Below are 219,373 nucleotides of genomic sequence, written 5' to 3'. Positions count from 1 at the left end.
TGCAGAGAGAGGGCAATAAAGCAACTTCTGCTAGATTATTGCTCTGACAATTAAGAGCTAACCTACAATTTATGAGCAGTAACTGTGACAGAGAAAGCTCTGGTCTTTGTACCTTGTATGACTGGCAGGCTAAGCATTACTTCTCTTTTGGTAAGAGAGAGTTCTGTACAACAATGTAGAACTGAAAAGAGGTGTCCCCTTTACCACTACTGGCTCTCACAGGGGCTTTTCTAGCACCTGTTGGTGGCTGAGCTACCCCCTCCACAGTGTGAGAGAAGAGGGAGTAGTCACTTTTGCCCCAAGATTTCCAGGTGCAATATAGGAAAACTGGTCAATTAATTAGGTTCGTTTGCAGACATGTTAACTGCAATGAGCTAAATAGCCTACAAAGCACCTCTGAATCCAGCTGGCCTCTGAAAAAAAGCAGAGGCTTGAACTTTAAATTCAGGATGGAAAGCATACACACCAGCCTCCAAGCAGCAAAACATCCCCTGGGTGTAGCAGGAGCCTGGCGAGCTGCTCACAGGGAGTCCCAGCAGCACCGTGTACGTCCCCCAAGCCCATGCTGAGCCCCTGGCACATCCCGCAGCAGCCAGGAAGGGCTGCCTTGGGCAGGCACTGCTGCCAGGACATTCACGGGGAAGAAGGCAGAAGAGAGCTGGGAAAAGGAATTGCAGATACCCACCCCTCACTCACCGTGCCCCATGAGAGACACCTGGTCTCCACCGAAGCAGCTTTCTAGCTTTTTCACCGAGTACTGACCCACACAGCCCCACGGGACAGCCAGGCCCTGTGACGAGCAGTGCCCCCTCGGGGACCCCAGGCTTCTCCCAGATCACACCAAGGTGGTGTGGTGACCCCATGGCTGATGCCCACCAGGCAGGGGAAGCCAGTCTGCGATTACAGCCCACCCCCTCTTACCTCCCTCCCTGAGCACGCTGTCAGGACAAGAAGATCCTCCACGCTTGCACGCAGCAAAGCATGGCACAGCCCACCTTCACCTCCGATCCAAGCCTGCACCAAGGTTCCCCAGTGCTGCAGAGTCCCATCAGCTTCCTTCTGCCCCGGTCAGCTTGCTGGTGGACACACTCGTGGTGGTCTTACAGGCAACTTTTGGCTCCCCTTTCACTGCTTTTGTTCCTGGGCAGAATGGCTGCTCAGAGGGCTTTGGGGAGCAGAGACAGAGGAGGCACTTCTGTGCACACGTCGCAAACACACGGGCTGTTTTCCCTTTTATTTGTTTCCCAAGCACCTTTATAAGCACCTCACAACTGCCCACTGAGTCAGCCCCACAGACCGCAGAGACCCTCATGCCTGACACCAGCAGAAGGACGTACGAGCACACTGGGATGCCCTGTAGTCCCTGGTCCAGTTATTTACTGGGCTAGGTGTGGAAAATAAACACAGATCTTGTTTTATGTCTCCTACCTGATCACCTTTTTGAACTGGGAGGAACAAGGAGAAGCTGTTCCTGGCTCGTGTATTTCAGTGCCAGAATTGAGCACTGCAGGAGCTCCTCAGCTGTCCCTTCCCCAGGGTGAAGAGTACTGACCTGGGGAGATGTTTCTTAAGCAGAAGTTGCCATAACTGTGGCTGTTGTTTCTTCCCTTTTTATTTTGGCTCCTTTGATTTGGGATGAACAAAACAGGAGCTGAGCTAGGACTGAGACACATCCAATTCGCTGTTTTTAGCAAAATCATTTGCCCTCCTGTTAAGAGTCATAGCGCTGAGACATTCTCTGCCTCAGAGATTTCTTTCCAGAACACTGCTGCTCCACTGGCAGCACTAGTGTTTCAGGTCATTCCCCACTCCCCACCCCCAGCCTTTATTTTGTAACAGGGAATTTCATCTCATTTCATGCCTGCGGCATTCTCGCATGAGATTCCTGCAAGCCCATGCACTTATATAGAATACCTGAATACCTCCACATCAGAAAACTGCCAGTGTGCTCTCCCTTCTTCCCCAGTTCCTACTTAAACGTCAAAGGACACAGCTCAGTACAGGGTTTTGACACAGATCAGTACAGGGTTTTGCCACTGACCTCTGCTATTGCATAAAACTTACCCTGTCCTCCACTTTCTGGTTTTGGATCATTTTTCTTCAAGGCAACCTCCACGTTGCATAGGAATTTGACTAGTCTATATTCCCTTTCTTATACTCCCTTTCTCACGGTTTTCCTTCCTCCCTCCCTCATTTCCCAAAACACCGCCCACCGCCCTGTTTCCCTGAAGAGAAACATGCAACCTCGTGTTCCTCTGGAGCCACAGATGGTCACAAGGAGTTTCATGCCGTGCTTTGACGGTCAGCATTTCACAGCGAAACTCGGGATCTGCTCTTCTACATCAAGGTTCTTCTAACCCTCTCTGAGGCTCCAGCTAAGATCAAGCTCCTCAGCACCACATGAAGACTATAAACCTTCTTACTGGGGCTTTTGCTCTCACAATCACCCTCGATCCCCCAGACAATCCCCCAAGACTCCCTGAACGTGCACCCACACTATAAAGAGTGCTAAATGCATACCAGCCTGCTGCGTTTAACCAGCTTCCTCAGTCTTTTCCAGCTGAACTTAGGGTACTTGCTCAGCGTGCCTCCAAAGGAGGCTGCAGCGGCTGCAGGACAACCATTTCAGCGATGCAGCCACAAGCCCAAACAACAACACCCGCTACTGGAGAAAATGGTGATAAGGGCAGGGCACCCTGGTTCTGCAGAGGAAGAGGAATGACGATGAAGCCATAACTGAGGCTGCCAAGTATCACAGAAAGGTCAGGACAAGCTTCATTACGCCACCAGAGATGAGCGGCCCAGTGCTGCAGAGGGGAAAAGGCAACCTCTGAGTACCGACTCTTCGATTTACACAGCGGTGTGCTGTTCTCCTGAATCCCCCCTGGCAAAGCAGGGTGGGCTGCGCAGCCTCGCACTACTTGCCATGGCCCAGCTGAAAGAGCTCCTGCGGCACCAGGCATCCCCACAAACCAGCAGCTGTTCAACCTGCGCTTCAGGTCACTTAACGAAAGCTGAAAAAACAACCAAACCCAGTTTCAGTGCAAACCACTCTTTAATTTTCCTCTTTGTACAATAGAGCCAGCCACTTACAAAGTGCTAGTCTAAAAAACAGGTCTGGTATTACAGAAGACACACACCAGCCTAAGCCCATCAGCTCAGAGTCAGAGAAGGTAAGAGCTGGGCCACTTTTTCTGCAGTACAACAGTCTGTTCAGCATCTGAGCATCAGATTTAGCCCCACTGACACATTTCTTAGTGTCAGCACAGGAAAGGAAGTGAAGAGGAGAACAAAGGCTATTTCAGATGGATCTTTCCGTTAAAAAGGTCTTTTAATCCCCTTTCCTCTCCCCCCCATTTTGGAATGCCCGCGTGACTTTCTTTCAGGGTAAAACTAACAAAAATGCTGATCAGAGTAATTCAGTGCAGTGCTACAGCTTAAAATTTGATTTTTGGATGCTCCCCTCAGTAACGAGGAAAGAACAGAAATAAAATATTAAGAGTTGTAAAAATCCCAAACAACCCAAAAAAACAGAACAGCAGAAGCAAATAAACAATTCTGAACTCTAAACTCAAATTTCAATGCTTTAAAAGCAAAATTCTGCAGAACAAGATCATAATACTAATGTGACAGCTAGAGACAGGCCTCCCAGTCCTCCCTCCTCCTCTTACCAAGATGTTCTCGTGCCCTGGCTAGGGAGCCATAGGTGCTGCCCTCCCATCCCACTGCCTGGATCAGGACAAGACAGCAAGCAGCCAGCTGTGCTTTTGCACGGCTGCAGCACAGAAGTCTAGGGACTGGCACGTGACAACTTCCTATGGGGCTTGTTGCTGAGAAGCGGAAAGGGAGCTGAGCTGGTGTGCCCGGAGTTAAACGATGACTGCTGTTATGTTGACAGGACAGTTATGGCCAGCAGTGAAGCTGCAAGAACCGTGCAGAGAGGAGAAAGTGACTGCAGGAACATGTTTTGTTGGGGGGGGGAGGGAACAAGCCCTTGTGAGGCAATAGTCTTTCTTAGCCTTTGGTTCTGCCAGTGCACTTGGCTCCGAGAAGGAAAAAACCCTCCTGTGCGGTTCGCCACCTTGAGCTAGAACTTACCCTCAAAACCACAGATTCAGACTAGATTTTTCCTATTTTTCATGGGAAGGTCAGTTCTCTGCTGAGGACTGACCCAATCTAGGGTTCACCAGAGCCCTCACTCAAGAGCAAAGCTGGACTCAATTCCTGCAAATAACAGAGACAGTTTGGGTAAAGGTGGAGCAGGAAGAGCATTTGCCAGTTGTGTTGGAAGGATGGAGCAGAGCAACTGAGCAGCTATGGCAAAGGGAAACTGTGGCCAGGACCTTTACACCTGCAGCCTCTCAGAAGATGTTAGGGTGGGTGACATTCAAGGGAAGAGGACAAATGCTGAAAGAACAATGCAAAAGAAAAGTCACGAGAAAAGGACAAAACCTCACACAATCCATTGCACTGGGCTAGCATCCTTACAGGCGACAGCTTTGGGACACAGAGCTGAGCCTTACCAGAGTAAAAGCTCCAAGGAGACAATTAAATGAGCTAAAAATAAAAAATAAAAGTGCTGCAACCACACAAACCATGGAGAAGTGGTGGAGGCAGGGGAGTCCTTAGAGTGACCTGAAGGTGGCATGAAGGATGTAGGAGATAGATTGAGAGGACAAGAAATGGACAGCCTCACAGGTGATATTTTCTCTAGTGCAGAATAGGAGCCAGAGGTCTAGGAGCCGTATCCTGCAGCCACTGTGCAGACAAGCCCACGCATGCACCAACCACGTGGCCAGGTACAATTTACTTCCAGTAAAATTACCCACATGGCAGGATTCGGTGTTCACATTTACAAGGCTGAGTCAAAACTGCCCAGAAGGTTCTGAAATGCATCAGCAGATGAAAGGATGCAAGAAGGAGAAACTCTTGATGCTTGGCAAGGGAACCGAAGTACAACGGCAGAGATGGCAACAGGCAAGCCAGATGGATGTAGATTCGAACTGAGAGCTTCCAGAAAGGGTGCACACGCCTCCCTGGCATGGGGCAGGGGGGCCTGGGGCATCAGCCACATCAGAGGATTTACAGGAAGCCCCCGTTACCAATTCAGAGAATCTTACCTGCCACTCCACGGGCCCCACAACATTCAGCTGTGACCTCCAATTCCTACTCTCCCCAACCCCAGCTACAGCCCTCAGCCCAGCCCAACCCTGACCTCTGCCTCTAGCCACACAGCTCAGCCAGATTTTAAAAAAGAACTTTATCAAAGCTCCGATATATGTTATTTTTGGCCTCTAAATATACAAGTGTCAGCACCTATTCCTGACTCTCCAGTGCTATTCTGCAATCCCAAGCACTGAATCTTTCAGTGCTATGTTTTCTGCTCAAATCCTACAGAAGGAAGAAAAAATTTCAGATGCCTCAGACATAGCTTTAGAAGAGTGACCGCTAACACGGTGGGCGAGTGCTGGGCGGGGGGCAATTGCGACGCTTAGTTGGTATCCATGCCATCACACTCTTCTTGGGGAGGAGATGGAGCCATATGTTCTTCACTGTTTCGGCGCTGATAAAACAGCACATATGCAGCTTTTGTCTACCAAACAAAGAGGAAAAGAATCTGAAAGACTGAAGCAATCCATGTAGCTTAGCTAGAAATATAACACCCAAAGCAGGAACCACTTGCGCTACAAACTCGGATTAGCCTCAGGCCAAGTACTCACCACTATTTGGTCTTCCGAAGCCACGGATACGCTGCTGTCATCAAAGTAGTACCACTTGTCATTCACTTTGTTCTTGGCATAGGCAGTGTCTGTTGGGAGGAGAGACTGCCACTCAGGTAGTGCCACCCAGCTGCACTGCGCCAGTGACATTCAAGACTCAAACCAGTCGTACGAGACGGTCCAAGAACTAACTCGGTCAGCAGCTGCCCCACACCTCATTCACTAACACAGCTTCAAGAACACGCTAGGTCACCTATTGAGTCTAGAGCTATGTCCTGCATGGGACTCAGCACTAGTAGTAAGCAACACCAGCAGTAAGCAGCACCATCTCTGTATGCCCGTACTCCCTCCACCAGCTCTGAATGTAACAGCACAAAAATTCAAAGCCCAATCTTTTTTCTTTTGTGTGTGATGCGAGCTTTTACATGTACATATTTGGGACATTTAAAAGATGCAGGAGATAGAAAGCATGAGGTAGGCCCAGCCAGCATGGGTTCATGAAAGGCAAGTCCTGCCTGACCAACCTCATCTTCTACGACCGGGTGACCCGCCTGGGGGACAAGGGAAAGGCTGCTGATGTAGTCTACCGACACTTCAGCAAGGCCTTTGACGTGGTCTCCCCCAGCATTCTCCTGGAGAAGCTGGCAGCCCATGGCTTGGACACATACACTCTTTGCTGGGTTAAAAACTGGCTGCATGGCCAGGCCCAGAGAGTGGTGGCGAAACGAGTGAAATCCAGCTGGTGACTGGTCACCAATGGAGTTCCCCAGGGGTCGGTGTTGGGGCCCATCCTTTTTAATATCTTTACTGATGATTTAGATGAGGGAATTGAGTGCACTCTCAGTGAGTTTGCAGATGACACCAAACTGGGGGAAGTGTCCATCTGCCAGAGGGTAGGAAGGCCCCGCAGAGGGACCTGGACAGGATGGGTTGATGGGCAGAGGGCAATGGGATGAGGTTCAACACGGCCTGGGGATGTTTAAGGAAAGGTCGTATGTGGTGCTTAAGGACATGGTTTAGTGGGTGACATTGGTGGTGGGGGATGTTTGGACCAGATGATCTTGGAGGTCTCGTCCAACCTTAATGATTCTGTGATTCTATAATTCTGTGAAGCACCATGCATTTGTGTTTTTTGTTTTTTTTTTTTTAAAGCCTGGGACAAAGGGGAAAAAAATGTTAACCTGCTTTAAATTGCTACTGCAGCAAATAAGTCAGGAAAGCAAATGCAGAAGGGCACCAGACCCAGGTTCATGGCAAGGTATGTCCTCTGAACTGTGTCCCCGGCCTACGTGCAACTATTTGTCATACCTTGTCTGACACCACTGAGGGAACCTGGCAAGCTCTTGCCTGGCTGGCTCAACTGCTCGCAACCTCTGCTCCGCAGCTGTAATGCTGTGCCCATGCTGGATGAGCAGCTACGCTCTAGTTTGGTGCAGGGCAAGAAGCTGAGACTTGCAGTTGAACCGACAGCTTAAGCTGAAGACACTGCCCCACCACTCTCCAGTAGGAACTTCCTTTCCACAATGTCATCATGTTCCAGCATTGAAAATAATGACACCCCTCGTTAACTGGAAACCCAGTTTGCACACTCTGTAACGACTACTAACCGGGGTCCTACAGTCATTAGATTCAGACCCAGGCAGCTGCAAGCTACACAAACTAGCTGGCTGCTCAGCAAATCCTAACAGGAAGGAAGCTTCCTTTCAATAAGATATTCATTTGCCTACAGAACACAAGTAAGTTTTGGACTAGACACCCTTGGGTGAGGGCTGCTGCAACTCTCCAGTGCACAGAGCCTCCCCTGGTCCCTCTGTCTCTATTTCCTTGCACACAGAAAGTACAGAAAAGCAGTTACTTACAGTGGCCTACTCCCATGGCTCCATAGTGATTGGAAACTGCAATAAGGTCATAGACATACGAGCCTCTTCTTGGATCACAGACAAACTCAGACATGTTTAAACCCCTGGAAGGAAATCCAACAGTATCAGTATGCCGGTAACCTGAAAACTTCCTGAAAACTAATTCCTGACACACCAGCAAAGCTCTGCTGGCATTCAGCACTGGCTAAGGGTTGCGCTCTGCTGCTGACCAGCTGGATGTTACCAGTGTTACCAGAAACAGGAACCCTCTCACATAGGGCAGGTCCTAGTGAATTCATCAGGTGCTGCCAAAAGACTGCGAGGGAAGTGCTGAATAAAAATCAGTTCAGAGCGTGTCCATGTGTAGGCATGAAAAGCGAGATGGAAGTAGTAAGGAGTATTGCCTCAGCATCTGGGCTGAGGCACTCCCAAGCACAAATATAGGCTGGGGCTTTGAGCAACCTGCCTGGTTTCGCAGCAATCCCACGGTTTTAATCTTTTTTTCAAAAGAAACAATACCTGATAGTAACTGTAGTTCTCTGAGATGTGTGGAACTGATTAACGTTAAGATTAACGAAACCAAAAAAAGGTAATGCAGAGCTGATCCACATTCTGACTTTCTAGGAGTGTCTCTACCATGTAATATAACACACTTGCCCACCTTATCTGCCCAGGAGCAGAGCAACAGAAACAGGTAAACTGCTGATGTGTCCTGCACCTCGACTATTGCCCGAGTTTCGCTCATGCCTGCTGCCTTGTATTTCAACCCCTAAGACAGAACTGTTCCCGTTACAACATCAGTAACAAGCCCACACAACAGTAACATCAGAAGTAGATTCCTCTTGACATGCAGACTAGCTTGAAGGAAGAATCCTACCTGATAGGGAATTCAACAACAGTGTCAAGTTTATCTCTCCAGTATCTGCTGTATGAGAAGCGTTTTAAATGGACTACCAAAATCTTGGGCAAAGACCACAAGTCAAACTTCTTTGTGGCCTGCTGATGTTTCTTACAGTTAGGGCAGTACCTGAGGAAAGAGTACAAACAAGGAAATGAAAGGCTAAGGTAAACAAAAATCTTCTGTCCTTCTGTTAGAGGATACATCAATACTGCAGTTCAGCCTCTGACTTAGAGAAGACATTTTTGGCTTGTGGAATATGCAGGAGAATACAACTCCCTGGAGGTGTCAAAGCTACACATTGCTTTCACTTTGTGGGTAAAATGTCCAATTGCAAGCACATTAACTGAACATTGTTCAAAAACAAATAAAAGGTTTAAAGGTTCCATTGCTGTTTTATTGTTTCCTGATGCAGCTCAAACAGGTAACAGGTACAAACATCTAATAACCTGTACTTGGAAATCAGTAACAAACAAGAACCTACCACACTACAAGTTGTTTTCTTACACACCTAGCAAACAACTTCCAAAGATGTTCTGTATGCACGTTAATCACACTTTGGTCACTTAGGGTGACCTAGGTACTGTACCTAATCCCTCAACTGGGGATTTTTCATAGAGTTAGGAGTGTTTCAGGACGAGTACAAGCTGAAAATAAAACAGTAAAGTAAAAAAACTAGCCACACGCTAGCCGTGAAGTAGCCACACTTACACTGATACCACAACTGCTTCCTCTGATGCATCTGGAAGACAGATGTACGTTGGAGAATGAAAAATAGCCTAACCTCTATGTACCCAGTGTCTTTTTGTTTGTTTTAATACAGACAGGAAACAAGTACTTTTTATTAACCCATGCTTGCAGCCTACTGAGTCAGTGACTGAACAAACACACAATAGACTTCTTCACACCAAGACAAAGAGACAGACCTAGGAAATTATCAGAATCCCGTGACAAGTAATGTGAAATCAAAGAGTTACAGCATTTTATGGTAAATGTGACAGGCAGAAAGAGGGTCTTACCAAGGGTCATGTTCACCGAGCGTTTCCATAGTAGTAAAGAGCTCTATGCAGTCTCTGAGAGCTACCACAGCCTTCTTCTTCTGTGGTTGTAACAAACTTGAATGCTTTTCAAATGCCTAGTGAAAGAGATGCATGCTTTATTCAATTCCATGTAGGCTTTAATCCTTGACATCATGAAAATGAACACGACCACCTTCACTCTGCTGATGATTTCTGGACCTCTTCTCCACCCACACAATCAAGCTTCCAGCCACTCCTTTCCTGTGCTCTGAACAGTCCTTTTCACTTTTTCCACCTCGGGTATGATCCTCCCAGACTCCTCAACAAACTTAGAACTCCTCATACCTTAGCAGCAATAAAATAAGGCTGGCATTTACCAGAAGTAAACATTTCCTCAGTAAAAAAATATGTTTACAAGGTATGAAAAGGACTGGAAACACCCAAAAGCAGATACAAGGAATGATGATGGTAGTTTTATGACAGCTAGAACAAAAAGCAAATAAAATATCAATCTGCACAGTCTTATGACAATCAGACCATTAAACTTGTTCTCTGACAAGATTATGAAACCCCTAGTAAAGGATAGATAGCTCTGCAAACATATAGCATAGCTCAAGTACGCTGCAAGACATTCAGAATAATCAACAAATGTTAAATCATTATGACATATGCTAAATGTATTCAAGTGATTGACAGAAACCAAATGATACTGGGGCAAAGAAGCTATCAAATCCTAGAGGAATTATCATGTTTGAAACATACTTTCAAGTGAACCAGCTCTTGCTCTAAGCCATTCGATCGTTTAAGTGTAGCCTCTTAACAAGAAGTTTAAACAAAATCTTTGCTGTTTTAAATTACATAAAAACAAGTATTACCCTGATAATGCACCTGCATTTTTTTCCTGGCAATACCAGAGGGTGGTAAAACTCAGGCATTCTGGAATAAGTGAATGAAGTGCACTTCAACTTGCATTTGCATCCAGGTGATGATTTTAGGTATATGACACATAACACTTGCAACAAACATACAGTTTCGCACACACAAGCAGTGTCTGAAATACAATCCTGGCTCTCTGCCCCTACCTTCTATGAAGACAGTGATACCAGATAAATGTTCCTCTCAAGCTAGCACGAACATGAAATTGCATCTAAATGGAGTAACACCATTTCCTTTAATCCTGTCCCAAGAGTTTATACTCCAATTTGGTATACCCATGAGCCCAAATACGACTTAGCTACTGCCTAGCACTGCACAATGCCTACACATGGAAGAGTTGCTTTGTGTGAGACACATTTAACAAAGGGGGAGCTCTCTTCATAAGACAAAAACATATGTTCTTACTTCAAAGTTAAATTATTTTTGTTTTGGCAAGAGAGCGACAACAGATTGTTCTGTTACAAAGTGTGACTCAGAACCCACAGAAAGAACATTGAGGTTTCTACCAGGCTCTATGCATTTGGTTTAGGTGTGGTTTTTTTGTTGTTGTTGTCATTTTTTGTTTTAATTTGAATGGATAATGAAATAAACGTGAAAAAAATTAAAGTATCTACTTTTAGGAACACTGGTAGCAGATATCAGCAATAACAGATCTATAGGCCTTATCTCTGGAAGATTTTAAGCAAGCTTATCACATGCTGGTTACTCAATTTTTTATGAAGGGGACCACATCTACATTTCAGTGTTTACTGTAATCTATTTAAGTACCATGAAAGTTTACACACACAATATTTATGAAAAGAGCATACTACAACCTGTGCCTCCTGTTCATCAAAGAGTAGCCTCCGCGTATCAGAATCCCAGTCAATAGCAAGTGTAGAAAAAGCTACAAGAAATAAGAAAAACATTTGTTGTAAATATGTTCACGAAAGGAGGAAGAAAAACTATACCAAGTCAATAATTACCATTCAATTTCAAGATTTTTCCTTCCACAATGGAGTTTATCTCAGATGTCCCATACGAATTCACAAGGCTAAAAGTGAAATGCTGCTTCTTGCAAGGCTGCAGGTCTCTTGTTGACTCAATCTGCATGCAACCATCAGAGTGGCATTCAATTTCTGTCAACTTTTCCTTGCCTTCCTGTCCGCCATCCTGATGGTCCATCTCTTCAATATCACCTGGCAAAATTAAAAACAAGCCAAATATTGAAGAGTTTCAGTGAAAAGTTTAGACTGACACCTCACATTGACGGCTTTTTACAGGAGCCTATGCACAGTTGGCTTAGAATTTAATGAAAAACACACACACAAAAAGAAATCTGTGCTTCCTAACCACTGCGCCTGAAGCTGTATTTTGTACTTTAGCAAACGTCAGGTAAAACACTGGGGTTTATATCCCAGTATCAGACATGACGAAGCCTGCTTCATTCACAGCAGGTTATCAAACCACACCATCTGATAGCACAACCTAATAAACACCACCAAAGACAACCAGCAAAGGTTGCAATTAGGTGTCTTCACAGAAGGGAAAATGCAAGTCTCCAGGGAAGTTATTTCCATTCCTTGGTTAAAAATGGGCATGCTTTCTCCCCAAATTAAATTTCCCATGTAACTTGATCCGATTGTTATTTTCAGCATCACAAGCAAATACTTTCTAGAAGGGAAGGGAAGCATGTATTTCTCATCACCATCAAAAGCTTCCTTGTAAACATCTAATCTAGGCACAATACCCCATGATTCTAGGTCCAGGAATACAAAATACTGTTTTCATTGCATTTCGCCAAAACTTGTCTTCATAGGATCTAACAGGCTGGTTTTCATCACAAAGGGCACATTAAGAAAGGATTCTCCTCTAGAGGGAGGCACCTGAACACCTAATAGAGAACCAAGAACTTCACTAACACTGATCGGGACAAATGCACACCACCTTGTTCTCCACCTGTTGCTTGCTGACATCTGATCTCTCTAAGAAGGAAAACGGTCAACGGGAATCTTCACCACACCATGACAAAGTCCTATGCAACAATGCAATTTCATCTCTGTGTAAAGCTAAAATCTATCTACTGGAGCTTAAGCCACTTACGCACAACACAAACTAAATGCTGACAGAAGCTTTAAGCTGAAAAGCTTCCAACCAATTTTGAAAGACTTTACCTTCAGCCACACCACTGGAGCCATTGCAGGTTCCTTTGTCTGTGCAGGGCGTAGAGTACTCTTCTGCCAAGGGGAGTTTCACGTAGCGACTAAACAGAGGTAATATTTTTATGACACTATCATAACGAAGCTGTACATCAGAACTACTGCACCCTCTCCACCACCAGTAATAACAGTCCCTGCCATCCAATTCCCCTCAGCAAACCAGCATCCACACACTGGGAGTTCTCAGAGTCAAACAAAAAATTCAGTAAGTTTATGTTTTCACTGCTTGTACCAAGTTTTACAGGTAGAAGTAGCATAAAAATAAGTTACGGTGACCCATCAAAGGAGATACAGGAGAGCCCTCAAAACGTTTCCCAAGTTGTGCTCCTGATGTGTTTTGCAAGCAGGTAACTTCTGTTGGGACCACCACCAGTATCATCATCATCTCACAGCCCCTGCTTCTACAGAGCCCAGAAAACCAGGACCCTGAGATGCCCTCGTGGCCTCCAGACACTTACATAATCCAAGTGCTGGTTGGTATTCCACAAACAGATCGAGGAAGAAAAATTCCCAGTAAAAAGGATTCAGTGATCTTATTGCGGTCTAACTCAATAAGGAAACCCTAGAATTCTGCACAGGTATAGACGTAGACGTGGCTTACCTGATCTGCTCCAGAACTACAACGTACAAGTGATCCACAGTGAGCTTGTGTTTCGGCACGGATATCAGTAGCGGCTGCCCAAACAGAACGGTGCCTGAAGTGTTGCTGGATTGCCTCACTGTCTTTTCCCGAAAGTAAACGGAGAGAGTAACATACTCTGAGCCATCCTCGCTTGGCTTGCAAACTTCGTATCTGTTTGAAAGACAGGTATTTCCACAAGTTATTTGTACTGCCGAGAAGCACAGCAGGTAGAACCAATATTAACTCAGTCCAACAACTCTCTCCACCATGGTCTGCTGAGAAGGACAAAAAGGGTTGTATTCCGTGCCTTCGTGTCAAAGATGTTTCCTGAACACTTCCCACGGCCCACACTGGCACAGGATACATACCTGCAATCAGCTCAGCTCTCACCTTCCCTCTGCCTTTACCTCCTATATTTACATCCATATTGTGGTGTCCCCAAACGCTACCCTGACAACTAGATGTTGTTTCAACCAAACCACGGCATCAGTGGAAAATACTGAATGAACTTCTAAATCCCTGAAACAGTGTTTGTTCCATCTAGAGGCAGAAACCCTCTCAACACCTTAGGTCTTGCTCTCCCCCAGCCTCTTGTACAGTTAATAGCCTGGGCTCACACCAGTGACCAGCCAATGCTTCAGGAAACCAAGGGTTGGGAAACATTGCTTCACAGAAAAATCCAAGGGCTGTAAACACAACAGAAACATTCTGGAAGAAACTGGTGGGGAACGTGAAACTTAAGGGCAGCCTTGGTTGCAGTGATCATGAAATGGGGGAGTTTTGTATTCAGAGGGCAGCAAAGAGGGAGCACAGCAAGCTTGCTACCCTGGACTTTGGGGGAACACTTTGGCCTCTTCAAGGGTCTGCTTGGCAGAATACCGTGGGACAAAGCCCTGGAGGGAAGAGGAGCCCAAGAAAGCTGGTTGATATTCAAGGATCACCTCCTTCAGACTCAGGAACAATGCATCCCAACAAAGAGGAAGCCAGGCAAAAACAGCAGGAGGCCCGCATGGATGAACAAGGAGCTCCGGGCAAAACTCAAGCACAAAAAGAAAGCATGCAGACAGTGGAAGCAAGGACAGGCAATCTGGGAAGAATGCAGAGACACTGTCTGAGCAGCCAGGGATCAGGTTAGGAAAGCTAAAGCCCAGACAGAACTGAATCTGGCCAGGGACATCAAGGGCAACAAGAGAGGCTTGTGCAAGTACATCATTGATAAAGGAAGATTGATAAAGGGAAATTGTGGGCCCTCTCCGTAAGGAAACAGGAGACCTGGTTACCCACGACTCAGAGAAGGCTAAGGTACTCAGTGACTTTTTGCCTCAGTCTTCATTGGCAAGTGCTCTAGCCACAAAGCCCAGGGGGCAGAAGGCAAAGGCAGGGAAACTGAGAGAATGAAGAACTGCCCACTGTAGGAGAAAATCAGGTCTGAGACCATCTAAGGAACCTGAAAGTGCACAGGTCCGTGGGACCTGATGAGACACATCTGCAAGTCCTGAGGGAACTGGCGGATGTAGTTGCTAAGCCTCTCTCCATCACATTTAAGAAGCTGTGGCAGTCTGGTGAAGTTCCCAGTGACTGGAAGAAGGGAAACAATCCCCATTTTAAAAAGGGAGAAAAGGAAGGCCCAGGGAACTACAGGCCAGTCAGTCTCACCTCTGTGCCCGGCAAGGTCATGGAGCAGATCCTCCTGGAAACTCTGCTGAGGTCCATGGAAAATAAGGAGGCGACTGGTGACAGCCAACAGGGCTTCACTAAGGGCAAATTGTGCCTGAAAAATCTGGTGGCCTTCTACGATGGGGTTACGGCATTCACGGATAAGGGAAGAGCAGCTGATGTGGCCGACCTGGTCTCGTATGAAGCATTTGACACTGTCCCCCATGATATCCTTGTCTCTGAACTGGAGAGACTTGGATTGGATGGATGGACCAGTAAGCAGATAAGGAACCGTCCGGATGGTTGCACTCAAGAGAGTTGCAGTCAACAGCTCAATGTCCAGGTGGAGATCAGTGACAGAATTCCTCAGGGGCTGGAATTGGGAGCGGCAGTACTTAACACCTTGGCTGGCAGTATGTACAGTGAAACTGAGTGCACCCTCAGCGAGTTTGCTAATGACACCAAGCTGTGTGGTGTGGTCAGCACACTGGAGGGAAGGGATGCCATCCAGAAGGATCTGGATAGGCTCAAGAGGTGGGCCTGGGTGAAACTCGTGAGGTTCAGCAAGGCCAAGTGCAAGGTCCTGCACCTGGGCTGGGGCAGTGCCGAGCACAAACACAGGCTGGGCAACAAGAGATAAAGAGCAGCCTTGCAGAGAAGAACTTGACAGTGCTGGTAGACAAAAACCTGAATACGAACCAGCAACGTGCTCTTGCAGCCCAGAAAGCCAACCCTATCCTGGGCTGCACCAAAATCACCATGGCCAGCAGGGCAAGGGAGGGGATTGTCCCCCTCTGCTCTTGTGAGACCCCACCTGGAGCCCTGCGCTCAGGTCTGGGGCCCCCAGCACAAGAAGGACAGGGATGTACTAGTGAGTCCAGAGGAGGCCCACAGAGACGAACAAGGGGCTGGTGCACCTCTCCTATGAAGACAGGCTGAGGGAGCTGGGGCTGTTCAGCCTGGAGAAGAGAAGGCCCCGGGGAGACCTCTCAGCAGCCTGCCCATGCCTAACGGCAGCTACAGGAAAGCTGTGGAGGCACTCGTTGTCAGAGGGTGTGGTGACAGGACAAGGAGTAATGGCTTTAAACTAAAAGAGGGTAGGTTTAGATGAGATACAAGGAAGAAATCCTTCACTCAGAGGGTGGTGAGGCCCTGGCCCAGGCTGCCCCATCCCTGGCAGTGCCCAAGGCCAGGCTGGATGGGGCTGGGGGCAGCCTGGGCTGATTGGAGGTGTCCCTGCCCGTGGCAGGGTGGGTGGAATTACATGATCTTTACAGTCCCTTCCAACACAAATCATCCTGTGATTCTATGAAAACAAACAGCTCCAGCGAGCAGTGAGAAAACAGACACAGCTTGTGCTACTGGATGAAACAGCAACATCAGATACTCGCTTTTATAAGTGTCAAAAAAACTACATGGCCCAACACTATTGCATTTTTCACCCCGATATGTCTTCTGAGACTATTCATTAGAAAATATTTATGAGATCTCAGGAATGCCAAGTCATACTGCTCTTTAACTTGGTGAGTCACCTGTCCCAGGCTTATATTTCTTTTTTCATTAAAACTGAAAAGTTTTTTCAGGAAAGAAAAATAAATATTTCCTGAAAAGATGCCACTAAACATAACCACAATCACATATCTGGACATACCAACTCTCAACAGCTCTCTTACATCAGAGAAGCCACTTTCTTTCTCTCGAGAGCCAAGAAACAGATTTTTGCTCCTGTGTTCAGGAGACCCTTGCAGGGCAGGGAGTGGAACAATTTCAGAGTTGCAGTTCTACTTCATTCTATTTAGAAAAAAAGTCTGGATCCCAGCTTGAAGCTTTCTCTGAGTCTATGTATGTCAGTAGAAAGCATGAAGAAAAATATCCCTTCAGAGAGTTTCATCCCAGCCTCCAGGAGCACTAGCGATTAGCACAGCCCTCCAAGAGCAAGCGTGCATATGACAATCCAATGACAATGACTGCTGAGGTTTTCTACACTATCGATGCTATTCAGTGAACCAACAGCACTGGATACAGTTTGCACCTTCTGAAGTTTCCTGAGAAACAGCACCACAAAGAGTTGAATTATTTTACTTAGTACTGTTTAAATAACAGGAGACCATAATACTCAGAGTATCACCGATGATTAACTCCAGGTCCTATGAGACCCTTTAGGCTGGTCTCCTACAAAACAGACCAGTACACGACTTGCCCAAGATGTACACGTTCCTCAGCATTCTGGTGACTGCCTCTCACACCACCTACACTGCTGATTAAAGCAGCCCCCATTTACACTCCATCCTCACGCAGGTCCTGTACGAAATCCTGCCTCTGTGACGGAACAGATGGGAAACAATGAAAAGCTAAGTATTACCCGCACACAGGCGTCATCCACCACAAACAGCCAGCGTGCTGTACCCTTACAACACTCCTCAAGAGAGCGTCTTGCAAACTTCTTACTAGAACATCCCAGCTTGGTTACTCGAGTGCCCCTCTACCTACTCCGCTGCAGAACGGCTGTTATTCTAGTTTTAGAGGCAGACGTATCAGAATCAGGATCACTTTCTGAATCTCTTCAAGAAGAATACAAAAAATCAATTAAAGAAATTAAGAAAATACTTTATCCACATTTTAAGGAAGCCTACAGAGCTGATACAGGGAATTAGATGACAATGAACTGTACTTCTGTACCCTAGAATTTGATTGAAATAATAGAAGATAAAGATGACGCTACACCAGATTACACAACATGGTTTTATAAATCAGCCATCTGCTCACCAGCTACCACAGTGAACGTTCCCTTTATAATTTACGACAGCTGTTTACAGATGTTTTTCAGTGAAGCACCAGCAAACAGGGATGGCCTTGACCAGCCTTCAACCTGACAAAAGAGCACCAGGAAGCTTCAGGCTTATGGTTACTATTCACAAAGGAGGCACCGAGCAATGAAGTAGCTCACTTTTGATCCTTTGCAAATTAACATTAAGCAAGAGCACAGGAACATGAAAAACTACAGGAAAGACAAGGCAGGGCAATGTGAAAGGGCACTACAAGCAGAAGACAGTCTGAGCTAAATGCCAGGGTAATATATCTACCACAGATACCTATCTATCACATACCTACCCACACACACTACAGTGTGTTATTCAAACATTCCCTCCAGAGCACTGGGATGTAACATTAAATACAGCTGGAAAACACTGCGTGGGTCACAGGTCAGTACATAGCAACAACCAAGAAAACAAGCATATTTTGTAAGTGAACAGAGAAGGGTAGAAAAATGCTACTGAAGAAGCTGACAAACAGATCCACCCGAACAGGATTACCATTCCACATCAACCCGGACACGCTGCTGTGAAGTTACAGTATTTTCAGAAGTTGACAATAAGAATGAACAGAGGCCTAGAAAAAAAGCCTGAGTGAAAACAAAGCACGTATTCTATCTCTTCTGGGAAACGGAGATACTCCTAATCTGTTTACTTTCTTTCATAACATGAGAAAAAACACAATCGAGTGAACTAGGAGACATGAAACTGAAAGTAAAACATTTTTAGACAACAGGTAGATTGCCCTTTAGAAGTCTGTCACAGGATTTTACAAGTCGTGCAGAGGAGCAGGATTAAAAAGGATGAGGGTACTCAACCAGTAAGATTTTTCTAAAGGTTAAAGAATACAAACACATACTGGAAGGGATACAAGCTCTTGTAAACAAGCAAACAACTGAGAACAAGCTTCCTAGATTAGCTTGCTACAGTCTCACACATTTTAGATTTCACACAAAACTACTGGGCTAGCTGGTTTGCTGACCTAACAGTGCAATAACTGTTCTAGCTCTTCACAGTAACAAACTTGACCTTTCTGCAGCCAATTGTGGTTTTCAAGACCACCTAAACATAAAACACAGCATATTGTAAGAGAATGCAAAAAACACAGTACGTATGCCAAACCAAATATATTTTATTAAACTATGCAGCTTTGATAGGTTAAAGGTGACCTGCAAATCAATTTGTGCAACTTTCATCCACGTAAGCAATACACGTTGCATTATATGCTCCATTAGCCAGGCTAAGAGAACAGGGAGATCTGGTTTATCAATCGAAACATTTTTCTTCTTAGGTCTTAGGAACTAAGAAGAAATACTAAGAATTGTGCCCATATAGCAGTGGGCCATGGAGTCTGCTTTCCAGTAGCACTTACCTGACCCCTTGTAGGCCGGCTCCGAGCTCCAGCGGGATCCCTGGGTGATGTGATATCACCAGCATGGTGCATGAGGGGTGTTACATTGGAGCGGGAGCCGGAGGTCCTAGTGGGGCTGCACTTCATGGAACCTAAGAAAAAGAAATAGTAAGCGTTTTGGTTATGTGCTGAATGCTGCTCTCTGCTTAGCCTGGAGAATGAGAGCATTCAGCACAAACACTGAAACGATTTTGTCAAATTGATTTGCAGACCACCTTTTCATGAGTGACTTTCTGGTCATTTGCCACAGAACTCCCTGTCCTCTCACAGTACCACCATGACTGCAGACAAACGTTTACAATGCTGCAATAAGTGGGTTAGTCCCACTGTTCTTTGGCTGCACAGCTCCATGTGTCATGCCAGCAACCTTCCTTATATCAAAACCCTTTATTTCAGCAAGTACCTTACCTCTTCGCTGATGCTAAATATTAATAACTCTGCCATCAGGACTATACTACGTTTCCAAGCCTATCACAAAGAGAGGTATGAGTACAAGGCCCTGTGATAGAATGGGCTTGGAGAATTCTAGTCCCAAATCCCTCTCCACTGGAGAAAAAAAAACCAACATCGTTGTCCTCTTGTGTAAATGGAGTCAGATTCATTTTGGAATGCTTATCACTTTGAAAGTCCAGTAGCAATTCATTTTTCTTTTTATTTTTTTTTTAGAGGTTTTGCTATCAGAGAGCATAACAGGTAATATACCATGAGAATCAATAAAACAGAAACATCAGCTGAAAGGAAAAATACATCTTAGCCATCCAGTATCAATTAAAAAAAAATTACTGTCCATTCAGCTTAAAGTCCAAATGGAGTGCAAGGGCACTCTTCTTCCTCCTCCCACCACTTTAGCAGGACATGAAAATTCACAGTGCAAGTCTCAAAACAGCCCACATGCACTGCAAAGTCACAGAAAGTTGACGAGCTCCCTATCTTGAGTGAAAACAGGAAAAAGTACAGCTTTCTGACCACTAAAATCACTTTTAAAAGGTGCAAGTTCAATATTCTGTACATCCCATGTACTGCATATTTCACAAATATTGTTTCAACAGTGCAGTCCAGACTGAAATGCCTGTGCCAAAAGACCTCTTCCTTTGTCAAGCCAACTCTAAGTAAAACAGAGTACATCCCAGCTACGACACTCTTCCTGCTCCATGCTCTGCAAGTTCCTGCTCAGTGATATTTTTAAGCAAAGCATTTCAAGGAAAGACATTCTGCTCAGTAACCAGACCCTGGTGCCAAAAGCAAGACAACAAAATTTCTAACAGTAGTACTGTCATTTTTTATTTTTAAAAATGAAACAAACAAACAAACAGTGTCAGGGGCACAGACCTTCTACGGTATTAGATGTTTGAACTAAGATTAGAGTGTTAGATTTGGAACTGAATTTTGAACTGAGATGTGTGTTGCCCACTGGCTAGTGCACTATACTCGAGCATCAGAAGTCTGTCGAAGCAACATGGATATTGTTTTCACATGCAAGCTCTGGTTTGCCTACTGCTTTCAGTGAAACAAACCTGGAGAAAATACTGCCAGAGACTGACCATTTACATTGAAACTTCACAGTCCTGAGTCAACTTAAGAGCGGTAGCTAACAGCCTCAATTTCTATACCAAGGTATTTGTAAGAAGTAATTTCATGAAATCATTCTCCAGCTAGAAAAGAACAGCCTTGCTCCTTCTGCTCAGCTGACAGCGGCTTTTCTTCTCCTGCACAAGCCCAGCAGGAACAGATGTAAAATACGAACCCAGCAAAATCAAAGTGAAAGACCTTCTGCTGGACTCTGTCTGGCAACCTCTTTAGATGGAGACAAGGAGAGCAAGGCACGAGACAAACCCAATTTGGATGCAGCTCCTTGTGAAATCGGAGCCTTGGGGCCCCACAGCTCCCCCAGTTACTGCATACTCGTCCTTTGCGTTCTTTGCTCACGCTCTAGCAAACAACCGCAGACAGTTACTACCACCACCTTGTTTTGCTTTTTTCAGTGGAAGGGAGGAGTACTTTTCAAATGAGGAAAATTTTACACAATTAAAAAAGGTTATTCAAACTCTGGTGAGAGGCAGGGAAGGGTGCTGCCTTCAGCTTATCACAGCTTTTCTCATAATTCCCTTGGCATGGAGAGAAGGAAGAAACAAATGAAGAGACCTGTGAGAACACCCATCAAAATACTTAAGAAAAAAAAATACACAAAGGACCCACTGATCAGTTTGCAATTTTTAAATATAAGTTTCTGAAATGTACATCTAAGAACCTATTTCTGAATATGCTGTACTGATTAAACTATTTTGAATTAGTTGGTTACTTGCACTTTGTTTTCTTGCCAGTGAAAGGAACTTTCCATCTAACTTCAATGACTTCAAACATAGTGATGAGATGTACACATTACAATTTGCCAACAAGGAAGTCTTGCCACTGGATGTTAGTGGAAAACAAGAACAGATAGTCAGCACATAAAAGGGACAAGGAGGTGCAGGGATCAATGAAACATCAATTCAGAAAGAGTTTGAGTATCTGTGACAGTGAATATCACAAATTTAAGTACAGTAGACTTTTTGATTCTAGAAAATATCCTTAATGTAAACCACAAACAAGTCCATGGTCCTCAACAGTCATATCCTGGGTTGCATACACCACCCTAGGTTAACATTTAGTACCTAAAAACACACAATGTAAAAGATACCAGGATTATCAGATCTCTCTCTCGTTGACTTTTCCTCAAATGAAAGCTAATGTACTTCTCACTCAGGTTTGCTGAACTGCAGGCACAATGTCCTACGATGGTGCAGATTTCCCATTTTATTTGTAACAGAAGTTATTAATGTTAAAAATCTCATATTTTCTGTTACTCTTGTTATTACATGAGGAACTTCAGTGATTCTTAGGAAAATCTTAGGAAAAATAGTGTCTTCAAAACATGGTAGACAAACAGCTTAACAGAGTTTTTCTTCCTTGCATATAAATCAATTGTTATCTTCTCGGGCCAATTTAACACTACAGAACGCTTTCTTAGAAGTTTATTTTGTGGTAATATACTCTTGCAAATGTACTGCTAAAAAGCACTTGATGGGTTAGCATCATTGGTTAAATAGTGATCTTTTAATTGTGAATTTTAGGTGAAACTGCTGTAGTTGTAAAAACATTACACCTACTTTCTAATAGAAGGCAGCTGCTCCCCTTATTAATCAACACAAAGACAGTTTTCTTTCAGGAACAGAGGAGAGATATATTATACAGTGTAGACAAGATATACACCCAACTACATCGCCACTCAGCCCAAGAGAATCTTTTCCAAGCTAAAGGTTTTGTGGACTACGAAGATGCAGAGCCATGCTTCAAGTCCTAAGATGCAAAAGTCTTTGCATCACTTCTCTGAAGAACTAGCCTTAATTTAAGCCTAAAGAACAAAATACTTTTACTGGGCACTCAAGTCTTCTTCACTGACTTGAGAGAAATAAACTATTTCTCAGCTATATGTGATTTCAATTACATACTTCTGGTTTCAAGTGTAGCAAGTTTGCTCTTTACAGGTGGAAGAATTGAAGGACTTGAGATATTTGGAAATATTTCTCATTCCCCCATTTAATAAACAGCAAGATGTTTGCATATAATGAAAGCAGGTAAATAAATTGCTAGGATATCAGAAAACCTTGAAGTTATCGGCAGCAATCTGAACATAGGCCGTCTGATGTCTCACTCATTAGTGAAGCATCACGCAGCACCTTCAGGAAGGCTGTAAACACTTTGCAGTCCCTGTTGATAACTTCCACCAGAAGCGTACCACTAGGACTAGAGACTGAGGAGCAGCTGGGAAGTATTTGATTAATCATACCCTGTCCCACTCTCGGGCCATTTCCTCATCTATACCAGCACAGCGATGCACAGAGCAGCACAGCACACTGGACAGGGACCTGACCCATATCCTGATCTAGCTCATCCTCTAGTTCCACAGTTCTACCAGCACAACTAAGGCAAATGAATGCTGAGTGTTACCCAACCAGCACATGGGGTACAAGCTATTTTCTTGCTTAGAACATTAACACGCAGGAAATTTTAGGAACACTAAACCAACGAGGCTAGAAGGAACAAAGTAACCCAACAACACAAGAGGAATAAATGGGGCCGCTTGTGTGCTGGTTTTGGAGAAGAGGTCCACAAAGAAAATTCACATTTCAGTGCCTGAGTCCAACCCCAAGAAGAACAGTAGTGACAGGTACAAGTCAGTTGCGTGTGCTTCTGATCTAAAAGCAGCAAGCAGGTAACCCACGGAAGCCCCAGAAGTGAAGGAAAATGCCAAAGGGTCGCCAGTATGTCAGCTGGAAGTGCCAGGGCAGGTTCTATGAAAGAGTCCTCTACCTGGTATTAAATCATCCTTTCTGCAAGAAGCAGGAGGAAGAAATGCAACTCCATGGCTATGAGTAAATTTCTCAATGGAAAATACGTTTTGAAGCCAGTAGGATAAAAATATTCACATTACTTTGGAAGCGATTCACATTTTGGTAACAATGTACCAAGTCCAAGCAGAGAAGATGAGCTCTCCAAAAGCAACTCAGATCATTCTCATAGCCCTTAAGTACATGATTTAGAAAGCTTCAACTTATACATGACAGTTTCAACTTGCTGAAGAGCTCTTATTCAGAGATCTTCAGGGATTCCTCAGGACACGAGCTACATGTAAAGAAAAAATAAAAACGTTTCCTAAAGAAAAACTAAAGAAAATCTTAGTTTCTTAATACAAAAGTTATTAAAAATACACAGCACATACACTAAAAAGCTCGCCTTCAGCATGTTCTTAGTGCCATCACTTTGCAAGAGCTCAATGAAAAAAAAACTAAAGTATCTATTCTGAATTTCAACTGAATCCTTTCTGTGACAATTTTCAAAGATTCAAAGTTCCTACCAGTGCCACTACATTCCCACCACCTTCACACCTCAGGTTCTACAAGACAGCAATAGCAGAAGGGTAAAAATCACTAGAGAATCACTTGGAACTGCAGATCAGAAACCACACGCTGAAGACCTACTTTGATTGCTCCCCATCACCACCCTGTAAGGATCTTACCACAGAACTGATGTACCGTCAATCTCTCATATATCCTTAATTAAGTGATTATATAAAGAGTTTTGCATGTTAGGAACAAGTACTTCTCTGTCATGTTTTGGTACTTCCTTTCAGTAAAAAGGCTGGGTTTTAGTATACAATTTTACATTACTTTTTCTTGGTGGTATCATCCCTTCAAGTAGTTCTGGTGCACAACTTTCTCCTAATTCCCACTCTGGTGCCTGCCTGGCTGCTTGTTTTGCCCCATAGCGCAGAAGACATCTTAAGAGGGTTACGTGGAAAAATAGGATTAGCAAAGTTTCCTCCTGCTGCCTCTCCCCTTTCTTGTAGTGTTATTTTTAGCCCAGGTCAGTTCACTGCTATGACTCACACACAGCATGACCTCATTTACAGTTAAGCCTGCACAGAAGGAAACGGTCACTGCAAAGAACTGGGCTGCAGTTGAGCTAATGCTTCCTCAGCAACCCAGGAGCAGAGCTAATGAAGACACAGTAGTTTTCTGTGGAGGAATATGCAACAGATTACTCACTTAAGAAAATTCTTTTGTTGCAATTACCAAGTTCCTCAAAGTTACAGAAACAATCCCAAGGGGCAGCTGGGAGATTCTCCGTGCTGGACTTCGGAAAGAGCACTGTAACATTACGTTTGTGTTTTCTACATTGTACGAGCTTTGGAGAAAGGCTCGATTGCAACCTAATGCCTTACAGTATCATAACAAAATGGATTTCACAGACACCAAATGTCCTTCCAAGGCACCCTAACCAGCCTCACCTTCAACTGTCATTGCAGAAACCAACCGGTACGACAAGGACTTCCAGAAACAACCAGCCATTCCTTCTCAGCAGCGGTCACAGCAGATGGCACAACAGAACAGCACCGAGCAGAACGTCACCGCACTCCACTCGGTGCAAGGTACACATTGTGCCAGAGTATGTTAGTGCAGGGCTTCAGACCAGCAGAATTTTTTAGAAATAGCATTGTTGCTCTGGAATACTCTCAAGTGAGAAAGACAGGACTTCTTATGAAGGTCTGAATTGGACCTCGCAAGCTCCAGGTTCAGCTACTAGCCCCCAGAGTCTGTTTTACATTTCACATGCACTATTTTCCATTGCTCAGCTGCAGCAGAGGAACACTACTTTTGCTCTCCTCCCAGATAGCTAAGTCATCTCATTCACCGTATGTACACCAAACAACAAGCACAACCAAATCCTCAGCTTCACTGGAGTCACTTGTAACCCCTGAGGGAAGTCTACACAGTCCTCTGCAGTCAGACACAAAAAACTGAGTAAGCACCAGTCAGGAGTCTATCAAAAACTCCAGTCACAGTTAGCTGGGTGCTGTAACAACTGCATCGGTGTTATGAGAGGCACACTGCAACAGCTTAGACTTGATGCTATTCTAACATCATTTCCAAGGCTTTGAACTGATTTGGAGCGTAAAGTTAGAAGCTTGAGGCACAAAAGTAGGAGCCACGTGGAAAGGGTCTACAGGAAGGCTTAGGTTTTGAGAAAAATGAAAGGTTCGGGTTTTATATTCTGAAACTGAAGCAAATATTCTGTAACGTTCTTTGCATCATGGCATCTTCCCACTTTACTCACACAAAGATGTCGTCTTTTGGCATGATATGATTTAAACCTTCATCCATTTGGAAGATTTTGTGGAATCGATGGTTATACACGTCTGTCACCACCATCTAGAACAGCAAGTGATATTTGCAAAGAGATTATAATAACTACTTACATAAACTTAGGCAAACTAAATTCAAGCAACAGTTTATTCATTCTTGTTGTGATTTTTCAGCATATCTATCATTAGTACTCTGCTTTCTGTAAAAGCACCAGCAGCTAATCAGCTGTATTCATTAAGATAAATCAGAAAAACAAAGCAAGCAACAGATTGATTTTACAGAGGTATCAGGGAGATGCAGTTCCTACAGCTGCTAATCAGGCTGGTAGAAACAACAGCACAAATCTCAACATCAGAGTGACAACAGGCTATGATTTTAAGCAGAGATCAGTCACATCTGTAATTAACTGACATAAAATGAAGTGCTACGCTAGCATCCTGAAAAGATTCCCCATCACCTATGAAATCATTCACTTTATAAAAAGCTCACCTGATCCCTTTGTTACCAAAAGGATGTCCAACAGGAGGTGGACCCAAAACAGACTGAGCATCTCACATTACTAAGAAACTACACTATCAGAAATGCTGGAGTGAATAGAATACACAGACATTTAATGATTTATTTTACAGTTAAAAACTGCATTCAAACTTCTAATGGAATAATGACAGAAACATATGACTAAGCTTATTAGCCATTTAAAAGCTAAGACACCAAAATGCTTCGAGAAGAAAAAAACATTTATCAAAATCACTATGTTAGAATTTTTCCTTACATTTTCTGCAGGAACCCCAGAAATTTTGGAGAGTGATTCACACAGATCTGAGATGGCCCCCATCATTGGCACCACGACCCGGTACTAGAAACAAAGATAACATCATGCTTACACAAGGCAAAATAAACCCATAAAATAAACCAAGGCAGAGGGCAAGACAATGGATACAAAACTTCAACTTTGTAGGAGTTCTGCTGAAGTTAAGGTCACAGACACACACATTAAGGTTTTCTGGATTTCAGCTCTACCTTACACAGCCAGGATTTGGAGGGAACAAAAGAGCCTTAAACAGCTGGCGTCCTGCTTTGGTAAGGCTTAATTGTAGCATAACACACACACACACAAAAAATACAAAAAAAGAAGCACACACGACAACCTGCTGAGTAGATAACCCTGCTGGGTTATTTTATGAATTTAGAAAAAAAATCCTATAGCCATTCTTCCCTGATCTTGAAAAGCAGGATGGCAAACTCGTGTGTACTGCATATGCGGATGGATCTGCCTGAGCAGATCAGATGACTCAAGCTTGCAGTTGACTGGAAACATCATCTGCACCGAGCGTAGCTTACTTCTTTTAAAAGCTCTGTTCTGGACACACTCAGAGCTCACCCAGCATAGGACACACGGGGCACTACACTGCACTGGGTCTGGCGAGGATGTAGTTAATCTTCCTCATAGCAGCCTGCGTGACGCCATGCTTTGAACCGGTGGCTAAAACAATGCTGATATCACACTAATGTTTTAGCCACTGCTGAGCAGTGTCAAGGCTGTCTCTCCCCGCTCTGCCCTCGCAGCAGATAGGCTGGGAGTGGGCAAGAAGCCAGGAGGGGATGCAGCCAGGACAGCTGTCCCAAACTGGCCAAAGGGCTATTCCACACTTACAACCTGATGCTCAGCAAAAATAACTGTGTTAGAGACAGAAGGGGTGATTTGGGCACTGGCTCACTTACGGGAGGTGGTGAGTGATCTCCTTTGTGTTATTTGTGTCATCATCCCCACTTCCCCTTCATCTATTAAACTGTGCTTTTGTTCTTCCTATTCTTCTCCCTTCCCATTCAGGGGCGGGTGTGGGGAGTGAGGTGCTGTGTGGGTGCTTGGCTGTACACCACATGCATGGAGCTACAAAAAGTAAGAGTGGCACAATTCAAGAAACCCTTCACCCTGTACAGCAGAAATATCTCGCAAGTCTGTAGCGAAGTGCCCTACCTCAGATGCTAAACTTTGGATAATCCACTGAGTCTGCTTTCAGTGCTCTGAACACTTCTCTGGAGACAGATATATGACCTTCTACAATGGCTAGCTGACATTGTGCAAGCAGAAACGTGCATGAATGCCAAGATTTGGGTGCACCAGAATGCAGACACCTACAGCTTGATTTAGCAGGGCATCTTTTCTTCATCGAGGAATCGGTACTGTATGTTTTAGAGAAGGACTCAAAGGCACAGTAGTAGTTATAGACAGGCACACATTTAGAGAATCATGTGGAATACACTTGCCTTGACTAAAAGGAACTATGTATCATTATTATTCCCTGGGATCTTCTCAGTTGTACTATGTGCATATTCAACTGTGGCCCTAACAGGCTCTCAGTTCACTTTCTCCTAGCACAACCCATACGGTGTCACACAGCAGAGGGGAGAGGTAGTGGTGCGTACCTCTGGCTTCTCAACTGGGAGATCACAAAACGCAAATAACTGCTTACAGGGAGACTGCAGGTGGGATGTGGGACAGGCACATGGCCAATTCATCTAGAAGAGCTCCAATTACTGAAAGTTTGGTTTATCTTGATTCAAAGTAGAATTTATCCTTTCAACCTCTATGCCACCAGTAATCTTGCTCAGCTTCTCAATGAATCCCCCCCGTTCTTTCCCTTTATAAAACCTTGGTGACAAGTGCAGCTGTCCTTGATTTCACAGTTGTACAAAAAGCAGGATGCAAATTCGTTGCTAATTCAGCCTACTGCATCTACCAACCCCCTCTCTGCCAAAATAACAGTGTACATAGAAATCACAAATTTTAATGCACAACACATGCAAATATTGAAGGTTACTTCAGGTATGTGTGCGCTCACCAACAGGCCTATTTGAAAAAAAGGAGAAAAAACTTTAATCTACCATGGAAATGAGCAGGCTTTAAAAGCAATCAAGTCATTCTCCTCTTTTTTTTTTTTGCAAAAGGGATTGTTTTTTTCAATTGTTTGAAACTGCAAGGCCTTACTCATTTAGAGTCAGAGAAGTTTCACCTGTACATTTTCCCAGGTACATTTTATATGAGGTAAACATGATGATGTAAACATATAACTGCCTTCAAAGAACAGCATATCACACAGATAACCTCATCACAAGAAAAATTAAGCCACCTTCAGCTGACCCATGACCTTGGTCTCATGAATCGAGTTTTTAGAAAGCCTTTTGATTTCACACATTTAAATCCCGGTTTTTACAATTAAAAAAGGCCATCCCTCCTGACCCAAAGGCAGGCAGTGTCTTTTAGGTTACTTAAAATGTCCCAACTTTAAAGCTTAAGAGAAAGAGACTAAGATTAAAAAGAAATTGACGTGTTACTCATGCCTCACCTGGACAGGTCTACGCTGTGGGTCTGCGTATACCAGGGTGACTTCCATGAGACGATCTCTCCTCAAAGGCAGTGGAAGGGTTAGGTAACAGAAGGGATCAAAGGTCACAGAAACTTTAGAGCACTTGGGACAAACAAGTGTAGATTTGAAGAGACCATGAAAAATATCCACAATGATAGAATCATTCCTCAGCCTATGGTTCTCCCAGGCCTCTTTTGCTACCACCTGTAAAAATAAAAAAATCTTTCTCAACAACACTTCCAAGGCTCTGCAAGCACAGGGATCAAAGAAAATTCAGAAAGTTAATGCTGACAGATACAGAGAAATTTCACAGACGGGGGTGGGGGGGCCTACCCTCCTTCCAGCCTAACGCACACAGATTTTTCTCAGTGAAACTAAGGCCTTGTGTTAAGTCAAGTGTAATTCATCTGTTATAGCCAACTCACTCGGTCAGGTTTGCTTTGATGCAAGCAAAGCCAGAAGCACGAACGGAAGCAAGCGGACAGCGACAGGGTTACACGCTGCTCCTCAGAACAGAAAGCTGCTAACTCTACTTTACCCCAGGAGGAATGGATTGATGTCCCCTGCTTTTAAAGGCAGCTGTGGTTACAGCTTCCAAGAAAACAGAGTTTTTCTTCGTGGAAGGGTCTATTACTTGACAACAAAGTACAAAAGAAGGCAAATTAAACCCCCTTGAAGACTTTCACAATACAACTTAAAAATTCCTCATGTAAGGACAACAAGTAACTAGCATTTGTCTATTCGATGTGATTAGAGGCTCATCTTAATATAAGATTTTTAGGTTCCGGTACAATACTCTATTTTTTATAGCGCATCTTCACTTTATCAAATGAAGTAAGTGCCATACACACCCCCTCCACAGTTACTGCCAGTAACCAGGATGCTGAGATGAGAACAGAGGAATTAGCTCCAGTAATTGCAGCAATATGGAAACACGGCAGAAACATTTGTGCACCTCCTACACCAAGAAATATCGAAGTACCTAAATAAAATGAAGGCATGCTGGGCATCCTCTTCATCCCAAAACTATCACCATTTCTTGGAGGGGAAAAAAAAAGACTAAATATACTTCTTGTGTTGTTGCCACATGCACTGTATTACGCATGAAAAGGCAAAAAACATTATACTATTGCCAGTTAAGAGGGAAAAAAAAACCCAAATATTCACACAGACTTCCTAAAAATAATTGCTTTACCTGGCTTTTAACAGCTCCTAAAGCCTTACCCCACCCTAACAATACATTTACTCTGGACTCTGCATTTCTCAGTATGCTGCAGCTGTTCGTACCAGGGCAAGAGTTAAAAGCCTGATCAGGGGAATGTAATTTCACTTAAGGACATGGCACTACTGTGTGCCTCATTTTAATGTGAGCATGGTGTTTGGCAACTTCAGAGAAACTAAGAGGTGTTTGCAGAATGCTCGTGTACCTGTGTTGACAGAAGATAGAGAAAAAGGCAGGAAGAAAAAACGAACATGAGATTTTTCAGGACTTTGTCAGGAAAATGGCACAAGAGAATTAGTTTTCTGTTTTTATGTAGCGTGGGTAACTGGAGCCCAACAGTGTAAAGTTGCTTTTACATCAGTGTACCCACTTTCCACAACACCAGAAAGGAGGAAAAATCAAGTCAAGCCTCTGCAGGAGAGGCAGGTAGTTCACCAAATGTTATGTGATCAAGATCCACAGCAGTACCAAGTTACAGTGAATCAACTCTGCATAAAACTAAGTTCTTTCTTTGCTTTGCCTGGTGATTTCAAACACCCTGTTCAACCCAGGCTGACAGCTGATGGCTTACATTCACCTAGAGGCCACAAGGGAGCACACCTGAGAAGTACGGCCTCTAAGTTCATTTTGCCTAGCATGCTGCTGTCTACCAGAACACTGCTTACAACCCCGTGCCCAGGACACTTATCCAGACACTTTCTTGAGAACCACCTGGGCAACTTCACTTAAGAAAATCCTCAGTTCCACCCAATGCCACATGCAAATACGACTGCTTGCACAGTAAGCATTTCCCTTAGATCGATGCGAAAGCTGCTGCCCAAACTACCTGGAGGAAACTACAGGGAGGAAGACAGTGGGCCTGAGCAGTCAAGAGACAAGATTATGGTAATAACTGCAATCTTACATTTAGCTAACTGTTATGTCACAAGATCAATTTCCTTCCTTTCCACTGCAGAGCTGTATCCGAATGGTACGGTGAGCACATCTTCCTGTCTGTCAGGAAGGACACTGATGTTCTGCTATAACACAGAGCAACAGCTATGTGCTGCAAGGTGTCATGAAGAACCGTATGGGCCACAAAGCATGGCAGGGTTCTCCCCTCCCAGCCACACTAGTAGGGAAGGTGTTTGTGCAGTCTGTGGACAAGGAAGGCCAGCAAGTGTCACAAAACCCAGTTACGCTCCCTCAGAAGCACTGGATGCCCTACGCTCAAGTAAAGGGCACCATACCGAATCAGGTCTGCCATTAGCATCCTTCAGCTCCAAGTAGGGCTTCTTCTTCACTCTATTCAAATCCTCATGCAAACCATCCAGAAGAAAAGCCAACAGCTCCTGGGAATCTTGCTGCTGGTATCCTGAAAACTGAGGAGCAAACCGGCCAACCTGTGTCTGAAACATGATGCAAGAGTTAGAGGGGGGGAATATAAGCTGTGTGTAAAACAAAGTGGAATAAAAACACATCCTAGCTTTTGCAGAAATCACCCCTATGCTACCTTACATTAGTAGCAGACCCCAGTGAGCTGGATGCTAACAGAACAGAGGGTGCCAAGATAATATTCCAAACTATTTTCTACTTTATCCACCAACACTTGAGAGAGAAGAATGCATTTAGTGCTGTAACACTGGAAATCTAGACTATAGATGTTAATTTAGGAACCTGCAAACAACCAACACACAAAACTTACCTGCCTGATGCATTTTTTACTTTTAATTTCTTACAGAAGCCTACAGTTCCCACAATGCAGACTTGCTATACGACAGTAGCTTGAAGAAGTTGGACTGCAAGATTGGAAATGCTTGCAGAAGATGCTTGGCTTAGAATTGGCTTAGAATTAAGATTGAAGTCAGTAGTCACCAGTAGCCTCTAGCTATTCTTTAAAAATTAAAAAAAAAAAGAGCTATAAAGTTCTAAGACATAACAGCCTGGGCAGCAAAAGCCAGGAACAGCACACCCAAATACATCCTCTGCTTCTTCATGCAGCACAACACTGCCCTTTAGTGTTCCTGCTTCTAAAAACAACAGCTTTTCCTGTGGCGTCCCTTTCAACAACTAGCTGAAGGAGCGGTCTGTCCAAGTGCCCATCAGAAGTTTTCTCCTGAACACACGGCATCCAACATGCTTCCAGAGTTACGCTTAGAACATTTTAACACTCAACATGACAACTGCAACAGAGCCCAGACTGAAGGGCTGAGACAAACACTGTCATTTATCTGCAACAATATTAGAAAGTCACAAACAATACTGCTCTATGAAGTAAAAAGTAATGCTTATTCCAGTCTTAAATAAGAACAACCTACATTAAGACACTTTTACTGATGTCCACTACTGATTCTGCATATATACTCTGAACAGAAGTTTACAGAACAACTTTAATAGTGGTAGATGCGACCACCTCCAAGTCGCGAACATTAAGGAACATCTTGTTGATGCATAACGACCTACAGCCCTACAGAGGACAATTTCTGTAGTCCATAAGACTTTTGCTCCAGGTCACAAAAGCATTTACCCTCAACTTCGAGACAGTACTACGCAAAACCCGAACAGCAACAGGGTGTACATTTACATTAAGATGAGCTCATTGTTTATTTTGTGCATTCAGGACATTATTCTTTCTCAGATTACTAAAATTGCACTTACAAACTCTTAATGTACCTTGGATGCTTTCATTATGTCATCATGCAGTGCAGCATCTTCACATTATATTTAGAACAAAAGACTTTTTTTCTTATGGGGGGAGTGTACACAACTGCTACATTCCAGTATTTTAGCTGAAAGCAGCTCTTTATGATGAAACATCAGAAACACTGAACCAATAAATAACGTGGCAGACAAGGAAATGTATTTTACTTTCTACTTTATAAATTCCAGTTTTTAGATTTATAACTTGCACACCTCTTCTCACTACTTAAAATCACAGCTGGCAATTCACATTACCTTGCCTTGGTTTGTAGAAAAGATCATGTAGATACATCCGAAAACAACTCTCGGGTTAGAAGGTCATTTACTAAGTAAGGCACTTAACATTAAAAACAGCAGCCAATTCCAGGTTATGACATTACTCACTGACTTAAGTTCCTTCCCTCTATCCTGAAAAGCAGTTAATTAAAACATGAAATAACACTGAAGCAGTTCTGTTGTTACTGCTTTCAGGACACCAGAATTTGTGGAAGGCATGTGATCTGGTTTCTTCTGTCAAAGACTTATGCTACAAGAACACACAGTACTTACTTTAAACATACGTGGGGCCACGTGAGACTGTCTCCCAGACCAAATCTGTTTAATGAGCTCTGCATAGGCTTCTGCAATTTCTCCTCTCATCCCCAGGGGATTGTTCTGATTTATTTCAGCTTCGTATTTATCTTCCAGGAAATAGTCAGTCAGAGGAGGGGTATTGCTCAGACACTGAAGAAGTATTAAGGAAATTAATTTACTACATAGGACAATAAAGCTGCGTGACAATGAAATAACAAACCCAGCTTTCACATCTGAACATGTACTAAGTTATTAACAGATCAGTGAAACAGAGTTTGAGTACATACTTAGAAAAAAAATCCAAAATCTATGAGGAAGGTGGGATACTGTTATCATTGCAACTCAGAACTTTACTGAAATAAGGAAGTAACCACACAACAGACCACGGCATTTAAAAGACTCATTTCTGAAATGCAGTTTCTCTTTGCAGATGCCTCACTGACTTCTCCGCTATACAGTGTGTTTGCCCACAAGTATAAGCCTTCTCTTTGGAAGAGTTTCTCCCAGTTCATCTAGCATAAGGCATATAAGGCTCAAGGCTCACTGGCCTGTAGCTCCCTGGTTCATCTTCAGAAATTTCTTTGAAACTAACATCGTATTTGTCACCTTCTGCTCCTTTGGTGTGGAGTAATTTTATGCATGTATTTAATACTACTGTAATTAATAGTTCAGCAAAGCAAATAGCTAGCAATCTTCTGGAAAAACAAACAAAAAAACTTTCAGAAGAAAGCTATCTGCTCTTGCTGTTACATTCCTCCACATTTTGTTAATTTGTTCAGTAACTTCCTCTGACACTTCAGTTTGAGAACATCTCAGTGTAACGCTGAAGTCTGACACAACACTCACCACATCTGCAATAGACCCCAGAACTGTGTGCAATGGCCAGCATACTCATCTCACTAATGCTGCACACGTTAAGACATTTTCCATGTCAGATCCTTGTTGCCTAAGCACTTTTTTTCTCATTCTAGTAGTGGTCTCTTCATTGAAACCTGTCAGAACACTTTTCTTTCCACAGATTGTGATTCACAATTTCTGTGGGACTGTTCTTGTATTTAATTCTGAAGAGTGCTTCTCTCGTTTTTTACCTGTAATGCAGAATTCATGAAGCAGGTATTCCCAAGGTTACTGAGTCCACAAAGTCCAGGTTGTGACAGGGAAGCAGAGTCCTCGCAGTGGTAAGAGTTGCAGACAAACCCAGAACCTCTGAAAGAAAGAAAACAAAGTGAGTTACCCGGTCTCAATAACGTTGAAGACTCACACCAAATATGAGATAAAAAATGTTTAATGAAAGGCAGCAGCCTGCATGTTTCTGCTGCTTCATCACTGGATAACATTGGGTATCAGGATCATGAGCTATACATGCTACCTTTGGAAACATTAATCACTACAGTCTATTATTAATTTATGCTTCATAAAACCTTAATTTCCTCTGTCTGCAAGTACACAGCACGCTAACCTAATGCAGCAAATCTAGTATAAGAATCCATACGATGTATCGTTACAGCTAGCAAGAAAATTACTGTCTTTACCTGGAAAGGCTGCTAACACACTGGCAGGTGGAGAGAAGAATATAATCCTTTCCCTCGTATCCCCAGTCCCCTCAAAATGGGGCTAAACCCTAGCAGTTAGTAACTATAAAACACGTACTGCTTTACCAAGCGAGCAGGGAACTGCAGAACCTAATTGCCTCAAAAGCAAGGTTTGGTGACAGGTACACAAGAGAAGCAGAACTCCTCACAGGGCACCATTACACTCCTTTTCTATACAGGCAAGGATGCACAAGAGAATTCACACAAGGGACGAAGAAACAAAAGAACATTCCTGCTCTTACCCCCTGCCCAGGTGGGAGCTGTTCAGTCCATAGGAGTTACTGCTATCACCATTAGTAATGACAGAAGTGGCAGACACTGAGGAATAAGAACTTGCTGATGATTTTGAAGAGGTAGTAAAGTTTCTGCTAGTTGCAGTGCTTGATCTGGGAGAAAGGAAAAAGAAGTAGAAACAGTGCTACTACTTTTGTCTCCCCCCACACCACCTCCCACAAAACTCCAAGGACTTGCCACTTTACAGTTAGTCCCTCCACACAGATTTTACTGCTTTGATCTGTGTGATCACGTTTCCAAACACTTGTCTGGAACAGAAACATCAGAGAAAAGTATCAGAAGCAGGAGTAGCAATTCTTGCTTAAACCAAAATCTGGGTCCCTGACTGAAACAAGAATGTAATTCAGATGGCACAAGCGACAGGACAGCAAGATTTATGTTTGCTCATAAACCACCATGAAACAAACAAAAATCCCAGTCTTAAGGCCACAAAACACTCGCCCCACATTAAACACCACAAAATAAGTCCTCCTCTACTTAAAACCCAGACCACGCACTCAAACAGAACAGTAATTAGCAAGAACTAGGGTGCTAGGGTGAGCATAAAGCATTTTGTTACTGACCTAGTTGATACAAGCACACCCCCTGGGTGCGAGGCGCACCACCAGAGCAACATGCAGAGCACAGAGCAACCCTCAGCACACTGAGCTGGAGATACTGGAAGGGATGCACGAAACAAAGCTGTTTAGGAAGGCCTCAAAAAGGACCTCTGCTGTACAGGCCTGCCTCAGAAATGAGAGGCAGTCCTCTCTCAGCAGACTGTCTGAACACCAGGAGCCTTTTTGTCTGGGGAACAAACTCCCCCGGGGCCTCCAGACGCTGGATTCAGGCACTCTCTTATGCAGAGGTCAATGTATAAAACCAGAGGGAGGCAGTGGAACGATGACAACTATAAGGGACGTAGAGGTTTGTAGATGTGGCCACCATAAAAACCACACAGGAATCTTCTGGTAGTTGCAGTTAGCAAATACTACAAAATATCTAAACTAAACTTAGGAAATGACAGAGGGAATCTGGGCTGTGGCAATTTAGGCTGACAGAGGAGTTTTGGATTCCCTGAGCTGCTGAATATAAAAACAGAGGCATTGGCCAGCCTCACTTACCTGGTAGAAAACTGTTGGACTTTGGAAACGGGGGTAGAGGGAGGCTAAACAATGCTAAACAACAAAATCCCAGAGAGAAAACAGAAAAAGCCTGGATGGAAAAGTTCATAACTTTCAATCCATGCAGTTGAGTCCCAGACTAATCCATGCAACTCCTCTCCCTGTCCAGAAAAGGACGGGAACACCATGTTAATGAAGACCTACAAGGCTCTAAAAATCAACAATGTTCTGTCACAGACAGCTTCGGATCCACAAAAAGCAAAACCACAAGGATCAGAATAGTTTCTTTAAGCCTAAGTAATTTCTCTGTAGCAAGAGCTAACTGGGAAACCTTTACCCTCCCCATTTTTACCTAACCAAACACACAGAACTGACTGCAGAAAGGCCCAGGACACAACACCCCACACAGCAGTGCTAATTTAGGCACCCAAAACACAACAAGAAATGATGCCCCCGAGGTCTGACTCGTTCTTCTTAAGGTGGCCCTGAGTCTCAAAGGATATAAACTAAACTCACATCTTCATACTCAGATTCTACTACGAAAACAGGACTGTAAAACCTTGGCAGAGCAAAAACTGAAAGACAACAAGCTGCAAGGGCCAAGAGGAGACAGAACAGCTGGAGGCCTTGCAAGTTTGGAAATAAAACATCAGCAAAAGAAATACAGAAGGGCATAAGTTAAAACAGGAGCTTCCAGCTGAAAACGCTTGATGTGAGCCAGCAACATGCTCTTGCAGCCCAGAAGGCCAACTGTACCCTGGGCTGCACCAGCAGCAGCATGGCCAGCAGGGTGAGGGAGGGGATTGTGCCCCTCTGCTCTGCTCTGCTCTTGGGAGACCCCACCTGGAGCCCCGCATTCAGCTCTGGGGCCCCCAGTATAAGGAGGACAGTTAGAGCAAGTCCAGAGGAGGGTCACGAGGATGATCAGAGGGCCGGAGCATGTCTCCTATGAGGAGAGACTGAGAATAAAATAGCTGAGCTAGCAAGGACCTCCAAAGATCATCTAGTCCAACTGCTTGGCCTCTTCAAGGCTAACCAAGAGCCAGAAAACATTAATGAGGGCATTAACCAAATGTCTCCTAACACTGACAGGCATGAGGCATCAACACCCTCACAGTAAATACATTTTTCCCAACATCCTGTGTGAACCCTCCCCGGGTACAGCTTTGTGCTGGGGTTGTTTAGCCTAGAGAAGAGGAGGCTCCAGGGAGACCTTCCAGCAGCCTTCCAGTATCTAAAGAGAAAGCTGGAGAGGGTCTCTATCAGGGCAAGGGGTAACGGCTTTCAGCTAGAAGAGGGTAGGTTTACATTACACCAGGAAGAAATCTTTACTGTGAAGGTGACGAGGCCCTGACCCACGCTGCCCAGAGGAGCTGGGGCTGCCCCAGCCCTGGCAGTGCCCAAGGCCGGGCTGGATGGGGCTGGGGGCAGCAGGGAGGTGTTGTGCCTGTGGCAGAGGGTTGGAATTCAACAGTCTTTGAGGTCCCTTCCAACCCAAACCATTCTGTAATTCTTTGATCTCACATCATGGTTTTAAAGTGGTTTTATTCAACCCAACAGATTACAGATAAACCGTTCAAATCATCAGTAACCTCTGAAGTCACAACAAACTTGCATTTCATTTTGCAGCATTGAGTATCTGGCTTCAGCTTCTTCTAGACATTGGTTTGTGCTCATCTCCATCTGCTGCCTGTAGAGTTCCTCATTTAATTTCCATTTCTCGTACACCGCAGAAGCTTTTAAACGTTCAAATAACCTTTTAATTTTCTCACTGGTATAACACTAACTTTTAAGTAGGCCAGTACAAATACCATCTGCTAGTTCTTCAGCAGTTCACTCGACTACTTCTGAAACCTCATTAAGCTACTTTTCAGATTTCTCAACCTAAAGGCACACAATCAGTCCACATGCCCTTTATCAGTGTGCCGGTGTGTTATGAAAAGAAAATCTGATTCACACTCAGAATTTCCCTACTGGACCACCGAGGTTGTTTTCTTTTGGTCTCAGGGCTGCTACAGAAGCTTACTTCCCAGAGGCTGACCCAGAACTGGAATCACGTTCCCCCAGAGTTCAGCAAGTACTCAGGGCTCCCATTCTTGATCCCCAAACACACAACTTCACATCTCGCAGTAGCGATGCACACTGCCCCTACTCTACCAATTAAAGACAGACATTCTGAGACTTAGCACACGACCTTTCAAAAATGCATAGAAATGGCAAGGGAGGAGAAATCTGGAGACCCAGCAGTATAAATCTGTCATCTTTATCTAGTAAAGAAACTGTGAGGCCTTGTGGTTGATCAGCACAAAAACTGCTAAGATGAATTATTGGGAAAAAAAAAAAAAAGCTGTAGAAGACTTTCAAGTGGTTGGAAGACATAAGAAAAGTATTCCAACAACTGAGCTAAGGTTACCTTCAGAGCACACAGTAAAATGAGTCCTTCTTCTATAAACTAGGAATAAAAAAAAAAAAATATATTAAAAATACTTTGACAAAATAAATGTCAAAGGAAGAAAAGATGGAACTTGTATTTAATTGGAAAAGCAGGGACCAGAATGAGTTTCCATTTAGATAGCTCTTATATGCAAAAGCTTCTTCAACAGATCTCACGTTCTCAATGCTGCTCACAGCACAGCATTAGTGGCAAGCACTCGCATAGCAAGAAATAGAGACCTGCCCACAACGTCTTTAGCCCAGTTGCTGAAGGGTTACCCTGAAGTCACCAGCACACAAGGGAATAGGATCAGTTTCAAATTTGAAAGTACATTTAATAAGGCATTAGGTACCTACAAAATGCCTATCAGAGGTCTTCAATTGTACAAGAATTTCGGGGGTGTATTATCAGTGGCTGGTGCATCAGGTTGAACAGATGCCTAAATCACGACAGAGCAACTGAAGAAAAACGCCACGTGTTCTGCGAAGAGCAAACTAAGAGACACCTCCTCGACGTTTTTACTGGAGAGCGTCCTAGGAAGACAGAAGTGCCCTGAGTACACAGCGCTATCAGTAAACGGAAGAACAGGAGGAGAATTCATTCCCTCTTCTGAAAAGCAATTTCAAACTACAGCAAGGAGAAATTACTCTGGTCCTTCAGGAACAGCAAATTAACAAACAGCAGTAGCCAGGCGCACTCCAAATATATCCCCCATGGAATGCTACGGAGTTGAAAAGCCTTTTTTTCCTGTTAAAGGCCAGTCCACTTGATGGCTGGGGATATCAAACACATGGAAAAGAGACAGAGTCTCTGACAAGAAGCAAGTGGTGTGGAAAAAGCCTTGTGGCAGGAAACCCCCCCCACCTCACAGCCCCCTTTCTGAACATGTGCTCGGCAAGCAGTGAGTGACGGACCCCCAGCTCCCCAAGGCCTCCTCGGGCACACGGGCAGCAGAGGAGACGTTCGCAACTCCTCCACTGGCACCTGAGAGCTCGACAGCCCACGTGGCTTATGGCATCAGAGCTCTAAATGCTGAAGAGCTTTCTCATAAGCTTTTAATATTAGCAATGCGGCCCAAGGAAAAAAGCAGGGCAAAAGAGTGACTGTGAAGGAACGTCAGACACAAAGCGCTGGGGACTGAGCCCGTTCCCCCGCAGAGCCCGGGGGCAGGCGGTAGAAGAGGCTGGGGGAGGAGAGAAGGTGGCTGCAGCTTACTTTTAGTTTCCTCACTGCTCTAGGCTATTAGTTTATTACTAATACCTGCTGTTAATCTCCTGATGCTGAATCTGTTTTGCCCGCGATGGTAATTGGTGAGCCATCTCCCCGACCTTATCTCAACCCTTGAGCCCTTTTCCATCATATTTTCTCCCCCGGTTCCTTAGAGAAGGTTTGAGACCACCATACCTACCACAAACTGCCTCTCCAATGGGCAGGATTAGACACAACTCCTTGGGGCTACAAGCTCTGTACCGTCCCTGTGGCTACTCTCCTTCCCTTCCTCTCACCAGCTCTGTTTGGTTCCATTGCTCAGGATCACCCACAAATCTTGTATGTATAAGTAGCCTGTTATTTTGTGACAAACTGAAGTCTTAAATATACAATATCGATTAATGTAACATGTATATGCACACACAAACCTCAAAGAGGAAGACAAACCACATCCCAGCCCTATGCTCCAGGTTAGCCAGTCTTGCCAGCTGGTAGGAACAGTTAAAATTGCTGGCAATGTTTCATTGTAGCTTCATAAGCTACTCTTAAGAATATAATGAAAAAATAAAAATTCTCCATAAAATATGAAAAGTAGACGGAGAATATTCAAACATCAAATAAATTACAGATCAGAGTAATAACTACTTATACATTTATATCAAGATATGCCAAAAAAGGGAAGGAAAACAAATAAACTTCAGAAATGATTATGACTGATGTCAAGAGAAAGCACAGAGCAATTATAAATGGATTAATAAGGAGTAACACAAATGATTCAGGAAAGGCATTAAATCTAGCTTACTTGCTAAGAATGTATTAAATGACAAAAATACAGCTTCAATATTTCTTTTTAAATATCTTAGAAAATAGGCTAAAAGTTGTGTGAAGTAACTTCTGTGAAGAACAGCAGGAAGAAAAAGGAACATATACACATGGCCCAGCCTAGCCTACCACCCAGCCCCAACACCTGAGGGGAGTGAAGGCATGTAACAGGGGAAGCACCAAAACGCAGGAGAAAAGCTCCCCAGACCAACAACACCTGTTCAACACAAAGATCTAGCAAGATGACTGCTGTACATTATTAGTAGTTTAAAGATATAAAACGACATGGAAGACATTAAGGAAAATACTTCCTGTCCATCATCATCTTTGTTACATGTCTATGTTACATACATGTTACATGTTACATGTTACATGTCTATGTATGCAAGAGCAAGAAGTTCTCAACTTCTTCCTCCTTCCGTTTCAAACACGGAAAAAAATTTAAAGCCCAGACTTTGTCCCAAGTTGTCTTACACAGCACAGCCACCTTTGGCGTAGGACTGCACAGTATTAGTCCTGTAGGGCTTGTCATAACAGATGTTAAGCCATACTGTTCTCTTCAGAGACTGCCCGTGCACTGGCCACATGGAAATCTTTGATTAGCGCTGCGTGGACCGAGCAGCACACACCGGCGTCAGTCCCACAGAGAAGGGGCAGGCCAGCTGCTTCTTTCTCTCTATCTTTCCAAGAGGGTTTCTGAGCAAACGGTTAATATACATTTAACCCACAAGACTAAATAAGAGCACAAAAGCCAGAGAGCAGAACCTGCTAAACCAACTCACCCAAGTGTATAAGGAAGACATCATGTGGAACATACACGCGTGGTTAAACAGAGATGAGGGGAAAGTAAATAGTTAGCCCAGACAAAGGAACAGATAATCCTGTACGTAGGAATTATGTAATTCTTTCAGCTATCATTATCAGCATCACATCAAACAATGTCACAAGTTCTATGTTATAATAAGCACTTCTTTATTCCTGCATCATTAGAAAATGTTAATCTACATCCTGCTAACCATTTTTATTTAAATACCACCAGACGTAAGTTAAAAGTCTTTAGAGCTAGATATAAGTTAAAAGTCTTTTAGTAGCTAGCCGTAAATAAACCCTGAGGCCTGGGAGCACTACTGGGCTGAAGCTTTGCTTCAAGTGGAAACAAAAACTTCTGATCTGGTCTGTGCACAGCCACCTCTCTAATACCAGCTGTCAACCAGTACTCGATTATGTATGTGATGTGACTATTTACATGCTTTTCATATTGTACTCTTATAGGAAGGTCATAGTGATCCTGTGGACATTCTCCTAATCCATTTCTCCAGCACTGCATTTCAAAGGAACAGAATCATTTCAAAACTGGTTTTATTGTGACAGTCCCGTCTTGACCCCAGTCTTTAAATTGGACTCCAGGAAGCTCTTGATCTCAAGAAGATCAACTGGCAGCAGGTTCCATAAGTAAACTGCATTGTATAGAAAAGCATTTCCTTTATCGAGTCTGATGGCCTCATCTTCATTGGATTTTACCTCCTGTAGTGTGACAGTGGATAACAGCAGTTCCTCACCATTGCATAGAACTTACTACATACATACAATATTTCATCACACTCGCATCTTACTCATCTCTTCTCTAGAGATTAGACAGAAGATCTGTGTCAATACTTACAGGTTTCTAAATGTTGGTGGTTTTTTTTGGCTGAGGGGAAGCTGCATGTTTGTCACGCTGTTTCTATGCCCTCTTTAAGGGGGAACTACCAGAACTCAGAGCATTCACACTACTGGCAGCTTTGGAAATATATGCCAAGATCCTTTTTTTCTTCTATAGCAGTAAAATATAGATTTTTCACTCTGCAGTCTGCAGAGTTAGCTTTTTAAGTAGACTAGCTCAACATAAATAGCACTTCTGTCTCCTAAACACTGCAGAAATGGGCTAAACACTGTCCGAAATGGGCTTTTGGACAGAAGACTGCTGCTAAAACAAGAAACCAGCTGTAGAACAACTGAAGGATGCTTATATTCAAGATTTTACATCCTCCAAAATATCCAAAACAAAGAAATCCACAATAACCAGTGATAACTATGCTTTCATGTGACATGAAGACACAGTGACTAAAACCAAGTAAACAAGCTGGACAAAATAGTGGGAGTCATCAGAATATGCTTACTTTGCCAGGAAATGCTGTCTAGGCCAGGTGTCATCTTCATTTTTCACTTCTATTAGAACAATCTGAAAGAGAGTTCAGGTAATAAAAAAAAAAAAACTGAAAATCTGCTATGCATTTTGCAAAATCATTAACAAATCACATTCTCAGTATTTGCTCAACATACGTGACAGGGAAAGAAAATAGCACAAGAGAATCTAAGAAACTGTAAACTCAGAGATAAAGCATTGCTCAAGAAAACTTCTACTACAAACTGCAGAGCACTTTTAGTGTACACTGCCATCCTTTACTGTGAGCATTGGGGAGGAGGAGGGGGGGGAGAATGCCCCTTACCTGCCCATGATACAGGCCCGCATCTTGCACAGTGCTATCCAGCTTGCTGAGCTGCTCAAAAGTGTTACTCATATACCTGTTCCATAACCTAGTTTCCTTCTCAGCTGGGATGTTAAATAGTTTTCTCATTTCTTTCTCAATAGTGGCTGTTCAGGAAGAAAAAACACCAAAATTCCTAAAACATGAGTACTTTTGGGGGAAAAAAAAAAAGCCAGCCTTCTAGCAAGGAAGTGCAGCATCAATTGGTAAAGATCTTTTGAGTAGGAAATGCACCATGGAAGTTACAATTGCTCATGTAACTTCTCCAACATTTAGTCTGAAAGAAAGAAATGCAGTTATTTCAGTCGTGCATTTGCATATCAGGCCCTCCATTCGATAATGTGCAGAACACATTGAGAAGCTTCTGCCCAAAGCTTCAACTTGGGCAGACTTTTGTGGAACAACTTTTGTGGTCAACTTTTGTGGAACAGTCATGATTTGAAAACATGGGCTCAAGAAGTAATTGTTTTCAGTTACCACCAGCAAACTGGAAGAAGCATCTTTACAGACACATATGATAGCTGACATTCAGCATTTTTACAGGTGAAAATACAGGAATGATACACAGAGGCCACACTTCAGGAAGAACAGAAGCATAGGATAAGCCATTAAGAAAAAATCTAAATATTCACATACAAAGAAGGAGTCATATAAGAACCAAAGAGAGAACTGCTTTACGCAAGTGACGTGGATGTTTCTCAAGAACACAGATCAGTAAGCAACGCATTCCTCAAAGCGTTTAACAACAGATCTCTGCACTGCATGCAGTCACTGTGGCTAAAAGAAACTTCAGGGTGTTCCTAGTCCAACCACTCAAAGCTGAGTTAACACTGCATTCAGACCAGGCTGCCTGGGACTTATCCAACCAGGTCTTCCAAGCCAGTAGGGAAGGAGGTTCCCCCTCCCTCTGGGCCCTGTTCAAATGTCCAGCTGTCCTGACAGGGAAAACTTTTTCATTATATTCAACTGCAGTCTCTCACGTTTCAAATGATGACTGCCTGCCGTTTTCTTGCTTTGTGTCTCAGTAAAGAGCCTGACTCCATATCCTCAGTAACCTCCTCACAGGTACTGAGAGGCTGCTAAGAGGTCCCCCAAAGCCTCTCTTCTCCAAGCTAAACCCAGCTCCGTCAGCCTCTTCTCACACGTCACATGCTCCAGCCACAACCATCTTTCTGGTACCCACTAGACTTGTTCTAATTTATCAACACCTTTCTTGCTCTGAAGGGTACAAAACATCTCGATGGAGTATCAGAACGCAGCTTAATGCATCAGAGAGCTACTTACCGACTGTATCCGCTTTGCTGAAGTGGCAGCTGATTACGTTGTCAGGATCACTGCTCTCACACAGCTTCAGTTCAAGAAGATAAACTTCAACTTTACAGTGCTTCACAAACAGACCGTATTCTACTACCTCCAAACAGAAGGAAGATGCGACAGACAAAGCACAAACAAGAAAGTGAGAATCGTAACACTCTGTAAACTACACTTCTTTAAGTGTTTTTAAAAAGTTAAAAAGCTTTTAAAAGTACTTCTTACCTTGAGACCTGTTTTCAGCTAACTGATGCGCTAAGCCATTAAGTCCACAAAATTGACGCACTTATTTCATTTCCTGTCTCTACACTAAGGACAACTCCACCAGTACTATTATTTAACTTTACATATATACACTTATATACATTATATACAAGTGATTTGCTTTTAAGCTTGCTCTTTTATTAATTTAAATACTATACTCACTTCCTCATATTGATGAGGAAAACTACATACAGCACGATCCTGAAGTCTCTTCCAACACTCCATGCAAGAGTAATATTTCATTTACAAAATGAATAAAAGCCAAGTTTTAGTCTATTTAAGACTGTACAGGAAAAACACATGGTTTCCCAAGCGTTAAACTACTAATTCCGTATCGATTTGAAAAGAGACACTGAAAAGTTTTCCCTATTAAAAAAAACAGGGTAATTTTTTTTTTTATTTGCACAGAGCTTTGCAGTTGTAAAGCCTATGAAACTGAGATCATATTTCATTTAACCAGCAGATATAAAAAGTAATGTTTTTCATGTGACATCAGACTAGCTACGATCTACATCCATGATCTATATCTTTCTCATTTTACAGAAGGTGAAAAAAGAAATAAACAACACTTGGTCCGGTTTTGGAAAGAAAGGAAGAATCAAGACTAAGACTTATTGTAAGAATTTGGCAAAACTACGCTTCCCTTTTCTGAGCTTTTATCGGGTAACGTAAGATATGAAAGGCTGTTTTTTAACAGAAAGATCTTCAGTATTTTACTGTTACAACAGGAACAGAAAGTAAAAGTCAGGAAACTAGACTGTTTTAAAAAAAATGCAAAGGAACACATTCACAAGTTCTCAGTTTCTTCTTAGAAGAAATTCTAGTATACGGGACTTCTTGGTCTCCAGGATTCTTGACTTAGAAACAAGTGAGAACTGCACTCAGAAATGGAGGAACTCTTTCCAAGGAAAAGTTTCTGATCAGATTACTGTGTCTATTCATAGAATCACAAAATGGTTTGGGTTGGAAGGAACAAAGACCACACAGTTCCAACCCCCTGCCATGGGCAGGGACACCTCCCTCCAGCCCAGGCTGCCCCCAGCCCCACCCAGCCTGGCCTTGGGCACTGCCGGGGATGGGGCAGCCACAGCTCCTCTGGGCAGCCTGGGCCAGGGCCTCACCGCCCTCAGAGTAAAGAATTTCTTCCTGATGTCTAATCTAAATCCACCCTCTTTTAGTTGAAAGCCATTACCCCTCCTGGTCCTATCACTACACTCCGTGTAGGCCCCCTTTAGATACTGGAAGGACAGATGAAAGTCTCTAATCACCTGCAGATGTCTTTTTAAAAGTCTCTCATCAGCTAGCTTGCTCTCTGTGCAAAGTTTGCCAAAGTAAAATTTGAGTCATCCCATTAGACACTGTTGTTCTCAGAGTGCTGTCCAAGTGCTGAGGAAGCACGCTGGTACAGACATTCAAGCTCGCTGGTCTACGTTTTGTACATCAATACACTCTGCATTGGATCTTTTATGGAAACTGTCCCAAAAACACGGTTTGGAATTCTGAAATGAAATGAACCACAAACAAATCTAATCTTCCTGTACTTGTCATCAGACACACAGCAATGGAAGAAATCCCAATTTGCAAAATTAGGAAGACGCTTGAAAAATAATTACTTTCAAAATCTTACTTTTACAGATACTCTGACGCATAAATTATAGTTGACCTAGTTTTAGGAAAAGGATTAGAGCACTCAAGGGTCACAAGTGCTTTACTTCCAATGCCATATAGAAAACTCTCACCAGATACCAGCCAGGTTACGCTCAGGTGCAGTACTGTGGCTTGCATGCCCCACTGATGTTTCAGTTTTTATTTTCTGTAATCTGTAGAATTTGATATCCCTCAAAATTATTATTCCGCTATATTTTAAGGTGGTTTCTTTTAAACTGCAAAAATCTACTTCAACCAGCAAATTAATGACGTAGCCTGAAACTCTCACAACAATTCAAGACTTTAAAATGCACATATTTTTAACTGGACCATGATAACTCAGCATCACTTGTCTGTAAAACAACACCATCTCTGAGCTCTAGCACTCAATAATTATAGCGTTGAAAACTTGCATCTGATACCCCACGAAAAGGAGATTCATACACTTAAACCTGTCACTCAGTCGTTTCCCCAACAGATTCCAAACTTGCTGCCCAAATTTTTTCAGGAAAAAAAAAAAAATCTAACGATATGCCAGATTTTGTAAAAGTGATCAGTCTGTCAATGAAAGAAAATCTTCCTTACTCATGAAAGCAGCGATCATTTATAGTATTAGTTTTTTCTCTGTATATATTTTTTAATCCAACATTAAGTATTTCTATTTAAAAATACATCTGCATATGGTATAATTCATTTCCACCTGCCTCCTCCTGCTTCTAGGGAGTTTACACTGTTCTACCACAGCAGAGCAAACATGGGGTTACCTGGTAAACCTCGGAAAGGAGGAGTTGAGATCATTTACACTTTTTGAAGAAGTCAGAATTTCCTACTACGTAGAATTTCTGACCCACACGGAATGACAACATGCCAGCATCACTGACCAGCACTGAGTGTGTCTGCAAGAGAGGAATCTTATTTCCTTTTTCCATTCTGGTGCCACCCTTTCCTACACCTTGCTTACCTTCAAGCAGGCCTTACTGTAGCACAACGCTACTTAAACACACGCAATACCAATTTTGCACATTATATCAACACCACTTGCTTGGTGTAGCAACTAGTCTTTATGAACCCCACAAACTGGCACTGCCAGTTACTTAAGCCAGTACAAAAGCCTCAGACTAAAATAAGAACAAAACTCCTTTTACCTGTAAACAACTGTCTGAAAGATTTCAAGAGAACAATTAGTGAATTGGACTTCTCAGGACAGCTTATATACTTATGATTACATTCATGACTACTTGCAGAACAAAAACAAGAGCACGTTACAAGCTTATAGAAAACCACAAGTATGTCTCTTTTCTTCCAATTTTAGAGTACCAAAGTTTCTGAAAACAAGAACCACCTTAAACTCCAGAGAAAGTCCCCAAGCCACCTGTATTAAAAGGAAGTTTATTCCAATGCCTCACTCTGTGCCAAAAACCTGACAAGCTTGACTAAAAACTTGCACTTTTCAGTAAACTCACGTTCTTCAGAAAAGAAAACTACTCCATCCAACTACACCACTCCAATCATTAATGTAAAAAGGTAACTAGAACAAGGTTAATGGCTCTCACCCCACATAACCCATCAACAGCGCGTATTCAGGTGTTTTAACAGTAATGCTGTAGAGTCATGTTTTTCAGACAAGAAAGACTTGACGTTATTCTCTCCAGAGTGGTTGAGCATCCTATCTTAACTCATGTCAAGTAAAATGACCACCACCTAAGCTTTGTAAAGATACAAAAAGCGTGATGAATAGAACACGTCCCACCCATGCTTACTTTTCTCACAATAGGCCGCTGTCCACCTATGCAGCCATACCACGCTACCAATTTATTCCAGGCTTCAGTGGGAACCAGCACGTAGTCTAGCTCGTCGATGAGGTGTTCTTTTAAGCTCTGCGTTTCTGCATCTGAAAGGGAAACGTAAGAAAGCTGGGAGTAAAACAGAATTCTTCTCTCTCAAGAGAGTAAAACAGAATTCTTCCGTCTCAGCAACTGCCGCAATCCTGAGAACCACCCGTGAGCGTGCAGAGGCCCCGGCAGCCTCCTTGCTCAGCAGCGCAGGCCGGCTGCTCCTGCCCGCTCGGCCACCGGCGGAGCGCCCCGACCCGGCCCGGCCCGGCCGGAGCAGCCCCGGGCCCCGCGGCGCCACTCACCGCTGAAGAGCCCCGAGTTGTCCACGGGCCCGGGGAAAAGGCTCGGGTCGCCCACGCCGAACATGTCCCAGCTGTCGAAGCCCACGAACTTCTTCCACTGCTTAAACCAGCAGATGTCCACCAGGTACCTGCAAGGCACGGCGCAGCCCCCTCAGCGGCGGCCCGGCCCGGCCCGGCCTTGCCCTGCCCTGCCCTGCCCGCAGGCCGCGCGGCCCCAGGGGGACGGGAGGGCAGGGGAGGACGCAGGCGGCCCGGCCGCACTCACCAGGCCTCCCCCGGCCGCAGCGCCGTGGCCAGCAGCGCCCGCAGCTCTGCCCGCTGCACCGCCGTGTCCGGCCGCGCCCCGCCACCCTCGGCCGCCGCCATCTTGGTGCGCTCGCCCCGCCGCTGCCGGTCGGCGGCCCGCGTGCGCATGCGCGCTGGGGGGCGGCCGCGACGCTCAGCCCCGCCTCCGCGCGACCTCCGTGAGGGCGGGGCGGGGAAGGGGGGGCCGCCATCTTGTCCGTCTGCTTTGGGGGAGGGGGGACCTCTTTGTGGCTGTGGTAGCCGGGGAGTGCGGGGTGTGTGGCTGTGGCGTTACCGGCCCTGCTGGCAGGGCTGTGTCTGAGGTGTCACAGGCTGTGTGCGGCTTCTCTGTCCGTGCTGTAGTGCCCGGTGGCCCTACAGGGCGCTGGCAGTTGGCAGGGCACGGAGCTCTTGGGCTGGGGTGCAGGTGAGCCTCTGCTGGCTGCCTGGAGGCAGGGAGGGTCCTGACAGGGCTGGGGCAGCAAGCTTAATTTCATATTTCATCGAATTACAGAATATCCCGAGTTGGAAGGGACCCATAAGGATCATCGAGTCCAATGCCTGGCACCACACAGGTCTACCCCAGAATTCAGACCATGTGTCTAAGTGCACAGTCCAAACGCTTCCTGAGCTCTGACAGGCTTGGTGCCGTGACTACGTCCCTGGGGAGCCTGTTCCAGTGTGCGACCACCCTCTCAGTGAAGAACCTCTTCCTGATGTCCAGCCGTATTTAATGAGGGACAGATATCCTCAATGCTGTTTTCACCTGTTGTGCTTGTTTTCTCCTCCAGCTGTCTTTTTGGAGCCCTCTACTCAGGGTGCTGGCTAGCAAAGGGGATTTCACATTGGAAGGGGAAGAAAAGAGAGAACAGATCTGAGTAACGGCCTGCGGAGCTCTCAGGAGCTGTGAAAGTGTCTCTGGAAACAACCTCTTGGGAAGAGATTTGGGCATTTGTCGTTATTGTAGCGTGTCCCAGTGGGGAAGCTTTGTGTTTATGGAGCATGGGCTTGAGCAGTGGGAAAAGCGGGGAGGATTCAGGTGATGATTCAGAAACTTAAAAACCTGCCTTAAAATGAAATGCCAAGGAAATCCCTTCTCCTCGCAGAGAAGGCAGCAGGGCCGATGTGAATATCTGCACGGAGGAGTGTGCTCCTGGCATGGTGCCTCCCGCAGCACAGTGGTGTGGGCAGCTCTGCAGGTGGGCTCTGCCTCTCCTCAGCCAGGTCTGGCTGTGCTGCACCCAACCGGGGGGAAGCTGTTGGTTTTGTGACAGCTGTGAAAGCCTGTTCAGTTAATATTGAAGAAGATGAGAATTTCCTCCTTCCAGCAAGAGCAGATTTCTGTTACTTCTGTTTTTCTCAAAGGGCAGTGCCCCTTTGGTTTTTCAGGAACCCAATACACCCTGTTAGGACAAGGCTGGGTGTGTTTTTAGAATGAGTCAGCTATTCTGAGGTAATGCTTACATGGCTGACCTCACTCTGCTAATGAATTACCTACTCCTAATACAAAGCGTGGTAAAGAAAACAGTCTCATTCATAGCTTTCTGATTCAGAACTGGAAATGACATTATTGCAGTTTCACAGTAGATATGGGGGCTATGTCTTCTTTTGTCTCTTTTGAGTGCTTTCTTTTCATCCATTTAGCTTCCTGTCCTTACTTGTCTCCAGCTGAAAGCTAAACGGCTGTTCAACTGCCAGAGAGGTACCAACAGGAACAAAAACTGTTCTTTTCAAGCACCACCCAGTTTGAGCTCAGCATTTCCTACCTGCCTTGCTATGGCAGTGATCACAATCAGTCTGTCTTAAAGTTCCTGTATGCTCATCCGGAGGAGAAAGGAATTATAAATAGCTGGGAACTTTTAACAGGCAGGGAAAGGTCTTATGCTCCACTTGATGGCATTTCTGTTGTATAAACACTTCAGACCACCACAGTTCCTCAATCATGGTTTCAGCACATGCCTTCGGGCTCGGTGTGCAGAGCATTAGGAAACCCAGGAGAGGGAGATAGGAGCAGGAAGGGAAAATTTTCTTTGCAGCTAGTTAACACTTCTGACAGGTTCATAACCAAACTTGTTAAAAGGTTTAAAGAAGTTGATGGCAGCTATCAACAGCTTAGAAAGGGGGCGAGGGGGATCATGAGGTGTGTGGGGAGGAGGGCAAAACATTCTCTAGAAAGGTGGGAAGGATGGGACTGATAAGTAGAGGAATGAAAAACCTGGGTGAATGCTAACAGAGGAAGTAGCTGTTTGCAGATAAGTGTTGGAGTAGAAAGGTGTAGGAGTGTAGATATGAGACAGATATGGAAAGGGCAATGTCTTCAGGCCACGGGAAGTACGCTACAGTGGTATTTATTCTAAGGTGTCCTACTGAGTCAGTCTGTTTCTCTCTTAAATTACAGAAATAGAACTGGACTGAGAGCTCCCTTTTGGCAGGGCTGCCCTGGGACCAGCAGCAGGTGTTACAGTCTGCTCTGCTGTGAGGCTCAGCAAGGGCCGCAGGCTGGTACGGAGATGGCAGAGCACATGAGGTGTCCCTGCAAACGCTCCTGTTCAAACGTCTTCAATCTGGTGAGCCAAGATGAAGGAAATGCCACAGTTCATGTTGAATACGATTTTAAAATACAGCGCACTGAGTAGCAGTTCCTGCTGCCTGTAAGCTGCTGTACTCTCAGCGTATTTCAACATCCTGTGTTAATTAGGGAAGTAGATTTACTGCAAAATTAATACACCAAATCAAGCAGCTTCAGCCCCAAAGCTGAAATAGTTACTGAAAACATCCTGTTTTTCCACAAAGCTGTACTGGAAGTTAAGAAATAGCCCAGTGAGGATTGTGCAATCTGAGTTCAAATCTTGATTACTCACAGGCAGAAGTAAGCAGGGTGGAGCTGGCTGTAGGTTTTGCTGTAATGCGTCAAGCCCAGCACTAGTCAACCCAGCAAGGGCCTTGAATGTACTTGCACTAACAAAGCAGGCAGTAAATTAAGGAGGTAAGAAGCTATGGACAGGAGAATAATTAAAAAAAAAAAAAAGCCAAAGTTTAATTATTTAAACAGTGTGTAAATGATAAAGCTTAAAAGTGTTGTGCCTTCCCTTCAAAAGCTTGAGTTTCTAGTTTGGATTTGTACCTCTCAGTTCAGCACCAGGTTTATACCCAGTGCTACAAGGCCTTGTGAGGAGTAACTTGTACTGAAAACGGGCTCACAGAGATGTTTAAGGAGTGAAAATTTACCTGCAGAAGGACCTGTGCGACTGCCCAATACGATGGCAGATAGAATTTGGCACAGGTTCATAGTTTCCAGGAGAAAACCAATGCTAATTTCAGCCATTCAGCAGCATGTTGTAAATCCTGCATCACTGCTCAGGAACAACACATCAGGATTGTCACAACTATGTGAAATATGTCAGCTTGGTGCCCATCAGGAGTCAAAAACATGTCAGGAAAGGAATAAAAACAAGAAGAAAACATTGCCTGAACCCTGGCTCTCCCATACGTTGCATGTTGCATTCAATTCTTTGCCCAAAGGTCAGCAATGACAATCTGAGGTAAAACAGTTTCTACAGGAGAAGCAGTCTGATATTCTCCACTGGAAATGAAAGAACCAGTCCTCTGTGTAATTCCCAGCATTGCAACGTGATGTGGGCCGAATGCCGGACTGGGCAAATGTGCAGAAAGCCCAACACGTGTTGGACTACCTCCAACACAAAATGTGACAGCCACAGGAGATAGCTGGGCTGAAAGGAGGCAGAGGTGCTGTGGATGCTGCTGTGGTTCTGACTGTCCCCAGGGCTTCTGCTAGTGCAGGACAAATAATAAGACAGGCCTTGGGCAAAGGCTGCTCCTCCCCGTGACCCTTGCCAGTGTGGGCACAGCAAGCAGTACAAACTGCTCGGTTGCTCATCTGCCTGAACATTTATTAACCTGTCACGGACTGTTACTGGTATCCGTGCTGAGGGTCAGCCAATCTAAATTCATTCTTTGGCCGTCTGCCTCCACGCCTCTCCTAAGCAAGCCTCAAGGTCCACTAAGCTGTTTTGCAAGGTATCTGTTCCGTGCCAGGCTCCTGTTCTGCCACCCTTGTTTTGCACAGGGTGAGATACGACACTGATTCAGAGTTTGCAAAAATCGCAAACTGTTTCCCCATCCTGCTGGGCTGTGTTTTTGTTCAAATTGTGCCTGCATGGTTTGAGTCAGGCCTGCAAGCACCAACAGGACCTGACAAGTGTGTAACGCAGCAGCCATGTTTTGCCCAACTCACCCAGATTTACCAAGCAGTAGCCTTAAAGAAAGCACTTTTTGTTTGTTTGTTTTTATTCAGAGAATCACAGTAAGCCACTGAGACTCACAGGCTGCTTTCCCTAGCATACTTTTCCAAACATTCACATGCAACTTTTAAAACATCAAGTACACTTCAAGGATTTGGAAGATGCACCATCACAAGCAAAACTTGCAAGGACATTGGAATTTCTGTCAGGGTAACAGCCCCTTCCTAGCAAAGCAGGCACGAGCTGAGGGAGCTGAACAGGCAGCAGGGCCGGCAGGGCAGCAGATCCTGAAGAGCTCGGCTTTATTCAAGAGCATCCTTCGGGACTTTCTGAAGCAGCAGCTCGATGTCATCCTGGATCTTGATGGTTTCGAAGTGCCGGCTGTAGCGCTTGAAGGGCACGCCGTCGGGAGCGATGAGGAACTTCTCGAAGTTCCAGGAGATGTCGTTGCGGCGCACGGGGGACCAGATGATGTACTGCGGGTTGGTCATCAGCGCGGAGGGGTCGTCGTGCGGGAAGGGCAGTGCCTCCTTCAGGAAGGTGAAGAGTGGGTGCGCGTCCTTCCCGTTCACCTCGCACTTCTCGAACATGGTGAAGTTGGGCTTGTACCCCTTGCCCGGACGCACGTGCTCCAGCGAGAGCAGGATCTCCTCGTTGGTGGCATTCTCCTAAGGAGACGGAGCCCCCCCCGCACCCGCAGCGTCAGGCTCCATCCAGGCCCCGCGGCCCCAGCTCCCCGACCCCCCGCCCCGCTCCCGGCCCCCCCCCCCCCGGTACCTGGTGCCCGAACTGGTTGCAGGGGAAGCCGAGGACGAGCAGCCCGCGGGGCCCGAAGCGCCGCTGCAGCTCGCTGAGCTGCAGGAAGTCGCGGGTGGTGGTGCCTCAGAGCGACGCCACGTTCACCACCAGCAGCACCTTGCCCCGCAGCGAGCCGAGCCACAGCGGCTCCGCCGCGCCCAGCGGCCGCGCCGAGATCCCCTCCAGCCCCTCGGCCGCCATGGCTCCTCACTGACCGACAGCCCGACCGCCGGCCCCCCGCCCCGACCGCCGACCCCGCGGCCCGCCCCGCCCCGCCCCCCCGCCCCGCCAGGCGGCCCCGGCCCTCCCGGAGCGCGGCGGGGCGTGGCCCGGGGCCTCGTGGCGGCCGGAGGCCGGCGGGGCGCTGCGGAGCCCCCCCCGGGCAGCCCTGCCGCGGAGCTGCCGCCTTCGGGGCACCGAGCTGCCGGGCGGAGGCCGAGAGGGCCCCCGGGTCCAGGCCTCGGGCCCCTTTTGCAATTTTTGTGCGTCTTTAAGGCGAGCGATTCCTCCGCTCGCTTCAGCGGCTGCTTTTTCTCATCCCTGTCTTTTCCATGTGTTTTCTCGGCCTGGTTTAGGCAGATGTGAACCACGCGGCAGCAGCTGTGCTTTTCAAGGATTTGTGCTGGTCCTGGGTGGGCTCCGTGGCCGTGGCCTGTACCCCCTGCAAGCTGTGTGGCCCGACTGCTCCTCTGTGGGTGTTAGTGCTGAAATCTTGCCCTCACGCAGATTAATGTTTATGTTGTAGGTCCTTGTTCCACGTAACGGGTTCAAACGTGGTGTCAGGGAACAGAGAGGGTGGGCCCGGTGGCTCGGTCCCTGTGATGAGCTGCCCCTGGAGTCCCTGAGATGGATTACCAGGGACCACGGGGCAGCACAGCTCGGCAAGGACCAGAAGCAGGGATGTTGGCTTCCACAGCGCTCCCGAGGGAAAGATGGGAACCCCTGCCCAGGATGGGCATCTCCCTCCCATGGTCGGCTCCGGTCGGTGCTCCCATCCTGAGCTCTTCATTCACAGGAGCTTCAAGGGCAGACGGCTGCTTATCAGCATGGCCCTGAGCCAGGGCAGCCTGGGCCCTGAGCACCGGGGAGCTCGCTATTTTCTCACTGCCTTTCATGCCGGGTTATTAAGGACTCATCCCAAAATGCCAGCTGTCACTAGCTGCCACCACATGACGTTGCATCTCTGATCCAGGTTCCCAGGTTCCTCAGGGTTTTGCTTTCGGTTACTCTTGGCATCTGCCCCAGTGGCTGGGAACTGAAGTAGTTCCCGGCTGCAGGGAATTTTAGGGACTTGCATGATTATCCTGCACCTTCAGGGACATGTGGTCTTTGCAGTGTGCTGCAGCACTGATAGCAGAAGCCGTGACAACTGTTCTGAGATCAGGAAGTCCTGAGATCAGATCAGCCAGAAAACGTCTGATGGGGTGAGCAGAGACACATCACCCATGTTTTTGAGCAAATTGACAGTTACAGCCTACGCAAGATTCATTGTCCTCCTCTTGGACACAGCAAGCCACCGTGGCTTGAAGAAGAGGAATTTCTCTTCAGGGTTTGTTGCTTGCTCAGACTGGCACCTTCACTCCTTAGTCTGGACTTGGGGATTTCATCTGGAGTAGGGACATTATTTCTGGGGCCCTGTTTTTCTAAAGGGCTTTCCCTTCCTTCATGGGCATATTTTAAGGAAACTAACTGGTAATTTGAACTTCCTTTTTGGCCCTGAGCTAAGCCCTGTGCCTAGGCACATGCTGTGGAGCCAGCTGAACTTGGATCCAGAGAAGTGACAGGAGCTCTTTGGGGACAGGATGGGCTCCAGGGACCCCTTTTGAGATGTCTGACACATTATAACTCTCCTACCAAGTCAGAAAGCAGATTAGTGCTGTTTAACAGCAACAACATTGAGTAATCACATAGGCCACGAAAAACCTTCCTGCCTCCTACTTCTGCCTTCGCCTTGCTCTTGGTACGGGACTCCCTCCCCATGCCAGGAGCTCCTCGCTCAGGCAGGGGCTGGCACTTCACCCTCAGCTTTTCCCCCATGGCTACGCTGCCCCTTTCAGACTTTCTTGCCTGGCTCGGAGCAGCAAGCTTTCCTTCCCTAATTCTGTTTTGGCCATCCATGTCCTCGGTTCACCTGGAGCAAAGGCAGCTGACAGAGGTGACAGATTTGATTTGAACCCGAAGGCCAGGATACCAGCCCTCAAAAGCAGGAAGGTTGAGGGCTGATAAATTCACACCCTGCAGCCGTGAGCACGTTTCTGCTCCAATGCCAGTGGTCCAGGGCACAAGGAAAGGAGCGAGAAGTTCAGGCCATGAATGGGAGGCACCGACTGACCAACACATCTCAACTCGGAGAAAGGCAGACAAGGCCTGGCAACCTAAGAGCAGCTGGCAGACAAGACAGAAGCGAGATGAGGGGACAGTTCTGGAGGCGGGAGCTTAGATTAAGATCAGGATAACAAATTAATCACTTCTGGGTGGAAGTGCATCAGCAGATGCATAACTCATGAGCTGAAGGGCATGCAGATCTTACTCAAAATCCCTGCAGCTAAAGAGCTGCTTCGTAACTGTGACCACTGTGTACTGCAACCCATCGACTCTGCAAGACTGGAAAAAAAAACATTTTTTTCTCAACTGACTTTAAAAACAAAACAAACAAAAAACAATTACAACAACAACAACAAATAAAAAGAAACACCCCCAAAAAAGGAACTGCACAGGAATGAGTAAGCTTAACAGCAGAGAATGAAATCCCCGCAGGCGACCCAGCGGCTGGGGACTTCCTGCTTTGTTCAGCTGCGCAACCCCAGAGCAGGCGAGGAAGGGGCACCACGGGAGGAAGAGGGGAAGGGTGGGGCAGGTGCCACCGCTGGGGTGTCCGTGCCTGCAGAGGGACAAGGACCGCAGACACGGGGCACTCCCAAGACCTCAGGTTAGGTCCACTTTTTTGCTGCAGGAAAACGAATCAGGAACATTGTCCAAAATAGTGTTATCATGGTTTCCCCCCCGCCTTCCCCCAGCAGTCCCCGCACTGTTGCAGCGTATAAATGGCAGGTTACAGGGCACACGCAGTGCCACGCACATCACACGCCTGCCACAGCGCAGCACTTGGGCTCTGAGTGCAGATCAGCACTCGGCGTACCATCACCTGCCTCTACAGCAACAGCTGCCTTCGTGTCCCTTGTTCCTACATGACCCCCCCTCCCACCCCCCGCTAGTCTATTGCTGTGCTCAAGACCAAATTCAACTCAACTGATGGAGACCTTCATCTGGTTTGAACATCTCAAGAAGCTTCCAGGGAGCATTTGGCTAGACTCCTGGGGAAGCTCTGCCACACACCAAAGGAGCCAGGCAGGGTGAGGGTTTGCACCTCTGGTCTCCGCTGTGCTTGGAACCACTGTGGGCAGCACATGGGCATCACTTACCAAGAAAAAAACATTAAAGCACTTGCAACTGCTCAGTGAATCCTATCACAGCTGCATCAAAAATCATATTTCTGGTTCACGTTGTCAGACACTGGGCCAAAAACACAGTGAGGAATACAGACACCAGGATACAGGGAGCTTAGAAAACTGCCTTTATTCTATTAGTTGTTGGAAAAATGAAAATACAGAAAGAGTTTAGTTGGCTGCAGAACAGCAAGAAGTTCACAGGTTAGGAGTCTGATCACTACATGGTAACCAAACTTACACAAAAAGTTTCATTTTTTTAGTTTTGAAACTGGGTCCAGCAATGAACTTAAGGCAACTGAACAGTTCAGAAGCTTTGAGTGTGAGCAGGCTGTCTTTTCTCTATGGCATGTCACGGAAAAAACTCCTCCTGGGTATGCAGACCACTCAAATGGGTCAGACTCTTACAAATGAACAGGGGAAGAGGATCAGCTGCTTTCCATCTTACTTTATTTTTTCAAATACAGTTTCTTAAAAAACCCAGAACACCTTAATGCAGAGGTTACAAGTAACAGTATTAGGAAATCCAATTATACAAAAAATACTACATCTAAGCTGGGGTAAATAGATTTATTTTTGGTAACATACATTTAAACTGGCACTAATTACACAGTAACTAAAAGGTAACTAACATGAAACCACAGAACCCTCACTTGTCCTTAGCTGAATGGGACTTGGTCATTTCAGAGTGATCACATTTTTAAACTAATGTTTTAAATCACTGAGCCATGAAAATCAGATCTTCCTAAATGTGATAGCACTGAAGCTACACTTGATTCCACATACAGCCATGTAACTGTTGTACTCAATTAGAATAGGACGTTAGTTATAAAGTAGTTACAGACCAATCCTCTGTGTTGACAGCTTTTTCTCTTTCTAGAGAGAAGACAGAAGATAGAGAATTGTCTTCAGTTAGCGCCTGACATATCCTGTGAGTGCAGAAAAGGTTGGTTAGAGGAATGTTGAGGTTAACCTTGGGTGCACAGATGAATTTGATGCAGATTGTTATAAAAATCATGGTTGGCTTCTAAATACTGGTAGCAAGATGACTCGATTTTTAAATCTCTTAAGTAAATTATAGATAATGAAAAAGGCCAGTAATCATACACTAAGATTAATAAACAGCACTTCAAAATTACTCAAGTGCAGGGTGCTGCTTTGGCCATCTTCCTCTGGCCACACTTTATAAGAGAAGGCACCCAGACTTTTTCTTGCCACGCCGGGCTTGCAAAGCAGCTCTAGTGGCCATTTCAAAAACCTCCCTCACACCGTCTTTGGTCTTTGCCGAACACTCCATATACCCAAATGCACCAATGCGGTTTGCCATATCTCTTCCTTCTTCAGGTTTGACAGGCTCCTGCAACAACACAGAAGCAATTGGTGAAAAGTCCAAAGCCACACTGAACGTCCCCAGTCTATTCTTTCCCACCCAGCTTCCCAACAAACACGAAGATATTTCTAGATTAAATACACACAATTAGTCAGTCGATTAATAGCTAGTCCCCCCTCTGAGATTAATACTTTAAAAATAATAAAGGCAGATTTAAAATAAGATTTGCTTATATTCTCAAGATGCTGCATATAATTCTCAGCCTGGATTACAGACTGCGTGCATACTAGCACATCACACCAGTGCTTGAGGACGTGATAAATTTTCTAATGCCTCTGAGCTTAAAAAGCACAAGTCTGCTTATTTAAAACTAAACATTTATGCATCTTTTTGCCATAATTGTAACAAAAGCCTATGAAGAAACCCTAAAATTGATGCCTCAGTCTGTCTAAAAAGAAATATGATGCAACAGGAGCAAAAATTCCAGGGCTGAGCAGAGTACCTACAGGCCTACACCCAACCTGGGAGCTTCAGACACTATCTGAAAATAAAACCAAGTAATGTGCTCAGGAGTGAGCTACAGCATCTGTGATTAATTCCTTCAAAACAGGTACCAATTAAACTGTTTCTTTATACAACCTGAAAAATAAAGATTAACTGAAGCACACATGCATTGGTTGTACTGACTCTCTGAATCAAGTCATTTCTACCTCACAAATCCAGCTCTCCAGCATGGAGCAGCTGACTGTTAGTAACCCAACAGCTCCTAAGAAGGCAGTTTTCATTGCTTGGTATGAAAAAATAATCTTTTTTTTTTTTTTTTAAATCACCAATTGAAAAACAAACACTCAGTTACAGGTAATGAATACTTTCTGGTTCCTGTCACAAATAAGCGTTCATTGTGCAGCCCATAGGAAGCTGGCAGCAAGCTGCTGATGCCCATTTACTGTTCTGGGTACAAACGACACACACTTCATTTATTGTTAAGACACTCAGAAAGGAACCTGCCTGCTTCATTTTGGCCAGCTCTCGTCTTGTGTGCTCGTCATTCCTCAGGTCCTTCTTGTTTCCTACCAAGATGATAGGCACGTTGGGGCAGAAATGCTTCACCTCTGGGGTCCACTTTTCTGGGATGTTTTCTGAAAAAATGAATACAAGTGTGACTGTAACTAAAACCCAGTTCTGGGGCTAGTTTTCCTTTAAAGCTTCTATCTGCTGATTGATTTTAACTTACTAAAACACAGCAATACAGTTTTCTATTTTTAATGTAGGGTGCAAACAGACTTGTTCTAGTATCACCAGAAAGTCAAGCCTATCTATGGTTCATTTTAAGGCTGAAGGATACCTAACATTTTGGTTTCTCTATCTCTCTCAGTAACTACCTGACGAGGGTGAGCATAAGGTATTTCAAAGAACATACTGTAGAATTCTGAAGTAAGGAGTTATGGAATATTGTGCTTCAAGAGAAACATTTTATCTCCAGAAGCTAAAGATGGGCACAACCCCGAAGCATAATTTTTTACAGCAATTCTTCCTTTCAAAAAGCAAGATCAAACCATCGCTCCAAACTCTCCCATTTGCTGTACCAGAAACATCACTCTACAGACTAATTACAGATGCACAGAAACAAAGACTGTGCGCAAGTCATTTGTAGATTTACCATTTCTCCTTACCTGCAGCAAATGAATTTATGCTCACATACAAACAACTTTTGTCTCCTACAACTCTCCTTCATGACTTTTATTTTAACAGACCTGCAAATAGAAGACTGGAGGGTTGTTTGCAAAGGAAAACCTCGACAAATTCTATAATACCAGGAAGCGTTGCGCAGTCCAAAATATTAGACTTTGCTTTCAGAAGCTCTCAGACACCTGAGATTCAGCAGGGGATATATTATACCTGCAGGTTACACAACTCCTTTTTAACTTCATGAAATGCCATTCAGCTTTTGAAGAGACTACACTATTACCGCATCGTTTTCTTGCCCGAAAGAACAACTTAGACAAGCATTTTGAAGCTAGTTTTTGCACTTCAGCCAAAACAGTAAGCAGTTGTGCACCTGGAGTGCTCCCCTCTAGGTGTTTCACAACTGAAGTGCTGCCTGGCAGTTCACTGCTCCCAGTGCACAGGCACTCTGCTACTGGTGAGCAGGGAGGACAGGAAAGGAAGAGTAGCTGAGATCAGACTTGGCTTAATGAAACCACTCGCTAGAGCTCAGCAAGCCACCCTGTTTTCAGGGCAGGCAGGCAGCCCTCCAGCTGCCGGGGGTAGCACATGCAGTGGGAGCGAACACGGACCAAACCTTGGCCTTAACAGCCACACCAAGCACGACTACAGTTCCACTGTCAACCCAGCCTTGAATTGTTTTAGAGAGAGACCAAGACCATGAAAGATGTCTTTAAACACGGAATCAGGTGGAAGCGATCAAGAGAGCAATCAGGACTTTCCAGATGTCAAGCTGGCACTGATTTTCCTAAGAAGGCACTCTTTCACACCTACCTGTTCAGTGGCTGCTACCTTTCAGAGGCAAGGCAACAAATCAGACCGAACAGCCATCAGGCATTATCCCAGTCAGACTGTAATGCCACTGGGACATCTTAAGAAATATTTTATTTGCTTATGTGCTCAAGCCTTCCGTAAATTGTGGCAGGAACGGTATTTTTCAGCCATAATACACTGAGGATGTTCAGGACTAATCCTTCCATTAACTGCACTGTGTTTCACGCCTCCTTTCTGTCTCATTCTTGCTTCTTCCCAAGACAACTCTGGGAGGAAGAGTTTATCCATAAGATAGATCAGAAATGTACGAAAGATGCACCTCTAAGGACAGCTTGCAGTGATCAGGATTGCCCTGGGATAGAAAACTCTGAAGGATTCAACAGTTTAATACATTTGGGAGAGAATCTGTATGCCATTTATGAGCGCCGTTTGAAATAATTTGCCACCTTTCATTAATACACAAAGCAGACAGGTTTCTCAGTTTTACTGGTTTGGAACTGCCTCCTCACCCAACGTACGGGCGTAATTTTGACCAGTGACAAACAAGTGAAAGTCAGTCGCTGTACAGAAGGGTCTTGCCAAAGCACATCTGGTCAGTCTTTCTCTGAAGATCAACCTTACCATTATCTGCATTCTAGCAAGACACCTCACAAACAGACACTAATGGACAAATCCCACTGGTGAGTGAATTTTTACAGAAATTCACTTATTTAAGAAAGTGCTACCACAAAGCACGTGGTTAGGAGACTACACTGGATGGAGTAATTACCATTTTAATGGGACAGAAATCAAAGTTCCAGAGTTTTTTTGTTGAACCTTAGAAATAGGAGCATCTCTACTTCCTTCTCCTTACCCTCTTCAAAAACATCTTTTTAAGATCAAACACATAGATTCCCATGCGTCAGTTTTATAAACCAATCAGTGAGCATTTTAGTCTTGGACTCCACACAGAAGTGCCCACCTACTAAACAAACAGAGGTCTGAAATGTGTTTCTGGAGCTCAGAAATCTTATATCAAGCAGCTCTTTTCTCCATCACAAGCAGATGCCAGCCAAGGGAAAGCAGACTAGAGTGTAAATCTACAGCCTCTGCGATCATTTCCACTAGTGAGACAGCCACTCCCTTAGGTGCCAACCCCTCTCCAGGATGGTTCTAGTCCACGTTTCTTCCCCACCAAGCCAAGAAAGAAAATCTAGTATATTTGGAACCTAACAATTTGCAGTGTTTGAAACCGATCTCTCTTTTGAATATAAATGAAAAAGAAAAAAAGAAAAGACGGTTAAGGAATGAAAACACAAGCTTTCTCATTTATGTACACAGTTACTCCATTTTCCTGGATATAGTGTGATCTCGAGTGTTTAAGAACCTGTAATTTTCAAGGAGAAATAAAAAAATATTTAAAAAATCAAAATGCCACTCAGTGTTGTTGATGAATACAGGTTCCTTTAAGGCCTTAATTTCTGAAAACCATACACTGAAACCAGTATGAATTTTGAAGTTAGCGATGTTCTCAATCATTACAGCATGTGAAAATATATTTTACAGAATGATTTCCCAGGGCAATACAGCAACAGAGCAGCAGTTCTCACTCAATTATTGATATACTTACCTAAACTATCAGGACTATCAATTGAAAAACACATAAGTATAACATCGGTATCTGGATAAGAAAGTGGTCTAAGTCGATCATAGTCTTCTTGTCCTGCTGTATCCCACAAAGCCAACTCAACCTGCAGAAGAAAGACAAAGGCAGTTAGCCAGATCATCAGGGAAGGTTTGATTTATAAGCTAGTAATCCAAGCAAAGTGGATAAAGTTTTTCAGTCAACACCACTCAAAAGGAGGGGAACATAAGACAAAATGCTTTGACAAGAGAACTATGAGAAACTTCCCATTTTGTAGCTCCAAAAATCAACTTATTGTAGCCTTTTTCCTTTATTTTTTTTTAAATATTCATGCCTACTGTCAGTTCTCTGAAAGGATGTAAAAGCTACCAACAGAACACCAAGACAGAGGAATTAAAGGGAATCAGCTGCAAAGGGCTGAGAATCTGTTTGATAAGCATTCCAGAAATAGCAGTTTTCAATGGAAGAGGACTAAGCATATGCTATTTAGGATTATTCATGTTTTCAATTGGTTTACAGCTGGAACCTGTAGTGACTAAGAAATGTCAAGGTAATACTTATTTGTGCACAAATTCGTTATAACTCCATCACAGCAGAAATTTAAACATGTAATTTGCTTCAAAATAAAAGTGATTTCTATGTGAAGTTTCTTGTTACTAAGAACTGAAGTTGGCTAACATTCTCAATATTTATACTTGTGGTAGAACTAGAGGAGAACACCCCAACAGGATTGTTTAAAAGTTTAGAAGATATAGCCAATATTTAAACAAGGAAATTTACTCTTGCTTGAGATTCTCTGATCTGTCTGTAACAGAGTGGGTCCCTTCTTGTTTAAGCTCTTATGCTAGAAAAACTCCAGAAAAAAGTCCACAGCAGCTCAGACAAAGGCAGACGGACAGAACTGGAACTGAAATGGGAACGTGAATGGGCAATGTACGTGTCTGGTTGTATTTTGAAGATACAAAGCCTTATTTGCATACTTGTAAGGAAACTTCTGACTGAAATATAGCAGATTACTCCTTAGAGTAACCTCTGCATTCACATCTGCCAATGTGAATTTTGTAGCAAATGTTCATACTTTTTACAGAGACATCTGCTGCGGGTTCCCTCACACGACATTTGTATCAGCCCCTTTGCACCAGCCAAAGAAACACATCCTGCAGCACCACTACGAGTCTTCACGTGGCTTCTGAATGTTTCTGGTAGTGCTTTTCTAAGAAGACAGTAGGCAAGCTACTCTCAAACAGGACAGTCCTAAGCAGTACGCTCTTACAAACTTTTGTAATCAAGTTTTCAGACGAAGTGCTTGGATAAAATATGTCTTCTAGTTATGAAAAATTCAGCTGACATTTCCACAACAGAAAATGCACTGCTCAAGCAGCTCATGCAATTTTTATCTAGGTACTGGCTGCATAGAGCCAACAGGGCATGGCTCTCTGTTCAAACCATTTAGAGATGCAGAGATTCAGGCAGAAAGGAATGAGGCAATTTAACTAGGTGATAAGAGATAGAAATGGATATCATACATATTTTAAACAATAGTCCTCAGAGTACAAGAAACTGTAGAAATTGTAATTCGGCAGGAAAACATGTTCTTACATTAGCTTAAAAGGATTTTTTTTTAACCTGTTCATATCATGAGAGAGAAAAGCTCTTTTCAGACTTGGATAGCATAAACTGTAATGCCACGATTAATTGGACTGTGACAGTAGGAAATCAATTTTAAAATAAAGCACAAAAATGGCTCAAAAAGTTTTTGCTCAAATCAGAATCGAAAATGAGCATATGAATCTGTCACTGCATCTGAACTAGAACTGACTGAAAGATTTTCTGACTGTGCCTGAACCTACAGCAAAAATACATGTCAGAGTGAGACGAGGAAGCTCGGCACCACCAGCACCACGACCTGCCACATGCTCAACATGAGGACCCATGGCATGGAGGTGAGCTGCAGGGTAACAAAACAAGACTAATGCCATGCCTGCCTAAGTGGTTTTGAAAATAGTTGGGCTTTCAAGGTACAAAGTTGCTGCTTCACATGCTTCCAGAGTACCCTTGAAAGTGACAGTTTTACACATCACACACTCCCCTTGTGTGACGCAAATGCAAAGGCAAGCTATTTGGCTTTCAGACAGCAACTTTCAGATGGCTGATTCTTGGATCAGGGATTTGGCACGTTTGTTTGTTTGGCAAACAGAAGGACTCAGAGGTCACATAGATTAAAAACCAATTTTCAAAATATTTAAAATGAGATGTTATAACATTTCATTTACAAAAGAACAAACTGAAAACGAAGCTCAGTGAGCTGCATGCTCAGTACACTTGGCTGCTAAGAACTGCATTCCTTCAGACAAGTGGAACAAATGATGAAGATGTACAACTACAAAAATGAAATCCCTTTGAAGCGTGCCAGTCATCTGTTCTAAAGAGGATTCTGCATGTTGCCAGGAGCAGGTATGAAAAAAGACTTACTCCAGGGACTTGTTTTTGTCATCACGATACCAGGTCCCAATCAAAACAGGGACTCTGCTATGCAATTCCAAAGGCCCAGCGTCCTCAGCATGTAGGCACATCTTTGGAATATCCACTCCCATATACTGCAATGTTTTCCTTGGTAGAACTGTATGGTTTTTAGAGTCTCTAATTGTAAAAGGTTAGAAATATGTTGTTAAACAGACATTGGATATGTGCAGGTTCTGGACAGGTCAGTATTTTTGTCCACAGGAACATGCTAAATATTTTAAAATAAATTTACATCTTGAGTACTAAGCATGCATACTGACCACTTACTAAAGAATTGTGGCGATCTCCATGCTATTCTGAATAAATGCAAGTTCATTTTGACTATTACAAGAGAGTACACATACCTGTTTTCCATCCACTTCAATATCTGCTACATAATTTTCAAAGACGGTGGGAACATACACTTCAGGGAACTGGTCTTTGCTAAATACAATCAGCAGACAGGTCTTTCCACAGGCACCATCACCCACTATAACCAGCTTTTTTCGAATGGCTGCCATGGCTGAAAAAGAAGACAACAACTTATTAATTCTTCCATTACAGCTTTTAACTGAGATGCTAATAATTAACAACCATTAAGTTTCTAATCAATAAGAGCTTTTAAATTGCATCTATCTGCCCAGTAGAGGGAAATATATCTGGAATCATGAGAGTTCAAATTCCCATCCTTTTAAGAAAAATATTCTCCAGGATGTGTCAACACACTGGTAAGCCACTAGGCTTAAAAGCAATAGAAGGGAGGGAGATCAGTATGTTTTAGCATTTCTTTGCCTATTCCGTTATTTAAGACAGGAACCTCCACTGAAAGTAAGTGAGCGAGCAATACTGCCCACGAACACATTCTGGAAAGTGTCTTTTAGATGATCCAGTAAGAGACGCTTCAGCTCAAGGGCAGTAACATTTTCTCATCACACTGAGTTGTCCTAACTGTAAAGTGCCAGCAGCTTTCTGTGAGTCACTTGGACTGGGGAGCTCTCTGCTGCCACGTCAGAGCACTCGCGGAAGGACCTCAAGGTAACCAGCTTGTTCCTCAAATTACAACCACCACGCTGCAAAGCGTTCTGGAAGTACACAGCTCAGTCCTCAACCCGCTTTGCTGGGCATCGCCGTTACCGGGTCACTGGAGCCTGCCACCAGCAAGGGCTGCGGCGGCTAACGGCTCGGGGGACGCAGGGGGAGACGTGCCAGCAGTGCTCCTCGCAGCTCTCGGCGGCAGTACGAGACCGCACTGGTGTTGGTGACACAGAAGGCAGCGCGAACAGTGAGCTGACAAAGTTTGTTAATGATACAACATCGCTCCAGGCAGTTCACTATAAAGACACTTCTAATGATGTACACAGAGAAAAATTGTCCCAACTTTGAGAGCACAAAACAAGGGGCCCTGAGCTGCCTATGACGTTGCATAGGCAAAATCTTGGGTCAAGTATCAAGTTCCTGGAAACATCAGGAACTGCTCTGGTAGCACTCAAAAGAACTAAATGAAATTTAGTTGGGGCTGCCCCATCCCTGGCAGTGCCCGAGGCCAGGCTGGATGGGGCTTTGGATAGCCCAGGCTGGCAGGAGGGGTCCCTGCCTGTGGCAGGGGGCTAGAATTAGATGATCCTTAAAGGTCCCTTCCAACCCAAACTATTCTATTGCTCCGTGAAATGGCAGGAACCTCTAGGAAAGCAACAGAGCAACTCTGGTCTTCGGTCTCAAAAGCTGGAAAAGGTTCAAACAAAAGCTAGAGTCAGGGTGAGACTGAAAATGATGGCATTGGATTTGGCAAACATCTACAAAGTCACAGGTGGCCCAAGCAGCACGGAGAGGGATTCACTGTTCATCCCCACTTCCCATAAATGCAGAGGGGGACACAAAGACAGTAAAAAAGGGTTCAACCCACTGGAAGGCAGCAGTTGAGTGACCAGAGGAACTCCAGCAAGAAGATGCTGTGGACATAAGAAATCTACGCAGACCTAAAGGAGACCAGGCAGGTATGTGGGAGAAACTTCCTGTACAGGTTAAAGAATGCAGAAACCACACCTGGCTAAGAAAATCCCCACAGCAGAAAGTATTTTGAGGCTGAGACAGTACTTCATAGCACTATACATGTACTTGCTTTTTTTTTTTTTTTCTCTCTGGACACTCTCCAACAGTTTCACGTCCTTTTTGTACTGTGGTGCCCAGAACTGCACACAGTGCTCGAGGGGAGGCTGCACAGCGCAGAGCAGAGCGGGACAATCCCTTCCCTCGACCGACTGGCAGTGCTGTGCTTGGTGCACCCCAGGGTACGGTTGGCCCCCCTGGCTGCCAGGGCACCCTGCTATCTCATGTTCAACTTGCTGTCAACCACAACCCCCCAGATCCCTCTCTGCGGGGCTGCTCCCCAGCGTCTCGTCACCCAGTCTGTACGTATAGCCAGGGTTGCCCCGTCCCAGGTGCAGGACCCAGCACTTGCTCTTGTTAAACTTCATGTGGTTGGTGATCGCCCAGCTCTCTCTGCAAGGCCTTTCCACCCTCAGCCGAGTCCACAACTCCTCCAAGTCTGGTGTTGTCGGCAAATTTGCTCAAAACACCTTCTAGTCCTACATCCAAATCGTTTATAAAAACATTGAAGACGACTGGCCCTAAAATGGAGCCTTGGGGGATCCCACCGGTGATGGTCCACCAGCCTGATGTGGTCCCATTCACCACAACCCTTTGAGCCCTGCCTGTCAGCCAACTGCTCACCCATCGTGTGATGTTTTTGTTTCGCTGTATGCTGGACATTTTGTCCAGTAAGATCCTATGGGAAACCGTGTCAAAAGCTTCACTGAAGCTTCATGAGTGAATTCATTTAACGAAGCTTCACGACAATGGAGCAAACAGCAAAGCCATCGTAATATTGACCACCACCCCAGAGGGAACACCCTCGTGAGTTAACTTTTGCCATGACAATCCCAGTACGAAGCTCTGAAGGTGACTTGGTGCTGCTGGCGAGGGAGGAGGGCTTGAGGAAGCACATGAGAGAAGAGCACAGCAAAAATGTTTTCTCCTTTCCACCTCTTCTCTTGCCTTAAGAAATTAAGGCAGTGAAAAGGTAAAACTAACCACCTAAAAGCAACCTCTAGTACGATGTGGCTAAGAAGCAGTGGCTATTACAGAGATCTGTATTTCTCTGTGTGCAAGCTGAGAAGGACCATTTCAGCCATCAAGCAGCAAGGGCTCAAGGACTTCTAAAGCACAGCTTCATCGGACACATAACTGCTCAAGTAATCCAAATCTATCTCTAAAATGGGCTTCATTCACCTTGTGAATACATACGTACACACATTTACCTTAGGGGCTTCGGGTTATTTTTTTACATTTGTGGAAGGTTTAAAATGATCCACACTTCAAAAAAAAATATCTTTCAGTGGTTTTAAATGTTTTTGAATACTTTTTAGCAATGGTAATATTTGATTTTACAGAACTGGAGATCATCTGTTCTCTCTACCAAGTCAACTGACTACTTAAAAGTCCTATCTGCTGTCAGCTGTGCAATATGCCCTTCAAAACTGCAAGGCTGAGTCCTACAAAACCTCTGAAGCTATCTGCTCCACTACATTCACTATGAGAAAACTTCCTCTAATGCCTATCCTCAGCCTTCGTAGTGTAATATAAGCCCATTACTGTTTATCCTATTTGACATGGGCATGGCCTTTATGAGGAAAGGCTGAGGGAGCTGGGTCTCTCTAGCTTGGAGAAGAGGAGGCTGAGGGGTGACCTTATTAATGTTTATAAATATGTAAAGGGGGAGTGTCAGGAGGATGGAGCCAGGCTCTTCTCTGTGACACCCAACGATAGGACAAGGGGCAGTGGGTGCAAGCTGGAACATAGGAGGTTCCGCTTAAATATGAGAAAACCTTTTTTACGGTGAGGGTGACAGCACTGGAACAGGCTGCCCAGGGGGTTGTGGAGTCTCCTTCCTTGAAGACATTCAAAGCCTGCATGGATGCCATCCTGTGTGATGTGATTTACGTGTTCCCGCTCCGGCAGGGGGATTGGACTAGGTGATTTTTCAAGGTCCCTTCCAATCCCTCACATTCTGTGATTCTGTGTGATAGCACAACAGCCCATTCCCTTTCCCTAGTATATTTGAGAATATGCAACTTTATTTAATCTTCTCTTCAGGCAAAATCATTTCAGTTTATTCAAGACTCCTTTGAAGTCATACTTTCTAAACTTTCGTGTGGATCCCTTCTGGACACAGTCCATTGACACACATTTACCAGAGCATGAAGGCCAAAAAACAGTACTTCACCTAGGGCTCTACCAACGTTAACTAGAGCTGAGGGATTACTTTGGTGATCTTCCAGGCTACACTGTTGTTTACACATCACAATGGATGTCTGTGTCTTTCCCCCCTTCCCAAAGACAACACCGCTGATACATGCAGCTTCCAACTCACGCTAAGTCCCAGATCTTTTCCATTAGCACTGCTACGTAGTAAGTGACCCTGCAGTCACAGCTCAGTAGTCTAATGTCATGCTTTTATTTATCCTTCTTGATTAATGGTTTATTCCATCTCCAAGTTCTAGTCCCATCTTCCATCTGAACTACAGACTTCCTCAGATGCAAGTTTCATCATCACGATCCCCAGATAAGCATCTAGACCGCTGAAGAAACCGTAACGAAGCCAAAGTTGGTGGGTGGCAGAACAGGATAACCTGCTCCTCTTCAGGGATTTCTGCTTCCCCCTTCTGTACTCATGGCTGGGGTCCTGCCCCCTTCTCACTGGCATTACCTGCAATAGGCAGCTGACCTTCTTGGCCTCGCCTATGGACAGCCTTCTTTTTCTGTGGGGTATCACGTCAGCTCTTAACTTCCTCTAAATACTTATGTCACTCCGGATTTTTTCTAAGCGTTCCTTGTCATTTGAATCTCACTTTATATTTTGGCCTTCTGGGTTTTTTCTTCACATACATATGCCTAAGGTCTACAAGAAAACTGCAATTCAGTAAAAAAAAAAAACAATGCAAAACCAAAGCAAACAAAAACCACTTTGAAATTTGCAGATTCTTAGGAGTATCTTTTTCATCAGAAAAGCTCATCATGAAAACTCTTCCTGCCAGAGCCTTTCCTGAGGTCTGCGGGCATTATTTGCACGCAGTGTGGAAGGCCACCCTCCCACACGAGCTGCCATTCAGCTACTTCCTTCCAGCTGCTCAGGATCCACCCCAGGAGGACCCCCCCCTGCTCACAGACTCTCTGTGCAGGACTGTCACCAGCGTATCTCACACTCACTGAGCAGTCTCACTCATTTAATCCATTGGATATTTCGGTAGTTACGACCCCCTTATCGCCAACTTCTGGAGGGTCCAGCTACATGCTCAGAAGGAGCCTCAAGCACCTTAGCGTATCTTGGTGGCCTACGGTGTCCTCATCTTTTTTACTTTAGCTTCACCTTCCAGAGACTTACAGCAGAAGAACTTCCTCAGCGTAACGTCCTGGGAACAAAAGCGTTGTATAAAATTAAATTAAGGGATGTAAAGATCACCATTTATATCCTTGCCTCCAAAGCCCTAGGAGTTGCCTCTGGTTTGCTTAGTCCGCTCCTGGCATTATCTCTAGCGTTCCTGCACATGCCACACAGGCTGAGGCGAGTTTGTGTACAGACCTCAACAAATTTTCAGAAGCACTGGGTAGATAAATACGCCCCAGGATGTCACATCTGATCACCAGACACCACCATCAGCCTCGGAAGGAAGTCACCAAACATCACAACCACTTGTTTCTTCCCAACGTTACAGCTTTGCGGTACTTGAAGTTTCTGCTCTACTGGGGAGGTTGAACTGCTGCTGCCAGGACAATATACTTCACTTTTGTTCAACACACGGACGTTCAAAGGCGGAAGGAACACTGTTGTTGAGCTTGCACCAACCTTCTTCCTACGAGAGCTTCATCATCATGTCTGTATTACTGAAAGCCTCTACGTGTCTGACAGTTGTTCTAGGGATGCTGCTTGTCCAGAAAAAAACATTTTTGCTCTCCAGTGTCAGTAGATATCTGGCCGTAACAACAGTATACCACAATTCATGATAAATTGAGACAGCTATTTTCTACTTCATCACTCCTCTATTTGCATTAGCATATTCACAGTAATAATTTCTTAATTTGGAAGAATAACTTCTTTGAGTTTATTATTTTAAGTTAAAATAAATACATTACTATTCGGCGGGTAGCTAAGGGACTGTCAGCTCTGGCAAATACTCAGAAGAACATCCTTATAGTGTAACTGAGAAAAACCTGACTGCTTACAGTGCAGCTACATCTTAGTGGTACGCGTCACAAGGACAACACTAACAGCGTTCACTGCAGCTGGGTCTTTCTGCTACATTTTGACATTCTCTAGTTTTTGTAGTCAAGTATTCCGAAGCCTGAAAATACATCAGTTTGAACCAGCAGTATGGTTTGACAGAAATCAACAGGTATTTTTCTAGCCTGAAATGTTTTAAGATGTACTCAAGTTACATGCAAGTTAATTTTTGCTGCAGTACAGCCTGTGACCAGCACGCACTTACATTCAGAGGTAAAAAGCGGTGTCTAAAGTTCAGAAGAGGACGCTACACATAGACCAAGCCCAAGCCACCAGAATCTCACTATAACTGAACACAAGTGTTACACATTCATCCTTTTACACAATGCATAGAGCAGGGAGAGAGCAGTAAATCCAGAAAGCTGCAGGAACAACATTGCTGGAGATGCTCACAGAGCAATCAGCAAGAAATATTCAATCCCAAGTAGTGCAATAGAACAGCTGCAGTCATCTTCTAGGGGCATCCGTGCCATCTTCTGTAGCAAGACACCAGATCTGCAATTTTTCCACCTGGTAAATGAAGCAGCCCTCCCACCCCTGCATTTATAGGGTTCTTAAAACCAGCTGGTCTGCTAGACTCAAAGTGGAAACTCTCACAACATGACACAAGTGACTCATTTGAATGGAAGAGATGCAGTGATGACATTTCCTCAAACCTAGGCCAGTGCCTTCCACAGGTATTACAAGAGCTTCAGACGGTTTGCTCAATCCCCCTACCATCACAGGAGGTTACGACACAAGGAGCTCCTGTTTGTTGAGAGCTGCCACACTAATGCCCTTGTTGCATGAGGCTATTTCTAAGTGCAGCACCGCTCGGGGAGAGGCGCGCGGCATAAAGCCCTGCTTGTTAGGAGGATCCAGGGAGTGCTCCAGAAGGATGAGAAATGGGGAAAGTCATTTTTTTCAGGTTTTAAATGTGCTCCCCCCAAAGCATTATTGTTTACTGCAGTGGAATTTGCCTTTTTCTTCAGCACGCTACTTATTTCTCCAAGGGACAACATTTCCAGAGCCTCCTCTCCTGCATACCCCAAGGCCACAAAAGGGTGTGTGAGGACCATGCACGCTGTTGACATTCTGCGGATGGATAAGCTGGTAACAAACACGCTAGGTTTGCCTCTCTAGCTCTGGCCCTCAACCTTGCAGAAAGTAACACGGTGCAAGAAACAGCCCTTTACCACTGTGTACGTGTCCCGACTAGACAATTTTAATGATCAATCAACTGCAGCCAACTTTATATTGCCCACTACGTGCTATAGGCAGACCCACGGTGGTGTGCAGTTTTGTCAAGAAGCTGGTCTGTTACTGCTTATGTTACCAAGAGCCCAGCAGAAGCAGCTCAACAGTACCACTCACTATATTTCTGATGCCAGGAGGGCAAACACCCTTTAAATTCTTTTATACCTAATCTTGCTGAAGTCCTCAAAACAAAGGTGTTGGAAAGCGTGGGTCTTAAAATCTTGTAACCAGCTTTTTTCTGCACTTAAGTTTTTTTTTTTTTTTAAAGTGCTTTTGCAAGCACTTACTCAGTTCACTACCAAGAGAATTATAGGCCCCAACTCTTCCCACTGACTTCATTCCCCCTTCACTCGGTCAGCACTGACCTGGGCCAGGAGGAGGAACAGGCCCAAGGCTGAGGGACTGGGGTCCGACCCTACACAAGCTTCCCCACCCCGAGCAGCCAAGCCCTGCCCTCTACCTATCCCAGGGGAGGACTGCCTCTGGGCCAGAGTGTGGATTTACCTTTACAATACACTCACTTCTGCTCAAATACCAGGGGAGGGAGGAAGGAGCTTCTGCAAGGACTCCAGAGAGGAAGAGGACATGGATGAGCAAGCTTTTCCCACAGTTTTCTTCTGGCCATTTAGCAATGTCTGGCACCGAAACTGAGAACGACCTGCGTCTCAGAGCAGCTACGAACAGAAAGGAGGCCAGGCCAAAAGCAAACAGGCCTGCCTGTAGGGCAGCTGTACACTGACAGTTAAAGAACGAGAACTGAACATGGAGCATCTGGGTGGGGGAAACGGTATGAAGAGCATGATCAGAGAACGAGGAGGAAGAAGGGAAAAAGGCCAGGATGAGGATGGCAACCAAATTCACCCTCCTTTAGCAGAAGCCAGGATCCGCAAATCCCTGTGCTTTTAACCGCCACCAGAAGGCAAGCATCTCACCTTCCTCCTCCTTTCAAGTCCCAATGGAAAATGTCAGTGACTACATGCTCTGTAGTGTTCTTCCCCACTATGTTTTTCATCAATGCAAGCACATAAACACGTGTTAGAAACATTGTGGAGGTTACTACTGAAATGCTGTTCGTGCTAACTTAAATCAGGTCCTCTGGGCACACGTAAGCCTGTGTGTACTCCCTATGCTGTGTTTTCACACAGCCCAGACAGGACGGGCCATGTGTTTAACTGGTGATAGCCGCGAAGCAAAGGAAACAGTGACCTCAATTCACCTCTCCCAGAAGTTGCAAAATGGGTAGCAAATGGCCTTAGGACTGCATTAAGAGTATGGGAAAAAAAAAAACAAAGCGATTCAATCGCAGAGAAGACTTAGATCCAACCCCTGCTTCTGCTGCAGGCTTCCTAAGAGATCCCAAAGAACTACATACACCAAAACGTGCTGCCAGCGACCACTGATTTATTGCCTTTATTTCCAAAGGCATTCAGAATAGAACTCATCTGTACTACACTGAAAGCAAAAATCAAAAAACTCCATGCTTAAATCGATCGCACTCGTTTGACACCACATACAACCTGAAATGAAGACTTGCTGGGGTACCAGTAGCTCTTCCGTTCCCTGACACTGGAATGCAATCACTAAATCCATGAATGCAGCTGCTGCTGTAAAGTGATAGGCAACACAGCTTACTTCTGTCATTAAAGTATGCTTAATTCTGTGCAAATTTGCCTGTGGACATCGACATTCATAAAATAAGCCACGCTATTTCCTGTATTGCTAACAAGGCTTTTGGGAAACAACCCTATTCTTTAGAGCACCTAGAACAAAGTGCTTTGTTTGACAGCACTGCGGAACAGACCTATTTCTAACTACCGTGCTACATGGGAACAGTTGGTAAGAAAAGATATCTACTGGTGGTGTTCTTCTTACGGGTTTTTTTTGGGGTTACATTTCAAATTTAACACTCAAAAAAGTCCCAAAGCTGGCAAAGCACAAGGCAGGCTACTGACACTGCACGTTACAAATAATCCATGGTGGAAGAGAATTTTTCTATTATATGAATGAAGTACAATTGAAAAAGTCACACAGGTCAGCGTAGCACCCAACAGGGTGAAAATACTGGGCACAGGCCCTTGGACAGGCGGCGCAGAGCGCTCGGCTTTCTGCTAGCAGTTTATTCGGACTGGGTATTAACCATGCTCAAGCCTGGTAAGTTTTACTAGTTTGGGGAAAGTGCTTTGCAAACACAGCTGGACGCTTCTGCAGCCAGCTTTACACTGGGAGCCATACAGCTGTGCTACAAGCCCAGTCAGTAAACCTCACCAGCTCCCAGCTAACTGCAAACCACCAGCTCAAGCCTCCTCGCACCACGGCACCAGAACTGGGAGCAGGGTCAGCTCAGCTGCAGGAGGTCTTAAATGTATTGGTTTCATGCCAGCCCCAGGGAACCCCTAATGACCGGTGTGTTTTATACGGAGTAATGAAGAGCTATCCAGAAGTACAGAACTGGAATTTGATAGGCACAGGCGCACAACGCATTTCAGTTGAGCACAAGGCAGATTGTTTATGCTGCCTTTATGGCAGCTGTGACGGGACAGGAGGTGAGTCGTCCAGCACCAAGCTGCCCGTACAAAGTTTTTGCGGAAGTCCAAATCGGCAGTCACTACTAGATCAGTGTCGTGTATCACATGGACATGGTACGCCTAACCTGAGGCATCACGTGAAGTCTCAAAGCTGGATTCATCATATCAAATGACAGTCTTTGCCCTTGCTTTCCTCTTCAGGATAAATCTTGTATGACAACATGCAGCTCATCTCACTCCTAGATGAGAAAATTGCTTTTGATTCTGGTAAGCTTTCTTGATTTCTGGCCACCACGGGAAAGAGCAAAACATTTTTTGCTTTGCTCTCCTTCCCTGAGCAGCCCACCCACCTGCTGGCGCTTTACAGGAGCAAAGCCTCAGCACGATCACACACACACACCTTTCACTAAGATGCCCAAGCCACGACCTGTGTGACCCTCTGTGCTCCAGCACTGCAGTTCCAGCACCAGCCAGGGACCAACCCACAGCAAAACTTACACTTTCCACACCTGGGGACTCGCGGGCCACCCTTTACTATAGGGCTTTGCACACAGAATTGAGCACATTAGCTTGGGCCTCGTCTGCCCAGCAAGGACAATAAATTAGCAGTGGATGTCTACAGAAAAGCAGCGGAGGAAAAGGAACAAGAAGCTTCCTCACACAGGCTCCCCAGACTCCAGACATTTTCAGCTCAGGAGCTTCCTGGGCCAGACGCAGTTCCTGCGGGTTTGGTAACCTCCAACTGATTTCTCTTCATCAGCTTGTCCAGACTGCCTTTGAACCTGTGTAAACTTTCAGTGCTCACAACATCCTGTCAGAGGGAGTTCCCGCAGCTTAATTACACATTGTGTGTAAAGCCACTTCCTTCGGAGTCAAAGCTGTCCCTATCAGTTTCTCTGTCCCCTAGCTCCTAACCAGGAGAAGAGCCAACAGCTTACCTAACTCACCCTTTCCGCAGGTCATGCAGCAGGCCTTCCAGAACAGAGCCTTGCAGCACAGGTTGTTTTAACCCACCCCCCCCACCGCCCCATGCCTTGGCCAGCAGCAACCAACCTTGCAGCTGCCCCTTGTGCAAGGAGCGCCGGCATGGCCAAGGCGTCACGGCTGAGCGCAGGGGCTGGGGGGGCTCCTGCACAGCTGGCACACAGCTGGCAGCCCGAGACGTACCTGAGGGCTGCAGCACACGGAGCACAGACAAGCTGCAGCTTGGTCATTCCCCAGCACACGTTTCGCTCCTTGAATCAACTCGATTTTAGCTCAGGGGTAACAAATCCACCGCTGCGATTCTTGCTCCAGCAGTGAGCTGTTTTCTGCACTAGGGGTAAGGCTTTACTTGTGACTTCCTCATTTACCTGTCCTCTGCTGATTTCTTCATGTTGTTATTTTGCGTTTCTTCCAGGTGGCCGGCGAGAAATCCAGCCCACGAGCTCACTTCCTCACGAGCTCACTAGACACAGGTACGCTGCATTTTAAAGCTGCCCTCCTTCTCCTAAATTTAATACGAAGCACATTGATTTTGTAGCAGTTTCGTTTCTTACTGAAAGTGATGTGCAATTACTGTCAAGTGCTAACCAGAAGGCTGAGATGGACACTTACGAACCAAACCGAAGCAATTAACACTAATTGTTTCTATTACCCCCAGCCTAGGCTGAGTGACATTGCCTTAATTCTTTCCTGAACGCTTTGTTACTTATTCCATCATTGTACCTGGGATTGATGTCTTAGTCTGATGGGATTACAATCATTAAGGCTGTCCTACTTCTCCTTATTATTATTACATACTAGCATTCTTCCAAGCTCCTTCCACTGCTGCAGCATTTAAAGAGTTTTCTGGAAAAAAAACACATCTAAATAAACCACACTGTTCTCAGGCCAAAGAGCTTCAGATTTGAGGTGTATACAAAACAGAGGCGTAGGTCACCAACTCCAGCCAGTTTCAGCGTGCAGTGATGTTCAAACTTTTCTTATTTACAGAGATTATGAAGACACCTGGCTACAGGGAATTTCCCTGTGTATTGATCAGTAACTGGTGAAGGACAGGACAAAGAAAAGCACCTCTCGCACCGCTGACCACCAGCGGAACCTGTACAGCTCAATGTTCCTAAATGACCTGAAAAAAGCAGGAAAAAGACAATATTTACTGATAATGCCGAGATGCTCAGGCAATAAAGGCAAGGGCTTACAGTGATGAACTGCAGGACCTTAAAAGACTCCGCCTGAGCAATAAACTTGGATGAAACTTGAACACTGCAAAACCAGTTCCTACTTCCTATAGGATTTGAGGGACTCTGAGTCGACCACTGCTATTCCGGGTACATCAGTAATTCCTTTAAAATATAAGCCCAACACTCTGAAGAGTTAAAAATAATAATAATAAATAAAAAGCCAGTATCCAGAAATAGGAAAGAGTGAACAAAGCAGCAATAACTAAGCCAACATGTGAACCCAGGAGGGCACCTTCTGCCCGTGTGCAGCTCTGATTTGCCCCACACCACGGCTGCCCAGAACTGGGAGCGCTTTAGAGCACGGCAGCACGGGCAGTTACACCACTGAACAGCTTCCACGTGAACAAAGGAGACAGAACTGGAAAAGGGACAACCTGGAAGAGGCTTACAACGAGGAAGGAGGAAGAGAACGACTTGCAGGTGTTTCTCAAAGATAAGTGAGGACAGCCAGGGCCCAGGTCTTCGGTCTCCAGGAAGTGCAGAAGGTAACGCCGGGTAAGCCAGCTTCAAAGCGAAGGACAGCAGACCTTCCAGCAAGACTTTGCTATTTCTAACACTTTTTAGATCTGTAACTTTTCAGATCCGTAATTTCTTAGTCATAGGTTTCTCCTCGACCTCCAATTTCCCCCCAGCTAGGCATTTTCCATGTCTTTGAGCTTGTTTTTTATTTTTTACTTTCGGTTTCTACATTTCTCCTGTCCCAGCAGTATGGCTGTCCTGCATTGCTTTTTAAATGCAAACAAAACAAGATGCTTTCATTTCCTTTCCAAGCCAGGATATTTATTTCTCTTTCAGCACGTGACTGGGGAAAAATATCACAAAAGGAGTTTCCCAAAACATATTTTTTAGCCCGCTTAAGCCAAAAACGTTAAAAGCTAGAAGTGCAATACGTGCAAGCAGAACTCTCCACTGGCACTGTGCATCCTGTTTTCCAAGCACCAAACCCAGCGAGGTCCTTTTGGACCTGTTCGCTCTGCTCTTGACTACCTGCAAAGCTCTCCTCCCTTTTTCTACAGGGTTATGGGATTAACACCACTTCAGAACCCAGGGAAGAAAGCTAACTCCATCATTTCGTCTCAGCCACAACGAGTCGATGACATGACACCCTTCCTCCCACACCCGAGGCAGGAGGTAAAGCAGAGACTACTGGGGCAGAAAGCAGAACTTTTTCTTCAAGATCTGTGCCTCCATTGCTGTCCTTCCAACTCTCGTTTAATATTCTTGTTACTTTGCCCCCACGGACTCGTTCTTCATTATATGCAGGCATGACAACTTACGAGAGCACTTCTCTTATGCAATACCAAGTCCCAAGATTACTTTGCACAAAATGAGATTAGGGCTTAATATTGAGGTAATTATAGCAGGTCCGTGGACTTCCAGTCATGTGTGAGATCTGCAAAACGCTTTGCATTTGTGCCAGCTTTTTTTCTTGGTGTCCCCCCTGCCCAGACACCTCCCTTGTGTCCAGCGGGAAGCAGGATGGCCCAAAAGCAGCCCAGCAGGTCCTGCTCAGGTCAGATCGCTGCCTTCAGGCACCAGCCGCTGCCCTGCACCACGGCAGAAGCACAAACAGACAAGAAAACCAACTCCCCCTCTCCCAGACAACCACCTTTTCGCACTCACGGTTGATGCTCTCACCTGTCCTCTTCTTCCTCCTCTGCTCCTACCACAAGCTGACTGCTGAGACTGCGCTGGTTCAGGCCAAACGCCCACCTCCTCCAGCACCCTGCCTGACACCCACCTGCCTCTGACATGACCGAGGGAGAAGAAGAACAAGCAAATGCATTGACACCTCCCTGAGTTTATTTTCCCAGTTTCCAGCTTGGGTATTCTTAGTCAGCTTGTTAATCTTTGTGCGCGGCAGCCCATTTGATTGCGTTTTCTCCTGTGATTTCATCTGTTTGATTTTGAAGTCACATAAATCATCGCCATTCAGAGCGCTTTGTAGCGCTGAGTTCTGTGGTCTCTATGCAGACTGCAAGAGGCACCGTGGGTTTTGATCTAGACCAGAACGCACTCAGTCACGTCTTTCCAAGCTGAAGAGTCCAAATCTCCTTAAGCATCCCCTGTATGGAATCCATGCATTATCCCTGCTCATCCTCGTCAGCCTCTTCTTTGCTTTTCCTGTTGTACTGAATCCCCAAGTCCATTTTCCTTCCCAGTAATCAGGGTATCTGTGGGCTATGACCCGAGAGCCATGATGCTATCCTGCTTTCTTCTTTACACCTTTTCCCAGGGCTCCTCACATGCACTCATCTGATCACTGCTGAACATTCAACCTGCAGCATTTCCAAAGCATTATGATAAGCTCTTCCTCCTAAATGGCAATAATTACCTCTCACCCCATGAAATCAAGATTTTTTTCTAAACTTTGCATCTATCTGGAATGAATTTAATTTGACATTTTACTACCTTTACTTCAGCATCAGAAGGACTACAAGCAGTTCTTCCTAGTCAGCTTTCGTCTTTCCTCCCCTTACTAACCAACACCCGTCTCACCTTCAGATCTCACCAGGCCGTTTGAGAGCACACTGAACAAAACACGCTTCCCTTCTCTGTGCTTGCCAAGTCATTCCAAAACTTTGGGAGGCTTAAGCAGCACCATTTCCTTTGCAAAAGCCACACTGATTTTATCCACTCTTAAGTTGTTAGCCCAACTCTTTACTTTTTTTTTTTTAATTTTAAAAATAGGCCTTGAACTCTACGATATCCTGCTGAACTATTTTTAAGAACTGATACCATGTAGGCCATCTCCTATTTCTCTGGCTTCGAGGTATGAAGTGAGAAGTCAAACAGCGTAATTAATAATATAGACATTTCATCCCCAAGTTCCTTCGGAACCCCTTGGGCAAGCACCATCTGCTCTTGGCATTTTGTAACTACACTTATGATTTTTTCTGAAATACTCTTTGCTGACTGATCTTCCAGTGAGTCCTTATCCCCATAAAGAGAATTTCTGGCATAGGAACCTCTTTGGACTCCTCCACAGTAAACAGGAATGCACATAAATCATGTAACTTTCTTCTGATGGCTTCATCATCAAATACTTCTTTCACTTCATCATCATCTACTGACCCTCCAGACTCCAGCAACCTTCTTACATGCTTGGAAAATAATTTATCATTTAATTTTGGTAGCAGTTTGATGTTACTGAAAGTCTCTTATATTTTTCATTTGACTTGAATGTGACAGTTCATGTTCTTATTTACTTTCTGGGTCAACTTCAGAACTTGAACTTTCTGAGGGCTGTATTCTTTTTTCGAACAGTTTCTTTATCCCAAACTGCATTCTCATCTGTCGACATTCCACACTGTAATTTAAAATCTTCCCAGCAACATTTTCAATTTCAAGAGCAGAAGCCTAGTTCTGCTGTGGTTTACATGGAAGCCAGCCTTTCCAACAGCTTTTGGACTGAAGTTCAAAAAATGAACCGATTCTCTTTGTCAGTACCAAGCTATTGAGATCCTACCCCCCGACAGCCTTCTCATCTCACACAACTTCAGCAGTGCAGATGGAAGGTGGAGAACAAAGAGCCCTCATGTGTAAAATGTAAGAAAAATGAAACGTTAGCAAAGAATGCAAACAGAGATAACTGGTACTTGGGAGAGTTGCTGGTTTTTCCAAACCACTGACACATGCAAACGCAACCTTCCTTAAAAGCTGAGGAGGAGGAATCTCTCTGGTTGTACAGACCCACGCGAGGACCTGCTCCACAGTGTGACAGTTCCATCAGCCAGTACACTGTCAGGTAAAAGACTTATGGCCACAAAGCACTGCTAGTTTACTGAGCAAGGAGGCTGAATTCGCTGTTTCTGATTAAAAACAACAAAAAATAATCAATCAAAAACCAACTGTTGGAGTTTGAGGGAAGAAAGGCCTCGCATTTGTTGTAGGTGCACAGCCCAATTTTATTAGAGGCACCAGGTACGCTAGTGACGCTATTCACTCACGCCTTCTTCACGAAGGCTGGTCAGAGGAAGAGAGCGAACCCCGCTCCGACTGGTTTAATTAGGAGATCCACTTAGGAAGGACTGGCTACTAGTAGTGCGCGTGCAAGAGTGGACAGCAAACACCTCCATCAAAAGTTGCTTTATGGATATTTTAGTTATTTCACTCTCTCAAATGCCCTTTTCAAGTGAAAATGTGGATAGGAAAAGGAGAGAAGAGCGGACGGATGGATCAGAGCTCCTCTACCAACTCCACTTACGCTTTTGGCATCTTTCACCCACAGCTCAGAACGAGGTGAGAACAGAGATCAAGGTCAGAAGGCACCTGGACACCTGGCAGTGGTGTACACGGCTCACACAGCAAAGCAACAGTAACTTAATCAGCGACTGGAAGCGGTTCTGGGATACTCAGGCTTCTCGAGACGATCACAGAGGTAACACACAGCTTACTGTGTTGGGCTACCTCGCGCTCTGTACTGTGCTCAGCGCTGCAGGAGGGCAGCCACGCCACCACCCCAGGATTTCCATTCCGCATTAAGGCGTGTGCATTTGCATAGCCACATCCCTGGAACCTAAGTCAAGCTGTCATTACGTGCATTTACTTCGCACAGCAATGCTCTCTGTTACAAATTTTTACCAATATTACCTCTGTAGCAGCACAGACTCACCGCACGGAACAATTTAAGATTAGAAGGGCATGCTGACTAGCCTTTCCTGACAAGGTAACTTCCTCGAGCTCACCGGTTTAACTTTTCCTCCACATTAGTTAAACTTGAAGGCAAGTCCTGAGAGAACAGAGTGACACACAGCAGTTTAAGTGGACACGTAATAACACACAAACCAGTCCAGGCATTAGCGTAAAACGTAAGGGGTAGGGTCTGAGGGGAGACTTGGAAAGAACCTCGATAATATCACAGCAGCAGGGACTGAAATACTACAGATACTACGCAGAGATCAACAAGACCAGGAAGGTACAACGGCCTGGTGAGAGCGTGGTGTTCGAGGCAGGAACTTGTAGAGCTGAGCAGACCACGCAAGCTGTGTAAAGAAGAGCCACGGGGCTTGGGGCAACGTAAATATGTTGAAAAGTAAAAAAAATAAGAAGAGGATCAAGATAAGAGGTAAGTAAAAAGCAGTGAAAACAAGAGTTACCACGAAAAAGTGAAGGAAGAAGCTGGTAATTCCTAACACACCCCACAACACCCCCCCCAAAATCAAACTGTTTCTACTCGGAATTTGCTTATCTGAAGAACCACCTCTAGTCCTACATCCTGGTGGCAATTAAGACCATTTAGGATGTTTTTGCTGTCGATCCCTGGCTCGGAGAAGCGCCTGCCTCTGGCGCTCAGGCCCCGTGGCAGCCAGCCAGGGCGCGCGCCTGGAGAACCGTGAGGGCGGCGCGAGCGAGGGCTGCGCGGCTCCACGGCCGCTTCCTCTCGCACGCTGGTTACGTCTCCAGGAATCACGTCCCGAAAAGAGCGTTCCAGCAGCGAACGACGCAGATCACCTGTTAAAACTTAGTCACGTTGAGCGTTTACGCCGGACGCGCTTCGGGGCGTCCTGTTGAAGCAATTACAAGGAAACACGACTGATGGCAGATTTTTGCCTTTTGGAGCGCGCGGAACAGGAACGGCAGCGCCGTGGGGCCGGGGACCCCGGCGAGACCCCGACAGGGCGGCAGGAGGGGGGCGCTTTCACAGACGGCACTTTCAGGCAGGGATAAAGTTCAGCTTTCGCTCTTAAAAAACTCCCCCAGCAGAACAACAACAACAACAACAAAAAAAACAAAAAAGCGCGTGCGGCACCCGACCCTTTGCGCCGCGGATCGCTCCGCGGACAACTCAGCTAATTTGTCGGGCTTCTCAGATACAAAGGGGGGCGGAACTCGGCTCCCCGGGCGGCGGCCGCGCTGAGGAGAGGCCCCCGCGGCCCGGGCGCTTCCGAGCGGCCGCCGCCCGCGCTCCCCTCCCCCCCCCCCCCCCCCCCCCCGGCTCCTCCCGCGCTCCGCCGCCCGCCCCGCCCTCCGCGCGCTGCCGGTGACGTCACCACAACAGGCTGCCACTCAGCCGCGCCGCCCCACGCCCCGCCGCCCGCTCGCGTCGCGCCCCGGCCCCGCGGCTCCCCCGTTCCCCCCCCCCCCCCCCCCCCAAAAACCGGCACCCGCCCCGCGGAGAGGCCCCCCCCCCCGAGGCGCGGCCGGGCCCGGCAGGCTGCCCCGGGAAAGCCCGGCTCCTCTCCCACCCCGCCCTGCCCTGCCCTCCCCTCCCCCGCCGCCCGGACCGGCCCCGTTACCGACCCCGGAAACTTGGCGGCGCTCCGCCGGGCGGCCTCCCCCCCCTCGGCGGGCGCGGCGACGGGAAACCCGGCCGGGCCGGGGCAGGGGGGGGGGAGGGGAGCAGGGTGTGGGCCGGCTACCCCCCGCCCGCCGCCGGCCTCGCGGAGCTCCCGGCCGGGCCCCGCCCGGGAGCCGCGGCCGCGCCGCCGAAGGGGAGAACCGGCCGGGAGCCCCCCCACACCCCCGCGCGGCCGTGAGCCCCGTGCCGGTACCTGCGGCCTTCCCCTGGGTCCGGCTCCCGCCGCTTCCTGCTCCACAGGCCCGAGCTCGAGCGGCGGCGAACGGAAACGGGCGGGGCGGGGGCGTGCGCGCTCACCGGCCCGGCGCGACGCGGCGCGGCGCTGCGCTCCTCGCTCGGCCCCGCCCGGCCCGGCCCGGCTCGCGCGCGCCCGTGCGCGCTCCCGCCTGCGCGGCAGCCAATGGCAGCGGCCGGCCGCGGGGGCCGCCGGGAAGGGGCGCTATAAAAGCCCGGGTGCTATTTACGCCGTGCAGGGCGGGCGGTGGTGGGTAGTGTGTGTGCTGGGTTATGCTGCGCTGCCGCTTCTCTGAGGGGGGCCCGGAGCCTAAGCTTTCGCCTTCTTCCTCCACTGTTGTTGGGCCGCTGGAGGAGTTCGGCCCTGAGGGTGGTTCTGCGATAGCTGCTGCTGGGCCAGGCAGGGGCGCCGTGGCCTCCGTAGGAGGCTTGGGCGGGTAGGGGCGCTCTGCTCCCCTGGGGTCTCACCGTGTGATGTGAAGCGAGCGATGGATCCGTGCCCCCTTTGTGTTTGGGGGGAGGCTGCTCTGCTCTGCTCTGCTCTGCTCTCCGTCCTGCTGTGTCTGTCTGGGCTTCTTCAGCTGGGCGAGGTCCTGCTGAGGGGACCCGTGCCCCAGCTGGCAGGTGGGTGGGGGCAGCTCGGGGCAGCCATCAGCCCCTGACACCTCCGAGCTCCCTGCGGTGGTGGCAGGGCGGTCTGCTGGTCTCCTGCTGGCGTCTGGAGAGAGCTTCCTGCATCCAGGCTCCCCCAGGGGAACGTGGGTGCTGTGGTCCTCTTAATTTGTGCCTAATTCTCATTCCTTCTTCCTCTGGCTGGGTTTCCCTGTCAGCTAACTTTGACTGGCCTTTCTGTGGACCGCTGCCTGGTGTCTGTCGGTGAAGGAACTGCTTGAACCTCCTCCAGTAGGTGAGGCTCTGGGACTAGCGCTTTCTGGGAATTGAAAGCTGATTGTTTTTTTTTGTTTTTTGTTTTTTTTAACAAGTTGAGCAGTAGTTAACATTTGATACAGTGACAACTTGTTTTAAGGCATACAGCTTGTTGCTGGTGCTTGACTGACAGTGACTGTGTGGGGCCCCGGGATGGTTTGTTCACTAGGGTGCCTGGTACACAGCTACCTCTGGCAGCACAGGTATAGCAAGACTGAAATCCGTTTCTCTGAAGTCTGTAGGGAAATTATGTATGTGGTTTGGACACCACCTTAGTGGGGCTCAAACAGCAACCCCTATGTCACGTCCTTTCTGTCACTTCTTTTATTCTTTCCCTCTGATCAAGGACCTTGTGGTGTACTGCTTTTTTCCTGGTCCAGCAGGAAGTTTGGCCTTTGTTCTGGGCCTGGTTTACAAAATGCTGCCAGGTGCTTTGACTGCAGTACATGTGTTCTCCTTTGCATACAGCTGTATCGCTTTGCCCAAGGCAGAGCTCTTTGGATTTGGTTGGGTCTGTGGCTCCAGGTCAGGTTTTCACTGTTAAAGTGGGCTTGTGCTAATCAAAGTGCTTCAGGAGCTTGATAAGGGCAGAGCTGCCTCCTCCCTCAGATTGGTGAATAGCTTTTAATGGATTGAGAGCTCTGCTTTTAATGGAGATGATAGCCAACAAGCCCTGCTACTGGCTATGAGGATCCTTAGCCTAACTCTCTCTCTGTAAACCATGCCTTTTCAATGCGTCCATAGTGCTGTCTTGCTATGTTCTCTTTTGTGTTTTGCGCATCCATGTCGTGACAGGCATGGTTTAAAACAAACGTCTGCGTTCTGACTTTTACATTATGGGCAGGATGCTGCTAGTTGTCAGCTTCAAGGACAAGAAGGTAGCAGAGAGCTGCAGCTCTTTCCACGTGACATGTGCAGACTTCCTGTGCAGACTTTGCTCATAAGTCCAAACTTTTTCCTTTTCCAATTTATTTTTGCATATATAAGAGTTCATACGGGGGAAAAAGGTTTCTTAGCTGACATCCAGGAACAGCTGATACATCTCAGAATATCTTTTGCAGAACATTTTTGCAATCAATTCCACTTATTGTAGTCAGGCAATCTCACAAGTGTGTTTACAGCTACCAGAAACAACAGCAACAAAAATTGAGTGGAAGTAACAGAAAGCAGTAGCTGATCAGGGTTTTTCTTTGAGAACATAGTAGGGATTGTTTTCAATCAAGTTACAGTCACTTGGCTGGAGAGCAAAACAATTTTTGTGCTGGGAAAGTGAGGACTTCTAAAATCACATTTGTAGAAACACAGAATGGCTTGGGTTGGAAGGGACCTTAAAGATCAACCAGTTTTGACCCCCCAGCTATGGGCAGGGATGCCACCCACTAGATCAGGTTGCTCAGGGCCCTTTCCAGCCTGGCCTCAAACACCTCCAAGGACGGGACATCCACAGCTTCTCTGGGCAGCCTGTGCCAGTGCCTCATCACCCTCTGAGTGAAGAATTTCCTCCTAACCTCTAATCTAAATCTCCCCTCTTCTAGCTTAAAGCCATTCCCCCTCATCCTGTCATCTGAATGAGAAAAAAGTCTCTCTCCATCTCTTTTATAAGCCCCCTTGAAGTACTGAAAAGCTGCAATGAGGGCACCCCAGAGCCTTCTCTTCAGGCTGAACAAACCCAGCTCTCTCAGCCTTTCTTCACAGGAGAGCTGATCCAGCCTCTGATCAACGTTGTGGCCCTTCTCTGGACCCGCTCTAACAGCCCCACATCCTTCTTGTGCTGGGGGCCTCAGACCTGGATGCAGCACTCCCAAGTGGGGCCTCCCGAGGGCTGAGCAGAGGGGGACAATCGCTTCCCTCCCCTGCTGGCCCCTCCTTTTGATGAAGCCCAGGCTGTAGCTGGCCTTCTGGGCTCCACTTGGGCACAGAGCCATTGACCAGCGCTCGCTGGGTGCAGCCTTCAAGCCAATACCTCACCTACTGAATGGTCTGTCCGTTAAGTCCGTATCTCTCTAGTTTGGAGATCAGGATGTCGTGTGGGAGCATGTCAAAGGCCTTTACAGAAGTCCAAGTAGATATTGTTCAGCAAAAGTCCTTTCATAATGTACCCTGCTCAAATATTTTCTGTTGGCTAATTGTGTTGTAGTTTGCCTTTGTAGGTTGTTTTTAGATATCCTTCCCAGCTCCCAAACATGCTTACCAATATAACAACACTGTCATAGCATATTATTGCTTTAGAACTACTTAAACTTAGAAGTGTGAAGGTCGTGTGTGGTTTTATATATATATAAACATATAAATGCAACAACTTTTCCACACTGTTCTGGATGTTCAGCTCATCTGAAAGTCAAAAACCCATCTGAACCCAGGCTGCTCAGATTCATAAAGAATGAAAGTTAGCAGGTCAAGCCACTCCAAACATTTTAAGTGCCCTCCCAGTTTCCTCATACGTGGCCTAGTTAAGCAAATGGGAACTCTCCCAGTGGTGCCAGTATAAAAAAAAAAAAAGGAAAAGAAGCTGAGTCAAACCAAGAGGTGATCTATTTCTTCCATGTAAGACCTTCTTCTTTCTCTCTCCCAATACGTGCAGCATTTAGGCCAAGTGCAGGCTTTAACAAATTTGGTTTGTGTACCTGTCCCACAGATACAGAAGCCAGAAGGCCAAGTCACTTGTCTGAAGTCCTAAAAGAAGCAGCCACTTCAAAGGCCAGTCCTTTAGCATCCTCCTTCCTGATGACTGACTGCAGAAATTAACCCGCTTGTGCCTCTCTGCAGGTGTGCAGCTTGCAATGGATCTGCAGCATGGTGTGGGGCAGTACTGCTGTCACAGCAGCCCTAGCGATAGGGAGAGCTCCAGTGCAGGGGATTTTCACAGAACAGGGAACTGCCCTTCCCTAGGGAGAGGAGCATCGAAACCCTCTGGTTTGCAGGGGAGAGGAGGTGGCAGAAGCTCCAAAAGGTTGCTAGCCCGTGGTGAAACATAGGGCTTTCAGACAGGCGTGGAGAAATGAAACCCGTGAGCTCAGTGCAGTTGGTGTGACACGGGCAGGTTTGTGTGGGGCATTGGTGCCTCACTATTTCCTGGCCCAGGGAGCAGCCAGCTCCATGGCAGGAGTGCAGGAGGAGGAAGCAGCTCTGTATTCCCACCGTGACAAGCCCTGGTGCAGAAGCCATCAAGGTGCTGAGGAATGCAGGCTGCCCAAGAACAGCAGACCCAGCAAGACTCCTGCATACCCAGATGCAGCAAGTCCTCTTGCAAATCCTATAGTGAAGCAACCAGAAAGAAATCTTGGTGTTCTGTATTCCCTGTTAGGTGGGATCCTCCTGGCTTCTTCACGTGAAGGTGATTTATCACTTGAACCTGAAGGTTTATCTTGCATCTGTACCAGGGAATGTTTATCCAGAAGTCCATACTTCCTGGAGACCCCTGACTGGTGCTAGGGCATGACAGTTTCTAACAGCAGTGAGTTTTACAAGCTTGATCCTTGTTCTTGGCATGAACCACCTTCCTTTCTCCGGCAAGCAGGGCACAAGCAGCTCCAGATGCAGCGCGGAAGCCCTTTCCTATATTTCCCTATCATATTCTTTTTGTTGCAAGTCATTTATTTTTCCACACAGTCCTTTTAGCTCATGCCTCACTTGAAAGCTGCTTTGAATTTCAATTCACAATTATTCAGCTTTTTTCACACCTACATAGCACCTTTGCTTTAAGCCTGTACATGATGTTCTGCTGTCTTTAAGTGCACAGTAGCTGCTAGGGCAAGAAAATGCAGTAGAAGTAAGTTTACCTTGTGGTATGTGTGAAGAGAATTAATTGAATTAAAAACTCTATCAGAAAAAATGTACAGTCTGACTAGCAGGCAACAAGTAAGACCAGTGAAATTCAGTTTATGCTCAAAGACCAAATTTATACAGAACTTTGAGTTTTTAAGTGGAGCAGGACAGACAAAAAGCAGGTAGAGGTGTTTAGTGGGATCCAGCAATAATGCCGCTGTACAGAAATCTAGTGTTTTGCAAAGCATCAGAATATAGGATATAAAGAGAATAGAAGATTTCCATGTTACAGAAAGGTATTTAAAATCAACTTTTTGTGCAATTTAGGAAAAGGTAATCTGACTGTTCTCTTCCTTTTTTTTTTTTCTTTTAGAAACATTTGAAAGAGCTCTAATGAGCTCTACCGTGAGAAAGTGCACCCTGCAAAAGCCACATCCCTGAAGGACCAGAGCAGGGCGCCTGGCATGTGCTGGGACATCAGGAAGGGAAAAGGCATGCTGACCATGCCCTGCTGCTGGCTGCGAGGCTCGCACAAATTAAACGGGTGAGAATTGAAGCCTCAGCTGCACTCAGTGCACCAGGCTGGGGATTCCTGGGTGTCTGTGTACCCCAGGGAAACTGTCCTGGAGACCTTCCTGTGTGCAAAAATGAGAGAGAATGCATAATATTTTCTGCTCCAAGTGAAGCTGGGACAGATTCTAAGCTGCTTTTGGTGCTGTCTGACAGAGGAGGGAGCTGTTAGCTCACCAGTGACCTGGCTGAGCAAGCAGATGCCCTTCTGGCCACCGGCTTAGCTCCTGGGCAGCCCACAGAGGGAAGACGTCAAATCAGACCTGCAGGAGCTGGATGCTGTCCTGGATGCACCTAAATGTCTTGCTTCAAGTGCCTGTCCGGTGTGGTTTGTGCGTCTGTACAGGGAAAATCCCCAATAACTGGTCTGCAGGGTCAATGGGAGCAGGGGGCCCGTGAAGCTGGTTGGAAGAGGAACATTTGGCAGCAGGGTCTTGAACTCTGTTGTGAGAGAAAAGCTGAGCTAGACTGGCCTGAGGTTTACTCAGGCCAACACAGACTGGTTTGAAGTGGGATCCCGATCTGACTTGATCTGCCTTTTTTCCTAGTACAACTCATTGGCAGCCTTCCTGCGCCAGCCAGCAGCAGTGGTACAAAGCATGGCTTAATTATAACCCTGAAAGAAAAAGGATTTCTGTATGAGATGTTGCTCCATGGCTGCTGGTGGCAGAGCTCCGCACGAGCCGAGTCATGCTGGTTTGGCAGGTAGGTGTGGTGGTGATGTGCACGCGTGGCTGGGCAGCGGGGCTCTGAGTCAGAAGCTCCTGGTGACGTTGCTAAATTCAGTTTACCACAGAGGTCTTTTTCTACTTTACACTGGAGCTGCTTTGATGCAGCCTTTCTACATTCAGAAATATGGCTCAGACCCAGTGCTTGTGAGTCACAGGTATTCACTTGTTAGGCCTTGGCAAAAGGCAAGTAAGAAAAAGTGCTGTCCATGTTACATGTCTGTGGTCTGGTTTCCACCATGCTCATCTTCTGGTAGCAGTTAGGTGACAACAATTAAATATCAAGGCAGCCTGTCTTCCTAGCCATGATATAGTGCTTTATTTCTCCCTCTGTGGGGATAGTCTGGATGTCAGATGACTTCTAGCTACGTAACCTGGGCCCCAGAAGGCAAAGGCAGGGACTGAGAGAATGAAGAACTGCCCACTGTAGGAGAAAATCAGGTCTGAGACCATCTAAGGAACCTGAAAGTGCACAGGTCCGTGGGACCTGATGAGACACATCTGCAAGTCCTGAGGGAACTGGCGGATGTAGTTGCTAAGCCTCTCCATCACATTTAAGAAGCTGTGGCAGTCTGGTGAAGTTCCCAGTGACTGGAAGAAGAGGAACAATCCCCATTTTAAAAAGGGAGAAAAGGAAGGCCCAGGGAACTACAGGCCAGTCAGTCTCACCTCTGTGCCCGGCAAGGTCATGGAGCAGATCCTCCTGGAAACTCTGCTGAGGTCCATGGAAAATAAGGAGGCGACTGGTGACAGCCAACAGGGCTTCACTAAGGGCAAATTGTGCCTGAAAAATCTGGTGGCCTTCTACGATGGGGTTACAGCATTCACAGATAAGGGAAGAGCAGCTGATGTGGCCGACCTGGTCTCGTATGAAGCATTTGACACTGTCCCCCATGATATCCTTGTCTCTGAACTGGAGAGACGTGGATTGGATGGATGGACCACTCAGTAGGTAAGGAGTTGACTGGATGGTTGCACTCAGAGAGTTGCAGTCAACGGCTCAATGTCCAGGTGGAGATCAGTAACAAGTGGTGTTCCTCAGGGGTCAGTACTGGACCGGCACTGGTTATCATCTTTGTCAGTGATGTGGGCAGTGGGATCAAGTGCAACCTCAGCGAGTTTGCCAATGACACCAAGCTGTGTGGTGTGGTCAGCACACTGGAGGGAAGGGATGCCATCCAGAGGGATCTGGATAGGCTCAAGAGGTGGGCCTGGGTGAAACTCGTGAGGTTCAGCAAGGCCAAGTGCAAGGTCCTGCACCTGGGCTGGGGCAGTGCCGAGCACAAACACAGGCTGGGCGACAAGATGGAGAGCAGCATGGAGAGAAGGACCTGGGGGTGCTGGTTGATGAAGAAGCTCAACATGAGCCAGCAAGGTACGCTTGCAGCCCAGAAAGCCAGCCCTATCCTGGGCTGCACCAAAATCACCATGGCCAGCAGGGCGAGGGAGGGAATTGTCCCCCTCTGCTCTTGTGAGACCCCACCTGGAGCCCTGCTGGGGCCCCCAGCATAAGAAGGACTGGGACGTATTAGAGCGAGTCCAGAGGAGGGCCACGAGGATAATCAGAGGGCTGGAGCACCTCTCCTACGAAGAAAGGCTGAGATAGCTGGGGATGTTCAGCCTGGAGAATGGAAAGCCCTGGGGAGACCTGACAGTGGCCTTCCAGTGCCTAAAGGGGGCTGCAGGAAAGCTGGGGAGGCACTCTCTGTCAGGGAGTGTAGTGACAGGATAAGGGGTAATGGCTTCCAACTAAAAGAGGAGAGATTTAGATGAGACATTAGAAATACCTTCTTTACTGTGAAGGTGGTGAGGCACTGGCATGGGCTGCCCAGAGAAGTTGTGGCTGCCCCATCCCTGGCAGTGCCCAAGGCCAGGCTGGATGGGGCTGGGGGCAGCCTGGGCTGGTGGGAGGGGTCCCTGCCCATGGTCCCTTCCAACCCAAGCCATTCTACGACTTCATCTGAAATTCTAGTGAGACCCTGAACAGAGAATCTGGGAGCACGCGCTTTTTGTTGTGGTTTTGATTCTGGTTTGTTGCTTTGCACCCAATGAGGACAGATTATTACTTGGCTAAGGCTAAGTGAGGAAGTAATACCAAATGCCATACGAACCAATCTCTTTTCTCAGCTCCTGTCAGTGTTCCAAATCCTGTTCAACTTTCCCCAGGGTACTGGTTCCAGAAATCAGCAGTCTTGCCTTCACCTTTGTAGGTGCACCAGCACCAGGTTCTGAGGTGGTTTGAGTTAATGATAAATCTTGTATGCCTTGTACAGCAGTGACTGATTCACATCAGCTCACTTGATGACTTATTCCAGGGAAATACCACTTCAATTTGCCAGCACTCTGTCCCTGACACAATAAAATGCTTGTGAATTCAAAGCTTTTGGAACTCAGAATGGAATTTTCCTCTAAAATTGTGCACATTGAAATATGGGAATCGTACAGAGAGAATTGCTAGACTATTCGATATGAGAAGAGTTTAAAACTAATCACTCAGACCAAATAGAAAACTTTACTTCAGGCAACTCAGTTCAGACTAATGTATAGTTGCATAAAAAGTTCCCTGAGAAAAATTAAGGCATAAATTTGGCATTTTATCACTCAACTCCATGCTGAGTTTCCTAGAAAAATGTTTCAGTAACTAAGCAGAGGACTGTATCTATCTAGAAAAATACCTTTTTCAGTTAAAGACTTAATGCAATCCTTTTATGTTCTGTTTTTAAAAAAAAATACATTTTTATGGACAAGAAGCAGAAGATGCAAGAGCAAATACTGCAAAGACATAAGACTTCCTCTCTTGTATAGGGGGAGAAAAGGTTTTGTAGCTAAATGGGAAAAAGACTTGCTTCTAGCTTTCTGAGTTTTGGAACAAGTCTCTGTGGGATGTGTGTCACTGGGCCTCCCCAGCCTCTGCACAGTGTTGCATTTCTTCACAAAAATAGGTCTGGTACTGGAGTAAATGGATAACAATGTGGGAGAAGTACTTGGGGTGGGGGGGGTGCAAACTGGATGCCACCCTTCTGGTGAATGGCTCTTGGTTAACTGCTGCCACCAGGCACCTCTGTCGTTTCAGCATGTAGCAAGCCTGTGTCCCAGGGTTGAAGACCCCGCGCAGTAATACTCAGCAGTGTCCTCAAGGCTCACATCGGTCGTTTGTAGGTACAGTGTCTCTAGAGTTGTCCCCAGAGGTGGAGAGCCATCCCTTCACAGCCACCGAGTAATCTGCCATCTCCCCTCCGAACTCCTGGATGTGAGCACCTCCCTGCAGCCCCTGCCCTGGAGCAGCTCTGACACGAGCAAGGCAGAGCCCACCCAAATTTAACTCTGAGATTTTTCAGGAAAGCTTGAGAGAGTCCCTGGGGATTTTCAGTTTTCTGTTCTATGCCACAAATTCAGCTTTAGACTGACCCCTGAGGGGCAGCAAGGACCAGTGAAATCTCAGAATGATGTCATAAAACTTCCAAAGTCTTGAGAAACTGTTTTACCTGCAAATGCCAAGGCAAAGCACTGTGCAACTTTGAGCCAAAATAAAACTATTTGGAAATTCACCTCGACTCAATTTCTGACTTTGCAGATGAGAGTGGCAGTTTCTGAATGATATCCTGGTCAGAAAATCTGACAACTGTCAGCAGAAAATGTGCATCAGCAGTTTACGTACTTTCTGCCAGATTGGTCCCTTATGCCTGGGCTTTTTGGCACTCAAGTGTCACAAAATACTCGTGACAACATGTTACACATTCGTCCTCCACTGCTTCTCTTGTCTTTTCTCTGGGCTGGATCTCAGTCCTTGCCCTTTTCCAGCTTTCCCTATTGAGACTGCAACAAACCCCAGAAATTCTGAGCAATCATTCACACTGCAGGTATTTTTTTTTTCTTCTAAGAGTCACCAAAATGGGTGGAATTCTTTCCATTTTCCTTAGATATTTGAGCCTGAGTTAGTTGTCCAGATTCCTAGTGTAGGAAAGACAGAGACAAAACTGAGGCATGGTTTACCTTAGCCTAAAAAATGTTTGTCTGGAGATGCCTCTGACTGAACAGGAATCAATACAGCAGCACCGTAACCTACACCCATGTTCTACCTAAAACTCTGATTCCAGTCCCAGCTCACGTAGACCACGTTCGGGAGGCTGCTGTCTGGCTCCAAGAAGAGGGACTCACGGCCTCTCTGGGCAACCTGGGCCGCTGCTCCGTCCCCCACACGGTACACCAGCACGTGCTGACGTTCAGAGAGAACCTCCTGTGGTCCGGTTTGTGCCCGCTGCCGCTCGCCCTGTCCCTGGGCATCACTGCCAAGAGCCTGGCTCCATCCTCCCCGCAGCCTCCCCTCGGGTGGTTCCAGACGTGCATGGAGTGTCCACAACAGCACAAACCCTGAGGTGGCAGGAAAAGAAAAGGAGATACAAGGGTGTGAATAATCAGGAATTCTTAATGTCCACTTGGAAGAGTTCCCACTCCTCAGGTTCATAGCAGAACCCTGTGGATGTTCTTTAGCCAGAAGAGGCTCCTGAATTATTTTTTTCAGGAGAGTTTTTTGCCAGGAGGGAGATGAAAATCTTAAAACAAAAATGTCTGTCAGCCTTAAGTTTGGAATTGCTATTGTAGTGTAATTCTTCACACAGCTGATAGAGAGCTTTTTAAAAGCACTATTTACATGTTTGTAGTAAAAACAGGACCACAACCTGCTTGTAAGAGCTTCATTCTCAAGTTTTGAAGTTAGCAGTTAAGGTTGGGACAGATGTACCTGTTCGTTGTTCCTTCTTCGATCGCTCTTGTAAGGCTGGACAAGAAAAGCTGACAGGGAGGAGCAAGTTCATGCTTTCCGTCTTCTGTCTAGATGGAAAATGGAGGAATACTCTGGGTAACATATCTCAGGTTTTCAGAAAGAAAAAAATCTAAACCTAAATTTCACGTACAAGAAAGTGGGTTAAAAAAAAAAGAGGCAGAAGAGCCTAGTTTGTATACTTGTATTCATTTGTAGCTCAAAGACAATATACGATTGTACTCAGGGTGAAGAAGGAAGTACACAATTGCTACTGAGATGTTGAAAGTTGAAGGCATGCCACAGGAGGAGAAATTTAGAGAATATTTCAATGCAAATGGCCCTATAAAATACATTTCCACCAGGAAAAGGTGCGCATAAACCCATTCTTCATGTGCCTGTGCGATACAGGACACAGTAGGAGGCACAAACATTGAGAGTGCAGGCAAAGGGAGCTGCTGCTCTCTGGACTGAGCACAAACACCTGCCGGAAGCATCGTTCCCACCTGCAGGGGAGCAGGTAGTAGCCCCCAGTAGCCACCAGCCCCCAGTAGCCACCAGGGGAGATATAACATCTACAAGAAAGAGAAGAAAACTCTGTCATGATTTGTTAAGTAAAACATCTTAGTTTCTCAGCAAGTAGCTGGCAGTCAGAGGTGCGATATCCTAATCCGATGTTTAGTGCATCGACAGCAAAAGGAGGAGCTCATAGGCTAGAACCTGCGACAGGTTTTCTTCGATAACTTCCTGCAAGTTTGCTTTTAGCATCCATGGAAATTCCCTGTGATAGAAGTCAGGATTAAGACCAAGGGCCTAGCAAAATACGTGGAGTAATCTGTCTAATTCTAGGCATTCCCATTCCAAAATATTTAGTCGAAATGGAGTGGGTGTAGAGAAAGGGAATGGGGACTGATTTGTATGAATGCTTTTTTCCTTTTATTTATCCCAGCAAAATGAAAGCCACAAGGAGGTGTTTCCCCTTAAAGTATTTTAAATAATTAAACTCACCAGAGAATGAAGTAAGTATAAACGTGAGAAAAGGTTTATTTTCGAACCAATGTATTGGTTTGAAATAAAAGTGGGTTGGGAACATCCTACTGACCCCCATCTGACTGAAGGATTTGTAAAAGCTATTTTCAGGAGCAAGGAGCCTGGTTATGTGAAGGTTATCAAATGGTAAATTTATTGAGAAATCTTAGGGTGCCATGCATCGGACCAAAAAGGACTGGTCTCTGAACTGACGATTCCTCCTGGTCTTGCTGCTGAAAGTTTCTGCTGCTCAAGATGCTGTACAGGCCTTGCTTTGGTGAGTGGATCCTACCCTGTTCAGGTTCATGGGGATCTGAACACTGCAGCGGTTTGGTTGCAAATCTTGGACGTCTGGGGGCAGCCGGGTCGTGTTAGGGACAGTGACACCGCGTCATTGGGTTGCGCAGCCTGCTCTGAGGAACATTGCTTTGGGGCTCAGGAAGAGCCTCGGGTTCAGCCTCTGCAGGCAGCCTCCCCCCTGCTGGGTGAGTGTTTTCCGTGCTTCCACACTGCCTTCCTTGCAGCCATTCTCGTCTGAAGGGACCAAGTGCTGGTGTCTGTTTATCGGCGCTAATGTGGAGCTGCTGTGTTGCAGGAGGCCAGGAAGGAGTTCAGATGGAGTCCTGCTGGTTTTGTAGCGGTGGAAATTCCCTGGAGCTGCAACTTGTCCTGACCTCTTGCCTGCCCCTCCAGGGTGGGTTTTTCCATGCTGTTAGTCAGAGCTGTTTTTCACCACGTTCCCAAGGCAGTAAGCATCCTTTCCGTGTACGTTTGCTTACATTGCGTCCCAAGTGCACTCCACCAGGCTCAGCTCACCTTCCCCAGCAGAGAAAGAAACAACAGAGGGGCAGGACAGCTGCTCATCCATGCTTGAACTTGATCCAACCACACAAGGGCTTGATGATCCTGAAGGCCTTTTCCAGCCTAAACGATTCTGTGACCCCGATGGGATACAGATGGGAGGGTGGGGGCAGGGGATGGGGAGTCCTGCAGGGAGGGCAGGGTGGGAAAGCCAGGGTCTGGGCCACAGCTGGGCCTGGGGCAGGTGGGGCAGGAGTCCTCCAGCAGAGGCTGTAAGGGCCGCGCTAAGGCTGTGTGGGGTGTTTGGGGCACGGTGACTGCCCCGTAGGGCATCGTGGCTGGCTGCTGCTGCTGGGGTGGAGCCAGGGCCCCTCCATGCGACGTGAAGGTGAATCACAGGTTCACGGAACGTCCTGCATTGGAAGGGAGCCACCAGGTCACCGAGGCCAGCTCCTGGCTCCACACAGGACCACCAAAAACCAGACCCGATGGCTGAGCGCGCTGTCTGAACGCTCCTCGAACTGGCAGCTCGGGGCCGCGCCCGCTGCCCTGGGGGGCCTGCCGCAGTGTCCGAGCACCCCCGGGAGCTGAGCCTTCCCCTCAGGCCCCAGCCCCACGCCACCCCCCGGCTCCCGTCCCCTGAGCGCGGCGCCCAGCGCCTGCCCCTTGCCGGAAGCCCCTCCCCGGGCGCGGGGCGGGGCCGGGCGGGCCGCAGCGGGGTGCTCGCCCGGCCGAGGTGGGTGCCGGGGGGGCGGCGGCCGCCCGGGGGCCGCGCGGGGCCGGCGGCGAGCTCCGCTGCGGCGCTTCCCGGTGCGGGGCGGGGGCCGGCTCGGGGAGGCCGGGCCCGTGGCGGCGGGCCGAGCCGGGCCGGGCCGGGCCGAGCCGGGCCGAGCCGAGCGAGAACCGGCCCCGCTCCGCTCCCTCCGGGGCGGCGGCGCGGAGCTGCCCGCGGGCGGCGGAGGCGCGGCGGCCTCGCGGCCGGGGGGGTCGCCGGGCGGCCCGGGCGATCGCGGAGCTGGGCCGGGGCCGGGCCGTGCCCCCTCGGAGCTGCCCCGTGCCCGGCCCCCGGCCCCGGGGGATGAGGCGCTCGCCGGGGCTCCCTTCGCCCTGCCCGGGCCCGGAGCACCGTGGCCCCGGTGTGAGGGGACTTTGTGCCGGCAAAGATGGTTGCTGGGGCTCTCCCGAGCGTGGAGGAAGTGCTGACATTTATTTTTTCCTGTTTTGCAGAGGCGTGGGTCCTGCAGCCGCGGGGGGACGAGGCCGTGCGCTGCCGCTGGGCTCAGCACCCCCGTGCCCCAGGTGAGCGGGGTCGGGGCGCGAGCCCCATTTCCCCGGGGCCGTGCGTGCCCCTTACCAGGATGTGGCTTTTCGTGCCTGGTAAAGCTGAGCCCACGGTGACAGAGGTGAAAAACTTGTTTTGGACCGAGCGTGTTTATCGGGCAGAGCTCAAGGTGAATTGTTTGTTTGCGGTCTAGGTTTCAAGCGTAGCTCCTGTTAGCAGTCCCCGAGGACCGTCGCGCACGGCCCTTGTCACCAGCGCTGGGTTTCGAGGGAGAACAAAGTACAAACAGCTCCCGCTTGCTGGGCCCGATCGCAGCTCCCAGTTGTGCTGTGGGTAGGACCTAGCGGGAGCTGCCCCCCCGGCTGCTGTGCCACGCAGGCAGCGCGAGGAAAAAAAGATGCCAAACAAAATGGGAAGCCTTGGCTAGGGTTTTAAAAACTTTTAGATTGGAAAAAAGCCATCCCAAGTGTTGGGGATGCTTCTCTAGCTGGGTCTTGTTCTCCTCCTGAGCCTCCCTGTACACCTGGATCCCAGCACATGGGGCTGAGCCCTGAACCAGCTCCTTGCTCAGCCCCTCGAAGGCCTGGGCTCGAGGTTTTTTGTCAGTGGGGCTGCCTTGGCCAAGATGTAGGGTCCGGTGTGTGTAAGTAATAAATTACTTGATTAAGGACCCATAATCTTTAGCACAGCGTTGTATGTCTGCTTGTGGTCTGTGCAGTGACAGGGGCTCGCTGGATTGCTTGCGATCTCCCTTGGGTGCGAGGCTGGAGGCGAGCAGCTTCGCTGGTTCCTGGGCAATGGGGCCGGCGCCTCTCTGTCCCCACCCCTATAAACACAGAAATCCCAGGAGGCACCAAGGCAATATAATTGGTGTCTGGTTACCAAGCTGGAGCAGGTGAGCACGACGTGGGATCTTTCTGCTGAATGCTTTGTCCAAGCGCAAGCTTAACTCCTGCGCTCTTTCCTCTCTTCTCGCCGCTGTCGTGCAGGACCTATGAAGCACCAAGTGTCCATCATGTCCGACTGGGTGCTCCTCGGGCTGATCGGGGTGCTGGTCGTGCTGCTGCTGCTGACCGTCTTCGGCTTCGCTGTCTACTCGGGGCTCTTCACAGAGGTGGTGGTGAGCGCCGGCTCGCCGCCCATCGGCAGCATCACGCTGGCCTACAAGTTCAGAGTGGGTCCCTATGGCGAATCGGGGCAGCTCTTCACAGACGGCTGCAGCATCTCGTCGAAGCTCTGCTCCATCGGCGTCTACTACGACAACCCGCACACGGTAAGGTCTGCCTGCACGGGTCTGCAGCTCGGGTACCTCCGTGGCGCCGCCTCGGGCACTTGCAGCTCACCCTCCTTCAGTGAGCACTGGGGCTCGTGAGGTCTCCAGGTCTGCGAGGGGCGATCTGTGCATAAACGCATCTGAAGGCGGGTGGTGTCTTGGATACCCCTCGCCGGAAGGCATTGGGCGAGCAAAACAAAGCTCTGGTGGCTCCTGCTGAACAAGTTGTACCTCTGCTTTGGTTACGGAGCAGAGCCCAGTGCCTGTGGTCCCATGGCGATGTGTTCCCCGATGGACCTGCCGGCAGGCAGTGCAGCCAAGGCTCCTTCTTCTCCGTGGCTCCAGGCAGGTGGTCTCTTCGCCTTGCTATGTCCCCATCCATGCTCCTCCTCCTGTTTCTGCCGTTCCCTGGTGTTTCCAAGCTCCCCGTAGTCGTTTCATCCCTCGACAGTTGTTACCGAAACCTCAGCAGGCGAGTGCTGAGGGCTCCTGGCTGATGAAACGGGGGCTCCACAGCCTGCCTCAGGTGGGGAGGCGAGCAGCAGGCGTGTGCCGACTGATGGCTACTGGCCAGAGCTCAGTGCTCTGGAGACACAGAGAGCAACAGTGGCAAATGCAAGCGCGTTGTAACTTGCTGGGGGACGAGTGGCCTGGCTGCCGGCTCTGGGTGGCACCGGGGCCTCCAGATAGCAGCGTGCAGGCACCTGCCTCTGTGGACAGCCCGGCTCTCCAGTAATTCTGCAGTAGCTGGTGTGACCCTGGAAGAATGCTGCAAGGGAGGAGTGCCAGGAGGGGCCTGTGGCCCTGCACATGTGTTTGGGCGCGTGCGCTGGGGCTCGGAGGGGGCACAGTGGTTGGGCCAAGAGCTCTGGCTCCGTGCTGCTGCGCTACGGGGTGTTGGAGCGCCTGGCCCTGCTTTAGGAGCCCTCCTGGGCTGGGTAATGCCTGCCTCTGCTTTCTTGCAAAGTGGTGCTCCCGAAGGTTGGACCTGCTTAGAAGGAGCTTGTCCATGAAAACGTAGCTTGGAGGGGCCTTGTCTTGGCAGGCGGAGCAGCTGCAGCTGTTGGAAGGGTGCAGAGCTGTGCTCAGCACTGTCCCACTCCAGGGACATGGTGTAGATGCATCTGTTCCTGCCCTGCACATGGTGTCTCCTCCCAGGAGAGATGCTCTGGTGCCTTCAGCATCTTTGTGGCCCTTCCTTGGGCTCTCTCCCACCTGTCCGTGGTTCTCTCACCCCGGGGAGCCCAGAACTGGACCCAGCTCTCCAGGTGTGGCCTCACCAGTGCTGAGCAGAGGGGAGGGATCACCTTGATGTGCTGGCAACGCTCCTAACGCAGCCCAGGACACCGCTGGCCACCTTTGCCATCAGGGCACAAGGCTGGCTCACGCTCACATCGGTGTCCACCAGGCCCCCCCAGGTCCTTTCCTGCTGGGTCGCCTCCCAGCTGGCTGCTCCCCAGCACGTGCTGGGGCCTAGGGTTGCTCCTCCAGCCCCCATCTCCAGCCTGCCCAGGTCCCCCTGGATGGCAGCAGCACCCTCCTGGCCTTGCTGGTGGTGACCTGGCACCAAAAGCAGCCCCGAGGGCAGGAGGCAGCAGAGGTGCCCTGTGAGTCCCACAGCATCCCTGGCTGTGCGCAGGCCAGTGCGCGCCTGGGTGTCCATGTGGTGGCTTCGAGTGCTGCAGAACCCCTGCCAGCACTGATTTATGCGTCTTAATGGACGGGATTAATATTAATATCCCTATTTTTTTCCCTTTTTATTCAATATTTAGCAGCCCAAAGGGCTTCTCCCACGTCTGGCAGGGACAAAAATAGCTCCTCAGCAGGGCCTGGATGTGGCGGGCAGGCAGGGCAGGCGGCTGCTCCGCTCCAGCCACGCACTTCTGAAGCTTGGGGTGCGTGCTGAGGCCTCTCGCCTGCCCTGCCCTGCCCAAACGCTTGATGGACAAGGCTGAGGGGCTCCCTGGTGCAGGAGGGGCTTTGCTCCCACCATTCAGTGTCTGCGGGTGAGGCAGCTGAACATTTGCCGTTGACCACGTTCCTATTTCCTCATGGGTACCACCCCTAGCCTCATCTCTTGTCCAGCTCAGCAGAGCAAAAGTTGCTGTTCTGTGGGGTTGACTCTCCTCGATTCAGCTGGGTCTTCCCCCGGGGATCCTTTTCCCTGGGCTTCCACTCCCTTTGGGGCAAATCGCACCCTCTCCTGCCCCAGCACCGCGGTGCTCAGCAGAGCCCGTCTGCAGCTCTCTCTTGCAGCACACGAGGGCAAGAGCGAGCTGTCTCGCCCGCAGACGGATGCTGCTGCTCCTGGCGGTCTGTTCTCTTCCTTCATCTTTGCTCACGTTTCCTCTCTGGACCTTCAGCGCGGGTGGAGTTGGAGGCACGGCTGGGGAGCCTCCTCTGGGAACTGAGACCCTTGTGGGGACTGAGCGGGGACATGGTGATGCTCTGCCCTCGCTGTTACCCTCCCTCTGCCTCTGTCACCCCGCGAGAGCCTCGCGATGCAGGTTCCCACAGCGGGTCTGTCTGTCTCGCTGCTGCTTTCAGGCGTCCTGGTGGGTCCCGGTGAGTTCTGCCACCTTACACAGCGTGAGTTTGGAGGCGTTAGTCCTCCAGCCCTCCCTGGCCGAAGGCAGCCAGGCATCGGCCACTCCTGGTTGCTGGCCACCACGCCTGCTGTCCATCCAGCCGGCTGGAGAGCTTCAGGGGGCAATTGCCAGGCTCCCCCAGTTCCCAGCATGTTTCTGCAGTCTGCCACCGCTAAACGTGCACCTGAGCGATGGGGCTTTAAGAGCTAGAAATGGAAGCCCCTACCTGGGTGAGCTTTGCCGTGGAGGTGGCGGGAGCTCCCTGCCGTGGTTTCCCTGCCCCTAAAGCAGGGCACTGTACGGAGGGGGCACCGTGGGGGCGGTCAGGAGAGACTCGTTCTGCGCGGAGCAGCCAGCACGTGGCCGTGCTCCTGTCCTGGAGAGCACAGACAGTGTGGGGCGGCATCGGTCGTGGTTAGGAGTGGGCACCTGCTTGCTGGGCAGCCTGGCCGCTGGGAGGCTCGGCCAGCGTTCAGCCGCTCTCTGCTCCTGATGCCCCCATCTGTCCCCCTTGACCAGGTCTCTCCGGAGAAGTGTCGCTTTGCTATCGGCCGAATCCTGAGTGAGGGAGATGCGAAGCCGACGGAGGAGCAGATCCGGCAGTTCCAGAAGTACGGCTTCAAGATCTTCTCCTTCCCCACTCCCAGCCACGTGGTCATGGCGAGCTTCCCGTTCACCACGCCGCTGTCCATTCATCTCGCCGTCAACCGCGTCCACCCAGCCCTCGACACCTACATCAAGGTAAGCAGCGGCGGCGTGAAGAGCCTCGCAGGCGTGCGGTGGATGCTCAGAAACTCCTCCTGCCAGCAGCTGATGGGGCTGCTCTGAACTGTCATCTGCTGTTGGCCTTCCCTTGGGCAATGCCGTTAAGATCTCCTCCTTTTGCCACCTGGCAGGTTGTTCCCCGGTGGAGATGTCCTCCTTGTCTGTTCTGCCCTCGTGTGTTTAGGAGAAGCAAATTCTCCTCTGCTGATCTGCTGCTCTTCTTCGGAGCACGGAGATAAGCCTGCTTTTCCGTGTGAAGTTCTGGCTTGTTGCTAGGGCCTGGCAGTCCGTGCCCCTTCAGTGCCATGTGTTATGCCATGAAACTTCTCTCTTTAAGCTGCCAGCCTTGCCTGTATGGTGGCTGTCTTCTGGGGGGAGAAGTTAACAGCTCTCTGGCCCGTGGACTCACAAGGCGTGTTTCCGAGCAGACCGCTGAAATTGGAGGCTGTTGGCCCTGAGGGCAGGTGGCTGCCCTGGGTGCCACCACCTCTGGCACCTCGCCGTGCCGCAGAGCCCATCTCTGCGGGAACCCTCCCAGCTCCCGGAGCAGGCAGCTGGCCTCCTGCCTTGGGTCCTTCCGAAGCCACCTCTGCTGGCTTGCTCGTGCTGCCAGAGCAGCCGCAGCAATCTGGAGCCCATCATCGGAGCGCGGGTCGGACGCCTGCGGGTCGAGGCTCCCTAGGGAGCGGGGAGGGTCCTGGCTGGCCAGCCGGGGGGGAGAGGGGCCCCATCCTTCCTCGCGGGGCAGGGTGCTGGGGAGGGGACGGTGTTCAGCCCGCGGCTTATCCGGCTGCCGAGTTCCGCCGCTTGCGTTGGTTCGTGTCGAAGCGCACTATTTATAAACTTGCTTTTCCTGGCGAAACTCCCAGCCCTGTGGGGGAACCGTGCGAATCTCCCAGCCTGTGCCGTGCTGCGGGAGCGCTGCCTGGGTGCCGGCCCCCGGGCTGCAGCGGACCGGGGTCTGCCCAGGAGGTGCCCAAACCCCAGCCGTGGGTGCAACCGCTGCCGGCCCTGCCCCAGAAGGTGCGTGCCATTGGAGGTGGGGTTGTTATGGCCGAAAAGGGTCCTTCTGGGAGCGCCTGGCAGCTTCTGAGGAGAACACCCGCTTTTGAAATAAAATAACCACTTGGAATCCTATGCAGCATCCAGAGCAGTGCTCAAAAAGGAGGGGATGCGTCCTGATCTCTGTCTTTCCCTCCGTACGGGGCAGGCAAAGTGCTCCGATCGTGGGCGAGCGTACCTCTGTCACTGACGCTGACCCGTGCTGGGTTTGCAGGAGATGTTCAGCCGTGCAGGGAGCAGAGCTTTGGTCAGCCCTGGCGAGTTTTGGGGTGCGCCCAGAGGAACCCAAACCCGGCACTGTGGTGCTGGCGTTGTATCAGGCTGCCTGGCCAGGACCTGTTTCTCCTGTAAAATCCTGTTCCCGCACCTCCCCGTCTGCGGACAGGGAAGGAGAAGAAGGGGGGGGGGGGAACTTTCATGGAAACGGGCGACCTGTGCCCAATTTGTGGTGGGAATGGGGGTTGCCACGGAGACGGCTGCTCCAAATAGCATCCTCCATCCCACCCCCGGCTGCCCGCTTCCCTCGAGCAACCCCAGACGGCAGCGAGACGGAGCTGCCTTTACTTATTTATTTATTTTGTGCCGTGCCTGCTTGCTTCTGTTGCTGAGAGATGGGGGTCGGGCATGTGGCGTGGGGTCCCCCCGTCCCTGGCAGGGGAGGGGGTGTGAAGGGGGACAGGGTGACGGGGCTGGGGCACGGTGGGAGCGGGAGCTGGTTCAAGGGGAGTCAGCGGGAGGGGGAGTGGAGGGAGGAGGTGTGGGACAGCAGGGGAAGGGTGCAAAGAGGGCTCTGGGGTGGCTGAGAAAGGGGGAAGGGGTTGGAAAGGGATTTGTGGTGCTGTGGTGGGGTAAAGGTGCCGGGTTTTGCCAGGCCAGGGCCTGGGGATCTCGGGAGAGGGCTGGTGAGCGGCGTTGCTGCCCGGGGGGCTGGCTGGCAGCGCCTCGCTGCCAGGAGCTGCGTTCGGAGAAGCCCCAGAGACCTCGCTGGCTTGTTTTGCAAGTGCAGGTTATTTAAGGGATAGGCTGGGCTTGTTTAGCGGCCCTCCCGAGTGCTGTTTTCCAAACAGCTCCTGCCAAAGCCTCTCCCTGCTGCCAGCAGGTCTGCGCGGCGCTGTGCGGGGCGGTGTGCCCGCACCGCCTGGCTGGGGGGCAGAGCTGGCGCCTGGCTCCCTGCTTGGCTTCGCCACGTCGCTGCCTCCCCCCCTGCTTCCCAGCAGCCTGCAGCTGGCCCAGCCTGGCTGCCTGCGTGTGCCCTGTGCCAGCCTCGGCCCCCCCAGCACAGCAGCAGCACACCGAGGTCCCTGCCCTGTCCTGGGGCAGGTGGCTGTGGCTGCTCGCAGGTACCCCTGGCAGCTTGGGGACAGCGCCGGGGAGCCCCCGCGGAGTTGTTCCCCGGGGTGACCGTCCTTAGTGGCTCAGAGAGCTGGTTATTAAACTGTGACATCCTGCCATTTCCAGCAGCGGTTATTCTGGCTCGGGTTTAATTAGCTCTCTGCGGCAGGCTGCGGGCACGTGCGCCGCTCCGGCGAGCCCTGCGCGGCGGGCGGGCTGGCATCGCCCGTCCCCAGAGCTCCGCAGGCAGCCGGAGAGGCAGTGCGTCGCATCCCCGGCTGTCCTCTGGGGCTTGCAGCCCGCGGGGCCGCCCCCCCCCAGACAGCTGGGACCCCCTGCAGGGTGGGAGCTGGCCTCTTTTCACGGGATTTTTGGGTGGGAGACTTGGGCTCGTGGCTGGTGGAGGCTGTGCGCTCTCCAGCAGAGGAGGAGAGCGTGCGGGTGGGGAGCAGTGAAGGAGAAGTGCCGTCACCATCCCGGCTGTTCCCCTGGTGCTAGCAGCGCCGCAGCACAAGCTGGCAGAGACCCTGTAGGACCACAGAGCTCCTGCCCCATCCACAGGGCACCACAGGGTGCTTTCCGAGGCAGGGTGCTCTCTAGTCCCCATGCCACGTATTGCTCTTGCTGCCGGAAAGCCTCGGCTCTTCTTTGTGGTATAAATGTGCCTTGCTCCTGCTCCTGGTCAGGGAAAATCATCATTCCTTTACCTGCCAGCTTGAAGCGCCTATTAGCTGAGCTTTGTTCCCCTTGCCGGCTGTGATAGTTCAGGATGAAGTCACTTCTTGCCTTCCACTTTGATAAAGTGACTGCAGAGAGCTTGTAAAGTCCATCACTGACATATTTTCCAATCTCTTCGTAATTCTCAAGTCCCTTTTTTGACATGTTTCCAGCTTAGGAACCTCTCTGAAATGTTGCTAGCAGAAGTGGATGCTTTGTTTCAGCCACGGTCTCGTTGCGGTAGGATGCTGCTCCGTGCTGGTGGCTTGCATGGCACATCCCCTGCTAGCTGCCCACACCTGCTGTCCCTCCGCAGCGAGCTGCATCACGTCCCAGCCAGAGCGGTGCCATTTCCGCACCTCCTGGGCACAGCGCTGTTTGCTGCTGGCTCCTGGTGGAAACCTCTCCTCCGTCACTCCTCGTTGGCCCCAGGCTCGCTCTGAGCCAGCTGATAGTATCGTAGAATATCCCGAGGGACCCACAAGGATCATCGAGTCCAACTCCAGGCTCCCCACAGGACCACCCAAAAATCAAACCCTATGTGTGAGAGCGTTGTCCAACGCTTCTTGAACTCCGGCAGGCTCGGGGCCGTGCCCGCTTCCCTAGGCAGCCTGCTCCGGTGCGCGCCCGTCCTCTTGGTGGTCCTTTTCCTAACAGGCAGCCTGACCCTCCCCTGGCACAGCTCTGTGCCGTTACCTTCAGAGGTGTGCCGTGGTCGTTCCGTGCAGCTGTAGCTGCTTGTTGAGAATGGGAAATGGCACCAAGTCTCCGAGTGCAGGCGACCAGCACCGGTGCTGGTTCATCCATCAGCCAGGTTCGTGGTCCCCACCAAAAATAGGTCGTGGTTGCCAACGGGATCCGTCAGTAGTAGCCATATGTTGTCTGTGCCGCTCCCAGGGGCCTTCTGGTGGCCCGGTCCCTTCCTTTGTCCTGGCTGGATCCTTGCCTCTCAGGCTGCGGTTGCCCAGGCTGGCTCCTCTGCCCCGGGAGCGCTAGCACCATGCCGCCTTCTGTCCCTGCCGACCAGGGATCACCCTGCGTGTGCAGGGCGCTCGTCCACCAGGAATATTATCTGGGCTTATGCGGGCCCTACGTTTTATCTTCCCGTGGAGTAGAAGACACTTCATCGGCATTGTTGTGGTTTAACCCGGCTGGCAGCTAAACACCACACAGCCGTTCGCTCACCCTCCCCCCTCCCTCTCTGGGATGGGGGAGAGAAACGGGAAAGTGAAGCCGGTGAGTTGAGATAAAGACAGTTTATTAAGACAGGAATATAATAATAACAATAATAATAATAATAGTGATAATGATAATAGTATTAATAATAATAATGTGTAAGAAAACAAGTGATGCACAATGCAATTGCTCACCACCCGCTGACCGATGCCCAGCCTACCCCCGAGCAGCCGGCCCCCCCACCCCGGCCAGCCACCCCTATATATTGTTTAGCATGACGCCAGATGGTATGGAATACCCCTTTGGCCCGTTTGGGTCAGCTGTCCTGGGTCTGTCCCCTCCCAGCTCCCGCTGCACCCCTAGCCTGCTCGCTGGCAGGACAGAGCGAGAAGCCGAAAAGTCCTTGGCCTGGTGTAAACACTGCTCTGCAACAATTAAAACATCAGCACGTTATCAGCGCTCTTCTCATCCTAATCCAAAACATAGCACCCTACCAGCTACTATGAGGAAAAATTAACTCTGTCCTAACTGGAACCAGGACAGGCATCCTCTGGCTGCACCGCCCAGCTTTGTCCCTGCTCCATTGCAGAAATGCTCACCGAGCGCCGCTGCTGGCTCAGCAGCGCCGCTGAGGGCTCCTCTCACGGGTGACTGCAGGGTCCCTCTCCCAGTACAACTGGCCCCAGCACCCCGAATGGTCCCTGAAGGCATCTCTCTGTCTGCAGGGGACCAGGAGCCTTCGTGGGGTCCTTTCTGCAGACAGGTCCTGGTGCTAGGAGGTCGCGTGGCTACGTGCGCACCTCGTGCTTCTCCTTTTGCTTCCCTTACCCCCATTGCTACAGCTTCTGTCGTTGTTCAGGTCTGTCAGAGCCACGTTTCTCCTGGCTGTTATTATAAATGATCGTCTTTAGAGATGCGTTCCCATCCCAGACCTCAGCCACAGCCTTGCTGCTTTTTGGCAGCGCCTTTGGTCTCCTTTGAGCTTGGGCAGCCCCAAGCTGGAGGTGAGGCCCTTTGCTGAGCCAAGACCACTCGGAGTTGCGTCTGTCTCTCCAGGGAGGATGAGGAGCAGGCCTGGCTTCACGAGAGAGTGGTTTCTTTTTTTATTTTTTTTTAATTCTGTGTTTTGACCTCGTCACTGTGATCCAGCCCTGGGTGGAGAATCGAAGGTGAGCTGTGTCCTTACATCCCGGTCTTCGCCCTGCTGGTGGCAGCCAGCAGCAGGGCTGGCAAAGGTGGGAAAGAGACAGGACCTTCTTCTTCTGCGTCCTGCCCACATTTCCCTCTTGGAAATAAAACCCAGCAGAAAAGGCTGCGATGTAAGCGGATGAGATTTTGGCTTATTTTAGGGGAAGACAATTTAAGGACAGGTCAAGGATAAGGGACAAGCTGCAGGTCTTCCCACCCATCCTCTCCCCCTCGGCCCACTCTCAGCGGCAGGCACTGGGGGTGCCTTGTGTGGGTGTAGCTCATCCTGGGGTTTTGCTCCTGTGTGCTGCTGGCAGCCGGGCTGGGCACGGCGCTGCTGCAGCCCCAAGCCCTGTGTGGGCTCCCGCTGCCCTGCCCGCGGGTCCCAGTGCCCATTTCCTCGCCTGCTGACAGCTGGCTTCTCGTGGCCGCTCGCCGAGGCTCGCTGATAGCTGGCACCCCCCAGCTGCGTGTCAGATCACATCACTTCATGCGTTCGCAGCAGCTTCTATTTATTAAATATTTTTAGCAACACAGCCTCCCCGAGAAGTTTTCATCCTGCGAGCACGAGCGGTGCTGAGGTGGGCAGCAGGGAGAAGGAAGCCTGAGCTGCGGCGCACACTGGGAGCTAAGTTGAGTGAGAGGGCTCCTCTGGGGGGCAGCTTCTCTGGGGTGCTGCCTCCCTAATCCTTACCCTCCGTGTCCTCCCCTGGCACCCGAGAGCTCTGTGCTGGTGTGCCTGCAGCCTCCCATGCCTGAGCCGTGCTGCCCACCACAGGAGAGCCTGAGGACCTGGCTCTGGTCTTTCTGCGGGTGGAGAACTGAGGGGCCGTGCTGTGTCAGCTCAGGTAGAGAGCCCTGGGCACCTCTCGACCCATCCCGGGGTCAGCTCCGCACGCGGAGAGGTTCTGCATTTAACCTGTTTCTGCAGAGCGCTGTGCTCCTCCTGCGTGCCTAATGGAACATATGGGAAGCTGGGGCTTTGCGTCACGTCTCCTGCCATTCACAGCAGGCTTCCCAACTTTCTCGCTCGTCTGGGAGAAATTTGGCAGCCCCAGGCCACCATTCATCTGCTGGCAGTTTGCCTGTCGTCCTGACAGGCGGGTGGCTGACCCGTGGCCGAGCGCTGGATGCAGGCCTCCTCAGAGGCTGGGGCAGGCCTTGTGCAGGCACCTCCGCCTCGCCGGTGTCTGCTCGCCAGTCCTCTGCTTCACTCCTGCTGCCTGGGGGCAGATATAAAACCACAGCTCTGATGGCATCTCTGCTTTGAGCAGGAAAGAGGTTTTCTGGCCAGCTTCAAAGTCCCTGCCTCTGCGGTTTGTCTCGTGTGAAATCACCATTTTTTTTCCTGATTTCTTGTTGACTCAGAGCAAGCATCGACCCTAGATACAGCTTCATTCACATCCCGGCTGGGGAAGCAGCTTGTGTGGGGCATGTGCTGCCGGCAGCCAGGGCCATCCCTGTCCTGCCTCGTCCTGTGCTGTGGAAGAGCAGCCACCACCCCTGGGGCTGATGCCACAGCATTGGGATGAGGATGCTGATGGCCTGGGCTTGGCGCTCTTGTGGCCTTGACGGCATGAAATTCCCTTTCCTGGGAGGTGCCAGGCTGTTCCTGGCTGAGAAGGAGCTGGTCTCCCCAACCTTGGAGAGACCGTGGCCGGGGAGGAAGAAGGGAGCTTCGTGGCCACTGGTGCGTAGGAGCACCACGGGTGCTTTCCCGTGGCATCCACCCTTTAGATCCGATTGCTGTCCCTGTTCCTCTCCGAGGAGCCTTTCCAAAGGCAGCTCCTGGAAGGAGAGCGACCTGCAAGGGCCTGCCCTCCCGTGCACGCGAAGCACGTGGACGTCACCGATGCCCTGCAGCCTGAAGTCTGCCGCGGTGCTGCTCAGCAGCTGGTGGTACTCTGGGTGGGCATTTTCATCCCCCAGCATCTTCCCCGAAGGGAGCAGAAGTTGCCTTGCTCTCCCAGCAGCTTCGCAAACCTCAGACCTGCAGCCTTGTAAAGGCTTACCCAGCCTTGCAAAACTGTCACAGAGACGTATCTGCTCAGGCACAGAGATCTGCTCCCCCATTGCCTTTGCAGCAAGGATTAATGATCATGGAGAAAGGCGGGGATGTCTCACACGGCTGTCCAAGGGAGAGAGAGAGCAGAAATGGCTTGCCTTGGGCAAAGAGGGAAAGTAAAATACTACAGTGCTTTTCTGTCAGATCTCTTTATCGACTCTATCCGTATGCATGTTCTCCCCTGAATGTATTTATAGAGCATCCCAGAGGATGCAGTCAGCTCAAAAGACTTCCTTGTCAGGCGTTTGAGGTGGCTCCAGCTCTCTTGGGCAGCAACACAGTCCCAAACCTTTGGGCCTTACCTCCTTGCCAGCTCGTCAATTAATTCAGAGCTGAGATGGCTCTGCCTCGCTGCAATTATTTTAGCAGAGGCCTAATGAGTTTTTCCTGGGCTGGTTCTTCTCCGTACCCCTCTGAGCCAGTCTTTGCCAGATGTGCTGGCCTCGAGAAACAGTGAAATGAACCTGAACAAACGTGAAACCGCTTCTTAGAAATCCTGCTCCTTCCCAGCAAGGCAGGCTGGCCCACTTTCCGTGGCTGTGAAGCTCCCGCTTTGAAACCTGCAGAGCCGCGAGATAACAGACTTGAAAGCAACGGCATTTTTATGGCCAGAAAAGGTACGGCTGCACTATGACTAACTTGCGCTTTTTGGATTCCGGTTAGGTATAAAACGGTAGGAGAAAGCCGGCAGTGTGCCTTTGCAGTGAGCTGGAGCGCAGGCGGCTCTCGAGGCTGCGGGGCTGCAGGGCCGGGGGGTGGCCGGGTCGGGAGGAAGCCACAGCAGGGGGCCTTGCTCCTTGGGTGCTGCTGCCATGCCCCAGGTGATGCTGCCTCTGGGCTTGGGGCTGCATCGTCGCCCCCTCCTCGTGGTGGTGCCCGGCGGTGGGGTCACAGGTAGGCACCTGGAGGCTCGCTCCCTCGTGCGATGCAGGGTTGCTGGCAGCCGCTGCAGGTGCTTGCTCCTGCAGGGGGTCCCACCACCAAATGTCCCTCGGGGTTGCTTCTTTCGGCAGGGCTGTGTCCAGCCCTGGGGCAGGACGAGGGCTTCTCCACGGGCTTCCCCTGCCTGCTGCCGTGGGGCTGCAGTGCTGCTTGCAGCCCGCCTGAGAAGGAAGGTCGGGGATCACAGGCTTTTGGAGCATGCTAGGCAGCCCCCAGCGCCAGGACTCCTTTTGTCCTGTTGCTTTTCCAGCACGTGGCAGCTTGTTGCAGCCCCTGCTGGAGCCCAACCAGGAGAGCCTGGGGTCTTTGACAGAATCGAGTGTCCGGCGTCTCTCCTCTTTGCCCATGCATGGGAACAGGATGGCTTTCTCCTGCTGCCAGGCCGCAGCGGGCAGAAGAGGTGGCAGCACCCCACAGACTGGCTCGGGGCACTGTCGCCCTCCCTGTGTTGTCCTCTCACCACCTCTTCTGACACATCCGACTTTGGTGAGCAGTGTGGGGAGCCTGTGAGCAGGCAAGCACCTTACAAGTGTCACCTTGGGCAGTGCCATGGCAGTGTCCTGCCTTTGCACCCCAACCCATCCAGCGTTTGCATTTCCTGGGCGCTTTGGTGCTCTGGTGAGCGTGGGGAGGTGGGGGTTCGTGCCAGCCTCGGTCAGGTGCATTTCTGCTGGGTTTGTTGGAGTTGTGCGCTTCCTTAGGGGGGTGCCCTAGGTACAGCTTTTGGGACTGAGGAGACCATGGATTGGGCTCCTGTGGCCACTTTCTGCAAAACTTACCTCTGAGAAAGCAGCAAAAAACTGAGCTTGGTCTCTTGGGCTGTGAGCAGAGGGGGAGCAGAGAAGGGTCTCACAGGCTCCCAGGACTGATTTTTCGGCAGATTGTACGCTTGTTGTCAGGTACTCGCTCCGTCCTGTGTTACCAGCTTGTCTTCTGCTAGGGTGAGGAATGACAGTGACCACCGGGGGACAAAGGAGGGGACAGAGCCGAGTGCAGCAGGGGGAGCAGTCGGGCAACCGAGCTCGTCCCCGAGCTGGCTGCTCATTGCTGCGGTCGCTTGTGGACGGGGCACGTGCCTGCGTCACCGGCCTCCTGAAAACTGCTGCCCCCTCCTTCCTGTGCACCGTCAGCCAGAGGATCTCATAGCGTACTCAGAGGTGGTACTGTCCATTCCTGCAGTCTCTGGAGTGGATCCCAAGGCAGAAGTGGTGCTTGGTGTTGCCAGAAGGCCAGGGGGAGGCATTTAAGGCGGCTGGGAGGGAGGTCAGACGTGGTGCACAGGCCATGGGCTTCCAGGTGAAACCCACCCAGTGGGTGCCAAGGCTTCCAGGTGAAACCCAAACCGAGGTCCCTGTGCAGCTGGGGAGCACGTGAGAGTGGTCCTGCCCGCAGCCACGTGCAGGCTCGGCGTGTTTGCCCGTGGGCTCTGTTCCAGCTGTGCTGAGCAGGGAGGCACCGCAGGAGCTGCGGGCTCACTCCCGTGGTGGACGCTTCTTGCTTTCTCCCTGGCCGGGTACTCTCAGCTGAGATTTATTTCTGCCAGGAGCTGATGGCAGCTTCCTCACACGCTGAAAGGTGGATATCCATCATCTGCTCTGGCCAGCTGCTCTGCTGCTCGTGCCACGCAGATTCACAGTTTGGGGTGAGATCCGTCTGGTGGTATGATAGCCAGGCTGTGAGCTAGGAGAAGCTTAGTGAGAGGTCAGTGTTGGAGACGGATTTTTTTCTGGTATTTCTCTGCTGGCCAGCTCGGGAGGTGAGCCTGCGTGGCTGCAGGAACTGCCCGCTGCATCCCTGCTGCTTTGTATCGCGCCCGTAGGAGCTCTGGAGAGCTGCAGGAAGGGAGCAGGCTCTTGGAAGGGCAAAGTCAGACTGGGCTCTGTCCTTGCCTCATCGCTCCCGTTTCATCTGATTGATCTGCACAGTCAAAGCCCTGATCCTGAGCTGGCAGAGGAGAAGCATCCAGACTGCAGGGGCCGCCAAAGCAGCTGCTGCCCTCCCTCCCTGCTGCCTGTGGCTGCTGAAAAACCTGGCTTTGGGGACGTGGGGCATGTGAGCCTGCTCCCCCCTGCCTGCTCACAGGCCCCAGCACCACAGCGCTCCAGACCACAGTTATGGACCCGGCTGGCCGAGGAGGAGGAGGTGGAGGAGGAAAAGCAGGGCCGCAGTGGGGAGGCAGGCACCCACCCTCCTCCCCTCCCCTCCAACTCCAGGCAGCGGGGTGGAAGGGCTGTCAGCTCACCCAGATGCCAAAATAGTGCTGTATCTGTGGTTATTTATTTCATTATCACCTCTGGGCGTGGCAGAGGCAAGAGACTGGGGTCACCATCCTGTCCCAGGTCGGAATTTCCCCCCAGTGGCTGCCAGCTGAGCTGTCCAGGCTGGGGTGCCCGTGTTCCGCACCCACCCTAGGCTGCGCGGAGCAGACCCAGCCCATCAGCACGGCTGTTGCTGCGTTGCCTCCCCTGGTGTCTCCTGCACTCTGCCTCTGCCTGGGCTTCCAGCACCTGCCTCCCCTGTCTTTGTGCATTTTGCTCTCGGCCAGCGGCACTGCCTGCGTTGGGGATGTCCTGGGGGGAACCATGAACACGGTGGGCAGCTCTGGGGCTGTTAGCCAAGCTCTCCAGCACGAGTCCTTGCTGCACTGGAGCTTGTCAGGGTCACCAGCTCTTTGCTGTTGGCCTCTCTGGACTGTCAGCTTTTTGGGAAGAGGTGCAAGATCTTGGATGCAGCTCCTGGCTCTGAACGCAGCTCTCCTGGAGCCTTGCAGGGAAATGTCTCTCTCTTTTGTTTACAGAGGCTGATAAAAATCCAGAAAGGAGCTTGTCCTGAGCGCTGGCTTGCTGTTAAAACACCAGTCCTAAAAAAGGAGACATCTGTTGCTGGGGCAAGGGCAGGAGCAGTTGGAGCAGTGGCCATGGGTGAACGTCCTGCTGCCGAGAGCCTGCGGGCGGTTCCTGGCACCAACGTGCAGCTCGTGCACGGAGCAGGAGCTGGAGCAGCCTTTCTCCACTGCTGTCCGCACCCGCCTGATAACACGGGGGAGCCTCCAGCCTGGGAGCTGCACCTTCCACCATCCGATTTGCCACGACGCTGTGCTGGGGATGGGTTGGTGGACATTGTGATCACCTTCCTGCTCAGCAAGCCAGGCCAGAAACTGCTCGATCTTCTTCTTTGGTGGCATCCCTTGCCTTCTAAATGAGGCGGCTGGGAAGGCCCCATCAGGGGGGAGGGAAGGACTTGTTTCACTCACCATGGCATGTCTGGGAGGCAGGCAGCCTGCCTTCGGGCTCTGCTCTGCACTGCCAGTGTCTGGGCCTCTGCAGGTTCAGCAAGGTGAAGTCCCTAACCTCCTAAACTTTCTCTTTCTCGACGTTCTCCTCTGTGAAGGGATGTCGTGAGGCTGACTTCAGCTCGTCGGGGAATATCTTCCATAAAGCCTTGGAGCGGGGGGTGTTGCAGAAGGTGAAGGTTGTTCCAGGAGGTGGGAGAGGACAGGAGGTTATTTATTCCATTGTGCCGCTTCCTTCACGGGGGCATGAACATGGCACGTGTCCTGAGTGTGACCAACAAGCTGTGGAAAAGCAGCTGGAGATGCTCGCCTCTTCCAGAGAGCTTGTGGAGCTGAGGAGGAAGGGGCTGAGGTTCAGAGGGGACGGCGCAGGCCTCGGCTCCAGAGATGGAGCCCTCCCGTGGCTGTGGGCACCAGCCAGGCATGGCCAGGAGCTTGTGCTTCTGTAACATCTCTGGGGCCTTGGTTTTTTTCCCCACAAGGGTTTCACCAGAGGACCTGTCAGCATATGGACACGAGCAAGAGGGTTGGAAATGGCAGACCGGGACTGTTCCTGCTGTGGAAGGAAGGGCAAACACGCAAGGGAGTGGCGGCCCAGGAGATGGAGTCAGGAATCCGCGGGGGTCGGGGCCACGACAGGAATATCCACGTGAGTTGGGAGCCCTCAAGGCTCTCAGCTGTGAGTTGGCTGGGGCCGATCTCTCACCACAAGAAACAAGCTGCTGTTAGGTGTCTCGCAGCCGGTGTGTCGCTGTGCCCTGGGGTCTCTTCTCCCCGGGAGCGGCCTAACGAAGACCCGTGGTTCAGAGGGGCTCTTTGCACCGCGTGGTGCCCCCTGTAGCGGACTCCCTGGCTGAGGGATGTGTGTGAGACATCTCAGGTGGTGAGTCCTTTCCTGACGAGGCAGTGGAACGCCCTGCCTTGACAAGAGGCAGATAAATTGCCACAGCTGCTGCTCCTGGCCGCCTCGCCAAGGCAACAGAGCAGGCAAAGCGATTTAGCACTGCTCCAGTCATCCGTGATGGCAGAGATCATCGCGTCGACCTCTCCTTTGGCTTTGTGATTAATGCTGAAAAAGCATCCTCTGAGGGCTGGGAGGCGAGCGCTGGCCCCTGGGGAGCCGCGCTCCGAAGCAGAGGCAGCCCTCCAGCTGTGGTCCTCGCCTCCCGTGGTCTCACCCCCCTCACACACGGCTGGCGGGCTGCACAGGGCGATGAAGGTAATGGGAAGAGGAATCCAGGGCGGGTTCGTCAAGTGAAGAGAGGTTATGTGGGCTTACACAGATTTCTTGTCATATAATGAAAACGCAGGATTTGATCTTTCAAGTGGTTAAAGCCAAAGTCCCACGTGAAAGTGATGGGGGAGAAGGGGCAGGTAGGAAGGGATGCGGGCCGGGCAGCTGGGGTTTGTGGTTAGAGGAGTGTGAGAGCAGGAAAGAGAGCTCCAAGGAGAGACGGTTCCAAGGGTTTCACTCACCCGTCACGAGTACAACAGCAAGACAGAATTTGGTGGCATTGAGTTTTAAGGAGTCGTTGAAAAAAAAATTTGTTTCTAATGCAAAGTTTGCTTCACTTCTGAAACTCTCTGCTCAGGGCTAATTGCTACCAAATAACCATGACACTAGGATGACCCAAACCTCATGAATTATGTGTGTCATAATCCTTCTCCTCCTTCTGTGGGTGAGGTTCCCATGGTTGGGGGCACAGAAATATGTCCCTGGAAGCACAGGGACGGGCACACGGAGCGTGCCAGGGTAGGCTGCAGCCGTGTCTCCGCAAGTGGAGGGTGCTGCTGGCTGTACTGCGGGGTTTCTCCCGCAGGTGCTGCAGGAGCTGTGAGGAGGAGTCTGCAGATCTGGAGGAGAGAAGGGTCACGATCACTGCACCCATCCTGCAGAGGAGTGCTCGTGGCTCCGTGGCAGCTTCCAGCGGTGACCGGCATCCCTGGGAGGCCCTGTGTGCTGGCTCCGTACCCACAAACCCACACGGGATCAATTCCGTGCCTCGCAGCTTGGCCACGCTGACAGCAGCCACTTCCCAGTTCCTCGGGCCAGGAGCCGCCAGTGTTTGGGCCCCAGGAGGCGCCAGGCGGGCGAGGTGTAAATTACATGGCGGGCTGCCTCTGCCGAGGTGAAAATGAAAAATTCTCCCATTGCTCGAGCCGGGAGTTTCGCAGCTCCCACGGTCCAAATGCTCTTCCCGTCACCGCTGCGGAGAGGCGCGGGGGCTGGTTGTCGCCTGCCTGTCCCAGAACCGGGAGGGCATCGTTTTTCCTGCTGATGGAAATGGCTTTTCTTGGTCGCAATGTCACCTGTTTCTGCAACACCTCACAGCCTGAAGAACTTGCAAGGGGAGAGAGGAAAGCAGAGCCGTACCCACGCTGGGGCCGGGCTGGCGATATCCCAGCAAGGAGCAATGTTCTGGTGAGGAGCAACGTCACAGGATCACAGAGTGGTTAAGGTTGGAAGGGACCCCCGGAGGCCACCTGGTGCCCTGCTCCAGCAGGGCCACCCAGCGCACGCTGCCCAGGACCACGTTCGGGAGGCTGCTGTCTGGCTCCAAGAAGAGGGACTCACGGCCTCTCTGGGCAACCTGGGCCGCTGCTCCGTCCCCCACACGGTACACCAGCACGTGCTGACATTCAGAGAGAACCTCCTGTGGTCCGGTTTGTGCCCGCTGCCGCTCGCCCTGTCCCTGGGCATCGCTGCCAAGAGCCTGGCTCCATCCTCCCGGCACCCTCCCCTGCGGTGATTTGGGACACGGACGAGATCCCCCAGGAGATGTCCTGTCGAGGAGCGCTGCCCACGGCCCCTGCGCTGCGGGCCGGGCCCCGTGGTGCTGGGAGCTGCGTGGTCCCAGTGGCAGAGCCCGCCGGCACTTTCTAGCACTCGCGGTCTAAGATAAGCCGGGATGACACACCGCGCGTGGAGCGTGTGAGGAGAGGAGGAGGATGTGGCACACAGCACGCCGTCCCTGCCACGCTAGCTGGTGGCTCGGTTTCAGCGTGCTGAGCTCGAGGTCTAATTTTAGTGGCTGATTTTAGGGCCCTTCAGCTCCAGGCGGTTTTGCTGTTTCTGTACATCCCTGGGCCCCGGCCCGGTGGGACAGGTACCCCAGGGGGCAGAGGCGAGCGGGATGGTGCTGGAGCAGCTCAGGCGAGCGCTGCGGCTCCCCCACCAGCCTGGTGCCCAGCCCGGGGATTTGTTGTCCCTGTGCCCAGCCCGTGGCCTGTCTGTTGAGCTGACAGCCCTCTTGTCCGCTCTGCTTGTCTCACTGGCTGCCTTTTGCATCAGCTGCAAGAGGAATGTCAGCCGGCAGAGCCGATGCCTTCACGGCTGCTGGGGAGAGGCAGGTTTGTGCCACAAACAAACCCGCAGTGCCCAGCGTCCTCCCCTGGGGGTTGCTTGGCCCAGGGGCTGGTGAGCAGCTCCTCACCACGGCCCGGGATGGGACAGGAACCCGTCCCACCCTGGGCGCTGCGGTGGGAAGGGTGAGCTTACAGACAGCGCTGCGTGACCTTGAGGAGAGGCCAGTCCCCTGCTCTGCCCTACTTGCTCCGGTCCTGCTGTCCTCGCCAGAAGCCTGCCCCGATGCTGTGAGTGTCTCGCTGTTCGCATCTTGCTGAGCTCCTCCACCCATGCAAGAACGGATTTGATCTGGCTCGAGGGCTCTGCCGTGCAGATTCCACATCCACCTTGCTGCTCCATCTGTTGGCTTCGCCGCAGTCAGCTGAGGGGCTTCCTTCTCGCCTCCAAAGTGTGTTATTGCCTGTTGAGCTTCTGCGTTGTTTTGCCATGTAGTTGAGTCTTTCCTAACCCGCTGCCTGCTCACGCCTTCACCTTTGGACTCGGAGTGCTGGCTGCCGCCTTGCTTCTCCTCTGGGACGTTTGTTGAGGGCGGCCGTGCACCCCCAGGCCCTGCGAGGGGCTGAGATGCTCTGGGAAGCAGTGCAGCAGCAGGGGCTGGCAGCGCTACTCTGGATCACAACTTGATTTGCAAAGGCATAAATTAGGCAGCTGGGAAAGCAGTGAGCTCATCCCCACCCGCGCACGGTGGCGGGGGCAGAGTGCTGGCGATGTCCCCTGGCTGGTGGCTGGCCCCAGATCTCCGCAGCATGATGTAGGTGCCGGGGCCTGGCCCTAGGAGATGGGAAGCTGACTGTCCCCGTGGCACCCTCGTTCTCACTCCATCCTGCAAGCCCGGGCTGCCGCAGGTCACGCAGAGTGGATGGCTCTGTGGATGTCCCCGCAGGTCACGCAGTCATGGCTCTGTGGATGTCCCCACTGCTCGGTGTGTTGCTCTCCTCATTTCCACCCCATGCGGTGCTGGCACAGGCAGCGTGCAGCCCCCGTGCTGGTGCTGCCGTCCCTCCAAGGCACTGCACCGATGGCCTCCGGGTCCTGCTCCGCTGCCACCCAACACGGGCGGTGATCTCCGTTCGCTTCAGCATTGTCCCACTGATGTGGTTCCCTGCCATTGCTTTTGGCTGCAGGGCACCGGGGTCCTCCTCTCCTCAGGCAGCCTGGCAGCCCTGCCCTAGCACTGCAGAGCATCCTCACCTCTCTCCCGGACCTCTCACAAGCAGCTGTGTGCCAGGATTGCTGCGCTTCAAGTGCGTGGCAGGGACAGTGGTCTTGCTTGAAGGGCATCCCTGCTCTTGCTGTGCAACTGGGAGGGCAGTGACAGCAGCCTAGGTGAACTGTAGGGAAAGGCTGTGCACCAGATCCCAAAGTGTGCTTTGGGAAGTCAGCTTGGGATGTCCTGATGCCTGCCCACTGCCCTGAGGTTTTAGGTCTGTTGGAAAATGAATTCAGGGAAAGTCTCCTTGCTCTGAGTTCTTTTGAATTGTTCCCGTCTGCATTAAGGGGGGCGGGGGGCAGCTGGATGCATCCAAAAAACCTGTGAATCTTGGAGATATCCGTCTCGGGTATGTGTTGCAGTTACCTAAAATAGCACAACAAGCTGAAGTTGGGCTTGTGGTTGGTGGAGCAAGGGGCAGAGCGGCACGGAGGATTCTTGCCTGGCTTGTTGCTTAAAAAGCAGGAGTGAGATGAGCCGCCCCTGCTCCGCTGCTAAAAACAGCCTGGCTTGCTTTTATTTAACCCGGTGTTGGTCTGCCTGTGTTTGCGTTTCACCTGCCTGCAAGTGGGAGCTCTGGGCTCGGGGGGTGGGATGCCAGCCCACGCTGCTGGCGTCGGTAGCGCATCCTCCTCCTGGGGGCACAGTGAAATGGGGGTTCCGCGGCACTCCGCAGGGCCCCTGGCTCCCGAAATAAAGGTCCTGGGTGTCCTGAGGAGGGGAAAGGCAGAGAAAAAGAGCAAATATGAAAGGGATGCTCTCGCTTCTCACCCAGCATGAGGCAGCCTGCCCTCTGCCACAGGGCAGCATGGAGCCTGGCAGGAGGCTGGGTTGCAGGGAGGGTGAGGCAGAGGAGGAGGGAGGCTGAAATGCCACGGCTTTGTCTCCAACTCCCCCTGCCCTCATGCTCCTGAAAGGAGCTGCTTGAGCTGACGGTTCTGGATTATATTAATTAGCAGAGAAGCGCTCCGCCTGCTGTAGGTCCGTGCCGAGAGGCGGGGATGGGATGTGGCAGGGGACGGGATGTGGCAGGGTCTGCCCGAGGCAGCTGCGGGCGCCCCAAAACCCCCCGATACGCTTGCCCCCTGGGCCTGTGCCCTAGCCCCACTTCAGCCTGCGGCGGTGGGTCTGGGGCAAGCCAGATTGCCGCCGCTGCCAAAACCACCTCGAAGCCCTGGGGGGGCCGTGGGGGGCAGCGAGAGCCCTGGCTCCTGCCCGTTGTGGAGGTCGGGCCCAAAGGGAGTTCGCTGAGACTGGGGTTGGGCTGGGTGAGCCGAGTCTGATGCCCGGGCTGCCTCTGTCTTTCAGGAGAGGAAGCTGTGCGCCCACCCCCGGCTCGAGATCTACAAGGAAGACCGCATCTATTTTGTGTGTCCCCTTGCCCGCCAAGGAGACTTCTACGTGCCCGAGATGAAGGAGCTGGAGAGGAAGAGCAGGGCAGTGGCAGCTGAGGCCGAAGACGCGCAGACGGACATCACAGGTACCGTGGCTCGTGTCTTCCTGCGGCTGGCAGCAGCCCGCCTGAGGCGGGGGTCCCAGCACCCCGATGCTCTCGTGGAGCAGGAGGAAGCAGGGGCTGCGCCGCGTCCTCCCAGTGCCTGCCCAGGGCTCGATAAACCTCTTCCCGTCACCTGGACCGACGTGGCAGAGCTTGACCTAACCCTGGGGGGGCACGCCGTGCCTTGGGGAGCACGCGGTCCCGCCCGTGGCAGGGGTCAGAGCTGCTCTCGGCGCGGCCGCAGGGCCGGCGCCAGTCCGCAGTTGTGAAAGCAGAGCTGGGTACCGAAGCTTTTGGTTGCAGCTGGGCTTGTTTTTCTCCTTGTCACATACATCTTTCTTGAGCTCATCTTCATCTGTTACATGTTGGGATTGTGAAGAACTTAAATACCAGGTTTCTGTAGCTGGTGGCGGAGTTGCCCGCTAGCATCTGCTTGGAGAGATCTGTTGGAGCCTGAGTGTATTTATACAGGAAGGGACCACAATCGCTGTAGGCGCGGAACAGCAGTGCTATAGTAACCCGAAATGCTAGCTGCCGCGGTCGGCCCACGTGCTCACATGGCTGCGAGATGCGGAGCCGTGCGATGGCTGCGGCAGGCGGGCGGGGAGGGCTCCTGCCCTCGGCGGGCTCCGCTGGGCCCCCACGCGTGCCTAACGGGCATGAAAAAAACATGACCGCGTGCGGCGGCCGGAGCACGCCTCGCTACCTCGGGGGCGGTTTGGTAATTTTTTTTACACGTCTTTGGTTTTGGATCACTTTAATTCTTAATCGCGTTCGCCGTAAAAGCAAGCCTGGGAATTGCTTTCCGAGAGCTCTGTCCATTTAGCACTGAAATTAAGAGCCTAATTGGAGCGGCTTCGCAGCGCTTCGAGTCCTGGTATTTTCAGGGCACTCGCCCTGCTCTCCGCCGTTCTATCCGCGGTGTGGCTGCGGTGACTGCTCTGCGTGACAGCCCAGCTTTGCCACGTCCCCAAACGTGCCACGTCCTCCCGGCACCTGCCCGCAGCCCTGTGCCAGGCTGGCTGTATGGTGGGGTCACGGCTGCACGTGTGACGACGCGTGTCCCGCTGCACAGCGCAGTGCTGAGCCCTTGGCTTGCTCCCTAGCCAGCACTGAGCCCACAGGTGCTCCTCGGGGTTTGCAGCCCCCTTGCCGCACACCCTCGGCAGAACTGATGAGTCCAAAAGCTCCTTGAGGTGTGCGGCTCCTGCGATCGCCCTTTCTTCACGTTTGGGCTCATCCTGCAAAGTGCTGGGTGCCTCTGGCTTGGGGCAAAAGCAGTGACTGTTAACGCGCGTGGCGAATGAGCCAGGCAGCGTGGCCGCCTCTGCAGCAGCTCTGTCCCTTCTTTGCCATCATCAGGGTCATCGGAAAGACGGGGAGCATTTTTTGATGGCAGCTGATGGCTCTCCAGGGGCCAGTGTCAATCACGATTAGTTGTTTTCTACTTAATTATTTTCTGAGGCTTTAGCGCCAGGGTTGTGCTCAATGGCGTGCTCTCCAGCACGGCCCTGCCACGGCGTGTGGACGGGAAGGCAAACAAGAGCAGCCTCTTGCCAGGGGCCTCCTGGCACAGGCACCGGCAGTTTCGAAGCACGTGGCCTTGGCCGGGGTCTCAGGGCTGCTTCTCGTGGCCCGAGCCCGGCCAGCAGCCCGCTCTGGAGGGGAATTCCTCCAGCCTGGGCCGTGCGTGCTGGTCCCAAAGCGGAGGTAGCCTCACCTGCACGATGCCCCGCACCCCAGGGGATGCTGTCCCTGCTGGGGACCATGCTCACCCCCAGAGATCCGTCCGAGGAAGCCGTGGACTGAGGCCGCCTGCCCCTTCCCTACCAGTGACGGTTCCTGTTCTTGCCCCGCGCACCGGGGCTGGCCCCATCCTGTGCAGAGGAGAACACGGCTGCTGAAACGGGCGGGTGTGCCAGCTGAGGCAACTCAAACATGATCAGAAGTGACAGAGCGGGGAAAAAAGTGCCTGGCTGAAGGGAAGCGTGGCTATTTATTGTAGCCCTCAGAGCGGGGCTGGGACGAGGCTGCTGGGGGCAAGGGCAGATGTCTTCTGTGGTGCCGGCTCGTAGCAGAGTGCCGGCAGCTGTAGGTCGCCTTTTTCCATCTTCAGCATCCCGAGCCAGTGCCTGTCTCCTCCGGTACGGTGTGGTGTCTGCGTGTACATAACAGCTCCCGGCCAAAACTGCCCCCCTGGGTGCAGGATGGGCGTTGTGCAGCCAGGGGAGGACGTGGAAGGACTGGGTGCCCCCTGCTTTATGAGGGACGTGGGGTGGGCACAAACAATGCGGCTGGAGCCCTGGTGCCACGGTGCCACTGTGCCTTGCCATGGGCCATGGTGGGAGTGCGTCTGGGCGACCTCAGGTCACTGATGTTATGCCAGGTCTTTAGCCAGATTTGATTTTTTATTTTTTTTTTTGAGGTAGAGACCTGCAGAAGCCTTGGTTGGCCCCAGGAGCTCTCAGGCTTCACACAGAAAGAGAAGGGAGCTGCTGCTGTGCCGTATCCTGTGAGGATGGGAGCCCAGCCACCAGGCTGCACGTCCCACCCCGTCCCGTGGCTTCACCCGTTTCCTTCACATCCAGTCCCTAGTCCCAAGAGCCTGTGGTGGGCCCTGCACGCCTTCCTCTTGGTCGACCCCAGTGTGCCCCAGCTGCCAGTGATGCCAACGGGAGGCCCTGCTGCAACGAGGTCCCCAGCCTCACTCAACGGCCGCCCCTTGCTGTCGGTGCTCAGCGCCCCCCTCCCCAGCCGCCGCGGCTGCTCGTCGCATCCCAGAGCGTGGCAGGCTCTGGGGAGCAGGTTTGTCCCGTGGGAGCTGGGGCTGCCGCTGCCTTCTTTCTCCCGCACCCTTTTCCTTCCCAGAGGCTCCCCGCTGACCCCGTGCCTGGCCAGGGGTGTCCCGCTGAGCACCTCCCCAGGATCCTGCCGAACACCTCTTGTAACTCAAAGGAAATGCAGTTCTCGTGCTGAGACACTCCAGGAGGTGTTGGCATAGGCACTGCATGGGGACGACGCTCCTTCCGCCCCTCGGGCAGGCATCACCGCGCTGGGCTGTTAATAATCACCAGTAAATATTGCCTATAACTGATGTAAAACAGGAGGCCAGGCGTTCCACGTTTTAGGCCTCAGTTATCCCCAGTTTTCACCGAAAAGGATCGCTTCTCCGCATAAAGCGGGCACCCGCATGGCTCCTCTGCGGGGTGGCACCGCGCAATGTCCCTATGCAGTCCCCGCTGCTCCCCGTCCTGCTGCTGGCACCGGGCACCCTGGCGGCTCGGGAAGATGGGGACAGGTCCTGCCCTGGGCTGGGTGACCTCTGTGCCGAGTGGCGAGGTCCCCGTGCCCTCACTGGTGCCGTTCTGCTGCCCGCTGCTGAGAGGCAGGAGGGCGAAGATGGAGAGGGGAAGCAGGGGGCAGCGGAGGCAGCACCAGCCGCTGGAGGGATGGGCTGCTGCTGCTGGCCAGCGCTCGCCGCTGTTGTCATAATTAACAACGTGAATCCGTGATGTCATAATTAACAATGATTAATGTTTTACAGGACGGCTTTGTCTCCCAGCTGGTTGCTCTGGCAACAGCACTCAGCTGCCGGTCTCAATCTGACACCCTTGTCTCGTTGTCAACTCTTTAATTGTGTTGTTGGCCGAGCTAATGAGATGGTGACATGGGGAGAGCTGGTGGAACGGGGCGCGCGGGTGCCTGCTCCCAGTGCCCAGGCTCCCCCAATCCTGCTCGTGGCCACCCCCTGAGGTGAAGGCTCCGGGTGCCCAGGGCACAGCACCTCCACCCCTCCGCTTCCATGGGGCACGCGGGGCAGGCTGGCTCACCCAGCGGCAAGAAGAACCCGGGGCAAGAAGGGCGGACGCGTACTACAGTGCCCAGGGCAGGCAGCAGGGAGGCACGTGGCCACCTCCTCCCAGCCCTGCCCCTGCTGCACTGTCCCCGTGCGACCAGGTGGCCTCCCTGGGTTTGCCAGGTCTGGGGATGCATGTGGGGCTGGCACACAGCTGGGCTTGTCTTCACAAGCTGGTTCGTGCTTTGCTGTCAGGGAGCTGCTCGAGTCCGGCCGTAAGGAAGCGGCCGCCACCGTCCCATCGCGGGGTGTGTGCGCTTGCCTGGGCCCTGTGGCTTTTTGGCAAACCACAAGACCACAAGCTGTGGCCTGGCACTGTGCTGGGGACTCCGAATTCCTGGTGGCTTCGGAGGCTGTGGCACCCAACCGTCCTCCGCTCCCCGGAGCATTCACGCCCTCCCCTTCTCTCTCCGTTCCAGGGGCTGACACCATGAGCGAGGCCAGCTCCATCAGCATCGAGGCCACAACTGACAGCAGAGACACCTCGGTGGCCACCTCGGTCCTGCTGCCCTTCCCAGCTGGCCGGGGCCGGGAGGAGGCCGACAACCGCAGTGAGCACAGCTACAGCGAGTCCGGAGCCAGCGGCTCCTCCTTCGAGGAGCTGGACCTGGAGGGCGCTGGGGACGGGGAGGGTGCTCTGGGGCTGCTTCCCGTCACGGCCTACACAGAAAGCCAGGAGGTCTCAGACAAGTGGACCAAGGAGCCCATTGCTGCCGAGCGAGGAGAAGAGTAAAGCAGAGGCCTGGGCCCCCCCCGCCTTTGTGGGGGGACCCGAGCCAGCTGGCCGCCTCTCCCGCCTCCTTCCTCTCCAGCCACGAGATTCCAGTCGCTGAGCCCTCCTGGGACCGTAGCCCTCGTGGGACGGGGGTGTGAGTGGGTCAGGGGCTGCTGGCTTGGTGGTTCCCCTGCGGCGCTTGGGTGCGCGGGGTAGGTGCGGGCCGGGGCAGCGAAATGTGTTTGCTGTTCGTGTGTCTCTAGGTGCATTGCAAGTTCTTCGCAGGCATCTCCAGGGGGGGACTGCGCAGGTCCCTCCCCTTCTCTGCTGGTGCCCCTCTCACCCACGGCTTCTCTCTGCCACGCAGATGTGTGTTCTCTAGCACGAAAGAGCAATGAGTAGGGTTGGTTGGTTTTGTTCCCCTCTTCTCTTTCCCTTGCTGAAAATGGAAATGTCCAGTATAAAACTGTCCTGGACCTGCCACGGGTGCTTCTGGGGTCTATAATAAAGTGGATGCTTTTCCTCTGTGCTGGCCGGTGGCTTTCCTGACTGCCTCGCACCGCCGTGCTGTCCCTGCCGGGCAGGGGGCTGCCCCCAGCTGTCCTACACCCCTGCGCCAGGCAGCATGGGGATGCTCCGAGCTCTGGCAATACCCCACGGCCCCACTGATCACCTGCACTCCCTGTCCTGGCTGCGGGGACCGTCCCTGTTGCTGCCAGCTGCGCCCCGAGCAGGGAAGCCCAGAGGCCACGTGGAGCTGGGCCGGGTCCATGGGGAGGGAAGTGGTGGCTGGGAGGGCTGGGGCATGGCCAAGCTGCGTCTCCTCCTGGCTCCGTCGTCCCTACACGCCGCTCTCTGTTAGCCACATGCTCTCACCTGCATCGTGCCCCTTCCTGTCCAGCAGGACCCGGGTGCACGCAGCACCCCCAGGCACGCCGCTGCCAGCCATGGGGTGCCCCTGGGCATGCAGCCCGGTGCCAGGGCTACAGGGCAAGGGGCAGGGGGCCTGGCTGTCCCCCCGTGCAGAGACGTGTCCTCCCTGGCTTCAAAAGGTCACGATTAGTCCTCAGCCAGTGATTGACATGAGTTTGTTCATAAATATTTTGTGCTCTGAGTGATAAAATATTAAACTCCTCCAGCCCACGTGGAAAAATATTGCTCTTCCCGGTGTTTATCTTTGTTGCCGGTTATTACAAAACAGCCAAGCCCCCTGAAATATTTATGCCTGGCTGAGTCTCCGTGGGGGCTGGAGCCAAACAGCAGAGCCTAACACCACTTGTCCCCTAACCCCAGCGAAGATGGGGGCCGGGGAGGCTGAGCCATCTCCCCCTGCTGCCAGAAATGCCAGAGCAGCAGCAGCTGGGAGGCGCCAGAGGGGACGTACCCCTGGCGGGGACGTGGCTGGTGCTGGGTGCTGGCACTGCATGAGCCTCGTGCCAGGGCCCGTGTGCCAAGGCTGAGTTGTGGAAGCTCTGCTGAGGGGCAGCACCCCTTGGCATATCTCCACCCCCCCAGCTCTCTGCCCCGCCATGGCCGCTGGTGTCGGGGTCCTCCTGGCCGAGGCACCGTCCTGCCGCTGGTGCCCCGCTCCATCCGTGCATGCGGTGCTGGAAGGAGCCAGGTCTTGATGCCGCAGGAGACCTGAGGGACGGCCTTGCTGTGGTGGTGCCAGGTTGTGCCCTCCGTTCCTGGTTATCCTCCTGGATCAGGACTGCTGGGGCTGGGGGACGGCATGGGGCTGACCTTGCTGCAATGCAGCACAGCAGCGGGCAGTGGGGGAGCTGAGGCATGGGGCGGTGAGCGGGTGGCTTGGGGCAGTGCAGGGACTGTCAGCGCCCCAGCAGCCACCCCAAGCCTGTCCCTGTGTCACCCCCATCACCCTCATCCTGGCCCTGGGTCTCAGGGCTCTCCGGGACAGTGGGGTTCCCAGCGCGGGACTGATGGGGACGCGGCACAGCAGGACGCTGGGTGGCTGAACAGGTCCGGGAAGAATTTGGGCAAATGGTGGAGGCTGGCGGGGAGCTGAAACCCTACATGAAGACCCCGGAGCTCTCTGCACCCCGGCTCGGAGGAGGCCGCCCAGGGAGCGTCTCCCAGAGCTGAGGGCTGGGGAGCGCGGGGCCACAACGGGGGCAACGGCGGGGCCTCCCCAGGGCACCCGGCGGTGGCTGCGGGGCCGAGGCGGGGGTCGGGACCCCCTGCTCGGGCCGGGGGCTGGCGGGGGGCGCAGGGGCCGAGCTGCGGCGCTGCCCGCTCTGCCCGCTCTGCCCGCCTCTGTGCCCCGCGGGGCGCCGCTGCCCGGGGCCGGGCCGGGGCGGGGGCCGGGGGCGGAGCGGCTCCGCCGGGATGGGGCTGGCGGAGTGTCAGAGGCGGCGGCGGGAGGCGGGCGGCAGCCGCAGCTCCGGAGACGGCCGCGGCACCGGCACCGGCTCCCGGCTCCTCCCGGCTCAGCCCGCCGGGCCCAGGTAAGAGCCGCGGACCCCGCGCCCGCTCCCGGCCCATCCCCGTGGCCTCGGGCCGCGCCGTGACCCGGCGGAGCCCCCCTGCCCTCTCCCCCCCGAAAAGCGATGCCCGGGCACCCCCCGGAGCCGTCGGGGCCGCGGCACCGCGGTCCGTGCCCGCAGCCGGCAGCGCCGTGCCGGTGCCGGGGCTCGCGGGGCGGCGGGAGGGGAGCAGAGCCGGGGCACCGGCACCGCGCCGGGGGGCTCCGGGAGCTTCGCTGAGAGCCCCGGGGAAAGCCCCGGGGGCGCCGTGCCCAGCCGGGACATGCCCGCGGCCCCCAGCGGAAGGACAGCTGCGGCAGGTGCGGGGTCAGCCCCCGCTCGCCCCCTGCTCACCCCCCGCTCGCCCCCCGCTCGCCCCACACCGCTGTGGGACCCTGCGCGCCCCTCGGGCCCTGCTCTGGCTCTGCCAGGTGGAGGCGGCCAGCCTCCGGCACGCTTTGGGACACCCGGCTGCATGGGGAAAGCTGGGGACGCCACGTCCTCGCCCGAGCACGGGGCATGGGGCAGGGGCGCCGTTACCTCCTGAAGCTGTGCCCTCCTTCTTGCAAGTCCTCCCCACGCTCCCAGCTCCCCACCGCTCCCCCCGGCTGGACAAGGGGAGCCAAGTGGCTGCGGTGGTGGGGAGTAAGCACCCGGGCCCCATGGGGCCAGCGGGGGACCCCGAGGGCGGCGGGGATGCAGGTGCTTCCAGGCCACATCAGCCAGCTCCCAGTGGGGCACATACACACGTGTGCACTCATACATACGCCTTCCGAAGTGGCCACACAGCACGCGTGTGCTGCAGCGTCTGACCTTTGCACGCGCACACACGGCGTGCTTACCCCTATGGACGTGTGCACTGCACGGGCCTGTTACCAGCACGATGCTGGCATGAGCACGCTCACAGCACTGTGAGGCAAATGCACGGCACCTCTGCACGGGCGTGCACGCATCGTGCCCCACACGGCTGTGCAAGCCTGTGTGCAGCGTGTGCCCGTGCAGCCGCGCGCGCCTTGCCGCAGCGTGTCCCCCGGCCTGCACACCCACAATTGCACACCTGCCCGCGGGACAGCCCCGTGCAGTGGCCGTGCCGCTGGGTGCAGGGCTGCAAAGCTGCGCGCACACGTGCATGCCATCGTGGGCCGGACACGCATCCTCTCCGGGGCGCGAGGCAGGGGCAGGGGTCCCCCCTCGCTGTCCCGAGGGGGCTGTGTGCCGGACCAGCCACCCCATGCCCCCGTTACCCCTGTCCCTGCGTGTGTGGGAGTCAGGGAGCTCTTGGGGGGGGGGGGGGGACAGGACAGACTGCACATCGTAAACACTGCTAATTGCTGATGATTTCGGGAGGGTAGGCTGCAAGCAGCTGGGAGCTGGCAGGAGCCTTCCCACTGCACTACGGCCGTCGGGATGGACGTGGCTCTGCCCTGCCAGGTGCTTCACAGCACCCAGATGTGAAGCATCCAGGTGTTCCCAAGGGGCTGTCCGTCCCCCAGCACAATGTCAGCCCAACGGAGCAGCTCCAGGGAGGGCCACGGATATCACCAGCTCCCTGACGGAGCTCACTGTGCTTGGGGAGCATCCTTTCAGGAGAGCTGAAGGTGCCCTTCCTCTGATGGCTCTCACCAGGTGCCCCAGAAGAGCCGGAGCCACCTGGGGTCCAGGGCTGCTGGGGTGGGGGTGTCCCTTCTTTTACAGCCCCCAAAAGCCCGGCCCTGCGGGATTCCAGCAGCCGACTTTAAATAGGAAACAAATCCCTTGCATGGTTTGGGAAGAGACAACTCATCTCTGAGGGGACCTCATTTACTGCCAAAAAAAGGCCTGTCTGTTGCAAAAGACTTTGATTCCCCAGCTCCTCCGTGGTTTATGCAGAAGGAGCCAGCAAACCTGCCTCTTACTTTTACTGAAATCTCTGAATTTAGTGTACAGGGAAGGAAGGGGCGGTGGTGAGAGAACAGCGTTGAGCTCTGCAGGCTGGAGCCAGCCCCGTGCCTCCGCCCTGCGCTTTGTGCTTGGTGCCCAGTGGGGATGGGGCTCAGGGGGGCTCGGGGGGGATGGATGTCCCCCAGGCCCCTCGCATGTGGGACAGAGCAGCTGTCCCCAGCTGGGCAGGTGGCGCTGGGGTCTGGGGGCTCTGCTCAGAGCCAGCGTTGGGTCTGCCTCTGTCCCTGCCCCGGATGATGCCCCTGCCCCTGGGCAACGTCCCTGGATCTTTTCCCAAAGCTCTCCCCTGCCGGGCTGTGCTGCGTGGAGCTGCTGCAGGAGCTGGCTCCCTGCCTCCCTGCACGTGCCAACTCATCCTGGGGAGCTGGGCAGCCGGATCGGCCCCTGCGTGTCTGCCTGCATCTGTGTCACTCGCTGGTGTCCTGCAAGTCCTGGGTCACTGCTGGAGCTGTCACATCTGCTCAGCTCTCCCTTCCGTGGGCTGCGAGGGGCTCCCTCCTGGGGGGAACCTGGGCTGGTGGGGCATCTTGGGGCCAGGGACACGAGATGATACTGCCCAAGTGTCTGGCTCGGCTGCCTCGAGTGTCCCCTCTCAGCTTGGGCGCTGCGTGGGGGGATGATCTCGGCTCACTCCATGGCACCCCTTTGCTTTTCCAGGCACCAAGGGCTCCGCCGGGGCAGCACAACCCCCTGCCATCACCACGCTGTGCCATCCCTGCACCCGATGGCTGGGGTCCGTCTGCCCCCCCCTTGACGCCTGGCACCGGGTGACATGGGGCACATGGGTCCCCAGCTGGTGCCATCGCACCCCATGGCGGTCCCCTTTGCTGCCTGGTTCTGGCTGATGCGTCTGGCCTCCTGCCTGGCTGCCGTGCATGGCCCCACCAGCAAGAAGGAGATCAGCACCGAGGGGGACCTGGTCATAGGGGGGCTCTTCCCCATCCACGAGAAAGGAGTGGGCAGCGAAGACTGTGGCAAAATCAACGAGCACCGGGGCATCCAGCGCCTCGAGGCCATGCTCTTTGCACTGGACGAGATCAACAAGGACCCGAGCATCCTGCCAGGAGTGAGGCTGGGCGCCCACATCCTCGACACCTGCTCCAAGGACACCTACGCCCTCGAGCAGTCACTCGACTTTGTCCGTGCGTCCCTGACCAGGGTGGATGGCTCCGAGCACATCTGTCCTGACGGCTCCTACGCTGTGCATGATGATGTGCCCATGGCCATCACCGGCGTCATTGGGGGCTCCTACAGCGACGTTTCCATCCAGGTACCCTGTGCAAAATGGGTCTGGGCTGTGGGTAGGAGTGGCAGGAGGGCACGACCCGGCTGCAGAGCTGCCCAGCCTCACCGGCCGGAGACCTCCTGGAGCCAGGGAGCCCAGAGCCCATCCCACCCCTGGGCTTGGCGCCTGTTTCCCTGCTGGGCTCTGCCAGGGGGGCCCATATCTGCTAAGGAAAGCCTCCATCTCCACCTGCATGGGGCTAGGGTGGGTGCAGGCACTCCCTCGTACGCCAGCCCTGTCACATCCCTGGCAGCGGCAGGGGAGCTTCAGCTCCTCAGGTGGGAGCCCCTTCTCTGTGGTGGTCCCAGCCCGGCCTGGCCGCCGTGCAGGGGTCTGCATCCATGCCGGTGGCTGTCCCTCCACGGGGACAGTGCTTTATTTGCCCCAGGCTCCGCAGCAGCATGCGGGGGCTTCTCAGCCCAGGATGACCTCAATGAGCAGGTCCACATCCTTGGCACAGCCGCTGGCCGCCATCCCCTGTGCCCGGCGGCGCGCGTGCTCCCGCCAGCGGGCCTGGATAGTGCGGGCGGCCTCCTGGCAGCGCTTGTACTTGGCCCGGGCTGCCCATGCCCGCACCTGAGCCTGCAGCAGGACGCTGGCCCGCTCCGTCCTCATGTAGTCCACCAGCACCTGCAGGCGCTGCCGCTCCTGCTGCTGGCTGGCCACCTTCTGCCACCAGGCCTGGATGCGCCGGGCGCTGGTGTCTGCCACCAGCAGCGCCCGCCGCACCAGCTGCCCACGCCACCAGGCCTGGATGGCCACAGCTGCGGCGGTGCGAGGCTCCACCTGCAGGGACAGGGCACCGGCGGCCTCAGTGACGGCACCCGGGATGGGCGAGGATGTGGCTCTGTGGCCCAGGATGGGCAATCAGGATTGAATGGGACTTGGGGCATGTCTCTCCAGCTGACACTTGGGAGGGGAACGTGTGGGTAATTGGAAAAGGCCCCCAGAGCCATGGGGTTGGTCTTGGGAAAGCCGCAAGGTCCTGGGAGGGGGTGTCCCTGGGTCCCTGCTGCTGGGGATGGGGACCTGGACAGAGATGGGTCACTCCCGGGGGGGAGGGTGGCACAGGATCAGGCAATGTCTGGATGTCCCAGCCCCCCTTCACAAGCACAGCCTGGAGTGGGGGTGTTTGGGCACCCTGTCCCCGCACGGGGCTGCCCCGAAGCCAGCTCACCTGTAGTGCCATGGGTCCTGGCCCCAGCAGGGTGGGCACGCAGTTGGGTGCAGGATGCCTGCGGGGGGACCTTCTGATGTCAGAATGGCCACGGTGTCCCTGGGCAGGGGGCAGGGGGACTCCATTCCGGTGCACGGGGGTGCTGGACAGTGCCAGGCCCCCCGTGTCCCTGCGGCCATAGCACAGCGCTGCCACGCTCCGGGGTCTTCTTGCCATTAGGGCGATTTGCCACTAAAAACGTTTGTCCACGTTAATTAAGCAGCATCTCCTGCAAGGGAAGCAGAGCCGTGTGTGGCTCCCCCCCCCACTGCTGCAGGAGAGCTGGGGCTTTTAACGGCCTCATTAGCAGGACTCTCGCTCCTTTGAAGATAACGAGGGGAAGGAAGCGGCTGCAGCAGGCGATTGTGGGTGCTGGTCCCTTGGGGCTTGGGGGCGATGGCACCCCCCCCCCCCCCAGCCCCCCTCCCACCCCCCGGCCCCCTCCCCTGTGGATGCCGTCCTTGTGCTGCAGGCGCCAACTTTGTCCTGCCGGACGAGCAGCACTCAGGTCGCCCGCGGTGGAGTTTCTGCTTTTGTCATGAATCCATTTCCTCCCTGCCCTGAATCTCAGAGGGGAGCACATGAAATATTAAAGTAATAATAATAAAAAATAATAATAAGTGAGCGGAGGCTGCAAGCAGTGGGAACACACAGGGATCGCTGAGGGAGAAACCTCTGCGAGAAAACGACCCCAGGTCCCTGTGCCAGGCGCCAAGAGCTGGCCACAGCTAGGCTCATCCACCCCGCAACCCATGGAGACCCTGGCCATGCCTGGGACCTCCCTGCCACCTTCTCCATCCTGCCCTCAGCAGGGCCAGGCTGTGCTGGGCAGTGGGCACAAGTTGCTGCCCAGGGAATAGCAGAGGAGAAGGTGTGCATTACGCCCCAGCCCTGGGATGGCCACACAAGGCTGGGGGTCTGGGTGACCCGTGGTATGGGCACGTCTGTCCTGCCTGCTGCCAGCTGATTGCCTCCTTCCCACTCCTTCCCAGCCTCCAGGGATTGCCTGTCAACCGCTTGCTTTTGTCTAGGAGCTGTGGGTACAGCCGGCTGTGGCCACCCACCACCCACGGTGCCAGGTCAGGGGCTCCCAGGGGCAGTCCTTTGTGGGACCACGTCCCCACTTGCCATGCTCCCCTCTCTCTTCCATGCAGGTCGCCAACCTGCTGCGGCTCTTCCAGATCCCGCAGATCAGCTATGCCTCCACCAGTGCCAAGCTGAGCGACAAGTCCCGCTACGACTACTTTGCCCGCACCGTTCCACCTGACTTCTACCAAGCCAAAGCCATGTCAGAGATCCTCCGCTTTTTCAACTGGACCTATGTCTCCACCGTGGCCTCAGAGGGTGACTACGGTGAGACGGGCATTGAGGCCTTCGAGCAAGAAGCTCGCATGCGCAACATCTGCATCGCCACCTCGGAGAAGGTGGGACGCTCCATGAACAAGAAGACCTATGACGGTGTGGTCCGGGCACTGCTGCAGAAGCCCAACGCCAGAGTGGTTGTGCTCTTCACCCGGAGCGAGGACGCTCGGGAGCTGCTGGCAGCTGCCCACAGAGCCAATGTCTCCTTCATGTGGGTGGCCAGCGATGGGTGGGGAGCCCTGGAGAGTGTGGTGGCAGGGAGCGAAGCGGTGGCAGAGGGAGCGATCACCATCGAGCTGGCAGCATACCCCATCCAGGAGTTTGCTGCCTACTTCCTCAACCTCCACCCCTACAACAACAGCCGGAATCCCTGGTTTCGGGAGTTTTGGGAGCAAAAGTTCAAGTGCAGCTTCCACACTCCGGACTGTAGCCGGTACTCCCTAAAGACGGGCAAGTTTGAGCCGGAGTCCAAGATCACCTTTGTGGTCAACGCGGTCTATGCTATGGCTCACTCGCTTCACAACATGCACCAGGCGCTGTGCCCCAACACCACCAAGCTCTGCGACTCCATGAAGCCCGTCAACGGCAAGAGGTTCTACAAGGACTTTATGCTCAACGTTAACTTTGATGGTGAGTCCGGAGGTGGAGATGGGGCTTGGCTGCACAGCTGGATAGGTGGAGGGGCAGGGAAGAGCAAGCAGTCGCAATCGTACACTAACCCTCCAACTTCTGTGGCCTGCCTGCACCTGGGAGCCCCCGTGCCGTGGGCTGTGGTTGTCCAGGATGCTAACAGCTCCACTGCTGCCCTTTGTAGGCAACCCAGGCCTTCTGTCCCCATGTGCAGCAGAGCTGGCAACCAACTCCATTCTGCTAGGGCTGTGTGCGACCAGCTACAGCAGGGCCCTCCAAGTACATGTGTCCTCGGAGACCTCAGTTGAGCTCTGTGCTTTTTCACATTTCAGTGACTAAACTGGAGGGAGGGAGGCCCTTGATCAGGAGCCCACAGATCTGGGGGTGAATCAGAAACATCTCCTCTGTGGTGGGCTGAGCCTGGCTACCCATGTACCAGTCAGAGCCATGGAGGTTTAGGAGGGCAGCAACCTTGCACTGCAGTGCAGAGCCCTCTCCCCTCCCCGCCCCTACCCACACTTTGCCCTGCAGCACTGGCCAGAGGCTTCCAAGTGTGGAGAAATCATTCTCCACCATTGCTTTCAGGATCCCAAAGCTGCACAGGCAGCAGTTACTGCTGCATTATGGGCATGAAGGCATGGGGCGGGTTGGAAATTGGCTCTTGGCTGTGGTTGGGCTGTGCCTCTTCAATACACCCCTACCTACATGCTGGGATTGAGCATGCTCCTGCCCCATGGAGTGACCAAGCAGTGGTCTCCAAGCACTGACCATCTCCCTTTCTCCTCCCAGCTCCGTTCAGGCCAACAGACACTGAGAGCGTTGTTCGATTTGACCGCTACGGCGACGGGATCGGACGCTACAATATCTTCAACTACCACCACAGAGACGGGCGGTATCGGTACCAGAAGGTGGGCTACTGGGCAGAGGGGCTCATCCTCAACACCAGCCTCATCCCCTGGGCAGAGACAGCCGTCCCCGTGTCCCAGTGCAGTGACCCCTGCAAGAAGAATGAGATAAAGAGCATGCAGCCCGGGGACATATGCTGCTGGATCTGCATCCCCTGCCAGCCCTATGAGTACCTGCTGGATGAGTTCACCTGCATGGACTGCGGTCTCGGTTACTGGCCCAACGAGACCCTGAACGGCTGCTATGAGTTGCCCCAAGAGTATATCCGCTGGGGAGATGTCTGGGCCATTGGCCCCGTCACTATCTCTTGCTTGGGTTTTATCTCCACTCTGTTTGTTTTTGGAGTCTTCATAAAGAACAACGACACCCCTATTGTGAAGGCCTCTGGGCGGGAACTTTGCTATATTCTCCTGACCGGCGTCCTCATGTGCTACAGCATGACTTTCATCTTCATCGCCAAGCCTTCCACCGAGGTGTGCACGCTGCGGCGCCTGGGGCTGGGCACATCCTTTGCCGTCTGTTATTCGGCCCTCTTGACCAAGACGAATCGCATTGCCAGGATCTTCAGCGGGGTGAAGGAAGGGGTCCAGCGCCCCCGGTTCATAAGCCCTACGTCACAGGTGGTCATCTGCATGGCCCTCATCTCCTGCCAGCTGATCATTGTCATCATCTGGCTGCTGGTGGAGACACCCGGCACAGGCAAGGAGACCGAGCCTGACAAGAGGTACATTGTCACCCTCAAGTGCAACAACCGTGACTCTAACATGCTCATTTCGCTCACCTACAACGTCCTCTTGATTGTTCTGTGCACGGTCTATGCTTTCAAGACCAGGAAATGCCCTGAAAACTTCAATGAGGCCAAGTTCATCGGGTTCACCATGTACACGACCTGCATCATCTGGCTGGCCTTCCTGCCCATCTTTTACGTGACCTCTAGTGATTATCGAGTAAGAGCCTGAGTTTTGGGGGCTCCAGCAGGGCCCATGTGGAGCAGTCCTCATGATTTGGGCCCCACAGGGCTGGGAGAGTCTGGAGAAGGGCTGATGAGGGCCCCCCCGTGCGTGCTGCTTCCTGGGCCCAGAGGTCGCAGCGAGGTTGGCTGCACACAGGGTCTTCTGGAGAGGGTCAGCATCCCTGGGGGAGTGGGTGCTGTGGTGAGGGGTGCCCGAAGCAACTTGCTTTGCAGGGTGGCGTGTCCCCATGGGGGCAGGAGCCCCTCAGCAGGACACTGCTACACCCCTGACGCCCACCCCTCCGCTACCGCCTCCAGGTGCAGACCACAACCATGTGCGTCTCAGTGAGCCTCAGTGGCACCGTGGTCCTCGGCTGCCTCTTCACGCCCAAGCTCCACATCATCCTCTTCCAGCCGCAGAAGAACGTGGCCAGCCACCGCGTGGGCACTGCACGGTTCAGCGTCGTGGCTGCCGGCTCCAGCCAGTCCCACGGTGAGCACTGCCGGGCTGCAGGGGGGCAGGGGGGCACTCCGGGGAACCTGGGCCGGGGGAGGTAGGGGTGCTGCAGTGCCCACGGATCACCTGCCCTGTCACCAGCCCTCCTCTCCCTCACCACAAATGGCTGTGAGCCCCAGAGCTGCCCCCTGGGGGCACAGCACCATCCCATGGGAACACGGCCACCCCAGGGTGGGTGGGGGGCAGCTCCCAGGCACCCGTCATTGCCACGCTGGGATGCTCTTGGGTGGGTACCACCTCTGGACCCCACCACACGCCTGACTCCTGCCTTCCTGGCCAGGCTCGGCCTCGCAGTACGTGCCCACAGTGTGCAACGGCCGCGAGACGGCGGACTCCACGACATCGTCCTTGTGAAGGTGGGGGGAAGCCGAGTCCCCATCTGTCTGCACCTCGTCCTGGGGGAGCAGTAGCAGCCCCGGTGCTGAAGGCTGGCAGCAGCCAGGAGAGCAAAGCCCCTGCCCTGGCACAAGTCTGCACTGCGCCTCGCTACGCAGTGCCCGTCCCTCACGCCCGTCCCCTGCGCCGAGCCCTGCTGTGAGCCCCAGCTCCCTTGTGCCGAGCCCTGCCACAAGTCACGCTTTGTCTGCCTCCAGCTGTGCTGCACCTTACCCTTCCTCCACACACAGCCACATCCCAGAGCACGCTGCCCTCGCCCACCCTGCTTTCCCCTTTGCGCTCTCCCCTTTCATGCCCCCCTCACGCCGAGCCATGCCCCTTGCCACGCAGAACCCACCCTGAGCAGAGGGGACTGCGCCCTTGGCACAGTTTTACGTTTCCTCCTTGTTTTCACCCTGGGGTTTGCAGGGATCTGGCTGCTGGCACCTGCCCTGGGTTACCCACCCAAGCAGAGCCAGAGCCCCCCTCCACGCTCCAGTTGCGGGCAGGGGCTGGAGCCCCACAGCAGAGGGACAGGAGCACCCCACAGATGTCTGCTTCATGCCTCGGGGCTGCTGCAGAGCCCAGGAGCAAGTGGGGTGGGGCTCAGACCGAGGGTGGTGAATGGGGCCCTGGTACTCAAGTCCAACCCCTTTTTAAGAGTAGATTCTTTTCTGTGACCCAAGATTGTGCTTTTTTTTTTTTTTGATAATTTATGTAAATAAAGTGGGTTTTTGTTGTTTGTTTTAAACGCACTCTCTACAGGGCCCAGGTCTGGCTGGGCCAGGCAGAGGGGCATGGGGGCACCTGCATCGGCAGGGCACAGCCTTGGGGGCTCCCACTGCAGCCCCAGCAGCCCAACCACCCCAGGGAGCAGCACTACAGACAAAGGCTTTAATGAGCAGCACTATCAACAAAGGCTTTAATGAGCAAGCTGCAGCTCCCGGGGCCAGGCCCTGTCAGCTGCCACAGAGCTGGGGGCTCCAGCCCTACCCTTCAGGGGGATGATGCAGATGCTGTTCTTGGCTTCTTTGACTCTCCACCACCGGCCCAGCCTGCAGATGACACAGGTATCACCCTGCACCTCTCCTGCTCCAGCTGGGGGCTGGGAGGGGGGAGCAGGGTCCAAGTTTTGGAAGATGGTGCATGGTGATAGTACCGGTGCTCCTGCCCAACGCCAGCCACCAGGAAGTCTCCCGCTGCTGAAAACTTCAGGCTGTTGATGAAACCAACCTAGAGGTAACAGCATAGGCATCAGCACCATGGTACTGCAGTCAGCCCACGCCTCCTACCACTGGGGGACTTATCCCCCCCATACCAGGGGAATGTCACAGAGAGGCTCCAGCTTCCGAAATCCCTCGCCGCACTTCCACAGCTTCACACTGCCACTGTGTGAACCTGGAACAGAGATGAAATGCGTGCATCCTGACACCAGGAAGGGTGCAGGGACCCCCTCAGCCCCGCATCCCTCCTGAAGCAAGCCCGGGGCTCCCAGCACCAGGCACCTGTAGCCACAAGGTCACTGTTGCGAAGAGCAGCCACTGCCGACACCCAGTAGGGCTGCTCCAGGTCATGGTCGCCCTGTGTCCCATGCGACTGCCTCACCAGCGCCAGAGGCTTCTTCTTTGCCAGTCCCCACAGGGCGACAGAGCTGCGGGGAGCAGGAATGAGGCATGTGGGGGCACAGCCCTGCCCGCCCCTACACACGCTCCCAGCCCTGTATTCACCCATCATCGGCGCCTGACACCATGTGCTCCTCATTGATGAGCTGGATGCAGTCAATAGAGCCCCTACAAAAAAACAAAAACAAACCAGTGATCATGAGCATGCTTTGAGGTTTTATGTATGAAAGAGAGACCCGGGCACACACAGCCCAGCAATGCCCCCAGACCACTTGCAGGCTCCCAGTGATGCTGAGCACATCCAGAGGAGTTGCTGAAGCCACCAGCACAAGCCCCCCGCCTCCTACCCCAGACCTACTGATGCCCATAGAAGATGAGTTGTGACTCCTCTGGGATCTTCCAGACCCGCACAGTGCCGTCCCGTCCCCCTGAGGTCACACAGCACTCCCGGCTGAGGCTGTCCAGCCCTGTGATGACGTCCTGGTGCCCAAAGCTGGTGGGGAACATGATGAGCTGTAGGGGCCACAGCCCTACATCCCTACCCTTCCTCCCTCACACGGGGGCAACAGGGTGACATCCATGTCCCAGACAGGCCTTACAGGGTCTCCACATAAGCATTCTCCGCCGCGTTCCAGACCTTGACAGAGCGGTCATGGGAGGCACTGTACAGCTGGTGCGTGCCCTTTTGGAAGGACAGGCCCTGCGGAGGACAGATGGACACACAGACACACTGCTGGGTACCTACCACCTGCCCAGCTGTCCCCAAGGGTGCTGGCAGAACTGGCTGTGCCTCGCAAGGGACACCCCACGGGTTCCAGGCCCCCACATCCCTATGCTCAGCATGAGGAAGCAGCACCCCTTGCCTGCCCAGTGGCAGGAGCCTTCCTCCCCATCCTACCGCAGCCAACAGCCCCACTCACCGACACGGCATCACGATGGCCAGTGAACGTATGAAGGCGCTTGCAGGTAGCTGCCTCCCAGACCAGGATCAGCTTGTTCCTGTCTCCTGTAGCCTGGCAGAAAGCAAGGGATGCCCCAAAACCTGCCCGACCATACCCACAGCTCCCACCCCGTGTATTTGGGTGGGCCCAGGGACCTGCTCTTGATACCGGTGGGGACAAAGGCTGATTCAACCCTGCAACATTCAGCTCAGTAGAAGGAACTGCCCTCCAGCACCCTGAGAAGGGATGTCCCCCAACCCAGAGGCTCAGTAGCACACAGGGACAGGGCCAAGCAGCACTGGGGACAGCATGTGGCCCCATGTGGCAGCACCATCCTCCCATCACCATACCAGGTACTTGCCGTCTGACGAGATAGCCATGCAGAGGACATGGGCTGTGTGCCCCATGTGCTGCCCTTCTGTGCCTTTCTTCCCCCCAGGCATCACGTATAGCCTCTTCCCGCTCTCCACCTCCCCTGTGGGAACAGGCAGTGCCATCCATCACCCCCAGGAGTGGCAACAAGACACAAAAAGCCCAGAGCAACACAACCAGCTCAGCAGCTGAGCCCTGAAACCAGCAGCCGAGCCCCGAAACCAGCAGCCCTGTGCTTTGCAGAGTTCCCTGTCCCCCAGGGAAGGCGCCTCCAGGCAGGGCAGAGCCGAACCACCTCTACCCGTGGCCCTGCTGCTGCAGGGTGGCAGCCAGCCACAGCCCCCGAGAACAAGCAGAACCACTTGCATTTGATGATGGAGCCATCCTTGGCAGCTGAAAAGATGAACTTGTCATCAGGAGAGATGACCAGGCAGGTGATGGGCTGCTGGTGCCCCCGCAACACTCGGATGCTCAGCGGGTCTGGAGGCTGCACCTGGTGGGAGCACAGCCGTGAGCGAGGCCAGCCCCAGCCGAGGCCCGGGGACACCCCCTGCCACCCACAGCACACTCACCTCCTTGGCCACCAGGCGCTGCAGCCGGCCCTTCTGCTCGAGCTAGGGGGGGACCGCAGGGGGCTCAGGGACCGCTCCCTGTCCGCCCCCTCGCCCCCCGGGGACGGGCCCGGAGCCGGGCCGGCGCCCCCCCGGCTCACCACGTCCTCCTTCAGGCGCTCGCCGACAGGGTCCCCGAGGAAGGCGGCGTCCTCCTCTTCCTCCTCCTCCGCCCGCTCCTCCTCTGCACCGGGTGCGCAGCGTCAGCCCCGGGCTGCGCCCGCCCGGCCCCGCCGCCTCCCGGCCCCGCCGCCCGCGCTCACCGTGCCGCCGGAGCTGCTCCAGGTACAGCTTGGCCAAGCGCAGCTTCTTCTCCTGCGGCGTCTCCTCCACCTCCTCTTCCTCCTCCTCCCGCCGCCGCCGCCGCTGCTGCTGCCGCCCCGCCGCCGGGCTGCGGGACACGCGTCAGCGCCGGCCCGGCCCGCCCGGCAGCCCCGGGAGCCCCGGGCCCTCACCTCTCCGCCTCCGAGTCGCTGGACACCTCCTCGTCGCGGGGACGGGCGGGCGCCGGACGCGGCTTCCCCCCGGTGCCTGGGCCCTGCGGGACGCAACGGCACCGGCACCGTCAGCGGCGCTAGGGACCGGGACCGGGACCGGGACCGGGACCGGGACCGGGACCCGGGACCGGGCTCGGGGCCGAGGCTCGGGCCGGGGCCGCACTCACCGCCGCCCGCCGCCGCCGCCCCGCCGCGGCCCCCCGCGCCTTCCTGCCCGCCGCCGCCATGCTGCCGCTGCACGTGCGCTGTGCGCCGCCCCGCCCCGCCCCGCCCCGCCCCGCCCGGGGGGGCGGTGCCGCCGGGCGAGGAAATGGCGGCGGGGCCGCCGGGGGGCCGTGCGGGGCGGCGCCCGGCCGGGGCGAGTTATTCCGTGGGGATTAAAGGGATAGCTGTACGCCAGCTGCCTCACGGGGAAGCGGCGGGTGGCGGCCGTCCTGGCCGCGGTGACCGCCAAGTGGCTGAGTTTAAAGCCCGTGGGGACGGGAGGAAGGCGGGCGGCAGGGCTGCAGCCCCGGGCCTGAGGGTGCTCAGGGAGCTGGGTGGCGAGCTGCCCTGGGAACCTCCTCCTGAAGACACAGCTCAGAGCTGCCGGTGCCGGTCGCTTCCAAGCGCCACATCCTAAGAGCACAGAACAGGCAGTTCCCAAAGCCCGCGGCTCAAGCAAGCAGGGCAGGAGGGTGCCTTGGCTGAGCAGGTGAAGCCAGGGATAGAAGGATGGGGGCTTGCTTAATCGCATTAATGATTTCTAAATAAAACAATCGCTATTATTAAAGCCGGGAGTTGAAGAATGGAGGCTTGCGTAATCGCATTAAAAATAGATGTTGCTGAGTGTCTTTGCTTACTACTGTGCAAATTAACCGAAACAAGGAGTCTCGGGGCCCCTCACAGAGGATGTTTCCTGACAAAAATGGGGAACCTGTCTCAAAAACCAGCTGAGACCGACCTTGCGGTTTGGATAAGAGCCAAGGAGCAGCCAAGTCTGTACAAAGGCAGGGGGTCAGCTACTGGTGATGAAGAAGAGTTATCAGCCTTCATCTCCACGACCCCTCGATGACCACCACCAGAAGGCACTGTGCAGGCACAGATGGGAGGAGTTTATGGAAATGACTTTTGGAGCTAATTTTAATACAAAGTGGGGATAGGTTGTGCATATGTATGGACGTATTGGGAAACATCACGCATATGTAACTCCTTACTGCATATAACCAAGGCAAGTTGCTGCGTTAGGGCGCGCATGCCTTTGGGAGTTATTCCACATGCGCCCGGCGCTGAAATAAACCACATACCTGCTTTATAACTCATTTGCTTTGAGTTGTAGAGTTCTGCCATGAGTCACAGGGATCTTCTTCTAGGGCCTAGGTGGGAAAAGAAATTGTATGGCCACAAAAAGTGAGGTTGGGTGACATGGGAGGACTACACTGGTGCTGCTTCACTTTGTAGGGAAAAAGTCATGCAGAGAAAGCTCAGTTAGAGTTGAAGCTGGCCACTACTGTGGGGAACAATAGAAGAGGCTTCCTAAATATGTCAACAGCAAAAGGAGGAGCAGAAATAACATTGGTCCATCACTTGGTGAGGATGATCAGCTTTTGTAGATAAAGCAGAGACGTTTAGTGCCTTCTTTGCCGCTGTCTTCAGCACCAATGAGCACCAATGGGCTTTGGGACCCCAGCTGCCCTGAGCTGGAGGACCATGGCTGCCTGTCCTCACCTCGACAGCTGTATGTGGTTTCGGGCACCACTACACAAGAAAGACATAAAACTCTTAGAGAACATCCAAAGGAGGACAGTGAAGATGGTGAAGGGTCTGGAGAGCAAAATGCATGAGGAATGATTGAGGTCCCTGGGTTTTGCTCAGCTCAGAGCAGAGCAGGCTGAGGGGAGGCCTCATGGCGGCCTGCAGCTCCCTCACGAGGGGAGCGGAGGGGCAGGCGCTGAGCTCTGCTCTCTGGGGACAGCGACAGGACCCGAGGGAATGGCATGGAGCTGGGACAGGGCAGGGTCAGGCTGGGGGTTAGGGAAAGGTTCTGCACCCAGAGGGTGGTTGACACTGGGACAGGCTGCCCAGGAAAGCGGACACAGCACCGAGCCTGTCAGAGCTCACAAAGTGTTTGGACAGTACTCTCAGCCACCGTGTCTGGTGTTCTAGGTGGTCCTGGCAGGAGACAGGAGCTGGAATCAACTCGACGCTGCTCTGACTCCACTCTGGCATGCCCCCTTCCTGACAGTGAAACTTCCACCCGAGCCTCCCGCTGCACCAGGGCTCAGCACGAGGGAGTTGGGACGTGCACCATGGCTTAGTGCAGGGCATGGGGACATGCACCATGGCTCGGTGCAGGGCATGGGGACATGCACCACGACTCAGTGCAGGGGTCGAGGCCATGTCTCCCAGCCCCACCAAGGCAGCCCTGGGGCACGGCAGCGACCGGCTACTGCCCAGCCCTCTCCAGGCCTGTGGGGCTCTGACCTTGGCTGGCTGCTGGGTGCCCACCCACACGCTCCCTCGCTGCCCTCCTCAGCAGGACCGGGGCAGAAAATATGGTGAAACGCTCGTGGCTGAGAGAAGGCCGGGCAGATGGCGAGCTGCTTGCTGCCACGGGCAAAAGAGACTCGGCTCGGTGAAGAGCGATGGAATTTGTGGCCACGTGAGAACGGCACAGTGAGAACTACAAGCACAAACTGCAAGCACCTTGCTGTGTAAGCACACACCAGGGCCCAGGGAGCGTCTCCGGATCCGGGAGCAGGGCCTCTGGGGCGGGTCCCGTCCCAACGGACACAACGGACCTGGTTCCGTGCAGCTGCGACTGCTTGGAGTGCTTTCCGGTGCTCCAGGTGCGAAGCAAAGGCACAAACCGCGGGCACCTTGCCACAGAAACCCAGCGCAGGAGCCAGGGCTGAGGAGCAGGTGGGTCAGCGCTGCCAGGGCTGCGCAGCGGGGCCGGCCCCAAGGGGCCTGGTTTGGCAGTGGGGCTGGGGGCAGCCCCGGGCAGGGGGACCTCCCTCCAGTGCAGGGGATGGCGTCTGCAGGCCCCTGGGGACAGGACCCCCGCGGGGCTCTGGGGCCGCCCGCCCGAGGGCAAGAGGAGGGGGCCTGGGTGGGGGCCTGGGGCTGGCGGCAGCGGTGGCACTCTGTGGCATCCCTACCCCGCGACAGGAGCGGGAGCCACATTCACTCCTGAGCACTCCCTGCAGGATGTCGGGGATCCCCCCCTGCTCCCCGCGAGCGGCCTGGCTGGAGGAGGCTGGGGCCTCTCCGGCCTCCAGGCCCCGGCCGCAGCCCTATGAGGAGAGTGAGGTGCAGCCACTGCAGGCGCCCTCTGGCTCAGGCGTGGGCCCTTCTGCCTCGGCCGCGCCGCGGCAGGAGGAAGAGGACGCCCTGAGCTTCATCCGCGCTTGCTGCAGCCGCAGACCCAAGGTACCGCTCGCCCTTTGTGCTGCGGCTGCTGGCCTCCTCCGGGCAGCCCCTGCCCCGGCTGTGCCCGCAGGGAGACTGCTGGGCTCCCCTGACCCGCTCGCTTGTCTCTCCCCTCCGCGGCTCAGCGAGAGGCACAGAAGCTGAGGTTTCTGGCCTCCGTCTGCGACGCCTGCAAAGCCGCCGTCGCGGACCACACCACCTGGGACGCGGTGTATTTCTGCCAGCTGGAGGTGGCGCAGAGCATCAAGGTGAGGGGACGCCCTGCCCCGCGGGGAGCACCCTCTGGCTGGGTGCTGGGCACGGCCCTTCCCGCTGCAGGGCTGCGGGGGCCGCCGGGGAGCCCCAGGAGCCGGGAGGTGGCTCTGGTGGGGGCGCTGGGATGGGGCAGCCCTGCAGGCCAGCCCCTGTAGCCGCTCGCTGGCCGGGGGACACTGCCCTGTGCCCTCGCGCTGTGCCCTCCAGGCGCTGCTGCAGGAGGAGCCCACCGATCGCCTGGACACGGCGGTGCGGCAGAAAGCCATGCTCGCCATCGCCGCCATGAGGTACCTGGGCCAGCGCGGGCTTGGCCGCCACGGTGGCCCCGGTCCCGGCCAGGGGCCCCGAGTGGGGCACAGGGTGCCGCACAGGGGGCGTTCCACACCTCTCCCCTCCTCCCCTTGCAGCAGAGCGGGGCTGCTGCCGCAGGACAGGACGAACGGCCTCCTGCGCGCCTGCCTCTGCAGCGTCTTCCACCTCCCTGGCCACGAGGACACGAGAGACACGGACACGTCTCTCTACTTCAAGGTATGCACGGGCTGGGCGCTTGGGACACCACTGCTCCCTGTTCGGGTGCCCCAACCCCTGTCCTCCTTGCAGACCGTGGAAGCCCTGGACAGCCTGCTGCAGGTGCTGGTGGGCAGCGCCGGCGCCTCCGGCCTCCTGGAGCTGCAGAACATCTTGAAGGTCTGGCTTTGGCAAAGGCTGGGCTTCACGCACGCGGTCAGTTCTGTGCCGCAATGCCTGGTGCAGGCAGGGGTCCCCAAGGCGGGGGCTGGCCCACAGCTGGCCCTTGCGAGGCTGGAGGGATGTCTGGGGAGCAACGGGAAGGGAGCGGGGGCTTCAGCAGGACAGGGGCACGGCCACCCGCCTGGCCACCGCAGCAGGGGGACAGCTGGAAGGACCAGTGCCCCGTGCTGCGGGCACACCAGCAGCTTTTCTCTCCCCAGCTCCTGCTGCCCTTCACCCAGCGGCAGCCGGAGGCCGTGGAGGAGAGGGCCATGGCGCGGATCGCCAGGCTGGCCGCCTTCATCAACACCTGCTCCTTGCCCCAGGTAGGGAGCCCCTGGTGCAGGCAGCCCCGGCGCCCCCGTCCTCGCTCCGCGGCCGCGGCTCTCCCCATCTCCAGGCTTGCGCAGAGCCGGGGCTGGGGCTGGGGCCGGGGCCCTGCCGCCCCGCTCAGCCGCGGTCCCGCGCTGCCTCTCTCCCCAGGTCAGCTCCTGCTTTGCAGGAGCCACAGTGGTGAGGCATCACCACCCCGAGAAGCACCGCTTCTCCATGCTGGGGAGGCTGGTGGGGAGCCTCCTCCTGTGCTGCACTTCCAAGAACGAGGGGACCAGGCACGAGGCAGCGGAGGCTGTGCGCCACCTCTACATCTTCATCGGGCAGCAAAGAAGTGAGAGGAGCCGCGTCGGGCTGGGTCCCTCCAGACACGGGCACGCCGGCACAGCCAGGCCAGCACCAGGCCGCCTGCGCCCCTCTCCTCAGCAGGAGAGACCCGACCGAGCGAGCCCGGCTGCCTTTCCGCGGGCTGACGAGCCGTTCCCCCTGCCCTGAGCGCGAGAGCCCGGGCCCTCCCTGGAAGCGCTGCCCCCAGCTCTGCTCTGGCATGCCCCCTTCCTGCCAGGGAGGCTTGTGCCCGAGCCCCCGGCTGCCACTGCCAGGTCCCCAGGCCCCCCCGCTGACACTGTGTCCGCTTTTCTCCAGGAACAAGGCTCTGGGACCAGGATGCCGAGCCGCCGCAGCTCCGGGAGCGCTGGCGAGCTCGGCTGTCCTTACGGCTCTCAGAAGACGGCAACACCAGCAGAATCTTCATGGTGAGAAGCGCCAGCCCTGAGCCCCGGAGGAGACCCCGGCCCTGCGACGTCAGGAAGAGGACCGGCGCTGTCCCCGACAAAGCCCGGTCCCCACGGGGCCCGCACGCGGCCGCACCCCAGCCGTCGCCCGGCCCAGCCCCTGCTCCCAGCTCTCCTGGGGCGCTGGGAGCAGCAGGGCTGAGCGGGGCCATCGCAGCCCTCGGGGTGACTGACGTCTTGTCCTTCCTCCCACAGATGTTTATGAAGTACCTGCAGCCCTCTGAACGGTTGGGCGTCTTCCTCGCCGCCGTCGAGAGCATGAGAGCCCCGAGTCTCTACAGCACCAAGCTGGCTGCCCACATGGTGGACGTGCTGGCGGCAGAGACCGACTTCCATTCGGGACAGGTGGGTACCCGCCAGCGGCCCGGCCACGGCTCCAGCCCTCGGGGCTCTGTTCCTGCTCTGGTGCCGGCCCCGTCTCACCCGTGTCCCACCTCCAGGTGCTGAACATCGTGTGGGCCATCTACAGAACCCTGCCGTCCGTCAGAGCCGCGCTGGCCCTTCAGAGCCTGGACAGGGCCCTGCTGGCGCTGGCCAGCAAGCACCCCAGGGAGACGGTTGCCAGCCTGCTGCAGTGCTCGCCGACCTGCACCAGGTACGGGGCCCAGCGCGTCTCATCCACCCCCCCCCACCACCACCAGCGAGGACAGCAGCCGGGCCGGGGGAGGCCCTGCTGACAGCCCGGGGGTCCCGCAGCGTCGCCGTCACCATGTGGAGGGCGATGGTGTCTGAGCCCCCAGCCACAGAGAGGGTGCTGCGGGAGCTGCTCCGCGTCCTCATGAACCAGTCTGGGTGCAAGACATCCACCTCCATCAAGGACCACCCGCGCATCCTGGCCCTGGCCGTGAGTTCCTCGCTTGCCCATCTCCGATGGACAGGGGCCCCGCTCCCCTCCCCTGACCCCTCCCAGCCTTATCCGCACCCGGGGGCACCCGGGCGCGCCCACGGGGCCAGCCTGGGGGTCTCCACCCTCCTCTGTCCCTCCCTGCCCACGCCTCTGGGTGCTTTCTGCAGGCAGCAAGGCCCCTCCACGAGATCCTCCTGCTGCCCAGCTGCCTGGAGGAGGCGAAGGCCATCTTCCCCCAGCTCTTCCTGGCCCTCCTCGTCCAAGCGTCCTTCACCACGGAGCTGACGCTGCAGGAGGTGCAGGTCTTCCGCAAGAAGCACCGGCAGGACCTGCTCACTCCCATCAGGTGCCACATCCCCGTCCCCTGCTGCTCAGAGGAACCCAGGGCTGGGGCTCCCGGCGTGACCCGGGCCCTTCTCTGCCCGCAGGTCCACAGTGCAGTCCCTGAAAGCGCTGCTCCGCAGCGTGGGCCTGGGGAGCCAGGTGCTGGCCATCGAGGCGCAGGGTGGCTGGGCCGCGCTTCTCAGCGCCGAGAGCCACCTCTGGGGCGTGCAGGTGGTGGCCAGGTGAGAGCCCCTTGTCGGCACCATCCCCTTCCTGGGGGGGGGTCCCTGGGTCTTGGAGAAAGTGCTGCCACAGCATGGGTGCCCGTGGCCGCTGGGGTGGTGGCGAGAGCGGTGCAAAGCCAGGAGAGCTGTGCCCGCCCGGCTCGGGGCTGACGGCGCCTGCTTGCCGTTTTCCCTGCCAGGGAAATGAAGGAGTTGCCCGGAAGCCTGCGCGCCACCATCATCCGCCTGCTGGCCGAGCTGCTCAGCACGGAGGACTCCTCCTGGGAGCTGGTGGCCATGGTCTTCCTCAGCGAGGTGAGCAGGGGCAGCAGGAGCAGTGAGCGTGGGGCTGCGGGGGCTCGGCGCAAGCCCTGCTGCCCTGCCCTGGCATCCTTGCCCCAAGAGGAGGGGCGGATCCAGCACCACCCACCACGGCTTTTTCAGATGCTGGAGTGCACAGACCTCGGCAACGAGCTGGACTGCGTCGTGAGCCTCTTTGCCACCTACCTGCGGAGCCAGTGCCTGGGCATGCAGAGCCTGGTGCTCAGGGCGATCCTGGGGCTCACCCAGAGGCCGGACACGGTGAGCAGGGGCAGCCGGCAACACCACGAGTGCAGCGGCTTGGGCTGGGCTGGCCCCGGGCTGTCGTGGCTCGGCACCTTTCCAGGCAGCGGGGAAGGGGCGGCAGGGGGCCGGCGCTGTGCGTCCATCCCCGCGCCTCCGGCTCTCTTTCTTTGGGGCTGTGCCGGGCAGCCCTGCCTGCCAGCACCACGCTGTCCCATGGGGAGAAGCCAGCGGGACGGGACGGCTGGGATCGGAGAGTGTTTTCGCCCAGGGGGCAGTCCTTGCTTTACCCAAAGGAAGGTGTTTTTTTCACACAGGCAAGGCAAACACTCGTCCTGCTGCCGAGCATCACAGAGCAGCTGCAGGGTGCAGACAGCGACACCCGCACTGTCGCTCTGCCCGTGCTCAGCACCATGCTGCGGCTCCTGGAGGGGAGGACGCTCAGCCTCACGGCTCTGGAGCTGGCCGGCAAGCTCCCATCACTCTTTGACGACGTAAGGCTGCGTCCCCATGCCTGCGTCCCTGTGACACCCCACTGTGGGCTCTCCCTGCCCGGTTCCCAGCCCTGGGCGCTGCGTGCCCTTGGGCAGACTTTCGGCAGGCCACAGCTTGCTCACTTTTGGGGGCCGTCCTCAAGGTGTGCCCTCTGCCTCTTGGCTCGGAGACTTTGCCCCCGCTTTGTCGGTCGTGCTGGCCCTGCTTGCGGAGGGCTTGGAGCCACCGGGACTGATGTCCCCCTCTCCTCCTCCCCAGGAGTCAAGCGCAGTGCGGGTTCTCTCTATTCGCCTCCTCCTCGACACGCTGGGCTTTGTGGAGGGCAGCGAAAAGAAGAAGATGCAGAAGGAGGTGTGCAGGAGCCTTGTCCCGCTGTCCTTCCACCTGCACGACCAGGACGAGAGCGTGGCCGAGGTGGGCGTTTTGCTCCTCTGGGGAGGGCGACGCTGACTGCCTCGGGGGCCCCCGAGCACCAGGGGTGCTGCAGCTGCTGGCAGCGTCAGTCTCCACTGAGGCACCCTCCCTGCGGAGGGGCTGCGGGGGGGGGCAGGGTCTTCTGCCCAGGCTCTGGTGCCATCTCAGCTGTTCTGCAGGCCTCCCGCGAAGCCCTCCTTGGTGTCGCGCGGTTCCTGCGCTGGAGGCAGCTGGCGCACCTGGCCGAGACGGTGCAGACGTGTAAGATCGGCGAGTGCCTGGTACGCGCAGTTCTGCACCCGGGGACGGGGATGGGGCCAGGGACGGGGCCGCCCTGCGCTGACCCCGCGCCCTTCCCTCTCCAGCTGGCCAGGAGGAGGAGCGGAGCAGAGGAGTACCTGGGCCAGAGCCTGCCCTACCTGCAGAGCCTGCAGGAGCCCCTGCGGCGGGAGGCTGTGAGGTTCATTGGTGAGCCGCGAGCCTGGGGCCCCCCGTCCCTGTGCCTTCGTGCTGCGCCCCGGGGAGCAGCCGGGGGCGCTGACAGGCCGTGTGTCCCCAGGGCTCGTGGGGAGGCACCTGGTGGATCAGCGCGAGAACAAGAGCCAGTACATCTGCGAAGGTGAGCCGGGGAGGGGGATCGCAGGGCAGCCGCCAGGTGACGCGCCTGTCCCCTGCTCCCTCCTGGCTGGGCGGAGAGCTGGGGGCGACGTCTGCGGGGGGCCGGGCGCTCTGCGGGTACAGGGCCGTCAGCTCGCCTCTCCTTCTCTGTTCTCTCAGTCCTTCACGGCTTGAGGCAAGACCCCTGCGAGTCGGTCTCTTCGCTGGCACTTCAGACACTGCTGATCCTGCAAGCAGCAAGGCCACGCTCGCGGTTCAGCTTTCGGCAGCTGTGCTCCAGGCTGCAGAAGGCGTGGAGGAGGCGACGCTCTTCCCCGGCAGGCAGCTGAGCGTGCTGGAAAGCTCCCGGCATCTCCTCCTGCCTGCGGCGCAGCCCCGCTCCCCGGGCACACTCCCTCCACTTCTCCGTCCTTCTACGTGCTGGTGGCACGCCCGAACCAGCTCACGAACCCCATGAACAACAGGGCTTCAGCCGTCGCCTCTCCAGCAGCGAGCCTGGTCTAAGACCCCCGCTCAGACCTGAGACCCCCGCTTAGGCCTGGGACACTGCCAGGGCTGGGACAGCCGCAGCTCCGCTGGGCCACCCGCCCCAGGGCCGCACCGCCCTCAGCGCGGAAAGTGTCCTCCTCCTTGCCATCAGAGCTGGCCATCAGCATCCTCATCTACACGACGGCTGTGCCTCCCCAGCCCCGGGGGCACTGTGCAGCCCTCCCTGGAGCGGAGCTCTCCGCACACGCCCCACGCCTGGTGGCCTCGCTGCTTTTCCCTCTCTCTGTCCTTTCGCACGGTCTTTCCCTTTTTTTCTTTTTTTTTCTTCTTTTTCTTCCTTTTTTTCTTTTTTAATTTTTTTTCTTTTTTTTTTCTTTGTTTTCTTCCTTTTTATTTTTTCCCCGCTCCCTTTTCCCTTTAATTAAATCATCCTTATCTCAAACCTCGAGCTCTTTGTGTCATATTTTCTCCCCCTTCCTCTTTGAGGAGGGGGAGTGAGAGAGCGGCCGTGGTGGAACTCGGCTGCCCGCCTGAGGAAAACCACCACAGTGTGACAGCAGGGGCGTGCTGGAGTGCTGCCTTTCTCCATTTCACCATGTGCCCGGAGGAAGGATCTGCCCCCTCTGACTCTGGCCAGCAGCGAGCGTCCTTTTGGGATGCTGCCAGGCTGCACGACGACAGCCAGGCGCTGTAGCACTGGGGACAGAGTCTCGAAGTGGGTTCCCTCCAGAGGCCAGCTCTTCTGAACCAGAGCGGCCGAGAGCAGTTTCCCCCAGCAGCTCTTCAGCCCCACGAGGCCCCATTTGAGCCACCAAACCTGTGACCAGCTGCCAGCAGGGCCTTTGGGATGCTCCGGGCACACAGAAAAGACCCTTTCTGAGGAATCAAAGCCTCATTTTTAGGGCCAAATGTCTCATTTTCACCCTGTAACTCCTTCACTTCAGGGCTAAGAGCATCTTTTGTGGATCCAAAACCTTTTTATCACCTTTTCTTTGCACCTGAAAAGCATACAGGTATGGCACCAAGGCTCCTCTTTATAGACCACAGCCTTGTCCTTAAGCACCCAGCTTTCAGGACATTTTCAGGGCAAGAGAGCCTATACTTGGGATCCAAAGCCAACTTTTTATCACCTACACCCTCTGTTTTTGGACCCAGGCTCTCATTTTTAGGGCCCAAAGCATTCTTTTTAGGCCTCAGCGTCACATACTAGGGCAGAAAGCCTCTTCCTTGGGCTCCAAAGCCTTGTTTGAAAGGATAAACCCTCCTTTTTACTGGCTTTTTCTTGCTTACAGCCACACTCATATGGACCAGGCTGCCATTTTTAGGGCACAATGCCCTAGTTTTAGGGTCCACACTTTCATTGGAAGGTGCAAAGCGGCCTTCTTAGACGGTGAGGCCCTATTAGAGAGGAACACCCCTGCTTTCAAATTCCCAAATCCTCATGTTAGGAGCCGAGGCCTGAATTTTAGGGTCCAAAGCCTTCTTTGAAGGTCAGAACTCCTATTTGGAGGCAACAAATCATCACTTCAGGATCCAGACCCTGAGCTGCAGAGTCCAAAGGCCCAGGTTTCAGCTCCAAAGCCTGACTTGAAGACACAAGACACGCCCTCTCCTCCTCCTCACTGCCCCTTGCCTCCTCCCTTCCCAATATTTTAACAGTCCAAAACCTCATTATTAGGCCCCCATGCTTCCTTATTAGGCTCCAAGGCCTTATTTTCAGGGTCCAGAACCTGCACTTGGTATCCAAAGTCATCTTCTGATTGCCTTAACCCTCTCTTTTCAGGACCAGGGGGCACCTTTTAAGTGACCAAGTTCTTTTGGTCAGGGCCTTGACACCTGCTTCTGGATATAATGCAAGACCCTAAAATTCAGGCCTCGTCTCCTAGCATGAGGATTTGGGAATTTGAAAGAAGGGATGATCTGAGATAAGGCCTTGCCATCTAAGAAGGCCGCTTTGCACCTTACAATGAAAGTGTGGACCCTAACAATAATTCATTGTACCCTAAAAATGGCATCCTGGTCTGTAAGAGGGTGTTTGTAAGGAAGAAAAAGCCAGTAAAAACGAGGAATTATCCTTTCTATCAAGGCTTTGGAGCCCAAAGAAGAGGCTTTCTGCCCTAATATGTGACACTGTGGCCTAAAAAGAATGCTTTGGACCCTAAATATGAGAGCCTGGGTCCAAAAACGGAGGGTGTAGGTGATAAAAAGATGTTGCAGAGGCTTTTCCACTCCCAAGTGTATGCTCAGATCCCAAGTGTATGCTTTACAGCTGCAATGAAAAGGTGATAAAAAGGTTTTGGATCCACAAAAGATGCTCTTAGCCCTGAAGTGAAGGGGTTAAAGGGGGAAAATGAGACATTTGGCCCTAAAAATGAGGCTTTGATTCCTCAGAAAGGGTCTTTTCTGTGTGCCCGGAGCATCCCAAAGGCCCTGCTGGCAGCTGGTCACAGGTTTGCTGGCTCAAATGGGGCCTCGTGGGGCTGAAGAGCTGCTGGGGGAAACTGCTCTCGGCCGCTCTGGTTCAGAAGAGCTGGCCTCTGGAGGGAACCCACTTCGAGACTCTGTCCCCAGTGCTACAGCGCCTGGCTGTCGTCGTGCAGCCTGGCAGCATCCCAAAAGGACGCTCGCTGCTGGCCAGAGTCAGAGGGGGCAGATCCTTCCTCCGGGCACATGGTGGGCATTTGCCAAACCCTGCTGGCAACCTCCAGCCCCAAATGCCCTCGGCACACAGAGCTGGGGCTGTGCTGGGAAGGCAGGCAGCGATGAGCCCGCCCAAGGACAGGGACACCCCAGCACTATTTGGGTCTGTAGGGGCCAGGCTCAGCCTGGTTTGGTGCTTCAGTCACAAGCTGGGTGCTGATGTCAGTCGGGAAGGGGCTGTGTCAGGGATGGTGCCCTGTCAGTGTCCCAGGCCGGGCTGGACGGAGTTGCAAGCCCCCTGGGGCCGGGGCAGCTGTCCCTGCCTGCGGCAGGGGGTGGCCAGGTGCCCTCTGAGGGTCCCTTCCAAGCCGGCAGTGCCGGGGGCAGCGACGGCACAGCAGCGCTCTCCCCAGCACCCCGTCTGCACACGCTTGCTCTGCTTGCCCTGCGCCCCGAGCGCCGATGCCACGCGGCCCCAGCCCCATGCATGCAGCCCCTGTGCCAGCAGGGCGCGGCCATGAGGTCACAGCGCCGCGCTGTGACGCTGTGCCAGGCCACGGGCACCTCTCTGCGCCAGCCCCAACGGGCGGCACTCACGCGGCGGTGGCAGCATGGGGCGGATGTGGGGGGCTGCGGCCCCCACCCGCCTCCTCCTCCTCCTCCTCGTGCTGGCAGGCCTGTGTGCCCGGGATGCCTGGGCTATGCCAAGGCGAGCGCTGGCAGCAGGTGGGTGCCAGCGCCGGGGGCAGCGGCAGGGCCGTAGCCGGGCGAGTCGCCGGAGGGGCTGGGGGCTGAAGCCTGGGCTGAGCCCCCCCGGGGCCCCTGTGAGCCGAGCCACGCGCCGCGCTGCCCCGGGTCCGGCCTTCCCCGACGTTTGTCCGCCTGGCCCTCGAGGGGTGCTGCGCGTGGCCTTCAGCCTGCGTCCCGAAAGCTGGCGGGGGCCGGCCGGGAGGTCCCTGAGCCCCGCCGCAGCCTCAGGAGTCTCGCCCCATGCCTGGGTCCCGCACCATGCCCCGGCCCCTCCGTCACTGCAGGGTGCTCAGGGGCACAGCGGGCAACGGGAATGTGTCTTCTCTCTGGTTACTTCCAGGTGACGATGCGCGCGGCAGCGCTTACCCAGCTCCTCAGCTGGATGCTGGAGTGGAGCTTCAGGGGCATCCCAGCGGTAAGTTGTCACCGTCCCTTGCCTCGAAAGAAGCAGCATTTGCTTTGTGATCACTGGTCCACGTGCGACTGGAGATCCCCTGAAGGCCTTCCGAGGGGTTGTCCGCTCACTGGGGGGGCTTCCCGAGGGCAGAACTGGTTGCAGCACGCAGTGGAAGCCCTCCTCACCTGTCCTGGACCCCGTTTGTGCCCGCAGGCCGTGCTGTTCCAGCTGCCCCGTGGAATCCTGCTCCTGAGACTGGGTGGCACCCCACAGGTACGTCGGTGTCCATCTTCATTTCCTTGGGGTTTGTTAGTGGCTTTCTGCGCTAGCTGAGCAGTGCTGCAGCCTCTCCCTGGCCAGTGGGCTCTTCTCCACAAGAAGCGGGGATGATTGTTTTTCCCCCATGCTTTAGCGTGGGCTTCCCGTGCGTCTGTTAGGAATGTCCTGGTAAGGAAGCACCGGCAGGCCTCTGTGCATTTGTCCGCCCGGCCCCGGAGGGGTGCCGCACGTGGCCTGCAGGCAGCGTTTTGAAAGCTGCCGGCACCAGCCAGGAGGTCCCCAGGCCCTGCTGCAGCCTCGGGAATCTTGCCCTGCTCCTGGGCTCTGCGCCGTGCCCCGGCCCCTCCGTCACTGCAGGGCACTGGGGAAGAAGGAGGTCACAGCGCGCAGTGGGAACGTTTTTGCTCTGTGCCCGTAGGTGATGGCTACGTGACATCCGAGCATGGTCCTGTCCCCGTGCCCCAGGGCGATCCCACAAGTAAGTCACTGGGAGGAGTGAGCATTTACCGCTTTGGTTGCTGCCCGCGTGAAATGGACCTTCAGCCTTCCTTGGCCTCAGACATGCAGGAGAGCAGAGAGGGAAGGGGTCAGGCCCGGTGACACGCCTGGGGCGCTTTGCCTTGCCAGGCTGTCTTTGCCAGCCGCTCCGCCCCCGTGCTGCAGAGCCAGCGGGCACGTTGGGGTTGAGTTTAGAGCCTGGGGTGAGCTCTGGGGAGGCCCTTCTCTGGGCAGCTGCACGCATGGTTAGTTTTGTCCCAGCACGGTGGCACTGCAGGCCCCTGGTGACTGTTTGCAAGAGGCTCCGGGGCGGGAGGGAGAGCCGAGGGCCATGCAGCAGTCCCCTGTTGGAACTGCATTCACTGCTGTGCGATGGGAAGAAGCATCCTGCCCCGTTTGGTGGGAGCTGCTCTGCTCTGTGTTTGTTTGCAGGCGTGGCTGTAGGCGATGGCTATCCAGCTTCCCCGCTGGGTCCCGGCGCCGAGCTGCAGGGAGGTCACACGGGTAGGGCCTTTTAGTTGCGTTGAGAGCTGCCGGCTCCAAGCCCAAACGTCAGCCCGGTGTCTCTGGTGTGCTCACTCTGCACCTTCGGAGCCTGCTTTTCAGTGCTTTATTCACACGGAATTTAACGTCCTCCTTTCTGCTTAGGTCCTCGAAGAGCGATGCGTCAAGCTAAAAGAGGCAAAAGTTCCCAGAGGACCTCGGAAATCCTGAAGGAAATCCTGAAGGAACTGGAGGGAGCACAGGGTGGGTGTGTTGCACGTGGAAGCCTGAGGGGCTGGGTACAGCCCCGGACACGCCGTAGCCTGCACGGCAGGAAGGCCCCAGTCGGAGCCTCGCGGTGATCTCCCGGGGTGATCGGTTGGTTGGACTAGCGACTAGGAGCACCCCCAAAAGCCTAGGCTTTGTTGCAAAGCCACCTGTGTGCATGTTGAGAAGCATCGCCTCCTGAAGATAGCCCGTTCCTGCTGAGGAACGGTCGCTCCCCATCCAACTGTGCCGCTTTCTTTCTAAAGGGGCGGACGGAGAGGCTGTGAAGCAGGAGGCGTTTCCGAGGGGAAACACGCTGCCAGGCTCTGAGGGAGCGACAGAGGCAGCGCAAGCGACCGTCCCGCCAGGTAACTGCCGTCCGCTGGCACGGTTAGCACAGAGCAGGTGCTGCCAAAGGAGCCTGGAACCGCTCTGGAGGAGGGCTGTGGTCTCTGGCGTGCGGAGCTCAGCGCCAGCAGTGTGCCAGACAGAGATGCTCGCGGGCCTCCGTGCCTGTGGTTAGGGATTGCCTGCCTCCCACCGCAGCCAGTTCCCAGGGGCTTCGGCACTTTTCCCTTGGGGGAAAGAGGCATCTGAAGCGCCTTCAGCAGGTGACTGACGGGGCCCGTGACCCTTAATGGAGCGTACCTCCCGCAGCACCTGAGTCCCGCAGCTTGCCAAAGTCCCCAGGGGCCCAAAGCAGCACCGCAGCACCGAGTGGGACCCCTCCTGCGACCTGCGGCCCAGGGGGCTGCACGGACTCGCAGATGGGGCACGGGCCCAGAGGGAGCCTCTCCGTCCTTCTGCATCCTCTGTGCCTAAGCCGCGCTGAGGCTTTCCCTTTCTCTGATTCTTGGCAGTGCTCTCGGAGCCCGGAGAAGCCCGCCACACCGGGGTGTTTCAGTTTTTTCAAGAGAATCCAGGTACTGAGCAGGCCGTAAGCGGGAGCCGCGTGCTGGGAGCTGGGAGCATGGCGGCGCTGCCTTCTGCTGAAAGCAAGGCAGCTTCTTCACTGAGAGGCTGGCAGCGGGAGAGCGGACGTCTCGGCACCGCCAGAGCTCCCGCAGGCTGCCCAGCAGCGCAAGCACGCGCTAAGGCCCCGAGCTGTTCCTCCAGGTGCGGCTGGCGAGAGGACCGCGAGTGCCTCGGACGGTGCCGCCGTGCGCAAGCACTGCCTCGTGAGCACGGCGGCAATCTTGGGCTCCCTGCTCTTCGTCATGCTTCTGTGCTGCGGGGTCATCCGGCTGCGCAGGAGAAGACAGCAGTGAGTGGCCGTCTCTTGCCCCAGCTCCCCGTCGGCCGGCTGCCGCTGGCCTTGCAGCACCGCCGGTGAGGTGCTGCGGCGCGGCCGCCGGGTGCTGCCCAGCCTCCTCTCTCCGCAGGCGCCTCTCCGCAGCCTCGGAAGCCCGGGCACCGAGACGGGCCCAGCGCCAGCGGCCGCCACCCGTGCCCGGACGAGTACAGCGCACCCGCCCGCCCCCGGCCAGCTGGCTGCAGTGCGACCAGCCCAGCGCCCTCCAGCCCCCGCAGCCGCCATGGACACCACCCCCCCGTCCCCCACCACCCCCCCGTCCCCCACCACCGTCCCGGCCCTCCTACGAGGGCTGGGGGCGGCCCCCCCGGCGTGCGGGGCAGCGGGGGGGTGAGGACTGGCAGCCGTCCGGCAGCTTTGCCGAGCGGCATGCCTTCTCAGAATAAAGCTCTGCACCCGAGTCGCCAGTGTCCGGGCCGTGCTTCGCCTCGCGCTAACTGCCCAGAGCAGCGAGAAGCTACAAGCAACCTGCGGACACCTTTCCGCCCGCTCCAGCCTCTTCTGCCGCCTGCCCCGAGCTCTGCGGGGGAACGGGCTCAGTCCCGAATGCTCCTTCCCGGCCGCTCTCTTGCCCTGCTCCAGCATGCGGTCCCTCCCATGCCATTGCAGGCCTTCCCAAAGTGGTCCTGTGTGGGCTGCCCACGGGCTGCAGGACTTGCAGAGCTGCTGCAGCATGGGTCCGTGCCATGGGGTCCATCCTTCAGGAGCACACTGCTGCAGCGGGGGTCCCGCACAGGTGGCAGCTCCTGCCCTCCTGCTACCAAACCCTTGCCATGAAAGATGAATACAAGGGCGGCCAGGGCGTCAAGATGACATCAAAGACACCTCCTGTGTCGCCCTCGTTGATGGGCTGTAGGTGGAGAAGCTGCAGCAAAGCGGGACCCATGGCCTCACCGGCTCCAAGGCTGGACCCCATAGCTCTGCTCTTCAGACCGATGACATCTTCCCCATTCCCAGTCCAGAAAAAGTCCCGAGGTGCGGACTCTGCGAGACCAGGAAAGGGGAGGCACCGCGATAAACAGGCTTTTCCCAGTGCTGGCGGCCTTGGGGACACTAGACAATTCCAGACAGGAGCTGGGGCTCTCTTCCGAGCAGCTGCGAACGAGGCTGTCCCTTTTCAGATCCGCTTCCTTACCCAGCGGCAGAACAGAGGCAGAACCTCTTCCGCGAGGTTTTCTGCTTCTTTCGCACTGTTTGGCTGGCTGTTCTTTGTCTCCTTGTCCTGGCCAGCCTGTTGTGCGGCGCCCCGTGGGCTGGTGACACAGCTCTCTGTCTCCTCAGGCTTTTCCTTAGAGCATCAACAAGTCCTGAGCCCTGCTGGTTGGATGGGTACGTTCAGCCCTGCAGCGAGGTCTGCCACACAGGGAAATTTCTGAGCAGCAGCCCCCAAACTAGGTGCTGGATCCCCAGTCACAGAAAAAGGGTATAGCTTTTCCTATCTTTCGAGCTTTGTCTCCCTTATGCGGGGGTCTTGGTCCAGGCTCGCTGCTGGAGAGGCGACGGCTGAAGCCCTGTTGTTCATGGGGTTCGTGAGCTGGTCCGGGCGTGCCACCAGCACGTAGAAGGACGGAGAAGAGCCCAGGGCCCTGCTGTGCCCCACAGCGCTGCTTCAAAGGTGGTGTCCTTGCTGATGGTGTTCCAGCTGTGCGGCTGCAGGATCTCCTCCAGCCCCAGCTCCCACTTCCCGCAGAGCTCCGGGGGCCTGAGCAGCGCTACGGGCAAGTCCCAGCTGGTGTTCTGGGGGCAGGTTCTGGCATGGCTGGGCAGCGTGATGTGGAAAGCCCTGTCTGCCATTCTCCTTCTGCCCTGCTCGGCAGCCAGGAAAACTGTCTGGAAAACTTCCCTATCCACCAAGCCCGCCAAGCACTGCGCAGCCACCTCTGCCACAAGCACCTTGTTTCTCACACACACCTCTCCACGTATGTGGACGTCCATAAATAAAGGAGTGCGGAGCTACACTACATCTCTTGCGTGTATTTTGGGGTAAAAGTCTCACGACAACTGCCAGTTGTAGGAGGCTCACTTACCTGGGCCTGAAAGAGGTCAGTGCTCCAGCAGTGTTTCCAGGACCTGTGGTCTGTCCCCACCACCAGGCTCTCCTCCATCCGTTGCGTGTGGCCAGTACCAGTGCGCCTCTGCTGGCTGCACTGCGCTGTGGAGGGTGCCTTGAGAATGAGCCTTTGTACCCCAAACTGAGGGTTTGGGTCCCAAAGAGAAGGCTCTGGGCACTAAAAAAGAGGCTTTGGGCTCTCAGGATGAGCCTTTGGACCCTGAAATTCAGGCCTCGGCTCCTAGCATGAGGATTTGGGAATTTGAAAGCAGGGCTGTTCCTCTCTAATAGGGCCTGACCATCTGAGAAGGCCGCTTTGCACCTTCCAATGAAAGTGTGGACCCTAAAACTAGGGCATTGTGCCCTAAAAATGGCAGCCTGGTCCATATGAGTGTGGCTGTAAGCAAGAAAAAGCTAGCTTTGGATCCAGAAGCGGGTGTGAGGGCCCTGACCAAAAGTACTTGGTCACTTAAATGGAGCACCCTGGCTCTTAAAACAGAGGGTTTAGGCAATCAGAAGAAGAGTGTGGATCCCAAGTGGAGGTTCTGGAGCCTGAAAATAAGGCTTTGGAGCCTATTTAGGATGAATGGGGCCCTAATAATGAGGTTCTGGACTGTTAAAATATTGGGAAGGGGGTAGGCAAGGGGCAGTGAGGAGGAGGAGGACAGGGCGTGCCTTGTGTCTTCAAGTCAGGCTTTGGAGCTGAAACCTGGGCCTTTGGACTCTGCAGCTCAGGGTCTGGATCCTGAAGTGATGCTTTGTTCCTTCGAAATGGATGTCGGGACCCGAAAAGGAGGCTTTGGACCCTAAAATTCAGGCCTCGGCTCCTAACATGAGGATTTGGGAATTTGAAAGCAGGGGTGTTCCCCCCTAATAGGGCCTCACCGTCTAAGAAGGCCGCTTTGCACCTTCCAATGAAAGTGTGGACCCTAAAACTAGGGCATTGTGCCCTAAAAATGGCAGCCTGGTCCATATGAGTGTGGCTGTAAGCAAGAAAAAGCCAGTAAAAAGGAGGGTTTATCCTTTCAAACAAGGCTTTGGAGCCCAAGGAAGAGGCTTTCTGCCCTAATATGTGACGCTGAGGCCTAAAAAGAATGCTTTGGACCCTAAAAAGGAGAGCCTGGGTCCAAAAGCGGAGGGTGTAGGCGATAAAAAGACGGTTGCATCTCTGCTGGCTGCACTGCACTGTGGAGGGCGCCTTGTCAAAACCGAGGTGTCCTGTGTGGCCTGGTCACAGACAGGCGCTGCAGCAGGCTGTCGCTGTGACAGGGCAGCATGGCCCACCTTCCTCTGGATCCCAAAGTGATGATTTGTTGCCTCCAACTTGGGGTTTGGACCTGCAAAGAAGGCTTTGGACCCTAAAATTCAGGCCTCGGCTCCTAACATGAGGATTTGGGAATTTGAAAAGAAGGGCTGTTCCTCTCAGATAAGGCCTCGCCATCTAAAAGGCCGCTTTGCACCTTCCAATGAAAGTGTGGACCCTAAAACTAGGGCATTGTGCCCTAAAAATGGCAGCCTGGTCCATATGAGTGTGGCTGTAAGCAAGAAAAAGCCAGTAAAAAGGAGGGTTTATCCTTTCAAACAAGGCTTTGGAGCCCAAGGAAGAGGCTTTCTGCCCTAATATGTGACCCTGAGGCCTAAAAAGAATGCTTTGGACCCTAAAAATGAGAGCCTGGGTCCAAAAGCGGAGGGTGTAGGCGATAAAAAGACGGTTGCATCTCCGCTGGCTGCACTGCACTGTGGAGGGCGCCTTGTCAAAACCGAGGTGTCCTGTGTGGCCTGGTCACAGACAGGCGCTGCAGCAGGCTGTCGCTGTGACAGGGCAGCATGGCCCACCTTCCTCTGGATCCCAAAGTGATGATTTGTTGCCTCCAACTTGGGGTTTGGACCTGCAAAGAAGGCTTTGGACCCTAAAATTCAGGCCTCGGCTCCTAACATGAGGATTTGGGAATTTGCAAAGAAGGGCTGTTCCTCTCAGATAAGGCCTCGCCATCTAAAAGGCCGCTTTGCACCTTCCAATGAAAGTGTGGACCCTAAAACTAGGGCATTGTGCCCTAAAAATGGCAGCCTGGTCCATATGAGTGTGGCTGTAAGCAAGAAAAAGCCAGTAAAAAGGAGGGTTTATCCTTTCAAACAAGGCTTTGGAGCCCAAGGAAGAGGCTTTCTGCCCTAATATGTGACGCTGAGGCCTAAAAAGAATGCTTTGGACCCTAAAAAGGAGAGCCTGGGTCCAAAAGCGGAGGGTGTAGGCGATAAAAAGACGGTTGCATCTCCGCTGGCTGCACTGCACTGTGGAGGGCGCCTTGTCAAAACCGAGGTGTCCTGTGTGGCCTGGTCACAGACAGGCGCTGCAGCAGGCTGTCGCTGTGACAGGGCAGCATGGCCCACCTTCCTCTGGATCCCAAAGTGATGATTTGTTGCCTCCAACTTGGGGTTTGGACCTGCAAAGAAGGCTTTGGACCCTAAAATTCAGGCCTCGGCTCCTAACATGAGGATTTGGGAATTTGCAAAGAAGGGCTGTTCCTCTCAGATAAGGCCTCGCCATCTAAAAGGCCGCTTTGCACCTTCCAATGAAAGTGTGGACCCTAAAACTAGGGCATTGTGCCCTAAAAATGGCAGCCTGGTCCATATGAGTGTGGCTGTAAGCAAGAAAAAGCCAGTAAAAAGGAGGGTTTATCCTTTCAAACAAGGCTTTGGAGCCCAAGGAAGAGGCTTTCTGCCCTAATATGTGACCCTGAGGCCTAAAAAGAATGCTTTGGACCCTAAAAAGGAGAGCCTGGGTCCAAAAGCGGAGGGTGTAGGCGATAAAAAGACGGTTGCATCTCCGCTGGCTGCACTGCACTGTGGAGGGCGCCTTGTCAAAACCGAGGTGTCCTGTGTGGCCTGGTCACAGACAGGCGCTGCAGCAGGCTGTCGCTGTGACAGGGCAGCATGGCCCACCTTCCTCTGGATCCCAAAGTGATGATTTGTTGCCTCCAACTTGGGGTTTGGACCTGCAAAGAAGGCTTTGGACCCTAAAATTCAGGCCTCGGCTCCTAACATGAGGATTTGGGAATTTGCAAAGAAGGGCTGTTCCTCTCAGATAAGGCCTCGCCATCTAAAAGGCCGCTTTGCACCTTCCAATGAAAGTGTGGACCCTAAAACTAGGGCATTGTGCCCTAAAAATGGCAGCCTGGTCCATATGAGTGTGGCTGTAAGTAAGAAAAAGCCAGTAAAAAGGAGGGTTTATCCTTTCAAACAAGGCTTTGGAGCCCAAGAAAGAGGCTTTCTGCCCTAATATGTGACGCTGAGGCCTGAAAAGAATGCTTTGGACCCTAAAAATGAGAGCCTGGGTCCAAAAGCGGAGGGTGTAGGCGATAAAAAGACGGTTGCATCTCCGCTGGCTGCACTGCACTGTGGAGGGCGCCTTGTCAAAACCGAGGTGTCCTGTGTGGCCTGGTCACAGACAGGCGCTGCAGCAGGCTGTCGCTGTGACAGGGCAGCATGGCCCACCTTCCTCTGGATCCCAAAGTGATGATTTGTTGCCTCCAACCTGGGGTTTGGACCTGCAAAGAAGGCTTTGGACCCTAAAATTCAGGCCTCGGCTCCTAACATGAGGATTTGGGAATTTGCAAAGAAGGGCTGTTCCTCTCAGATAAGGCCTCGCCATCTAAAAGGCCGCTTTGCACCTTCCAATGAAAGTGTGGACCCTAAAACTAGGGCATTGTGCCCTAAAAATGGCAGCCTGGTCCATATGAGTGTGGCTGTAAGCAAGAAAAAGCCAGTAAAAAGGAGGGTTTATCCTTTCAAACAAGGCTTTGGAGCCCAAGGAAGAGGCTTTCTGCCCTAATATGTGACGCTGAGGCCTAAAAAGAATGCTTTGGACCCTAAAAAGGAGAGCCTGGGTCCAAAAGCGGAGGGTGTAGGCGATAAAAAGACGGTTGCATCTCCGCTGGCTGCACTGCACTGTGGAGGGCGCCTTGTCAAAACCGAGGTGTCCTGTGTGGCCTGGTCACAGACAGGCGCTGCAGCAGGCTGTCGCTGTGACAGGGCAGCATGGCCCACCTTCCTCTGGATCCCAAAGTGATGATTTGTTGCCTCCAACTTGGGGTTTGGACCTGCAAAGAAGGCTTTGGACCCTAAAATTCAGGCCTCGGCTCCTAACATGAGGATTTGGGAATTTGCAAAGAAGGGCTGTTCCTCTCAGATAAGGCCTCGCCATCTAAAAGGCCGCTTTGCACCTTCCAATGAAAGTGTGGACCCTAAAACTAGGGCATTGTGCCCTAAAAATGGCAGCCTGGTCCATATGAGTGTGGCTGTAAGCAAGAAAAAGCCAGTAAAAAGGAGGGTTTATCCTTTCAAACAAGGCTTTGGAGCCCAAGGAAGAGGCTTTCTGCCCTAATATGTGACGCTGAGGCCTGAAAAGAATGCTTTGGACCCTAAAAATGAGAGCCTGGGTCCAAAAGCGGAGGGTGTAGGCGATAAAAAGACGGTTGCATCTCCGCTGGCTGCACTGCACTGTGGAGGGCGCCTTGTCAAAACCGAGGTGTCCTGTGTGGCCTGGTCACAGACAGGCGCTGCAGCAGGCTGTCGCTGTGACAGGGCAGCATGGCCCACCTTCCTCTGGATCCCAAAGTGATGATTTGTTGCCTCCAACTTGGGGTTTGGACCTGCAAAGAAGGCTTTGGACCCTAAAATTCAGGCCTCGGCTCCTAACATGAGGATTTGGGAATTTGCAAAGAAGGGCTGTTCCTCTCAGATAAGGCCTCGCCATCTAAAAGGCCGCTTCGCACCTTCCAATGAAAGTGTGGACCCTAAAACTAGGGCATTGTGCCCTAAAAATGGCAGCCTGGTCCATATGAGTGTGGCTGTAAGCAAGAAAAAGCCAGTAAAAAGGAGGGTTTATCCTTTCAAACAAGGCTTTGGAGCCCAAGGAAGAGGCTTTCTGCCCTAATATGTGACGCTGAGGCCTAAAAAGAATGCTTTGGACCCTAAAAATGAGAGCCTGGGTCCAAAAGCGGAGGGTGTAGGCGATAAAAAGACGGTTGCATCTCCGCTGGCTGCACTGCACTGTGGAGGGCGCCTTGTCAAAACCGAGGTGTCCTGTGTGGCCTGGTCACAGACAGGCGCTGCAGCAGGCTGTCGCTGTGACAGGGCAGCATGGCCCACCTTCCTCTGGATCCCAAAGTGATGATTTGTTGCCTCCAACTTGGGGTTTGGACCTGCAAAGAAGGCTTTGGACCCTAAAATTCAGGCCTCGGCTCCTAACATGAGGATTTGGGAATTTGCAAAGAAGGGCTGTTCCTCTCAGATAAGGCCTCGCCATCTAAAAGGCCGCTTTGCACCTTCCAATGAAAGTGTGGACCCTAAAACTAGGGCATTGTGCCCTAAAAATGGCAGCCTGGTCCATATGAGTGTGGCTGTAAGCAAGAAAAAGCCAGTAAAAAGGAGGGTTTATCCTTTCAAACAAGGCTTTGGAGCCCAAGGAAGAGGCTTTCTGCCCTAATATGTGACGCCGAGGCCTGAAAAGAATGCTTTGGACCCTAAAAAGGAGAGCCTGGGTCCAAAAGCGGAGGGTGTAGGCGATAAAAAGACGGTTGCATCTCCGCTGGCTGCACTGCACTGTGGAGGGCGCCTTGTCAAAACCGAGGTGTCCTGTGTGGCCTGGTCACAGACAGGCGCTGCAGCAGGCTGTCGCTGTGACAGGGCAGCATGGCCCACCTTCCTCTGGATCCCAAAGTGATGATTTGTTGCCTCCAACTTGGGGTTTGGACCTGCAAAGAAGGCTTTGGACCCTAAAATTCAGGCCTCGGCTCCTAACATGAGGATTTGGGAATTTGCAAAGAAGGGCTGTTCCTCTCAGATAAGGCCTCGCCATCTAAAAGGCCGCTTTGCACCTTCCAATGAAAGTGTGGACCCTAAAACTAGGGCATTGTGCCCTAAAAATGGCAGCCTGGTCCATATGAGTGTGGCTGTAAGTAAGAAAAAGCCAGTAAAAAGGAGGGTTTATCCTTTCAAACAAGGCTTTGGAGCCCAAGAAAGAGGCTTTCTGCCCTAATATGTGACGCTGAGGCCTGAAAAGAATGCTTTGGACCCTAAAAATGAGAGCCTGGGTCCAAAAGCGGAGGGTGTAGGCGATAAAAAGACGGTTGCATCTCCGCTGGCTGCACTGCACTGTGGAGGGCGCCTTGTCAAAACCGAGGTGTCCTGTGTGGCCTGGTCACAGACAGGCGCTGCAGCAGGCTGTCGCTGTGACAGGGCAGCATGGCCCACCTTCCTCTGGATCCCAAAGTGATGATTTGTTGCCTCCAACTTGGGGTTTGGACCTGCAAAGAAGGCTTTGGACCCTAAAATTCAGGCCTCGGCTCCTAACATGAGGATTTGGGAATTTGCAAAGAAGGGCTGTTCCTCTCAGATAAGGCCTCGCCATCTAAAAGGCCGCTTTGCACCTTCCAATGAAAGTGTGGACCCTAAAACTAGGGCATTGTGCCCTAAAAATGGCAGCCTGGTCCATATGAGTGTGGCTGTAAGCAAGAAAAAGCCAGTAAAAAGGAGGGTTTATCCTTTCAAACAAGGCTTTGGAGCCCAAGGAAGAGGCTTTCTGCCCTAATATGTGACGCTGAGGCCTGAAAAGAATGCTTTGGACCCTAAAAATGAGAGCCTGGGTCCAAAAGCGGAGGGTGTAGGCGATAAAAAGACGGTTGCATCTCCGCTGGCTGCACTGCACTGTGGAGGGCGCCTTGTCAAAACCGAGGTGTCCTGTGTGGCCTGGTCACAGACAGGCGCTGCAGCAGGCTGTCGCTGTGACAGGGCAGCATGGCCCACCTTCCTCTGGATCCCAAAGTGATGATTTGTTGCCTCCAACTTGGGGTTTGGACCTGCAAAGAAGGCTTTGGACCCTAAAATTCAGGCCTCGGCTCCTAACATGAGGATTTGGGAATTTGCAAAGAAGGGCTGTTCCTCTCAGATAAGGCCTCGCCATCTAAAAGGCCGCTTTGCACCTTCCAATGAAAGTGTGGACCCTAAAACTAGGGCATTGTGCCCTAAAAATGGCAGCCTGGTCCATATGAGTGTGGCTGTAAGCAAGAAAAAGCCAGTAAAAAGGAGGGTTTATCCTTTCAAACAAGGCTTTGGAGCCCAAGGAAGAGGCTTTCTGCCCTAATATGTGACGCTGAGGCCTAAAAAGAATGCTTTGGACCCTAAAAAGGAGAGCCTGGGTCCAAAAGCGGAGGGTGTAGGCGATAAAAAGACGGTTGCATCTCCGCTGGCTGCACTGCACTGTGGAGGGCGCCTTGTCAAAACCGAGGTGTCCTGTGTGGCCTGGTCACAGACAGGCGCTGCAGCAGGCTGTCGCTGTGACAGGGCAGCATGGCCCACCTTCCTCTGGATCCCAAAGTGATGATTTGTTGCCTCCAACTTGGGGTTTGGACCTGCAAAGAAGGCTTTGGACCCTAAAATTCAGGCCTCGGCTCCTAACATGAGGATTTGGGAATTTGAAAAGAAGGGCTGTTCCTCTCAGATAAGGCCTCGCCATCTAAAAGGCCGCTTTGCACCTTCCAATGAAAGTGTGGACCCTAAAACTAGGGCATTGTGCCCTAAAAATGGCAGCCTGGTCCATATGAGTGTGGCTGTAAGCAAGAAAAAGCCAGTAAAAAGGAGGGTTTATCCTTTCAAACAAGGCTTTGGAGCCCAAGGAAGAGGCTTTCTGCCCTAATATGTGACACTGAGGCCTAAAAAGAATGCTTTGGACCCTAAAAAGGAGAGCCTGGGTCCAAAAGCGGAGGGTGTAGGCGATAAAAAGACGGTTGCATCTCCGCTGGCTGCACTGCACTGTGGAGGGCGCCTTGTCAAAACCGAGGTGTCCTGTGTGGCCTGGTCACAGACAGGCGCTGCAGCAGGCTGTCGCTGTGACAGGGCAGCATGGCCCACCTTCCTCTGGATCCCAAAGTGATGATTTGTTGCCTCCAACTTGGGGTTTGGACCTGCAAAGAAGGCTTTGGACCCTAAAATTCAGGCCTCGGCTCCTAACATGAGGATTTGGGAATTTGCAAAGAAGGGCTGTTCCTCTCAGATAAGGCCTCGCCATCTAAAAGGCCGCTTTGCACCTTCCAATGAAAGTGTGGACCCTAAAACTAGGGCATTGTGCCCTAAAAATGGCAGCCTGGTCCATATGAGTGTGGCTGTAAGCAAGAAAAAGCCAGTAAAAAGGAGGGTTTATCCTTTCAAACAAGGCTTTGGAGCCCAAGGAAGAGGCTTTCTGCCCTAATATGTGACGCCGAGGCCTGAAAAGAATGCTTTGGACCCTAAAAAGGAGAGCCTGGGTCCAAAAGCGGAGGGTGTAGGCGATAAAAAGACGGTTGCATCTCCGCTGGCTGCACTGCACTGTGGAGGGCGCCTTGTCAAAACCGAGGTGTCCTGTGTGGCCTGGTCACAGACAGGCGCTGCAACAGGCTGTCGCTGTGACAGGGCAGCATGGCCCACCTTCCTCTGGATCCCAAAGTGATGATTTGTTGCCTCCAACTTGGGGTTTGGACCTGCAAAGAAGGCTTTGGACCCTAAAATTCAGGCCTCGGCTCCTAACATGAGGATTTGGGAATTTGAAAAGAAGGGCTGTTCCTCTCAGATAAGGCCTCGCCATCTAAAAGGCCGCTTTGCACCTTCCAATGAAAGTGTGGACCCTAAAACTAGGGCATTGTGCCCTAAAAATGGCAGCCTGGTCCATATGAGTGTGGCTGTAAGCAAGAAAAAGCCAGTAAAAAGGAGGGTTTATCCTTCCAAACAAGGCTTTGGAGCCCAAGGAAGAGGCTTTCTGCCCTAATATGTGACGCTGAGGCCTAAAAAGAATGCTTTGGACCCTAAAAATGAGAGCCTGGGTCCAAAAGCGGAGGGTGTAGGCGATAAAAAGACGGTTGCATCTCCGCTGGCTGCACTGCACTGTGGAGGGCGCCTTGTCAAAACCGAGGTGTCCTGTGTGGCCTGGTCACAGACAGGCGCTGCAGCAGGCTGTCGCTGTGACAGGGCAGCATGGCCCACCTTCCTCTGGATCCCAAAGTGATGATTTGTTGCCTCCAACTTGGGGTTTGGACCTGCAAAGAAGGCTTTGGACCCTAAAATTCAGGCCTCGGCTCCTAACATGAGGATTTGGGAATTTGCAAAGAAGGGCTGTTCCTCTCAGATAAGGCCTCGCCATCTAAAAGGCCGCTTTGCACCTTCCAATGAAAGTGTGGACCCTAAAACTAGGGCATTGTGCCCTAAAAATGGCAGCCTGGTCCATATGAGTGTGGCTGTAAGCAAGAAAAAGCCAGTAAAAAGGAGGGTTTATCCTTTCAAACAAGGCTTTGGAGCCCAAGGAAGAGGCTTTCTGCCCTAATATGTGACGCTGAGGCCTGAAAAGAATGCTTTGGACCCTAAAAATGAGAGCCTGGGTCCAAAAGCGGAGGGTGTAGGCGATAAAAAGACGGTTGCATCTCCGCTGGCTGCACTGCACTGTGGAGGGCGCCTTGTCAAAACCGAGGTGTCCTGTGTGGCCTGGTCACAGACAGGCGCTGCAGCAGGCTGTCGCTGTGACAGGGCAGCATGGCCCACCTTCCTCTGGATCCCAAAGTGATGATTTGTTGCCTCCAACTTGGGGTTTGGACCTGCAAAGAAGGCTTTGGACCCTAAAATTCAGGCCTCGGCTCCTAACATGAGGATTTGGGAATTTGCAAAGAAGGGCTGTTCCTCTCAGATAAGGCCTCGCCATCTAAAAGGCCGCTTTGCACCTTCCAATGAAAGTGTGGACCCTAAAACTAGGGCATTGTGCCCTAAAAATGGCAGCCTGGTCCATATGAGTGTGGCTGTAAGCAAGAAAAAGCCAGTAAAAAGGAGGGTTTATCCTTTCAAACAAGGCTTTGGAGCCCAAGGAAGAGGCTTTCTGCCCTAATATGTGACGCTGAGGCCTAAAAAGAATGCTTTGGACCCTAAAAATGAGAGCCTGGGTCCAAAAGCGGAGGGTGTAGGCGATAAAAAGACGGTTGCATCTCCGCTGGCTGCACTGCACTGTGGAGGGCGCCTTGTCAAAACCGAGGTGTCCTGTGTGGCCTGGTCACAGACAGGCGCTGCAGCAGGCTGTCGCTGTGACAGGGCAGCATGGCCCACCTTCCTCTGGATCCCAAAGTGATGATTTGTTGCCTCCAACTTGGGGTTTGGACCTGCAAAGAAGGCTTTGGACCCTAAAATTCAGGCCTCGGCTCCTAACATGAGGATTTGGGAATTTGAAAAGAAGGGCTGTTCCTCTCAGATAAGGCCTCGCCATCTAAAAGGCCGCTTTGCACCTTCCAATGAAAGTGTGGACCCTAAAACTAGGGCATTGTGCCCTAAAAATGGCAGCCTGGTCCATATGAGTGTGGCTGTAAGCAAGAAAAAGCCAGTAAAAAGGAGGGTTTATCCTTTCAAACAAGGCTTTGGAGCCCAAGGAAGAGGCTTTCTGCCCTAATATGTGACGCTGAGGCCTAAAAAGAATGCTTTGGACCCTAAAAAGGAGAGCCTGGGTCCAAAAGCGGAGGGTGTAGGCGATAAAAAGACGGTTGCATCTCCGCTGGCTGCACTGCACTGTGGAGGGCGCCTTGTCAAAACCGAGGTGTCCTGTGTGGCCTGGTCACAGACAGGCGCTGCAGCAGGCTGTCGCTGTGACAGGGCAGCATGGCCCACCTTCCTCTGGATCCCAAAGTGATGATTTGTTGCCTCCAACTTGGGGTTTGGACCTGCAAAGAAGGCTTTGGACCCTAAAATTCAGGCCTCGGCTCCTAACATGAGGATTTGGGAATTTGAAAAGAAGGGCTGTTCCTCTCAGATAAGGCCTCGCCATCTAAAAGGCCGCTTTGCACCTTCCAATGAAAGTGTGGACCCTAAAACTAGGGCATTGTGCCCTAAAAATGGCAGCCTGGTCCATATGAGTGTGGCTGTAAGCAAGAAAAAGCCAGTAAAAAGGAGGGTTTATCCTTTCAAACAAGGCTTTGGAGCCCAAGGAAGAGGCTTTCTGCCCTAATATGTGACCCTGAGGCCTAAAAAGAATGCTTTGGACCCTAAAAAGGAGAGCCTGGGTCCAAAAGCGGAGGGTGTAGGCGATAAAAAGACGGTTGCATCTCCGCTGGCTGCACTGCACTGTGGAGGGCGCCTTGTCAAAACCGAGGTGTCCTGTGTGGCCTGGTCACAGACAGGCGCTGGAGCAGGCTGTCGCTGTGACAGGGCAGCATGGCCCACCTTCCTCTGGATCCCAAAGTGATGATTTGTTGCCTCCAACTTGGGGTTTGGACCTGCAAAGAAGGCTTTGGACCCTAAAATTCAGGCCTCGGCTCCTAACATGAGGATTTGGGAATTTGCAAAGAAGGGCTGTTCCTCTCAGATAAGGCCTCGCCATCTAAAAGGCCGCTTTGCACCTTCCAATGAAAGTGTGGACCCTAAAACTAGGGCATTGTGCCCTAAAAATGGCAGCCTGGTCCATATGAGTGTGGCTGTAAGCAAGAAAAAGCCAGTAAAAAGGAGGGTTTATCCTTTCAAACAAGGCTTTGGAGCCCAAGGAAGAGGCTTTCTGCCCTAATATGTGACGCTGAGGCCTGAAAAGAAAGCTTTGGACCCTAAAAATGAGAGCCTGGGTCCAAAAGCGGAGGGTGTAGGCGATAAAAAGACGGTTGCATCTCCGCTGGCTGCACTGCACTGTGGAGGGCGCCTTGTCAAAACCGAGGTGTCCTGTGTGGCCTGGTCACAGACAGGCGCTGCAGCAGGCTGTCGCTGTGACAGGGCAGCATGGCCCACCTTCCTCTGGATCCCAAAGTGATGATTTGTTGCCTCCAAATTGGGGTTTGGACCTGCAAAGAAGGCTTTGGACCCTAAAATTCAGGCCTCGGCTCCTAACATGAGGATTTGGGAATTTGCAAAGAAGGGCTGTTCCTCTCAGATAAGGCCTCGCCATCTAAAAGGCCGCTTTGCACCTTCCAATGAAAGTGTGGACCCTAAAACTAGGGCATTGTGCCCTAAAAATGGCAGCCTGGTCCATATGAGTGTGGCTGTAAGCAAGAAAAAGCCAGTAAAAAGGAGGGTTTATCCTTTCAAACAAGGCTTTGGAGCCCAAGGAAGAGGCTTTCTGCCCTAATATGTGACGCTGAGGCCTAAAAAGAATGCTTTGGACCCTAAAAATGAGAGCCTGGGTCCAAAAGCGGAGGGTGTAGGCGATCAAAAGACGGTTGCATCTCCGCTGGCTGCACTGCACTGTGGAGGGCGCCTTGTCAAAACCGAGGTGTCCTGTGTGGCCTGGTCACAGACAGGCGCTGCAGCAGGCTGTCGCTGTGACAGGGCAGCATGGCCCACCTTCCTCTGGATCCCAAAGTGATGATTTGTTGCCTCCAAATTGGGGTTTGCACCTGCAAAGAAGGCTTTGGACCCTAAAATTCAGGCCTCGGCTCCTAACATGAGGATTTGGGAATTTGAAAAGAAGGGCTGTTCCTCTCAGATAAGGCCTCGCCATCTAAAAGGCCGCTTTGCACCTTCCAATGAAAGTGTGGACCCTAAAACTAGGGCATTGTGCCCTAAAAATGGCAGCCTGGTCCATATGAGTGTGGCTGTAAGCAAGAAAAAGCCAGTAAAAAGGAGGGTTTATCCTTTCAAACAAGGCTTTGGAGCCCAAGGAAGAGGCTTTCTGCCCTAATATGTGACGCTGAGGCCTGAAAAGAATGCTTTGGACCCTAAAAAGGAGAGCCTGGGTCCAAAAGCGGAGGGTGTAGGCGATAAAAAGACGGTTGCATCTCCGCTGGCTGCACTGCACTGTGGAGGGCGCCTTGTCAAAACCGAGGTGTCCTGTGTGGCCTGGTCACAGACAGGCGCTGCAGCAGGCTGTCGCTGTGACAGGGCAGCATGGCCCACCTTCCTCTGGATCCCAAAGTGATGATTTGTTGCCTCCAACTTGGGGTTTGGACCTGCAAAGAAGGCTTTGGACCCTAAAATTCAGGCCTCGGCTCCTAACATGAGGATTTGGGAATTTGAAAAGAAGGGCTGTTCCTCTCAGATAAGGCCTCGCCATCTAAAAGGCCGCTTTGCACCTTCCAATGAAAGTGTGGACCCTAAAACTAGGGCATTGTGCCCTAAAAATGGCAGCCTGGTCCATATGAGTGTGGCTGTAAGCAAGAAAAAGCCAGTAAAAAGGAGGGTTTATCCTTTCAAACAAGGCTTTGGAGCCCAAGGAAGAGGCTTTCTGCCGTAATATGTGACGCTGAGGCCTAAAAAGAATGCTTTGGACCCTAAAAAGGAGAGCCTGGGTCCAAAAGCGGAGGGTGTAGGCGATAAAAAGACGGTTGCATCTCCGCTGGCTGCACTGCACTGTGGAGGGCGCCTTGTCAAAACCGAGGTGTCCTGTGTGGCCTGGTCACAGACAGGCGCTGCAGCAGGCTGTCGCTGTGACAGGGCAGCATGGCCCACCTTCCTCTGGATCCCAAAGTGATGATTTGTTGCCTCCAACTTGGGGTTTGGACCTGCAAAGAAGGCTTTGGACCCTAAAATTCAGGCCTCGGCTCCTAACATGAGGATTTGGGAATTTGCAAAGAAGGGCTGTTCCTCTCAGATAAGGCCTCGCCATCTAAAAGGCCGCTTTGCACCTTCCAATGAAAGTGTGGACCCTAAAACTAGGGCATTGTGCCCTAAAAATGGCAGCCTGGTCCATATGAGTGTGGCTGTAAGCAAGAAAAAGCCAGTAAAAAGGAGGGTTTATCCTTTCAAACAAGGCTTTGGAGCCCAAGGAAGAGGCTTTCTGCCCTAATATGTGACGCCGAGGCCTGAAAAGAATGCTTTGGACCCTAAAAATGAGAGCCTGGGTCCAAAAGCGGAGGGTGTAGGCGATAAAAAGACGGTTGCATCTCCGCTGGCTGCACTGCACTGTGGAGGGCGCCTTGTCAAAACCGAGGTGTCCTGTGTGGCCTGGTCACAGACAGGCGCTGCAGCAGGCTGTCGCTGTGACAGGGCAGCATGGCCCACCTTCCTCTGGATCCCAAAGTGATGATTTGTTGCCTCCAACTTGGGGTTTGGACCTGCAAAGAAGGCTTTGGACCCTAAAATTCAGGCCTCGGCTCCTAACATGAGGATTTGGGAATTTGCAAAGAAGGGCTGTTCCTCTCAGATAAGGCCTCGCCATCTAAAAGGCCGCTTTGCACCTTCCAATGAAAGTGTGGACCCTAAAACTAGGGCATTGTGCCCTAAAAATGGCAGCCTGGTCCATATGAGTGTGGCTGTAAGCAAGAAAAAGCCAGTAAAAAGGAGGGTTTATCCTTTCAAACAAGGCTTTGGAGCCCAAGGAAGAGGCTTTCTGCCCTAATATGTGATGCTGAGGCCTAAAAAGAATGCTTTGGACCCTAAAAATGAGAGCCTGGGTCCAAAAGCGGAGGGTGTAGGCGATAAAAAGACGGTTGCATCTCCGCTGGCTGCACTGCACTGTGGAGGGCGCCTTGTCAAAACCGAGGTGTCCTGTGTGGCCTGGTCACAGACAGGCGCTGCAGCAGGCTGTCGCTGTGACAGGGCAGCATGGCCCACCTTCCTCTGGATCCCAAAGTGATGATTTGTTGCCTCCAACTTGGGGTTTGGACCTGCAAAGAAGGCTTTGGAGCCTAAAATTCAGGCCTCGGCTCCTAACATGAGGATTTGGGAATTTGAAAAGAAGGGCTGTTCCTCTCAGATAAGGCCTCGCCATCTAAAAGGCCGCTTTGCACCTTCCAATGAAAGTGTGGACCCTAAAACTAGGGCATTGTGCCCTAAAAATGGCAGCCTGGTCCATATGAGTGTGGCTGTAAGCAAGAAAAAGCCAGTAAAAAGGAGGGTTTATCCTTTCAAACAAGGCTTTGGAGCCCAAGGAAGAGGCTTTCTGCCCTAATATGTGACGCTGAGGCCTAAAAAGAATGCTTTGGACCCTAAAAAGGAGAGCCTGGGTCCAAAAGCGGAGGGTGTAGGCGATAAAAAGACGGTTGCATCTCCGCTGGCTGCACTGCACTGTGGAGGGCGCCTTGTCAAAACCGAGGTGTCCTGTGTGGCCTGGTCACAGACAGGCGCTGCAGCAGGCTGTCGCTGTGACAGGGCAGCATGGCCCACCTTCCTCTGGATCCCAAAGTGATGATTTGTTGCCTCCAACTTGGGGTTTGGACCTGCAAAGAAGGCTTTGGACCCTAAAATTCAGGCCTCGGCTCCTAACATGAGGATTTGGGAATTTGCAAAGAAGGGCTGTTCCTCTCAGATAAGGCCTCGCCATCTAAAAGGCCGCTTTGCACCTTCCAATGAAAGTGTGGACCCTAAAACTAGGGCATTGTGCCCTAAAAATGGCAGCCTGGTCCATATGAGTGTGGCTGTAAGTAAGAAAAAGCCAGTAAAAAGGAGGGTTTATCCTTTCAAACAAGGCTTTGGAGCCCAAGGAAGAGGCTTTCTGCCCTAATATGTGACGCTGAGGCCTGAAAAGAATGCTTTGGACCCTAAAAAGGAGAGCCTGGGTCCAAAAGCGGAGGGTGTAGGCGATAAAAAGACGGTTGCATCTCCGCTGGCTGCACTGCACTGTGGAGGGCGCCTTGTCAAAACCGAGGTGTCCTGTGTGGCCTGGTCACAGACAGGCGCTGCAGCAGGCTGTCGCTGTGACAGGGCAGCATGGCCCACCTTCCTCTGGATCCACAAGTGATGATTTGTTGCCTCCAAATTGGGGTTTGGATCTGCAAAGAAGGCTTTGGACCCTAAAATTCAGGCCTCGGCTCCTAACATGAGGATTTGGGAATTTGAAAAGAAGGGCTGTTCCTCTCAGATAAGGCCTCGCCATCTAAAAGGCCGCTTTGCACCTTCCAATGAAAATGTGGACCCTAAAACTAGGGCATTGTGCCCTAAAAATGGCAGCCTGGTCCATATGAGTGTGGCTGTAAGCAAGAAAAAGCCAGTAAAAAGGAGGGTTTATCCTTTCAAACAAGGCTTTGGAGCCCAAGGAAGAGGCTTTCTGCCCTAATATGTGACGCTGAGGCCTGAAAAGAATGCTTTGGACCCTAAAAAGGAGAGCCTGGGTCCAAAAGCGGAGGGTGTAGGCGATAAAAAGACGGTTGCATCTCCGCTGGCTGCACTGCACTGTGGAGGGCGCCTTGTCAAAACCGAGGTGTCCTGTGTGGCCTGGTCACAGACAGGTGCTGCAGCAGGCTGTCGCTGTGACAGGGCAGCATGGCCCACCTTCCTCTGGATCCCAAAGTGATGATTTGTTGCCTCCAACTTGGGGTTTGGACCTGCAAAGAAGGCTTTGGACCCTAAAATTCAGGCCTCGGCTCCTAACATGAGGATTTGGGAATTTGCAAAGAAGGGCTGTTCCTCTCAGATAAGGCCTCGCCATCTAAAAGGCCGCTTTGCACCTTCCAATGAAAGTGTGGACCCTAAAACTAGGGCATTGTGCCCTAAAAATGGCAGCCTGGTCCATATGAGTGTGGCTGTAAGCAAGAAAAAGCCAGTAAAAAGGAGGGTTTATCCTTTCAAACAAGGCTTTGGAGCCCAAGGAAGAGGCTTTCTGCCCTAATATGTGACGCTGAGGCCTGAAAAGAATGCTTTGGACCCTAAAAAGGAGAGCCTGGGTCCAAAAGCGGAGGGTGTAGGCGATAAAAAGACGGTTGCATCTCCGCTGGCTGCACTGCACTGTGGAGGGCGCCTTGTCAAAACCGAGGTGTCCTGTGTGGCCTGGTCACAGACAGGCGCTGCAGCAGGCTGTCGCTGTGACAGGGCAGCATGGCCCACCTTCCTCTGGATCCCAAAGTGATGATTTGTTGCCTCCAACTTGGGGTTTGGACCTGCAAAGAAGGCTTTGGACCCTAAAATTCAGGCCTCGGCTCCTAACATGAGGATTTGGGAATTTGCAAAGAAGGGCTGTTCCTCTCAGATAAGGCCTCGCCATCTAAAAGGCCGCTTTGCACCTTCCAATGAAAGTGTGGACCCTAAAACTAGGGCATTGTGCCCTAAAAATGGCAGCCTGGTCCATATGAGTGTGGCTGTAAGTAAGAAAAAGCCAGTAAAAAGGAGGGTTTATCCTTTCAAACAAGGCTTTGGAGCCCAAGGAAGAGGCTTTCTGCCCTAATATGTGACGCTGAGGCCTGAAAAGAATGCTTTGGACCCTAAAAAGGAGAGCCTGGGTCCAAAAGCGGAGGGTGTAGGCGATAAAAAGACGGTTGCATCTCCGCTGGCTGCACTGCACTGTGGAGGGCGCCTTGTCAAAACCGAGGTGTCCTGTGTGGCCTGGTCACAGACAGGCGCTGCAGCAGGCTGTCGCTGTGACAGGGCAGCATGGCCCACCTTCCTCTGGATCCCAAAGTGATGATTTGTTGCCTCCAAATTGGGGTTTGGATCTGCAAAGAAGGCTTTGGACCCTAAAATTCAGGCCTCGGCTCCTAACATGAGGATTTGGGAATTTGAAAAGAAGGGCTGTTCCTCTCACATAAGGCCTCGCCATCTAAAAGGCCGCTTTGCACCTTCCAATGAAAATGTGGACCCTAAAACTAGGGCATTGTGCCCTAAAAATGGCAGCCTGGTCCATATGAGTGTGGCTGTAAGCAAGAAAAAGCCAGTAAAAAGGAGGGTTTATCCTTTCAAACAAGGCTTTGGAGCCCAAGGAAGAGGCTTTCTGCCCTAATATGTGACGCTGAGGCCTGAAAAGAATGCTTTGGACCCTAAAAATGAGAGCCTGGGTCCAAAAGCGGAGGGTGTAGGCGATAAAAAGACGGTTGCATCTCCGCTGGCTGCACTGCACTGTGGAGGGCGCCTTGTCAAAACCGAGGTGTCCTGTGTGGCCTGGTCACAGACAGGCGCTGCAGCAGGCTGTCGCTGTGACAGGGCAGCATGGCCCACCTTCCTCTGGATCCCAAAGTGATGATTTGTTGCCTCCAACTTGGGGTTTGGACCTGCAAAGAAGGCTTTGGACCCTAAAATTCAGGCCTCGGCTCCTAACATGAGGATTTGGGAATTTGCAAAGAAGGGCTGTTCCTCTCAGATAAGGCCTCGCCATCTAAAAGGCCGCTTTGCACCTTCCAATGAAAGTGTGGACCCTAAAACTAGGGCATTGTGCCCTAAAAATGGCAGCCTGGTCCATATGAGTGTGGCTGTAAGCAAGAAAAAGCCAGTAAAAAGGAGGGTTTATCCTTTCAAACAAGGCTTTGGAGCCCAAGGAAGAGGCTTTCTGCCCTAATATGTGACGCCGAGGCCTGAAAAGAATGCTTTGGACCCTAAAAAGGAGAGCCTGGGTCCAAAAGCGGAGGGTGTAGGCGATAAAAAGACGGTTGCATCTCCGCTGGCTGCACTGCACTGTGGAGGGCGCCTTGTCAAAACCGAGGTGTCCTGTGTGGCCTGGTCACAGACAGGCGCTGCAACAGGCTGTCGCTGTGACAGGGCAGCATGGCCCACCTTCCTCTGGATCCCAAAGTGATGATTTGTTGCCTCCAACTTGGGGTTTGGACCTGCAAAGAAGGCTTTGGACCCTAAAATTCAGGCCTCGGCTCCTAACATGAGGATTTGGGAATTTGAAAAGAAGGGCTGTTCCTCTCAGATAAGGCCTCGCCATCTAAAAGGCCGCTTTGCACCTTCCAATGAAAGTGTGGACCCTAAAACTAGGGCATTGTGCCCTAAAAATGGCAGCCTGGTCCATATGAGTGTGGCTGTAAGCAAGAAAAAGCCAGTAAAAAGGAGGGTTTATCCTTTCAAACAAGGCTTTGGAGCCCAAGGAAGAGGCTTTCTGCCCTAATATGTGACACTGAGGCCTAAAAAGAATGCTTTGGACCCTAAAAAGGAGAGCCTGGGTCCAAAAGCGGAGGGTGTAGGCGATAAAAAGACGGTTGCATCTCCGCTGGCTGCACTGCACTGTGGAGGGCGCCTTGTCAAAACCGAGGTGTCCTGTGTGGCCTGGTCACAGACAGGCGCTGCAGCAGGCTGTCGCTGTGACAGGGCAGCATGGCCCACCTTCCTCTGGATCCCAAAGTGATGATTTGTTGCCTCCAACTTGGGGTTTGGACCTGCAAAGAAGGCTTTGGACCCTAAAATTCAGGCCTCGGCTCCTAACATGAGGATTTGGGAATTTGCAAAGAAGGGCTGTTCCTCTCAGATAAGGCCTCGCCATCTAAAAGGCCGCTTTGCACCTTCCAATGAAAGTGTGGACCCTAAAACTAGGGCATTGTGCCCTAAAAATGGCAGCCTGGTCCATATGAGTGTGGCTGTAAGCAAGAAAAAGCTAGTTTTGGATCCAGAAGCGGGTGTGAGGGCCCTGACCAAAAGCACTTGGTCACTTAAATGGAGCACCCTGGCTCTTAAAACAGAGGGTTTAGGCCATCAGAAGAGTATGGATCCCAAGTGCAGGTTCTGGAGCCTGAAAATAAGGCTTTGGAGCCTATTTAGGATGAATGGGGCCCTAATAATGAGGTTCTGGACTGTTAAAATATTGGGAAGGGGGGAGGCAAGGGGCAGTGAGGAGGAGGAGGACAGGGCGTGCCTTGTGTCTTCAAGTCAGGCTTTGGAGCTGAAACCTGGACCTTTGGACTCTGCAGCTCAGGGTCTGGATCCTGAAGTGATGCTTTGTTCCTTCAAAATGGATGTTTGGACCCGAAAAGGAGGCTTTGGACCCTAAAATTCAGGCCTCGGCTCCTAACATGAGGATTTGGGAATTTGAAAGCAGGGGTGTTCCCCTCTAATAGGGCCTGACCGTCTAAGAAAGCCGCTTTGCACCTTCCAATGAAAGTGTGGACCCTAAAACTAGGGCATTGTGCCCTAAAAATGGCAGCCTGGTCCATATGAGTGTGGCTGTAAGCAAGAAAAAGCCAGTAAAAAGGAGGGTTTATCCTTTCAAACAAGGCTTTGGAGCCCAAGGAAGAGGCTTTCTGCCCTAATATGTGACCCTGAGGCCTAAAAAGAATGCTTTGGACCCTAAAAATGAGAGCCTGGGTCCAAAAGCGGAGGGTGTAGGCGATAAAAAGACGGTTGCATCTCCGCTGGCTGCACTGCACTGTGGAGGGCGCCTTGTCAAAACCGAGGTGTCCTGTGTGGCCTGGTCACAGACAGGCGCTGCAGCAGGCTGTCGCTGTGACAGGGCAGCATGGCCCACCTTCCTCTGGATCCCAAAGTGATGATTTGTTGCCTCCAACTTGGGGTTTGGACCTGCAAAGAAGGCTTTGGACCCTAAAATTCAGGCCTCGGCTCCTAACATGAGGATTTGGGAATTTGAAAAGAAGGGCTGTTCCTCTCAGATAAGGCCTCGCCATCTAAAAGGCCGCTTTGCACCTTCCAATGAAAGTGTGGACCCTAAAACTAGGGCATTGTGCCCTAAAAATGGCAGCCTGGTCCATATGAGTGTGGCTGTAAGCAAGAAAAAGCCAGTAAAAAGGAGGGTTTATCCTTTCAAACAAGGCTTTGGAGCCCAAGGAAGAGGCTTTCTGCCCTAATATGTGACGCTGAGGCCTGAAAAGAATGCTTTGGACCCTAAAAAGGAGAGCCTGGGTCCAAAAGCGGAGGGTGTAGGCGATAAAAAGACGGTTGCATCTCCGCTGGCTGCACTGCACTGTGGAGGGCGCCTTGTCAAAACCGAGGTGTCCTGTGTGGCCTGGTCACAGACAGGCGCTGCAGCAGGCTGTCGCTGTGACAGGGCAGCATGGCCCACCTTCCTCTGGATCCCAAAGTGATGATTTGTTGCCTCCAAATTGGGGTTTGGACCTGCAAAGAAGGCTTTGGACCCTAAAATTCAGGCCTCGGCTCCTAACATGAGGATTTGGGAATTTGAAAAGAAGGGCTGTTCCTCTCAGATAAGGCCTCGCCATCTAAAAGGCCGCTTTGCACCTTCCAATGAAAGTGTGGACCCTAAAACTAGGGCATTGTGCCCTAAAAATGGCAGCCTGGTCCATATGAGTGTGGCTGTAAGCAAGAAAAAGCCAGTAAAAAGGAGGGTTTATCCTTTCAAACAAGGCTTTGGAGCCCAAGGAAGAGGCTTTCTGCCCTAATATGTGACGCTGAGGCCTAAAAAGAATGCTTTGGACCCTAAAAAGGAGAGCCTGGGTCCAAAAGCGGAGGGTGTAGGCGATAAAAAGACGGTTGCATCTCCGCTGGCTGCACTGCACTGTGGAGGGCGCCTTGTCAAAACCGAGGTGTCCTGTGTGGCCTGGTCACAGACAGGCGCTGCAGCAGGCTGTCGCTGTGACAGGGCAGCATGGCCCACCTTCCTCTGGATCCCAAAGTGATGATTTGTTGCCTCCAACTTGGGGTTTGGACCTGCAAAGAAGGCTTTGGACCCTAAAATTCAGGCCTCGGCTCCTAACATGAGGATTTGGGAATTTGAAAAGAAGGGCTGTTCCTCTCAGATAAGGCCTCGCCATCTAAAAGGCCGCTTTGCACCTTCCAATGAAAGTGTGGACCCTAAAACTAGGGCATTGTGCCCTAAAAATGGCAGCCTGGTCCATATGAGTGTGGCTGTAAGCAAGAAAAAGCCAGTAAAAAGGAGGGTTTATCCTTTCAAACAAGGCTTTGGAGCCCAAGGAAGAGGCTTTCTGCCCTAATATGTGACGCTGAGGCCTAAAAAGAATGCTTTGGACCCTAAAAATGAGAGCCTGGGTCCAAAAGCGGAGGGTGTAGGCGATAAAAAGACGGTTGCATCTCCGCTGGCTGCACTGCACTGTGGAGGGCGCCTTGTCAAAACCGAGGTGTCCTGTGTGGCCTGGTCACAGACAGGCGCTGCAGCAGGCTGTCGCTGTGACAGGGCAGCATGGCCCACCTTCCTCTGGATCCCAAAGTGATGATTTGTTGCCTCCAACTTGGGGTTTGGACCTGCAAAGAAGGCTTTGGAGCCTAAAATTCAGGCCTCGGCTCCTAACATGAGGATTTGGGAATTTGAAAAGAAGGGCTGTTCCTCTCAGATAAGGCCTCGCCATCTAAAAGGCCGCTTTGCACCTTCCAATGAAAGTGTGGACCCTAAAACTAGGGCATTGTGCCCTAAAAATGGCAGCCTGGTCCATATGAGTGTGGCTGTAAGCAAGAAAAAGCCAGTAAAAAGGAGGGTTTATCCTTTCAAACAAGGCTTTGGAGCCCAAGGAAGAGGCTTTCTGCCCTAATATGTGACGCTGAGGCCTAAAAAGAATGCTTTGGACCCTAAAAATGAGAGCCTGGGTCCAAAAGCGGAGGGTGTAGGCGATAAAAAGACGGTTGCATCTCCGCTGGCTGCACTGCACTGTGGAGGGCGCCTTGTCAAAACCGAGGTGTCCTGTGTGGCCTGGTCACAGACAGGCGCTGCAGCAGGCTGTCGCTGTGACAGGGCAGCATGGCCCACCTTCCTCTGGATCCCAAAGTGATGATTTGTTGCCTCCAAATTGGGGTTTGGACCTGCAAAGAAGGCTTTGGACCCTAAAATTCAGGCCTCGGCTCCTAACATGAGGATTTGGGAATTTGAAAAGAAGGGCTGTTCCTCTCAGATAAGGCCTCGCCATCTAAAAGGCCGCTTTGCACCTTCCAATGAAAGTGTGGACCCTAAAACTAGGGCATTGTGCCCTAAAAATGGCAGCCTGGTCCATATGAGTGTGGCTGTAAGCAAGAAAAAGCCAGTAAAAAGGAGGGTTTATCCTTTCAAACAAGGCTTTGGAGCCCAAGGAAGAGGCTTTCTGCCCTAATATGTGACGCTGAGGCCTAAAAAGAATGCTTTGGACCCTAAAAATGAGAGCCTGGGTCCAAAAGCGGAGGGTGTAGGCGATAAAAAGACGGTTGCATCTCCGCTGGCTGCACTGCACTGTGGAGGGCGCCTTGTCAAAACCGAGGTGTCCTGTGTGGCCTGGTCACAGACAGGCGCTGCAGCAGGCTGTCGCTGTGGCAGGGCAGCATGGCCCACCTTCCTCTGGATCCCAAAGTGATGATTTGTTGCCTCCAAATTGGGGTTTGGACCTGCAAAGAAGGCTTTGGACCCTAAAATTCAGGCCTCGGCTCCTAACATGAGGATTTGGGAATTTGCAAAGAAGGGCTGTTCCTCTCAGATAAGGCCTCGCCATCTAAAAGGCCGCTTTGCACCTTCCAATGAAAGTGTGGACCCTAAAACTAGGGCATTGTGCCCTAAAAATGGCAGCCTGGTCCATATGAGTGTGGCTGTAAGCAAGAAAAAGCCAGTAAAAAGGAGGGTTTATCCTTTCAAACAAGGCTTTGGAGCCCAAGGAAGAGGCTTTCTGCCCTAATATGTGACGCTGAGGCCTAAAAAGAATGCTTTGGACCCTAAAAATGAGAGCCTGGGTCCAAAAGCGGAGGGTGTAGGCGATAAAAAGACGGTTGCATCTCCGCTGGCTGCACTGCACTGTGGAGGGCGCCTTGTCAAAACCGAGGTGTCCTGTGTGGCCTGGTCACAGACAGGCGCTGCAGCAGGCTGTCGCTGTGGCAGGGCAGCATGGCCCACCTTCCTCTGGATCCCAAAGTGATGATTTGTTGCCTCCAACTTGGGGTTTGGACCTGCAAAGAAGGCTTTGGACCCTAAAATTCAGGCCTCGGCTCCTAACATGAGGATTTGGGAATTTGAAAAGAAGGGCTGTTCCTCTCAGATAAGGCCTCGCCATCTAAAAGGCCGCTTTGCACCTTCCAATGAAAGTGTGGACCCTAAAACTAGGGCATTGTACCCTAAAACTGGCAACCTGGTCCATATGAGTGTGGCTGTAAGCAAGAAAAAGCCAGTAAAAAGGAGGGTTTATCCTTTCAAACAAGGCTTTGGAGCCCAAGGAAGAGGCTTTCTGCCCTAATATGTGACGCTGAGGCCTAAAAAGAATGCTTTGGACCCTAAAAATGAGAGCCTGGGTCCAAAAGCGGAGGGTGTAGGCGATAAAAAGACGGTTGCATCTCCGCTGGCTGCACTGCACTGTGGAGGGCGCCTTGTCAAAACCGAGGTGTCCTGTGTGGCCTGGTCACAGACAGGCGCTGCAGCAGGCTGTCGCTGTGACAGGGCAGCATGGCCCACCTTCCTCTGGATCCCAAAGTGATGATTTGTTGCCTCCAACTTGGGGTTTGGACCTGCAAAGAAGGCTTTGGACCCTAAAATTCAGGCCTCGACTCCTAACATGAGGATTTGGGAATTTGAAAAGAAGGGCTGTTCCTCTCAGATAAGGCCTCGCCATCTAAAAGGCCGCTTTGCACCTTCCAATGAAAGTGTGGACCCTAAAACTAGGGCATTGTGCCCTAAAAATGGCAGCCTGGTCCATATGAGTGTGGCTGTAAGCAAGAAAAAGCCAGTAAAAAGGAGGGTTTATCCTTTCAAACAAGGCTTTGGAGCCCAAGGAAGAGGCTTTCTGCCCTAATATGTGACGCTGAGGCCTAAAAAGAATGCTTTGGACCCTAAAAATGAGAGCCTGGGTCCAAAAGCGGAGGGTGTAGGCGATAAAAAGACGGTTGCATCTCCGCTGGCTGCACTGCACTGTGGAGGGCGCCTTGTCAAAACCGAGGTGTCCTGTGTGGCCTGGTCACAGACAGGCGCTGCAGCAGGCTGTCGCTGTGACAGGGCAGCATGGCCCACCTTCCTCTGGATCCCAAAGTGATGATTTGTTGCCTCCAACTTGGGGTTTGGACCTGCAAAGAAGGCTTTGGACCCTAAAATTCAGGCCTCGGCTCCTAACATGAGGATTTGGGAATTTGCAAAGAAGGGCTGTTCCTCTCAGATAAGGCCTCGCCATCTAAAAGGCCGCTTTGCACCTTCCAATGAAAGTGTGGACCCTAAAACTAGGGCATTGTGCCCTAAAAATGGCAGCCTGGTCCATATGAGTGTGGCTGTAAGCAAGAAAAAGCCAGTAAAAAGGAGGGTTTATCCTTTCAAACAAGGCTTTGGAGCCCAAGGAAGAGGCTTTCTGCCCTAATATGTGACCCTGAGGCCTAAAAAGAATGCTTTGGACCCTAAAAATGAGAGCCTGGGTCCAAAAGCGGAGGGTGTAGGCGATAAAAAGACGGTTGCATCTCCGCTGGCTGCACTGCACTGTGGAGGGCGCCTTGTCAAAACCGAGGTGTCCTGTGTGGCCTGGTCACAGACAGGCGCTGCAGCAGGCTGTCGCTGTGACAGGGCAGCATGGCCCACCTTCCTCTGGATCCCAAAGTGATGATTTGTTGCCTCCAACTTGGGGTTTGGACCTGCAAAGAAGGCTTTGGACCCTAAAATTCAGGCCTCGGCTCCTAACATGAGGATTTGGGAATTTGAAAAGAAGGGCTGTTCCTCTCAGATAAGGCCTCGCCATCTAAAAGGCCGCTTTGCACCTTCCAATGAAAGTGTGGACCCTAAAACTAGGGCATTGTGCCCTAAAAATGGCAGCCTGGTCCATATGAGTGTGGCTGTAAGCAAGAAAAAGCCAGTAAAAAGGAGGGTTTATCCTTTCAAACAAGGCTTTGGAGCCCAAGGAAGAGGCTTTCTGCCCTAATATGTGACGCTGAGGCCTGAAAAGAATGCTTTGGACCCTAAAAAGGAGAGCCTGGGTCCAAAAGCGGAGGGTGTAGGCGATAAAAAGACGGTTGCATCTCCGCTGGCTGCACTGCACTGTGGAGGGCGCCTTGTCAAAACCGAGGTGTCCTGTGTGGCCTGGTCACAGACAGGCGCTGCAGCAGGCTGTCGCTGTGACAGGGCAGCATGGCCCACCTTCCTCTGGATCCCAAAGTGATGATTTGTTGCCTCCAACTTGGGGTTTGGACCTGCAAAGAAGGCTTTGGACCCTAAAATTCAGGCCTCGGCTCCTAACATGAGGATTTGGGAATTTGAAAAGAAGGGCTGTTCCTCTCACATAAGGCCTCGCCATCTAAAAGGCCGCTTTGCACCTTCCAATGAAAGTGTGGACCCTAAAACTAGGGCATTGTGCCCTAAAAATGGCAGCCTGGTCCATATGAGTGTGGCTGTAAGCAAGAAAAAGCCAGTAAAAAGGAGGGTTTATCCTTTCAAACAAGGCTTTGGAGCCCAAGGAAGAGGCTTTCTGCCCTAATATGTGACGCTGAGGCCTGAAAAGAATGCTTTGGACCCTAAAAAGGAGAGCCTGGGTCCAAAAGCGGAGGGTGTAGGCGATAAAAAGACGGTTGCATCTCCGCTGGCTGCACTGCACTGTGGAGGGCGCCTTGTCAAAACCGAGGTGTCCTGTGTGGCCTGGTCACAGACAGGCGCTGCAGCAGGCTGTCGCTGTGACAGGGCAGCATGGCCCACCTTCCTCTGGATCCCAAAGTGATGATTTGTTGCCTCCAAATTGGGGTTTGGACCTGCAAAGAAGGCTTTGGACCCTAAAATTCAGGCCTCGGCTCCTAACATGAGGATTTGGGAATTTGAAAAGAAGGGCTGTTCCTCTCAGATAAGGCCTCGCCATCTAAAAGGCCGCTTTGCACCTTCCAATGAAAGTGTGGACCCTAAAACTAGGGCATTGTGCCCTAAAAATGGCAGCCTGGTCCATATGAGTGTGGCTGTAAGCAAGAAAAAGCCAGTAAAAAGGAGGGTTTATCCTTTCAAACAAGGCTTTGGAGCCCAAGGAAGAGGCTTTCTGCCCTAATATGTGACGCTGAGGCCTAAAAAGAATGCTTTGGACCCTAAAAATGAGAGCCTGGGTCCAAAAGCGGAGGGTGTAGGCGATAAAAAGACGGTTGCATCTCCGCTGGCTGCACTGCACTGTGGAGGGCGCCTTGTCAAAACCGAGGTGTCCTGTGTGGCCTGGTCACAGACAGGCGCTGCAGCAGGCTGTCGCTGTGGCAGGGCAGCATGGCCCACCTTCCTCTGGATCCCAAAGTGATGATTTGTTGCCTCCAAATTGGGGTTTGGACCTGCAAAGAAGGCTTTGGACCCTAAAATTCAGGCCTCGGCTCCTAACATGAGGATTTGGGAATTTGCAAAGAAGGGCTGTTCCTCTCAGATAAGGCCTCGCCATCTAAAAGGCCGCTTTGCACCTTCCAATGAAAGTGTGGACCCTAAAACTAGGGCATTGTGCCCTAAAAATGGCAGCCTGGTCCATATGAGTGTGGCTGTAAGCAAGAAAAAGCCAGTAAAAAGGAGGGTTTATCCTTTCAAACAAGGCTTTGGAGCCCAAGGAAGAGGCTTTCTGCCCTAATATGTGACGCTGAGGCCTAAAAAGAATGCTTTGGACCCTAAAAATGAGAGCCTGGGTCCAAAAGCGGAGGGTGTAGGCGATAAAAAGACGGTTGCATCTCCGCTGGCTGCACTGCACTGTGGAGGGCGCCTTGTCAAAACCGAGGTGTCCTGTGTGGCCTGGTCACAGACAGGCGCTGCAGCAGGCTGTCGCTGTGGCAGGGCAGCATGGCCCACCTTCCTCTGGATCCCAAAGTGATGATTTGTTGCCTCCAACTTGGGGTTTGGACCTGCAAAGAAGGCTTTGGACCCTAAAATTCAGGCCTCGGCTCCTAACATGAGGATTTGGGAATTTGAAAAGAAGGGCTGTTCCTCTCACATAAGGCCTCGCCATCTAAAAGGCTGCTTTGCACCTTCCAATGAAAGTGTGGACCCTAAAACTAGGGCATTGTGCCCTAAAAATGGCAGCCTGGTCCATATGAGTGTGGCTGTAAGCAAGAAAAAGCCAGTAAAAAGGAGGGTTTATCCTTTCAAACAAGGCTTTGGAGCCCAAGGAAGAGGCTTTCTGCCCTAATATGTGACGCTGAGGCCTAAAAAGAATGCTTTGGACCCTAAAAATGAGAGCCTGGGTCCAAAAGCGGAGGGTGTAGGCGATAAAAAGACGGTTGCATCTCCGCTGGCTGCACTGCACTGTGGAGGGCGCCTTGTCAAAACTGAGGTGTCCTGTGTGGCCTGGTCACAGACAGGCGCTGCAGCAGGCTGTCGCTGTGACAGGGCAGCATGGCCCACCTTCCTCTGGATCCCAAAGTGATGATTTGTTGCCTCCAACTTGGGGTTTGGACCTGCAAAGAAGGCTTTGGACCCTAAAATTCAGGCCTCGGCTCCTAACATGAGGATTTGGGAATTTGAAAAGAAGGGCTGTTCCTCTCAGATAAGGCCTCGCCATCTAAAAGGCCGCTTTGCACCTTCCAATGAAAGTGTGGACCCTAAAACTAGGGCATTGTACCCTAAAACTGGCAACCTGGTCCATATGAGTGTGGCTGTAAGCAAGAAAAAGCCAGTAAAAAGGAGGGTTTATCCTTTCAAACAAGGCTTTGGAGCCCAAGGAAGAGGCTTTCTGCCCTAATATGTGACGCTGAGGCCTAAAAAGAATGCTTTGGACCCTAAAAATGAGAGCCTGGGTCCAAAAGCGGAGGGTGTAGGCGATAAAAAGACGGTTGCATCTCCGCTGGCTGCACTGCACTGTGGAGGGCGCCTTGTCAAAACCGAGGTGTCCTGTGTGGCCTGGTCACAGACAGGCGCTGCAGCAGGCTGTCGCTGTGACAGGGCAGCATGGCCCACCTTCCTCTGGATCCCACAGTGATGATTTGTTGCCTCCAAATTGGGGTTTGGACCTGCAAAGAAGGCTTTGGACCCTAAAATTCAGGCCTCGACTCCTAACATGAGGATTTGGGAATTTGAAAAGAAGGGCTGTTCCTCTCAGATAAGGCCTCGCCATCTAAAAGGCCGCTTTGCACCTTCCAATGAAAGTGTGGACCCTAAAACTAGGGCATTGTGCCCTAAAAATGGCAGCCTGGTCCATATGAGTGTGGCTGTAAGCAAGAAAAAGCCAGTAAAAAGGAGGGTTTATCCTTTCAAACAAGGCTTTGGAGCCCAAGGAAGAGGCTTTCTGCCCTAATATGTGACGCTGAGGCCTAAAAAGAATGCTTTGGACCCTAAAAATGAGAGCCTGGGTCCAAAAGCGGAGGGTGTAGGCGATAAAAAGACGGTTGCATCTCCGCTGGCTGCACTGCACTGTGGAGGGCGCCTTGTCAAAACCGAGGTGTCCTGTGTGGCCTGGTCACAGACAGGCGCTGCAGCAGGCTGTCGCTGTGACAGGGCAGCATGGCCCACCTTCCTCTGGATCCCAAAGTGATGATTTGTTGCCTCCAACTTGGGGTTTGGACCTGCAAAGAAGGCTTTGGACCCTAAAATTCAGGCCTCGGCTCCTAACATGAGGATTTGGGAATTTGCAAAGAAGGGCTGTTCCTCTCAGATAAGGCCTCGCCATCTAAAAGGCCGCTTTGCACCTTCCAATGAAAGTGTGGACCCTAAAACTAGGGCATTGTGCCCTAAAAATGGCAGCCTGGTCCATATGAGTGTGGCTGTAAGCAAGAAAAAGCCAGTAAAAAGGAGGGTTTATCCTTTCAAACAAGGCTTTGGAGCCCAAGGAAGAGGCTTTCTGCCCTAATATGTGACGCTGAGGCCTGAAAAGAATGCTTTGGACCCTAAAAATGAGAGCCTGGGTCCAAAAGCGGAGGGTGTAGGCGATAAAAAGACGGTTGCATCTCCGCTGGCTGCACTGCACTGTGGAGGGCGCCTTGTCAAAACCGAGGTGTCCTGTGTGGCCTGGTCACAGACAGGCGCTGCAGCAGGCTGTCGCTGTGACAGGGCAGCATGGCCCACCTTCCTCTGGATCCCAAAGTGATGATTTGTTGCCTCCAAATTGGGGTTTGGACCTGCAAAGAAGGCTTTGGACCCTAAAATTCAGGCCTCGGCTCCTAACATGAGGATTTGGGAATTTGAAAAGAAGGGCTGTTCCTCTCAGATAAGGCCTCGCCATCTAAAAGGCCGCTTTGCACCTTCCAATGAAAGTGTGGACCCTAAAACTAGGGCATTGTGCCCTAAAAATGGCAGCCTGGTCCATATGAGTGTGGCTGTAAGCAAGAAAAAGCCAGTAAAAAGGAGGGTTTATCCTTTCAAACAAGGCTTTGGAGCCCAAGGAAGAGGCTTTCTGCCCTAATATGTGACGCTGAGGCCTGAAAAGAATGCTTTGGACCCTAAAAAGGAGAGCCTGGGTCCAAAAGCGGAGGGTGTAGGCGATAAAAAGACGGTTGCATCTCCGCTGGCTGCACTGCACTGTGGAGGGCGCCTTGTCAAAACCGAGGTGTCCTGTGTGGCCTGGTCACAGACAGGCGCTGCAGCAGGCTGTCGCTGTGACAGGGCAGCATGGCCCACCTTCCTCTGGATCCCAAAGTGATGATTTGTTGCCTCCAACTTGGGGTTTGGACCTGCAAAGAAGGCTTTGGACCCTAAAATTCAGGCCTCGGCTCCTAACATGAGGATTTGGGAATTTGAAAAGAAGGGCTGTTCCTCTCAGATAAGGCCTCGCCATCTAAAAGGCCGCTTTGCACCTTCCAATGAAAGTGTGGACCCTAAAACTAGGGCATTGTGCCCTAAAACTGGCAACCTGGTCCATATGAGTGTGGCTGTAAGCAAGAAAAAGCCAGTAAAAAGGAGGGTTTATCCTTTCAAACAAGGCTTTGGAGCCCAAGGAAGAGGCTTTCTGCCCTAATATGTGACGCTGAGGCCTGAAAAGAATGCTTTGGACCCTAAAAAGGAGAGCCTGGGTCCAAAAGCGGAGGGTGTAGGCGATAAAAAGACGGTTGCATCTCCGCTGGCTGCACTGCACTGTGGAGGGCGCCTTGTCAAAACCGAGGTGTCCTGTGTGGCCTGGTCACAGACAGGCGCTGCAGCAGGCTGTCGCTGTGACAGGGCAGCATGGCCCACCTTCCTCTGGATCCACAAGTGATGATTTGTTGCCTCCAACTTGGGGTTTGGACCTGCAAAGAAGGCTTTGGACCCTAAAATTCAGGCCTCGGCTCCTAACATGAGGATTTGGGAATTTGAAAAGAAGGGCAGTTCCTCTCACATAAGGCCTCGCCATCTAAAAGGCCGCTTTGCACCTTCCAATGAAAGTGTGGACCCTAAAACTAGGGCATTGTGCCCTAAAAATGGCAGCCTGGTCCATATGAGTGTGGCTGTAAGCAAGAAAAAGCCAGTAAAAAGGAGGGTTTATCCTTTCAAACAAGGCTTTGGAGCCCAAGGAAGAGGCTTTCTGCCCTAATATGTGACGCTGAGGCCTGAAAAGAATGCTTTGGACCCTAAAAAGGAGAGCCTGGGTCCAAAAGCGGAGGGTGTAGGCGATAAAAAGACGGTTGCATCTCCGCTGGCTGCACTGCACTGTGGAGGGCGCCTTGTCAAAACCGAGGTGTCCTGTGTGGCCTGGTCACAGACAGGCGCTGCAGCAGGCTGTCGCTGTGGCAGGGCAGCATGGCCCACCTTCCTCTGGATCCCAAAGTGATGATTTGTTGCCTCCAACTTGGGGTTTGGACCTGCAAAGAAGGCTTTGGACCCTAAAATTCAGGCCTCGGCTCCTAACATGAGGATTTGGGAATTTGAAAAGAAGGGCTGTTCCTCTCAGATAAGGCCTCGCCATCTAAAAGGCCGCTTTGCACCTTCCAATGAAAGTGTGGACCCTAAAACTAGGGCATTGTGCCCTAAAAATGGCAGCCTGGTCCATATGAGTGTGGCTGTAAGCAAGAAAAAGCCAGTAAAAAGGAGGGTTTATCCTTTCAAACAAGGCTTTGGAGCCCAAGGAAGAGGCTTTCTGCCCTAATATGTGACGCTGAGGCCTAAAAAGAATGCTTTGGACCCTAAAAAGGAGAGCCTGGGTCCAAAAGCGGAGGGTGTAGGCGATAAAAAGACGGTTGCATCTCCGCTGGCTGCACTGCACTGTGGAGGGCGCCTTGTCAAAACCGAGGTGTCCTGTGTGGCCTGGTCACAGACAGGCGCTGCAGCAGGCTGTCGCTGTGACAGGGCAGCATGGCCCACCTTCCTCTGGATCCCAAAGTGATGATTTGTTGCCTCCAAATTGGGGTTTGGACCTGCAAAGAAGGCTTTGGACCCTAAAATTCAGGCCTCGGCTCCTAACATGAGGATTTGGGAATTTGAAAAGAAGGGCTGTTCCTCTCAGATAAGGCCTCGCCATCTAAAAGGCCGCTTTGCACCTTCCAATTGAAGTGTGGACCCTAAAACTAGGGCATTGTGCCCTAAAAATGGCAGCCTGGTCCATATGAGTGTGGCTGTAAGCAAGAAAAAGCCAGTAAAAAGGAGGGTTTATCCTTTCAAACAAGGCTTTGGAGCCCAAGGAAGAGGCTTTCTGCCCTAATATGTGACGCTGAGGCCTAAAAAGAATGCTTTGGACCCTAAAAATGAGAGCCTGGGTCCAAAAGCGGAGGGTGTAGGCGATAAAAAGACGGTTGCATCTCCGCTGGCTGCACTGCACTGTGGAGGGCGCCTTGTCAAAACCGAGGTGTCCTGTGTGGCCTGGTCACAGACAGGCGCTGCAGCAGGCTGTCGCTGTGGCAGGGCAGCATGGCCCACCTTCCTCTGGATCCCAAAGTGATGATTTGTTGCCTCCAACTTGGGGTTTGGACCTGCAAAGAAGGCTTTGGACCCTAAAATTCAGGCCTCGGCTCCTAACATGAGGATTTGGGAATTTGCAAAGAAGGGCTGTTCCTCTCACATAAGGCCTCGCCATCTAAAAGGCCGCTTTGCACCTTCCAATGAAAGTGTGGACCCTAAAACTAGGGCATTGTGCCCTAAAAATGGCAGCCTGGTCCATATGAGTGTGGCTGTAAGCAAGAAAAAGCCAGTAAAAAGGAGGGTTTATCCTTTCAAACAAGGCTTTGGAGCCCAAGGAAGAGGCTTTCTGCCCTAATATGTGACGCTGAGGCCTGAAAAGAATGCTTTGGACCCTAAAAAGGAGAGCCTGGGTCCAAAAGCGGAGGGTGTAGGCGATAAAAAGACGGTTGCATCTCCGCTGGCTGCACTGCACTGTGGAGGGCGCCTTGTCAAAACCGAGGTGTCCTGTGTGGCCTGGTCACAGACAGGCGCTGCAGCAGGCTGTCGCTGTGACAGGGCAGCATGGCCCACCTTCCTCTGGATCCCAAAGTGATGATTTGTTGCCTCCAACTTGGGGTTTGGACCTGCAAAGAAGGCTTTGGACCCTAAAATTCAGGCCTCGGCTCCTAACATGAGGATTTGGGAATTTGAAAAGAAGGGCTGTTCCTCTCAGATAAGGCCTCGCCATCTAAAAGGCCGCTTTGCACCTTCCAATTGAAGTGTGGACCCTAAAACTAGGGCATTGTGCCCTAAAAATGGCAGCCTGGTCCATATGAGTGTGGCTGTAAGCAAGAAAAAGCCAGTAAAAAGGAGGGTTTATCCTTTCAAACAAGGCTTTGGAGCCCAAGGAAGAGGCTTTCTGCCCTAATATGTGACGCTGAGGCCTAAAAAGAATGCTTTGGACCCTAAAAATGAGAGCCTGGGTCCAAAAGCGGAGGGTGTAGGCGATAAAAAGATGGTTGCATCTCCGCTGGCTGCACTGCACTGTGGAGGGCGCCTTGTCAAAACCGAGGTGTCCTGTGTGGCCTGGTCACAGACAGGCGCTGCAGCAGGCTGTCGCTGTGACAGGGCAGCATGGCCCACCTTCCTCTGGATCCCAAAGTGATGATTTGTTGCCTCCAACTTGGGGTTTGGACCTGCAAAGAAGGCTTTGGACCCTAAAATTCAGGCCTCGGCTCCTAACATGAGGATTTGGGAATTTGAAAAGAAGGGCTGTTCCTCTCAGATAAGGCCTCGCCATCTAAAAGGCCGCTTTGCACCTTCCAATGAAAGTGTGGACCCTAAAACTAGGGCATTGTGCCCTAAAACTGGCAACCTGGTCCATATGAGTGTGGCTGTAAGCAAGAAAAAGCCAGTAAAAAGGAGGGTTTATCCTTTCAAACAAGGCTTTGGAGCCCAAGGAAGAGGCTTTCTGCCCTAATATGTGACGCTGAGGCCTGAAAAGAATGCTTTGGACCCTAAAAAGGAGAGCCTGGGTCCAAAAGCGGAGGGTGTAGGCGATAAAAAGACGGTTGCATCTCCGCTGGCTGCACTGCACTGTGGAGGGCGCCTTGTCAAAACCGAGGTGTCCTGTGTGGCCTGGTCACAGACAGGCGCTGCAGCAGGCTGTCGCTGTGACAGGGCAGCATGGCCCACCTTCCTCTGGATCCCAAAGTGATGATTTGTTGCCTCCAACTTGGGGTTTGGACCTGCAAAGAAGGCTTTGGACCCTAAAATTCAGGCCTCGGCTCCTAACATGAGGATTTGGGAATTTGAAAAGAAGGGCTGTTCCTCTCAGATAAGGCCTCGCCATCTAAAAGGCCGCTTTGCACCTTCCAATGAAAGTGTGGACCCTAAAACTAGGGCATTGTGCCCTAAAACTGGCAACCTGGTCCATATGAGTGTGGCTGTAAGCAAGAAAAAGCCAGTAAAAAGGAGGGTTTATCCTTTCAAACAAGGCTTTGGAGCCCAAGGAAGAGGCTTTCTGCCCTAATATGTGACGCTGAGGCCTGAAAAGAATGCTTTGGACCCTAAAAAGGAGAGCCTGGGTCCAAAAGCGGAGGGTGTAGGCGATAAAAAGACGGTTGCATCTCCGCTGGCTGCACTGCACTGTGGAGGGCGCCTTGTCAAAACCGAGGTGTCCTGTGTGGCCTGGTCACAGACAGGCGCTGCAGCAGGCTGTCGCTGTGACAGGGCAGCATGGCCCACCTTCCTCTGGATCCCAAAGTGATGATTTGTTGCCTCCAACTTGGGGTTTGGACCTGCAAAGAAGGCTTTGGACCCTAAAATTCAGGCCTCGGCTCCTAACATGAGGATTTGGGAATTTGCAAAGAAGGGCTGTTCCTCTCACATAAGGCCTCGCCATCTAAAAGGCCGCTTTGCACCTTCCAATGAAAGTGTGGACCCTAAAACTAGGGCATTGTGCCCTAAAAATGGCAGCCTGGTCCATATGAGTGTGGCTGTAAGCAAGAAAAAGCCAGTAAAAAGGAGGGTTTATCCTTTCAAACAAGGCTTTGGAGCCCAAGGAAGAGGCTTTCTGCCCTAATATGTGACGCTGAGGCCTAAAAAGAATGCTTTGGACCCTAAAAATGAGAGCCTGGGTCCAAAAGCGGAGGGTGTAGGCGATAAAAAGACGGTTGCATCTCCGCTGGCTGCACTGCACTGTGGAGGGCGCCTTGTCAAAACCGAGGTGTCCTGTGTGGCCTGGTCACAGACAGGCGCTGCAGCAGGCTGTCGCTGTGGCAGGGCAGCATGGCCCACCTTCCTCTGGATCCCAAAGTGATGATTTGTTGCCTCCAACTTGGGGTTTGGACCTGCAAAGAAGGCTTTGGACCCTAAAATTCAGGCCTCGGCTCCTAACATGAGGATTTGGGAATTTGAAAAGAAGGGCTGTTCCTCTCAGATAAGGCCTCGCCATCTAAAAGGCCGCTTTGCACCTTCCAATGAAAGTGTGGACCCTAAAACTAGGGCATTGTGCCCTAAAAATGGCAGCCTGGTCCATATGAGTGTGGCTGTAAGCAAGAAAAAGCCAGTAAAAAGGAGGGTTTATCCTTTCAAACAAGGCTTTGGAGCCCAAGGAAGAGGCTTTCTGCCCTAATATGTGACGCTGAGGCCTGAAAAGAATGCTTTGGACCCTAAAAAGGAGAGCCTGGGTCCAAAAGCGGAGGGTGTAGGCGATAAAAAGACGGTTGCATCTCCGCTGGCTGCACTGCACTGTGGAGGGCGCCTTGTCAAAACCGAGGTGTCCTGTGTGGCCTGGTCACAGACAGGCGCTGCAGCAGGCTGTCGCTGTGGCAGGGCAGCATGGCCCACCTTCCCCTGGATCCCAAAGTGATGATTTGTTGCCTCCAAATTGGGGTTTGGACCTGCAAAGAAGGCTTTGGACCCTAAAATTCAGGCCTCGGCTCCTAACATGAGGATTTGGGAATTTGAAAAGAAGGGCTGTTCCTCTCAGATAAGGCCTCGCCATCTAAAAGGCCGCTTTGCACCTTCCAATGAAAGTGTGGACCCTAAAACTAGGGCATTGTGCCCTAAAAATGGCAGCCTGGTCCATATGAGTGTGGCTGTAAGCAAGAAAAAGCCAGTAAAAAGGAGGGTTTATCCTTTCAAACAAGGCTTTGGAGCCCAAGGAAGAGGCTTTCTGCCCTAATATGTGACGCTGAGGCCTAAAAAGAATGCTTTGGACCCTAAAAATGAGAGCCTGGGTCCAAAAGCGGAGGGTGTAGGCGATAAAAAGACGGTTGCATCTCCGCTGGCTGCACTGCACTGTGGAGGGCGCCTTGTCAAAACCGAGGTGTCCTGTGTGGCCTGGTCACAGACAGGCGCTGCAGCAGGCTGTCGCTGTGGCAGGGCAGCATGGCCCACCTTCCTCTGGATCCCAAAGTGATGATTTGTTGCCTCCAAATTGGGGTTTGGACCTGCAAAGAAGGCTTTGGACCCTAAAATTCAGGCCTCGGCTCCTAACATGAGGATTTGGGAATTTGAAAAGAAGGGCTGTTCCTCTCAGATAAGGCCTCGCCATCTAAAAGGCCGCTTTGCACCTTCCAATGAAAGTGTGGACCCTAAAACTAGGGCATTGTGCCCTAAAAATGGCAGCCTGGTCCATATGAGTGTGGCTGTAAGCAAGAAAAAGCCAGTAAAAAGGAGGGTTTATCCTTTCAAACAAGGCTTTGGAGCCCAAGGAAGAGGCTTTCTGCCCTAATATGTGACGCTGAGGCCTAAAAAGAATGCTTTGGACCCTAAAAATGAGAGCCTGGGTCCAAAAGCGGAGGGTGTAGGCGATAAAAAGACGGTTGCATCTCCGCTGGCTGCACTGCACTGTGGAGGGCGCCTTGTCAAAACCGAGGTGTCCTGTGTGGCCTGGTCACAGACAGGCGCTGCAGCAGGCTGTCGCTGTGGCAGGGCAGCATGGCCCACCTTCCTCTGGATCCCAAAGTGATGATTTGTTGCCTCCAACTTGGGGTTTGGACCTGCAAAGAAGGCTTTGGACCCTAAAATTCAGGCCTCGGCTCCTAACATGAGGATTTGGGAATTTGAAAAGAAGGGCTGTTCCTCTCAGATAAGGCCTCGCCATCTAAAAGGCCGCTTTGCACCTTCCAATGAAAGTGTGGACCCTAAAACTAGGGCATTGTGCCCTAAAAATGGCAGCCTGGTCCATATGAGTGTGGCTGTAAGCAAGAAAAAGCCAGTAAAAAGGAGGGTTTATCCTTTCAAACAAGGCTTTGGAGCCCAAGGAAGAGGCTTTCTGCCCTAATATGTGACGCTGAGGCCTAAAAAGAATGCTTTGGACCCTAAAAATGAGAGCCTGGGTCCAAAAGCGGAGGGTGTAGGCGATAAAAAGACGGTTGCATCTCCGCTGGCTGCACTGCACTGTGGAGGGCGCCTTGTCAAAACCGAGGTGTCCTGTGTGGCCTGGTCACAGACAGGCGCTGCAGCAGGCTGTCGCTGTGACAGGGCAGCATGGCCCACCTTCCTCTGGATCCCAAAGTGATGATTTGTTGCCTCCAACTTGGGGTTTGGACCTGCAAAGAAGGCTTTGGAGCCTAAAATTCAGGCCTCGGCTCCTAACATGAGGATTTGGGAATTTGAAAAGAAGGGCTGTTCCTCTCAGATAAGGCCTCGCCATCTAAAAGGCCGCTTTGCACCTTCCAATGAAAGTGTGGACCCTAAAACTAGGGCATTGTGCCCTAAAAATGGCAGCCTGGTCCATATGAGTGTGGCTGTAAGCAAGAAAAAGCCAGTAAAAAGGAGGGTTTATCCTTTCAAACAAGGCTTTGGAGCCCAAGGAAGAGGCTTTCTGCCCTAATATGTGACGCTGAGGCCTAAAAAGAATGCTTTGGACCCTAAAAATGAGAGCCTGGGTCCAAAAGCGGAGGGTGTAGGCGATAAAAAGATGGTTGCATCTCCGCTGGCTGCACTGCACTGTGGAGGGCGCCTTGTCAAAACCGAGGTGTCCTGTGTGGCCTGGTCACAGACAGGCGCTGCAGCAGGCTGTCGCTGTGACAGGGCAGCATGGCCCACCTTCCTCTGGATCCCAAAGTGATGATTTGTTGCCTCCAACTTGGGGTTTGGACCTGCAAAGAAGGCTTTGGACCCTAAAATTCAGGCCTCGGCTCCTAACATGAGGATTTGGGAATTTGAAAAGAAGGGCTGTTCCTCTCAGATAAGGCCTCGCCATCTAAAAGGCCGCTTTGCACCTTCCAATGAAAGTGTGGACCCTAAAACTAGGGCATTGTGCCCTAAAAATGGCAACCTGGTCCATATGAGTGTGGCTGTAAGCAAGAAAAAGCCAGTAAAAAGGAGGGTTTATCCTTTCAAACAAGGCTTTGGAGCCCAAGGAAGAGGCTTTCTGCCCTAATATGTGACGCCGAGGCCTGAAAAGAATGCTTTGGACCCTAAAAAGGAGAGCCTGGGTCCAAAAGCGGAGGGTGTAGGCGATAAAAAGACGGTTGCATCTCCGCTGGCTGCACTGCACTGTGGAGGGCGCCTTGTCAAAACCGAGGTGTCCTGTGTGGCCTGGTCACAGACAGGCGCTGCAGCAGGCTGTCGCTGTGACAGGGCAGCATGGCCCACCTTCCTCTGGATCCCAAAGTGATGATTTGTTGCCTCCAACTTGGGGTTTGGACCTGCAAAGAAGGCTTTGGACCCTAAAATTCAGGCCTCGGCTCCTAACATGAGGATTTGGGAATTTGAAAAGAAGGGCTGTTCCTCTCAGATAAGGCCTCGCCATCTAAAAGGCCGCTTTGCACCTTCCAATGAAAGTGTGGACCCTAAAACTAGGGCATTGTACCCTAAAACTGGCAGCCTGGTCCATATGAGTGTGGCTGTAAGCAAGAAAAAGCCAGTAAAAAGGAGGGTTTATCCTTTCAAACAAGGCTTTGGAGCCCAAGGAAGAGGCTTTCTGCCCTAATATGTGACGCTGAGGCCTAAAAAGAATGCTTTGGACCCTAAAAATGAGAGCCTGGGTCCAAAAGCGGAGGGTGTAGGCGATAAAAAGACGGTTGCATCTCCGCTGGCTGCACTGCACTGTGGAGGGCGCCTTGTCAAAACCGAGGTGTCCTGTGTGGCCTGGTCACAGACAGGCGCTGCAGCAGGCTGTCGCTGTGACAGGGCAGCATGGCCCACCTTCCTCTGGATCCCAAAGTGATGATTTGTTGCCTCCAACTTGGGGTTTGGACCTGCAAAGAAGGCTTTGGACCCTAAAATTCAGGCCTCGGCTCCTAACATGAGGATTTGGGAATTTGAAAAGAAGGGCTGTTCCTCTCAGATAAGGCCTCGCCATCTAAAAGGCCGCTTTGCACCTTCCAATGAAAGTGTGGACCCTAAAACTAGGGCATTGTGCCCTAAAAATGGCAGCCTGGTCCATATGAGTGTGGCTGTAAGCAAGAAAAAGCCAGTAAAAAGGAGGGTTTATCCTTTCAAACAAGGCTTTGGAGCCCAAGGAAGAGGCTTTCTGCCCTAATATGTGACGCTGAGGCCTGAAAAGAATGCTTTGGACCCTAAAAAGGAGAGCCTGGGTCCAAAAGCGGAGGGTGTAGGCGATAAAAAGACGGTTGCATCTCCGCTGGCTGCACTGCACTGTGGAGGGCGCCTTGTCAAAACCGAGGTGTCCTGTGTGGCCTGGTCACAGACAGGCACTGCAGCAGGCTGTTGCTGTGACAGGGCAGCATGGCCCACCTTCCTCTGGATCCCAAAGTGATGATTTGTTGCCTCCAACTTGGGGTTTGGACCTGCAAAGAAGGCTTTGGACCCTAAAATTCAGGCCTCGGCTCCTAACATGAGGATTTGGGAATTTGAAAAGAAGGGCTGTTCCTCTCAGATAAGGCCTCGCCATCTAAAAGGCCGCTTTGCACCTTCCAATGAAAGTGTGGACCCTAAAACTAGGGCATTGTGCCCTAAAAATGGCAGCCTGGTCCATATGAGTGTGGCTGTAAGCAAGAAAAAGCCAGTAAAAAGGAGGGTTTATCCTTTCAAACAAGGCTTTGGAGCCCAAGGAAGAGGCTTTCTGCCCTAATATGTGACGCTGAGGCCTGAAAAGAATGCTTTGGACCCTAAAAATGAGAGCCTGGGTCCAAAAGCGGAGGGTGTAGGCGATAAAAAGACGGTTGCATCTCCGCTGGCTGCACTGCACTGTGGAGGGCGCCTTGTCAAAACCGAGGTGTCCTGTGTGGCCTGGTCACAGACAGGCGCTGCAGCAGGCTGTCGCTGTGACAGGGCAGCATGGCCCACCTTCCTCTGGATCCCAAAGTGATGATTTGTTGCCTCCAACTTGGGGTTTGGACCTGCAAAGAAGGCTTTGGACCCTAAAATTCAGGCCTCGGCTCCTAACATGAGGATTTGGGAATTTGAAAAGAAGGGCTGTTCCTCTCAGATAAGGCCTCGCCATCTAAAAGGCCGCTTTGCACCTTCCAATGAAAGTGTGGACCCTAAAACTAGGGCATTGTGCCCTAAAACTGGCAACCTGGTCCATATGAGTGTGGCTGTAAGCAAGAAAAAGCCAGTAAAAAGGAGGGTTTATCCTTTCAAACAAGGCTTTGGAGCCCAAGGAAGAGGCTTTCTGCCCTAATATGTGACGCTGAGGCCTGAAAAGAATGCTTTGGACCCTAAAAAGGAGAGCCTGGGTCCAAAAGCGGAGGGTGTAGGCGATAAAAAGACGGTTGCATCTCCGCTGGCTGCACTGCACTGTGGAGGGCGCCTTGTCAAAACCGAGGTGTCCTGTGTGGCCTGGTCACAGACAGGCGCTGCAGCAGGCTGTCGCTGTGACAGGGCAGCATGGCCCACCTTCCTCTGGATCCCAAAGTGATGATTTGTTGCCTCCAACTTGGGGTTTGGACCTGCAAAGAAGGCTTTGGACCCTAAAATTCAGGCCTCGGCTCCTAACATGAGGATTTGGGAATTTGAAAAGAAGGGCTGTTCCTCTCAGATAAGGCCTCGCCATCTAAAAGGCCGCTTTGCACCTTCCAATGAAAGTGTGGACCCTAAAACTAGGGCATTGTACCCTAAAACTGGCAACCTGGTCCATATGAGTGTGGCTGTAAGCAAGAAAAAGCCAGTAAAAAGGAGGGTTTATCCTTTCAAACAAGGCTTTGGAGCCCAAGGAAGAGGCTTTCTGCCCTAATATGTGACGCTGAGGCCTAAAAAGAATGCTTTGGACCCTAAAAATGAGAGCCTGGGTCCAAAAGCGGAGGGTGTAGGCGATAAAAAGACGGTTGCATCTCCGCTGGCTGCACTGCACTGTGGAGGGCGCCTTGTCAAAACCGAGGTGTCCTGTGTGGCCTGGTCACAGACAGGCGCTGCAGCAGGCTGTCGCTGTGACAGGGCAGCATGGCCCACCTTCCTCTGGATCCCAAAGTGATGATTTGTTGCCTCCAACTTGGGGTTTGGACCTGCAAAGAAGGCTTTGGACCCTAAAATTCAGGCCTCGGCTCCTAACATGAGGATTTGGGAATTTGAAAAGAAGGGCTGTTCCTCTCAGATAAGGCCTCGCCATCTAAAAGGCCGCTTTGCACCTTCCAATGAAAGTGTGGACCCTAAAACTAGGGCATTGTGCCCTAAAAATGGCAGCCTGGTCCATATGAGTGTGGCTGTAAGCAAGAAAAAGCCAGTAAAAAGGAGGGTTTATCCTTTCAAACAAGGCTTTGGAGCCCAAGGAAGAGGCTTTCTGCCCTAATATGTGACGCTGAGGCCTGAAAAGAATGCTTTGGACCCTAAAAAGGAGAGCCTGGGTCCAAAAGCGGAGGGTGTAGGCGATAAAAAGACGGTTGCATCTCCGCTGGCTGCACTGCACTGTGGAGGGCGCCTTGTCAAAACCGAGGTGTCCTGTGTGGCCTGGTCACAGACAGGCGCTGCAGCAGGCTGTCGCTGTGACAGGGCAGCATGGCCCACCTTCCTCTGGATCCCAAAGTGATGATTTGTTGCCTCCAACTTGGGGTTTGGACCTGCAAAGAAGGCTTTGGACCCTAAAATTCAGGCCTCGGCTCCTAACATGAGGATTTGGGAATTTGCAAAGAAGGGCTGTTCCTCTCAGATAAGGCCTCGCCATCTAAAAGGCCGCTTTGCACCTTCCAATGAAAGTGTGGACCCTAAAACTAGGGCATTGTGCCCTAAAAATGGCAGCCTGGTCCATATGAGTGTGGCTGTAAGCAAGAAAAAGCCAGTAAAAAGGAGGGTTTATCCTTTCAAACAAGGCTTTGGAGCCCAAGGAAGAGGCTTTCTGCCCTAATATGTGACGCTGAGGCCTGAAAAGAATGCTTTGGACCCTAAAAAGGAGAGCCTGGGTCCAAAAGCGGAGGGTGTAGGCGATAAAAAGACGGTTGCATCTCCGCTGGCTGCACTGCACTGTGGAGGGCGCCTTGTCAAAACCGAGGTGTCCTGTGTGGCCTGGTCACAGACAGGCGCTGCAGCAGGCTGTCGCTGTGACAGGGCAGCATGGCCCACCTTCCTCTGGATCCCAAAGTGATGATTTGTTGCCTCCAACTTGGGGTTTGGACCTGCAAAGAAGGCTTTGGACCCTAAAATTCAGGCCTCGGCTCCTAACATGAGGATTTGGGAATTTGCAAAGAAGGGCTGTTCCTCTCAGATAAGGCCTCGCCATCTAAAAGGCCGCTTTGCACCTTCCAATGAAAGTGTGGACCCTAAAACTAGGGCATTGTGCCTTAAAAATGGCAGCCTGGTCCATATGAGTGTGGCTGTAAGCAAGAAAAAGCCAGAAAAAGGAGGGTTTATCCTTTCAAACAAGGCTTTGGAGCCCAAGGAAGAGGCTTTCTGCCCTAATATGTGACGCTGAGGCCTGAAAAGAATGCTTTGGACCCTAAAAAGGAGAGCCTGGGTCCAAAAGCGGAGGGTGTAGGCGATAAAAAGACGGTTGCATCTCCGCTGGCTGCACTGCACTGTGGAGGGCGCCTTGTCAAAACCGAGGTGTCCTGTGTGGCCTGGTCACAGACAGGCGCTGCAGCAGGCTGTCGCTGTGACAGGGCAGCATGGCCCACCTTCCTCTGGATCCCAAAGTGATGATTTGTTGCCTCCAACTTGGGGTTTGGACCTGCAAAGAAGGCTTTGGACCCTAAAATTCAGGCCTCGGCTCCTAACATGAGGATTTGGGAATTTGAAAAGAAGGGCTGTTCCTCTCAGATAAGGCCTCGCCATCTAAAAGGCCGCTTTGCACCTTCCAATGAAAGTGTGGACCCTAAAACTAGGGCATTGTACCCTAAAAAATGGCAACCTGGTCCATATGAGTGTGGCTGTAAGCAAGAAAAAGCCAGTAAAAAGGAGGGTTTATCCTTTCAAACAAGGCTTTGGAGCCCAAGGAAGAGGCTTTCTGCCCTAATATGTGACGCTGAGGCCTGAAAAGAATGCTTTGGACCCTAAAAAGGAGAGCCTGGGTCCAAAAGCGGAGGGTGTAGGCGATAAAAAGACGGTTGCATCTCCGCTGGCTGCACTGCACTGTGGAGGGCGCCTTGTCAAAACCGAGGTGTCCTGTGTGGCCTGGTCACAGACAGGCGCTGCAGCAGGCTGTCGCTGTGACAGGGCAGCATGGCCCACCTTCCTCTTGATCCCAAAGTGATGATTTGTTGCCTCCAACTTGGGGTTTGGACCTGCAAAGAAGGCTTTGGACCCTAAAATTCAGGCCTCGGCTCCTAACATGAGGATTTGGGAATTTGCAAAGAAGGGCTGTTCCTCTCAGATAAGGCCTCGCCATCTAAAAGGCCGCTTTGCACCTTCCAATGAAAGTGTGGACCCTAAAACTAGGGCATTGTGCCCTAAAAATGGCAGCCTGGTCCATATGAGTGTGGCTGTAAGCAAGAAAAAGCCAGTAAAAAGGAGGGTTTATCCTTTCAAACAAGGCTTTGGAGCCCAAGGAAGAGGCTTTCTGCCCTAATATGTGACGCTGAGGCCTAAAAAGAATGCTTTGGACCCTAAAAAGGAGAGCCTGGGTCCAAAAGCGGAGGGTGTAGGCGATAAAAAGACGGTTGCATCTCCGCTGGCTGCACTGCACTGTGGAGGGCGCCTTGTCAAAACCGAGGTGTCCTGTGTGGCCTGGTCACAGACAGGCGCTGCAGCAGGCTGTCGCTGTGACAGGGCAGCATGGCCCACCTTCCTCTGGATCCCAAAGTGATGATTTGTTGCCTCCAACTTGGGGTTTGGACCTGCAAAGAAGGCTTTGGACCCTAAAATTCAGGCCTCGGCTCCTAACATGAGGATTTGGGAATTTGCAAAGAAGGGCTGTTCCTCTCAGATAAGGCCTCGCCATCTAAAAGGCCGCTTTGCACCTTCCAATGAAAGTGTGGACCCTAAAACTAGGGCATTGTGCCCTAAAAATGGCAGCCTGGTCCATATGAGTGTGGCTGTAAGCAAGAAAAAGCCAGTAAAAAGGAGGGTTTATCCTTTCAAACAAGGCTTTGGAGCCCAAGGAAGAGGCTTTCTGCCCTAATATGTGACGCTGAGGCCTGAAAAGAATGCTTTGGACCCTAAAAAGGAGAGCCTGGGTCCAAAAGCGGAGGGTGTAGGCGATAAAAAGACGGTTGCATCTCCGCTGGCTGCACTGCACTGTGGAGGGCGCCTTGTCAAAACCGAGGTGTCCTGTGTGGCCTGGTCACAGACAGGCGCTGCAGCAGGCTGTCGCTGTGACAGGGCAGCATGGCCCACCTTCCTCTGGATCCCAAAGTGATGATTTGTTGCCTCCAACTTGGGGTTTGGACCTGCAAAGAAGGCTTTGGACCCTAAAATTCAGGCCTCGGCTCCTAACATGAGGATTTGGGAATTTGAAAAGAAGGGCTGTTCCTCTCAGATAAGGCCTCGCCATCTAAAAGGCCGCTTTGCACCTTCCAATGAAAGTGTGGACCCTAAAACTAGGGCATTGTGCCCTAAAAATGGCAGCCTGGTCCATATGAGTGTGGCTGTAAGCAAGAAAAAGCCAGTAAAAAGGAGGGTTTATCCTTTCAAACAAGGCTTTGGAGCCCAAGGAAGAGGCTTTCTGCCCTAATATGTGACGCTGAGGCCTGAAAAGAATGCTTTGGACCCTAAAAAGGAGAGCCTGGGTCCAAAAGCGGAGGGTGTAGGCGATAAAAAGACGGTTGCATCTCCGCTGGCTGCACTGCACTGTGGAGGGCGCCTTGTCAAAACCGAGGTGTCCTGTGTGGCCTGGTCACAGACAGGCGCTGCAGCAGGCTGTCGCTGTGACAGGGCAGCATGGCCCACCTTCCTCTGGATCCCAAAGTGATGATTTGTTGCCTCCAACTTGGGGTTTGGACCTGCAAAGAAGGCTTTGGACCCTAAAATTCAGGCCTCGGCTCCTAACATGAGGATTTGGGAATTTGAAAAGAAGGGCTGTTCCTCTCAGATAAGGCCTCGCCATCTAAAAGGCCGCTTTGCACCTTCCAATGAAAGTGTGGACCCTAAAACTAGGGCATTGTGCCCTAAAAATGGCAGCCTGGTCCATATGAGTGTGGCTGTAAGCAAGAAAAAGCCAGTAAAAAGGAGGGTTTATCCTTTCAAACAAGGCTTTGGAGCCCAAGGAAGAGGCTTTCTGCCCTAATATGTGACGCCGAGGCCTGAAAAGAATGCTTTGGACCCTAAAAAGGAGAGCCTGGGTCCAAAAGCGGAGGGTGTAGGCGATAAAAAGACGGTTGCATCTCCGCTGGCTGCACTGCACTGTGGAGGGCGCCTTGTCAAAACCGAGGTGTCCTGTGTGGCCTGGTCACAGACAGGCGCTGCAGCAGGCTGTCGCTGTGACAGGGCAGCATGGCCCACCTTCCTCTGGATCCCAAAGTGATGATTTGTTGCCTCCAACTTGGGGTTTGGACCTGCAAAGAAGGCTTTGGACCCTAAAATTCAGGCCTCGGCTCCTAACATGAGGATTTGGGAATTTGCAAAGAAGGGCTGTTCCTCTCAGATAAGGCCTCGCCATCTAAAAGGCCTCTTTGCACCTTCCAATGAAAGTGTGGACCCTAAAACTAGGGCATTGTGCCCTAAAAATGGCAGCCTGGTCCATATGAGTGTGGCTGTAAGCAAGAAAAAGCCAGTAAAAAGGAGGGTTTATCCTTTCAAACAAGGCTTTGGAGCCCAAGGAAGAGGCTTTCTGCCCTAATATGTGACGCCGAGGCCTGAAAAGAATGCTTTGGACCCTAAAAAGGAGAGCCTGGGTCCAAAAGCGGAGGGTGTAGGCGATAAAAAGACGGTTGCATCTCCGCTGGCTGCACTGCACTGTGGAGGGCGCCTTGTCAAAACCGAGGTGTCCTGTGTGGCCTGGTCACAGACAGGCGCTGCAGCAGGCTGTCGCTGTGACAGGGCAGCATGGCCCACCTTCCTCTGGATCCCAAAGTGATGATTTGTTGCCTCCAACTTGGGGTTTGGACCTGCAAAGAAGGCTTTGGACCCTAAAATTCAGGCCTCGGCTCCTAACATGAGGATTTGGGAATTTGAAAAGAAGGGCTGTTCCTCTCAGATAAGGCCTCGCCATCTAAAAGGCCGCTTTGCACCTTCCAATGAAAGTGTGGACCCTAAAACTAGGGCATTGTGCCCTAAAAATGGCAGCCTGGTCCATATGAGTGTGGCTGTAAGCAAGAAAAAGCCAGTAAAAAGGAGGGTTTATCCTTTCAAACAAGGCTTTGGAGCCCAAGGAAGAGCCTTTCTGCCCTAATATGTGACGCTGAGGCCTGAAAAGAATGCTTTGGACCCTAAAAAGGAGAGCCTGGGTCCAAAAGCGGAGGGTGTAGGCGATAAAAAGACGGTTGCATCTCCGCTGGCTGCACTGCACTGTGGAGGGCGCCTTGTCAAAACCGAGGTGTCCTGTGTGGCCTGGTCACAGACAGGCGCTGCAGCAGGCTGTCGCTGTGACAGGGCAGCATGGCCCACCTTCCTCTGGATCCCAAAGTGATGATTTGTTGCCTCCAACTTGGGGTTTGGACCTGCAAAGAAGGCTTTGGACCCTAAAATTCAGGCCTCGGCTCCTAACATGAGGATTTGGGAATTTGAAAAGAAGGGCTGTTCCTCTCAGATAAGGCCTCGCCATCTAAAAGGCCGCTTTGCACCTTCCAATGAAAGTGTGGACCCTAAAACTAGGGCATTGTGCCCTAAAAATGGCAGCCTGGTCCATATGAGTGTGGCTGTAAGCAAGAAAAAGCCAGTAAAAAGGAGGGTTTATCCTTTCAAACAAGGCTTTGGAGCCCAAGGAAGAGGCTTTCTGCCCTAATATGTGACGCTGAGGCCTGAAAAGAATGCTTTGGACCCTAAAAAGGAGAGCCTGGGTCCAAAAGCGGAGGGTGTAGGCGATAAAAAGACGGTTGCATCTCCGCTGGCTGCACTGCACTGTGGAGGGCGCCTTGTCAAAACCGAGGTGTCCTGTGTGGCCTGGTCACAGACAGGCGCTGCAGCAGGCTGTCGCTGTGACAGGGCAGCATGGCCCACCTTCCTCTGGATCCCAAAGTGATGATTTGTTGCCTCCAACTTGGGGTTTGGACCTGCAAAGAAGGCTTTGGACCCTAAAATTCAGGCCTCGGCTCCTAACATGAGGATTTGGGAATTTGCAAAGAAGGGCTGTTCCTCTCAGATAAGGCCTCGCCATCTAAAAGGCCGCTTTGCACCTTCCAATGAAAGTGTGGACCCTAAAACTAGGGCATTGTGCCCTAAAAATGGCAGCCTGGTCCATATGAGTGTGGCTGTAAGCAAGAAAAAGCCAGAAAAAGGAGGGTTTATCCTTTCAAACAAGGCTTTGGAGCCCAAGGAAGAGGCTTTCTGCCCTAATATGTGACGCTGAGGCCTGAAAAGAATGCTTTGGACCCTAAAAAGGAGAGCCTGGGTCCAAAAGCGGAGGGTGTAGGCGATAAAAAGACGGTTGCATCTCCGCTGGCTGCACTGCACTGTGGAGGGCGCCTTGTCAAAACCGAGGTGTCCTGTGTGGCCTGGTCACAGACAGGCGCTGCAGCAGGCTGTCGCTGTGACAGGGCAGCATGGCCCACCTTCCTCTGGATCCCAAAGTGATGATTTGTTGCCTCCAACTTGGGGTTTGGACCTGCAAAGAAGGCTTTGGACCCTAAAATTCAGGCCTCGGCTCCTAACATGAGGATTTGGGAATTTGAAAAGAAGGGCTGTTCCTCTCAGATAAGGCCTCGCCATCTAAAAGGCCGCTTTGCACCTTCCAATGAAAGTGTGGACCCTAAAACTAGGGCATTGTACCCTAAAAAATGGCAACCTGGTCCATATGAGTGTGGCTGTAAGCAAGAAAAAGCCAGTAAAAAGGAGGGTTTATCCTTTCAAACAAGGCTTTGGAGCCCAAGGAAGAGGCTTTCTGCCCTAATATGTGACGCTGAGGCCTGAAAAGAATGCTTTGGACCCTAAAAAGGAGAGCCTGGGTCCAAAAGCGGAGGGTGTAGGCGATAAAAAGACGGTTGCATCTCCGCTGGCTGCACTGCACTGTGGAGGGCGCCTTGTCAAAACCGAGGTGTCCTGTGTGGCCTGGTCACAGACAGGCGCTGCAGCAGGCTGTCGCTGTGACAGGGCAGCATGGCCCACCTTCCTCTGGATCCCAAAGTGATGATTTGTTGCCTCCAACTTGGGGTTTGGACCTGCAAAGAAGGCTTTGGACCCTAAAATTCAGGCCTCGGCTCCTAACATGAGGATTTGGGAATTTGCAAAGAAGGGCTGTTCCTCTCAGATAAGGCCTCGCCATCTAAAAGGCCGCTTTGCACCTTCCAATGAAAGTGTGGACCCTAAAACTAGGGCATTGTGCCCTAAAAATGGCAGCCTGGTCCATATGAGTGTGGCTGTAAGCAAGAAAAAGCCAGTAAAAAGGAGGGTTTATCCTTTCAAACAAGGCTTTGGAGCCCAAGGAAGAGGCTTTCTGCCCTAATATGTGACGCTGAGGCCTAAAAAGAATGCTTTGGACCCTAAAAAGGAGAGCCTGGGTCCAAAAGCGGAGGGTGTAGGCGATAAAAAGACGGTTGCATCTCCGCTGGCTGCACTGCACTGTGGAGGGCGCCTTGTCAAAACCGAGGTGTCCTGTGTGGCCTGGTCACAGACAGGCGCTGCAGCAGGCTGTCGCTGTGACAGGGCAGCATGGCCCACCTTCCTCTGGATCCCAAAGTGATGATTTGTTGCCTCCAACTTGGGGTTTGGACCTGCAAAGAAGGCTTTGGACCCTAAAATTCAGGCCTCGGCTCCTAACATGAGGATTTGGGAATTTGCAAAGAAGGGCTGTTCCTCTCAGATAAGGCCTCGCCATCTAAAAGGCCGCTTTGCACCTTCCAATGAAAGTGTGGACCCTAAAACTAGGGCATTGTGCCCTAAAAATGGCAGCCTGGTCCATATGAGTGTGGCTGTAAGCAAGAAAAAGCCAGTAAAAAGGAGGGTTTATCCTTTCAAACAAGGCTTTGGAGCCCAAGGAAGAGGCTTTCTGCCCTAATATGTGACGCTGAGGCCTGAAAAGAATGCTTTGGACCCTAAAAAGGAGAGCCTGGGTCCAAAAGCGGAGGGTGTAGGCGATAAAAAGACGGTTGCATCTCCGCTGGCTGCACTGCACTGTGGAGGGCGCCTTGTCAAAACCGAGGTGTCCTGTGTGGCCTGGTCACAGACAGGCGCTGCAGCAGGCTGTCGCTGTGACAGGGCAGCATGGCCCACCTTCCTCTGGATCCCAAAGTGATGATTTGTTGCCTCCAACTTGGGGTTTGGACCTGCAAAGAAGGCTTTGGACCCTAAAATTCAGGCCTCGGCTCCTAACATGAGGATTTGGGAATTTGCAAAGAAGGGCTGTTCCTCTCAGATAAGGCCTCGCCATCTAAAAGGCCGCTTTGCACCTTCCAATGAAAGTGTGGACCCTAAAACTAGGGCATTGTGCCCTAAAAATGGCAGCCTGGTCCATATGAGTGTGGCTGTAAGCAAGAAAAAGCCAGTAAAAAGGAGGGTTTATCCTTTCAAACAAGGCTTTGGAGCCCAAGGAAGAGGCTTTCTGCCCTAATATGTGACGCTGAGGCCTGAAAAGAATGCTTTGGACCCTAAAAAGGAGAGCCTGGGTCCAAAAGCGGAGGGTGTAGGCGATAAAAAGACGGTTGCATCTCCGCTGGCTGCACTGCACTGTGGAGGGCGCCTTGTCAAAACCGAGGTGTCCTGTGTGGCCTGGTCACAGACAGGCGCTGCAGCAGGCTGTCGCTGTGACAGGGCAGCATGGCCCACCTTCCTCTGGATCCCAAAGTGATGATTTGTTGCCTCCAACTTGGGGTTTGGACCTGCAAAGAAGGCTTTGGACCCTAAAATTCAGGCCTCGGCTCCTAACATGAGGATTTGGGAATTTGAAAAGAAGGGCTGTTCCTCTCAGATAAGGCCTCGCCATCTAAAAGGCCGCTTTGCACCTTCCAATGAAAGTGTGGACCCTAAAACTAGGGCATTGTGCCCTAAAAATGGCAGCCTGGTCCATATGAGTGTGGCTGTAAGCAAGAAAAAGCCAGTAAAAAGGAGGGTTTATCCTTTCAAACAAGGCTTTGGAGCCCAAGGAAGAGGCTTTCTGCCCTAATATGTGACGCTGAGGCCTGAAAAGAATGCTTTGGACCCTAAAAAGGAGAGCCTGGGTCCAAAAGCGGAGGGTGTAGGCGATAAAAAGACGGTTGCATCTCCGCTGGCTGCACTGCACTGTGGAGGGCGCCTTGTCAAAACCGAGGTGTCCTGTGTGGCCTGGTCACAGACAGGCGCTGCAGCAGGCTGTCGCTGTGACAGGGCAGCATGGCCCACCTTCCTCTGGATCCCAAAGTGATGATTTGTTGCCTCCAACTTGGGGTTTGGACCTGCAAAGAAGGCTTTGGACCCTAAAATTCAGGCCTCGGCTCCTAACATGAGGATTTGGGAATTTGCAAAGAAGGGCTGTTCCTCTCAGATAAGGCCTCGCCATCTAAAAGGCCTCTTTGCACCTTCCAATGAAAGTGTGGACCCTAAAACTAGGGCATTGTGCCCTAAAAATGGCAGCCTGGTCCATATGAGTGTGGCTGTAAGCAAGAAAAAGCCAGTAAAAAGGAGGGTTTATCCTTTCAAACAAGGCTTTGGAGCCCAAGGAAGAGGCTTTCTGCCCTAATATGTGACGCTGAGGCCTGAAAAGAATGCTTTGGACCCTAAAAAGGAGAGCCTGGGTCCAAAAGCGGAGGGTGTAGGCGATAAAAAGACGGTTGCATCTCCGCTGGCTGCACTGCACTGTGGAGGGCGCCTTGTCAAAACCGAGGTGTCCTGTGTGGCCTGGTCACAGACAGGCGCTGCAGCAGGCTGTCGCTGTGACAGGGCAGCATGGCCCACCTTCCTCTGGATCCCAAAGTGATGATTTGTTGCCTCCAACTTGGGGTTTGGACCTGCAAAGAAGGCTTTGGACCCTAAAATTCAGGCCTCGGCTCCTAACATGAGGATTTGGGAATTTGAAAAGAAGGGCTGTTCCTCTCAGATAAGGCCTCGCCATCTAAAAGGCCGCTTTGCACCTTCCAATGAAAGTGTGGACCCTAAAACTAGGGCATTGTGCCCTAAAAATGGCAGCCTGGTCCATATGAGTGTGGCTGTAAGCAAGAAAAAGCCAGTAAAAAGGAGGGTTTATCCTTTCAAACAAGGCTTTGGAGCCCAAGGAAGAGGCTTTCTGCCCTAATATGTGACGCTGAGGCCTGAAAAGAATGCTTTGGACCCTAAAAAGGAGAGCCTGGGTCCAAAAGCGGAGGGTGTAGGCGATAAAAAGACGGTTGCATCTCCGCTGGCTGCACTGCACTGTGGAGGGCGCCTTGTCAAAACCGAGGTGTCCTGTGTGGCCTGGTCACAGACAGGCGCTGCAGCAGGCTGTCGCTGTGACAGGGCAGCATGGCCCACCTTCCTCTGGATCCCAAAGTGATGATTTGTTGCCTCCAACTTGGGGTTTGGACCTGCAAAGAAGGCTTTGGACCCTAAAATTCAGGCCTCGGCTCCTAACATGAGGATTTGGGAATTTGCAAAGAAGGGCTGTTCCTCTCAGATAAGGCCTCGCCATCTAAAAGGCCGCTTTGCACCTTCCAATGAAAGTGTGGACCCTAAAACTAGGGCATTGTGCCCTAAAAATGGCAGCCTGGTCCATATGAGTGTGGCTGTAAGCAAGAAAAAGCCAGTAAAAAGGAGGGTTTATCCTTTCAAACAAGGCTTTGGAGCCCAAGGAAGAGGCTTTCTGCCCTAATATGTGACGCCGAGGCCTGAAAAGAATGCTTTGGACCCTAAAAAGGAGAGCCTGGGTCCAAAAGCGGAGGGTGTAGGCGATAAAAAGACGGTTGCATCTCCGCTGGCTGCACTGCACTGTGGAGGGCGCCTTGTCAAAACCGAGGTGTCCTGTGTGGCCTGGTCACAGACAGGCGCTGCAGCAGGCTGTCGCTGTGACAGGGCAGCATGGCCCACCTTCCTCTGGATCCCAAAGTGATGATTTGTTGCCTCCAACTTGGGGTTTGGACCTGCAAAGAAGGCTTTGGACCCTAAAATTCAGGCCTCGGCTCCTAACATGAGGATTTGGGAATTTGAAAAGAAGGGCTGTTCCTCTCAGATAAGGCCTCGCCATCTAAAAGGCCGCTTTGCACCTTCCAATGAAAGTGTGGACCCTAAAACTAGGGCATTGTGCCCTAAAAATGGCAGCCTGGTCCATATGAGTGTGGCTGTAAGCAAGAAAAAGCCAGTAAAAAGGAGGGTTTATCCTTTCAAACAAGGCTTTGGAGCCCAAGGAAGAGGCTTTCTGCCCTAATATGTGACGCCGAGGCCTGAAAAGAATGCTTTGGACCCTAAAAAGGAGAGCCTGGGTCCAAAAGCGGAGGGTGTAGGCGATAAAAAGACGGTTGCATCTCCGCTGGCTGCACTGCACTGTGGAGGGCGCCTTGTCAAAACCGAGGTGTCCTGTGTGGCCTGGTCACAGACAGGCGCTGCAGCAGGCTGTCGCTGTGACAGGGCAGCATGGCCCACCTTCCTCTGGATCCCAAAGTGATGATTTGTTGCCTCCAACTTGGGGTTTGGACCTGCAAAGAAGGCTTTGGACCCTAAAATTCAGGCCTCGGCTCCTAACATGAGGATTTGGGAATTTGCAAAGAAGGGCTGTTCCTCTCAGATAAGGCCTCGCCATCTAAAAGGCCGCTTTGCACCTTCCAATGAAAGTGTGGACCCTAAAACTAGGGCATTGTGCCCTAAAAATGGCAGCCTGGTCCATATGAGTGTGGCTGTAAGCAAGAAAAAGCCAGTAAAAAGGAGGGTTTATCCTTTCAAACAAGGCTTTGGAGCCCAAGGAAGAGGCTTTCTGCCCTAATATGTGACGCTGAGGCCTAAAAAGAATGCTTTGGACCCTAAAAAGGAGAGCCTGGGTCCAAAAGCGGAGGGTGTAGGCGATAAAAAGACGGTTGCATCTCCGCTGGCTGCACTGCACTGTGGAGGGCGCCTTGTCAAAACCGAGGTGTCCTGTGTGGCCTGGTCACAGACAGGCGCTGCAGCAGGCTGTCGCTGTGGCAGGGCAGCATGGCCCACCTTCCTCTGGATCCCAAAGTGATGATTTGTTGCCTCCAAATTGGGGTTTGGACCTGCAAAGAAGGCTTTGGACCCTAAAATTCAGGCCTCGGCTCCTAACATGAGGATTTGGGAATTTGAAAAGAAGGGCTGTTCCTCTCACATAAGGCCTCGCCATCTAAAAGGCCGCTTTGCACCTTCCAATGAAAGTGTGGACCCTAAAACTAGGGCATTGTGCCCTAAAAATGGCAGCCTGGTCCATATGAGTGTGGCTGTAAGCAAGAAAAAGCCAGTAAAAAGGAGGGTTTATCCTTTCAAACAAGGCTTTGGAGCCCAAGGAAGAGGCTTTCTGCCCTAATATGTGACGCTGAGGCCTAAAAAGAATGCTTTGGACCCTAAAAAGGAGAGCCTGGGTCCAAAAGCGGAGGGTGTAGGCGATAAAAAGACGGTTGCATCTCCGCTGGCTGCACTGCACTGTGGAGGGCGCCTTGTCAAAACCGAGGTGTCCTGTGTGGCCTGGTCACAGACAGGCGCTGCAGCAGGCTGTCGCTGTGACAGGGCAGCATGGCCCACCTTCCTCTGGATCCCAAAGTGATGATTTGTTGCCTCCAACTTGGGGTTTGGACCTGCAAAGAAGGCTTTGGACCCTAAAATTCAGGCCTCGGCTCCTAACATGAGGATTTGGGAATTTGCAAAGAAGGGCTGTTCCTCTCAGATAAGGCCTCGCCATCTAAAAGGCCGCTTTGCACCTTCCAATGAAAGTGTGGACCCTAAAACTAGGGCATTGTGCCCTAAAAATGGCAGCCTGGTCCATATGAGTGTGGCTGTAAGCAAGAAAAAGCCAGTAAAAAGGAGGGTTTATCCTTTCAAACAAGGCTTTGGAGCCCAAGGAAGAGGCTTTCTGCCCTAATATGTGACGCTGAGGCCTGAAAAGAATGCTTTGGACCCTAAAAAGGAGAGCCTGGGTCCAAAAGCGGAGGGTGTAGGCGATAAAAAGACGGTTGCATCTCCGCTGGCTGCACTGCACTGTGGAGGGCGCCTTGTCAAAACCGAGGTGTCCTGTGTGGCCTGGTCACAGACAGGCGCTGCAGCAGGCTGTCGCTGTGACAGGGCAGCATGGCCCACCTTCCTCTGGATCCCAAAGTGATGATTTGTTGCCTCCAACTTGGGGTTTGGACCTGCAAAGAAGGCTTTGGACCCTAAAATTCAGGCCTCGGCTCCTAACATGAGGATTTGGGAATTTGCAAAGAAGGGCTGTTCCTCTCAGATAAGGCCTCGCCATCTAAAAGGCCGCTTTGCACCTTCCAATGAAAGTGTGGACCCTAAAACTAGGGCATTGTGCCCTAAAAATGGCAGCCTGGTCCATATGAGTGTGGCTGTAAGCAAGAAAAAGCCAGTAAAAAGGAGGGTTTATCCTTTCAAACAAGGCTTTGGAGCCCAAGGAAGAGGCTTTCTGCCCTAATATGTGACGCTGAGGCCTGAAAAGAATGCTTTGGACCCTAAAAAGGAGAGCCTGGGTCCAAAAGCGGAGGGTGTAGGCGATAAAAAGACGGTTGCATCTCCGCTGGCTGCACTGCACTGTGGAGGGCGCCTTGTCAAAACCGAGGTGTCCTGTGTGGCCTGGTCACAGACAGGCGCTGCAGCAGGCTGTCGCTGTGACAGGGCAGCATGGCCCACCTTCCTCTGGATCCCAAAGTGATGATTTGTTGCCTCCAACTTGGGGTTTGGACCTGCAAAGAAGGCTTTGGACCCTAAAATTCAGGCCTCGGCTCCTAACATGAGGATTTGGGAATTTGCAAAGAAGGGCTGTTCCTCTCAGATAAGGCCTCGCCATCTAAAAGGCCGCTTCGCACCTTCCAATGAAAGTGTGGACCCTAAAACTAGGGCATTGTGCCCTAAAAATGGCAGCCTGGTCCATATGAGTGTGGCTGTAAGCAAGAAAAAGCCAGTAAAAAGGAGGGTTTATCCTTTCAAACAAGGCTTTGGAGCCCAAGGAAGAGGCTTTCTGCCCTAATATGTGACGCTGAGGCCTGAAAAGAATGCTTTGGACCCTAAAAAGGAGAGCCTGGGTCCAAAAGCGGAGGGTGTAGGCGATAAAAAGACGGTTGCATCTCCGCTGGCTGCACTGCACTGTGGAGGGCGCCTTGTCAAAACCGAGGTGTCCTGTGTGGCCTGGTCACAGACAGGCGCTGCAGCAGGCTGTCGCTGTGACAGGGCAGCATGGCCCACCTTCCTCTGGATCCCAAAGTGATGATTTGTTGCCTCCAAATTGGGGTTTGGACCTGCAAAGAAGGCTTTGGACCCTAAAATTCAGGCCTCGGCTCCTAACATGAGGATTTGGGAATTTGCAAAGAAGGGCTGTTCCTCTCAGATAAGGCCTCGCCATCTAAAAGGCCGCTTTGCACCTTCCAATGAAAGTGTGGACCCTAAAACTAGGGCATTGTGCCCTAAAAATGGCAGCCTGGTCCATATGAGTGTGGCTGTAAGCAAGAAAAAGCCAGTAAAAAGGAGGGTTTATCCTTTCAAACAAGGCTTTGGAGCCCAAGGAAGAGGCTTTCTGCCCTAATATGTGACGCTGAGGCCTGAAAAGAATGCTTTGGACCCTAAAAAGGAGAGCCTGGGTCCAAAAGCGGAGGGTGTAGGCGATAAAAAGACGGTTGCATCTCCGCTGGCTGCACTGCACTGTGGAGGGCGCCTTGTCAAAACCGAGGTGTCCTGTGTGGCCTGGTCACAGACAGGCGCTGCAGCAGGCTGTCGCTGTGACAGGGCAGCATGGCCCACCTTCCTCTGGATCCCAAAGTGATGATTTGTTGCCTCCAACTTGGGGTTTGGACCTGCAAAGAAGGCTTTGGACCCTAAAATTCAGGCCTCGGCTCCTAACATGAGGATTTGGGAATTTGAAAAGAAGGGCTGTTCCTCTCAGATAAGGCCTCGCCATCTAAAAGGCCGCTTTGCACCTTCCAATGAAAGTGTGGACCCTAAAACTAGGGCATTGTGCCCTAAAAATGGCAGCCTGGTCCATATGAGTGTGGCTGTAAGCAAGAAAAAGCCAGTAAAAAGGAGGGTTTATCCTTTCAAACAAGGCTTTGGAGCCCAAGGAAGAGGCTTTCTGCCCTAATATGTGACGCTGAGGCCTGAAAAGAATGCTTTGGACCCTAAAAAGGAGAGCCTGGGTCCAAAAGCGGAGGGTGTAGGCGATAAAAAGACGGTTGCATCTCCGCTGGCTGCACTGCACTGTGGAGGGCGCCTTGTCAAAACCGAGGTGTCCTGTGTGGCCTGGTCACAGACAGGCGCTGCAGCAGGCTGTCGCTGTGACAGGGCAGCATGGCCCACCTTCCTCTGGATCCCAAAGTGATGATTTGTTGCCTCCAACTTGGGGTTTGGACCTGCAAAGAAGGCTTTGGACCCTAAAATTCAGGCCTCGGCTCCTAACATGAGGATTTGGGAATTTGCAAAGAAGGGCTGTTCCTCTCAGATAAGGCCTCGCCATCTAAAAGGCCGCTTTGCACCTTCCAATGAAAGTGTGGACCCTAAAACTAGGGCATTGTGCCCTAAAAATGGCAGCCTGGTCCATATGAGTGTGGCTGTAAGCAAGAAAAAGCCAGTAAAAAGGAGGGTTTATCCTTTCAAACAAGGCTTTGGAGCCCAAGGAAGAGGCTTTCTGCCCTAATATGTGACGCTGAGGCCTGAAAAGAATGCTTTGGACCCTAAAAAGGAGAGCCTGGGTCCAAAAGCGGAGGGTGTAGGCGATAAAAAGACGGTTGCATCTCCGCTGGCTGCACTGCACTGTGGAGGGCGCCTTGTCAAAACCGAGGTGTCCTGTGTGGCCTGGTCACAGACAGGCGCTGCAGCAGGCTGTCGCTGTGACAGGGCAGCATGGCCCACCTTCCTCTGGATCCCAAAGTGATGATTTGTTGCCTCCAACTTGGGGTTTGGACCTGCAAAGAAGGCTTTGGACCCTAAAATTCAGGCCTCGGCTCCTAACATGAGGATTTGGGAATTTGCAAAGAAGGGCTGTTCCTCTCAGATAAGGCCTCGCCATCTAAAAGGCCGCTTTGCACCTTCCAATGAAAGTGTGGACCCTAAAACTAGGGCATTGTGCCCTAAAAATGGCAGCCTGGTCCATATGAGTGTGGCTGTAAGCAAGAAAAAGCTAGCTTTGGATCCAGAAGCGGGTGTGAGGGCCCTGACCAAAAGCACTTGGTCACTTAAATGGAGCACCCTGGCTCTTAAAACAGAGGGTTTAGGCTATCAGAAGAGTATGGATCCCAAGTGCAGGTTCTGGAGCCTGAAAATAAGGCTTTGGAGCCTATTTAGGATGAATGGGGCCCTAATAATGAGGTTCTGGACTGTTAAAATATTGGGAAGGGGGGAGGCAAGGGGCAGTGAGGAGGAGGAGGACAGGGCGTGCCTTGTGTCTTCAAGTCAGGCTTTGGAGCTGAAACCTGGGCCTTTGGACTCTGCAGCTCAGGGTCTGGATCCTGAAGTGATGCTTTGTTCCTTCAAAATGGATGTTTGGACCCGAAAAGGAGGCTTTGGACCCTAAAATTCAGGCCTCGGCTCCTAACATGAGGATTTTGGAATTTGAAAGCAGGGGTGTTCCCCTCTAATAGGGCCTGACCGTCTAAGAAAGCCGCTTTGCACCTTCCAATGAAAGTGTGGACCCTAAAACTAGGGCATTGTGCCCTAAAAATGGCAGCCTGGTCCATATGAGTGTGGCTGTAAGCAAGAAAAAGCCAGTAAAAAGGAGGGTTTATCCTTTCAAACAAGGCTTTGGAGCCCAAGGAAGAGGCTTTCTGCCCTAATATGTGACGCTGAGGCCTAAAAAGAATGCTTTGGGCCCTAAAAATGAGAGCCTGGGTCCAAAAACGGAGGGTGTAGGCGATAAAAAGTTGGCTTTGGATCCCAAGTATAGGCTCTCTTGCCCTGAAATATCCTGAAAGCTTTGTGCTTAAGGACAAGGCTGTGGTCTATAAAGAGGAGCCTTGGTGCCATACCTGTATGCTTTTCAGGTGCAAAGAAAAGGTGATAAAAAGGTTTTGGATCCACAAAAGATGCTCTTAGCCCTGAAGTGAAGGGGTTACAGGCTGAAAATGAGACATTTGGCCCTAAAAATGAGACTTTGATTCCTCAGAAAGGGTCTTTTCTGTGTGCCCGGAGCATCCCAAAGGCCCTGCTGGCAGCTGGTCACAGGTTTGGTGGCTCAGATGGGGCCTCGTGGGGCTGAAGAGCTGCTGGGGGAAACTGCTCTCGGCCGCTCTGGTTCAGAAGAGCTGGCCTCTGGAGGGAACCCACTTCGAGACTCTGTCCCCAGTGCTACAGCGCCTGGCTGTCGTCGTGCAGCCTGGCAGCATCCCAAAAGGACGCTCGCTGCTGGCCAGAGTCAGAGGGGGCAGATCCTTCCTCCGGGCACATGGTGAAATGGAGAAAGGCAGCACTCCAGCACGCCCCTGCTGTCACACTGTGGTGGTTTTCCTCAGGCGGGCAGCCGAGTTCCACCACGGCCGCTTTCTCACTCCCCCTCCTCAAAGAGGAAGGGGGAGAAAATACGACACAAAGAGCTCGAGGTTTGAGATAAGGATGATTTAATTAAAGGGAAAAGGGAGAGGGGAAAAAAAAGAAGAAGGAAAAGGAAAAGGAAAAGGAAAAGGAAAAGGAAAAGGAAAAGGAAAAAAAAAAGAAAAGGAAAAAAAAAAGAAAAAGAAAAAGAAAAAGAAAAAGAAAAAGAAAAAGAAAAAGAAAAAGAAAAAGAAAAAGAAAAAGAAAAAGAAAAAGAAAAAGAAAAAGAAAAAGAAAAAGAAAAAGAAAAAGAAAAAGAAAAAGAAAAAGAAAAAGAAAAAGAAAAAGAAAAAGAAAAAGGGAAAAGGGAAAAGGAAAAAGAAAAAGAAAAGGGAAAAGGAAAAGGAAAAGGAAAAGGAAAAGGAAAAGGAAAAGGAAAAGGAAAAGGAAAAGGAAAAGGAAAAGGAAAAGGAAAAGGAAAAGGAAAAGGAAAAGGAAAAGGAAAAGGAAAAGAAAAAAAAGAAGAAGAAGAAGAAGAAGAAGGAAAAGGAAAAGGAAAAGGAAAAGGAAAAGGAAAAAAAAAAGAAAAGGAAAAAAAAAAAAAAGAAAAAGAAAAAGAAAAAGAAAAAGAAAAAGAAAAAGAAAAAGAAAAAGAAAAAGAAAAAGAAAAAGAAAAAGAAAAAGAAAAAGAAAAAGAAAAAGAAAAAGAAAGAAGAAGAAGAAGAAGAAGAAGGAAAAGGAAAAGGAAAAGGAAAAGGAAAAGGAAAAGAAAAAGAAAATCAAAAAGAAAAAGAAAAAAGGAAAAGGAAAAGGAAAAGGAAAAGGAAAAGGAAAAGGAAAAGGAAAAGGAAAAGGAAAAGGAAAAGGAAAAGGAAAAGGAAAAGGAAAAGGAAAAGGAAAAGGAAGAAATGAAAAGGAAAAGAAAAAAAGAAAAAGAAAAAGAAAAAGGAAAAGAAAAAGGAAAAGGGAAAGGAAAAGGAAAACGAAAAGGAAAAAGGAAAACACCCTCCTTTGTCTGAATCCAAAAGTGATGGTTTGCTCCCTCCAGATGGGTGTTTGGACCCACAAAGGAGGCTTTGGATCCTAAAATTCAGGCCTCAGCTCCTAGCATGAGGATTTGGGTATTTGAAAAGAAGGGCTGTTCCTCTCAAATAAGGCCTCGCCATCTAAAAAGTCCGCTTTTCACCTTACAATAAAATTTTGGACCCTAACAATAATTCATTGTGCCCTAAAAATGGCAGTGTGTTACATAAGAGTGAAGGTGTAGGGAAGAAAAAGCCATCTTTGGATCCAGTAGCAG

The 219,373-nt window shown here is 52.0% G+C and overlaps 8 protein-coding genes and 2 long non-coding RNA genes across 25 annotated transcripts; 5 read left to right on the top strand and 5 right to left on the bottom strand.

Annotated features, from left to right (window-relative positions):
- Positions 1–3,036: 3,036 nt before the first annotated feature.
- On the bottom strand, positions 3,037–49,427 carry USP4 (ubiquitin specific peptidase 4). 4 transcript variants are annotated; one of them, XM_048053797.2, is made up of 22 exons: positions 49,264–49,427; positions 48,999–49,126; positions 48,622–48,752; positions 44,924–45,050; positions 43,601–43,746; positions 43,271–43,332; positions 35,492–35,635; positions 34,746–34,863; positions 33,634–33,807; positions 31,635–31,793; positions 29,163–29,387; positions 26,588–26,671; positions 25,787–25,881; positions 13,232–13,423; positions 12,586–12,674; positions 11,398–11,610; positions 11,248–11,318; positions 9,497–9,612; positions 8,457–8,606; positions 7,580–7,683; positions 5,721–5,809; positions 3,037–5,593 (listed from the first exon to the last, which is right to left on the bottom strand). In XM_048053797.2, exons 1-22 carry the CDS (start codon positions 49,410–49,412, stop codon positions 5,492–5,494), a joined length of 2,868 nt encoding a protein of 955 aa, XP_047909754.2. In that variant the 5' UTR covers positions 49,413–49,427; the 3' UTR covers positions 3,037–5,491. The 4 variants fall into 4 exon arrangements, 3 of the variants coding, with proteins under 3 accessions (XP_047909754.2, XP_066859344.1, XP_047909753.1); XM_067003243.1 differs by lacking the exon at positions 35,492–35,635; XR_010833948.1 differs by lacking the exons at positions 3,037–5,593; positions 5,721–5,809; positions 7,580–7,683; ... (3 more) ...; positions 11,398–11,610; positions 12,586–12,674 and adding an exon at positions 19,094–19,224 and having other exon boundaries at positions 13,286–13,423.
- A 4,156-nt stretch (positions 49,428–53,583) lies between these two features.
- Positions 53,584–54,593, bottom strand: GPX1 (glutathione peroxidase 1). The gene is made up of 2 exons (XM_067003245.1): positions 54,323–54,593; positions 53,584–54,213 (listed from the first exon to the last, which is right to left on the bottom strand). The coding sequence occupies exons 1-2, from the start codon at positions 54,542–54,544 to the stop codon at positions 53,848–53,850; spliced, it is 588 nt and encodes a 195-aa protein (XP_066859346.1). The 5' UTR covers positions 54,545–54,593; the 3' UTR covers positions 53,584–53,847.
- Positions 54,594–57,894: 3,301 nt separating this feature from the next.
- Positions 57,895–84,708, bottom strand: RHOA (ras homolog family member A). The gene is made up of 5 exons (XM_067003246.1): positions 84,562–84,708; positions 66,110–66,267; positions 63,228–63,348; positions 60,128–60,258; positions 57,895–59,146 (listed from the first exon to the last, which is right to left on the bottom strand). The coding sequence occupies exons 2-5, from the start codon at positions 66,263–66,265 to the stop codon at positions 58,973–58,975; spliced, it is 582 nt and encodes a 193-aa protein (XP_066859347.1). The 5' UTR covers positions 66,266–66,267; positions 84,562–84,708; the 3' UTR covers positions 57,895–58,972.
- A 129-nt stretch (positions 84,709–84,837) lies between these two features.
- Positions 84,838–94,140, top strand: LOC106049495 (uncharacterized). Of its 5 annotated transcripts, none has more exons than XR_010833951.1 (3): positions 84,838–85,509; positions 89,668–89,838; positions 90,413–94,140. It is a non-coding gene; the product is annotated as an uncharacterized lncRNA (long non-coding RNA). The 5 variants fall into 5 exon arrangements; XR_010833950.1 differs by having other exon boundaries at positions 90,021–94,140; XR_007159909.2 differs by having other exon boundaries at positions 89,668–90,569; positions 93,666–94,140.
- A 3,694-nt stretch (positions 94,141–97,834) lies between these two features.
- Positions 97,835–126,038, top strand: TEX264 (testis expressed 264, ER-phagy receptor). Of its 7 annotated transcripts, none has more exons than XM_048053802.2 (7): positions 97,835–97,917; positions 98,409–98,480; positions 99,453–99,736; positions 102,844–103,065; positions 120,749–120,920; positions 123,368–123,743; positions 125,214–125,356. In XM_048053802.2, exons 3-7 carry the CDS (start codon positions 99,458–99,460, stop codon positions 125,218–125,220), a joined length of 1,056 nt encoding a protein of 351 aa, XP_047909759.2. In that variant the 5' UTR covers positions 97,835–97,917; positions 98,409–98,480; positions 99,453–99,457; the 3' UTR covers positions 125,221–125,356. The 7 variants fall into 7 exon arrangements, with proteins under 7 accessions (XP_047909759.2, XP_066859345.1, XP_047909757.2 ...); XM_067003244.1 differs by lacking the exon at positions 97,835–97,917 and adding an exon at positions 97,926–97,991; XM_048053801.2 differs by lacking the exon at positions 97,835–97,917 and adding an exon at positions 98,299–98,317.
- Positions 126,039–127,864: 1,826 nt separating this feature from the next.
- GRM2 (glutamate metabotropic receptor 2) lies at positions 127,865–137,219 on the top strand. Of its 2 annotated transcripts, XM_048053819.2 has the most exons (6): positions 127,865–127,974; positions 130,591–131,203; positions 133,589–134,426; positions 135,216–136,279; positions 136,603–136,777; positions 137,082–137,219. In XM_048053819.2, the coding sequence occupies exons 2-6, from the start codon at positions 130,706–130,708 to the stop codon at positions 137,153–137,155; spliced, it is 2,649 nt and encodes an 882-aa protein (XP_047909776.1). In that variant the 5' UTR covers positions 127,865–127,974; positions 130,591–130,705; the 3' UTR covers positions 137,156–137,219. The 2 variants fall into 2 exon arrangements, with proteins under 2 accessions (XP_047909776.1, XP_013057287.1); XM_013201833.3 differs by lacking the exon at positions 127,865–127,974 and having other exon boundaries at positions 129,591–131,203.
- LOC125180951 (IQ domain-containing protein F5-like) lies at positions 131,492–132,746 on the bottom strand. The gene is made up of 2 exons (XM_048053821.2): positions 132,396–132,746; positions 131,492–132,004 (listed from the first exon to the last, which is right to left on the bottom strand). Exons 1-2 carry the CDS (start codon positions 132,609–132,611, stop codon positions 131,633–131,635), a joined length of 588 nt encoding a protein of 195 aa, XP_047909778.2. The 5' UTR covers positions 132,612–132,746; the 3' UTR covers positions 131,492–131,632.
- An 850-nt stretch (positions 137,220–138,069) lies between the features above and the next one.
- On the bottom strand, positions 138,070–141,491 carry RRP9 (ribosomal RNA processing 9, U3 small nucleolar RNA binding protein). Of its 2 annotated transcripts, XM_067003160.1 has the most exons (15): positions 141,387–141,488; positions 141,178–141,260; positions 140,986–141,113; positions 140,824–140,906; positions 140,684–140,725; positions 140,478–140,604; positions 140,090–140,214; positions 139,719–139,811; positions 139,398–139,498; positions 139,157–139,291; positions 138,904–138,966; positions 138,682–138,827; positions 138,495–138,574; positions 138,336–138,409; positions 138,070–138,231 (listed from the first exon to the last, which is right to left on the bottom strand). In XM_067003160.1, exons 1-15 carry the CDS (start codon positions 141,444–141,446, stop codon positions 138,099–138,101), a joined length of 1,473 nt encoding a protein of 490 aa, XP_066859261.1. In that variant the 5' UTR covers positions 141,447–141,488; the 3' UTR covers positions 138,070–138,098. The 2 variants fall into 2 exon arrangements, with proteins under 2 accessions (XP_066859261.1, XP_066859262.1); XM_067003161.1 differs by lacking the exon at positions 139,719–139,811 and having other exon boundaries at positions 141,387–141,491.
- Positions 141,492–141,520: 29 nt separating this feature from the next.
- LOC136791610 (maestro heat-like repeat-containing protein family member 6) lies at positions 141,521–150,566 on the top strand. Its single transcript, XM_067003159.1, has 21 exons — positions 141,521–144,120; positions 144,408–144,630; positions 144,756–144,878; positions 145,093–145,172; positions 145,293–145,413; positions 145,486–145,572; positions 145,836–145,940; positions 146,098–146,281; positions 146,593–147,086; positions 147,182–147,336; positions 147,438–147,585; positions 147,756–147,934; positions 148,017–148,154; positions 148,337–148,451; positions 148,581–148,718; positions 149,018–149,194; positions 149,454–149,609; positions 149,789–149,890; positions 149,975–150,077; positions 150,169–150,228; positions 150,387–150,566. The coding sequence occupies exons 2-21, from the start codon at positions 144,409–144,411 to the stop codon at positions 150,554–150,556; spliced, it is 3,057 nt and encodes a 1,018-aa protein (XP_066859260.1). The 5' UTR covers positions 141,521–144,120; position 144,408; the 3' UTR covers positions 150,557–150,566.
- A 6,526-nt stretch (positions 150,567–157,092) lies between these two features.
- Positions 157,093–157,742, top strand: LOC125180949 (uncharacterized). Its single transcript, XR_010834017.1, has 2 exons — positions 157,093–157,294; positions 157,413–157,742. It is a non-coding gene; the product is annotated as an uncharacterized lncRNA (long non-coding RNA).
- Positions 157,743–219,373: the final 61,631 nt, after the last annotated feature.

The sequence above is a fragment of the Anser cygnoides genome, chromosome 10, assembly GCF_040182565.1.
Source record: "Anser cygnoides isolate HZ-2024a breed goose chromosome 10, Taihu_goose_T2T_genome, whole genome shotgun sequence".
In the NCBI taxonomy this organism is placed as follows: domain Eukaryota; kingdom Metazoa; phylum Chordata; class Aves; order Anseriformes; family Anatidae; genus Anser; species Anser cygnoides.
Note: the sequence above shows the minus strand (reverse complement) of the source record. Positions and strands in the feature narration are given on the sequence as shown.

Bases quoted from the DNA above. Each gene is read 5' to 3' on its own strand.
- LOC136791610 (XM_067003159.1), top strand. From the start codon at position 144,409: ATGTCGGGGATCCCCCCCTGCTCCCCGCGAGCGGCCTGGCTGGAGGAG. The intron at 145,173-145,292 runs GTACCTGGGCCA...CTCCCCTTGCAG, and splicing joins CTCGCCATCGCCGCCATGAG to CAGAGCGGGGCTGCTGCCGC. The intron at 145,414-145,485 runs GTATGCACGGGC...TCCTCCTTGCAG, and splicing joins ACACGTCTCTCTACTTCAAG to ACCGTGGAAGCCCTGGACAG.
- TEX264 (XM_048053800.2), top strand. From the start codon at position 98,345: ATGGTTGCTGGGGCTCTCCCGAGCGTGGAGGAAGTGCTGACATTTATT. The intron at 99,737-102,843 runs GTAAGGTCTGCC...CCCCTTGACCAG, and splicing joins ACTACGACAACCCGCACACG to GTCTCTCCGGAGAAGTGTCG. The intron at 120,921-123,367 runs GTACCGTGGCTC...TTTTTGAGGTAG, and splicing joins CGCGCAGACGGACATCACAG to AGACCTGCAGAAGCCTTGGT.
- RHOA (XM_067003246.1), bottom strand. From the start codon at position 66,265: ATGGCAGCCATTCGAAAAAAGCTGGTTATAGTGGGTGATGGTGCCTGT. The intron at 60,259-63,227 runs GTAAGTATATCA...TCATTTTTTCAG, and splicing joins TGATAGTCCTGATAGTTTAG to AAAACATCCCAGAAAAGTGG. The intron at 59,147-60,127 runs GCAGGTTCCTTT...GTGTTGTTGCAG, and splicing joins AGCTGGCCAAAATGAAGCAG to GAGCCTGTCAAACCTGAAGA.
- RRP9 (XM_067003160.1), bottom strand. From the start codon at position 141,446: ATGGCGGCGGCGGGCAGGAAGGCGCGGGGGGCCGCGGCGGGGCGGCGG. The intron at 141,261-141,386 runs GTGAGTGCGGCC...TGCGTCCCGCAG, and splicing joins GGCGGCGGCGGCGGGCGGCG to GGCCCAGGCACCGGGGGGAA. The intron at 138,410-138,494 runs GTATGGGGGGGA...TGTTACCTCTAG, and splicing joins CTCTCTGTGACATTCCCCTG to GTTGGTTTCATCAACAGCCT.
- USP4 (XM_048053797.2), bottom strand. From the start codon at position 49,412: ATGCGCACGCGGGCCGCCGACCGGCAGCGGCGGGGCGAGCGCACCAAG. The intron at 43,333-43,600 runs GTAAGGGGCATT...ACTCTCTTTCAG, and splicing joins CGGGCCTGTATCATGGGCAG to ATTGTTCTAATAGAAGTGAA. The intron at 5,810-7,579 runs GTAAGTAACTGC...TCCTCCCAACAG, and splicing joins AGCCATGGGAGTAGGCCACT to ACACTGCCTATGCCAAGAAC.
- LOC125180951 (XM_048053821.2), bottom strand. From the start codon at position 132,611: ATGGCAAGAAGACCCCGGAGCGTGGCAGCGCTGTGCTATGGCCGCAGG. The intron at 132,005-132,395 runs GTGAGCTGGCTT...CTGTCCCTGCAG, and splicing joins CAGGACCCATGGCACTACAG to GTGGAGCCTCGCACCGCCGC.
- GRM2 (XM_048053819.2), top strand. From the start codon at position 130,706: ATGGGGCACATGGGTCCCCAGCTGGTGCCATCGCACCCCATGGCGGTC. The intron at 131,204-133,588 runs GTACCCTGTGCA...TCTTCCATGCAG, and splicing joins ACAGCGACGTTTCCATCCAG to GTCGCCAACCTGCTGCGGCT. The intron at 134,427-135,215 runs GTGAGTCCGGAG...TTCTCCTCCCAG, and splicing joins GCTCAACGTTAACTTTGATG to CTCCGTTCAGGCCAACAGAC.